Source organism: Osmerus mordax, chromosome 1 (assembly GCF_038355195.1).
Source record: "Osmerus mordax isolate fOsmMor3 chromosome 1, fOsmMor3.pri, whole genome shotgun sequence".
Lineage (NCBI taxonomy): Eukaryota > Metazoa > Chordata > Actinopteri > Osmeriformes > Osmeridae > Osmerus > Osmerus mordax.
The window spans coordinates 7,840,363-8,084,155 of record NC_090050.1 but is presented as its reverse complement, the minus strand read 5'-3'; the positions used below and the strand labels follow the sequence as shown (position 1 = coordinate 8,084,155).

General features: G+C 41.7%; 11 protein-coding genes across 29 annotated transcripts; 2 read left to right on the top strand and 9 right to left on the bottom strand.

The window, feature by feature from the left end:
* Positions 1 to 409: 409 nt before the first annotated feature.
* ell2 (elongation factor for RNA polymerase II 2) lies at positions 410 to 13,978 on the bottom strand. Of its 2 annotated transcripts, XM_067237670.1 has the most exons (13): positions 13,805 to 13,978; positions 10,243 to 10,290; positions 9,431 to 9,552; positions 9,144 to 9,307; positions 6,420 to 6,679; positions 4,876 to 5,000; positions 4,187 to 4,256; positions 3,434 to 3,931; positions 2,773 to 3,397; positions 1,855 to 1,921; positions 1,307 to 1,478; positions 1,038 to 1,082; positions 410 to 916 (listed from the first exon to the last, which is right to left on the bottom strand). In XM_067237670.1, the coding sequence occupies exons 1-13, from the start codon at positions 13,976 to 13,978 to the stop codon at positions 800 to 802; spliced, it is 2,487 nt and encodes an 828-aa protein (XP_067093771.1). In that variant the 3' UTR covers positions 410 to 799. The 2 variants fall into 2 exon arrangements, with proteins under 2 accessions (XP_067093771.1, XP_067093765.1); XM_067237664.1 differs by having other exon boundaries at positions 2,773 to 3,931.
* A 5,735-nt stretch (positions 13,979 to 19,713) lies between these two features.
* LOC136950735 (globoside alpha-1,3-N-acetylgalactosaminyltransferase 1-like) lies at positions 19,714 to 23,013 on the bottom strand. The gene is made up of 3 exons (XM_067245182.1): positions 22,954 to 23,013; positions 21,440 to 21,502; positions 19,714 to 20,978 (listed from the first exon to the last, which is right to left on the bottom strand). Exons 1-3 carry the CDS (start codon positions 22,985 to 22,987, stop codon positions 20,017 to 20,019), a joined length of 1,059 nt encoding a protein of 352 aa, XP_067101283.1. The 5' UTR covers positions 22,988 to 23,013; the 3' UTR covers positions 19,714 to 20,016.
* Positions 23,014 to 26,144: 3,131 nt separating this feature from the next.
* Positions 26,145 to 42,269, bottom strand: pcsk1 (proprotein convertase subtilisin/kexin type 1). The gene is made up of 14 exons (XM_067244406.1): positions 42,043 to 42,269; positions 40,329 to 40,433; positions 39,997 to 40,119; positions 35,785 to 35,931; positions 34,748 to 34,824; positions 33,252 to 33,340; positions 32,580 to 32,752; positions 31,892 to 32,104; positions 31,489 to 31,589; positions 31,094 to 31,327; positions 28,974 to 29,131; positions 28,216 to 28,349; positions 27,044 to 27,205; positions 26,145 to 26,540 (listed from the first exon to the last, which is right to left on the bottom strand). The coding sequence occupies exons 1-14, from the start codon at positions 42,226 to 42,228 to the stop codon at positions 26,145 to 26,147; spliced, it is 2,298 nt and encodes a 765-aa protein (XP_067100507.1). The 5' UTR covers positions 42,229 to 42,269.
* Positions 42,270 to 48,268: 5,999 nt separating this feature from the next.
* On the top strand, positions 48,269 to 92,898 carry cast (calpastatin). 14 transcript variants are annotated; one of them, XM_067244281.1, is made up of 33 exons: positions 48,793 to 49,085; positions 49,867 to 49,935; positions 66,366 to 66,416; positions 71,112 to 71,180; positions 73,013 to 73,156; positions 73,556 to 73,639; positions 74,038 to 74,169; positions 74,959 to 75,090; positions 75,461 to 75,505; positions 75,643 to 75,747; positions 75,932 to 76,012; positions 77,224 to 77,265; positions 81,655 to 81,738; positions 81,873 to 81,947; positions 82,362 to 82,439; positions 82,886 to 82,963; positions 83,363 to 83,467; positions 83,593 to 83,709; positions 84,152 to 84,247; positions 84,417 to 84,494; positions 84,611 to 84,703; positions 85,378 to 85,455; positions 85,865 to 85,969; positions 86,211 to 86,327; positions 88,444 to 88,668; positions 88,815 to 88,919; positions 89,099 to 89,191; positions 89,641 to 89,685; positions 89,880 to 90,008; positions 90,128 to 90,214; positions 90,653 to 90,682; positions 90,899 to 91,005; positions 91,409 to 92,898. In XM_067244281.1, exons 1-32 carry the CDS (start codon positions 49,056 to 49,058, stop codon positions 90,995 to 90,997), a joined length of 2,901 nt encoding a protein of 966 aa, XP_067100382.1. In that variant the 5' UTR covers positions 48,793 to 49,055; the 3' UTR covers positions 90,998 to 91,005; positions 91,409 to 92,898. The 14 variants fall into 14 exon arrangements, with proteins under 14 accessions (XP_067100390.1, XP_067100449.1, XP_067100440.1 ...); XM_067244289.1 differs by lacking the exons at positions 48,793 to 49,085; positions 66,366 to 66,416 and adding an exon at positions 48,269 to 48,356; XM_067244297.1 differs by lacking the exons at positions 48,793 to 49,085; positions 66,366 to 66,416 and adding an exon at positions 48,291 to 48,356 and having other exon boundaries at positions 49,870 to 49,935.
* Positions 92,899 to 93,110: 212 nt separating this feature from the next.
* Positions 93,111 to 95,405, bottom strand: cd8a (CD8a molecule). Its single transcript, XM_067244417.1, has 7 exons — positions 95,323 to 95,405; positions 94,566 to 94,877; positions 94,365 to 94,460; positions 94,063 to 94,173; positions 93,931 to 93,970; positions 93,696 to 93,756; positions 93,111 to 93,371 (listed from the first exon to the last, which is right to left on the bottom strand). Exons 1-6 carry the CDS (start codon positions 95,372 to 95,374, stop codon positions 93,705 to 93,707), a joined length of 663 nt encoding a protein of 220 aa, XP_067100518.1. The 5' UTR covers positions 95,375 to 95,405; the 3' UTR covers positions 93,111 to 93,371; positions 93,696 to 93,704.
* A 7,592-nt stretch (positions 95,406 to 102,997) lies between these two features.
* cd8b (cd8 beta) lies at positions 102,998 to 109,078 on the bottom strand. The gene is made up of 6 exons (XM_067240981.1): positions 108,871 to 109,078; positions 107,168 to 107,542; positions 105,915 to 106,007; positions 105,697 to 105,783; positions 103,975 to 104,008; positions 102,998 to 103,693 (listed from the first exon to the last, which is right to left on the bottom strand). The coding sequence occupies exons 1-6, from the start codon at positions 108,917 to 108,919 to the stop codon at positions 103,684 to 103,686; spliced, it is 648 nt and encodes a 215-aa protein (XP_067097082.1). The 5' UTR covers positions 108,920 to 109,078; the 3' UTR covers positions 102,998 to 103,683.
* A 2,585-nt stretch (positions 109,079 to 111,663) lies between these two features.
* zmat1 (zinc finger matrin-type 1) lies at positions 111,664 to 119,194 on the bottom strand. Its single transcript, XM_067245833.1, has 7 exons — positions 119,053 to 119,194; positions 117,689 to 117,795; positions 117,294 to 117,377; positions 117,044 to 117,191; positions 116,135 to 116,416; positions 114,452 to 114,542; positions 111,664 to 114,308 (listed from the first exon to the last, which is right to left on the bottom strand). Exons 1-7 carry the CDS (start codon positions 119,192 to 119,194, stop codon positions 113,291 to 113,293), a joined length of 1,872 nt encoding a protein of 623 aa, XP_067101934.1. The 3' UTR covers positions 111,664 to 113,290.
* Positions 119,195 to 119,499: 305 nt separating this feature from the next.
* On the bottom strand, positions 119,500 to 121,109 carry gnrh2 (gonadotropin-releasing hormone 2). Of its 2 annotated transcripts, none has more exons than XM_067232459.1 (4): positions 120,982 to 121,109; positions 120,400 to 120,545; positions 120,007 to 120,090; positions 119,500 to 119,752 (listed from the first exon to the last, which is right to left on the bottom strand). In XM_067232459.1, the coding sequence occupies exons 2-4, from the start codon at positions 120,535 to 120,537 to the stop codon at positions 119,714 to 119,716; spliced, it is 261 nt and encodes an 86-aa protein (XP_067088560.1). In that variant the 5' UTR covers positions 120,538 to 120,545; positions 120,982 to 121,109; the 3' UTR covers positions 119,500 to 119,713. The 2 variants fall into 2 exon arrangements, with proteins under 2 accessions (XP_067088560.1, XP_067088551.1); XM_067232450.1 differs by having other exon boundaries at positions 120,956 to 121,094.
* A 7,549-nt stretch (positions 121,110 to 128,658) lies between these two features.
* Positions 128,659 to 153,262, bottom strand: ptpra (protein tyrosine phosphatase receptor type A). Of its 3 annotated transcripts, XM_067229518.1 has the most exons (23): positions 152,941 to 153,262; positions 143,574 to 143,620; positions 143,228 to 143,309; positions 142,363 to 142,803; positions 142,046 to 142,060; positions 140,356 to 140,458; positions 139,283 to 139,356; positions 138,595 to 138,731; positions 138,093 to 138,183; positions 137,430 to 137,506; positions 137,296 to 137,332; positions 137,081 to 137,178; positions 136,677 to 136,796; positions 136,138 to 136,304; positions 135,765 to 135,900; positions 135,214 to 135,363; positions 134,936 to 135,029; positions 134,553 to 134,629; positions 134,215 to 134,349; positions 133,299 to 133,424; positions 132,545 to 132,696; positions 131,700 to 131,835; positions 128,659 to 130,439 (listed from the first exon to the last, which is right to left on the bottom strand). In XM_067229518.1, the coding sequence occupies exons 2-23, from the start codon at positions 143,592 to 143,594 to the stop codon at positions 130,365 to 130,367; spliced, it is 2,544 nt and encodes an 847-aa protein (XP_067085619.1). In that variant the 5' UTR covers positions 143,595 to 143,620; positions 152,941 to 153,262; the 3' UTR covers positions 128,659 to 130,364. The 3 variants fall into 3 exon arrangements, with proteins under 3 accessions (XP_067085619.1, XP_067085699.1, XP_067085777.1); XM_067229598.1 differs by lacking the exon at positions 142,046 to 142,060 and having other exon boundaries at positions 142,348 to 142,803; XM_067229676.1 differs by lacking the exon at positions 142,046 to 142,060.
* A 277-nt stretch (positions 153,263 to 153,539) lies between these two features.
* idh3b (isocitrate dehydrogenase (NAD(+)) 3 non-catalytic subunit beta) lies at positions 153,540 to 162,101 on the bottom strand. Of its 2 annotated transcripts, none has more exons than XM_067238749.1 (11): positions 161,687 to 162,095; positions 161,089 to 161,265; positions 160,719 to 160,839; positions 160,011 to 160,071; positions 159,791 to 159,923; positions 158,127 to 158,260; positions 157,831 to 157,933; positions 157,530 to 157,676; positions 157,152 to 157,246; positions 156,958 to 157,018; positions 153,540 to 154,100 (listed from the first exon to the last, which is right to left on the bottom strand). In XM_067238749.1, exons 1-11 carry the CDS (start codon positions 161,732 to 161,734, stop codon positions 154,023 to 154,025), a joined length of 1,158 nt encoding a protein of 385 aa, XP_067094850.1. In that variant the 5' UTR covers positions 161,735 to 162,095; the 3' UTR covers positions 153,540 to 154,022. The 2 variants fall into 2 exon arrangements, with proteins under 2 accessions (XP_067094850.1, XP_067094842.1); XM_067238741.1 differs by lacking the exon at positions 153,540 to 154,100 and adding an exon at positions 154,107 to 155,815 and having other exon boundaries at positions 161,687 to 162,101.
* Positions 162,102 to 187,246: 25,145 nt separating this feature from the next.
* Positions 187,247 to 196,594, top strand: wdr1 (WD repeat domain 1). The gene is made up of 15 exons (XM_067244954.1): positions 187,247 to 187,357; positions 188,178 to 188,299; positions 188,467 to 188,557; positions 188,676 to 188,823; positions 189,471 to 189,651; positions 190,958 to 191,035; positions 191,389 to 191,469; positions 193,409 to 193,642; positions 194,227 to 194,316; positions 194,704 to 194,858; positions 194,953 to 195,040; positions 195,225 to 195,335; positions 195,518 to 195,691; positions 195,800 to 195,944; positions 196,333 to 196,594. The coding sequence occupies exons 1-15, from the start codon at positions 187,342 to 187,344 to the stop codon at positions 196,437 to 196,439; spliced, it is 1,821 nt and encodes a 606-aa protein (XP_067101055.1). The 5' UTR covers positions 187,247 to 187,341; the 3' UTR covers positions 196,440 to 196,594.
* The last annotated feature ends 47,199 nt before the right edge of the window (positions 196,595 to 243,793 follow it).

Here is a 243,793-nt window from a genome sequence, read left to right as displayed (position 1 = left end):
GTCTCAACAGTCAAAATGGCTTCCTATCCTCAACTTCTGTCCTTCAATATTTTAACAAAGTAAGGTAGGTTGAAAAGAGCAATATGTTGAGCAACATGCCACATAACTTTCTTATTTTTCATAGCAAGTGAAAGGAAATGAGTCCAGAAAGCCAATTTTGGAAAATTGAGACAAAGCATGGATGCGTGCAAAATGGCTACAGAAAGTCAAACACATAAGGCCCATGGAATATATGTATATATTTTTGCATTGCTTTCAATAAAAGAAAAAGTTAATAATAAATCAGCTGCTGACGTCACCTCTCTTTCCTATAAGTTCAAAATAAATAGATCTCCGTTTTTTTCCCCCTCAACTTAAATACAAGTATAATATTTTCTCTGCTTTTCAAAAATATGTTTAATTCCCCCCCCCCCAATCTTTTTCTTGAGGCTAGAAAAGATGAGTAGTCCCCTGATTAAACATGCACACATGCATGTCGCTTGAACCGGTATTGTAGTATTAAAAGGGAACTTTGGGTAAAAACATCAGTGAATAAAGGGGGGAGGAGTATAAGAAAGAATTTAAAGAATGCAGTAGACTAAAGCTGTTGGAATCAAAAAAAGGTAGGAGGAAAGGAAAGCTGGGGAAAAAAAGTTTAGGTAACGAGCTTGGAAAATGGTAATGGAAAAAAAGGGGTGTCTGAATAAATATGAACTTGATGGAACCTACTCCCATTTAATCCTTTTTCAATACTGTGGTCTTGAAGATTTGAGAAACTTTGTTGGCTACGTCCACCTGTATCCTCAACTTTCTGTGCTGCTTAGCGCCAGGCCTGCGCGTTGCGCTGGTCAAAGTCAGCTATTAGCCGCTTGATGTGGGCCAGCTTGTTGTGCAGGTACTCGCAGCGCTGTTTTTCCTCATGGTAGTTTGGCCTATGCTGTGGGGTGACACACACAGATCAGACTTAATCATTCCTACATGCATATGACAATTTAAGGCAGGATTTATGATGGCACTGTTGTATTGAAAGTTCATCGAAACTAAATATATACACTCACTTGTTTCATTTTTTTGTACTCTTTCAAAACTTCTTCATGTACCTCCTGTAAAATTTAAGTGATTTACTTACTTAAAAAGAAAAAGCTGACAGGAGATTCTAATCTAAGAAAAGTTTATACAATTTCCATAGACTTTCATTAGCATTGCTAACAAGCTTCTCTTGAAAGTTTATAAAGAACTATAACACGTAAATGCCAAATATGGTAACGTGACAATGTGAAGTGATAACACACACAGAGATAATGAAGGTGGGAGGGGGGTCACTTACCTGGTACTCTTTGGTGCCAGGCGGCAGCCTCCTGGACTGGGCGTCAAGCTGGGTGAAGCGGCGGGTGGTGCTCTCCACGCGAGCATGTAGGACGCGGTACTCGTCATACTCGGCATTGAAGTCATCCTTATAGCTCTGCCGCTGGTCCATGGAGACCAGTGGTGTGTACTTCCTGCAGGGGGACAGACACAGGGATGTGGATCAGTGAACTGGACGAGGATCAGATGGTGGTGCGCCTCACCTGGGGCATTATTGGGCTGTGTCCAACGTCAGTTGCATCCAAAGAAATGGGATGGCGATCAGGCAATAACAAATTCTTATCCATGCTCAATTTACAGACGAGGACTGGTTTGCAGTAATTTTATATTTCAATAAAAAAATAAATAAGCAGAACTGCACTATTATTACACAAATTGAAAAAGTAAGGAATGAATAATAAGTTAATAGATCTTAATGAATTAATTCATTAATTAACGGTTTATTTGAAACATCAGTCTGGTATTAGACATCGATTTTAATTAGCATGATGGGGGAATAGGGTCACTCACGCAATGTAATCTGGCATCACAGTGGTGGAAGAGAGGTCTGTAGAGTGACCTGGTCTCTCTTTAGAATCTGTTGACAGAGATGAATCAGTTATTCTTTATACTACACAAAGGCTAATCATGACCTGTCTTTTCTTTTTCTTTACATTATTTGAAACCAAGATGAACATTTTCTGCAATGTCTGAAACCCTTTTCCTGGTTCTTTGCAGTAGAATTCAAACATACATAATGTGTATTTGGAAAGGACCAAAAAGGAGGGTCACTTTGAATGGTTGATAAGTAAAAATGAACTTTTAACCGAGAGATCCAAAGTTTTAAGAATGAAGAGAAAGCTGACGTCAAGACTGAAAAAGGCTGTGCCAACCGTAGCAGCTCCGTTATCGCACTGCAAACTGACTAATATTTAAAAAGCACTACAGCAAGCAGCAGGTTCAATCCCTGTATCTGACAAAGTGCACCAAGTCACGTCTAACATGATTGCAAGGGCAAAAAGTCCTGTTGTGGTCATAAAGGCACATGGCTTTCAATCAGTGAAATTCAGAACCATGACCTGGCAGATAGCATGCCTTCATGTACAGGGGCTTAGGCCTTGGAAGCCTGTACCTAGTGAAACATACAGAGATAGATTCCAAAGTCTGAAAGATAAATCGTCTTGTAAATTGAATATTGAGGGCTTAACATGTCGAGCATGATACAGACATGTTCATTTATCATTGTTTTTTTTGTTTTTTTACAAGTTGTAAAACAGACTGTAAAAAGACTGGCTGGAATTCTGACCCTCAAATGCATACACAATGATGGACTTCACATATACAGAGGTCACCACTAACCCACATAATTTAACAAGAGGATCATCTGTATTAAAAGATTCCTTAGAATTGTGCTTCCACAATCCAACTTAAAAGGATTTCTAAACCTACTTTGGTCCAAGTTGGGGTTCTTAGCGATGGCTGGGGTGGTTCTCTCCTCGGCCTCGTGGCGGTGCCTCTTCTTGGGCTTCTGGCCCTCCTCGGCCTGGACCCCAGAGGGGCCGCTAGCTTGGCCCTCCCTCTCCTTCCTCTTCTCGCTCACTTTCTCCCTCACTTTGTCCTTCTCTTTGTGCTTCTTGGCCTTCTTGAGCTTCTTACTGCTGCTGTTGTTGTTGATGCTAGGCGAGGGTGGCGTGGTGGTGACCACTGACGAGGTAACGGTGAGGGAGGTGCGCGGCTGCAGGCTGGGGGAGGTCGAGGAGCTGGTGCTAGGGGCCTGGGCTGGCGGGCGGTAGCGGTCTTGTGGGGTACGTTCAGAAGCAGGGCTCTGAGACTGATTGGGGGAGAGGGCCTGGAGAGAGCGACCAGAGGTTGGGCTGCGACTGGGGGAGATGGAAGAGCCGGGCCCCTGGGTCAGAGGTCGATATCGGTCCTCATTGTTGCGGTTCAAAACAGGACTGCGGGTGGGGCTGGGCAAAGAGGCTGGTGCACGTGTCTGGACCGGGGGTCTATAACGATCCTGAAGATTATGGCCGGGCATGGGGCTGCGGCTGGGGGATGGGGAGGGAGCCCGGGCCTGGACAGGGGGGGGGTATGGGGAGGGAGCCCGGGCCTGGACAGGGGGGCGGTATCCATCCAGGGTGCGGCCTGACATAGGGCTGCGGCTGGGGGAGGAGGCCGGGGCCCTGGAGGTTTGGACCGGTGGGCGGTAGCGATCCTGAGATGTGCGGCCAGAGAGCGGGCTGCAGGTGGGGCTGGGTGAGGGGTCTCGACAGGAGGAGCTCTGGTCCACTGGGAGGTCTTGGGTGCCTCGTCCTTCTGGCGTGCTGGGGGAGTTAGAGTTGGAACCAGGGCCCGGGTGGGGATGGCTGTGATGCTGGGAGTGGTGGTGGTGCGATACCGGCGGCTGGTGGGAGACGGGGACGTGGGGGCCGATCACAGTAGCGCTGGCGGGAAGGAGGGAGGAGCGCTTTGTGGTGACGGGGCTGTGACGTGGAGAGGTGGACAAGGCAGTAGGGGCAGGGACAGGGGGCCCTCGGTTGCTGAGGTGGGAGATGCGGGGCTTCTTGGGCATCAGGGGATCGATGAAGTCAAAGTCGGGCTGGCGCTTCTGAAAGACGTAAACGAGAAGCAGAGACATGCCAGTCAGCAGCCCAAGGTTCCAAATTGCAGGTTTAAGACAGAAAAGGGGCATGTGTGCATTATCATTTGATCATTATTATACTACATTCATCCGAGTAGCAGATACATAACATGTTATACCTAGTTATTTGATGTATTTATATGTTTGTTGATGGTAAAATAATGAGACGTATCAAAACTTAACGTGTAAGAATGCTTTTGGGGGCTGCATGTGCACACTTACTTGTGGTGACAAAGGTACGTCATCTTTGGGGGAACCGCTGGAATTTCCCAATGGAGGAAGACCCAATTTCCTGTATACAAATTTACATTTACATTTATTCATTTAGCAGACAAATGTGTATATGAGGAGGTAAGCAAATCACAGGCCAATTGCTAATAGTTCTTACTAACCGTCATAGCCTCTGTTGGCTTCTGCTTCAATTTAGCTATTGATATACAGGATGTATGATCAACTAGCAATAACCGAGAACCAGGTTAATTCCAATGGATTGGAGTTTCAATCCAGATGTGGAAAATGGGCAACCAAGTATCTCAAGACTCCACAACTGAAATGGAAGTGGCTCTCACTAAGAGACGGCGCCTGAAGCGTGTGGAGTCTTGAGATCATTTAGCATCTTCCACATCTGGATAAAAACTCACAATGCATTGGAACCTGGTTCTTGGCCAGGTGGATGGATCCTTGTTCATTACACAACTAAATCCAAGAAGATTTATAACTGGTGGGAGTCCCAAAGTCCTGCTTATGTTAAAGCTCTCTAGTTGCTGGCTCCATTGGTCTGAACAATAGTGATTTATATGGTTGATTTGAGTTCTGGGGTAGTCAATGGTCAGGGGGATGGCTTTGTAGGACTGGCACTGGAGCCGTGTGGGAGGAGAGAGCCCAGATTCTAGTGATAAAAGCACTCATACCGTGCCAGGAGTCTGTCCACCTGAACCCGATCATCCTCTGAGTAGCCAGGCCAGTCTCTCTGGACCTCACGGTAGATGAAGTCCTTCAGAGAGTATGCATTGTCTTTGGGGTTGAGATTGGCCACCTGTTGTCACACACACACACACACACACACACAAATACACACAAGGTGCACATACATACATCCTCAATTAGCCTAGTCGTTTTCTGTAGATGTTGAAGGACAACATGGTCCTGGAATGTAAACTATTTTAGAAGGTTTTTTCCATTTTGAAAAAAGAAAATGAAAAAGAAAAGTCTGCATTTCCTCAATTGCATTTCCTCCTTAAAATTCAATTTCCTTAAAGTCCCCAAACATTACACGCTAAATACCAATTGGTAAAATCCACAGTACACAAAATCATTTGGAGTCAATACGCACCAAATATTCAACTGTACCCAGCAATCCAGTGTGATTAGATCCTCGACAGATTTATTTGCGTCCAACTTGAGCAACAGTTGATATAGAGATGAACACTGAGCACTTTAGGCATGTCTTTTGAACAAGTGAAACATTTTATCTGTCCGATTCGAGTCACTCGTCTAAAGTAAATGCCCAGCTTTTTTGATTATTGAGCTCCCTCCGAACGTTCCCAAAACAGTCAATAGCTAGAGAGAAAGTGGGGTGATTGTGGCCGAGATCCGGGCAGGCCAGCGCCCGGATTGATTGCAGGAGAATGCATTATTCTATTGGAGTTCATGGGAGTTTAATGAATGTGCATAGTGACAGCGATAAAGATATGTACAATTTAATAATAATTCTACACAAACACCGTGAATGAAAACAAGTGACTGAGGTTGGGGCAGAGCATCCGATCTAACGCTCGTGCACCTCAGGTAAACGAAGACGAGGCTTGGTGATGATGCCTAACGTGCGTCTTGTTTGCCTGAGCCTTCAAATGACAAAACGGACATGCAGCTCGCCTCGAAGCCATGCACAGAAAAATGTATTAAGTCAAGAATGTTGTCAATTGTACCAGACATGGTACAATAAAGCTTTCATGTGGAGTCGTCTTAAGGTATGTCTTAGAGAGAGAGCGCGCGCGTGTGGTATACACTTATGCATGATGAAATCGGCTCAGATGTAAGGCTGCTTGTTTTCTTTCCAAGGGGCTGTGCTCACTGCTGAGCCATTGTGTGAATAAAGGTCATTGTTATGTTGAGAACTCGTCTCCCTAGCTTTTCCCCTTTTCCCTGAGTGATTTGCATTTCTGTGCTCCAGTGCCTAAGGGCGAGGAGGGGGTCCTTAGGGCTAACGGTGACATGTCGCCTCTGGAACAACTGCAGCTCCTTACACCCCAGGGTGATTTCACCACCAAGGCGGGTTTGAAACCTTTTGAAAAACGTGGATTCAAGGGGCAAAGGTGCTCCTTATCAGTGGTGTCGGTCAAATGTAATATACTGTTGGTTTTCACCCCGTCGAAAGAAGTGCAGACCTTAATACATTCTACCGTACTCTTTTGATGTCTTCAAAGACTACAAACTCTACCCCCTCCTTCCTTACCTGCTGCAGTGTGCTCCCCAGGGAGTTGCGGTCCTTCTGGCTCATGCCGTCTCGCTGAAGCCTGGCCAGCACCTCCAGCTTTTTGTAGGAGCGCATTGCTAGCAGGTGGATCACGCGGTCGCGGTACGGCCGCTGTGACACCGGGTTGTTGGCAAGGCACTTGCGGATGGTGTTGGCTGGGTTGATGGGCGTGGAGCGTTTGCGCTCCGGGACGGGGTCAGGGGCCGACGGTGCTGGTTTTCGGATGTGGACTTGCTTACCTGAGGGGGTTTGAGGAGAATTTATTAAAACATTTGTGAGGTGGGGGAGGGAGGGGGGGATGTGAAGAAGGTCAAAGAAGGTCCTGAACCCATTAGCCAGGTCAACAGTATAAATATGCATCTATCCCTCACGCCTCTATAGCTTGAGGCAGCCTCTGCTCTTTAGCAGAACAAGATAGGTGAAAGCATGTACACAGCTTTGAACAAATTTGATCGTGGCAGATCAGTGCTTTCTCAAACGCGGCCTCCGACAGACGCCTCAGCCTTTCGCCGAGTCAGGATGACTTGACATTTCCTGACACGGCTCACTTTAAATGATTATAAAACTCGAAACCTCTTTAAGAGATTACAAGTTAGACTGAGAAACGTATTACGGTTCGCTGCCTTCCCTTTACTAGAATGATGTGGTGCCTTTAGACCACAAAGGGTATCGTAGCACACCTGTTAAACTTTTTTGTTGTTCCACAGCCTGTTGAGTCCACGGGGCAAGTGTATCTCTTGTGTCAAATGATCTTCATTATACCCTAAAGTGGGGCCAGTCACCGTAGACCCCCATGCCATACTTAAAGTAAAACTGAAAACAACTACGGCCAGGTACATAATGACCCCACGCTATGATGTCCACTCGAATGCTAAACCGACTATGCAAAATGTTTCAACAACCGTTTTGATAACAAATGGAATCACACTCAGGATAAGGATTGCGTGATCACTCCCTGATGAGTCAAGCATATATTCATACGTTCAAAGTGTAACTTTGTGTGCTCGTACAATGTGAACCCCAAGCCAGCTGTGACATGCCTATGCCCCAGCCCTTTCCTCTGTTGCCATTAACCCTCTCATTTCCCAGTTTCCATCTGGGCCTGTGTATGCAAATTGTTCCCCCGGAGGCAGAAAGAAGACAAAAACGAACTTTTCTAGTTTGTGGAGAAGTGAGACCTTGCACGTGCTAGTCACACCACTTTAATTGCATTTCTACCGACCTAAAATGTTTGGCTACATTGTTCCAACAAGTCTTTCACAATATAAGTATAGGCTATGTTGATTCTGTTCCAGACGTCAAGACATCGATTTATCAGTCACTAACACATCATATAAAATGGAGGCTTAGATAAAGGTCTGTATCCTAATCTTTTAATTTCAGACACAAGCAATAAAACTGTGCCGAGTCAACCTTCAGAGATGAATGATTTTCACTAACGATAGTTAGGCAACCTGCTACTTTTAATGCTGGGTTGATGTATTCAAATTACACGTAGGCTACTAAGCACATACAAGTAGCCTGTGTGTGTAGAAGGCACTGTTCACCCAGGGACAAAGAACACATTGGGAAACAAGACAGTTTGACAACAATGATTTATGTAGCGTTCCGGCAAGTTATATCATAAACAACAACAAAAAAAGCTTTTGGAGATCCCACACGCACATCCTCCCTCTCTTGGTAAATGACATAACAAGTACAACAGATGAACTATTTTGGTGACACCAAATCTCTTGATCTCGCACAAGGGGCTGGAAATCGAACTTCAGCGGGAAAGAACCCGACACCCGTTTGAACCCTTTGGAAACACACCTCGGTCCCTTCCCAGTCAAGGACTTGCCCAGACTATTCCCTGGTAACGTGTGAAGACGGGCATGTGGTTAAACCTATGCCATCACGTCAGACCAGAGATTACGAACAAGGTTTAAAAAGGAGGGCAGACCAGAAGTAAAGACCGAAAAATGCCTTTCGAGTATTCACACCGGCCCTTTCCTAAGCAGTGTGAGAAGTAAGTCTCAGGTCAATTATATGCCAGATTTGGCACTGGGCCGTGGTTACATCAACAGAAGGTTATTACATTGCACTTTCTACATATCCCCGTTCCCCTTCTCTCTCCTATCTTTGAATGGCCAGATGGGATAGTAACAAACCAGGCTTGACAAATAAGATTAGCACCAAGATTTACTTTTACACTAGCCTTGACCTCAATCCAGCCGTATATTGCGATGGGCAAATTATTAGTTTACAGGTGTTGGAAGTGACTGAGAAAAGGCTTTATTTATGTCCAGTGTAGGGTATTTATTAAGAGGAGAAACTAAAGAAATGGACAGATCAGCAAAAATGTCAATTAAACAAGCAACTTCCTTTCCTCAACACTTACCAGTGGGAAGCGCTAATCAAAAAAAGCCCAAAGGGCAAACGGCTTAGTCTGGCCAAAACAATAGCCTACCTCCCTCCATTGAAAGCTTTCAATGACATCGCTTTCACCTATTCAGTCCTTCGGATACACAAAGGGAAGAAAAAGCAACGTGGGTAGGAAACAAAGGAGCCATTTCATGGGCTGTGGGGACACAAACCTTATTGCGACCACCCTAAAATCCTATCCCCCCCCCTTAACCCTTCAGTGTCCACTTGTGGGGGTGACCCAGAGGACTGGGCAGTTCCAACCATCCACACAGGATACATCTGGTTCTGCCGACTCACCTCGGAATTGCCCCCCTGGCTTGATGACTTTGGTCCCCCGTTTGCGAGTGTCCTCCTCGGCCTGGGTCATGCGCTCCCTGGTCACCTGATAGGAGTCGTTGGTGGCGCACACGGTGACCTTGTCTTGGATCGTCCCCAGGGACGTAAGGTGGGCCTTCCCCGAGCTAAGAAAGGGAGTCGTTGGCAGAGAACCGTGTTAAAAGTTTTTTTGTGAAAGGAAGCACTCGACATGTTGACCTTGAAAGTGGTAGACGAAAGAACCAGTGACAACGCATCCATGGACTTACCTGGACACATATTGTTGGATGCCCTCGAAGCTTCCCTGAGGGTTGTCCTTGCCCACGTTGGACAGGTAGAAGTCAAAGTTATGGGACCCGTTCAAGTTATCAGTCCTGGGGATTTGAATGCGCTGTGGGGTTCACATGGACACACACACACACGACTAATTAATGGTCGAAAGTCAATCAATGAATCCCCCCTTAAGAAAATTGGTAGATCCTCAGGTTTGGCCCTCAAACTGAATAATTTGCACGAGATGCTATTTGCTCTCCAAACTCATAACAATTCACAGATTTGCATCAAATAAATGTTTTTCTTTACTTCCCCACCACACATTACTACTGATAGCATGTCCTAAAAGAGGCTCTGAGGTATGAGATGCTGTGCGTTTGTTTGTGTGTGTGTGCGTTTTAGAGTGAGTAAGACCGAGAAAGACCAAGTCTAGTCCAGCTGCAGACTCACTTGACTGTTACTGGTATTTATAGACATACATTGGGAAAGTTGAGCTCTGGGTAAGCGCACAGGCGGTCAGGGGTAAACCGGATGCTTTCACAACATGGTGGGGGGGGAGGGCTCCACAAGTTTCCAAATTTACCTCTTCACTAACAATCCATATTTCACTTGAATCAACACAATCAGTAATGCAACACTGGCCAGAATCATATCTGACATGTTTTATGGAACTGATGGTTGAAAGAGATGTATCTAGTATGGCACCTGATAACATCTCATGACACTAATTTATCTGGATATTGGTATGATATTAAAACATGTCTAAAACAAGGTATGAGGAGCACTGAGATGGTTAGTGAGGACTTACGCCTTGGAGTCCCTTGAATTGTATTGAGGGCCGTGAGGACGGTACATTCTGGAAGAGAGGAGAATGAATTTATAAATCAAAAACCATTCAAATTGTTGCCTACAAGTACCCTCGTTTCTTTTAAATGTGGACTTAATTGCATTGCAACTTCACATCTAGTCTGACAGTCATTGAGCCTACAACTCAGTCCAAAATCACTGGACTCAATAATGTGGGCCATTTCACCTAGAAAAGTATAGAAAACAGGCTAATAATTGTTGGGTATTAATTTGACCTGATTGAGAAACATTTTAAGGAACCAATGACCCTTTTTCAAAACATATTTGCCATAAAACGTTGCATGAAACATTTTAACACTAAGACGTCAGTGGTGAGCTATATGTGAAAGTGAACTCCAGAAAAAGAGGTGGTCGTTTTGATGGAGGTATTTTGGAAAGGTTGTTTTTATGCAGACTTTTTGAAGCTTGTGTTTGTGGTAACCTCAAAAAGAATCGCAAACATGCACATCTTCCAGCCTAGTGGGGTGGGAAGGGAAGGGGGGGAGTCATAATAGGCCTTTTCACTCGAAGTATATATCTGCTACTGATATGCCATCATTGTTTCCAGATGGTTCCGCTCAGATTTGGTGTTGATATTGAAAGAATAAAGAAATGAAGCAGAGGAAATTACTGACCATTTCCACATCTACACCCAAGCAAAACTATAAAAGTTGCTCGTTTTTTCTTTCTTTCTTCAACCTAGAAGAAAAAAAACCTACACCTAAATTAGAGGCGAGCAATTGACAAATAAACAGTGCTTTATGGAACTTATGCTAGGGAATGAAGCTGAACTTATTACAGGTTTCTTCTCCAGAAGTTTAGAGTCAAACTAGCAACAGTGGACTCACCCATCCCCCAACAAGCACTCAAACACACGCAGTCCCGATCGCATTTCATGTCACCACAGACAGAAAGGGTTGCAGCCTGTGCTTGGGCAGCCACTGGGCTAGTTCTGCCCCCACACAGACTAAAGAGAGTCAGAGAAACAGAAAGCAGGCAGTTTTGGCTGCTCAGTCAGCAGGAGACTGGGTGGACTGCTGTTCAGTGCAGCGTGCGGCCTAACCATTCACTGTACAATACGCCTGTTGCGCGGGCTGTTACTGGTCACAAAAGAATTGCTCAGATCCAGGAGTGTTAGCTCATATTCCTTGTATCAGTGTCATGGTCACTCCGGTGAAGTGCCCCGCTTAGAATTTTTTGCTGACAGCTTTCTCTAAGCTACTGTTGGTTTAATCCGATGTTGCACCACAGACCCCTTCCCACTTCAGATTTAAAATGTGTAACTAGTTTCTTGTAAAACATTTTTGTCCCCCTTGTTGGATTTTCTTTGAGATTAAGAAAGTGAACAGGAATGAAATCGTTACACTCACATTAAAACTCCAACATTGTTGAATGTACGTACACTGACATGGTCCCTAAGTGCCTGACATGGAATTCTCACCATTCTAGGTATAGGCTTGGCTGATCAGCAATCTAACCGGGTGTTATGCAAGGTTGTTATTGACACTCCACTGAACTTCCCTGGGATTTTGCCCTCTGTTCCTCCCTGAGCCAGAGTAGTCCCTTGGTGTAGGCTATAGGCCTATCTCTGTTGTGGCAAGCCAAGATAAAACCATTTGCACAGCTCTGGGATTAGCTAGCTAGACTATATTTGTTTTTAACAGGTTAGGCCGGTGACATCTCAAAATACCTTTTGGTGACAAGAGACATGTCAACCTTAGGGACTGTACACAATTACTCAAATAGGAAATTTTGAAGGAGGCCAAAATAAATACTGGACCAGTCAATGGACTGTGAGGTTACTGGATTTGATACCAGATTTCTCTAAAGAAGTGGACCCCTGAGATGCGATAATTTTGATGGGATCTGTAAAAGCTGTCTGGGACAATAGGCCTGCTGTTGGGGTGGTGTTCTATATCTAGGCTAAATGTAAGTGTATTTTATATATTTTTTAATTGAATCACCTCTAGAGGGAGCTCCATTTTAACTAGCTTAATTCCCATTCATGAACCAATGGCAAAGTATAAAAAAATTCTGACAAATAGCACACTATTGATGCCACGAACGTGAATGTAACTATATTGGTGTGAAATCCTTCTATTCGTTAGGTATATTGGTAATCACAAAATATTCTTGTTTCCTAGCCAGGTATCTAAACGAATGCTATTTTTCTGTTATTTTAGATACACCGTAGCTTGTTGATAGTTTTACCTTTGGATGATGTCCAAAGGTTTAAAAAAAGGTATCAACCACTAGCAGTGGATTTAAGAGTTGTCACAACCCCATGAAAAAAAATACTTTAGAACATGCCAGTAAAGCACCAGTTGACTTCAGATACCAGTGTGGAGGAATTAAATTGCATCATACCACTGAAGTGCAACCTTAATGCTTTACTACCACCACTTAATTCTCGCTGTCCTGTCAAGTAGTATCTCAAGTAGCAGTGTGTATGTCTTAATCCTGTTTTGAGTCCTCTCGTGAATAACGAGCATTTGTATTTGTAGAAATGATACAAATGCAACGTAAATAACAATTCCGCCAGTCCACAACAGCAACTATTATGGTGACCTGGTACAGATAAAAGAAAATGTCCACTATGATCGAGTGCCCAGCTGACAAATTTCCTTGAGGCTCGAACAAGATTTGCAGTCTCAGGTAGCCTTACGTTAACGAGCTTTCGTCTTTCAAAAGATATTACAGAAATGTGTTTAAGTAACATTTGATCAAGACGTTTGAAATCAAATGAAATAGCTAATCAACGCGAAAACGTGCCGGCAGTTTATCTTTCTCTGATTGGGACAGAAGGGTTAAATATGTTTAGCTTAGCAAGCAAGTTTTTTTTGTTTTTTTTTGCTGGGGCTCGTACCCAGTTTTACATGATACGTGGTAGGTCCCTTTAAGTTACATTTAATTGTAACTGCCGGTTTTGTTGGCTACTTTTTGACGGCATTTTGTTGGATTCGTTGCCATGAATCAACTACAGTTTACTTGTTAATAGCTGTCAAGCGAAATAAGTTATCTAACTTTAATACTTAGTTATGGCTGACACAAATAGACTAGTCTACTCCTTCCTGGCAAACTTGGCTTGCCTAGCAAGGTTGATGGACTTGCTAACAATTTAGATCGCAAATATAGAATTTAGACAAGCTAGTTAATGCCAATCCGAGCCATTTCACTTGTTTTGGCAGTGTGACAAGAGTAGAAAAGCCAGTGCCAGAGCTAACTTACATCCGAAAAGCACATCCATTGCGACCAGTTAAATGTAGCAAAAAATGCTAGTCTAGCTACGGAGCCCTATTCTTTTCAAAGGATGTGTTACTAGCTTGCTCTCTAAACTGGTTAGTTGCAGCTATGGATTAACAGTTTGCCAGCTAGTACTTTGACGGCACTCAAAAAGGTGTTTTTTGAGGTTGTTAGCTATTTTACAGCTAGCTATTTAGTTTCTGAAAACTCAACATATGACAGTTTCCTCACCAGTTTTAGGGAACCTTGACACCCCATGAAAGTACTTAGGATCAACTTACCTTACAGTTTTGGTAGCTCTCTATTGCTCTAAATGCCGTCTCTGTTAATTTAACATGCAAAACGGTGATTCCGTCTGCGTTCCGTCGGCCACAATTCAATCCATACCTCCCATCCTCGGAGAGCGCCGCCATCTTTACCAGCCCTCCACCATCGTCCCTCTGACGTCCGAGCATATAGCAGCAGCTCAAGCTACCTAGCTCAAATTCAAGGGGAGGGACTCATACAAGGGGTTCGTTCAACATATTTGGATCTGATTGAGTTGGCTTGTCAGTCGGGGAACAAAATGCAATTGGAGCTGTAGTCCTGCATTTGTTTAAAATGACTGTCTGTCTTCTGTTGTCGAACTTTGTTGAGAGATCGACCATTAAAATCATAGATATAGGCCTTTATATATATCTATGATTAAAATGATCAGCTGTGTTCTGGCCATTATGACGTCATAGAACGATAATAGTGTGTAGTCAATTTGTAATGCATGAACATGCACACATTTATGTCAGCATCACAGTAAAACATTTTTATGAATCCTACTAACTTATATTAAGGAAATATTTTCCTCCCAAATAAAAGTTTACAAGAGCTGGCACCACTCACTGCCACATTTCTAAAATGAATGTGTTCTAAGATTTAAATTATTATGTAGTAATAGGGTTTTCCCTTCAAGAGGTTTTCCCCATTAAGTTTCGTTTTATTATTTATTAGACACCTTATCATAATTTGACCTGTAAAAGCAGCCATTAACTGTGTCCAACATACACAGTCAGGCTCAAACATTTTGAAGGAGTCACAACTGGGTTGTATTTTAAACCATAAAACTATCTTTGAGTCAGTTCCTTCAAACAAGGGGTTATGCTGCATTTTTTAGTTGTTGTATCCTCTAGAAGGGTGTGGAAAAGCCAGTGTGAATCCAGCAGATTACTCTAGCTTGTCCACCACACCCATCCTGACAGCTTAGTCCCATTACCCCCTCCCCCCTCACACACACACACACACACACTCGCTCACGTACACAGACACACAGTGAGACTTAGTCACCCTCCCAGATAACAACATCTCATGAGCTTACACAGAAGTGTACACATTGGCCAAAGTATCTCTTGTTAGCGTGATAGGGCTCATGTACTGTATATCACAACAAACATCTTCAGTGGATCTTGTGTTATACTAAGTCAATTATTTAAAACATATTTTGGGTGCAAAAGGTTAGGCGAAAATTCATATGAGTCATTTCATCTCAAATGATCAGATTTCATCCAAATTGTTTACACAAGAACTGTTGTCAGGTTAAGTGTTGGCTCAATAGATTTCCTTTGGCCTGGTCTGTTATTATTAATATTAGGCATCCTGTGCTATAAGGCATCTTATAGCACTCCTGGGCCTGAAGGGGCCTCCTTAAACTGCTCATATACAGGTTTTCAATTTTGTCCAAAAATAAAGCTTTATGAATGTTTTCTTATTTGCCAAACTCTCTACTTGCACTCATTCTCTCTTACTACTTTTAGGCCTAATTTAAGCGATGAACTTAAAAGTTAATAATTAATCATTGTGTTATTTGGACAGGCTTCTACACCAGTGATAATCAACAGCACATGCTCACTGAACTGCCCCTGAAGCTAATCAGTCCACAATAAGAGATAAAGATATTCCTTCCATCTACAGTGTCTTTAGAAAATATTCAGAACCTCTTTTATTTTAGCACGTGTTGTAGGTGTAATTGTAAGTGGAGAAAATATCACTTTTTGACCATTGAACTACATTCATTTACATTTACATTTAGACATTTAGCAGACGCTCTTATCCAGAGCGACTTACAGTAAGTACAGGGACATTCCCCCCGATGCAAGTAGGGCGAAGTGCCTTGCCCAAGGACACAACGTCAATTGACACAGCCGGGAATCAAACTGGCAACCTTCAGATTACTAGCCCGACTCCCTCACCGCTCAGCCATCTGACTCCCATTCAAGCACTCATAATGACAAAATAAAAAAGCTTTTGGACATTTTTGCAAATTCATGAAAAATCTTAAATGGAACTCTCTCATTTATATAAGTATTTAGACTTTTGCTGTGGTACTCCCAAATGTGGTCAGATGTATCCAGTTTGATTTATTTAACTGAAATGCGTCTTGGGCGTTGCTCATGGAGTTGACCAAGAACCTAACGCTCACTGTGAGAACTTTGGAAGTCCCCTGTAGAGATGGGGGATCCTGCCGGAAAGACTACCATCTCAACAGCACTTCATCAATCAGGCGTTCATAGTAGTGTGGCTAGATGGGAGCCACTCCTGAGTAAAAGGCTTATGACACGCTTGGAGTTTGCCAAACGGCATGTAAAGGACTCTTGAGAATATGAGAAAAAGAATATCTGGTCTGATAACACAATAATGTAACTTTCTGGACTGAACTCCAAGTCCTATGTTTGGTGAACACTAGTCACTGCTCATCACCTGGCTAAATCCATCCCTAAGGTGAAGCATGGTGGTGGTAGCATCATGTTATGATATATATGATACATACAGAGAGATCCTGGAAGAACACCTGCTCCAGAGCGCACGCAACCTCAGACTGGGGTTACAGTTTACCTTTCAGCAGTCTCTGACCGTCCTTGAGTGACCCCACCTAAGCCCATAATAACCCCAAAGAACATCTGTGGAGAGACCTGCAGATCATAGCAGTTCATTGAAGGAGCTTGATAAGATCTGCCTGGAAGGATGGGATCAACTGCCCAGATCCAGGTGTGCAAAGCTTTAAGAGATGTGCTGTGGCCAAGACTCACTCCTGTAATTGCTGCAAATTGGGCTTCTATAAAGTACAGAGGTACTGTGAGAGTTTTAATACTTATTTAAATGAGAGATTTCAGTTGTAGTTTTTTTTTTTGGTACATGTTTTCCATTTGTCTTTATAAGTAAATTGAGCTTAGATTAACTGGCAAAAATACCCTAACCCTAAAAGTGAAGGGGTCTGAAAATAAGCAGCATCATCCTGCTGTTGTTTCTACTTTCCTCACAGCTAGGATTGAAGGCCCTTCTAACAGCAGCTTCTAACAGATAGTTAATAATTGGCCATTTGCGGGGAAAGTGGGCTCTCACACTGTTGACTCTTATCACAGAAAACCACAAAGGTGGTGGTGCAGTTTATCTTAAAGCTGACATTAATGGGGCAGGAGAGTGTTTCATTTAAAGAGACAGGTTGTTTTTTAATTATTTTGTTGTGCCCGTTGTGGAATAGATAGGCTTGCACACACATTCTATTCAAGTAGATTAGGTTAATTTAAAGAATATCACTCTGTAACTAGAGAGGGTACAATTTCTGGGGAAATTGTAGGGTGTGCTTGCTTGCATCGGTTGCAGATGGGTACGTTTATTAACTGTAATTTTACAACTGATATTTCTGTATATTTTATATAAAAATGCCTACTTATTATTTATGAAGATTGCATAGATTTAAAAGCATAGCCTACATTTGTTGCTGCTCATGTACAATTCAAAATACAAAAAGTGAAGTGTAGTATGTCCCTGTACTTACTGTAAGTCGCTCTGGATACGGGCGTCTGCTAAATGAGTAAATGTTATGTAGAATGAACCTAACCTATATGACTTAAACGTCACCTTAAGTTTTGCCCTTCTACAGTAGTGATATTTTCAAGCATTTAGCCCACTCATATTGCATTCATTCATTAAGAACTAGTGATGGGTCGTTCGCGAACGATCCGGCTCTAAGAGTCGGCTCTTGAAGGTGAACGTTGGGAGCTGGCTCGCATATCTGAAGAGCCGACTCTATTTTTAATAGATTAATACAGACTATAAAAACTAAATGATTATGAAATAATGAATTTTTATTGTATTTAAAATAATTGACTAATTCAAAGAACAACGAAAAAATACTTGTAGGCTTAAAGGCGCACACGATCATCGTCTGTTCCTGTCAATCCTGCATGAGGGAGGGCCGAGCCAACTCACACAGTCAGAGTAGTCAAAACTCGGAGGAGAGCCATGACAAATCAATGCATTTTTAAAGATATGTGGTTACGGTCGAGTATGATTTCATTTCATAATTTAATCAAATTGTTTTCACACCTATCATATTCAAATTCATAGTTAAAACATGTATTTTTTAAAGAGCCGTTAGGGAGCCAAAAGAGCCGGCTCTTTTTAGTGAGCTGAGACACACGAGCCGGCTCACGAAAAAGAGCCGGAATGCCCATCACTATTAAGAACCACCTTTGAGGTCAGCTTCTACCTCGGTAAATTGTGCTAGGCTAGCCTAGCTGCTGTTGCTAGCCAAACTTAAGGGGATTGTTTGAATGCGCCGGAAATGAAAAACGTTTCTTTTGACATCAAGTTTAGGCTGTGGCATTGAAGACAGCGACACACCACACAAGCTTGAGTTTAAATACATCATTTAATGTGAAATTACTTACTGTACATGCAAGTCTTGAATTACTTAAATGTATAATACACACACTGACTCAAATGACTTCTTGCTTAAAACACTCTGCTTTTTGCACTGCATTACAACATGGTATCTTGTACATTTGTATTTTTTGTAATATTTGTATTTTTGTATTTTTATATTGTAATTTACGGCAACTTATATTTTATTGTATATTTAATTCTATTCTAATCCCACTTAGTACTGCTAGTTTATGTACCCTTAGTATAGTTAGTCCACATATTTAAATTTTAGGTATATGTTTATTGTATGCACCTTCCTGCCAAAGCAAATTCCTTGTCTGTGCAAACTTTCATGGCAAATAAATCCCTTTCTGATTCTGATTCTTCTTTCTTCTAATGCTGCCAGTAGCCTACTGTGCGCAACAGTCTTACTACATCTATGCACGTCGTAGTTGTGCGTCGTTGCCAACGTGTGCTGACGTTGTGACGTTGGGCTTGCACTGATTCCCTTTGGCGACAAAAGGCACTTTTTGCCACAAAAACGTAATTTCAACTTAAACCGTGCAACGGAACTTGAATGAAAATACAAGCAACGCAATCGCAAACAACACGAACCTTTTGACACTGGCGTTGTCTATGTAGCGCAAATATTGGTTGATCCTTAGGGGTGGGAAAATAAAAAAAATTATAATATATATGTGAGAGAACAATGGTTGTGCTCGTCGAAGGCGTGAGCCCTAGCCTGGCTCTGCCCTCCTACGTACTTCCGCTCAATTCTATTTTTGCTTCTGTACATAGGTCTGGCTATAGGAATATATACATGTATATATGTCTATGGGTCTGGCCATGAGGTACGTAAGTCAGATTTTTCAGGTTGATTTTCTACCTGCGAATCAGCGAACAGAGGGAGTGGCTGAGAACGATGACGTTGATGTCGTGCGCTAGTTTGTGTTGTAGTTCCGTAATGGCGGCGGAGAAAGATGCGAGCAAAGCCATTCGGTCCATTTTGGCAACAGTACCGAATATCCAACAGCTAAAGCTGGAGCAAGAACAAGTTTTGCTGAGTTTTGTTGGTGGCCATGATGTTGTGGCCCCCCCCCCCACGGGGTTCGGGAACAGTTTGATTTTCCAGCTACGGCAGCTAGCTCTGTTACAGTAGTGGTGAAGGAATTGGCTAAGGCGAACGCTAGCGATTGGTTATGGCAGATCAGAGTGGCTCTGGGCAGATCCAATAGTTTTAAACTTCAACAGAGTACCCGCCTACAAGGAAGTCAACGCTTGTCAATGGAGCGAGGCCAGACTCTCTGTACAAATGCAATGTACGAGAGTCTGGTTAGGACCAGGCTACGTGAGCACACCCAATTACCTTCCAACATTGTGTGCAAGGTAGCTAGCCCGCAAACATAACATACAATTAACATATACCTTTGTCTATAGCCTCTTACAAAGCATAATTTTTACATTTATTTTATTTAACCTTTATTAAAAAATTATGCTTGTAAGAGGCTATAGACAAAGGTATAATAGATCACTTAATTCACAAGAATATACATTTTGGGATTCTAGCCATGCAATCATTTCTCACCTTTCAAAGAGAAATGCCTGCAGCAGATCCTACATATCATTAAAATCCACAGCTTTCACCAGACTATCATACTACTGTGCATAGGTTAAAGTAAGGAGCCTACATGGTCACATGTAGAAGTAGTTTGTTTGGTAATCGTCACAACTAATCGCATTTAGCCCAAGTACCATGCCAAAACCACATGAGCCAAGCAAGCAATTGGACTCATCTCACCACCCCACGTGTCCCCATATCTCAGCAGCCATGCTGCTCTCTCTTCTGTGGCTCCAGAGACTCACATTGCCTCCCTAGGGAGACTAGCCTCTTTGCCGGCACATCTGCGGCCAGGGCAGATTCCCACCAGCTGTATTCCGGCGACAGGACGCAGGTGGGCCTCCGGTTGATGAAGTAGCGGTTCAGGTAGCTCTCCTCCAGACCGGCGATCTGCACCCCCCTCTCCTGGTCTTGGAGGATGAGCTGAGAGCAGGCTCTGGCCATGGTGTACACCTCGGGGCACAGGCCACCATACAGCTCTGACGTGTAGTAATAGTCCCCTTCCCCATCCTCCACGAAGGCCGATGAGTCTGGCTCACGCTCATACGGGAAGGCGTGCCGTGGCATCCCATACAGCTCCGGGTGCAGCGTGGCCACCAGTTCCCCAAGGATCTCTGCCCCCACCGGGGCCACAAACTCTTGGTCCACATCAGCACAGAAGACATACTCAACCTCATTACGAATTGGGTCTTTGATGGCGGAGGCCAGCAAGGCCATGCGCCGCAGGGCTAGGTGCTTCCAGCCAACTAGCTCCGCCACGGGGACTATCTTCAGATTTCTCCTGGGGGCAAGAAGGGGCAGCGGCTCCAGTGTGCGAGGGCTGTCTGTCAGAATATAGTAAGTGACGGTGGCACCCGGTAGGAAGTGGAGTTCGGCCGAAGACAGGAAGCGAGGGAGGAAACCGGCGTAACCGCCCACCGCTAGCGTCAACAGGCCGGTGTGGACTCTCCGTTGGCCAAACTCATCTCTCCGCCAAACTGAAATGGAACTGTCACCCCACACCAGCGGAGCGCCCCACCATGTTTCCTGATGGAGGCGCTGTCTCTTCTCCTTGACAGTTTCCTCAGTCACTGCTCTGGCCTCAACGCTGAGGTCCAATCCCAGAGAGCGAAAGATGGGGGGTTTATCGATCTTGACTGCCGTTCTTCTGCCTTTAAGGAAGTCTGGAGGGAAAAAATACTTTTACTGTGACAGATATATGTTCGATTAAAGCTAAGAAATTTCAACCTGAAGGAATATTACAAGTATTCTACTACAGACACGGATCAACTTGAATGTGTTTAGAAAAGTATTTTCATTTAGGCTTACCTCAGAGTTTGCACATTTCTAAAGGTCTCACGAATTCCTTGCATATAGTAGGTACACAAAATATTGTAGATGTCACCCAAACACTATTTTATCTCATATTATTTACTCTGTGCTTCCTTTCCATGCTTCCCAAACCTTTTCTGCCCATAGACTCCAATGGGCAGAAAAAAATACGCGACTAGTTTTAGCTTCCAGTTGGTTCATAGCAAATGAGGTGACTGTACAAAAGGCAATGTGACAAGAAATGCTTTGCTTTTGTGCTTTCTCTTCCAGGGGAGTGAATGTGATAAATGTAACAATGTTGAAGGACACTTACATATAAGCAGAAACAGAAGCAGGCAGTACAGGGCCAACTGCTTTCTTAACACTCTGGCAGATCCTGTTGGAAACACACAAGCACACATTTTGTGTGTGCGTGGACTTGTGGCTTAAGCACACGCAGCTGTAATCATTAAACTTACCAAGGTAGGTTTTGTACACTTTAGATAACACAGACAAATATCAGTATCGCAAAGATCACATATCACACAGACGGATTGTTGTGCATATTACATCCATGATGATACTGAATCGCATTGAACTAGTATAATTTGTTGCGGATTATAGTAAAGTAGGCCTACAGTACTCACTCACAGACACATAACTCAGCTGAGCCTCTCGCATGCACCTATTGTACAGTCTCTCTCTCTCTCTCCCCCTCTCTCTTTCTATCTCTCACTCTCTCCCTCTCTCTCTCTCTCTCTCTCCCTGTCTCTCAACCACACCCGTAGCCCTATATCATTATAGGCCTTTACTGTATCAAGAAGACTGTGTGTCTGTTGGTTTTTAGATTCAAATTAGACTCCACATTCCCTTTTTCAGGACATTGGATTAAAATCTCTGTTGCTCTGATCCAAGATTTTCATTAAGATTGAAAAGAATGTGCATCTTCAGATATCTTGTACACTAACATGAGAAATATGTAAGAAAATCTTCATGCATATCATTATAGAATTGTAGAACTGACAACAGAACTTAATCATTCACATTGCGCCTTTGAGGAACATTTAACAGTGCCTTTAAATTGCCCACTTTCATATTTTATTGATGTGGTATTTTACTGCAGATCCAAGAGTGAATTTGGAGACATCAGTTTACTGTTAGGGTGACATGACAACGTGACATCGTGACAAGGTGCACCAAAGGCATACTTTTTAAGTTACATGTAACTGATAATCAGTATCATGACAGGCATCATGGTTGTGGCTGGATTTTAACCTATGACCTTACATTTTGCAGGACACCGTCCCAGCCCATTGAGCCATTCTCAGAGTTGGGAAATAATGTGGTCAGTAACTGTATAAAAAAAGGAAGTCGTTTTCAAATCCAGCCACAGCCTTTGGGCCTGTTATGATATTGATTATCTGTTTAGTTAAACAGGATGACATCATTCTGAAATACCATGTGCAATTTTACGCAATTTCACCTTGAAATGTCAACCGTTTCTTAACCTTTGTCCCAAACCTAACCAAAGCTAATACTCTTCAATACCTTTCTATTCATAAAATCTCAACAGTTTTGTAGCAGAGAGGATAGAGACTGACTTGCAACCTTATGCTCATGAGTTCAAATCCCCATTCACCCTGTTGTTGTTGGCCAAACCAATAGGTTCCTCCCTAAATACAGATCTCCTGTATGTATCCTGGTGCAGCATTCAAGTATTTAAGTAAATCTATACAGCAATAAAATAGAGTAGAGTTTGTGATAGTTTGCAAAGTGGAGATGGGAAGGGAAGACGGTTAGAGTTAGTTAGAGAGTGTGCAGTGGTGGTGATGGTGACATTTGACTGACCTGCGAGGCGTTTGCAGAGTGGGAACAGCGCCATGCTCCAACCTGGATGTGAGGTGGAAAACAAACTGCAGGGGTCAGGCTTTGTCTTGGGACTGAATGTCTGCCAGAAATATCTCCTTTTTTCTGTCCCTGTGTTTCTTGCCTTCTCCCCTTCACCTTCTCCTTTATAGATACAGTGCTACGTATTGTTCAATTTTGGGTGTGGTTTTCTTGTTTCGTATCCCAGTCTCTTCTACCCTCTCTTTCTTATAATTTTTCTTCTGTACTTCTGTCCTTCTATTTCTCCCTTCCTTCAGGCTTGCAAAGTATTCCCTTCTGGAGAATGCCCAAATCGACCAGATGTGTGAGGAATCTTGGCAGATGGGATGAGTTGAAATGTGGCTTAATAACACATGGAGAAGGGTATGCATTAGAGGGGAAAAGAACAGCGAGAGAACAGATGAAAAAGAAGAATAGATAAAGAAAGCAATAGAAAATACTATTGTAATAAAAGGAGTTAAGAGAGTGTGCATGGTAAACAATAAGATGGAGGAGAACAGATTGTGAGAAAGATACAAGATATTAAAGATGACGTGTTGCAACTTGCAAGTCACTCATATCAACTCACAGGTCACAACTCAAGCAACTCTATCTGAGGGTATACAAAATTGAAACTTGCCCCATAGCTGGGACAATTGTCACATATTTTGGGGCAAGTTCATTCATCACAACTCATGTTATAAACATTTATTTTTTTGTCATAATTTAAATGTTTTGACTCATGTAACATAGATAATCACAAAGGCACATAATCATCTAATTGGATTTATGTAACAGTATAGTTTTAGAGAAAAAGGCACTATTAAAAATGTCCCTGTCTTGCCTAACCAATAACATTTATATGAGCACAATCAATCTGTATGTGCTGTGAATTGGTTGAAGTCCATCATTTTTGTCCACATGGTGGCAGTATTGCTATAGCTTAGAAAGAGATGCCATTAAATTAGATTCCTAACTTTTTTTTTTCCAACAACTCAGACACACTCAAGAGGTCACTTTGCAGTTTATTAAGGTAAATCTCATGTTTTACATCCACATAGAAATGGCAACATAGTTCAGCTCTAGTAAATAACTTTGGACAGAAGCATCAATCAAACCCAAACAACAGAACCAAACAAATAAACAACACAATCTACATTTAAAGATGGATAAATTACAGAATGAATGTAAACCTATTTTCCTCTTTCATCTCAGTCTTCACCTTATTGAGGCAGAGAGGTGGGGTTAATATCACCGGGCAGGAAGTCCAGTCCAACCAACATTGGATAAAACAGATGGATTATCAATTTAGGGGAGGGACTCTACATAGTGCATCTCTTAGTACACCTATTACAGTTCCTACTGTAACATTGTCATAAGCATTACATTAGCATTTATAAAGGCTTCAGTTACCAGAGTTTGTGGAGTTAGACCATAAGTAGAGCAAATTTTAATGCCAAGGTGGTTTAAGGAATGTTAGTTTTATAGCCCCACACCAAAGTGATACTGGGAGACCTTCAAACTGGCCACTTTGTAAAAGAAACAAATCATCTACACTCAAGTTTTCATTAAATTAAACATAACTATGTAGTGGTGTTATTGACGGATAGTTAATAATAAATAGCTACAACAGCAACATCATGTTAGGCCTGTTTCACACCCGCCTAAACACAGAAAAGCTTTTGGATTTGTTTTGTGGCAGTGTTTCTTTGTATGTATAATTTCTTAAAGTTGTAATAATCACAGCACATAATTGTATTGTCTTAAATATGACATTAAATAAGGTTCAATAAATTAATCACGGGATATGTATATATTTGATATATTTGATATAATATGAATAATTTATAGAAAATTCCAAAATATTTATATATTTGATGCAGCATTATATACTTTCACGTAGAAAAAATAATCAAATTGCACATGTCCAGGATTGATTGTGAAGTCTGGTTGCAGGATTGTGTTTCTCTTTTGTTTTTGAATGATTAAATTTTTCCTTTAATTAATTAATTTTAATAAAAAGCCAAAAGACTATTCATCATTTTTCTCAAATAGCATGTGTTACTTTGTACTTTAAAGAACAAGTCTTAAGTATTTGTACCACTAATACTTTCAGGAGAACACAATGAAGGGCTGCAGCTAGTTCTCAAACTCTCCAATACTTTGTTGACACCCTGAGAATAATATACCATTTGTCAACAACTGCGAGTTTCAACTTTGAAAAGGAACTGGTATATAGAGGCCTATTTAATGTTACACTTGTAACGCTGGCCCTGCTAAACATTATACTATTGTCATGTGCCCAAATCTTAACTTGTGTAAAACAAGTTTTAATTTGACTCTCAAGTATGAAAGTTAGTAAGATCAAAGTAAGCATGTCCACCCTTGCACCAAAATAAATATAGACATTGACATGTCCCAACAGAGAAACAATAATAGTATTGAGTTTGTGAGAGGATTTCAGGTCATGTATCTTTCAAATAATATTACAATCATTGTCTTTGTATAATATGTAGATTATATAGCTACAAGTACAGAACTATATTTTAAAATGGCATGCTCAAGCAGAAAGTGAAAAACGGAAGAAAAGGAAACAGAAAGAAAAATAGGCTGGAAAGCTGCTATTTCTTGTTATGCAGCATATTTTGGAACAGAATTACAAAACTAAAGTTTTCTTTTACTTTCCCTCACTCCTACTCACTTTCTCTTTCTCCACACTTCATCTCTGCCCAGTTTTGCCTCCATCACATTCAGCTCAGAGTTGGTCAATTTACAGCACACAGGGCCACAGCCTACGGTACAGCCCATTGCCTTTGGTCATGCCTGGCACTAACTCAGCTGATGGATGAACCAGCTAATAATAGTATTTTATGCATGGATCACAATTTAGTTATAATATCATAACAATTTAATTAATAACACTTAAACAATAAGCAGCCAGTGGAGTATAGAGCAGTCATAAGATATGCCATAATTTTACTCCATAGTACCATTTATGCTTATGATATGTAATCTTATATGATTGAATTTGAACTGAACTTCATCAAATAGATTTGTGCCTGACTGGACAGTGCCTTCCAGGATCCTCATCACCCACCCCTCTATTTTACCTCAATCCCTTCCTCCCTGTCTGCCTCAGTTCCTCCCCCACCCCCCGCCCTCTCCTTCCCACCTCACTGGCTGTCATCTCCCAGCATGTCGAACAGGGCCTGCAGCAGCCGGTCATCTCTGTGCCTGTAGGGCTTGGTGCTGTAGAAGCCATCACTGTAGTCGCTGTACAGGCTGTCCTCTTTCCCCCGGTACTGGTTGATCCTATCCAGGGCCTGGTACAGCTTCTGTGGGGGAAGACGCTGGTAGTGGCTCCCCCAGGAGGACAGGGGTTTTGCTGGGGATGTGGGCAGGGAGGCCGGGGTCTGCCGGTTGAAGGCCGTTTGGAGAAGACGCAGCAGAGCGAGGGAGGGGGACAGGGGAGAGGTGGAGGGCGGCTCTTTCCCTGGGTTTGTGGGAAGTGAGACCTTGGCAGGACTCGGCGGGGTCTTCTGGGGTGGGGTCTTCTCTTTGGGAAGCTCCTGTTTGATTGGATGGGAGAGATGTGATAAGAGGCAGACGTTTACAACAAGGCCATATTTGTTGTTGGGGGCTGAATCTTCTGGCTGAATCCTCTATATTCTACTGTAACAAAGTTATTCACTTTTGCATAGACACTCTCATCTCATCATAAGCCTTATTATGATCACAAGGATTAGCACTGACATGTAATTTAATTAGGTGTAAAGTTAGAATAGAATACAAAACATTATCTTTAAATAAAGTAAAACTGACAGTCATTGCTGTTTTACTGTAGATCTCCCTCTGTACATATAACTCTGCTATCTCATCAGTAAAATGTCCTTCTTTATACATCAATATCTATTTCATGCCATATTCATACATATCTATATGATGCCATACCTGTTGTATCATGTGTGTGACACCTGTCTCATGTCTAATGTACTATACATCCCAACCGTAACCGCTGCCCCTATCTCAACACTGTCTCAACACTGTCTCCATGGCAGTGAGCTTATTGTACCTCCATCATGTCATCCATATGTTCCACTCCACGCCGGTCGTTCTGCACGGCGTTGTAGGGAACGTACACCCTGGGTTCCTTCATGTGCTCCGGTTTCTCTGAGGTCCCGTGGAGAATCAGCTTCCAGCTCAAGATCTGACCCTCGTTTTCCATCCGCCCTGACTGAGCGACAAACAGAACAAAAGCGTCAGCAGGGAGGGATAAATGAGGAAAGGGAAGGATGGTGGACCGGACAACAAAGACAGCCCGAGAACACAGATCTTCCAGTATCTTTTGTAATTACCTTCAAATTCAAATCTTACATCTTAAAGACCCACTGCAGCTATTTTTAAGCTGACTGGTAATATTCCAAAGCTGAAAATGGTATTGCGCAGCCATTCGACTCAAACGTCAATGCATATGCATTTTGAAAGGTGAATTAAATGTCCTTAGCTTTTCTTAGCTCCCATGTGCTGTGAGGGAGGTTTTTGAATAAATTAACTATATGTGATGTTTGTTTGTTGTGAAATATACAATGTTGTATAATAAGATACAATGAAAATAATAACATGAAAATTGTATAATGTGTATAATGACAAATATGCTTGTATGAGTATCAACAGTATCAGCAGTAACAGTATCAATCATTTAGATTATTTATACAAAAGGTATTAGTTAATAATAACTGGACTGCCATGCTGGAATAGCTTATGTGTGTGACACTTATGTGTGTGACCATCATGGTCTAATCACGTGTTTCATTTATTCTTTACTTCCTTTCAGTCTTGACTCATCAATTTCCTGGGGGCAGTGTTTGTTCAATAAGGGCTAATGTCCAGGTCCTTCATCCCATTAACATGTCAATGTGAAGAGAAAGCCCTGCTCTAATTTGTCCTGTTGACGCTAGTAACCAAACTGATCAAACAACCTTCATTTCGAAGATTTAAGACTCTTAATGACTTTGCCATGCTTATTATCAAGATGTAATTAGAATCCACAGGTTGCATAATTTGGGCCTATCTAAAGTTCAGCTGTGGCTTAGGGAAAGTTATGTGTGTATGTCTAACCGGAAAACCTGCAATGGTAAACATGCTTGTAGTGGGTTCATAGATTTGAGGGGCGCCCTGAGTTTTGTACAGTAAATGCAATTAATCTTTGGCACAAACCAAAAGGCTTCAATCCCTCTGACTTACCGTGTCTGTGATCTTGAGAGTCCATGTTCCAGTGGGATCCTCACCCCAGGTGTGGACGGACATGAAGTCCCAGTTCCTGAAACCGTTGGAGGAAATGTCCCTCTCTCTCTCAGCCAGAAGTACCGTGCTAGTGCCTGATGGGAAAAAAGAAGGGGCAGATGGTTAAGAATAAGTCAGTAAAACACATACGGAAACATTTGGAACAAGCGGACCGCACCTGGGTCGTCTAATGCTCTGGGGTACTTTTTTGTAATTATAACTTTTTCTTCAACACAATTTATCTGGAAGTTGATGAGACCGGCTCAACCATGTGAGTGTGATAATTTGGCTGGCCCCTTTCAACCAATCAGGTTCCAGATGGTACAAACGGGGGTTGTGTGAAAAGAAGTGAGGAACTATTCAGAGATAAAGACAATCTAAATTCTTGAAACTGAGATGGAAGAACGCAGATGTAGAGTAGATTAAGATTTATGGTGAAGCTCAACATCTCCCACGTAAAGTATGTCTAGAACCGCTTGCGAGAATTGATCAGTAGCTGTCAGTGCATCTTAGTCTGGGGTCTAAAGAGCACCTGAGCAATGCAAAGCCAGGTCCAATGACCTCGGATGTAGTTTGGAGGGATAGCGGCAGGAACGTATAGTACCTTAGGTATGTACTGTCCTCACATTATTTCTATATTGTAAAACTTCTGTCAATGTGAAACCAATAAGATTGATATGCCAAACCACCAAAAATGTTGTGTATAAATGTTTACTAACCTGACGGGGACATAAGCGTGATATGCAAGTCTCCTCTTCGGGTGTACTCAATACTGGCCTCCACTTGCACATGCTCCAGTGACAGAACAGCATTCTCCTGCCCTACACACGCCTTGGTGGGAATTTCTATGGTGATTTCCCCTGCTGCTTTCAATGCCCTGTGGGAACATCAAGAAAACAGCAAATGAGCTCCTTAAGAAGAAACAGAGAACCGGCATTTAACTACCGACATGACACATTCTTTGATAAATGTGAGAGGAACTATGTCCAATACAAAGCTTGTTCTTCTTGTCTTTTTCGAAAACATCAATCTCAGCATTAAAAAAATTCTGATTATTTGAGTATAGTAATACATTGCTGTGAAGAATTGAATTGTTTCTTATTATTTACCATAGTAATGCAGTTAGTATGATTCTACCACTGGGTAGGTATTGGCCTGAGAATATGTTTTTCTTAGTTTGGTATGTGGACACATGTCAAAGGTCAACTCCCCATTAGAAACAAAGCAACATTTGGGCACCAGATTATGAGAATACTGGAAACCAAGCTTTAATGACCATTCCAGATTCATGTTTACGGTACAGCACAGCATAAGAGTCCTTTGTTCCTCTTAGTATGTTATTTGTCATGTGTGCAACCGATGCTCACTAACAGTGATTGTCTGCTGATAAACTATCTATATCAAACCTTTTAATTGTGTATCTACATTCGTCCTCGGCTAAATCTTCTTCAGATTCATCACTACATGGCCCTTACTGGGATGGTTAGTCACTACACTGGTGTTCATTCTAAATGTTCCCCAATTCTTGGACAATAGCCAGCTACCAGTGCTGCACTGATCTGAATGTTGAGAGGGGTGCATACCTTCACCCATTTTAACATCTTAAAGAAGAGAGTGAGGGGAATTTACTCCTGCTGCCATAGGAAGACATACATGGTGAGACTACACCCCCAGGCCATACTCGCAGCCTTAATAGTGTACTGCACCAGTGGCTTGCATTTGCTTTGGTGTGTTTTGCAATGACTGGATGGCTTGTTACATCTTGACTTTTAATTCACCCGTTGCTCTTCCCAAGTTGTCTTCTCATTCAAGTTGCCCAATGTTAGTTACTTTTTAGACTGTGTGACACAGTTGAGGGGTCATTGACAGATTGTCATCTTTTGATTGAGGTGACTATTTTTGCTGTTGTTGACCTGGATTTGACTTCACTACAAGATAACCTTTCTGGTCGTAATATTTTCTGTCTTTCTGTCTTTGTGGCATTATTACCCACTCAGACTCTTTTTCTCAATAATAAAAGTTAGTTTAAGAGGAGCACTTGGACGGGTGGACCCAATCCTTATTACGAAACCTTTATCAAGTATGTAGTTTGCATACACACAACTTTAGTATGACGCAAGTATACATTTATTTAGATGGTCCACCATAATTCTCTCAGAATCAACGTTAATCCCTTGTCTATTAAATCCACACATGAATGGAGGGATTACTCTAACCAAGCTGTCAGAGGAGGATGGGGACTAAAGTAAGTCGAAGGGGAGATAGGAAACAAAATCTAAGGGATTACACAGTGCTGGCTTGCTGATGTCTAAGGTAACAGGGGTGTCGATACCACCAAGTCACTAAATCCCAACAACCAGGAGGACAGTTGTAAAGCCCTGTTTATGCCCTGTTTTGTATTAACTTGGGTCACCAGCTAGCATTAGCATGACGGGTAAAATGGAGGTCATTTAGAGGGATATGTTGCAGGACTGCAGAATCTGCCAAAATAGTGCCTGGCAGCATTTCCGGAGGCTTTTAATCTGCAGTGGAGGTAAACAAAACAGCTGTTTGGATCCACGGAAGATAGAGGAGGGAAGATTGCTTCCTCCACAGAGGGCTTTGTACAGGGATGATGTTGTGGCAGTCGCTTTCTCTCTCTCAGACACAAACAAACACAATTTATATTTGTCATCTCAGATTTTCATGACACGCTATAGCTGATTTGTTGCTTTACCAGAAATACCAAAGCATTGGGATATTTCAAGATCAAGAATCAAACTAAAAACAATATCAGGCATGTACTATGTTTATCCATGAACTATTCACAAAAATAGACATTTAAAGAAAGCTACTCTACCTAGGCTGGAAAGCTTCATCTCTGACGATACATTGCTTTTTTTCAGGGACGTGTTTCCAGGTGGCTGGGTCTGCCAGGTCCACAAGTGTTTTGGCATTGAGCAGGCCAAATCCAAAGCGACTGTTCACCATGAGGCCTGCCCCATTCCTTTTCCAGCCCGGGTTATTGGCAAGCGGGTCAAACTCAGATGTCCACACCACTAAATGCTGCAGGTCTCTCCAGGTAAGCTCTGGGCTGAGAAGGTGAGACAAAACAACCATTGAGCATTTACCAAAGACACGTGAAGTTGAGGGTAACATGGATTTAACATTTTTCCAGCATTATTGATAATTAAGATGGTGAGAGAAAATGTGAGAAGGGTGGTAGAACATTTCTACCAAGAGTTGTCTCCTTACTTCTGCTCAAGTGCCAGGGCAAATATCCCAGCAGCCAGTGGGGCGGAAGCGGATGTTCCGGTGTGTGTCTCGGTACATTCATTATGCAAATCTGCACTTGTCTGCAGAGAAAAAAGGAAAGAAAAGAAATGTACTCATGAATAGATGCTGCCATCAGGTTACACTAACCAAAGTGCTGCCAGAATGTCACATCGCATCGTAAATGAATGTAATGCAATTGAGTAATTATTGCTATGAAAAACGTTGCGTAGCAGAACATGGTATGATGCAAGGCATAAGGCACCATCACACAATATTACATGGTAAGGTCATGTGACATGATATGGTAAGGCACAACATAAAAGCACAACATCCATCACAATATTTCCCATCATCTACACTGCAGTGGTGTAGTGATACTCACTATTCTCTGGTCGGTGTAGTCCCCACTGCTGTAGGCTGTGGCCAGTGTGGAGGAACACTTCTCGGCATACCAGGGTGACAGGCCCTGCTGTGAGGCACTGCTAATGGAGATTGTATAGATGCTATCTGTGTAGCCATCACAGTCGCAGTTGTCCCCTTGACGGCCTCCGTTTCCTGATGCCCACACAAATATCGAGCCCTTCCCTCCACGCCCCTGAAAAAGACGGTGATAAGAAGTTAGTGATACGAGGCTGTGTTGACAGCTCTGTGGTATTATAATGATAAGCTAATGATTTCATACTAGGCAGTAGAATTTACTATTTATCTAGATATCTAGAGTTAGGCAGAGTTACCCAGACAGATCTTTGTTAACCACATTGTGTATGTAACTTGATGCAATGATGAATTATTCTCAGAACCATGGCAACATCCTTAGATTACTTTTACGGTTTACCAAAACGTTTTTTTTTGTGTGGATCAGTTGAGTTATGATTGTGATGGCCATTTGCATTTCCTTTCTTGTGAGGCATTGTACAAAACAAGACTTACCACATCAAACATTGTTTTTAGTTTAATGTCATTATTTAACATAATTACTCATTATCATAGGACTCATAAGTCTACTCATGATGCGTGATGTTCTGTTGATGAAGTCATTAGAAGTCCAGTTATAGTAGCTATAGCGTTACCTTCTGAATGCCATACTCAAAGGCTTTCTGGGCTAGACGACCGGGCCCCTCCACTGTCTTGCCGTCATCGTTGGGCCCCCAGCTGGCGCTGTAGATGTCCACATGGTTTGGGTTGAAACCAATTGAACTGGCCTCGATGGCATCCGTCACAATACCATCCAGCATGCGGATCCCTGGACGGGATTAACCAAATACATTTAGGTCATCTAGCAAACTGCCCAGTGAATTTCATTTAGACCATTCGAAGATTAACCGTGTCATCGCTGTTGCTATGCATGTCTGCTGAAGTGTACTTCTAACCGTTGCATTTTTGACCATCTAGACTTGTGTGAAACAGGTGTTGAATGTTGACCTATCTGATCCTCATCCGCTGATATGATATAATATTCTTTAGAAGATAGGTGGATAGATCGGATTGGGTAAGTGGCCCAATGCAATCACCGGTTCTAAAAGTTATTATGTTAGTAGCCCAAGATGTGTGTCTTACAAATTGTGCAAATACACACCTACTGTATGGACTCAAGGACAGCCACAAACACATGCACACGCACTTTTGTGCACTCATAATGACACAAGAATGCAAGCACACAAACACATTGGCACACAAACACATAAATGTGCACTACATAATCTTGACACACATTTCACAGAGCAAAATGCTAAATGTCATACCTCCAACCTTGGAATTGTAAGCTACTCCAACCCCACATTTGTTGTTGTCTGCTTGCATGGCAATCTCACCAGCACACCTGGTCCCATGCCTGAGAAAATACAGAATGACAAAATGTTTCATAGAAGACAAAACCGCCTTTGTTTTAGACGAGTCGTGACCACTTTTGGTGTGACTACAAAATACCCTTCATTCATTGAACTTCGACTTCCAAAAAACCCCAAAACAGTTTAAATACATAAATAAATAAAAAGACAGAATCTCATTATTGTTTAAGCTTAAAGCTTAAGTTTAAGTGTCATCTAAACAGATTGTTTCCTCTGTATAACCTTTGGAATCATACGCACTCAACATGATTGGTTGTTTGTTTGATTACGTAACAGTGTCTCCTAATTATTATGTTTGTCATCATGAGAATGGACGGCAGGCCATTCGGCCTGGCAGTCCTACTGGCAGTGTCTCAATTATACAAGAGAACCAGTGAACATGGATAACAATAGAGTTTGCTGACAAGAGTGGGGAGGTGGTTGCATGACTTGTGTTTAGCTAACCCCACAATTGGCATAGAGTGAGTCATCATTCCCAGGTATTGTCTGACAGACAAACAGAGAAGTGGGACGAGAGAGAGAACGAGAATTAAAACCTCAGTAAGCGTTTTTCCATTAAGGATGTGACAGTAGAGTGATGGATGTGGTGGTCATTTGAAGATTTTCACATAACTATTTCACACATGAAGTTAAAAAAACGCATTGGACTCCAATGAATGGAGCCAAATCTTTCATTGCTCCAACTTAAACTCCTCAAACTCCTATTGCTTTTTCCACAATTTTGCGTAGTGTCCAGTGTTTTGGGTGAAACCTTTAAGCAAGGCTCCCACAATTATGGAAACAAAATACAAAACCCAAATGTCGTTCTGGTCTATAGCCCAAAAGCCGCCACAGCAAATGTTAGGTTCAATATGGCACTCTAACACACAAACAAATACTGTAGCATGAAATAGCAAAAGCGACATACAAAAGTATCTCTTATACTGTATGTGGCCATTAACACACACGAAAACGTATGGGAGATTTCATGAGTTCAGCTTGGTTGTCAACATCCCAGTCAATCCTTTCAATTAAGTTATGCAATCAGAGAGTACTGTGACTGGGTAGTGGATTATGGTACATTTTATGTGACCATACCCATAAAAAAATGCATGTTTGCTTTTATCATACTGGTATGTTGCGACAGATATTACAGTGTCTAGACATAATGTAATGTGTTTATAATCCCTGTTCCAGGAAGTCTAATACACAATTAAGTTGCTTTAGACCTAGTTTGAGCATTGAAGATGAAACCATGATACCAAAAATACATTTTCAAGTTTGTTAAAAAATATCTACTCATAGAGAATATTTTTAACTTTAAGCAAAAGCCACGGTTACATGTGTTACATGTGTTTTTACATGACTAATCATAGTTTGAATTAAAATGTAGAAAGGAAGCTTCAACATACTTGTTCTCATTAGTGGAGTCATATCTGGGGAATGGGTCGGGGTCATTGTCATTGAAATCATAGCTGGCTGCTGCATCCTTTAGAAGAAAAAGAATGAAAAAAGGAACACTCAATGTCGTACACTCTGGTCAACAAGGACACACTACTGTCACTGTGATAGACAATGTGTGACAGTGTGACTTGTGTTCATGTTTTACATTTCAAAATATGCTGAACTGACTTTAAACATCAACCATAGAATTTTTTTGCGTCATTTTAATGATGTGCAAATGGACACCAAGTGCCTTAACGAATGGCGGTGCCTGTCTCGCCAGATCGCCCCATTGATTAATTACATTCTCATTAAGTAGCACAGGAGCTGATTCCAGCCATTATGCTGTTACACATCCTTTCACATCCGCTCTCAATTTCTCTTCCTTTGAATCTGATTTATCTCTCCCTTTCTCCCTCTTTCGCTCCCTCTTTCTCTCCTTCTTTCTTTCTTTCTTTCTTTCTATCTCTCTATCTCTCTCTCTCTGTTGCCCATTTACTCTCTCTCTTGGTGTCTCTCCACATTATCTTGTAGCTGGTCAACGCAAGCTTTACTGTGTTAGAAAAAACTCTACCACCAAAGCACAGATGTATCATTTATGGAGTTCCGCTTGGTAGATTCAAGTGTTTTATTTCCTAAATCCATTGTTTTCTAAAGGCTAACACAGCTTGACAATTCATATGTCAATTATGGTAAACACCACACACTATTAAACACTGAATTTGCCAACATTGAGCATCCTTATCATATTTACATGCAGTTCTATGGTTAAGGGCTAAACAAATTTAATTGGATTTGATGATCATAAAACCTTTATAAAATAATAAGACTGAACTGTAAATTAGTGTCCCACTGTAAACCAATGAACTCTGTGCATGTAAGCGTTCTTATGCATGAGCAATGCCACATATAATGGGTCTTTATGAATCGCCTTGTGAGGTGTCATCAGTGTTGCTATAGAGACGCTCTGCCTCAGTGACGGCCGTCGCCATGGAAACCCTCTTACGTAGTTAGGGTAGATGTCGGTGTGGTTCCACTCCAGGCCGTCGTCCAGAACGGTGATGACCACACCTTTTCCCGTGATGCCTTTCTTCCACACGGGAATCACGTGCAGGTCCAGTTTGGGGAGGGAGGACGAGGTCCTGGTGTCTTGCTTGAAGGGGGACACACAGAGAAAGACGAGAGACACAAAGATGATCATTAAAGGAAGGATGGGTAGAGCAGAGCAGAAAGAGGAAGAAGGAGATCAACTGTACAGTTGTGTCGTAGATCACACCTGTGTAAATAAGGCTTCTGGAGGCGGGGGGGGGGGGGGGGGGGGAGATTGATGTTGATTTTGTTGCGGTAGTTGAGATTTGTTTTAAGTGAAATGGAAAAATACTTAACCAGGGGTATAATACCTACGGGTGAATCATTGACATGAACGAAAGTTATTAATGTTAATTATTCATCGATGATTGATTATTATGATTATTAAGCCCTGTTGAATCGGTCTGTGCAGAATTAGGAATACATAAATAAATCTAAGAACGGCTGGGCAGTTGCATCTGGATTTTTCATGACGTGAGTTCAGCTATTCTGATAAAGTTACTTAACTCATTAAAATGACAATACATCTCGAGACATGACATCAAAATCACGCATATTCACCGTAACATACAGCTGACATGAGCCTACTAACTCAGGTGCTCGTAACAAATGGATGCTAGCCATCGAACGAGATGAAGATCTGATACCACAGCTTAGACCTAGTAATTCAACTAAACTGCTTGGGTGAATATCAAGTATCGCAGTTTCCACTGAAAAACAGAATAGACAAAGGTCAGTCTAAGACGCAACGCCATCTCACACTAATACAAACTGTCAGCCCCCCCCCCCCCCCCCCCCCCCATTGACCTATGGTGATAATTCATTATCAGCTTGTTGTTCTTTGTCCACATCCAGTTCACTCTCCTAGCCACTTCTGGTGGGAGAAAGCAAAGCTAGACCCTCTGTCACTCCAACGCATTATCACTGTGGCTATCACTGTCTTTTCAGTATTTCCCTTTAAAGTGTGCATGTGTGTGTGTGTGTGTATGTATGTCTACAGTATGTGGGTGCGTGTGGCAACCAAGCAGGTGATAATTGGATAATCAGTAGGGAGAGTGCACAGGGCCACACTAGCGATATTGCCTGGGGAATAAAATGATTCATAGGAGGAGACAAACGCTGAAAATAAACATCAAGTCGGTGAGAGGGCTCCTCTTGGCTGACTGTCTGTCTGTCTAGATGGCTATATGTATGTATTTATGTCTGTCTGTCTGTCTCTCTGTCTGTCCGTACATGCAGCTATTCCCCATCTTGAACATCCCTGTCTCTCTCTCTCCTCCTCCTCCTCCTTCCCCTCTGGCTTTAGCAGACATCCTCCCTTTTCACCATCATAGGGCTGCTGGCTATCTTGATGGATGACTCATCTGTTGAACAGCACATACGCTGTGGGTTCTCCATAGCCCTTCATGGATAGATTTCGGTTTGACACACACAGACATCCAGAGAGTCTACAAATACGACTGCTTCAAGCAAACACTCGAGAAGAGTGTTTAAACACCAACGGACACAAAAAGAGCTCTCGACACCAACGACACAAACCAAATGATTAGCACATTGTCACAGACATGATTTGGTAGGAGCTCGAACACAACATAAGCACAAACACTTTCACACAGAAAACACAGCCCTGGGGGTGGGCACTGTGAGTCACCTCTCTGATTGCATTATCAGACAGTCAGCTACTCCTGAGACACTCAATCTGCCGGCATTCTCCATTCCTCCCTCCACCCATGTTCAGCTCCCTCCCTCCTTCTCTCTATCCTATCACATCTTTCTACATCACTGCCTTCTGCCCTCTCCCCCCTCCCTTTTCTTCATCCCTGCTATCCTTTATTACCTCCTTCCTCGTCTCGACGTCATTGCCTCCATCCCTCCCTTTTCCCACGCACTCCTCCCCCCATTCTCGCACCATCTATCTCTGCAAAGCTCCCCACTGTTATTTTTTGCCACCCCTCTTCTCTCTCTCTCTCTCTCTCTCTCTCTCTCTCCTTTTCTGTCCTTTCTTTAATCCTCCCACACACACTGCTTCACATCTTTCTTGCTTCCTCTGTCTCTTCCACTCTCTCCTTCCCGATCTCTCGCATCTTTTCCTTGACCATCCTACATATCCTGCCTTCTCTCCAAGACCCTCCTGCTTCTCTCTCTCTTTCTCGGTCGCTCTCTCCCACTGTCTTTCACCCCCCCCCCCATTCCAAATATCAATATCTTGTCCCTGTCATCCCATTTCAATATCCTTCCATGGTTCTCGTCATTTCCCTTCTTATCACCACCGTCTGAGAAGAGAGCCCATCAAATGAGTGGAAGTGCCACAAACCACGCCATTGTACGTAGTTTACCGATGTCATCCAGTTTATTTTTGTTACTAATGACAACAGAGCGGTAGCCATTTTGATCTACATAATCATGTTTGCAACATTTTGTCATTTAACTTATTAGAATAGAACAGAATATTTACAAATTCACATTTTCTAAAAGAGAGTATTTTTTGGGTTGAACGAAAGCAGGACATAATCTAGTCATATTTTTATGGATGCCTTACTGGCCTGTTGGCCAAACAGTGTGCTGGAAGAAGCACACTGTTTCCCTTTTAGTGATAACTAGTGGCACGGTGTGTAAATACAATAAGCGGGACTTGATGACCAATTCAACTAGGATCATCAGTTCAGACAGATGAAAAGGATTCATCTCATCTATTTTCTTATTTTCCCTGAGAGTGACTCAGATTTTTCAGTAGTGCATGCAGGCTGAATAAAGCTGAGGGGATAATATATATATTTACTCAATGACGCACATACACCAGTTACAGTATACACACACCCTGTCTTCATGAGATGACAGGCGGAAGCCCTGCTGAAATGGAAAAATAATAAATAGATGACAAATAATGACTCAATATGATCAAATACTTCTAACCAACTATCACAAAATGTTCTCTCCACACTCATGATAATTTCTTGGTCGACGAGCAAATAGCATTAACCCCAAATAACAAACATTTTGTCAAAATACTATAAAAGCTGACCTGTGATGATACTCTGTGAATGCCAAATGATTTGGAGAATGACAGGACAGAGCCATTTCAAAATAATTCCAATTCATTAGGCTTAATGGAACCAATATAAACCCAGTACAGATTGTGAAGTGACAAAGTTAGCTCATTTGACAGAGACGCTTTTACAGCTGATGCTTGACTAAATAACCCACAGTGGCTCAACCTAAATTGCTTTGTCAGTGATACGTAAACCTCAGTTCTGATGTGAGAAATCATGAGAGGACTAAACTTCATTGAAATACATTCGGAATTCATTAAAAGTAGTAACGATAGCTCGGCTTAATCCCACACACAGGACAATATTGATGTGTCAGTGATGGATCAGTGATGGAACCACAGCTGTCGCAATCCACTGTCTTGCACCAGCTTGGCCTGAATGGACCAAAATGGCCATTGTGTTCTGGCAAAGTGGGTATTAATGTGCAAATGTCTATTTGATTGTATTAGATTAGAATGTGGGAGTTCAGTTGCCTTACAATCTCTGATTAGGCTGAATTTTCTATCAAGCAAATGGCTCTTTTGGAGATACATGTTTATTGGTATTAGGTATTTGACTCACACATATTTTTGCCACGCATGATCCTGTGTTTAGTACATTCTCTGTGGCAAGTGGCAACATAACAAAAACACCCAAACCCTGGTAATACATGCACACTCTCGCTACACAAGGCGCTTTTAAAGGCTTGGTGAAGGAACAGACATCTTCTACACGCTCAGCGCCATGGAGCTGTCCGTTCCTATCAGTGCTGAATCCCAAGAGACAGGCAGTCTGTATACAACAGGCCACACAGGCAGGACCAGACACCAGCCGGAAATTACATGAAAAGTGTGTGCGTGAGCCAATGTTTGTCAATGTGTTCAAAGGGGTGGGGGTAGGGTGGTGTTGTATTCGAACGACCAATTTTGAGCTGTACAATTTAGCCATGCTACGATGATAAAGACAAGGTTCAGCTGTGGCACTAATCCCTACAGTAACGTTGGTATACAGTTTAAAAAACAAAAGCAATCATGCAAAATAACATTTCAACATGCTGTTTGTTTGGGATTACTGGTTGCTTTTCATGTTTAGACACCTACCAGATACCACTGCTGGTTCCACATTGGATCATCAAAGAGCTTGTCTGCAGGGCAGTCCTTGCAGCTCCTGAGCGACGCTCGCTTACTGCGACGCTTCTCGTACTGTTGCTCTGCCCATGACACCTACACATGGAATCAAGACATCAGGGCTTTTACTTTGAACCAAAGCATCTCAAACTGGTTTCATCCTGAAAACTGGTGGTTTCCACTGTACTATGAGGTTCCTGTGCTTGATCTACAATGTTTTTTTTAATGACGTATTACATCTCCAAAAGGAACAATTATAGAGGCAAAAATGCAAATATGCAATACAAAGAAACAAAATGGCTCACCCTGTCGTCCTCAGACAACCGTTTGGTGATATGAGGTGCACTTCTTTTCATCCTGCTAGGATGATTTGGGTGTTTGAATAAATAATGGTTTTCTAGGGTCCCAATCTGGAGAAAAGAAGAGTGTGTTAAAGAATATTTGATAAAAACAAAAAACATAGACCAGTCATCCAGTCATCTAGCCCCTACAGTCCGTAACTATTCAATATACAAGGCAGTCAAATGTCAGGCGATAACATAGTTTTGTTTCTTTTCAGTGTTTGTTTCACATCAGTACCGGTACTTGCTACGATTTTTTTGTAATATAACTTCAGAAATTACGTTTGTTTCTTTTAATCACCATTCTAAAAGCTGAGCTTATTTCATTCAACACTTTAGAATATTATCAAGCACATTTCCAAACAAAATGTTCAAATATTTCCATGACTAATATTAAAAAAGATGATCTCTCAGGTGTCAGGTGGGTGAGCGGTTAGGGAATCGGGCTAGTAATCGGAAGGTTGCCGGTTCGATTCCCCACCAGGCCAATGACGTTGTGTCCTTGTGCAAGGCACTTCACCCTACTTGCCTTGGAGAAATGTCCCTGTACTTACTGTAAGTCGCTCTGGATAAGAGCGTCTGCTAAAGGACTAAATGTAAATCTCTACGATGGGTGAACGAGATTTCTTTCATCATGTCTACACCCTTGTAAAGTCAACACCTCTCCATCACTGCATGTCTACCTCTCTCCTTTTAATGAAAACTCTGGTTAATAACTGACTTCCATTGCTTGTGGGCTGCTTGATTCTTGGCAGCATGCTGCACAAAACTTCAGCTTCTTGGTGCATCTGTCATCGCATTGTGTTCATGTTTAACAATGCAGAAAGGAAATATATTGCAAAACACTGTAGTACACACTACAAAAATCGAATAAAATTACACCTTGAACATAACCAAAAAACGCTTGAGTTTCCCCCATAAGTCACAAGAAACATCTGGGGGGGAAAAACTTTGTGAACATGTTGGTGTCACCCTTATCAAACAAAGTTTATAGCTTGAAACATTCTACCAACACAGGGTTCTACCAGGAACTAAATAATGATTTTCAACAGGTTCTTCTGTGTGGTCAACCAAAGAACCCCTTGTGTGCCTGGCATTTGAGTACCAGGAAATTATTCATATATCCGGATATGAGAAATAAAATCCAACAGTCAAACAAACATACAGTACCTCTGTATGTTGTTTACTAAACAGTTCAATATAATCAATGAGTCACGATCAGTCATGTATTTTTGTCACCCTCTCATATCAAAGCCCACACTGTCTATAAATATTTTGAATGAACTCATCCAAGTCTTACGCTGATACTACAAAGCAAATCATTAGATTTGCGATACGGAACTAACTATTTACTATAGATCTAAACAAAAACATTTTGAAAATGGATCATGTTGAATAACAGTTTCCTATCCTACACTATTGCACACAACATGTATTGCTGTTATATTTGGTGTAAGGTTACGTTTATGGAAGACATATATGAATGCATTAGTTTCAACCTAACTCGATGGTTCCCTCAATTCTCTGTGCATTATACAGAGAATTCATAAATATTTCCGAATCGGAGCACACTTTCCTATAGTGTGCCACTTCGTCTGAGATTGAAGAAACATTAAACTGTACGTAACTTCTGTTTTGATCGGGTTTGTAAAGGGGCGTTGGTGTCACGAGAACCAACCTGTCGGACCAAATCGTAGTCCAATTCTCTGGCGATTAACCTGGCAGCGTCGGTTCCTCCTGGAATCTCGACTGCCCATTCGTTGAGGTACTGTCTGTCCCCGAAAGAAGCATCCACGGAATGAACGATGAAGCAGAGAACCGCAAGAGCACAGCTCGTCAACATTGGGCGACATCTCACCTCCATGTCAGAAGAATAGGAGCTAAGAAATTGTGTTCTTGGATAGATGTTCAAGTAAGCAGCACAGACAACAGAAAATGAACCAAAAATGCTGAACTTCAAATGAATGAATCCGTTTTTTTTGCGTTCCCCTTGTTCGCGACTCTCTGAAAATGGTCCGTGAACTGACTTGTTATTGCCTCATTGAAACATCCGTAATCCGTGCAGAGGGCTGAGAAATGTTTACACGTCAAATTACGAAGGTCTCTGACGTCAAATACGAGTGTACCTGGGGTAGGCTCTCTGCTCGAGTCCCGAGAGAGACGTGCGGGTAGGACGCACGCGTAGGAAGGGAGGGGGAGGTGGCTGCATCTAAAAATATCAACTTTTATTCAAACGACTGCAGACTATGATAACGAAAAATTAATTTCTACAATAATAAGACACAGATATGAGCGAAAAAAAGTCACGATAGTCTTTATGAAAATGGAACAAAGAAATCTTAGCCTGAGGACTAACAATTACGCATGTATATCATTCTTCACATTAGGATTCAATTGAAATTCACATTTTAAAATCCACTGCAGTCTCTTTATTTGGTTTTATAGCCTACATGCCGGGTTCCTTGCTATTCCCATTGCTGATGACGCTCCTGCGGATGGAAGTCTACGTCACTGAGTGCCGGATTCAGCACCACAACGACGGACAGCTCCCTAGACGGAGAGCAAGGTTACCTCAAACAAGTGGTTTACAAACTGAGGTTCTGAAAACTGCTCAGATAAAATGCAGGCCAAAAACAGACACGGGTTAGTGTCAAACTCCCATACTCCTTGTAAATGGGACAAAAGCAGTTTTACGAAACAGGATTTTGTATTTATGAGATTATTGTGAAGGTTTCCGAAGGAAGTGTCATGGGAGCAAAATGGCACAATATAATCATAAATGCGCATAAAAGAGTTAATTGGCAGAGCTCATCATAATCAGACGGGACATCAAAGCATGACCCAACAAAAAACCCAAATCTGTTATGTAGATGCTGTTCATCCAAATTAAAATGCATATGTAAATCGTTATTCGGTTCAGTTTGTGTTTAAGCCAGACCATTTAATAAAAATGTGTGAGCTTTTGTAGTCTCCCATAAAAGTACACACCTGAGTTTCTTACAGAAATTGGATGACATGATATAATCATGTGATAACTGATAATCAATTATAAAAACCCAATTGTATTTTTTTTTTCACATACAGTATGTTGTTATAATTTATTCCTGCACTTTAAGGTATACATATGAAATTCAAAGCCAGAGAAGCCTATGTTTTTCAGTCCTCTACTTGTGGAATACAATGTTATACATGATGTACCTTTTAAAGTAAAAAAAAGTACAATCCATGACTTTAGGGGTGGGCAATGCCCAGGGCCCCCCAGTGCTTGGCCTGATTGAAGACAGAGCAGATGCCATTGGTTGTAATTCAAACAAAGAGGTTTGAGTAGATTGTGATTCAATCTAGTATTTTCTTTTTTGGTCAACATTATTTTTTTTGCCCTTTCTTGTTTTTAACCTGTAGCACTTTGAGATTTTAGCTAATATGAAGTTCATTATAAATATTATTATTAGTATTAGTAACCCAATGACTAATTTAACTTTGTTCTACCAGAGTGATGTTAATGGGGACACAAGGAAACAGATCTTCCTTCCAGGATTCTTGTCACCTGACCTCACTGAGCAAACAGGACTGAACCAGGTCCTAAGCGTAATCTTTAGTCTGCCTAGCAACATCTGTTTGCATTAGGGCACTCACTGAGGCATGCCATGAAAGACTTTTCACTGGAAAACCTGGATCATAAGAGCAGGAGGAAGGGGAGACGGTCTATCTCGCTGATATTTGCGGAACATTGAGATGAATCATCGACATTGTGGTTCCACTCTGCGATTGCTGTTCTATGGGTGTAATCACTGCCTTTGGCTATTTTCATCCAGTACGTTTTTTAATGAACTCGAAGTTCTATTTTTGAAACATCCAATGTGATAATTTAAATAGATAATTGACTGCTTTGTATAGCCAACATCTTGAGATGACACATACTGTGCTGTGTCATTTGTAGTTCACTTGCTACCACCCACTTTATGAAAACAAATAGAAATGTAGTCAACCCAACTGGCTGAGTGTTCATTCATTTTGTGTTCCTTATTCACACACACACACACACAATTTCTCAGAAAAAGGTGGCTCTGCTCATTAAAGTCCCCTAATTGTTGTTTTTCCAGGTCCAACCAGCTTGACTAAATAGAGAGTCACATTTCAAGGAAAGCCCATGTGGAATGATGTGTGGAATGACGTTGGTGGATCCGTTACAGCTACAGTACATGAAGCTACAAGAGACAGGAAATTACAGAGAGCTGTGTGGCCACCGTGAGTCAACTCAGAACATGTCACTCTCCACAAACGGGATATCTTCTCTGCTTTTCAATTGATACATCTTCATAGTGTTGGCCATGGCTGTGCTGGTACCCCTTAAAACAATAAAACAAAGTTGAACTACCTGCTTTTAGTTATAGTTATATTCCTTCTGTTTCTTAATAGCAATAAACATAACCCATACCGTACACTCAAATGGGCAAGTACATTTTCAAGAACATCCACACCAACTGTTCGCAACACCCATAAAAGTGAGGGAGTGGTGAAGCATGCAGTTCTCATCCGCCTTCTGGATGGATTGCTTCTTTTCCTCAGAAACACTCTCTGCTCGGAGTTAGAGAAGGCCATACCTGTCAGTCAGACAACGAGTTTATACTGTATATCTCTCAGCGTTTCCATCATTCTGTCTGTGTGTATGTGTGTACAAATAATTAAGAACACCTTCCTATTATTGAGTTGCAACCCCCTTTACTCTCAGAACAGTCTTAATTTGTTTTGGAGTTATATTGAGTTGCGTCCCATTTTGCCATGAGAACAGTACGGTGGCCGACATGTACAAACGCGCTGCAAATTAAGAAAACACATGCGGCATCAATTTGTTGTGACCTGAACTCTGCAAAGTGTCAGAAGCGTTCCAAGGGGATGCCATTCCATGTCGACTCTAATTATTCTGCAACAGTCTCGAGTTGGCTCGTGGTGGATCTCTACTCTAAATTGCTTGTTCCATCTCATGGTCTTGATACATCAGTGAACTCTGCAGGCTGCTTGAAACACCTTTTGACCCCCTTGTTAAACCCCTACAAGCACACCAGACTTTTTGTTTCGTTGAACATTCGACCAGTGAACATTGAAAGACAAAATGGCAATGATGGCAGTAATGACATCCTTTGCTCTCCCAGTCTCAACACCTTTGTCAGTCAGACTTGGCAAATGTCAAATATGAGCAGTCTGATTGTGCTGCCACAGCCATTGCAATCAATGAAGACAGGCTGCTATCAGTATTGAGACTGGGAGAGCTTCTGGAGATAAAGCTGACCTTCATCTTTTATTGTGAAAGCCATCCCCATTGCCATTGCTAAGGAAAGTAGAGCAGACCTCCCCACCCCAAATGTCCCTGATCCCCAAGATCTGTGAACCCACTATCAGAGCACATTGCCCCTGGCCTCTACGAAAACAAAGAGTGGGGAGGAGATAGAGGCAAGCAGAGAAAAATAAAATGGTCAAAAGGGCAAAGAAAATAGGTTAAGTGAAAAATAAATGCAATAGAGGGAGGGAGTGGGGGTAGAGAAGAAATACAAATGTATGACTTTAGGGGGTAAATTACTTGTGAATTGTTCAAATAAGCCTGATATAAATCTATTTACATCAACCAAGTGCAGCCAAAAGCCAAAACTTCACAAAATGTGAAGTAACAGCTGACGTCCTCTCTTCCCAAAAGTAAATTGTCCCAAATTCAAATTATTTGTCCTTCATACTAAGATGTCAGAATCAACAAAAAGAGGTTTTGTGCAGCAGAACTCCTCAGCACCTTGCTGGCAGCTACAGCCAACTCTCTCACTTGCTCGCAGGACACCATATCAGGAAGGACTCTCATTTCCTGTCTTTGTGCATCGCTCATGTGTGACACTGATAACATTTAGCAACACAAAGGTGCTCTATGGCCGAAGCCATTTTCTAAGCATCTCTCAATTTGACCTCAACCAGCAACACAGAGCCTTGTGTAAACACTTAAGTGGTACCAAACTATGATAGGGTTGTTAGAGGTAGGTGTTGTGGAAGGTGCAATGTGTTGGCAGGAGAGCACAATCTAAATTCTAAGTGGTCTGAAAAGCCTCGCCTTCCACACAGTGTCTATTTGCAGTGATTCATCACTGACATTCTGTGGTGCAAAAAACGTCTCATTTGTCCCCTAGTACGCATGCACACAAATAAACACACACACACGCATACACACACAAACGACTTGATCTCAGGGTCACTCTCAGTAATGTTCACACACACACCACTCGGGCTGGTGACGCACATCTCACTCAGTCGTCATAGTCCCCAGGAGGACACGTGTGAAGGAGGCACAGGGGGAAGGGTCTTGGTCCATCTTTTTTTTTTCTATGCTGTTGCAACAGTCAAGAGTGATGACAATCAAATCACAACAATAATTTTGATGTTTTTTTCCTATTAATGGATTTTAATTAACTGGTTAAATGTCATTTATTAAAATGTTGTCGTTTTAGTTCAGCAAAACTGTGGGTTCCTTTCCTTTCGACATGAACATAATGTGTTGTTTTCAGTATATGCAACATAGAAAAAAACTATATTTCCCAGCAGTACCCACAACCTAGGCATTAGTGAAACCTTGAAGTAACTAGTTTTGGCACTGTATCAATAAACTACCTAATGACTCCACTAAAACCAGTGTCCTTTGAAAAGCTTGAATAAATAACACAATGGCGCAACCTCCTGGACAGAATTGTTTAATTGCTCCTTGTTGAAGTTATCCATTGCATTCAACAAAGGCTTTGTGGCATTGTAACTGTACCAAGAAAGAAAATGAAACCTGGATGCAAAGAAAATGTATAATTGTTTGGTTCAGATTGATAGATGGTGCACATTACGTACAGTAGAACACGTTTAGGCTTTAACAGATACAACTTACCCACCAAATAAATCATTGTGTTGGATTGGTATAAAATATATGTTGAGTGTCTATTCTGAAAAGAGCCTCTTTAGACATACAGATGGAACAGTTTGTGGCCAAAGTATGTCTAGCCTTACTGACAAACAGGTGAGGTCTTCAACACACTATAAGTGGTCTAATACAAGCAGCCAGAAGTTAACCACCAATGGATGTAGCTAAAATACAATATAATTTATATTTCCATCTAAATATATTGCAGAGGAGAACAGTATATATTTTATCTGCAGCCTGTGAAATCGACTGCTATGTCCGGTGCTGACCGTTAGGTGCCACTAAGGAGCATTATGTGTCAGTCATGCAAGACAAAAACACTGCGTGTGGTGACTCATTCTCTAATTTTGGGGTGTGCCCTCCCCAGACTGACCGCTGTTTAAGTCTATCAGACGGGTTTGGAATTGTAGAATTCAGAAGAGAAATACGTGAACATTACAGCACATTTCACTTAAATATATAGGATCTAGATAGTACCTTTTTGATACGAATAATGCGAATGGTTGTAAGATCGGTTACATTCCCATGTACCCTTGGACTGTGGTTTGGCATTTCCATGCCCACATAAACGATACATGCGTTTGTGTATTACACACTGGGCCGTTCATTTGGAGGCTTCTGCAAATTCAATAGAAGGAAGGAAAGGCTCAATCCGACATAAAAAACAATGAGGTCTCGACCCTATGAAAAACAAATAGCCAACGTATTTTGCATAAGCACAAATGCAAACTTACACACATAGGTGTAGCACGCATGTAGCACTCCTGTACATGTAGCACCAGCAAAATGCGATAAGACACTTTTCTGAGGTTTCTAGGTGTGACAATTTAAAACCAAATTATTTTTGATGAATGCTCGGCCTCAATCTCAATACCATAGGAATGTGCTCTTAGCGGGAGGGGCAACATCATGCGCGATGAGGGGCAGAATCTACGCATTTGTTTTCCATTCCCAAGCGCCAGGCCTGCACACAGTTGGAAAACCCTTGCTGCTCCGCCGAGATGCCTCACAAAAAAAGAACTCATGGCCATCGTAAAAAGGCAGGACATGAGGTAGGCTACCTCTTTTGCAATGCAGACGGCACATTTTTTACAAAAAGCATACCGTGTTTACAATAATCGACCCGCAAGGGTATATAATCAACAAGCGATTTGAAAGGTTGGGGGCTAAACATTGACCATGGTGCGCCAGACCAAGCGCTACAACCGATGCAGGGATGTCCGAAAAACTGCGCCCATACAAGTTTTGTAAAGAAAAAACGTACTGCATGACGCAATAAACCGTAATAATTATCGCGACAAGCTTAAACAGGCCGTTTGAATTTGACAAAAGGTGCTTACATTGCTGTCTGAACTCGAGACAGATAAGCGCATTCTGATGAACTCTTTCCTTACGCATCTGTTGCGCAATGTCTCCATCCAGCCCTAAAACACGTTTTGTGGTCTTCCTCGAGCTTTACTCATTATCCTACTGCTCACTCGATTGTTCTAAGGCTATGCGGATGGCTCTAAACCTAACATAGCTAATAACACAATAAAAAGTTCTACAATGCAAATAAGATAGCCTTCATAGTTAAAACACAGTTAGACTATAAGGTAATCAGACTACATTGTTCGAACTTCCCGGGAGTGGCACTTCGACGGAACGCGTGAGATATTTTGGAGAGCATTGTAGACTAGGAGACTTGCCAAAAGGAGACTTCTGACAAACAGGTATTAGATTGGTTTCGTCTTGAGAGCTCCTTGTACCCTATGGCGTACGCTGCATATTGGATGAGCCTCGTGAGTATTATGTCTCCAAGACACTTTAATTTTAGCACTGTTTTGATCCCTCCGGCTATCTTTGTTGATAGCCAGTCTTTTTTCGTGAAGTTATTAATTCTAGGATGAATTAGATATAGGCTACAGAGTAGGATCACCGTTTAAATTCAAACAAACATTCCACGACAACAATTGTTTTCAGAAAGTTGACATCTATCCAAGTTAAAGACAGCAAAAGACACACGGAACCTATTGTTTCCAAATGAATGAGTTATGTTAAATGGCATAAAAGGGTTTGGCCATATTTCTTGCCAGTTATAAAAACTATATAACAGGGCGTGTTACACTGTTTGCTTACTAACAAGATATGATTACTGCACATAGCCTACCTACTTAGTACTGTAAAGTTTTTCATTGCCTATCCGTCAGTCCGCGCCCACTGAAACTCATTTGGAAAGATATATATTCAAATGTTGTCACTGTAACAATTATGTAGTCACTGCTGAATTTTTTTAAATACTTATTTGTTGCCCACTATACAAGAAAGACTAACGTGCTATTAACTCCCAAGATAACCATATCAGCACACCTTACATATTCCTGTAAAATTGCACTGAATAGCACGTTGAATATATTGTAATAGACAACGAATGTAAAAACTAGTAAGAAAAGGACAAGTTCAAATGGTGTTTAGCATTATTTTTGAATTGTCTTTCTCTTTACTCTGAGTGAGTTTGTGTATATATTCTGTATACAGTTGTGTGTATGTGTCCATGTTCATATGTGTGTCTGTGTGTACCAGCAGAAAACCACTGTTGGAGATCAGCAGGGTGGCAGACCTACAACTCATCCTACTTCAGCAGCGGCTAAGGTAACACATTGTATAACCATCCGAAGTAGACATCCAATCTATTCATTGGGCTCAGTTAGTGTCTCCCCCACCGGTCAAATTATTTCCGACTAAATGGTATCTATTTGACATGATTTAGATGTTTATGCACTCACATAAGATGAAAGACTAAACCCTAAAATATCTTTGAGCTCGGTAAATGTGAGGGATTTTCTATAGAGGTACTAAGACTGTAGATGTTAAGATATAAAGGTACTTAGATTGTAGATTTTAATCTGTAGCCAAATGGGTTACAGATAATTAAAAAACCAAACATGTTCCAGTGTGTACAAAGGGTTAGAGCGTTTTTGATGTCAGTTTTTCTTATGGCTGTCTGAGTTGAACAAGACAATGTTGAAATGCAATTTATTTAAAGATGTGGCTGAGCTGCCGGGGAATTGCTAGCAGTGTAGTAAATGCTAGATAAGGATCCACACCTGTGAGCAAAAAAACAGAAGTGTCAGAACAAGCTCCTACTTATCCTGTCAGAATAAAGTCAAGTTTTACACATTTTACTTGTAATTTTTATAGTGAATTCCTTTAACAGATACTTTGATCCAAAGTGACTCACAAACAGTGCATTGCAATCTGCAGGAGCTGTGGGACTTGAACCTATGATATCATGCACACACTGCGCAGCATTGCTGGATGGAACTTTTGTTTCTTGGTGAAGGAGTGGGATTCAAACCCACAATGTGACTGCAATAATGTTTAGTACCATAGTAATATTTCGTATATACATTTCCAGGTCAATGTTTTTGTCCCATTAATGTATGGGACAGTATACAATTTCTTTAAGTGACATTGGTGGTGTACACTTTTATAATTTGTCGCCATCTAGTGGAGAAAAGAGAAGAATCAGCAGCAGTTATTTGGATCAGTTTAATGACGCCATATGCTGTCTTTGGATCAACTGGATAATCCACCACTTTAGGGAAGCTTACTGGTACTCACTAACTACTGGTGTAAATTACAACATTTTATATTGTGGATAAAGTGTTTGTTGCATATTATGTCTGTCATCTTCTGTGCTAACTCCGCCTTGGGAGAACAATAGGTATGAAACATTTATTTGTTGTAGATTCCTGCCTCCATCGTTCCTTTGTTACTTTTGTAGAGACATGCAAGAGTAGCCATTTTGTTTGGAAACTATACAAATGTCTTCTTCCAATGTCACACATGTGAGAAAAGAATTGTTTAATAAGCAAACAACTTGAATATGTGGCCTATAAAACAATATTGTGCGTGTCAAGCCTTTGTATATCTACAGTGGAAATGTATGAGGTAGCAATTGGCAGTGCCTCCCTGTCTCACGACAGAACCAGGGACAGTGATGGATGTAGGGGTTTGTCTAAATTTAGCTATGAGCACCACTTCATAAAGGATTCTTGTTACATACACTCACAGCCCAAAGATCAGTGCCAACGCTTTTCCCTCTCTCCAGAGTGTTGACAGAGGGTAGATATGGTGACCCTAAGCATAGGATCCCATGTTTCCACTAATATTATCAGACTTATACCTGTACACAAACTTGTAAGTGCACACACACAAACACATGACACATCGATATGTACTATACAGCCAAATTCATATATTTTCAGTTATGTTCTGACGTGATCTTCAAGACTAGTGATGCCCAACAGACTTCCACAAGCTGAGTTTCGGTGTATGCTGTGTTCAAAAGCAGTCAAGTATCTACATACTGATTGCAAACCTGCTGGGTTATCATATTGACAATCTACTGTAGGTTGCATGCCTTTCATGGGTAGAGTGAAAAGTATGTTCAACTTAGTGCCATGTGGGTTTTAACAAAGGTCAGAGGTGACAGGGTGTTTCCCCATGATGCATTAGCTGGTTTTACAGGCTGGGCAAGGTAATGGAACAGAAGACCTGCAAAGGTGTGTGAATGACTGTGCTCAATGATGGGTGGGGATGATATGTTTGGAATGCGTGTGTGTGGGTGTGTGTGTGTGAAACATGTACACTGCATGTGTGTACTTTAGTGTTTCTGTCAGCATGTGTGTTATATCCATATGGGTGCCTGCATGTGTGTTTTGTGTGTAAGGTAGGTAGACAAGGTAGTTGCAATCTGTATTTTATAGAGATGGACCACAACTTTATGCTACAGCTACCATGGCCTATTCTACTGCCCCCTACTGTAAGGGATGACCTTTTTCAAGATCTAAGCTTTCACTGGCCAAAGTCCTGAACATAATCAGTTTGGGGTTCAAAATAAAAAATGGAAAGCTTTTATATGGACTTTAACAGCCTTTATACATATAACCAATCTGCATACTAGGCTATACTAACTATACAGCTTGAGGTACTCATAACAACATGAAAACTTAACAGTATTTGTAACTGACACAGATATCATATTAAGTACATTCATCTTTCTCATATCATATTTGCCGTAGCACACAATATGTATAAATATTCCTTCTCAGAACAAGTGCACCAAGGAATGTCCAGCTTCGTTTGGTGTCATATGGCAGGTACATTCTTCTTTCACAATCTCAGTCATGGGATCTTGTCACGTTTCTGTCTTGCGTGGAGGACTATTGCGCAATGGCAGTGGTGTTTGGACAGGGTGGGAAAATTAGGCTCCAATATCTTTTGGCTAAAATAGCTCTAGATATTGGGTATCAACGATGTTGATATCTGAAGATGGAAGTGGTGGTCATCATCGTTTGTAGGGAAGAGTCATTTAAATGTTGTCTTAATTACAAACAGCTACTTCACAAAGCATAATGAGATCAAACTCTGCTTTGTCTTTATGCACTGCCAACAACTAAACAATGCATGCAATGCCATTGTTTTTAAAAGTTTATCAATAAACCCTCATGTAAAAACATTTTTGCAACACCTTCCCGCAGAAACATTGATGTCTGGCCCAAAGCCAATTTAAGAAGCCATGGTTGCTTGACACTCTTAAACATGACTCGAAGCAAAGGTAATTCGATATAGTAGATATTTTCATTATGCTGGGTTGAACTGTCCCTTGATATAGAGAGGAGAAAGAAGAGAACAGAGGAGCTTACATGGAGTAAAATGAAAAGAAATGCAACACAAAATTAATTTATAATCAATAAAAGTAATTGCTCAAACAAAACCATGAGTCAAAATGAGAACTTGAGACAACACCCAGTCCTCACAGTAGCATTTGTCATAACATTTACACAACCTGAACTATGGATGACAAAGGCCTTACCATTAGCTTCTTGTTCAAGCGTTAGCCTGTTAGCATTAGCCATCAGTGGCAATTATCTCACTGTCCAGAGTCCAAGTTGAACTTGGCCTCACTTGGCAAATAGCTGAGATAGCTGTAATTTAAAACATTAGTTCTGGGCCCTACCCTATTCCTTTGGGCAATTAGCTTCTTAGCGTGCACAACTTATCTGTAACTGCTCTGTGTGGAAGGAAGATACTCGTGTTATTGAGGGTGTGGGCCTACTGGTTTTTATAGTTGTTGTTCGTTTTTGTCTTGTAAGTGAATGTGTGTGTTAGAAAAAAATATCTACACCCTTATTATAGTCAGTGGTTGTGTACTTCTGCTGTATTCTTGTAGTTAACTGTGTCTATGAGGATTCAATGTGTGTGTGTTTGTGGGTTTGTGCAGCCCTATGTCAGTCTCTGCCTTGTCTGCTTCCCTGAGAAGTAGCTGCTTGTGCTCCTTCATCAGGCTGGGGTCACTTCACTCCGTTTTCACCGTCAGAAGTGTTCCTTTTATAGCCCAAACTCTACATATGGCTATACCCCCCCTCCCCCTCCCATTCCCCTCCCCTTACCACCTCCCCTCCTCTTACCCCCACCCTTACCCCAGCCCCCTGCTCTTTGCCACACCCCCTTTTACCTTGCACCCTCCCCTTCCCTTCCTGTGCATGCTGCAGCTGAGAGGCTAGGCAGAGTCAGAGACAAGTCACACGCTCAGACAGACGGCAAACATGGGCCAGTTTCTCAGCTGGATCCGAGCTCCTCGGGACAATCAGGGCCTTCAGGATGTGTCCGTGGAACAGCAGGTGAGGCTGGAACCGTGTGTGTGCGTGTGACTTTGTACTTGTGCAGTTTTATGGACATTATTTGCATTTGTGTTTGTTCAATTGCATTGATATGCGACGGTTTAAGTGGTCATGAAAAAGGGTCTGCGTGTGCAATATGTGCAAGTTTGTTTATGTGACGAGCGAGACATTTATGCGCGTGAGCGTGTATACATTTTGTGTTTGGTAAAGGCTTATACGGGAAGGCATGTCCAGAGGAAAAGTTCTCTTGGCGTTAATCCAAGTCAGACCTCTCGCTCTCTCTCTCTGTCTCTCTCTCTTTCTAACTATATCTCTCTCTTTTTCTGGAAAGGGAGGAGGAGTGTTGGAATGTTTTAGATTAAGATGTCAGTGTCTGGTGAATTGCATAAAAGTCTGCATTATGAGAGTGAAGACACTGTATGTTAGGGTTTTTATTCGCTGTGTTACCAAAACTACGTCCCTTGGTCTGCTAAAAGATATTATTATTGATGCAAATTTTTCTGGCGTCAATTTACATTACTTTAACACCCTGTATTATAAACTAGATATAGGTTAAATTAGAGAAAGAATGATCAGAGTGAAGTTAAGTCAAAATGTGGTCATGTGAATTGTAAATATGAACCAGATAACATTGCAAATTAATGAAATCACGTACAAGGCCAACATTTCAGAGTAAAACGAATAATGACTAAAAACAAAAACAATGATAACAATCAACCATAATGATTGGAAATTAGCAAGAAAGACACATTTGAGGCCACAAAGAAGAGCCAGTGGGAGACAAAGAGAGAAAAGAATGGGTCACATTCACTATTATATCCCATGCATCTACGAGAATCTTGTGATAAACAACGAACCAGACCAAATATTGACTCTAACTGGTCAGCATACATAAAAACCCCATCATGAGGTGTGAATACTTCCGAAAGTCTCAGAATACAACTCTTTAGTATGAGAGGTGGGGGAAGGGCATGTCCCAGCATACAAAACAAACCGTCGCAAGGACAAAGGTTGATTTGTTCATTGTTTGAGTGAGGCTTCAAGCTAGGCTACTTGTGTATGTATATCAGTGTGTAATTGTGTGTGTGTTTGTTTACAGGATACATGTAATAGTGAGTGCATTTGAGCACCCAGACCACAATAGAAGAGATTGTGGAATACTCGTGTATGCATGCCTGTGATTTGTTTGTGTTTGATATAAGGATCCATTTCAAAAGGATGAACACTGTATGACAAGTCAAGTAGCCTACAAATCCTCAAAAACACATGCAAAGGAACTGAAATTAACACATAAACTTTACATGTGTTTTTGAGGATTTGTAGGCTACTGTATGTATTCTTTGGTCATAGACAACTGAGACCATTGATTCATTTGTGGACAGTGATAGTGGTAAAGTTATTATTATGTTTGCATGTGTCTGTCTCTGTGTCTCTATGCAAGGATTTGACCTTATGACCCTGTGTCTCTGAAGAATTGATATCTGAGACGTGCTGTGAGGGAGACTCCAGTAGTATATCGGTTGTGGGCCAGTTTCCTACGCTTCTTGCACTGTGAATGTTGATAGGAAAGGAGAGACAGCAGCAGCACTCACTCAAACATGGAATACTATCTTGAGGTGTGTGTTTATTGAAGGTAATAACTTGACAGTGTGGACGACCACCCCTACTTGGCCTATTCTGCCCCTAAAGACTACAACACCCATGGCTTCATCACAGAGACAGGAAGAGGTGCTGGGAGGACTTGATACTGCATTGTCAGTGGAGCTGGATGTATATGTGTGAGGTGTGACATTTGAGACTTGTTTTGGTACACTGTGATGAAATATTTCAGTCATGAGATATATTTTGTATTTCTCAATACATCACATGTAGTGCAGCAATATGGAAATCCATGCTCAAAACATGCACATATTTGAACCAGATGTCAGCATGACGTGACACACGTTGAAAAGGTGTGCTGGATATAAAAAGAGGCTGTAACGCAGACTTTAGACAGAGCAACAGGAAATAAACGAACTTGCTTTTCCCTCTAGTCCATCTGAGATTACAAATATTTGGAAGAAATAAGTTTCAGGCCTACATATATAAAGCTAAGCTTTTATTAAGGTTTCTGCAGGGATTCCTGCAGTACTCTACCCATTCTGGGTTGACAATGCAGAATGTGGTTTTAGAAAGGCCATGCACTGCTATTGATCACATGCATTGACAGGAAGTTGGGTTGGGCATAGAGCTTTCTCATGTGTGGGAAAGAGTGATAATAACCTGAGGCAATGCTTGTGTGAAAATGCGTGTGTGTTTGTGCATTGAAGGTCAGAGACAGAGAGCATATAATCAAGCATAATTATATTCCCATTCGTATCTATATGATTTCGTATCTCCACTCATTTTCATATGAGTGTATGGAAATATATTATTTACAGTTTAGGACACATTTCTTTTGAGAGTCACTTTGAGTGTTTGTGTAAGCTTTTGCACAGCACAGAAATATTCCACTCTATCTACTTATTATTTTTCTCTCAACATAAAATAGCAATTGTGTATCAATGTGTCATTGCATGTGTTGCGACAGGTAAAAAGTGGTTAGTTGTTAGATTTCTCCCTCAACTGTCAATTTGGCTCTGCTCTTCCAGCTGATGCCATTCCAACATACTAATCACAACACATTCTCATCACAAGTAGTTATATAAAAGCACTGTTGGGAGCTTGCCAGACCTCCAGGTTTCACCTGAGAATGTGTTCTCACTAGCAGGGCGTTGAACACAGCACACAGTTTGGTTTTCAAAATAGTTTTCTTCTAATCTCTTGGATAATGGCTCGGTTGACTGTCCAGATAGTGTAAAAATCGCTAGGACTTTCTGGGGCAGATAGGAAATACCCTACGCTGTCACACACTCCTGGAGAAATAGGCAATGACATGAACCAGAGCTCCACAAAACAAAACAAAAAGACCCAGGCCTAGTATTACCAGGGGATGGACTACAATCCAACTATGTTTGCTAAATGTTATCAAATATCCTCCTAGGGCTGGCAAGCGGTATTTGATGGTAAAAGGCCTTGGAAATGTGAATGCCCAAAACATTTGGATAGCGATTCGATTTTGGTCAAAAGGTCTGGACTTTGCGTGTGAGACAGGAAGCGAGGGCAAACAAACTACCTAGAATGTACAGTGCTAAATATAGCAGTTTGGACGATACAGAGCGCTAAGTAAAGGATATCCACAGTTAGCAGAAGGAGAGCGAGGAGCGGGATAGAGAAATAACGTGTTTGTGTGTGTGCATGTGTGTGTGTGTGTGGGGGGTGAAATGTTTGGAAAGTGAGCGAGATGGGGTGGATAAAGAGAGTGGAAAGTAAGTCAGAGAGGATTGGAAGTGATGGAGAAAGAAACTGATGGCGGGATAAAGAAGTGAGAAGAGAGAGAGAAAAAGGGGAAATGGCCGTACAGGTGAAAAGAGAGGACGGATCCGGTTCCGGTACGCCTGCAGTATGGCCGCACTAGCTCCGCTATTACCTAGCATTTTGTTTGTGTTTGTAAGTTGTTTTGTCGATTTTGCAGAGTTGCTCAGGTTAGTATAGGTCTTATCTTAGGCTAGTATAGGTCTTGTTTTAGGTTAGTATAGGTCTATAAGGTTAGTATAGGTCATTATGTGTATTAGTGTATAGTGTGTTATTATTGTATATTGCATACTTTTTTGTATATTAGGATGTTTATTACTATTATAAAAAAACAAATCTATTTTATTTGAGCTTATCATAGATGTAATATGTTCTTAGTACTTATATGTTATGCTAGGTTGCTTGCGTTGTCTTGTCCCAAGAATTTCAGTGCCCAGTCTGACCTTGTGGTGTTCTGTGCACCTGACAATAAAACTTGAAACGGATGAGGGGGTCAATGAGAGAAAGAGTGGGGGATTGGGTGCACACACTGTGTACTTCGGAGAGACTGAGGCCCTCATGTACTAACGCTTTTGCGCCCACTTCAGGCGTATTAGTTTCACAATTTGTGTGTAAAAGCATGGCGAGGTATATACAAACATGCCACACTGAGGTCAAAGCACAGACTGCCTGTCGCTGGAACTGAAAATGGCAAATTGCGCTTTTCCGTGTCATATGCATTCACGGGAGGGTCAAGGGGAAAGTGGGAGTTTCCCATAAAGAGATGGGAGGGGATGCGTAAAGTGCGCCTAATTATGTATTCTGCGGTATGTACCGAAACCGCCCGTGAAAGTGCACCTCTATTTTGCGGTGAAAATTCTGTGCCTCTTAAAAGCAGGTGTAAACCTGGATGCAAACGGGTTCCCTCGCATATACCTCCTGGTGAAATGACAGCAGTAATCTGAGCAAGACGAAGACATAGGCCGAGGAGACGATCTGAACCTGGACCTAGCCTGGTCCTAACCAGACTCGTACATTTCATTTGTACAGAGAGTCTGGCCTCGCTCCATTTACAAGCGTTGACTTCCTTGTAGGTGGGTACTCTGTTGAAGTTTAAAACTATTGGATCTGCCCAGAGCCACTCTGATCTGTCATAACCAATCGCTAGCGTTCGCCTTAGCCAATTCCTTCACCACTACTGTAACAGAGCTAGCTGCCGTAGCTGGAAAATCAAACTGTTCCCGAACCCCGTGGGGGGGGGGGGGCCACAACATCATGGCCACCAACAAAACTCAGCAAAACATGTGCTTGCTCTGGCTTTAGCTTATGGATATTCGGCAGCGTTGCCACAACGGACCGAATGGCTTCGCTCGCATCTTTCTCCGCCGCCATTACGGAACTACAACACACAGTAGCGCACGACAGCCACTCTCTCTGTTCGCTGATTGGCCGGTAGAAAATTTACCAGAGACATTTGACTTACTTACCTCATGGCCAGACCTAGTACAGATGCAAAATCAAAATTGAGCGGAAGTACGTAGGAGGGCAGAGCCAGGCTATGGAATTCCGGCCTTGTATACTATTTAAATTCGCTGTTACCTAATGAACAAGCACATCAATTTTGTTATCACTAAATCTTTTGTTTTTGACTTTGGTGACTTTCTATCTGTGATAGAAAGAGCGAAGGAGGCCCATTCAATTGCACGTTTAAATGCTCGCAATTTACGGTATAGTGGGCGGAGAAAGGCGCTGATTACCCGATCAACTGCAGGTTTCGTAAATACGACGTAAACTGAAGTATCACAGCGTGCGCAATCTGCTGGTTGGCCATGGCGCTAATAACGCTACGTTTGCAAAGGGGCCTCTACGTACGAGGCCCTCAGTGAGACAGAATTAGTACAGTAAATGTGTATGTGTGTGTGTGTGTGCATGCTTGTTCTTCAAAGTAAGGGCCTACATGACCTCATGACTGTGTGTGTATTTACGGTGGTCATTAAGCCAGGTAGATAGTTATTATTTACAATGCATCAAACCCCTTGTACATGCCATGATTCTTGTACCAACATTTAGCTGATGGCAACTTGTTTCCATTGTTTGGGCAAGCTCAGCCTTCTAGTGCCAGGCAGAGTCTGTTCTTCTTTTTAACCAATTCATTTCAAATGAATCTCAATAAGTTTGTCATGAGGCACAAATGTTCTGAAGCCCTCCCCCCCCCCCCCCCCCCCCCACACACACACACACATACACACTGTATTTTTTATCCTAATTGGATACTTACTATACTTACTTACTATTCTCAACCACACCTGAATCAGAATCCCTTGCATAATCATTTGCTGTCAGACAAAGGATTAATGGATTAATCAAGTTGTCAAGAGTACAATATGGTTGATTGTTTTAAAGACACTCAATAAGCTTTTGCCGCATCAAAGTTCATCTTTAGGAGTACAATAATTTACGCTTGCCTCATAAAACCTCAGAAATGCCACTTCTTATCAGAACCATCCCACCAGGACTGGTTTGTTCCAACCTCGAGGCCAGACATTGGATTGGTCTGTTCCCCTGGGATGGGTGGAGCACGGCTTAGCTCTGGCTCTGGTTTAGATCGATGTTGTCAGGAGAGATAAGAGTTACCAAATAGCAAATGTGAAGGAACCATTGGTTACTGTGGTTTGCCTTTTTAGGATATTTTTGATGAATGCGATTTTGGTTGGAGGAATGCAGGAACCATTCTGGAGAGACAACTTGCGGGTCACATTCCACAAGTCCATTAATATGACTTTATAACTCTCTCACTTTAGTGGACAAGTAACTCTCCCACAGTAGTGGACAACCATTAAATGCACTGTTAACAAAGCTTAGTTCATGTTTGGCGAATGTCAAAGAATTTCCAGATTAACAGTTGTTTTTTTATAATTCATTTGAGGAAGCATTACTTTATCTGTGTGTTATTTTACTGTGTTATCCAGTTGTAAGAAAAAGTGAGGCATGTGAGCTACCAGGCAAAGATACAGACCATGTCTCATTTTGTCTCTCACCGGTATTCTCCTTTTCAGGATATTCATTAGTTCACAGCATGAGTTTTGCTAATGTACCCTCTCATGGTTTTAAATGTCTCAGTGCAAAACGTACCACACAAAACAAGTTCTCCCAGTGTGATTACACCCATGTTCTGATGCAGCATGTTCTAAAGGTGGTAAACTGTCAATGTGAAATGTAGTTAGTCAGCAGTCTGACCTTTGTGGTGTATTCCGATTCTAAAGATCTGAAAATGGTATTCTCAAATGAAGTTAGACTATAAGGTAATACGTTAAATTAGGTTTAATGACTTGAACTGGAAAAGTATGGATTACCATTTGCCACTCATCAATGAGTTTTAGTTACATTGGAAATTTAAGAGGTAAAGCATTGTTTGGGAGAAGCAGAGAAGTGTAAAATTATACATTACAGGCCTGGAACAATCAGATATACTGCAAGGAATTTGTGATAAGGTGCATTTGATATGCCTCACAGGAAATACTACTGGTTGTTATTGCACTGGGTAAAAGAAAACAAGTTAACCCATTAATTGCAGATGGTAATTGACCCAGGCTTACAAGAATGCTCATTTGGACATTCCAACAACTTTTTTTAAATGCTACAGCACCCCCTACTTTTCAACAGTAGGGGGTGCACATTTTCTATTTCTAGGATGAAATTCCTTCTCTTTAATGTCAGAGATATACTATCTTTTCATATTGTGAAAACACCATCTGAGTCAAACCAGTTTGAATTTATTCTAGGCATGAAACCATTTTAAATAGAGATTTTAATAAATCTGTTTAATTGAAGCCTTGTGTCCATCATGTATACAGGTATGCCAAAACCTCAGTAACCTCCCCAATTAGAATCATCAAGCTACATTTTGGCACTTATTTTTCTGCTTTGAAAACTATTTTGGTGGAGAGAAAACAACATGCCGAAGCTTGTATTTCCAGGCGCATAGTTGCTCTGTTTTAGTCTCTTTCATTTCCTCCCTCTCTCCTTGCTCCCTTTATCTCTTTCTCTTTGCTCTCTTTTTTCCACTACCGCCCTCCCTCTCTCATCACTCTCCTTCCTCAACCTCCATCTAACTCTCCTTATTTCTATAAAGGGTGTGGTTTGGGCTAGAGGCAGAATGACGCTTTCTCTTTTATACCGTCTGCATCAATCTCTCTCCTTCTTTCCTTGCACTGTTGTCTCACTGAGTTGCTCTGCGGCCCACATTCCTAAGCAGTGAGTCTCTCAGACACGCCCGAGCCCTGCCAAACAGGCCTGCAGAAGAAGATCAGCTTCTGCCCAGCCATGCATTTGTAAACCTCCCCAGACAAATCAATCAATCAAATCGATATCTTTGGCCAACTGGCCGGCGCATCCCGTAGAAAGTCTACAACCACGCTCCCTTCGTCCTATGCCAGTGTTCTAGCGTCATAACTTCTCCCTGCCCCCATGTATTCTCTAAAGCCCAGCCTAAAGTTTCCTTCACACATGGAAACTGACTGGTCTTGTTGATTTTTCTTGGCTAGCAATGAGAAGGAGGTGGTCACAGAGCCTCTTTCCGGCCAATCGTGTCCTGGCTGCTTCATTGCGCAGTGGAGGAAAGGGAGGAGCTAGAGCAGTACTGCTTTGTTGAGTTACTTCCAGTGGGAGGAGCAGGGTGTGTGTGTGTGTTTTTATTTGTGTATGAACGTGTGCATATGTATGAGTGTGTGTGACACATATAGACTTCAGTGCTCCTACAGAGAGAATCTAAGGTAATCTTGCTTTAGGTCATCTTGGAATATACTATTATAAAAAGGACACGCACAAACAAACTGATGGTATGTACATTGATACAGCTTCTGAATGTACGAGGGTGTGTATTTGTGTCTGCGTTTTAAGTTTTCCTCTCCATTGGCAACTCTGCCAGTCTTTTAAATAACAGTTGAAAGAAAGGAATGCGGTATTTACTAAGATTTATCTTGCATATGCAGACCTCCAGATTAGCTGTGCTGTGTTTTCAGTTGAGACCTACAGTGTAGGTCAGTCAGCTGAGATCAGCACTGTTTTCCTCATGAACAAGCCAAGTCTCTTAAAACTTGTCAAACTTAACGCCAAGGAGGTTTACTCCACATTTTATTTAGGATCGTTAACACATGAAAAGGGGCTACCCTGTGGGGTCTAGGAATTAACATTTTTGATGTCATCAGAATGCTGCTGTACAGTGATGATACAGCAACTCAGAAAGGGTACTGTAGCAAGTTAACCTAGTTCCAGCCACATTCAAATTGGAAGCACACATACTCTCAGTTTTGCATGTTACTTGTGAAAGTCATCTATCAACTATGCAGCCAATAATTGTACACCTCTATTTCTAGTTATGTTACATGTTGTCCAACTATTCCAAGCTGTGTGCAGTTGTTTATTTTCATAGACAAAACTACTAGCATTAGCTTTCTAGCTAGCTACAAGCAAATACCTTGTTTTTATCTATTTTGGTGTTACATTCCAGTACTAGATGTACGGTCTGAGAACCTACTGTGCCTTTTTTCATGTAACGACAACCTATTCAGTCATTATGTCATACCACATTTGGTTAACTGTTTAACATTGTAACTAAAGGTAGCGTTATAGCATTTATCCACCCATTTCAAATCGTCTGTTCATAGTTGGTGGGGTGGGGCTCAGTATTAGTCAGCTTCTGCTTGCCTGCTCAGAGACATCAAAACAGCTTCTTTTGTTGACTAAGCTCCTACTTAATCTTAAATAAAATAATTGTATTCCCAAATGACAACCATGCTTTTTAGAAATTATGTATATATGGGACAGCAGCTTGCCAGGCATGTTTTGTCTGCTGTATGGCCTGTAAAATGCTGCATGCTGGCATAGTTTCAGATGAGCTTTGAGGTTTTTAGACACCTATTTGATAAGAATGTCTCCAAGGGTGTGGCCAAATTAAAACGGAAAGAAATCGAAATGTTTCCAGTGTTGTAGACAGCCACTGTTTAAAATGTTGCCTACAAATAACCACAATATCAAACCACAAATGTTTGCTTGAAGTAAATGTTTGAAAAAGTGGGGTAGGACTATAGCCTAGTAGTTAAGCTCTCTTGCCATGACAAGGTTTGGAGTGCCACGTTTTAGTCGTAGATACCGGTGGATGCCTTACATTTACATACGGATTTCCCAGTAGCGGTTAGAACCGAAACTGTACTGTACTGTAGCGAGTGGTACGTGACAGTGGAGCGAGTGGTACGTGACAGTAGCTAGTGGTGCATGCCAGTGCCTCCACTGGCACGTGACAGTGGCTAGTGGTACGTGCCAGTGCCTCCACGGGTACGTGACAGTAGCTAGTGGTACATGCCAGTGCCTCTACTGGCACCTATTGGTACGTGCCAGTGGAGCTAGTGGTACGTGACAGTAGCTAGTGGTACATGCCAGCGCTTCCACTGGTACATGACAGTTACTGTTCTGTTGATAGTGGTATGCAAGTGTGTCGTGGCAGTTGCATTGGATGTCTTGCAGCTTTTGTTTACTGTCGTGTAACTGCCCCGCGGCCATTTTAGAATAGGAGAACAGGCTATAAACTTTTATTTAAAAAAATAAGTTAAACTGTTCGTGCTAACAGACTCCAAACCATACTTTTGATGTCTCACTACAAGCTCACCATACAAAGTAGTCGATTTAAACATTATATTGCATATAGTGTAATTGTGTGACTGTAATGTAAAGCAGACTTGTACAGGTAATGAATTAGTAACAAATTATTTTACTCAGAGTAACTGAATTTAAGCGTGCACATGAGCCACCGTTGTAGACTCTCGTCTCTAATGCACATCGTTGTGTTGTTATCAGCGCCTAGTGGCGTATATCATTAATTGTAATAACTGAAGTCAATATAGGTAGCCTACATTTGCATTTCGATACTCTGAGTAAATATAGTTGTTAATAATAGTTCATTATTTTCATATGAAGAACCTGGTCAATTAATGACACCTTATGATTGCAAATGTACTTTCTGGGTATTATGGAAACTACAAACTCTCCAGGATACAAATCTGTTTAAATCACTCAGATATCTTTATCACAACTGAAGTTACATCATTTTAAAGTCGACCTGTGTCAAAAAGTGATATGGGAGAAAATCATTTTGTTCGAAATGATGTTGTGAATGTAAATGTCAGTTTAAGTATAGGCTACATTAATAACTTCTCAGCGAGTTATTTCATTGATCAGTTGTTATGGGCTGCTGCAGCACTCAAAAGAGCAGGCAAACTAAGCATTTGATTTGACATGGCTTGAAAATCTTGCTAGCTGACATGTCCAAAAACCGTTGAAATTAATAGTTTTTGATAAGTAATCATATATTTGTTTGTACATTACAATGAAGTTTAGGGTGTTAACGATACAAAACATCAAAAATCTCAATTTTGACAGAAAACGATTTTCGATCTTTTATGGCTTATAGCCAACAATGAGCGGCCGCGACATCAACGCGTTTCCCCAGGCCGCCACACATACTTAAACAATTCTATTCTAAAATGGCCGCGGGGCAGTTACAAGACAGTAAACAAAAGCTGCAAGACACCCAATGCAACTGCCACGAGACACTTGCATACCACTATCAACAGAACAGTAACTGTCATGTACCAGTGGAGGCGCTGTCACGTACCACTAGCTACTGTCATGTACCAGCGGAGGCACTGGCATGTACCACTAGCTACTGTCACGTACCACTAGCTCCACTGGCACGTACCACTAGGTGCCAGTAGAGGCACTGGCATGTACCACTAGCCACTGTCACTTACCACTCGCTCCACTGGCACGTACCACTAGCTACAGTACAGTACAGTTACGGTTCTAACTGCCTCTCGGATTTCCCGGAAACAATGTCAACCCGATAAGCATAGTGGGAAGTAAAGCAGCTGGGACCATAGATATATATGGCTGGGACTGTCAAGTCCTGAATCCTATTCTGCACTGGTTGACACTGTGGATGGCAACCGAAGTCTAGGTTTATTGACAACGTGTGTATCGTGTAGGCGCGGTCATTTTTTTCTAGTTGTGTGTGTGCTCTGTTTGTGCGTCCCCCCGCGTGTTCGTGTCTTAACATTATTTTATATTTTGTGTGCGTGTAAGTGCGCATGCCCCTGAGCATGTGAGTAGATCTGTGTGTTTTCATGAACCGCTGTGTCTGTTGGTGCAGTTTGTATTGTGGCTTTTGCTGTGTAGGCCAAATGTTAACTTGGCATTGTTAAATTTATGTTAAATTCGGATCGCTATGTTGACTCGGTTCTTTGAATCTCATTCAAACACATAGAAAATAATTTTAAAGAAAACTATCATTTGCGTCAATGTGGCGCGGTTGTGCTGTCTGAACAAACGTTCAATGATTTGTTGAGTTCTAATGATGAACTAATTTGCTTTAGTTAGCAAACAAAGTCAATGTAGCCCTACATGCCAAATCCACTTAATTAACATGTAAATTCAATTCAAAGACAAATTAGAAAATGTTCGCATCTGGTGGAGTGATTGTTAGTCATAATGGGCCACTCACTACATTGTTAACCATGTTTTGTTTTGTCCACTTGTGTCAGTTGGGTGCTGTACCCTCTGAATGACGAACAAAATAATCAAAAGCTGTGCCACTTTAATTGTTCACGGCTAAACTTTAAAAAATATATATATTCGTGCATTAATATATGCTGTCACTGGTTTACAATCTAAACAATGGATTATTATTATCGGTTAGTGGGACCTATAGTTAGTTGGAGGTTAGAGATGTTGGTCTCAGCAAAATACGTTTTCCCGAGTCAGTAATGATTTGATGAAAAGGATTTTCCTAATCCCTCATCACGCAGTAGGCCTAATGTACTCATTTATTTACGTGCACCTGCATACATTGTGAAGTAGCCTGTGTGTGATTTTCTCTCTTTGTTTTTTTGTGCTTGTGTAGCCATGCATCATGTTCATATGTTTGAAGTAATATCCTGCAACAAATATTCTTTCCTTCCTGTAAAACAGACACGCGGTAACCATCGCCCTATTCCTCGTCCCAGACCTCAATTCAGCCAGGTACAAACTATGCAAGTGCGAAATAAATAGTCTACTTTGAGTTTGTTGACTGCAAACATGGACCAGTCATGGTTGGTAGCATCTTGGTTTAGCCTCTTACATACTTGGTAACTAAGACTTGCTTGTGGAATGCTGGTATGTAGCAATTATATTGGAGAGACAGGTTAGGAGACAGTTATAGCATTCTTTACAGAGAGACTCTCAACGCAAAGGTGTGTGTGTGTGTGTGAGAGAGAGAGTTTCCTGATAATGGTCAGTTTAATAGAGAAACCTACATTTTCCCATGGGTTGCATGGTTTTGGAGCAATTTCTAGGGTGTGTGTTTTGCAAATCTCAAAAGTTTAGTGAACAACATTGATGACCCGTTAAATAGTGACAGCTAGACCTGTTGTGTTACATTTCTCAGTAACGGCAGATGTATGTACCACATCTTTGTTTTCATCATTAATGTTAATGACTTGCTTATTATAAGAGGAACAGAAGTACTGTAGCAAAGGATTTGTTTGATAACCACATGGCTGACATTATCCTCTATTCTGACAACCTCTATTGACAAAGAGTCATTATATTCTTGAGTCAATGGAAATATGTTGTCACTACATGACATCATGCTTGCTGCCCTTGGGAACTGCCTTAAATGATCAAGGATGGTATTGAATGTTTTTAATGAACTGTATGCCATAGGATTGACTGTTTAGTTGGCTGTTTTAAATAATGGGCTGGGTGATTCACCTTGGGTGCTTGCTCAACCTGTTATGGACGGAGTGTGTTCTTTTTGTATTTGGGGTGGACACCATGTCATGTTAGCTATGAGACCACACTTTGGTGATGAACATCTTTGTTTATCTGTGTTGTTTTATTTGTGTAATGGCACGAACATCCAAAATATGCACCATGTGTGGTTCACTGTATAATGGTCACTTCTTTAATACATTAACTTTACTCTATTTCTCTCTCTCTCTCTGTGTCTCTCTTTATGTTCTCTCTTTACATTCTCAACAAGCTAAACCACGTAGGATTGGTTTTATATCAAGATGAGTCCAGTAAAATTAAGCATACTCTGTACCATACCGGTTTTCCTTCTCTTTCTTCATTTTGTTTGGCGACAGTGTGTGTTTCGTTGCCTAGCAGCGATCAGTATTTACACAGAAGAAGCAGGAGCAGCATGACACATGTTTTTTTAGTGGCACTTTCAGCCTGCTCATTTGCCCCACCCCACTTCCACCCTAAGGCCATTTTGAACAGGGCCTGATTTCAAGAAATTCCTCCTTAATTCTTTCTGTATTTTAGGCTTTGTTTATTACTTTTTCTTTTTAATATTTTCCTTGTTTTGTTTTTATAAACATTTAATTTGGTAATATGTGGGACACATTGTAAAACCATTAGAATTGAGATTGATTATTAGGATTGACCTAGGGGTCATTTACTTATTTGACTCATTTGACTTCTATGACATGTCATGTCATCACCTTCCTCCCTCTCTTAGAATGTTACACAATGGGAAAACTTATGAGTTTTGTCCTTTAGGAACCCTTCAGCAGTTGAGTCAAGAAACATCTTTGGTAACTGATACAATCAAGACATTAGTCATTTTTTAGATTTAGTGTACTGGATAGTATACTTTGATTGAGTATACTATCCAGGTCTACAGGACACCTATCATATAGTGATATATCTTCATTGCCTCTGTAGATATATATATACACACACACAAACAAAAAGTTTACATAAGCTTCAAAGTTGTACTGAAAAGTAAATACTGATAAGTGTTGTTTTAGTACTGACTTGAGTGGTAAACTGTTTGATTTCCCAGAAACACAGACATTATTATCTGCATGACACACACACACACACTTCCATGTATTATGTCACTCATCATACCAGTACTTTGTTTTACAAAAGGTGTGATGGGGAACCTCTAATGTAATGACACATGGTTGTGTTTTGTTTGTTTCTCTCTCTGTGTGTATGTCTCTCTCTGTATCTCTCTCTATGTTTGTATGTCTCTGTATCTCTCTGTATGTCTCTCTCTGTGTATGTCTCTCTCTGTATCTCTCTCTCTCTCTCTCTCTCTCTCTCTCTCTGTGTATGTCTCTCTGTATCTCGCTCGCTCTCTCTGTGTGTGTGTGTGTGTGTGTGTCTCTCTGTGTGTGTTTCTCTCTGTATCTCTCTCTCTCTGTATGTCTCTCTGTGTGTGTGTGTGTGTATGTCTCTCTCTGTATCTCTGTGTGTGTATGTCTCTCTGTATCTTTCTCTCTCTGTGTATGTCTCTCTGTATCTTTCTCTCTCTGTGTATGTCTCTCTCTGTATCTCTCTGTGTGTATGTCTCCCTCTGTATCTCTCTCTGTGTGTGTATGTCTCTCTCTGTATCTCTCTGTGTGAGTTTATCTCTGTTTGTCAGTCTGTTTCTGTGTGTCTGTCTCCCATGTCTCTCTATGTATCTCTCTCTGGGTGTGTCTGTCTTTTTGTCTCTCATATATACATGCCACAAACATGGACACACAAAAATATGAATTTGGAATCTCCTAGTTGATGTAGACTGAACACTGAAATGGAATAGTTCGGTGTATGCATTGACTGTAGTCTTTTGGTTATCACATAACAACAAAAATGTAAACACTGTCCCAACTACTGCTAACTCTATAGAAAGATACACACTTTCCCATCTCTCAATGTACTGTGTTTCAGTCATTTAGCAATACACATGGACTGCTCTCTTTGTGGCTGGTGATAGAGTGAAATACTGCAAATGCTGGTATCTTATCAATAGAGAAGCTTAGCAACTATGGGTACCTTGTGCTTAGTGATAGTTGGAAGCTGAGATGCTGGTTCTTTTTCCCAGTTTTGTGTTGCAAAATGTGTGAGTTGAGTCCAAGTCTTAGTCAGCAGATTATTTACCTGTTAAATTGAGTGGCATGACTAGTTCTTTTTAAAATAAATGATGACTGAGTTTACATAAGCTTCAAAGTTGTACTGAAAAGTAAATACTGATAAGTGTTGTTTTAGTACTGACTTGAGTGGTAAACTGTTTGATTTCCCAGAAACACAGACATTATTATCTGCATGACACACACACACACTTCCATGTATTATGTCACTCATCATACCAGTACTTTGTTTTACAAAAGGTGTGATGGGGAACCTCTAATGTAATGACACATGGTTGTGTTTTGTTTGTTTCTCTCTCTGTGTGTATGTCTCTCTCTGTATCTCTCTCTCTCTATGTTTGTATGTCTCTGTATCTCTCTGTATGTCTCTCTGTATCTCTCTGTGTATGTCTCTCTCTGTATCTCTCTCTCTCTCTCTGTGTGTATGTCTCTCTGTATCTCGCTCGCTCTCTCTCTCTGTGTGTGTGTGTCTCTCTGTGTGTGTTTCTCTCTGTATCTCTCTCTCTCTGTATGTCTCTCTGTGTGTGTGTGTGTGTATGTCTCTCTCTGTATCTCTGTGTGTGTATGTCTCTCTGTATCTTTCTCTCTCTGTGTATGTCTCTCTGTATCTTTCTCTCTCTGTGTATGTCTCTCTCTGTATCTCTCTGTGTGTATGTCTCCCTCTGTATCTCTCTCTGTGTGTGTATGTCTCTCTCTGTATCTCTCTGTGTGAGTTTATCTCTGTTTGTCAGTCTGTTTCTGTGTGTCTGTCTCCCATGTCTCTCTATGTATCTCTCTCTGGGTGTGTCTGTCTTTTTGTCTCTCATATATACATGCCACAAACATGGACACACAAAAATATGAATTTGGAATCTCCTAGTTGATGTAGACTGAACACTGAAATGGAATAGTTCGGTGTATGCATTGACTGTAGTCTTTTGGTTATCACATAACAACAAAAATGTAAACACTGTCCCAACTACTGCTAACTCTATAGAAAGATACACACTTTCCCATCTCTCAATGTACTGTGTTTCAGTCATTTAGCAATACACATGGACTGCTCTCTTTGTGGCTGGTGATAGAGTGAAATACTGCAAATGCTGGTATCTTATCAATAGAGAAGCTTAGCAACTATGGGTACCTTGTGCTTAGTGATAGTTGGAAGCTGAGATGCTGGTTCTTTTTCCCAGTTTTGTGTTGCAAAATGTGTGAGTTGAGTCCAAGTCTTAGTCAGCAGATTATTTACCTGTTAAATTGAGTGGCATGACTAGTTCTTTTTAAAATAAATGATGATTGTATCATTCCTTTTCTTGCTTACACTTTTCTTGCCAAGATCATGCATAAAGATCTCAAATACTCTGAGATATTTTGACCTATCTTCATTGGCTGTTTTTAATAGATGAGCAATGCTAGTTCAGGCATGGCAATCGGGCAGCGCGCGTCATCCACTCATTACCACACCTGTGTTAGCCAGCACAAGCCCATTGGGCCATGTCTGATAAGACGGCATTAAAAGGCCGCCCGGATACGCACACAGTCACCCCCGGTTGTTGTATGATCAGTGCTGCTGCCACCATCCCCTTCTCCCCCATGCTGTCTGTATAGTCTATCCATCAGGGGGATTATATCTCTATTGCTCTCTGCCTCATGTCATGTTTGTATGTGCCGCATCGAGGAGGCAGGGAGCGCTTCCCTTAGAATCATCCACTCCACCAAAGTCAAACCTATTTCCATGTCATGGTATCAATAAATGCTCAAATCTAATACGTGATTGTCTTGACTGAACTTGATCTCTTTTTCTCTCCATCTCTCTGGTACCCTTTAGTCGCAACCCAAACATGCCCCACCAGCCCCGGCGGCACAGGTCTCCTCCATGAAACCAGCTGAGTTTGAGGTATGGTAAACTACTTCACACAGTTCCCCCTTCTCTCTCAGATCTTGTATTTCCCATCCTTTGTCTTGTTCTCCAGGTCTCACATCTTAATGTGTCCAGTTTCCATCCCACCCTTCTTTTATGTGTGCATTCCTTTATTTTCTTCCAACTTGATCCTGTCCACATTTTTATTCAACAAAGTCCCAAGGTCCTTTCTTGCATCCAGTGTAGTTTACCTCTGACCCTCTTCTTTAGACAGTGTTTTGAATAGCTAATTTACTTCCTGTTTTTGTTGATTGGTGCTTAGAGTTCTATTACCATAACACCTTAAAGAAGTGTAAATGGAGGGTTGGGATCCTTAAGTTGCATCTCTGCTTCCTCCCACTCAAGGCAATGATAGTTTACACCCAACTTTAAAGGACGTGTTTAAAAAAAATCATTGTAGGTCTGGAACAATAGTAGGAAGAGCTGGCCATAGTTTGTGTAATTTCCGTCCTTTGATGTTTGATGTGTTCAAGTTCAGAATGGAAATGATTGCATAATATTTGTTATGTTTTATTGATATACCAAATTGTACCATCATGATGAGGAAAACATGTAACATGTTCACTTCCTTTTACTTCCTGAAAATTTGTGTTAATGGTTCATTACTCACAGAACCTTTGATTAGTTAATTGGTTCTCAAGTCAAAGAACAAAGCTTTAGCAAATGTAATCAATTTACAAAAGCAAAACTATGCACAGTTGTACAATGTTCATTCTAAGCAAATGACCTACTGATGTAGCATTACATCACTAAGATTTAAGTGTGCCGCCAGTATTTGATGTGTAATACAATAGCTCATCCAATTAAAAATAAGAAACAATGAAGAAAATGTATACTTTAAGTTGTGTTGATCTAACAAAACCAAATGCTGCTCTGCTTTCACTGAATAAATTGTAACTATATGCACAATGTCTTCACACAATATATGTATCCATCAAGCAGGTATTTCTTGTTCACAACTATTTGAGTGGATCTCTTTCCTGTGCCCACAACCCAAGCAATGACATTTGGCAGAGATGCCAACCTCAGGGAGGCATATTCATGTTTCAAATGTCACCTATTTTGGTGCCTTGACTATTGTTAGGTTTAGGTTGGACATGAGAGAGTATGCTAAAAGAGGCTATGAGTACTTTGAAGCGGTATGAGGTGTATACTGTCAGCATAGCATGTTTTGTTAAGGACATCTCCAATGTAAGAGTACATTATGATAGTTTGAGGTAAAACAGTAATAAAGAGATTTCTGTTAATTGTGTTCTTTTCTACAAGGAGTCAACAAGGAAGTGGTTTCATTGACTGTGTTCTTGTAAATTAGTTTTGTGTTACCCTTGTAGTGCTATCTTATGGTCCTATTCAAAGACTTAACCTAGTTTCTCCACTTACTTTCACTAAGATCAAGTCAGAGATGGAAGCATATAAAGAACAATAGATTTATTTTCTGGACCAGGGTTACAACCGGTCTTTAGGGGCCCACTCATGTGTTATGGTCTCACATACCGATACAAGGTTAATTTAAGTGGGGTTAAAGAAGTTATTTATCGAAGCAACACCCCCGGGAGCTATGATTGATGACCTCTGGGTATCTCTCCTTCTGCCCTTAATCCCTGAGACCCAGAGTAAGTTTTGATTGTAAGACGTGTGTTTGCTTACTTCGTCCTGTGTACTGTTTGTTTACGTACTGAGTAATATAAAAAATCTCATATTTTTTGATTAGTTGTCTGTGAGTTTGAGACAGAACACTTTGGCTATGTTATTTAGTGGTGTTTAAATATAAATGGTAAACAACTTAGTAATAACTTGTTATATTACAGAAGACACCTGTTACATCTGCAGCATCAACCATGGCTACAAAGCCAGGAGTAACCACGACAACGGGCACTACCACAGGAAGTGATGTCAAAGTGGTTACCTCTGCAGGGGTGACACAGAAAGGGATTGCCGTAGTCAAGCCGGAGGTAGAGACAGAAAGACAAGATTGGGTCTAACGAGAGACTGTAGTACTGGTGCTTGTAGTGGTGGTGGCTTATGGTGGCATGTCTAACAGATGACTTGGCCTTCACTTTCTTGACTCCACTTTGCTCCTGGTGTATGATAGGTTTATGTCTGTTTGTTCTTCTCATCGTGCCCATCTTCCACTGCTTCCCTCAGTCACCTCCACTTTCAGTCTGCCATCTTGACCTATGACACACTTGCATTTGTTTGCCACGCTATTCCATCAGAAAAATGGCCTTTTGCTGTGGCCTTTGGGAATGTGGTGAACACTCCACTTGCAAAGGGAATAGTTCATTTATTCTGTGTCTATTCTGTGAACCACACCCTCTTAACATTTTCCACGCCTTCATCTTGGTTTGTAGACTTCATTTGTCTCTCCTAACACCGGGGTAGCAGGTGCTACAATTATTGATATGACCGGAGGCAGTCCTAAAGAAATCCTCAAGGTAACCCTATTAACATATAGCCAGCTGAATGTGCTGAATATAGATTTCCATGTTTCTTCCCCTGACCCCTTTGTGACAGCTGAAGGACTGTTAAGTCTAGATGTAAGTTGTCTATAAACACAGATCTACAGAAATGCACCAAAGATTTGGTACTCTCCATTCTCTTAACAGGGAGGGGGAACTTCGGATAGATCTGTGTTTCATGGCAAATACATCGTATGCTGAGTTTTGACAATCCTTCCACCTCAAACTAAATGACTAACTTCTTACCTCCATGAGTAAAATGCGTATGAACGCGTGTTTGCACATATTGGAATTGAGATGTGCTTTGAATGTGCTCTTCTGTCTGTTTATTGTATACAAGTTTGGAGTGCTGACATGTTGGTTCTTGGTTGTAGACTGCACCTGTCTCTCAGGCCAAAGCTCCCACCACCTCGGCTGGAACAGCCAGCTCAGCAGGAGCGGCCGCAACCGTGAAAGCTGAAACAACCAAGCCAAAGCCTACTGACTCTCCAAAACAGACGGTCAAGGTAGACTTGAGACAGCAGTATTAATATGATATGAGGGGTGTTTCCGACATGGGGGTTTCCTCTTATCTGCCTTGGATCTTTTGACCTCACTCCACTTTAATTTCTTGGGTGACTTTGTATTTGAAGTCTTTTGGTCCAAAATGCCTATGGTATGAAGGTGCAAAGCTTCTTTTTTTTCATATACAGTACCAGTCAAAAGTTTGGACACATTTTCCCATTCCTGTATATTTTTTTCCATTCTCTTTATTCTCGTTTTCCTTCGTCCTCTTCCAGACTTTCACGTGGCGTTACGCTTTTGTTCTTCCTTTTTGAGGTGACTTTGGGCTCCTCCTGCTTCTGATTTGGAAGTGTCAGACACTTAAAAGGGACTTGTTGACTCCCGATTCCTGCTGCCAGAGAACTTCATGGACATCATCACTTGTCATACTTGGGCTCACACTCATATAATTTTTTCTACCACCTCTGCCTTTAAAAATAACCTGCTCCTGTCAGGTTTCAGGTTTGCTTCTCTGCCAGTTTAGGGTGGTGAGCTACTGTACATGTTCAGCCCATATATTTTCTTGTTAACAGTGCCCTCTCTTTTCAAACTAAGTGGTGGATCAGTTTGCTAAACCGTCACATCCAAATAACAAACACAGGTGTACGCTTTAGACTTTCCACATATCTTTCATCTTAACCAAGAGTGCAGGAGAAGAAATACAATAACTATGATCTTGAACAAACAAAATGACCACTCCGAGTCATGTAATGTGTTGGGTCTAATGCCGTCAACCATCCTGCGTTTTATAGAGTGCACCAGACCCGGCGAAAAAAGTTGACTCAGCTAAAATTGATCCGGCTAAAGTGTCAAAGCCCGCTGAAGCTGCCAGTGTGGATGGGAGTGCCTCTGTGAAGGGGAAAACAGATGTGAAAACAACTAAGGTAGAGGTGGTTTGACAATTTGGTGTTAAGTTATCTCCTGACAGAGGAGGGAGTTTTGTGAAGCAATCTGGAGGAGGATTGTTGTGGACATGTACATGAGGGTTTCTGTATGAGGGTTTCACAAGTGTTTCTGTATTATTTGTTCTTGTTTCTACTCTAAAGGAAAACACCCTGCTTACTAAAATGAACAGCACCCTGTGCTTTTGTGCCTACTTTTCTGTGATATATATTTCAGCCACTGAAATATGGGACCAACACTATACAGTACATGTTGTAATATTTTTTGTTGAGTGTACAGTGTATTACGACTACATACTGTACACAAACATGTATAGTACTACGTTATTCACTGTCCTGGTCTGGTTCCTAGGTACAGGTAGAAGTTGGGCCCCCAGGAACGAAGGCATCCAAAGAGGTAACCAAGTCCCTATATTTCTTCTGTCTAAAGCTCTGTTGTGCTGATGCTGCAATTTACACTCTTGCGCTGATGCTACAAAAGTAATGGCTGGATGTAGTGCTGCTTGAGTTTTGAGATATACTGCATGTGTGTAGGCACCTGAAGTGGACCCTTTTGATGCCTTGGCTGCCATTTTGCCATCATTAGACTCTGTCGCCCACCCAGCCCCACCCAAATATACTGGTCCTGAGGTCAAAGAGGTAGAGCACATGTGAATGTGTCCAGTGTGTGTATGTTACTGAGCGTGTTTGTGAAAGTGTGTGTGTGTGTGTGCATGCATATGAAAGTATGTAAGGTTATGAGTGTTTCTTCATTGTTAGACAGACGCATGTGTGTCATGTGTCATGGCAGAGTGCTTAACGGTGTGTGCTGCATGTATCACAGCATGGCTTGACAGCAGAAGATGCCATGTTGTGTGGGGTCAGAGAAGACACTCTACCGCCTGGATACAGATTTGAGAACAGGGTCAGTTTCTTGGGCATCCCCCCCCACACACACACACACACACACACACACACTCCTCATTGCCATGCTGTATGCCTGCCATTTTTTTGAGTGTTATCAATCAAGAATGTGCTTTTGCATTGTTTTACATTGTTCGGCAACCCCTCTGTGTTCTCTCTGGAAAACAAATCACCATTTATTATTGGAGGGCTTGAAAGTGATATACTCTCATCACCTGATTTTTACACAAATCGTTAATAAAGGCAGTTACAATGAAAATGAAATCCACCGGAGTTCGTATAGTGAAAAAAACTCCAAATCTACAAGCCTAGTGCATGGGAATAAAGTCTTCAAGAAGTTGAAGATGACTGTCTTAAATACAGAACCCACAGATCTAACCAGATTGTCTTAATCAACAAAGAGGAAGTCTGAAAGCATACAAATTCGAATTGGACCATCACGTCCTTACTCAGTGGCTGCAGTAGACCACATGTGATGCCTTTTGGAAGACAAGGGAATGTGTAAACACATTTTGAACCTTTGCATGCACAAACTGCAAAACCTGTAAATATACATTGTACAAGTCTCACGCATTCGCCGTGTGACTCACGCATTTCAACCTATTCTCACGCAAAACCTTATATTTCTCATGATGAGAAGTAAGGGATAATGTGTCCCGCTATATACCCCCCAAAAATTTTTTTATAAGAAACTAATACATATCAGACATGGCCTTTTAAAAGCTGTTCAAAACTGTATTTACAGGAAAAACTGCTTTTAATGATAATTTCAGTCTTCATCCATTCCTTTTCCTCTCCAACTGTTGCGATACCCCTCAGAGGCTTGGGTACTCCCAGGTGTGATGATGCAGTCTGTTAGGAACAATGGTTTCCACAGGGGAGGAAGGCACTCCCCTCACACTTCTGTTAGCATGTGGATGAAAATGCAAAGTCTGGAAATCCATAATGGGTCATGAATTAGGTACTCCCAAATGCTACAGCTATACTGTAATTCTTAGCTTTCTAGTTGTTGCTCAACACAACATGAGGGTATCCTGTAGATATGATGATCAATATCTAGGAGCAAAAACACAAGATGGCAGATAGTCAAGCTACAAATATGATTGTTGGATAAGTCTCTGTCTGTGCTGTAAGGTCAGCTGAAACCTTTCGCCTTGTTATTAAGACTTAATGCAACCCTGATATTGATCTAACATTTGCGTATTTTTACAGGGCCCAGCTGGCAAACCAGATGTTGTGAAAAAGGACATCCCGGTAAGTTGCTCAGTCCTGGTAAATGATGTCCTTAATCCTTGATGAATCAGTGCATGTTTGCATCCTCTTCTCACTTTTCACACACCCGTCTCACTCTTTGCCACCTCTCACAATCACATACACACTCTCAATCCCAGACCCACACATACACATGCCATTGCTGTGACCTGGGGCTCGCAATTGACAATGTTAGGTAGCTCTACAGTGCGGAATGTTACACTGAAGTCTGGGTGTTGGCTCAGCAAACAATACTAGGCGCGCCTCCTGAAAATCTTACCAGCTTGTTCTACCAAACCCAGTACTTGGACACACCACACGTTACAGGACATACTTAAAAACACCACACCTGATTTACTCAACACTTATTTTTCTTTCTCACATGCAACTGCCCTCGAATGTTGTTGAAACAGCCTGTTCTTTGTTCGACCAACACTATTGCTGTCAAGCAACGGACACCAAACTTTTATGTCAAGTTAGTTGTTTGTATTAATGAAGCCCCTGAAACTTTGAAACACAACAAACCTCTCTCTGTTGCTTCATCTGGTCTATGGAATGCAATGGGTGTGTCTGTACTTTTCCTCCTAGGTTGACACATGTAGGCTGGTTTGGATTATTTGGTTCTGTTTTGTCTCTTTGAGTGAGTCTCAGTCGCCACCTAGAGGAAAGCTTTACAACAGAACTAAAGTCATATTTCCTCGTAGTTGTGTCGCAGTTGAGTATCCTCCCATTGTGGTTCAGATTGTGTAATTCAATTTATTGTGTATATTTGACAGTGCATATACATCACTGGCTAGCTCATAGCACAGTTAACTTGAAAATGCCCATAGATACTGTAGGGGGTTTAATATTGGCCAAACATCCAAAACTATTCCCGTATGTTTGAAGGAAACTTAAGTGTATTAACATGAACCAAATAATGCCAATACAAATAGAACTAGAGAGGGTACAATTTCTGGAGAAATTGTAGGGGGTGCTTGCTTGCATCGGTTGCAGATGGGTCCGTTTATTACCTGTAATTTTTACAACTGACATTTCTGTATATTTTATATAAAAATGTCTACTTATTATTTATGAAGATTGCATAGATTTAAAAGCATAGCCTACATTTGTTGCTGCTCATGTACAATTCAAAATATAAAAAGTGAAGTGTAGCATGTCCCTGTACTTACTGTAAGTCGCTCTGGATACGGGCGTCTGCTACAGTAGCTAAATGACTAAATGTTATGTAGAATGAACCTAACCTATATGACTTAAACGTCACCTTAAGTTTTTCCCTTCTACAGTAGTGATATTTTCAAGCATTTAGCCCACTCATATTGCATTCATTCATTAAGAACCACCTTTGAAACAAGCTGAATCCCCTTGAAACAAGCTATTCTAAGTAAGTATTAGATAGAATAGCGATTGAAACGGTACAGTACCATCTGCTAACTGAAAATATGCCCCCAAAAAAACGTAAATAAGCTTGACATTTATTTAGGGGGAAATGGCTAATTCAAAAGAAGTTTTCTGGAAGCGATCATTGTCAGTAACAATGCCAAATACGACCATTTGATCTTAGACTAGAGCCCTGCACGGTGGAGAAGCTGACCTCGGTAAATTGTGCTAAGCTAGCCTAGCTGCTGTTGCTAGACAAACGTAAGGCCGGGGATTGTTTGAATGCGCCGGAAATGAAAAACGTTTCTTTTGACATCAAGTTTAGGCTGTGGCATTGAAGACAGCGACACACCACACAAGCTTGAGTTTAAATACATTATTTAATGTGAAATTACTTACTGTACATGCAAGTCTTGAATTACTTAAATGTATGATCAGAGAATGTCTAATATAGAAACAGGCTCTGGTATGATGCTACCAGTAGCCTACTGGTAGCATCATTAGTCATTAGAGCGTCTGCTAAATGACTAAATGTAAATGTAAAATGACTAAATGTACTGTGCGCAACAGTCTTACTACATCTATGCACGTCGTAGTTATGCGTCGTTGCTAACGTGTGCTGACGTTGTGACATTGGGCTTGCACTGATTCCCTTTGGCGACAAAAGGCACTTTTTGCCACCAAAACGTAATTTCAATTTAAACCGTGCAACGGAACTTGAATAAAAATACAAGCAACGCAATCGCAAATAACACGAACCTTTTGACATTGACGTTGTCTATGTAGCGCAAATATTGATTGATCCTTAGGGGTGGGAAAAATAATAAAAAATAATAATATATATGTGAGAAAACAATGGTTGTGCTCGCAGAAGGCGTGAGCACACCCAATAATATATGTGAGAGAACAATGGTTGTGCGCGCCGAAGGCGTGAGCACACCCAATTACAGTTATTTGACTCTATGGGTTAAATCAAAGCAAGAATGGTAGAAGTAAGGTTAAATTAAATATACATTTAATAACATTGCAAATGAATGGAATAAATTACAAGGCAAACATGTTACAAAATGAAAGTTAACTCTATTCACTATTCTACCATGATTATTGTAAATCAGAGACAGAAAGCAAGAGGAGAGCAAGGAGAATGATTATAAGGACAAGCCACAGCTGAGGAGAAGGTCTCAGGAGATCAAGAATCCACAGAACAATGCTTCACATTTCCCTTTATACACAAGGACAACCAATCAGACCACTTCTTGACCCTTACTTATCAATATATGACTAGCAAGGCTACAGTAAGTTACACAATGGGATGTGAGAGCCATCAAGTAGAGAGTCCGTCCAGAAACTCCTGAATTTAGCATATTAGAGGTGGGGACAGGGTGACACCCAGCCTTACAATACGAAACTAGAGAGGGTACAATGGAAATTGTAGGGTGTGCTTGCTGCGTCGGTTGCACAGGGGTCCGTTTTTGAATGACATTTTTACAACTGATATTTCTGTATATTTTATATAAAAATGCATACTTATTATTTATAAAGATTACACAGATTTAAAAGCGGGTTTTTTTGCTGCTCATTTACAACTGAAAATATGAGTGAAGTGTAGAATGAAATAGATGTCTTCTCATTTCCCCTGCAAGAGGCAGCCTCATCGTTGAATCAAAATGAATAAATTTGGCAGACCGGTGTAAAAATTGACCTAATCTCTATGACTTAAACGTCCTTTTATGTTTTTCCCTTCTCGTGATATTTTAAAGCATTTAGCCTACTCATATTGCTAACTGAAAATATGCCCCCAAAAACGTAAATATGCTTGACATTTATTTAGTGGAAAATCGCTTTCATAAAAAGCTCACTGGTAGCGATCATTGTCAGTAACAACGCCAAGTGCGATATAGCCCTGTGTGGAGAAGCTGCCCCGGTAAATTGTACTACTACGGTACAGTACTAGTAGACTACTGCTGTGTTCGTCTTGGTAGCGATTGCGTTGGTTGAATTGGATTTAACGTTCCGTTGTACGGTTTAGGCTGAAATTAATTATTTTCATGAACAGATTGACAACGTTTAGGCTGTGGCAATGAAGTTCAGGTTAGTAGTTAGATAGACTTTTGATTTAAGTAAGGGGAGTGCCGAACATGTTCTGTCGCCGTTTGACTTCCTACAGCTGTGTAGATGTTTTTGTAGTGTCTCGCGTAGGCTACAGAGTTGCAGTGAGCAACACTGGTTTAAACCACAGGTAATGATAATTTCACCCACAAATCATTTACTTGTAATGTAATGTCATAATAAATCCTACAACGAAAATGTATTTGTGAGGAATGTTTATTTTAAAGATTGAAAACAGATGCATCATAGACCACTGTAGTATGTGTTGCCCGGGCAACAGAGGCTAATGTCATGATGCTAATGCTTCAGTGAAATAGTAGACTACCGTTTCCAAAAGTAGATGTGGGCCTACTTCCTTAATAATATCAGCTAATATTGTACATTACATTTCATAATTGTGTTTCACATCACAAAGTAAAATGAGTAAATAGTTATCACCCTGGCCTCTTTGCTTGTGGCGTTCCTACAGCTGCCTTGCAGTAAAGCTATAGTTAGCCTAGCTATCCCCCAAGTTAACAGATGTGAAACGAATGTTCTGCTACAGGTAGTCACGCGTGTTTTCGTGACGTTAGTGACGTTAGTGACGTTAGCTTCACTTTTCACCACAAAAACGCAATTTCTACTTAAACCATGCAACGGAACGTAAATAAAAATACAACCAACGCAATCGCTACCAAGACGAACCTTTTGACACCGCCGTTGTGTATGTTGTCCAAATATTGACTGATCCTTAGGGGGGCGAAAATAAATAATAAATAAATATATATGTGAGAGAACAAAGGTTGTGCTCTCGCCGAAGGCTTGAGCACACCCAATAATATATTTGTGAGAAAACAAAGGTTGAGCCCTTGCCGAAGGCAAAGCACACCCAATTAACGGTTTTTGTGTCTTTATTCCTCTCAGAAACCCATGGGCACAGACGAGGCTTTGGATTCCCTTTCTGCCGGGTTCATGACCTCAACTCCCCCGAGTCAGAAGAAGGGAGAAGTGAGTCTCAGAGTGAGCTTGTAGAACAGCTTAGAACCATCCGGATGGAACCGTAACAGATTTTCTTTAGAATCCTGTAATGCATGGGGTGATAGATATCATTTGAATTCTGTGTTTATTTTTGACCTCCACAGAAAATAGAGAGTGTGGGTGCCATTAATGCCTCAACTGCTGGCTTCTCCAACTTTGCTCCACCACCCCCTGCCAAGGTACAGTGAGGCTGGTTAACTTGGAGCTGTGTGTGATTGCTTATGTCAGTGCATGTATGCATTGCTGTCATTGTGAAAAAAATATTATCATCTGCAATACCTGACTGAACAGTGGCAAATATGCTGTTAATTTGTTTTAGCAACATAAGTGTTCTACATATCCACACATTACATCTGGCAAATGACTGTCAGGGACAGGAAAAAATAAATAAAAGAATCCTATCACCACCACTGTTCCACATTTATTGTGCTGTTTAATTTTCTGTAGGCTTCTATAGATTTTCAATACTTTTGTGCTCTTGCACGTTAAACTAGGTACTGGCAATGTCAAAGTATAACTAACCACTGTGCACAACTAAATTTGAACCAAACTAACCTAATTTAACCAAACCTATTTTCTTTTCAAATTTTTAGAAACCTGAAGAGTCCAAGACTGCCCCTGCTACAAAGTCTGCTGTTCTCCCTGCTGACAAGAAAGCCAAAGTTGAGAAGGTAATTGGAAACCGAAATGTAACGATGTTTACATGTGTATTATGTGTAGCCATACTGTATAAGGCACTCCTACCAAGCAGATTTTAAATTGTTTGAAGAAGTACTGAATGTAGGAAATGTGAATTGTGAAATTCGAAAAAAAATTTAGTAGTCCGGTTTATTCCCGGTAACAAAATAATAAGATTCGATTCAACCATGTAAAACAGACTATAATTCAGTGAATGTAAAGAAGCCAAGTATATGATTTCTGTGGGGGGGGGGGGAACAAAATCAAATTTCACTAGTGTGATTTCTTTTCTGAAAACCTATATGTCACTTCTTCCTTTGATTCCTTCCATTCCTTTTTTAATTCTTAGGGCAACAAAAAAGGTTTTGTGTCAGTGTGCTACTCAAACACACATTCTCTACATTACTTTCCCCCATCTATTTCTGTTTTCCATTTTTAGAAACCTGAAGAGTCAAAGCCTGCCCCTGCTACAAAGTCTGCTGTTCCTCCCGCTGACAAGAAAGCCAAATTTGAAAAGGTAACACAAAAGATACTGGTAACACTGAAAGTTCCAAATCAAGCAGCACAAGCACATATGCATTGTTGAAATGGTGGACCACACCAAGCTGTCATTATGTCATACAGAAATGCTATTAAGTCTTATTGGAGTCATATGAAATTGTTATACATTAATTAGCATTGCAGTTATCTATTACATAGCCTGTCTATTTTAGGCACCCTTAAAGAGCTGTCTGTCAGTCTTATAATCCCGCTTAATTCCACCATTTCTTCTTCTCCACCCATCTTTCACTTTCCATTATTTCTTGCCCATCTCTATGCACAGCTCTGCTTGGCATTTTACCAATACAACTGTAAAAAGCCAGTGTAAGTAGTAATAAAATGTTTATTGTCTCTTTCTCTCCCTCCCCCTCTCCAGGATGACTCCATGTCCCTGGATGCCCTCAGTGCTCTGGGCGACACCCTGGCTGCTCCAGAACCAGCACCTGAACCTGCCAAGCTCAGACCTGAGGATATGGTCTCGGTACAGACTTAAGCAATAGAGCAGTGACTGTTTTTTCAGTGTGGTGGCTTGTAAACCCTTTTGATTCGTTAAGCTTCTGTTGCTATTTTAACTTTCTGTATTCATCTTACCTTTTTTGTCTGCAGGAGGGCAAGTTGAAGAAAGAGAAGGGTGTGCGTGTGGGTGAGCGCGAGGACACGCTTCCGCCTGAGTACAGGTTCAAAGACGACAAACACAAAGACCTTCCTGCACCCAAGCCTGAGGTGAGCCTTGTAATGACATGGACCAGTTTCAGTGGTAGAACCAGAGGTCTTTTTTGTGTCTCTCGCAGTAGATGATGAGCATAGTCCTACCAGAAAAGGTCCCTTCTGAGGACACTTATTGTGGACACCATGTCCACTTCTGAACAGATTGATATAAACATTCAAAGACTATTTTGACATTGTGTTAAAAGGCAATCCTTAGGGGGTAGTAGATAGTAGTTTATGGGTGAAGTGCTAAGAAGTGACCGAAATTGTTGTATGGCTTTTTAGGCAGTTTATTAAGTCCTTTGATCTAACAGTATCTTGAAGATGGCATAGGAATATTATTTGTGAATTCAGCCGGATAGAATGATGATTGTGAGCAGCAGTGAAACTAGTCAAAGCTCGTAAATAAGTAATTGATTCCAATGATCTCTCCCTCCCCTCCCTTTCCCTCTTTCAGCCCTCCATGGACTCTGGTGAGGCTCTGGATATCTTATCTGGAGACTTCATGACATCGTCTGTTGCGCCAGCTGCACCCCAAGCTCTTCCCAAACAGGTGACACAGACCCGTTATTGTCTAACAGCTAATCCATCCACACATTGGCTAGCAAACAAATCAATTCAAGTCAATCAACTCACGCTTCTGTAAAGTCCTCCAGTACTTCCTCGTTGTTAGTAATGCATTCAGTTGACTGAACTGTGATGTTGTTTTCTCTCTCTCCAAGCCTAAGGCAGATGTTGTTACACCAACTAAAGCTTCCACAGTCCAGGCCCCTGTTGTTGTTCCTGTACATTCTCCAGAGGTAAACCGTGTGTGTATGTTAGTAATGTTAGTGTTGTCTTGTCATGTAGCCTGGCTGTTCTGTTTGGTGACTTTTGTTGTGTTTGTGTGCCTTCCTCCTTGGTCTCTCATTTGTAGATAGCCATTTGTCCTCCATGTGTGCCACAACCTCTTGACAGGATCCCTAACCCTGTTCCAACTGTGTGCCCTCCAAAGCCTAAACTTGAGAAGGTATCATTAAGATAAATTACTTGAACATATGATTGATACTAGAATTACTTTGTATTGGAAATTCAGATTTAAAGATACAACTATAGATACACATTATTTTGCTCTAATACAGGGAAATAGACCAATATGAAGCTTTGTGATGGATGGGTAGATAGATGGATAGGAGACTTTAGTTTACAGGGATTGTGCACCATTTAAGTAATGTGTCAAGGGCCACCCATAACTCAATATATGCAAGGTTTGCCTAAATGTTTTGCTCATCTAGTTGGACAATGTGTAAGAGTGTCAGTGTTGTGTGTCACGTGTTTGCTAGTTGTGTCTCTTCATCCACATGTTTACTGTTTGAATCATTGTCCTTCAAACCAAACCAAGTGAAAGGGTTCAAGTCAGGGTTAGTGCTGCTTTAAGTGTCGATGAAGGGACGCAAGTTGAGAACAGATCGCTCACTCAAACATTCACCCTCTTCACATTTTCTTTCTCTCCATCTACTGTACCCTACCGTACCTCTTTCCTGCGTCTGCATCTCTCGCTGTCTCTCTCTCTCTCACACTCACTTCTCCCTTTGATTGTTTTTTAATTCTTAGGGAAACAAAAAAGGTTTTGTGTCAGTGTGCTACTCAAACACACATTCTCTACATTACTCTCCCCCAAATATTTCTGTTTTCCATTTTCAGAAACCTGAAGAGTCAAAGCCTGCCCCTGCTACAAAGTCTGCTGTTCCTCCCGCTGACAAGAAAGCCAAACTTGAAAAGGTAACACAAAAGATACTGGTAACACTGAAAGTTCCAAATCAAGCAGCACATATGCATTGTTGAAATGGTAGACCCCACCAAGATGTCATTATGTCATACAGAAATGCTATTAAGTCTTGTCGGAGTCAAATGAAATTGTTATCCATTAATTAGCATTGCAGTTATCTATTTCTTAGCCTGTCTATTTTAGGCACCCATAAAGAGCTGTCTGTCAGTCTTATAATCCCACTTAATTCCACCATTTCTTCTTCTCCACCCATCTTTCACTTTCCATTATTTCCTGCCCATCTCTATGCGCAGCTCTGCTTGCCATTTTACCGATAGAACTGTAAAAAGCCAGTGTTAGTAGTAATAAACTGTTTATTGTCTCTTTCGCTCCCTCCCCCACCCTCTCCCTCCCTCTCTCCAGGATGACTCCATGTCCCTGGATGCCCTCAGTGCTCTGGGCGACACCCTGGCTGCTCCAGAACCAGCACCTGAACCTGTCAAGCTCAGACCCGAGGATATGGTCTCGGTACGGGGCCCACACACTCACCGTGGCATGGACAGGATGGATAGGGCACTTCTATTCACAACATAGTGTTCATAGTGACATACCGCATGGTCATTCTGTTGACATGTGCCGGTGTCTTCGTATTTGAAGCCCCCCCCAAGTAGAAACTGCATAAGATTACATTTCCCACCATATTGAAAACTGATGAGTGCATGGCATGGTCACATGAATCCACTTGATGTCTATTTGTATGTGTGTGTAGGAAGATAAACTGGCCTCTGAGAAGGGTGTGCGTGTGGGTGAGCGCGAGGACACGCTTCCGCCTGAGTACAGGTTCAGAGACGACAAACACAAAGACCTTCCTGCACCCAAGCCTGAGGTGAGCCTTGTAATGACATGGACCAGTTTTAGTGGTAGACCCGGAGGTCCTTTTTGTGGCTCTCACAGTAGGTGGTGCATTCATCAGCTGACTTCTGCACTCATCTCAAATGGCATCAGCTGGGACATGTAAAAAAGTCATTGAGGTCCCATACTGTTCGCTGACTGTGCAATTTTGCCTGGCTTGAAACGCCTTATATATTGCAAAATGGTTCACTAAAGATGCCTGAGTTCCAAAATTATATAAGTGTGCTGATATATGACAACTTCAGGGGTTCAACTGAAATGCTACCTAGACAGCAGCCACTAGCAGACACTTTCATCCAAAGTTAACAGTAAATAGATTTAGAAAGGCTATGAATGGTCAATTTCCAAAGTAAGTAAAGCAATGGTGAAGAAGGCGACGTCTAAATAACGCCCAGCAAGTCATCTCAATACTTAGCATACGATCATGATTTACTACTGTATTTATTCCTATTTAAACAAACTAATTCTAGGCTCATATTACAGCTAAAAACATAATTGTGTTTCATGGGAACATAAAGAACGATGTCTCATGGTTTGTCACTGGGCCCCTAGAGCAGGGGGGTTCAGTTCAGAATGGTCGTTATGTGGAAGCCTGATAACGACCATTCATTTGAATCAGGTGTGCTGGAGCAGTGAAACATCTAAAACAGTGTTTCTCACTTTTGGGTTGTGAGCTGGGGCCCGTTCTCCATACGTCGCTAACTCAGTTAGCTGTATTTGATTGTTGACGATTTGTCATTATCTTGGATTGTTCGGTTCTTCGAAGCTCATCCTGGACTTGCTGTCATAGCAACAGGTCCGTAAGCTTAAACCTGCTCGGGAGCAGGTTTATTTTATGTAAACACGATTAGATTGAGGCTTTACAAGCAGAGGTGATACATGAAGTCTGTCACAGACATGTCTTGTCCGCTTTTACTACAGGAACCTCTTGCAGTAGGTGCAAGAATAATTAGCAGAATTTAACATGAAACCGAATTAATTGCTCATTGCGTGATAGATAGGCTCCTTAAGCACAGCGCGATATGCTAGCCTATACTTTTTCTCGGTTTTCTCGTGAGGGTGTCATTTACATCATTCATTTGTTGGAACCACATTAAATTATTATATGACATTAGATGATAAACAAAGTAATTATGAAAATAAAAAAATACAAAGACAAATAGGCCTAGCCTACTGTAATAAGCGATAAAACATCTAACTTGGTCACTACATTTAATTTGTCTGCTACTTTTTGCCAGCCCTCTCCTGGATTTTGCTGACTTTGAGGTGTTCCCTGCCGTTTGGTTAAATCTTCCAATTTGGAGTAACCTTCAAGCAAGCTCTTGCTCTGTTTGGCTCTGTTACGGAAAACACGGGGCGCTCTTTTAGACCAACGCATAACTCAATCCAGCTATACTAATCATAAACAACAAGGGTGTTGGAAGAACCGAATTAGCCAGATCCTGATTAGCATGATGATGTCTTCTTGGATGTGTCATTTGATCTCGGATGTAATAAGCGACATACGGCGAACGGGCCCCTGGTGTGGAGTGGGTTGTGGACGTGTGCTTCGGCTCCATCAAAAAATCAAAAGGTGCTCAAGCCTCACGCATTCACCCTGAGATACCTAGTTGATAGCCGTCTTGAGTTATACAGAGTTACATGCCACCTACCAGCCAATCACAAACACCACAAGCACCCCCCACCCCGATCGTAACTTAATGACCAAGGACAAATGTGGGGCCACAGGTTAGACCAGTTGAGAAACACAGAAACACTGATCAAAACCATACAGGACACTGGATCCTGAGGACACCCCTGCCCTAGAGTGTCAGAGTTATTGATCATTCTGCGGTGCTCATCCAAGAGCTTTGTGGTGACCTTGACTGTTGTAAGACTCTTCAATGGGGATCAGAAAGTAATACTTTACTCTCTCCTCTACTGGATGGGGGTCTAAATAATAGAGTTCAGTTGATAGCTATCTTTGTTTATCTCACTTGTTTTCTTTCTTTCTCTCCTCCTCTCTCGCGCTCGCGCGCTCGCTCTCTCTCTCTCTGTCTTTCTCTCTCTGTCTCTGTCTGTATGTCTCTCTCCCCCCTCCCCCTCTCCAGCCATCCATGGACTCTGGCGAGGCTCTGGACATCTTGTCAGGAGACTTCATGTCCCCCTCTGCTGCTCCTGTGGTCCAGGCTTCCATCCCCGCTGCTGCTCCTCCTGCATACACTGATGACTTTGCCCTGGACGCTCTGGCTGGAGACTTTGCCCTGGACGCTCTGGCTGGAGACTTTGTTGCTCCCGCTGTGGCTCCTGCGGTCCAGTCAGCTGCTGACCGCCAGGTACGCTCCTCTCTTGCCCATACTCACACGTATACATAGAATGGCACGTGCAGTGTTGGTGGCACGTGCAGTGTTGGACTTAATAGTTGTCACCAACAGTGTGTGTGTGTGGACAGGCGCGTTCATATGTGCACGTGTGTTCTCAGCTCTCCACAGGAACAGCAGACGCCTTGGACTCTTTGTCAGACACCTTGATAGACGCCACTCCTGTCCCTGAGCCCGCTCCCATCCAAGCCAAAGACATCATCAAGGTGCACATCTACAGATAGATCCTGAAACTGGCCTGATTCCAAACGGAAAGTGTCCTTTCCCTCTTCTCGTAGCAAGCTAGTCGGTTTTAAAACTGCCTAGGCTCAGGGTTTCCAGTCAGTGTGGGCTACTGTCACTGCAACATTAAGATTGACCGTATTTGTGACATCTGCCCTCCCAGGAGAAGGAGGTTACAGAAGAGAAGCTCATCAAGATGGGGGAGAGAGACGACAGCCTTCCTCCTGAGTACCGGCCAACAGAGAAGGACCTGAAGGTAATAAATGGGAAATGCCACATCTTAACACACTCTTGTTTGGACCCAAGCCCAGGCCCCAAGCCTTGTGGTGTAGTCTATTGTGAAATGTGCATAATGTTAACTTACCCATACCCCCCTCTTCTTACCCATATCCCTCTTCCCTGCGACACCCCCACACACATTTATCACTAGAAGTTACACCGTTACCAAAACATGCAGAAGAACATGACCCTTTTCCAAATGTAAATGTGCAACAATGAAAAAAGGAAAATTAGGCAGGGGGCACATGTACAGTATACACTATACTGTACATGCTGTACAATCCATGTACTAGTATCCGTTCTCTCCATTTCTGTATTGACTTGCACATTTCTTGCTCTCTGTGCTTCTGTTTACTTGTTGGTCCGTAGACAACACAATGTTGCATTGTAGTTCTTTCTGACAGTTTTCTTGTATTCCCATCCAAGGCGAAGGCCAAAGCCAAGGCCAAAGCAGATGTCAAACTTAAACAGGTGAGATACGCATTAAAAAAGGACATTTCTTGGTGTTGAATAAACATCTTGTCCAACGATTTTTCAAGGGCATTCGCATCAAACATTCCACTGGGTATTGTTTTGACACGGCAGACTCCTTCTCACATGTCTTTTATTTACTTACTTTAGAGGTGAGTGATCAAGGTGTAATAACCATTGTTTATGGGCCACAGAAATCTATGGATGAAGCTGATGCCCTTGAGGTGCTGTCTGGTGACTTCTCTGCCTCCGTCACCCCTGCTGCCTCTGTGGGGGTCTCAACAGTGCTGGTGCCACCCTCTCTGCACCCAGAGAAATTGCAGGTTGGTGCCAACTGTGGTCTAATACTATATCTAGGCTATTCTTATTATTAGATTCTGTGGTAAGGTTTTTGTTGTTTTGCTGTGTGTATGTGTTGAATGGCCATGTTGTGTGTTTTTAGGCTGTGTCCGGCCCTGTGTTGGACTCTCTGGCTGACACTTTGCTTCCAGATGTTCCAGAGTTCAAACCAAAAGGAGAAAAGCCAAAGGTGAACCTCCCAAGCATAAACACCGCCCTCTCAAACGCAACATCGCAAATTTATCATAGGGGCAGCCATTTTTTGTCATACAGTGCCCCCTAGAGATGTTCAGACACAGCTTACCTCTCAAGGTTAAAACTTGATTGCAATGTTGTCATTCCACAGGTGATGTGTTGGCTTCAAAACCCAGCAGTTTATTAAATTTTTTATAAATGTTTGCAAACAGAAAGACTGGACTTTAAGCTTAAACTTTCACTTTAAGCACAAAGAACATGCGCCTTAATAATGTAAACTCATTTCACATGAGTCTCTTCTGTGGCCTCTGCCTGCGTCTTGTGTATTGCGAGTTGTTATAGGTTGAATACTGAAAGGTTTTGGGGGATAATACTGAGCACCCAGGACCCTTTAACAGGATCTCCTTTAACAAAGATGTCGACTTTGTTACAGGGCAAGAGCAAGTCAAGGTCAAAATCCAAAGTAAGCCTGATGGCCTAAAAAAATGCATGATGCAAACCAGTTTCTTAACAGCATGTTTACCAAACAAAAATAAACATAAACTGGCATGCAAGCGTTTTCCTTTTTTTTTTTACTTATTGCAGATAAGGGCCAAATGCAAGTCTTCGGTCCGTGGGGTGGTGGTTTGTCTGTCTGTTGAGTATATTGGTTGTTTGACCTTTGGTCTTTGTTTCTTAGAAATATCAGGCAGAGGACCCTTCAGCCTTCGACACCTTGTCTGGAGAGATGAGCTCAGACGTAGTGCCTACATCCATGAAGAAGGGTGGCAAGAGCTAGACATTTGGGTAAGAAAACGTTGATTTAGACGGGTTGAAGGTGGTACCCGTGTGACACAACCAGCAATACAAACAATAAGCTCTGCTACAAACTGAATACAGTATACAAATACAGAGTTGCACAACAAACACTGCCAAACATTAGTTAAGCTATTCTATCTATAGGCTATTCTGCACAATTCTGATATTTGTATGTACTAGTGCACAGTGCCCGTGATTAAAAAAAATCCACAGACAGACAGAGACTCCTGGCATTATTACCGGGTATGTTCTTTTTCACAGATCAGTGCAATTGCACTGGTGAAACTGGTCAGACTGCATTTCATTGACTTTGTACCTGTACTCTGCACAGGTACAAATGTGAATATAATTGTATTGTACGTACTGTTAACATCTCTGTCATATGTTGCAGATTCCTGGTGCATAGATCTCCCCTGCAACACAGAGGTGCCATTTGTGGGAGTAACTCTAAATAAGGATTCTATTTTTTTCTAAATGATGGAGAATGTATACTGGATGAATGACAACATAACCACACACACACACACACACTGTGTGCCATGCCTTGACTGCTTGGTGTCACACGACAGGGGATGGTTGGAGTTTGACTGAGGAGTGTTGGTTTCTTGTCCTTGAGAAGTAGAAAGAATAGCATGTAACTAAGAAAGAATAAAGAAAGAAAAATATATATATTTAAGAAGAAAAAAAAAGTCCTAATTTGGAAAATTACCTGGAGAAATATCCCCCAAGAGATGGGCCGTTGTCCTAGCTAACAGTTGACATTTCCACAACATTACATGCTGTTGCTACTACACAGTATTAAAGTTGATGCTGCTGCAACGTTGGGGTAATAGTGATTGTGAGCAGGTGCGGGAGCAGTACATTGTCTGGTCCGCAGTATAAGGATGTGGGTGCAATTTTGTATACAGAAAGAAAGTAGAGTTTTTTTCTATAATGTGGCAAGCCACCATACAGACACTAGAGCACAGCATAGTCTGCTTAGTTTGATGATCTTAGTTTACAATACTGAACATGTAAAAGGATTTACAGGATGTGGTCTGCCTAATGCAGCTGAGAGATACTTGTGACAATTTATTTTACTTTCTGTTAAGCAATATCTATAAAACAAGGGTCTTTTCATGTGCACATGGCCTTGTAGATGCAAATAGTGGTTTCTGAAAGTACACTTACAAGTGTACTGGAATGGTTGCTACCTCTGTAAACTGCCTTAATTTGTAAACTGTAAAGGAATGTTCTACTGTAAAATGTACACAGTCACAATAGCTATCACTACTAGTCAGAACTTCAAAAGGTGAAGTGGATATTTGCCACTTTTGTTGCCAACATAATTTGTTCGGGTTCAGGTATAGCTCAAAAATCTCAAAAGAATTATAAATACTTGGGTTAGTGTTTTTCATGCATTCAGTCATCATCAGGGGTCTCAGTGAACAAATTGTTCAACAAAGTAGACAACAGAGAGCCCTAAACATTTTACCACAAAATTATGAAAAGCTAAAATAATTCTCGAAGTTAACACTACACACTCAAAATGGGGTCATTTGGTAAAAGTGGTGTAGCCTAATGTAAAATGTACAAATATTATAGTTAAAGGGAAATATTTGACAGTCGTTTATCACGTCTAAATGACTTCTCCTAGTGTGAGGCTTGGTGGTTTTTCAGTGTTCAAAGCTCTAGAAATGTGCTTCCTCTTCTGACAGTTGTGTGATTTTGAATGGGTGTTTCAGATGTCTAAGCAAAAAGTTATTTTCAAGGTTTTATCTTTGCCTGGAGTGGCCTTGGACACTTGCGCACTTGGGTGTAATAATTGATGGGAATGAGGAACATACAAGTAAAAGGATTTCAAGTGTTGTAAAAATGCAAATAAAAAGCTATGTAGTTGTACACTTTCAGACTTGTTATTTTCCAAACGGTATTTCAAAAGTACATTACCGCAAGTGGTAACAAACATACATGAGATGCGGACACACACACATACACACACATTTCCCTTGCCCCTGTTTATATATCACGTAGCTTCATTACTTAGCTCACAGAATAAGCATTCATTAAAACAATTTTTGTGGGATTGAGCATTTAAGGCACACAATTGTAAATCAGTTGAATATTTTTATTTATTTAAGAGCTTGTTTCTGGGTTATTTACAGGCAAGCTTTAAATGTGTTATACTAGAAGCATCCATTTCAGAGCCTTTAATGGATTATTTTCCAAAAGACCAGGTTTTTGATGGAGGAATAGAGGAAAGAACATGAAATCATTGTGAATTTAATTAAAATTAAAAAAGAAAAATGCATAAAAGTTAAATGTTAAATTTTACTCCACATCGTCCCATCTCATCCCATGACTTTCTTGACAGTCTAAAAAAAAGAATTAAACATATTATCATTGAGACAAACAAAAAAGTCTGTAGCTCACGAAATCAACAGTTTACAACACAAAATAGTACATAGGAGTCAGAAGAGTATATACAATTATTGGTAAGGAGCACTCTCTGAAGTATGATCCAAGTAGAACCTCACTGTGTCACCAAGCCTTTTTTAAGCTCTAGAAGATGCTGTTTGAAACCCAAATGTGTTTTTCTAACCTCAAAGTGTTTTAAATTAATTGTTTTGTCTCTGTAAAGTAGTATATGTTTTCAAATCGTTCATTTATTGTTTAAAAATGTTTTAAAGGAAATATACCTAATGGCATTAAACATGTCTTGTAGCCATAGCATGTTGCTTTCCTTGTGCTGTTTGTTTCCTGTGAACAAATAAGAAAGAAAGATCAACAGTTTTTTATAATAAATCAAAAAATTATTAAGAAATGGTCACAATTGTCTCAATCCAATTGCTTGTGATACAACAGAAAATCAAGTGGTGACATAGTTTGCCATTTCTTTGTATTTTTGGATTGCATCAACAATTTTCATCTTACTGTCTTTTGTAATGATGAGGGCAGCGTCTGGTTCTAATACCTACAGAAAATGTATGTTGTTATATAGTTAGAATTTATTTTGGGATTTGAGAATGTATGTGTGTCCGATGTGTGTGTATGTTAAGGACTCACGATTGCAGTAACATATGGTGACTATGAGAAGGAGGACGAGAAGGCCACAGCCCCCAGCCAGTGGGCCCCACATCAAAGGATCACAGGACAGCCCAGAGTTCTTCTTCCCCACTGTTAAACATAATTTTTGTAAGAGTCAATGGGCGACTGGATTATTATTGTTCTAAAATAATGAAAGCAATAGAAAGTAATATCTCAACCTTGACCTTATTATAGCTGAGGAAAAAATTCATAATATTTTGTGTGTGTGTGTGCACCTCATATACATTCTATCAAGGTAAGAACAATTATATCCATCAGACCTTTATCAGAGTTACAAGCACACGACTTGGTTGTTGTGGATTGAATGGATTGGGCTGTCTTTGCTGGTGCTTTCGTTGTTGTCGTTTTTGGTGCTTCTGAAAGAAGGTTAAGAAAACGTGTTATGGAAAAATGTTGACCATTGAACAGCCATGGCTCTCAAATAGTGTTTTTTTCGATATTATTTTAAGCTATGGAATCACCTGGTCCAGCAAGAAGAGTAACTTCGCCAAACTTAAGTTCATTTCTGTTAATTGACATACAGCCGTAAGAGCCACTGTCGCGTTCTTTCTTAAAACTCTTAAGCGTGAGTTTCTTTTTCATTGGTTTTTTGAATATGTCTTCGTTTATTGGTACTTTCATTGACCCGTCTGGAGCCATTGTGGTAATAAACTCCATGGTTACGTTGTCCGTCACTCGAAACCAAAAAATCATGGAACCAGAGATGGGTGGCTCGCAGGTAATGTCAACGCTACTTCCATCTTCTGTTACAGTCCCAAATGTTGAAGGTATTCCTGCAATGTTTTTGATACATCAAAACAAATCTGATCTGTTAGGCTTTGTTGAAAGAAAACCCAAGACAGTTCTAAGTGTTGGCTATTGTTTTCTAGATCAAGTCCTAATGGGCCTAAATAATGTGGGGGTATTGGCTAACAGCATGGGTTGTTTATAGCGGAACTGCAACTTCAATTGCATATCAATAATCTACAAATCAATCATGCCCATATATTTCCAATAGACATACGATGTTCCCATAATATATATTTAACAGTTTATCGTCGGCATAGTCAAATAAGAAGGAAAGAACATAACAAATAAACTGCCAAAATCAATGTGTGTGGGTGTATGCCTTGACTGCCATTAGGCATTAGAATATCCTAGGGAAAATATGAGTTGGGCCTAGATTTACATTTTTAGCCTATTGATCTGAGAAAAACAATTATATTTAATATAACTTACTTTGACAAAAGAGCAGTAAAACAACTGCCTGCCTGATCCAACTTTGAGCCATTTTATCTCCTCTGTTTAACAATTTAAGTTTGTCCTCCTGGGTATAGAACACAATGAGCTACTCACCAAGACCCCGCCCGCTGCTCCTGCGGAAGTATTTTACATCACTGTCAAATAAGATCATTGCAGGAGTTTTGCAGAACAATCGTGCACCTCAAGGTGGTCTGCTGCAAGGTTTCTTTGGAGCCTTCTTGTTTTTGTTTTTTTGCATACGCAGCTTAATTCCAAGGCAAAACAATTGCAATGACGATACATTTGCCATAATCAAATCAAATCAAAACAGACGTTTGGCATGGTTGGGTTATAAAAACGACAGGCCTGGTCAGCGCAAATTGAAAGGGGAACCGATAAGTCAGCCGTAGTCAGTTCAAATGAGAGAACAGTTAGCCATGGTGTGAGAGACTGATGGCAAAGCGCGTGTGGATCAGCTGCGCGCTACCAACCACACAAGGTTCGGTTTTATGGTTTCCAGAAAGGGACAACACAGCCTTTAAGTTTATTGCAACAAGACATTATAATACATTTATAAATAATAATAAAAAAATAATAATAATAAAAAGCTAAAAGACACTGCAAGTTCCAAAAAACAAGGAATAAACCTTACAGGAGAAAGTGAGAGTAAAAATATACGCTCCTATCAAAGACAGATTTCAAAGACTCCGATAGGCTATGAGACTTGCAATACAGAGCATTTGACCTAAAAGCTACCAGAATCAGCGTATAGGCTACGTATTCATAATAATTAGCCTAGTCGCTAGACTCCATTGACTAACGACCTTCTAGTGTTGCTCAAAGGGGAGAGGCATCCTGTTTAGCACACTGAAAATAGCTAAATCGAAGGCTAAATTATTCACTTTGTGGCACGACTCGCATAGACCCATGATGTTGCCCATGTTGACGCAAGTTTAGTTTCCCCGGTGCGTAATAGCACTCCCTCATATTTTCGCGTTGTGATCTTGCAGTTAACTTCTCATGGTTCTGCCGTTGATTCACAAATCTTTCAACGGTTCGCACACCGTTTGACCAATGCACTGAATGAAATGTCCCATGCCACCAGACATTTCGCTATGGACAGACTATTACATTGTCTGTCACACTATCGCCGACTCGAGCTGCCCAATCAGTAGCCATCAACCTGACTCGTGCACCTCTGCATCCTCAACGCTTCAGGGCAGTGATGGTCCTTTGCGTAAGTCTAATTTTCAATGTATCTGTTTAATTTCCACCTATCACCATACAACTGCTGTGAATTTCATTCACAGGCTGTGTTTTAGTAGGTATATCAGATTCATCTGATTGCAATTACGTGTGTCCCTGGTCGCCCTGAAAAAAATAGCCAGTTTGAGACTGATAACATTGGCCTAAAAGGTGATAAATGCACACGCAATTTTTCGCTTTAGCGTTAAAGGCTTCACATTGCATAGGGAAAGATTAATCAGAATGTAGCTGTAACCTACATACAAGACAAACCGAATAGGCTATCTTTTGAAATCCACCATTCATAGTATGTTCACTTAGGTATCTGCGGAAATGGAGACATAATCTCATAAGGTCAACGAAAGTAAGCCTACTTTGTTTTTGTTTTTAACTTAATTGGCTATGCTTATTCACTGTAACCAGTATTCGTAAAATGTGGCGCAATGGTGCGCATTTCCTGTTAAATTATGGAGAGTGGGTTTTAGAGGCAGTCAATATTATGTAAGGTAGCATGTCAGACTGGTTTAAGTGGGCGTATTAACTTTTCCACTGTCGTTGCAGAGAAAACACATGAGTTACTGATATAAATGTCGCTACACTGACTTTCTGACTTTGTTCATGTTGCAATAACATAATTGCGACATCTTGTGCCTGCGCTTCCTCGGTCTATGAAAAACAACAACTGCAATTGTGATTAATCACCCCTGCAGTGCCGTTTCTAGACTTTTTGGGGCCTGAAGCCGGAATTTATTTGGGGGACCCGTCACATGACAACATAACATAGAAGGTATTGTCGGTGGAATATCATGAATGGCAGCCTAAGTAGGCAATGATAAATTGTGTAATACATGAAAATCATGATAATCATACTATAATGCCAGGAATTTGTGTGTGTGTGTCTGTGGCTCAATTATCTCTCGAGCTGGGCACTGTCTGAAGTTGAATTTGCCATGTGTGTGGCTCAGGACCCAAGAACATGCAGTGAAGTTGGTGAAGTTGTTTGGACAAGACAAAAAGTATATTTGAGAATATATAAGGGACACAGTTTTCTAACAGACAAGGCAACCCACCAGGCTGTCCCAGAGGGTTGATAAACTGCCATATTAGCTAGCTAGGTTTGATATGATATCCTTAACATTCTCATAGTTTGAATTAAATGTCAATAAAAGGAAAATTAAGAAGATGTATTATTCATTCTCTCAGGTTTCTATACCAAAAGAACGTTGTCTCTTCCATTTATAGAGTTGGTCTTTTAAACTCGGTGAAAAATGTACCAGGTTATTCAACAAATTGTTAGGCATTTTGATTATACATTGGGAAAAGTACAAGCAAATGCACATTCTGTCTTTTTAACTAGGGAAATAGGGAAATGTACAAGAGAACAGACATGCTGTCAAATTAGAAGAACTAGCAGCCATAACCAGTCATAGTTTAGTTGCCAATGCTTTATCACTGGCTGCATCACGGTCACTGGCATCACAGGCATGGGAACTGTCATATTATAATTCCAGGAATCTGTGTGTGTGTGTGTTTATCTGTGTGTCACCATATCAACTAACCAATATCTTAATCACCGACTACATCACGGTTGCTGACACTGTACTTGTGATAAATAAGTCCCAAATGTTCTCTTTTAACACTGGGACCACCAGGAATCGAACACCCTGTAACCAGGTTTATCTTAAAAAAATCAATGATGGGCCATTTATGGTACTTCACCAAATATAAAAAGAAAAAAGACCATCAGTAATAAATCAAACACGTAAATGTTCACTTTAGTGAAGTGGAAATATTCTTCCCCCAAACTACATGTCCTTTATAGTCACCAGGGGGATTCTGTTGATGTTCTCTATCAGGTGGGTGTCCAGGAAGACCTAGTCAGACAGAGAGGCACTCTGAGTGTTAGCCCACTCTGAGTTCCATTTGCCTTTTTCAGTGTTGAGTCATACACACACATTCAAATAATCTCCCTCTCTCTCACTCACACACACACACACACACCTTTATGGTGCTTTCTCTCACTGAGTCAATGTCCCCCACCTGCATGGGCTTCCCTGTCTTAGTCACACATGGGATCTCCAGCTGAAACAGAGCAATGTGAGTATGCATGTGTGAGTGTGTGTGTATGTGTGTGTGTGAAAGTGGTGTAGGGGGTGACCAAGGGATGCCAGTGACAAAGAGAGTCCCCTGAACATAAGAATAACAATATGACTAACATTCCATTCAAAGAAAGAAAGAAAGAAAGAAAGAAGGGTTCTACCATATGAATTGCAACAGACGATCTATCCGGATACTATATGTTAGCTTCGCATCACCTCTATATTCCAGACCCTAGGTGCATTGTGGGAGATGTGGAAAGCAACCTGAAACAGCAGTGTGAAATCATGGACAGTAAGTACACACCAAATCACACGTGCACACAAGATTACATACACACAAATATATTCAAACACATTGTACAGTTGAGGTTGAAATGTTTCCAAAATCTTGATGCTGTAAATATAAAGATGATCGGTTGTAAATGATCATCATTACCTTGAAAAAGCCCTGATGGTATAAAATGAATGCTGCTACAATATAGAGCTGGACTTTAGTCCGCACATGTATGGTTGTTACATGAAAGACTTATTTTGTCATTTAATAAGGTCACTAGATTAGTATCTTATAGCTTAGTCAAACCACTGCATGTTCTGAACATAATCATGTTACTATGTTGATTTGGGTAATCAGAGTTGACCTTTAAGCTTTTAAGAAACGTACTGTTGTAGAAATTGAAGTAACAAATAAGTAAGACTGTAAATGTATACTTTTTTGTCAAATCTATCACTGGATGTAATAAAAGGTTATCTAAATAGATGAATTACCCTATGCTCGATGAAACATTTATTGTGTGTGGTAGTCAGAAATACCCTATTAATAACAAAGTAGAAAAATATGATTGTGACATTATGAAATTGTTGTACTGTGTACAGTCTAGCCTTTAATTATGTAATGTTTTATGTTGCATGTTACATTTAGTACTCAAATACGATGATGGTAAAACATTTTCATACAATTAAATGTGTCAACATGATCATTTGTCTTAAACACTCGGAAACAGTGGGATTGTGTGCCATGGATTGGTATCCTAAAAGCATCAAGCCACTTGAAAGAACACCTACCAGCAAAGGCCTATATAGGTTTTGGACACTATATGGTTTTTGACACCATGTGTTATCGCTGTAGAGAATGATAGTCTAACGTACCTCTTTCATACATTGTCTGAGACTTCCTCACTGCTGTAGCATTGGAAACTATGGTCAAGGTACAAATGTTAGGAAACATGACAAAACATTTACATTTAGTCATTTAGCAGACGCTCTTATCCAGAGCGACTTACAGTAAGTACAGGGACATTCCCCTCGAGGCAAGTAGGGTGAAGTGCCTTGCCCAAGGACACAACGTCATTTGACACGGCCGGGAATCGAACTAGCTACCTTCAGATTACTAGCTCGCTTCCCTAACCGCTCAACACAATAGGAAAGGGTTATTAGTTCGCTGTAACGTTTTTTAAGGTTAAAAACTGAAACTTGAGATAACAACAATGAAGAAAACAACAGCAAAATCAAATTAAAATCTTACATGTTTAGGTTAGTGATTGAATGATTTTATGAGTGGCAGACAATGGAATTGTCAAGCAGCTGTTCATGAAAAAATACATCCTCAAATCATGAGTCAGTGTGGGGTAGGAGATTTGTATGAAGATCATATAAAATAATAGAAAAAAGTAAAAAAAAAAAAAAAAACTTGCAATAGGACAATTGCAATTTTCAATTGCATTTTTAAATGCCAAATCCAAAATTTCTTAACCGCTTGATGACTGCATTAGAGTTGCTGGAGGAAGTAACCTATAGGTTAGATGAAAAAATGTCCTTTTCTTTTCCTTTTTCCAAATCTCATTTGTTATTTTATCATATCTGTATAGATTTATTGAATTTACACTGTTATTGCACACTGCCTAAAAGACAAAGCGATGTAAGATTCTGCAGTTCTTCTTTTTTGTTTGTTCATTCTTAATTAGTTTTTACAGTTATGTATTTGACAGGAAAGACACAACATATCAACACTGTTCTAAACAACAGTATATTAATTAAAATAACCAAAGTTCAGATACAGTTTGTACCACCCTAGTATACGTATGGTTTCACCTTCTCCTTCCCTCTCCTTCTCCCCCTCTCTGTCTCTGCCTCTTGCCTGTGGCAAGATATGTGGTTTTTGCTGTGGTCGTTTTGTTTCAGTTCGAGCTGAGCAACTCAAAGGTAAAAGAATAGAGAAGGAGAGCGATAGTATCTCAACATGCACGTCTTCTCTTTCTCTACCTCTCTCTTTCTCATTCTCTCAACGTTGCACAGGAAAGCGTCTTGTTCACTTGCTTAGACCTAAAGAACCGCTAAAAACAGATGTTTTCTGCTTCTCTGGTTAGAAAACTTCTCTGGTTAGAAAACTACAGGTGTCATAACACTAACCTGATGTGCCGATCACAAGCTGTCAACAACTGGATTGTATCAATAAACATAAACATCACATAGGATTAGGATTAATTTATTTTGAAATAAAAATGTGGAACCTAGATACAGGACTTATGTTAGAGTGATAGGAAGGACCAAGCAGGCTGAAAGAATTCCAATGTACCTGTGCTTGTACTTGTTGCAAATGGAAAATAAACTGAAAACTTGAACTACATTTCCATCATGTCTGTGTATGGTGTCTCTAAAAGCGCATTTAATGCAATACTATACAAGTGATCAAAAGGAAGGTAAGAAATTGTCCCACCCATTACTCTCCCACTCTGCTTCCACCAAACTAAATATTGAAAGAGGGAAACACTCCACCCACTCCACAAACACACGTCTGTAGGTGTGTATTTAGGAAACAGCTCGTTCATAAAGAGTGCCTATAGAAAGTTTATAATCCCTTTCAATCACATAATTGAATCGATTACTTCACTTTCCTTCCCACCTGTCTACACACAGACAGTTTTAGCAATGTTTGCTGATGTACTGACAATCTTAATTACTCTAGCAAAGTATATAATCCTTAGATTGACACATACATTTTCCAAATGAAACAGAGAACAGGCTTTAATGATCACCTCAAAAGAGAGACTTTCTTCCGTACAATCAGAAGAGAACAAATGCACAGTGTAAGACAACATTTCTGTACAGTTTCTGCTTCATTTGAAGATCTGCTACAGTCGAGAAATCAGCATCAGGGTGAATGTTTGAACCCTGCATGACACCTAACCAGACTTTAATGAACACACACAAAGAACGCACACACACACGCAAACATACTTATTCACTTATACCCTGAGTCTTGGTGGATCGTGAATTCTGTCTCATAAGCTTTAGAAAAGGTTGCAAACAGCCTTAGTCTCTCACAAAAGACTCTTACATTTAGTAGACACTCTTATCCAGAGTGACTTACAATAAGTACAGGGAGATTCCCCCGAGGCAAGTAGAGTGAAGTGCCTTGCCCACGGACACAACATAATTTTGCACAGCGGGAATTGAACCGGCAACCTTCTGATTAATAGCCCGATTCCCTAACCGCTCAGCCATCTGACCCCCTCTTGTGTAATGATGGTGTAGATGTAATTGGAAACCCAACTTTATTTAAATTAGCACGTGGCTTATGTTATACTATTCTGGATGCAAGGTTTGAACCTTTGTATCTTGATCAAATAAAAGACTGATTAAAGGTGTATAGCAACATTCTGTGGAAGAAAGTGGAAGGTTCAACAATTTGTTTGTGATAATACAGTCTTCCTAAGCTAATCACAATAATTACTGTAGCATTAGATTATCCTATGAGTTTGATTAGGTTTGTAGATTTGTTTTCTAATATGGTTGGGACATGTTAAAAAAAAATGTCCTTAATAAAGTGTGTGTGTGAGGGGGGGCAGATTTGCCATGTTCAAAAAGTGGGGAAGATGTTGTAGTCATGTGCTCAACTGCTTGAATTGCTACTTCACATAGGCAACATTTATGAAGAGATGTTTGATACACTAAAGTGGTACATGCTACACAATTTCGCCTCCCATAAGTGAAACTTGGTATGGGAGTGTAAGGCTTTCGGTTCTTCAAGGCTAAGTGGATGTTAATGCTGTTACACCCCTCCCCCACATGGTGCCTTACACTATTGTACTAGATGCTAACCTGTAATAGCACGTTATTACAATTCCTACATACTTGCAACGTTTTTTTTAGCTTTGCTCTGTTGTTACATGGTAGTTAATGTACACTTTCCCAGATGTTCGTTGATCCTTGTGCTTTTTGTTGACCTTTTCCTTTAACTCTATGTCTAATTATCTCTTATTTCAGCTGAATGTTAATGTTAATTAACATGCATGTTACATGTATTCAGTTCTAGAGCCTGGTGAAGACCAGTATTATGAAGTTGATTCAAAGGTGGGAGGTTTTGAGAGAAATTAGTTCATTAGAGATAACATTATAACAGTACATTTACATGAAATTATGGCAAGGACCACATTAAGCTAGAATGCATGCAGAGAGGGTTCATAATTATATACAATTAGATATATTTATCAATTATGACATTTTACACACAGCAGTGCTATACAAAAACAAGTTCTGTTGAGATACATGCATTTCTTTAGAAATTATAAGCATTGATTCTAAATATTAAACATATCAAGAAGAACTTGGAGTTGGGCCGGATCAGCAGTTGAGATGTTGAAAGTGATGAAAAGCTGGTAGTTTGCGTCAAATTCTCCTCATATTGAAGAACAAATTGAAGTCCTGAGGCGGGTCCTCTACAAACGTGAACCCAATCAGGTGTTTGGATGAGTTGACGTCAATAAACGTTAAATACATTTTTCAATGGAAAAATCCTGTTCTCTAACAATATTTATCGTATAAAAATATAACCTATTTTTTTAAACATAACCTGGACAAATAAGTTGGCAATAATTGTGGATTGCGTTCTTCAATGTTTCAGTCAAAGTGGGTTTCCTGGGATTGACCTTTCTTGTGTTGAAGTTCAACATTATAAGTGTCCATACAGACACACACCTGTGCCCATCTGTAGAGTAGCCCCTCCTTTTCAATTCAACTACCTCTTCCTATAAAGAAAAAAAGAAAAACATTTTAGAGTAAATAAGAATTCCTGACAAACTGACAATATCATTTTTGGGATGATCAAAAGTTGCCTGAAATACCAACCACTAAACAAGTTCAGTTGTGAACTGTGTCCAAAATAACTAGTTATATCACCTAAATGTATGTACAATAAGTTAGAAACTGTACATGATAGTAATGATAGTAAATACAAATATTCAAAAATTCATATGATGAAAACATATATAATTCGGCAACTAGTGTGTTGTGACTTGACGTTACTTACTTGGCAAACTGATGCCTGCACTTTCTTGGTAGTCCTATGTGTGTAAATGAAAAATATATATACATGTTAAACATAAAAAAAACACATGAATGCAGTTTCCAAATGAAGCATGTTTATGGCCATATACTGTGAGCAGTATATGTGAATGCAGACGGTCAGCTCTAATTTGCAGGCATTTTCCATATTGTTGAAATCAAAGTGTATACAAATTCACAATTTTTCACCCCCCTCTTACTTACTAGTATTTACTGAATTGACACCACAGCTGTCCTTCATGAGGCAGGTGAATAGATGTGTGTGGTTAGTGCAAAAGAGAACTGTCAATATCGAGTCTATTCTATGCTTTGCTTATTGTTGTTTGTGGTGCAACAACATGATAAACACAGTGGTTGCAATGCAAACTAAACTGTCTGTCATAAAGTAACATAAAAAATGTACATATATGGGACAAAAACTTGGGCAGTCCAAAATCAACCATGTTATTCATTATCAAAATGAAAAGCAGAGATGAGCTAAACTATTTAAAACTACCCGTGAGACCAAGATAGATGACCAAAGTACCCTCTCTATTGTGAGTGAGTAAAAATTTACAAAAACTGACAACAGCCCAACATTCACAAGCCTTCTCCAGGATGCAGGCTTAGGCGTTTAAACCTACAGAACCTCAGTAAGCATGAAAATCATTTAGGCCAGGTTACATTATGCTAAATAGTACCTGAAGAGCTTAGACAGTTGTATTCTAGACAGACATAAAACAAAGTGATAAGGACAAATGAAATAATAAAATAATAATGGCTCAGGAAACTGGATACTGGCTCCTGCATACTCTGGATACTGGCTCACTGATGATTTAACTGGCAGCAACAGTATGAATTCTGAAGTTTAAATTAATATTGAATCTGCTCAGAAACAACAAAATTCCTCCAGCTTATTGGATGGCGCGTCATCATGCAACAACAAACATTCTACCAAAACAACCAAGGAGACTCCAATGGTCAAATGATTCTAACTGTTGGCTAGCTAAATAGTTGACCCTATCCGAATCAAAAAAAGCAAGTATTTTACACAAAGGACAGGAAACTGATGACAACCCCACCCCCCCACCCCCTCACCCCTCCCAAAGAGCAGGAACTGAAGACTGCCGCGGCACAGGCCTGGAAGAGCAACATTGTCCGCTGATGATGCGGCCGAGAGCTTGATGATGTCTGTCGGTTGCCGACTTCAGGCAGTGATTGTATGGAAATAATATCAACTTTTAAATAAGAGTATTTTATTGTAGATTATGTTAAACTTTCCAATAATATTTGGTGGTGTATCATACATAGGGAGCCTGTCTTTGGAAAGTGGTATAATTAACTAAATTGATTTTTTGATTTGTAGGAATATCCTCTCAAAATGACGGTGAGAGTCTGCACTTTAATCTAATTGTTACGATATCCTGACCTACTCAAAGTAAAACACTTGCTAATTGTCAAATTAATATATTGCCAATATTGATTTATTGCCAAATCTAACAGCTTACAGCTCATGTAGGAAAGCGTACATTAAGAAACCTTCTTCATGCAAGACTTCATCTCCATAACACCAAGCCAATTTATGTTATGGATGTGGTGGAGGTAATTCAAACATCCTAATCTCATTATGAGGAACAATAAACTACCATGGAATGTAGTCTGCCACAGTCTTTGAACAGAATTTCCAGAAAACAAGACAGACACTCACGACTGAAGTAGTAGAGAGTGGAGATCAGGGCGACCGCCAGGCCCAGAAGTATTCCGACCAGGGGCCAGAGGACCATGGTGCCACAGCCTAAAATACACCACCAGCATTTACTCGTGCAGAATCAGTTACCTGACCCGTTTTATTAAACAAAACACCATAATCAACCAAAAGAAGACATGTTAACTGACACAATTAGGGAATTATCAAACAGAGCTTACCTTTAGGGTGATTACTTCTGCTGATGGTACAGCGGCAAATTGGAATGATTTTCCTCTGTGGCTTCGTCACAGGGGGAGGAGTTGGAGGAGATACTGAATGACAAAAACACACAGATATTGTACACGGACATACAATTAGAAAATGATTCAAAATACTAATCAATCAATCTAATAGATCCAACAGTTAAAACTGTTCAAAACCAGATAAGGTTTACCTCAATACTGTGCTGTTGAAGTGAGATATTGGTCTCTCTAATGTTCATTTTGGAATAAATTCATGATTACTATGATGTACAATTTATTGGTGTATAACCTTGTGTCAAAATTGCAGACAATTGTGTAAACTGCTTTCATCGAACATACGTTGAGCCTTTAACAAACATGTTTTTGTTTGTAATTTTGTGTTTACTTTTTTCCCTTTGTCCTGACCTATTTTGCTTCAGCAAATTCAGGACCTGAATGTGAGAGACTATGTTATCATACCAAACAGAATAAGGTGCAGCGGCTCTGCACAGACTTCTCTTTGCAACTCTGATCACTTCCTCGATCAAACACCTGACACCTGGCATTTCTAGAATGTGGGATAATGTAGCAGCTCATCATGTTTATAGTGCCAGGCACTGGCAAGGGATGACCTATGAAGTCCACTTGGTTGGCTCAAAATGTGAAAGTACGAATTTGCCATATGTATACTTTATAGACACTTTTGATTTGTGTAACTCCATGGGTTATCCTTTTGTTTGGAACTGACCATGGGTGACTTCTTGGTTCTTGTTTTGTTGACAGTTATCTAACTTCAAGTTTTTTCTTGAAATGATGAAAAAGGGATATACAGTGGACCTGCAGGTATTTCTCCATAGCCAGCATCTAGCCACTCAGTTTGGCAACCCATACAGTCATGGTGGTAAGAAAGCAGTTTTTTGTGGACTGGGAGATTACTTAATTTTACAAAGCAAGATCAATCCATAGACATGAGTAGACATGGTGGAGTTGTTGCATTGTGCGATTCAATGCTGTCTAAGTTCCAAGGCATTGTATTTGTGTGTTGAAGTGTGAAGGTAGAGACGTGCATCATAAGTTCCAACTCTAAATACACGTTCTGTGTTAAGTCTAAAAGCACACAAATGTGTAAGCAAATTCCTGGTGTTGATAATTCAATACTTTTTTTTATTTATCAGGATATTTCTAATACCCATTTAATCCGAATTTGATTTAAAGCTGAGTGTGGAGCTTAACATTTGGGTTACTCTCACCTCCAGGCCTCAGCAGAACCCCAGATCTCAATGGTTCCTGAGGCATGTTCTGTTTTCGGAATAAACAGAAGTAAAATCCTGCATCCATCTCCGTCACAAAATGTATGCGTAGCAAGAAAGCCACCGTGGCCCCAGAATCTCGCACACTGATCCTGTAACGCTCTTGATCCTTTGGGGCCATGTCAGACCTGTACTTCACTCGCTCTACCTTGTTGGCGTGGACAAGAAATTGGAAGACAGAGCCGTTTTTGCTGTGTACACTGCGGAACCAGAACACATCAATGCAACCGTTGGAGCAATCGCAGGTTAGGGTTTCATTGTCAAAGATCTTGGGGTAGAGAACTTGGAGGGTCATTTCAGGAGGCTTGCTGGACACTGGTTGACAGGAAGAGAAACAGAAAGATTGAGGGTGTGACAATGTGATATGGTCATTTACAGTACCTATAGCAGAATGGAGCTCATTCACATTTACATTTATTTGTGTATGTTGTAAGCCAACAGGTGAGGGGTCAAAGAGCAAACTGTATGAAAAAATGTGCACAAACCAAAGTGTGAATTTTCATGTGCTGGACAGTGTGGTTAGTGAGACTGGACCTAACTTCGTCTGCTTGGATATCATGAATATGTTAAATATCATAAGTATAACACACAAGGCAACATAAAACCATGTCCTTTTTACACTAAGTTACCGTCAAGAATACATTGGTGTGGAAAGAAGGCAGACTTGTTTGAGCCTAAGATGGCACCATGTAGGATGAAGTAAGCAAGCTTTGACACGTGTATTTATATATATGTCTCAACATGCAACTGGTTGTTTTGCAACAGTGGAAATTTGATAATGATGTTGCTTTCAAACAATTCAGTGGCAGCAAGGAAAGAAAGGAGTTATCTGGAAAGGTTAATGTAAGGCAGGTATTGCGATATTTTTGTAGATCCACTTTGTTTGACTGGTTTCCTAACCTTGTTCTGTGAACAAGGTTAGGACAATGATAAAATATGACAATGATGAAATATGCCATGCTAAGCTAGATCTCATTATAGAATAGCTCATGGACCTTATTTCAGAAAATCTCAGTTTGCTGTCTGAAATTCTGTTTGTTTATAGGGTCCGACATTTAGTGCAGGTCTTGGTGCCCTTTGGTCCATCAGCGATAAAGGTCAAACTTGGCACAAAAAAAAAAAAGTTAAACTTTCTAACTTGAAGATTTGTTTGTGTGTCAATATTATCTTTATTGTTAGCGCTGGTTAAATAGCTACAGCGTTCAAAAATAGCCATGAAATTGTTGTTTCATTCCGTATTTATGAATTGATCCATTTGTAAAAAATGTATAGAAATAATGCAAAATGTCATCCTATAGCTACAAAACCGAACAGAATCATATAGTATTAATACATTAAAATAATTATATTTTGCATAAAAATATTGGAGTAGAGTAGGACTGCTGTCGTCCATTGTGCAATGCCTCTTAGCTATTTATTTGATGTCCCATTCATAAAATTCCCATACAGCTCTACAAAATAACAAAACCATTGCTCTATTTCTGATGTTTGAGCTAAATATGTTGAAAATAATGACATGCAGCCTAACCAACATTGATTGACAACTCAAAACACACAACGTTAATCTAAGGACAGGTTCCCCCTATGACAAAGCGTGTCATATAAGTATAAAAAGACTGAGAGATTTAGACATGGTGACCTACCTGTGGTCCACAAACACATCGCTGCCCATGCTAGCGCTAGTGGGGTCATCCTAGAGGTCAGGAGTGTACGCCTCGAACGTCAGTTGAAGGTCGGCAAAAACAAGCTTTCTTTTCCCTCTCTGTAACTGTCAAAGATGAAGGGAGGAACTGAGCTGTCAGGGCCAAGTGTCGCCAAGCTAACACCCCTACGTGACTACACAGATCCACATACAGGGGGCCTATCACAGACTGAGTTTTACAGATAGCACACACACTACTTATACTGTACAGGACAACACACACACACACAGCTAACACACAGATTGCAGAGATACACTTACACACACACATTCATGCACATTCACAAGGCCCCACCCAGTGATATGCCTTGAAACAGACTTGGACATGCGTACACACACATCGATCCTCGCCTAAATATCCAATATAAAGGTCTTAATCTCAGGACATATAAAATAAAAAAAAATTACAAATACAAAATCTACTTAAATAGTTCATATTTATTTACATGTATTGTCACACTTTATTCAGTTCTTTGAAAAATTGATGATTACAGCTTCAGGTGATCTTGAGTGTGCCTTGGTCTGAGGTCATGCTCGGATCAGGTTCTCTGCAAGGATCCCTCCATTCAACATTCATTTAAATCCGTTAAATCAGTACCCTGGTCCCTGCTACTTATATGTATGTCCCCTTGGTGTGATGTTGTGATCAACCTGTTTCACCGTAGGGATGGTTGTAGTCAGGTGTTGATCAGTGCCTGGTATTCGTAAAATGTATCTCATGGTATCAAGGCCATCGCGTTAAATTTTAAGTGCCGTTTGGAACTTAAAATTCTAACTGATTCTTACATGTCATTTACTCAGTAAATGCTTCGTTCTAGCCACTCTACAGTAAAGGTCTGACTGATGAAGAGCAGCACATTCATCACCTCCCTAATCAAGACCCTTCCTGGCAAGGCTAGTTTGGCCGGAAGACCAGCTGTACAAAAGTGTTGATGGTTCCAAATGTCTTAGTTTTTTTCCTGTAATTATGGAGCTCAATGCGCTCACCATCTCTATTCTGTTTAACACAACTCTATCTCAGAATTATACATTGAGTTGATTCAATTTCATGATTTGGTTTTTGACTTAGTATGGGACCTCATGTATGCAGGTGTGGGACTTTCTAAATTATGTCCAGTTCAAAATGTGCCACATGCAGAATCTATGAAAATTAATTCCATTCATTTTTGAATGTTTAAAAGATGGTAACACAACAAAATGGAAAAAGTGGTGTGAATACCTTTTCAAAAGCCAATATGGACAAAACTCCTGGACCAAGAAGTACAATAAGAAAATATCCCTTTGTTCCCAAAATTGGATTGTAGCAGCTGAACAAATTATATGCAGTATACACTGCTTAGCAAAAAACAACATATCTTCTATTGACAATATTTCTAAAGACTGACAGACCAAGACACACGGAATGGCTTTGTCATTGAGCAGTCACCCCTTGAAACGTATAAAAGCTGTTGAGACTTCTGAAGCAACAACCAAAATGAAGAACTGTTTTGTTATGTGGTTTGCGAGTTATAGGGCTGAATCCCTTTGCTGAGCCCTAACCTCTGGCCCAGGTGTGTGACCCAGAGGAGCCCAGCTGTGACAGCACAGCATGCCGTGCTAAATACCAGGGGAGAGAGCCTTAAAACCAGCAAAATAAGACACACAACCCGCCAGAGTCCTTTTTTCTTTTTCTGAAAGAAAAAGCAGGAAACTGACCACTATCAGTATGTCGTAAATGTTACCACTTTGAATAAAATGTGAATAAATGTACCTTTTTCCATTTGTAAGTCACATAATACCATGCACAGATTAAATTGACTAATGAAAAACCAGCGCATTGAGAAGCTTTTGATACTGCAACCTTGGATGTAACTATGGAATCAAAAGAAAGCGTCTCCACATTTGTTGTCAACACAAAGTTAACACTATAAGGAAGGTAGATCACTGTCAAATAGATGTACATATGTAAATGAACCAAAGTGGCACATATGATAGAACACTCTTAAACTGTTGGAGCGATGAGTTACAAAGGTCTCAAAAAGGGTCAAAAGCGTACCTTCCAGAAAACATTGCTTGGAAGATCACATTGAAGAATGAAAGAAAAAGTATATTATGTTGGGGACAATACACTTTCTTGCTTCTGAGAATCCATACAGGTAAGTAACAGTAATCATGAACGGATAACCCTTTGATTCACAATTCATTTTTTCATGGCACACAGAAGACTCAGATATTTTAATGAAATAAAATACTGCTATATAGTTTGGCAGTGTGTCGTGTGGGTGAGGCTGAGGAATCTAGGAGGCATGGGGGGTGGGTGCGGGAGCACATTAAGGTCTAGGTGGGGGTCGTAAAGGGGAGGATGTGGGCACCGCCTGGCTCTACGAGGGTCTGGGATTCGAAAGAGACAAAGGAACGTGACCACAGGATTCTTTGAAAACAGGAGATCTCAGGGGGGCTTCATAGTATCTCTCTCTCACCCTACACGCCTCTGTGAAAGTCAAAGCCTTTGTTGGTGTCTACGACTCAAGTTCCAAAGCCATGTGTAGAAATGTTTTTTGTTGTGTGTAGTGCAGACATAAAGACACAAAGGTCTTTAGAAGTTTCTGTTAAACAAAAATGTCACATGCTATAGTACTTTAAACAATGCAAGGTAAAACATGCACATTTTGAAACTACTACTTTAAAGACCACTACCTAGAGTGAATAGGCATTGTCTCTAATTGAAAATCAGAGTTTAAATATTTTAGTAGTACTCCAATCATAGACCTACTGTAAATTCAAGCTTGAGACAATCTTTCTCCAACACATACACATACATTTATTGACATTTGGGGTGGTTTCTAGGACTATGAAGAATCTCTAATGAGAAAATTCGGATACCGGCACACAAATGTCGGGATCTGAATTTGTTCGGATGGCACTTTCCTAACAAACTGTTCTAAATTGTACGATGTGAGTGTCAAAAAATACTGTCATTATTTGCTGTGGAAATTCAACAGACATGTAGACATGTGGTAGTATTCACACAAAAACATGCACAGTTCATTTTTATTTAGCCATTCACTAAAGATTATTAAATAAAATGTTTTGGGGCAGTCTTAAGATTATCATAAAAACCTGCTACTTTACAATGACATTCTCATTGTAAAGTAGCAGGTTTTTTATGTCTACAGTTTGTAAAAGTTAACATTTCAAGGTTCCTACAACTCATCTTATTTGGCCATTCTAAATGTAGTGTCTTGTCTGCTTTTGTATCTTGTCTGTTAGTTGTAGATATTGCGTGTGTGGGAGTTTGGATGACAAATGAGCCACAGTATTACATTCTAGAGCACAAAATAATTTCAGAAACAGAAAGGTTTACTATGGCTCAACAGCACTATCTAGTGGTCGCCATGGATATTGTTATCAGGGAAATGGGATATAATATTATTATCAGTTTACTATTTTAGGTAAACCACCTCTTTCACTCCCCGGTCCATTGAACTGTTGAATAATAAGTGTGCAAGGGTTGGATAGCAAGATAGCAAACCATATATCGACATTTTGAACAAACACAAAAGAGACATATCTGTACACACGTATTATTTCTCAGGTAAATATTGCTTCATGGTGACAGATTGTCAGAAAGTATTATCAATGTCTCTACCCGTCTCTATCACTCACAATAATAGAGTACTTAAAGGCCTTGTATTGTCTGCAGTGTACATTTACAGAATTGGACTGGTTTCATTGTAACGGGTACACTGAAAGTAGAATAAGTATTTGAAAGTAAGACCCAGGTCTTGTTAGCTGAAAACGAAATAAATAAGGGCCCTTTGTTTCCGAGGCTGCTGTTGTGTACCTGATCAAAACAGGTCAAATAAAATGTATGGAAAATAATGTACTACATTGTGGAAATCAGGCCAACAGAACATTGAATCTATGCATGTGTGAATACCGCTTATTGAATCTCTCTCTCACAAAAAGATTTGTATTGTGATGGTGTATTTGTATTTTGTGAGGTCTGTCAAAACAGTATCCATTCATCAGAATACACAATAATGTAAAGGTACAATACAGAGGCTGTTTTTGGGACAAAAAATCTCACATTGGCTTAATATTAACTGAAAACTAAACAAACATGACCTTACTGAAGTCAAAAGTTCTCAGCCATCATAGACAAAGGTGAACCATGCGTGTTTCATAACATCAATTTCTTTAACATTTTGACAAAGCATGTGGCTGGCCTTCTAGCATACACTGATCAGGCTTTGTGTTGAGAGTGTACAGTATGTCTCTATATATACTGCAGCTAGTCTGGTCACTCACTAACAACGTCCTCATGTCAAAACAATGTTACACAAGTCTTAATGTGAAGGGAACAGTAAAGCTGCTTTGCTTTACAAGCCTAGGATAGACTCGTCCCATAGCTTTTCCTCCTCTGTCCTGGTGTCCACTTTCTCCTTCATTTTCCTTTTGTCTTTCCTATGCTTGGGTTTATTCTGTTCCTTCTCTTCCGAACTCTCCTTCGTCTCTGACTGCATGTGGAACAAGGTCTGTTCTGCAGATCCGACATTCTCTTCCACAATCTCTTGCTTTTTGACATTCCCTCCCCCATCTCCCTCTCCGCTGTCCTCACGTCTTCTTTTTACTGACTGTCCCTCTCCATGTCTGGAACTCTTGCTCTGTCTTTTTCTACTCTTCCTTCCCCTCTCCTCCTCCGCTTCATTCCCTCTCCCTTTCCTTCCTTCGGAGTCGTCTCTTATCTGCATCCCCCGCTTTCTCCTCCTCCTCTCCTCCTCCTCGTCTCTCACCCTCCATCTTCTCTCCTTCCTGCTCTTCCCCCTCCCCCTCCTTCTTTCCCCGTGCTCGCTACTGTCGCTGTAGCTGGTGCTGCTGTCACTACTGCTACTGGTATACGAAGAGGGGGACGAGCTCGTGTAAGAAGAGGAGGAGCTTGAATGCTCCCTGGCCCTCTTCCGGGCTGATGGATGGCCATGCAATCTCAACGAAGTCAATCCTGGGACCAGGGGCTGAGGGGGGAGGTGAGGGAAGGTGGGGCCCCAACCGTGGCTGTTCCGGTCAGTAGGCGCAACCTGATAATGCGGACGCCAGCCTGTGGGGGGATAAAAAGCAGTGGGGTGTGGGGGACATAAAGGATGTAAAGAGAGAGGAAGGTATGGGGTTTTGGCACTGGGTTCTGGGCTTTTGCTCTGGGTGCTGTTCCCTCTTCCTCTCCCGTCTTCCTCCTCCTCCTGCTCCTCTCCTTTGGTTTGTCCCTTTCCCCTGGTGGAGCCCACATTGGTCTTGGGAGCGAGCCCACGAGCCTTTTGGACCTGGACATAGTCAGCTAACTCATCGGTAAACGAGCTGTACGCCTTCTTTTGAGACTTGCACAGGTCGAGAACCTTCTTCTCTCTGTTGGGGCAGGAACAGAAACAGCCTGGAGTGTATCTTATGAAGAAAAAATGTAGCATGGGGCAGATTTCAATACGTAATCCTTCTATATATTTTTTTAGAACTCGAATCAACTTTATTTCTCAGTGTTCTGATGGCCCTACCTGATCTGATGTTTATTTCCTTGCATGTGAGCCTGGTACATTTCCACAGAGTTGAGCTCGATGCTGCATATCAGACATGTCAAGCAGTTTTCTGGAAGATACAGTACAGAAAGAGAGAGAGAAAAAAGTAAAAGGAGACATACACACAAATATAAATGCACAGGCCAAAAAACACAAAAAACTTCTAGCCCATCTACGACAATCACTTTGACCTACTGACCTTTCTAAGCCCTACAAAAATATATTATAACAACAATATTTTGTTAATTTAGCAGACACTATATCCAAAGCAATGCACAAGGGGTCATTGAACGTGCCCGACTCCACCTGCAGGTGGATCACAGACTTCCTGTCTGACAGGAAGCAGTGCGTTAAGCTGGGAACACAAAGTCTCTGACTCCCGGTCCATCAGCACCGGATCTCCTCAGGGCTGCGTCCTTTCCCCTCTGCTCTTCTCCCTGTACACCAACAGCTGCACCTCCAGTCATCCGTCTGTCAAACTTCTGAAGTTTGCGGACGACACCACCCTCATTGGGCTCATCTCTGACGGGGATGAGTCTGACTATAGTTGGGAAGCTGACAACCTGGTGACCTGGTGTAGCCAGAACAACTTGGAGCTCAATGCTCTTAAGACAGTGGAGATGGTTGTGGACTTCAGGAATAATACAGCCCCACTCTCCCCATCACCCTGTGCGACTCCCCAGTCAACACTGTGGAGTCCTTCCGCTTCCTGGGCACCATCCTCTCCCAGGACCTCAAGTGGGAACTGAACATTAGCTCCTTCACCAAAAAAGCACAACAGAGGACCAAAGACAATGATGGTGCACTTCTACACAGCCATCATTGAGTCCATCCTCACCTCTTCCATCACCGTCTGGTACGCTGCTGCCACTGCCAAGGACAAGAGCAGACTGCAGCGTATCATCCGCACTGCTGAGAAGGTGATCGGCTGCAATCTGCCTACCCTCGAGGACCTGCACACCTCGAGGACCCTGAGGCGTGCGAGGAAGATTGTGGCCGACCCCTCCCACCCTGGTCACTCCCTGTTCCAGCTACTCCCCTCTGGCAGAAGGCTGCGGTCCATCAGGACCAAAACCTCACGCCATAAGAACAGTTTCTTTCCATCTGCTACTGGCCTCTTCAACAAGGCCAAGGACTCCCATTGACATTCATTCACTTATTTAACTATTATAAGTCCATCTAATGGAAATTTCAGTATGCATAAGCCACTTTATCTCAGTATCCGATTGCACTATGTTGACCATTCACGCTGCTCATTATTCTTATTTTTATATATATTTTATTTTATATTTAAATTGTTGTATTCTTAGATTGTTTAGTTCTTAGAAATAGTTAAACTTTTGTACTTTTACTTAATTTAAGATCTGTATATGTTTAGTGTTTTGCACCTCCCTGCCACAGTAAATTCCGTGTTTGTATAACATACATGGCGAATAAACCGAATTCTGATTCTGATTTTGAATCTACAACCTCTTGAAACGCAGTAAAATGCTCTAACCACTTACCTATACTCATCCCTAGCAGACACTATTCCCCCCATGGCAGTGTATGGCGACAAAGGCAGGGGTCACACAATCAAATAAATCATCCCAAGTCTCTTAGCCTGACTACATCCTGAAACGCTGAAACAGCACTCAGGCCCCAGGTGTAGTGTGGGGTTACCCTGCACGCGGTCATTTCCCAGGTCTTGGAGCAACTGCTGGCGAGAGTGGTTCCTCTGGTGCTTGCGCCCATTGTAGTGCTGCAATGCCATGTGGGGGTTGTTGAAGGAGGCGGCGCATAGGCGACAGTGTTTGTTGGGGTCACTGAGGTCCACATCTGCAGGGGTGTAGGGGTCCGGGTCTGAGTCCTCGTTCCCCTCCTCAGACATTTGGGGGCCCGCCGTGCTAGGAGCTTGAGTGGGAAGGGGTAGGCTGGTCTGGGCTACATTCTGATTTGAGGCGCCTATCAATATGCATGGAAAACAAACGAATAAATGGTTGGAATCTGGTGATATATTTTATAGTGAGCATCTTTTATCAGAATTGTTCTCTTTTTTTGTTAGATGTAAGACAGAAAACTTGCCAATACCACTTAAATGTATTAAAAAAACTGACAGCAGTAGCAGTGGTGGCTGTGATTCATATAAAAGAAAGTTCAGGCTACATTCCGTCTCTGCCAGGGGATACCAGTAGCGCTATATGACGTTACTACAAGCTATTTGACGGTACACTTGGTTGCTGCTAAGGTGACTGTCATGGTACTTCACTGCACTTTGCAGCAAAAGTAGCCTGACCCTACAATATATTGCTCACCTTTCTTTGTTATGAAGCATTTTAAATATACATACCTACTGTACAGTTTCCTCAAGTCTCAACAATTACATATGACAGATTTCTGCTTTTATGCTCTGACTGTAAATTATCTCATGATTAAAATCATTTTCATGGCTCTGTGATCTTATAATAAATAAATGTGTTTTTCCTGACTTTGGTAATTGTACATGTTTTATTATTGTAATCGTGATTTGTTGATGAAACCTAGATTTAGGAGAACTAATTACAATTATTGAATGCATTGAAAAATCCTTGCCTGATGGATTGGCGGTGGGGTTAAGGCCCTGTTTGCGCAGGTTCTTGGCATGGACCTTCCCTCTGTAGTGTGAGCGTGCTACCACAGGCGAGCTGAAGACCATGTTGCACAGCTCACAGAAGCGCTTCTTGTCCATCGTAATGCACCTCTGCTTGATACAAAATATTTACCTCATTACCTCAACGAAGAATTGAATACAAATAATGTATTTGTAGTGGGGATGTCAATGTAAAACAAGAGAGAGACTTACCTGAGAACCGTTGGAGTCTTTATTCCGCTTCTCATCTTTCTTTACTTGCAGGTAAAGTCTCAGCTTCTGAGCGTGCTTCTTTCCCTGTCGTGATGAAGGGAGGTCAACAAAATATCATGCTTTCCCTTGACTTGCGCGTTAATATTTGAGACGTCCATAAATGTATATGAATGTAGACAATTAGATGAATATTCTCATATTTTAAGTGACAAACTTTGACCAATGATTCCCCAGTTGAATGATACAAACCCATGTTGATTTGCAAAAGAGGCATCACCACATCAGAGATGGATAGATTGCACATTTTCCTTATACAGTGCACCTTCAATACTGACATAGACACAGCTTCACTTTTAGCATGAAATTCAGTTTCAAACATGGAGGCAACAGCACACCTCGTAGTGCGAGACCCTCTGAGACTCAAACAGCAGTACGGCATCACACACATGGCAGTGATCGTCAGTCAGCAGTCCCTTCAGTGTCTGGTCTTCCCCGAGGTCTCCTTAAGTGACAGATAACCAAAAACAAAATCTTCTTACATGCAGGTACAGTAGGGGATTCCTTTATGGGCACAATTAATCATTGCAAATAATACATCCCCAGTGTAGGTTCTTTTTACTCTGCAGACTTGATTTGGATTTTCTTTTTCTGGGTTTTGAAAGTACAGTTTGATGAGACCATTCTGATGTGACATTATACAATAATGTGTGGTAAAACAAAAAAATAGTTACCTGTTTCAGCTTTTCTTCATGTATAGTCATTTAAAGTCAGCATGTCAATTTAATTTAAATAATTTAAGATTGTTTTAAGGTTAACTATGTTTAAATGTCCATCAAATATCTGTATTTGCCCTGGAATATGTGATTTGGAAATGGAGGTGTTCTATGTTTAATATAACACATCAATGTATTTACAATAACCCAATATATGGTTTAGTCTATATATTGAACATATTAATATGACAGGCATGTAATCATTGCTGTGAACAAGGATTTCATATGTACCTGGGCATTTTTCATCCAGGCATTATCCCACAATACTATACCAATATATTTGTTAGTCGCACACAATAGGCTACCCAAAATGGACTGTCAGAAGTGAAGTCCAGGTCAAAATGCACATCTACAATGAAGGTTGAATTGTTATCGAGGACAATTTGAAGATGTGCATTAACCTTTAGCTAGGTCAGACAGAATAAATATATCTATGATTGTAATTCATTTCCATTTCCAAATAGATACATCCAATTACGTTTTAGAAGGGTACTAGAGCCTAGCCCACATTACTACTACTAAGGTCTTACTATGGGATGGATAGAAAAAGGTTATATATCAAGCAATTAAAAAATTATTTGGCCAAAGTTGGTGGGGGCCGTGAGTATGCTATTTTTGCTAGCTAACGCTACAGTAACGTTTACTGGTTGCTGGTCGGGTGGCTAGTGCTAGCTCGTCTAGCACTGCAGATAAACCATGTAGCTATAGCCACTACTGTGCTCGAATACAACTACTCTTACAACACCTGGGCAGATTTGTAGCTGATTATTAAAGCTTCAAACATGCGTTAAACACGCGCATTATCTGTTAGTTAATGCTAGCTAGATTTTTTGTTTGCTAACCAGCTTGCCTGTTCGACGTAACGTTAGTAGTACTCGCAGGTAGCACACACGAGCTAAGCTTTGTACTACTGTAGGGAGTCGGAAGTTAGCTAACGTTGATAGCTCAACCAGGCACGTTCATTTTTACACTCTAACCAAACTCACCTTTGAGCTGGGAACTATTGATATTATAAGTGTTTATTACTGTGTCAGCATCTGAAACTGAAGATATTTTAGGAATACTATTAATGTAATTTTCAGTATCTGCCTTTGCCATCGGCAGAGGACAGATACTTCGCTCCTCCATCTTTGTTAGAGTAGCCTACGAACATGCGTATTTCCTGTGCGCAAGATAAATATACATTTGCTGCTTCATCATAGTTATCTTTAACTGTTTTGTTGGACCGCACCTCTGCTGCCAGAATGAAAACCACTTCAAACCTAGGCAGCGGGGTTCAGAACACGTTGCACAAATATGTGAAACCAGCGTGTGAAAAACTTCCATTAAACTGCAATTTAATCTTGATTTGCTGCACAAATTATAGGCACCAAAATCTAAAAATAACACAGCGGGGGAAAATGTATAACAAAATAGATGCTTTATTACAGGAAATGACATCTGTGATTCAGAGTCAATATAAGAAGCAGAAATTGTTACCACAATTGTTTAATTTTAATTTAACGAAATATGCCACCATAACAAATCAAGAAAAAAACAGAACAGTGGGCTTACAGAAAGGACAAAACCACTGGTAAAGCCATCAGCCATTCGTTTCACGGTAATCTTAACTAGAGCCAGGTTATAGGGTTACCACGATGTCTGATGTTACTTTCTCTTCTGGAATTCTCTGGCCAGGGCATCCACCTATGAAGAGGGTTATAAAAACTGTTTTAGCATGACCGCTAAGATAACAGAAGCAATTTGTGTTGAACACATCTCATTTAGTTTGAATTGAACGCACTTGAGATTTGTTTATCATCATAGATGCAGTTGGCCTACAAAATGTGTATTCTATATTCCTTTTAAAAAGTAAAATTAAAATACATTAGTAGGAAATTCAGTGACATGTGCCATCCAAGTTGAATTATGATTACGGCTTTTCCACACCATTCACTCACAAGAATGTTCTTCAGGATGTTTCTTTGCTGAGGTCTCAGGTAAGTGCACTCTCCTGCCTCACATAGTTTTATCTCCTCAGAAATCTGACAGGAAAAGACGAGGTGGAGAAGATAAAAGGTTTAAGAAGTGATTTAAGGTTTATGGCACTGATTTTGTACCAGTTTAGCAACATCAATTAATTACAGCAGAATCTGTGGCAGTATACTTTTATTTGCTCATTAGGCTAATTAGGTTGTGTTTTTTATAGGTTAATTCATATAAGAAAAATACAAATGCAATAAAGCAATTTAAAGACAGGTGTCTGTAACTGTTAATTACAAAAGTTATCTTGTACGCACACACACATACAGCCATTTCATACTTAATGCCATTGTCCCTTTACGGTTACCCACCTCTGAAGTGCTGAATGAGTTCAGCTCCCTCTTGCCCCCAGGGTACCAGCCATGAGACCAGTGCTGGGAAGAGGACAACTGGGCTCTCAGACACAGCAACAAGCCCAACAGTAACACCAGTCTAGCCACACACACCATCACTAAAGCTGGAGGAGGAAGGAAAAAGAGAGAAAAATGAACAAATGCACCATCAAAGCACAGACAATGGGGGACGGAGGGGAAAGATTGGCAATGGGAATGAGAAACAAAATGGTTGGATCAAGATATCTTACAAGTTTCAGTGTTAGTGTGTTCATAATTTAAAGGGTAAAAGCCTGATTCTCAAAAACCAACTTTTCCTAACAAAGAAAATTGTTTTAGTATTTCAAATTAGTCTTGCTGTTGTAAGATTTTCACCAAAGTCCTAATCTAACCACTAATCTGGGGCATGGTAGAATAATAGCCTAATCAAATAATAAACCAAACACAATATACAGGTTATGAACTCGTGTTTTTTTTCTATAAATAATAATACAAAAAGTAACAGTGTTCCAAAAGCCACTTTTGGCATCCTTACTTTTTAGGTCCTACGTTAGTTTATACCTTCGTGCTACACAGTCTGTCGCTATAGTTGTCCGTAGATCTTCTTATGAGCCGACTTTGCTTCTGTTTCTTCACCTGTTGGAACCTTGTGGCAGACCAGAGATCCCAGTGAAAATGTTGAGTGCAGAGAGAATGGAGCTCTCTTCAGCCTCCTCAATTTATGCCCCGAATTTAAATGTTCCCTCCAACCCACACACTCGCCCTGCCCATCATTGACCCCTGTGGTCCTTTCACTCCCAGTGGTCAGATGATAGTCTTGGGGGACGATGGGTTTGCGTAAAGCCCGCTCAATTCCAATTATCATGTTCAAACAGTCTTGAACCCTTGGGATCGACTTGTCACCCCACCCCCTGCCCTTCTCTACCAATCACCCTTGCGGTAAATCAACAAATAAAACCGTGCATGTCCTGATGTACTTTCATCTTGTGATGTTTAATTACACAGCAACAGTCCGGAAGGGGGATGTTTACACATGCCAACTTGGTAATTTTAAGGCCTATAACAAGATTCAGATTGAGTAACATTTTAGACTGTGCTTTAGAATAGGGCCAGATCTCTTTAGAATCAGAATTCGGTTTATTCGCCATGTATGTTATACAAACACAGAATTTACTGTGGCAGGGAGGTGCAAAACACTAAACATATACGAATCTTAAATTAAGTAAAAGTACAAAAGTTTAACTATTTCTAAGAACTAAGCAATCTAAGAATACAACAATTTAAATATAAAATATATATAAAAATAAAAATGAGCAGCTTGAGTGGTCAACATCAGTGCAATCAGATACTTAGATAAGGTGGCTATGCATACTGAAATTGCCATTAGATGGACTTATAATAGTTAAATAAGTGAATGAATGTCAATGGGAGTCCTTGGCCTTGTTGAAGAGGCCAGTAGCAGATGGAAAGAAACTGTTCTTATGGCGTGAGGTTTTGGTCCTGATGGACCGCAGCCTTCTGCCAGAGGGGAGTAGCTGGAACAGGGACTGATCAGGGTGGGAGGGGTCGGCCACAATCTTCCTTTCATGCCTCAGGGTCTTCGAGGTGTGCAGGTCCTCGAGGGTAGGTAGATTGCAGCCGATCACCTTCTCAGCAGCGCGGATGATACGCTGCAGTCTGCTCTTGTCCTTGGCAGTGGCAGCAGCGTACCAGATGGTGATGGAATAGGTGAGGATGGACTCAATGATGGCTGTGTAGAAGTGCACCATCATTGTCTTTGGCAGGTTGAATTTCTTCAGCTGCCGTAGGAAGTACATCCTATGTTGTGCTTTTTGTTGAGGGAGCTGATGTTCAGTTCCCACTTGAGGTCCTGGGAGAGGATGGTGCCCAGGAAGCGGAAGGACTCCACAGTGTTGACTGGGGAGTCGCACAGGGTGATGGGGGTGAGTGGGGCTGTATTCTTCCTGAAGTCCACAACCATCTCCACTGTCTTAAGAGCATTGAGCTCTAAGTTGTTCTGGCTACACCAGGGGTCTCATTTATAAAACTGTGCGTAGGATTCTTACTAAAAGTGTACGTACGCCCAAAAGCCTAAAATGGCATACGCACACAAAAATTCAGATTTATAAAACTGTGCATACGCACACCTGTACGCAATGTTCCCTTTATAAATCACAGATTACCCACAAATGTGCATACGTGAATCAGCATTGTACCCCGCCCTGAACACGCCCATTTTTAACCATAAATAGTCAATGCAAAGCACCTCATGAATGCTAATCTAGTATCTCATCATGACCCTGGCATGCAATTGTTCTTTACGGTGAATCATAGCGCATGACAACTTCTCAGACACTGTTAGCCTATTGGTGGAGCACGAAAACTCCGAAAATTTGGTGGCCGGTTGATCACCAATTAAAAAAAACTGTGCGAGTGGCGTCAACTGTGCCAGTGATACCGCGAGTCAAGATACAATTTGAAAACAAAAGCGTTTTGTTATGAACAGTAATCTATTAAAGTCTGGACTGATAACGATGACGTGGAGTGTAGCGATTGCGCGGGAGCTTAACGACTGTATTTCCAGTTATTGACATATGATGATATATGCACAGTATTAAATAAATATATTTAGTTATACACTGTATTCTGCAGTTATTTAAAGGTAGGATATGTGATGTTATGTGCATTCCATACAGTCTGGCATTTCCCCCTCCTGCACTCCGGTAGTGGACAATATGATGGTGAGACAATCAACCACTCAAATTTATAATCAAAATTCAGTTGATTGTACAAGGTGTTTATGGAACAATTATCACTCAGTACAAGCTAAAATAATACTGCTGGATTAAATCTTCATGATAATGATGAAATCGAGTGAAAAAAACGTGTGTGAGGAAAACAAAATATATAAATATTACAGTAATCGTTCTTCCCACATTTACTTTCTGCAGTCTGACTTGAGTACGGTCATCTGCGTCGCCAATTCCAACTGTTTCCAAAATGTGCGTAGGCCTACGGGAGGGTCAGAGTTTGCGTGGAGGACCGCACATTCTCCCGTCAAGTTTGTTTTTTATAAATCACAACCTTTGAGTGGAAAGTGGCTTACGCACATTTTCAGCCCCGTTTTGTGCGTACGCAAGCTTCATAAATGAGACCCCAGGGGCCTCATGTATAAACGTTGCGTACACACAAAAAGCTTGCGTACGTTGGTTTTCACGCACACTTTGTGATATATAAAGATTTACTTGACGTGAGAATGTGCGGGCCGTCACGGAAAGTTTTGAGCAGACGTGAGAATGTGCGGACCGTTCGCAAAGTCTTGTCTGGCTCTGTAACGTGGCGAATTCTAACTGAAAAGTGCCGAAACTCACCAAACATTACAAAATAAAGTTTCCACTACTACGTTTATGACGTTGACTATTCAAAAAACATAAAAATAAAAGTTTGATCATTAATGTGGATGATCACATCAAAAATCCAAAACCCAAAACGGGAAATGCTATATAGCCTTCTGTTTAATCCGCCACCACTTAATAACATGTTAAACTTGAGGGTGTCAAACGAACGACAAAATCACTCAGGAAATGCATGTCACGCTAACCCTATAGCTACCTTGCTGTTACGATGCGCCACCACTCGTTTCTTCATTTAAAGTTTTACATCGGACCATTTCTTCTTAATTTCTGCCATGGTCCAGTTCTCTGAACCCACATCATTTATGGCCCCATAATAATAATAATGATTTTATTTGTAATGCACTTTACATTTAGCTAAATCTCAAAGTGCTACAGGTTAAAAACAAGAAAGGGCGCAAATAGTGACAGTTTTCCACTCCCCCGACTTTCTTTTGTCGCCAATACCTGATGACAGGCCGACAAACCGGACACATTTTCTTGCCTCCACCTCTGTTGTCAGAACCTCGATCTCACAGTCACTGTATGTCTTCGAATAAACGCTGCGGCGTTTATTAAATAACGTTCATTTTTGGTGCGGCGTATATTCGAGAGCGGCGTTTATTCGAAGAAATACGGTAATTCAGACAAAGAAATGACCTCAGGAGCGCATTTATAGTCCATCTACATATTCATTTATGGGAGGACGCAAGGCGGGGTCAGTGGCTCGTTCACATGCGGTCAATCTCACGTTGATTGTGATTCATAAAGGAAAGGTGCGCAGGACCTGGCATACGACCGGTTTTATACATGCAAATATTTCTGTGCGTAGGTACTTTTCGAGTTTTGGCCGTACGCCATCTTCTGGTATGAAAGCTGCGCAATCCTTTATACATGAGGCCCCAGGTCACCAAATTCCCACCTATAGTCAGACTCATCCCCGTCAGAGATGAGCCCAATGAGCGTGGTGTCATCTGCAAACTTCAGAGGTTTAGATTCAACCATTAGGGGAATCCCTATTTAGAGTATATCAGGTATGCGGTTTTCAATGCGGAACAGAAGTTCTTTGGTTCAAGACCCTTTCCCCCAAATTGTAATGGTCTGTGTAATGTGGAAACACTGTGGATGTGCAGCGAGAAACTGCAGGCAAGGCGAATTCGAAAATTGTGGAGAAGAGACAGTCCAAGAAGTGAGTAGCATCTTCAATGATTGACCCATCCATCAACTACAAAGGGTCACACTTGTCAAATTTCCCTCAACTTCAGCTACCCTGCCGGGATGCATCGTAGCCTAACTAAACCGACCATTTATTTAAAAAAATATATATATTTTGGTGAAATGTTGCGGATGGAGGATTTTATGCAGGCCAGCATGGGTCAGAAGCGGCACTTAAATAGCAATGTTGTTTTGTGGCTTTATTATTTCTGCACCTACCAATACCTCCTATAGGCTATACAGATGTAGATCTATCACACATTCACTCCCTACTACACTACTGATTCACAAATGATCACATTACGTCTTGTGATTTTTATTTCTACTTCTTAGGTAGACTATTCCATGGCACCTCACGTGCGGACTCCCTTTTTGCAACTAGGGTCTTCCTCAGAGCCACGTGTGACATATAGACCCCCACTATGCCAACATTACTCTCAATACGTGTCAGACTTCACTCTTGCAAATAGGATATGACTTTGAGACAAGTTAAATTTCAGGTTTAAAATGCAGGTTGAGGCCCTTTTCAGATAGTGTTTGACGTTGTGTCGGATTTTTGTTGACATAGTTGATCTCCCAGGACTGACCCTGTGACCCTCCAGCTGGCGTGAAGGGATTGGAGGAAGCGAACGTTTACCATGATGGAGAGGGCATGAATCACCAGAGACGCCCAGATAGCTCTTCCTGGAGCGCAGTGCGATTGTGCGGTGAAATAAGGAACGTTGTAGAGAAGCTTCCCTCTTGGCCAAATCTTATTTGATAACCACCACTGAAATGAATGAAATTAGCCCACATATGCAGGAAACCACACACAATCTTCTGATTAAAAGATATATTTAGCTTTTGTTACTATTACTGTTCAATACACCAAATGTTTCAAATGCAGGAATATAATTTGTTTTATTTTATATTTGGGTATTTTTCAGTTTTAGATTTAAGATTTAACTGCATTGACAAACAAGATATTTCAGCAATATTAGATTTAAGTTAGATATGATACATTTCAACCAAATCAACCACTGGCTCATGGTTTGAAGGTTTTTAAGTTACAAATGATATTACAATAAACAGGCCTACATTAATACTGTAGGTTGCAAAGGAGGACATGCATGTTACTTTGAATCTCAATTTCTACGCAAAAATTCCAACTTTCTAATTGAGTTTAAAAGCATCATGAATATTTGAATGAGGGTAGGGTTCAAACACTGATTGACACCAGTCCATACAAACAGCCAATAAGAGTGCATGACCCGTCTGAGCTCAACTGTAATGAGACAAACTACCATTAGTCATAATTTAGAATAGCCTTAATTAGTATTGCGTGTGGTACATTGTGGTGACTTAAGATGGTGTGCAACCTGATGTGCATATTGCAATATTGCTATTCGTATTATGTAGGAAAACTACACGTGTAAATGCTACCCCAACTATATACACACACACACAATTATAAAATCTCAAGCACTTTATTAAGTTTGAACTGTATCTTGCTTAGAAAGGCCATTTGGCATTATATAATTATATATAATTTTAACATATATATATAATTATATATATACATATATTCAAATTTTGAATAACAAAACGAGAACATAAACAGATGTTAAGTCAAATAGGAATTTCTTAAGACAATACCAAATTTAAAATGACCAAAGAGAGGGAAACACATCTAGTACATTTCAAAATGGTCCCAGTACAGTTTCAATATACATGTTCTTAAAATAAAATAAAGACAATGAGATAATAAAATAAAAAGCAAGACAGCAGACAGGAATGAAATATAAATAACCTTACATTATGTACAAATGAGAGTTGGGCAATGACAGATCTCCAGGGGAAAGTGAGGAGAAAATGTGGGACAGAAAGGGAAGAGGAACAGGTTAGAGGTGAACTGTCTTTTCAACTGGAAACATATGCTTACCGTCATATAAGCTTGAATTTTATGAAACCCCACCACAAAACAGCTTTCTCTCCCAACACATTCAAAATGCTCTTAGGGGCTTTAGCTTGGGTTAAATTGAATGGCAACCAGTGGGAGCATGGAACAAGGGCTCAGACACACCAGGCTTCCCTTTGTAATGATAGGTCAATGACGCAATGGTGAAATGATTTTAAGGGTTCATTTGTCATTATATAAAAGAGGGCTGTATGGTCCAACAGTGGATAAAATACAGGAGTCACATGACACTTGACTACATAAATCAAGGGCTTTCTAATGAAATGGAATGAGATGGAGTGGAGGAAAGATGAACACAACCATCTATGGAATGGACTTTGATTTGAAAGTGAACCCTGCATTGGCATGAATGGGAATGGAACCTCTAGGACTATTAGGCTACCAATGATTGACAATCTTCCTTCTTTCCCAAAAAAACAAACCGTGAGGCACTTTTTTTTTGTTTTCTGCCACCATGAAGCCTGGAATCAACAGGGGTTAGATGTTGGCACAGTGTCATTCCTCAGGGGTCAAAAGTAAAGACAACTAAGATAACAATCTGCCAAACAGACACAATCATTGACAAACCCACATTATTGAAGAAAGGATTGACACAAACATCCAAACAACTGTCTTGAGACTCCCCATTGCTCCACAGACACAGCACTGCTTACCAAATGTTCTTAGATGTTCTCCATTTAAAGAAAACAACAAATCCAAACAAAATGTCATCAACTGTAAGCTATGGGCACTTGTGATGCTTTGGAAGGATGTGCCAACATGAAATGATGACAAAATGAGAACAGCTCAACTGAAGAACTGAAACGTGTGGCCTTTAAGGTGGATCATGTTTAATTAAAATGGTGAGCAATAGACCTAGCTTGAGACTTAATTAAATGAAATGCCCCTTAATTTCTCTAAGGCCAAGACACTTGTCTGGCGTTACATATTCATTGGCTTACTTATTTTGAGGGCTTCTTTTTGGTGCAAATTGACGCAAGGCGCAAATCGATCATCAAATCTATTATTTTTTCTTGATTAAAGAAAATACACAAGTGCTGGATTTTTGGTACTTCTACTTTTAACAACACTGTGGAAAATCCAGAACAAACCATAGCCATCCACTACAACATAGATGGAGTATCTAATCCTTATGGTGTTGACTAGCCTCAGGTAAAGCTTTACCTGGGTTTCATGGCTCTTATATAGCTGTTAATACTAAAACATGGAGATAAATGGAGAACTGGGAACTTAAAACAATACTATTCACCTAATTGGACCACCTCAGATCGCGACTTCTCTTACTTCATATCATCAAATATGTAGATGTCTCAGAGACACCACCCCCAACTATCATCAGTTACAATCATTTTACAATCAGACCGGTTGGAAACAGTAGACTGGTCCAACAGACCAGGATAGGGGTCAGTTCAATTTCATCTCAGTCAACAGATAAAATAGACAGATATTAAATTACTTAACAGGAAATCGTCAGGAGAATACACAATTTCCAGTCATATCCTGCCTTGACCGAGATAGAATGGAGGTTACCTAAACTGTGTAACCGAAATTTTACCTTTCATTACAATCACATCTTAAAATGTTACGAAGACTCATAGGAATGCTTTCAGGTTAACCCAAGATTTCCTTATGCTGCAAGAAGACTTTTCTGAAAGAAACAATCACTGCAAAATATTTCAGGGCACTCTTCATTAACAAAAGGTAACAATGTATTCAATGTCTGAGCAATATCAAAAGTGACAGGATTGAAATACAACATTCTTCAGTAAAGGTGACCTTGCTGATGTCAATAATGTAATTCAGATGATCAAAACACAAGGTGAAGCTAAAAGGGAAAGGGTTCTGCAGATGGGTTATTTGATACTATACTTCAACCAACAGAATCAAAAAGGAACTACAGTCAAATGAAATACTAGTCCAAAAAAGGGATGAGTGAACATGTATTATAATTTTCATTTAAAATATGAAAAATACTTAAAATACATCATAATTGGTCCTTAACAACAATGGAGTAACTGATAAGAAAATGTTGAAACCAATGTATCTAGAGTGCAAATGATTAATGTAAGAGAATCCATGAATGATTCTCTTTTGCAGTACAGGACCATAATGTTTTAACAAAACCAACGTTTCAAGATAATTTTGTGAAAGATATTAGAATGCATTTGACCAATTCTTTAGTATTTATATTATTTTCCAAAATGCTTTACTGCCCGGTTATGCAAATAACCAGAAATTATAGTGTCCTTAAACACAAACCAAATCCATCCATAACCTAAGACTCACTCACGACTTAGCTGAGAGAATCCTGTTGCAGTTTAATCAGAATCAGAATAAAATTCTGATTCTAAAACTGCAACAGGAAGATAATGGATGGGCTTTGGCACAAAGGCGGAAATAGCAATAGTAACAACGTAGCTTATGGCATTTAGCAGACATTATTACACTAAGCAACATACAGAAAGTTATCTGCAGAAATCAGCATGTCTTAAAAGAATAGAACATTTCACATTTCCCTATTTATTTATGTATATATTGTTTGTGCCCTGAGAGGAGTTGGTGATAGGGCGGTATGCTTGTGCACTTGTGTCATCAGGTCAGGAGTGCAGTGTGAAAGGAACAACAAGATCCAGACAACACATGATCCACCTTTGTTGAACCTTGACTTCTTGTGACTCTAAAGGGGATTTGGGGCAATTCACTGAGCTGTTGTGGCTGCCCCTGCATTTAGGCTCCCAGATAAAGCATGTGGTGCGTGTATGTGTTTGTGTGCTATAAGACAGAAGAGAACAAGAGTTGTGATAGGCTCTGTAAATGCTTACTTTGAGGCTCACAAACTAGCTTTGACCTGCTACAGCTTGACTCTGGTGAACCCAACAGCCTTTTATGTGTCTGTCACAACTGCAAAATAATAATAATAATAATAAAAAAATACAAATAGCAACACCACAAAGAAAGCCCCAACACCGTTTTCCTGACTCTTGATTTTCAACATAGGCCATTATAGCGTCAGGCTGATGTTCATATATATTTATATTTATATATATACCAATAAAATACACTATAAATGTCATCCTAAAAATGTCGCACTTAGCTGCTTAAAAAAAGAAAAAAAGAAGAAAGGGTAAGTATATATACATTTTGAGGTTGGGGGCAACAAATAGGGCTGTATTAACAAGATCAATATTACAAAATATTTAAGAAGGCATCTCTGATATTCATATTTGATGACTGCACTGCCGTTGTTGCAACTAACACTTCTGTTTCCCTTTTCCTCAGTGCAGTCCGTCCACTCATCTAGGCTGTGAAAAGTTTGTTTGCTTCTCTCTGTTGGGTGCGTGTTTGTGACGGCATATGGGTGTCCATTCTCCTGTTGGTCCCTACTTGAAGTTGGCGTAGTCAGAAAAGGCATCGATATACTCCTGGACCACTTTGTAGCAAAATTCATACTGCTCCTAAAGGGGTTCAAAAGAGGAAGATGAAAATGAGAACCTGCTACTTAAACTGCAGTGCGTAAAAGTTACTTTTTAAACTACCGGTTACTGAAAACAACTGCGTCAAAAATGTTTGACGCAGAACACTAAACCACAGTGCCTAAAAGGTAGGTACTTCAAGTTGAGGTTTATTGGAAATTGGCAATAGCTTTTTTCTCGTGGATTAGGTGAGTCCTTCTCTATCCAATGATGTCATTTGTGGATATTTTAGTTAATCATTGTTCAATTTAAAATGTATATCCTACCCTTAAGCATCCAATACAATTGTATTTATTTTTTCCATTATATTGATAACATTTAGTTACGTTAATAATTACATACATGTAAATATACATAGCACACATTGTGGTCCACTAAGTTGGGAGTAGGAGATTTATAGTCAGTGACCAGAGATGGTTTATGTTTCCCCTACCATTGTTTTGGAGGGAAGGCCCACCCCCCCCCAAAACGACCTCCTAAAGAATTACAAAAAATATATAGGCTATAATTACGCTATATATTCCCGGAATATATAATAAAAAAAGCACTTTTGGTGTCAAACCGAACAAGTGAAAAGGCCGAATACATTGTACCGAACAATTACGTTTTTAATGACACGATAAAATAGAAAATATGGTGCAGTGAGGCGCGCGCGCTTTATAAATGCAACAAACTTGTCGACAGTGAGGAAGCATTACAAAGTGCCCAAGAAAGATGAAAAAATTACCGTGGTAAAGTTAGTTTGATATTCAACAGATATTTGGACAGCCATTGTTTCGTCTTGCCGACTTTACTACACGTTCACCCGGGGTTTAGCACCGCACCCATAGGTCTTTATTTACAACCAGCCAGCCACCTAGCCAATGTAAATGTTTAGTGACCGTCAACAAACTACTGAAGAAGTAGGCTAAGTAGGCTTATGTCTAGGATGATCCTTTGTAGTGGGTTCATCCGCCTTTTTGCACTCTTTTCAATGCACTCTTTAATTAACTACATAGTACAGTACATTCTTTCAGCAGTCAGTTATAGGCCTAATATAAGCTATTAAAAGGCTTTTGTACCTTGTCTGAAATGCTAAATGTTATACTTAGCAGTTTTAAAGTTAAAATGAATAGTTGAAACTGGCATCCTGAAAATGTGTCAATTGAACAACCAGCCTTTTTAAGATTCAACATTCATAATCCCAATGAAAATACGCCTTGTTGTGTATGTTGTAGGTGAAGCTAGTGAGCAGTCTCTTACCAGTGTCTGCACCATGTGCGGCCTCTGCAGCCTCAGGCTCTTCACTGTCTGGAACACATCCAGGATGCCCTCTGCCTTCACCCGCTCTAGGACCGTGCTGAGGGCACAGAAGGTCCCCGTACGCCCTGCCCCAGCACTGAAAAGAGACAGACACAGACACAAACAGACATACACACACAAACACAGACAGACACACACACACACAGACAGACAGGAAGAAAGAAAGAGGAAGAAACACACATACACAGATTAGTGCTCAGAAATATTAGGTACAACTACACATATGCAGACCAATACTTGCATTGAGCATATTGGCCAAGATGTCCCCCAGAATTACATAAATGTTGCTTCATAATCACAGGCATCAATTTAGTACCTACAGAAAGCTACAAAATGCCACATGATCTAGCTCCACAGATGGGTTTAATGGAGCCAGTAACAGGTAACAAACCTTTTGATTAATTCTTACTCCAAAACTTCTAATTATATCAAAGTTAACCTTTTCTCACTGTCAACCAAAGACGTCAAGGTTGATTGTAATGCAGTGAGACATTTTATCATTCTGTGAAGTTCTTCTGGTTATATATTCCTTCCTTTTGAGCTTACTTGCTAAAATCACGGCCAGAAATCGAACCGGCAACCTTCTGATTGGTAGCCATATTCCCTAACTGCTCACCCATCTGACCCCCTATTATTGTTGCTTTTGAATTCATGTAACTATAACATCCCATACTCTGCTGAAACGTTCAATTTCATAAATTAGTTTACATAAATTAGCTTACTGTAGCTGAGCTTGATTGATCTAAATAGCGAGGACGAATCCATTATTATAGAATTCTGTTTACCTGCAGTGCACTGTGATGGGGTGATTTCCTGACTGTTGTTGCTGTTTCTGCACGGCAGCGATGATGTTGATCATGCCTTTGCCGTCGGTGGGGATGCCCACCTCAGGCCAGCCATGGAAATGGAACAGCCGTACCGCTCTGGCCTTGTTCTCCTGCAGTCGGACACAGAGATGGGGAGATAGGTGAAGGGGAGAGGTAGGTGAGATGGACAGAGAAGGAGAGTGAGATAATGAATGGTGATTCAGGGGTGGGGAGGAATGATAAGAGAATGAGAACACACTTATAAATCACTGTGGTAACTTCAATTATAGCACAACTATGGTACTACAAGCAGAAATGGTTAAAAATACAATCTTACGACACGATTACTAGAATTTAAGGCTGGGAATTAATTTAAAAAATTGGTTTTAAGTCATTTTATTTTAATGGAACAGATTCAGTTGACCCAAATAACAGGTTTATGTTGTGACCATTAACATTTTGTCTTAAAGTATTTTAAAAGTAATCACATCCTAGCTGATTAGAGCAGTATATAGCGACTATGCATAACTAACTTATGTACAGTCACCACATATGCATGTAGATCTGTTAAATAAATGTGGTTAATATAATAATAAGGAAACAATGAATAATTGAAGACAAGTATATTCATTTAATTCCCAATGTCATTTTCTACAGTATAGTTCATACAACTAACTATGTTAGTAAACTATGTCTGCTTGTAGCACAGTGGCTCCAAGGTGGCCATCCTTACTCTGTTGTTGGTGACCAGCAGGTCTCTGATGGTGTAGCTCTCACTCTCCTCCTCTCTCTTCAGCTCGATGGAGATGTCGCCGTACACCACCACACCGTCGCTGGGCCAGTACTGGGCGCACTTCTCCTATGGAGAGATGGAGAGGCAGAAGGAGGGAGCGAGGAGAGAGAAAGAGACATGGTAAGATGCTTGGGTCTGAGATGAAGTATTACCCTCCCTGTCTAGCTATAGAGCTTTCTTATCCCTCTTTTACAACCATCAGTAATTGATCCCTCTCTCTGTGTTTTCCCTCCAGTCCATCCTATTGTCTCTCATCCCTCTCTCATCTCACCATACATGGTATAACAAATGCGTTGTGTGCTACAGATTAATCCTGAATAGAATTGTCCTTTAATTTATAACAGGGTTGTCCAACACTAGTTTAAATATGGTGTTTGTATATGTATATCTTATATATAAAAGGTAAGGGAGTCAGGTGGCTGAGCGGTGAGGGAATCGGGCTAGTAATCCGAAGGTTGCCAGTTCGATTCCTGGCCGTGTCAAATGACGTTGTGTCCAAGGCACTTCACCCTACTTGCCTCGGGGGAATGTCCCTGTACTTACTGTAAATGTGCTAAATGACTAAATGTAAATGTAATGTCAATTTAATTATGTTTTTATGGGAATCATATTGTTCCAATTTTGTGACAGCTGTACTGAAATGTTTTATAGTGATTTACATTCAAATTGAATTTAATATGTGCTGGTCCAACTTTGCAACTTAGTCCCGGTCCTGGAAAGTCCACTTAATTAGGACCTTTGTTACTAACTGTTACTGTTAGTGTAAATATACATCTCCTGCTCCCACCCCCTCTACCTTCCCCCTTTCCTATCCTCCTCTCCCTCTGTCGTTGTCGGGCCTCTCCACCCTCCGTACCTGGCCTCTCTCCTCCAGCTCGGTCAGCATGACTATGGAACAGCTCCTCCACTCCCAGATCATCCTCCAAAAGTCTTCAATGGTGTGCTGCAGCGGACCCTGGCAGGCCATGTACGAGTCCTTCTGACGGTAGCCCTGGGGTCCAAAACAATTTGTTTTTATTGTGCACTGACTCAAAGTGTCAAAGAAAGGTGTACTGTATGTATATACAAAAAAAGATAACCAAAAAGAGGGGAAGATAGAAAGTAAGAGGGAGACAGAACAGGGAAGAAAAGTAGACATGAAATAATATGGCAGCGCAAAAAAAGTCAATTAAATGAAAGGTATTTCATACTCACATCGATAAAGGAAGCGTTGACATAATCTGTGTTCTCCTCACCCCTCTTGACTGGGATAATAACTCTGTTGAACTCATCTACAGTCAAGAGTGAAAATGTATTTAAAGAACACAATAGACAAAACCTTTCCTGTGAGGAAAATAGTACTGCAAAAAAAATCTATAGTACATGAACACAGTGCATGAATAATAATTCATTTGGAAATAAAACATTTGCAATGGCATAGAAAATGTGGTCCTGTAAAATATACATTGCAAAACAGAACCATGACATTCATACATACATTCGTACATTTAGTGACCAATTGGAAATACACTTTTATTAAGAGTTCAGGCTGAATTCCACAACTGGCCATACACACACGTGTAACTATCCCCACTCACATGGGATGATCTGGAGAACTCTGTTCTTCTTCATGTTAGCAGGCAGGTTTCCTGTCCTCATCTTGTCATTCTGGATCTTGATAGAGGTCAGTTTCTGCACAGGGTCAAACAATGGAAGAGGGATTCATCAGTAGATTTCGGAACGTGCAACAATACAGCCTACTTTTTCAAATATTGTAATAGATTCGTAATTTCTTCTTTGAAAAAAAAAAAAAAAAAAGAAATAGAAAACATGCGCGCGCCCATACAAACCCACACACACTCACATACACACACACCTTAAACTCTGCCTCCATCCCCCCACAGCCGGCCCCTGGTGAGGGGGCGTAGAGCTTAGCCAGATGGGACTCCAGGGAGGTGACCTCCAGCTCTGTATCCCCATACAGGTAGTGCTCCAGCATGGCCTGGAAGATGAACACGTACTGCATCTGTTGACAGGGAGGGAGATGGGAGGGAGGGATGGAGGGAGGGAGATTCCAAAGAGAAATGGAGAGAGAGAGATAAGGAAGAGGGGAAGAGGGAGAGAGAGCGATGGGAGGGAGGGTGGAGGCAAGATGGAAGGAAGGGAGCGATGGGAGGGAGCGAAGGATAGAGGGAGAGAGAGGGATTCCAGGGAGAGATGGGGAGAGGGAATGAATGATGGACAGAGGGAGGGATAAGAAAGAGGGGAAGAGGGAGAAAGAGCGATGGGAGGAGGCAAGATGGGAGGGAGAGAGGGAGGACCAGAGGACGTGAAGGAGCAACTTCGCACAAACTTTGAGTATGAAAACTAACGCATGTACAGCCTATATTTATTGAACTCGTTCAGGTCGTTTTCAGTCACACTCACGTCGGTCTGCACCATCTGGCAGCGCTGAGCCCGGATGCGGGTGACAAAGCCGAACACGTCCACCTTCCTCTCAGTGTTCATCATGTCCAGCATGGCGTCGATCACTATAAATGTGCCCGTCCTCCCCACGCCCGCGCTGACACAGGGAATAAGAAGAGCGAGGAAAGACACGCCTCTGTATCAAAACCCTGTGTTAGTCCCCGCAGGTAACACGTAAACCTAACCCAATATAATTCCCTGTAGGTAGCACACCCTACAGATTTAACCTGAAACCCTAACCCAATATAACTTCCTGCAGGTGTGTGTATGTAGGTATATCTCTATCTATCTCTGCCTCTCTCCCTCTTCCTCACACACACATGTTCACACTCACCTGCAATGCACCACTATGGGCCCAGCGTACTGCGGGTTGCAGTTCTTGACCTTCTTGAGGAATTTGAGCATGCCTATGGGTGTGAAAGGCACACCAAAGTCCGGCCAGCTGGTGAAGTGGAACTGGGTCACCAGACGCTGGGGCTTCTTACCCGACACGTCGCCCACCTTGAGGGAGGGAGACAGGAATGACTATGGATTATACATATAGAATCAACACCAAAGTTAACCTTGTTAGGAAATTTGAAAGAGGCAAGGAGAGAGAGGGAAGGAGGGGGAGAATGAAAGGGAGAGCGTGGGGGGGAAATGAGGGAGTGGGTCAGAGAAGCAGAGAGAGAGGGACGGAGAGAGAGAGGGAGGGAGGAACAGTGGGTTACCTGCTGGATGCAGAAGGGCAGAAAGGGAAGGAAAGAGTGACAGAGAGGGAGGGAACGAAACAGAGAGTGTGAGAGGAAACGAGGGAGTGGGTCAGATGGAGAAAGAGTAAGAGAGAGGGAAGGAAGGAGAGACTGAGAAAAGGAGGGAGGAACAGTGGGTCACCTGCTGGATGCAGAACTTGCGGATGGTATAGTCCACCAGCACCATCATGTCCTCCACTGACACACGGATGTTACCGTAGGTCCAGCAGCCCTGGTCCGGCCAGTACTGGGCACACTTGCACTGGGGGACGGAGGGAGGAATGGGATAGAGGGAGAGAGTGAGGAGGGGAGAGGAAGAGAGAGGGGAGAGTTATAGAATAGAATTTCGTTTTGAAAGGATAGTCGGATAAAACCCCCAAAGTAGCTACTATGACATTCCATGTCGTTTTGCTTTAACCACGTTGTTTTCTTTTTCTTTGCTTCAGAACCTTTGAGTGGCACCAGCATGGATAACCTTTCACCCACACACAGTCAAATCTAGCACCACATCGACGCCTTCCATCTTTGCCCTTCTCTGTTCTCTACCTCTTTTCTCTCCTTCAGATTGGTCACCATGACGATGGTTGCCGTGTTCTGCTCCCAAATCATTCTCCAGAAGTCGTTTACCGTCTCCTCCTTTGGTCCTGAGGGAGACAGAGAGAGAAAACTTGATGTATAGCTGTCAACCAGCAAGAATTCAAATGACTGGATAACTAGAAAAAAGACAAGTGAACGCTCTGATCTAACTGTGCAGTACTTACCTTGCGCAGCAATGAATTTATTCTTCTCCTGGTAACCCTGGAGACAAAAAAAGGAGGGAATGTGCATGAGTCTATTATCCACCACTTTGGATTGAAATGCGGTAATCTGGGCCATGTTCTCATAACACACTCACATTGATAAAAGAAGCATTGATGAAGTCGGAGTCTGGGACTCCTTCCAGAGACAGGAGATGCACTCTGGAGTGGTCATCTGGAAGAGAGAGAGAGACAGAAAGAGAGACAGAGATAGAGAGACAGAGACAGAAATAGAGAAACAACAGAAACAAAAGGAAAGACGGACATATGCCGAGTCTCAAAACAAAACCATCATTAAGTATTCAAACTATCCTTACCCCTTGAAAGATGATACAAAGCTATCATTTACATCATAGAAACAAGAACACTACCCTAATGCAATTTTACTGGCATGGGAGTGGACCTTTTAAAGAGTTCCACTACAAAATGCAATTTGAACTGAACATGAAATACAGTGCCAGTCTCCACTTGCACAATTACACAACCTTTATGTCTGTGATACAGTGTCTATGATACATTGTATGATATTGTGATAACGGCATGATACTGCTCCCCCTTTTCCTTTACTTCTCCCTTCCCGCTTTTCTCCCTGCCTCCATCTTTCCCTCCCTCTTTCTCTCCTCCTTCTCCCCACCGCTTTCTTAATCCCCCTCTCCCCCCCCCTTTCTCCCTGCCTCCATCTTTCTTTCTTCCCCTCCCTCTTTCTCTCCTCCTCCCCACCTTTCTCTCTCCTCCCCCCCTCTCTCCCCCTCGTCACTCACACGGCAGGATGTTGACGTAGCGGTTCTTCTCCTTGTTCTCCTCTTTGGAGGCGGCGTCGCACGAAGCCTGGATGGGACACACCGGCAGCGCCTGGACAGACAGATGGAGGGAGACGTGTTAGGGGGAGACGAAGGGACAAGCCTGGTTGTACCAGCTCAGCGCTATGGACGGCGTTTGGTATTGCGGCGTGTTCCATCATGCATTTCTTAAGTACTGGTGATATACAAGGTGGGAAATGCATTGATGTAATATCGGTGCAAATGCATAGATCACTTGGTTGTGAGTGTATGTGTTTACAAACGACTGTGTTAGCATCTGCGTGTGTGAGTGAGCGCATGTTTGATAAGACTTCACACTTTTTTTTGTCTGCTTGTGTGAATGAGTGCGAGAGGGAGTGTGAGAATGAGAAAGAAAAATCTGATAAATGTATGTCTGTGTGGAAGAGCGGGTGAGAGAGTGGAAAAAAAACAAAACAGTGGGACTAGGTGTACTTGGGCTTACATTGAACTCCTCCCTGAAGAGCTTGTTGTCGTCGGCCATGCGACGATTCATCTCCTCCTCCAGCTTATCGACAGGAAGGGGCGGATACTTCCTGTTTGTACTGGGAGAGCGGGCCAATAGCGGCACACTCTGTAGCTCTGAGCCAGCAAGCAGGAAGGAGAGGAAAGAAACAGGAGGGAAGATAGGTGGAGATACCGAGTAGAAAAAAGGAGAGAAAAAAAGTGAGACCTATACTGTTGTGAAGCAAAAAAATCTAAGCAGCATTATTAAATTCACCTACCAAAACCCAGTAAAATATAAAAACAAATGTATTAGGGATTGTAAAAACCACATTCCAAAACACACGAACTCTCAACATTTACTGTCATACCACACCATGAACACCTGATGTCACTGTAGCATTACACTCCCACTGAGGCACTGAGGCTAGACGCAGAAGGATCTTAAGTCATTCCAATGAACAATACACTAACAACATTGGCCCAGGAGTTTGTGGATGACAAGGTTATTGGTCAAGATTGTGAGGTCTATCTAATCGTACCCTGGGCCACTTAAATGTAACCAGGTGTGTACACAAATGTACACATCAGATGTGGACTGAATACAACATCAGATGATAGACGTCCACGTATGCTTGCCACACACAAGTATAACGGCATACGCAATACAGCAATAGACATGATTTTACCTGTTTCATCTGATCTGCCGTTGGTCAGCCTGAAGGAATTGGAATGGCTGCCCGCTTGCTTGTACTTCTTAAACCTGTCAATCACCCCATAGCATACACACACTAGGATGAATACATATTTCAGGAATCTCACTCCAGAATCACAATCAGTCATTGCCATGGTAACTGCAGCACCCTGGGCCATCCCCACAGGTCTCCAGCTTGAAGGAACCAATTGATTGAGTGTGTGTGTGTTGAGATATGTGACCACATGTTAACATAATTTATTGGGATGTGCTCTAGTGCAGCCTCTCGCAACCCTGGTCTTCAAGGACCCCCTGCCCTGCACTTTTTGACGCTTCCCTCTTTCAACACACATGATTCAAATGAATGGGTTGTTGTCAGGCTTCTGTTGAGCTTCAAAACAATCCATTAATTGGAATCAGGCATGTGGGAGCAGGGACACATCTAAAACATGCAGGGCATCTTTAGGACCAGGCTGCACAAGTGCACACTGGCAGAAGATGCCATGTTGTAAATTTCTCAACACAGGAAGCACATGTAGGTGTGAGCTGCTGAGCAGCACTAGAGACTGAACAACCCCCCCTGCTAGGCGACACCTGACAGTTTAGCAAGGAAGACCAAATCCCAGATTAAGAGTGGTATCACTCCAATTAGCAATTCATTCGCAAAGAACAATTCGTTCGCAAAATAGAGACAACCAAAACTACTGCTATTTCACCTGTATGATATTACACACGAGCTACATTGCGTTATAATATTTTTTTATAGAGTGAAAAAAAAAAATTACGGCGACAGAAATCACATTTATATCTTTCTGACTACTTATTTAACCAAAAGAAAGACTTCAATGAACACTTGAATCGGACAGTCTGCATCATATGAACAGAATTGCGTGTACTGAGAAAAATTCTACAATATGGATTCAGCTAGATCGAATCACAGATGTCAATGGGATGTGTCTCATTCTGTTGTTCTGACTAACAGACCCACATGACTCGAGTTTGCCGGCTAGCGGTGTGGCAGAAGGGTTGTGTGTGTGTGTGTGTGTTGGCATGTGTGATAAGTCTGACCTCAGCATGTAAAGGATGATGATGATGAAGACTATGACAAGCAGGGAGGAGAGGGCCACCATCACAGCGATGATGGGCATTTCATCAGAGGGGGGCTCTTGTTCTGAGAAGAAGAGTGTGTGTATGAGAGATAGAGAGGGAGAGATAGGAAGAGAGAGAGAAATACTTTTTTTTAAGAACAGTAAAAGCACATGTGCCAGGTCTCAAAGTAAATCTGTGACAGTGGTGACAACTTGAGAGTTCTTTTTCCATTGTCATGAGAAGTCTAATGTCATGGTGTCTCTGTTAATATGTTATGTGTTCACAGAGATAAAGAACTACATCACTAGGGTGAACACTCTGTCCTGTGTAATCACTAAAAAGATACATCACTATTTAACTTATGGGACAATTCCAAAACATTTTTGTACCATATAGAACATTTGACAAAAATATGTATTTTTTCAGCATCTGATGCAAGACATGCTGAAGAGTCATGAGTTATTTTTCCTGACATGCATAATTACATTGGATATCAAGTCTACGCAAATGCTTAAAAAGCATATTGTTTTCGACCTCACCCTACTCACAATTCATATGCACTGTAAAGTGAGCCCTGTTTGAATATTCTAGAAATAAATCCATCCTTCTGTTCCTAGAGGCAGTATCTGATCTTACGTGATTAGATGAGTCAAGTGTCTCTTCTACACAGTTGTTACAAATCTATTGACATTAGATCAGGGATTTAAGAGGGAGGAAGGGAGGAAGAGAAAAGATGAATTCTAACAGCTTTCAAATAGGGTCCAAGAACAAAACAAACGTCAGTCAAGTTTTTTTTTCTCTGATATAAAGGGGCATAATTTGACGTTCAACACACGCCTGTGGTGACATGTCGTGTTGAATTAAATATAGATTAAGATGCAGCTAGCCAAGCAACAATAAACCCTGGAGTGAAACGTTAATAAATAAAATACATAAGTACAAAGTACATGAACAAATACAAATGAGACCTGAATTACTCAATATACTCCACTCAATTGCTGTCGACCAGTATAGTTTCATCACATCTACCACCCCCGATTGGCATGCAAGCAATTCATTTAGAAAATCTTCAGCTGCATCGCAACACCCCTTCATAGAACATTGGATAGAGAGTGATTTACTCTATGTGGAACAGTGTATACATTCTAATGCATCCCCCACAATGGTGGACAGAGAGGCTGACATGGCAGAAGACTGGTCGCCGGCTAATGCCTAGCAACAGAGGAGCCATAGATGGGAGGAGGAAGACGACCCAGTGCTCGCTAACTAACACATTGGGGACAGTCTTATATAACTGACATATAGCAGCTGCTCTGACTGCTGACGACATCTGTTGCATCTCTCCGGGGGCGATATAAGGAAAGACATGCACGGTGGTGTGCTTCGAAGGTGCATGATATGTTGGTTGAAAATTGAGAGACTTGCGGTTTCAGGGACGCTTATGTGTTTACGATGAGAGCGTGAGGGTCTATTGAGGATATATCGGGTAGTTAATAGCCAGTTTTAAGCTTAAGTCTATGATGTTGTTGGTATCGAAGGAAGTCCCTCCAGGGTACAGAATGATAACATTTCCCTGAGTCTACCTTTAGGTGTTTTGTATCCAGTCCGTCCTACCTCCATCTGACAGTCATTACTGTACTAGTTTACACACAACTGAGGGCTGTCTCACCTGTCTCGTTGCCACCTGTGAACGAAAAGACAAGAAAAGCGTTCTCACCAAGTCTCGACAGAAATGGCAACATATCAGAGACAACCCATGCATTGTGTTTCCCAGCTTGCTAATCCTATTACTCAGTGGTACACAGGCACAATTAGCAGGCACCGTGCACTGTGTTTACATATTCAAATCTCTCTGCTTCCTGCGAGAAAAGCTCGAAAAAACGGCACCACGTATTGTAGCGATGTGAACAATGGACATTCAATATTCTTCTTCTTTTTCATTCATTTAATCGACCCAGTAGAGCGACCGACCACACACACACACACCTGGAATGTTGTTGCTGTTGGCCGATGTGTGCTCAACGGTGGTCTCAGTGGAGGTCTCCATCTCCAGGGAAAAATCTGTACCCATGTCTGTGTATAGCGTTGAGCCTTCCGGACCAGAAGGCGTGGTTGCGTTGTACGCTCCGCCTCCCCCATCCTGGACGACGGTTGTTGAGACTGGGGACTGCAATGTGGTCGGGGGGGCCAGAGGGTCTTTGGTTGGGGCAGGGGGAAGATGGGGAGCAGGCACGGGGGTGGCAGCAGGACCCCCTGTTAATACAGCCTCATTGTTTGTTGTTGTGGCGATTGTTGTGGTGGTCGTTGTGGTTGCAACTGTTGATGCTGTGGCAATTGTCGTGGTTGGTGCAACAGGGGGCGTTACCACCGTAACATTGAGGAGGGAGGCCGCAGTAAGGTTTGGGGGTTTGGCAGTATGGATTGGACCTTACAAAAAGATGGTAAAGGACAAACACAAAACATTTGAATTCCAAATCCCTTCTCTTATAGCATTCACGCAAGGTGTCCTTCTGGCTCTCTTTAGATTTCTAAAATTAGGGTCGCATTTCCATGAAACCCCACCATCAAGCGGCAACCATAACTGACATCACATCACACAGCATGCCCTACATATTATACTTTTAGGAAGTCAAATTACAGTTCCACAACATCACAAGCATTTTAGTTGATGCTCTCCTCATAGAAAAGGTTAAACTCAAGTTCAGTACCAATTCATAGATGATCTTTTCTCAGATCTTTTACAGGTGTACTTTGCTCAACTTTAGCAAGAAACTGCTGTACATAAAATGTCAACTCCCTACTTTTTAGAGCATCATAGTCCATATTGTTGTGATACGTGTCCCTGTCTTACCTGTCGGGGAGGGAGGTTCCTGGGCAGAGGTCCCCAGGGCTAGACTGAGCAGCAGGAGCAGGGGACACATACCCATACTGCCCTGCACGAACAAACATAGTTTTAATAAGAATCAACCAGAATATTGTCCAGTCATAGATGAAGTTATCAAGATTATGTCTGGATTATAATACAGTTCTTTAATCTCTAATCTTAATCCCACTTGCTCAATTCTGGACAGTAATCCCATTCAATTTAAGCAAGCCCAGTTTTATTTATTTATTTTCGCTAAATGTATTACTATGTTTAGACGAATATGGCAATGGGTATTTGAAGAGAATGTGATCATTTTAAGGTTTATTCTCACCTTAAAGTGCGAAATTGGCATCAATCACTCATTCGCACAGTGTGGTCCTAGAAGAAACAGAAATGTCAATTTGTTATATGTATGCTTTTGTTGATTCTAATATTGTCTCTTTATTCAGACTCACGATCAATTCATTCCTCAAGTTTCCCAAGTATTCATTATTTGAAATAAGGTTTTGTTGTTACAAAACACACGTCAAAGCAAAATTCTAGAATAAATACAAGTCTGCACACAAAAAAAAGACAACAGAGCAAAATCTCTTGGGCACTGCAAAATCCCAGCAACTCTCCTCACAGCAATGCATATCTCTTGTATCCAGGTGGTGCTCTGTAACAATATGAATAATAAATGATAGACATTATTCTGGGACACTGCAAGGAAAAAGGCCTTGTGTATGTATTCCATCTTGGGTTATGAGGAAGACTGGAGAGCCAGCTATGCTGGGAAAAGAGGCATTTTCAGAAACATGAATCTAAATTACAATGTCAAGTGAACTCCTCGGTCCTTTTCAAATTCCTCATTCAGTTTACACAGATTTACACTGTAATGGAATAGTGTCATACTTGACTTTATGAATTGACTGGATTAGAATTGGACCTTGCTTCTAACTAATAGCATTATTGAAATGAGCTTGAATGAGTTGAGGGCCAAGAGGATAGATAAGAGCATGGCAGGATGGGTTGACTGACTGTCAGCCTTTGGTGTAAACCCTACCCTGTCCCTTGATGCTGTCTCACTGACATAGCTGTGATAATTCTGGGCTTAATCTGGTGGTCCTGGCCCTGAGATAATCCAAACCTTCTGGCTCTCTTTATAAAATCTGCAGTCCAGAAGCGAGGGCACTGTAACGTTAGACACAGAATTGCTGGATTTCACAGATTACATGAGGGGATTTGCAAAATTAGGTGCTGAAAACAAATACTGTGCCAGTTTAGTGCTTAGGGTTATAAAATAAGATACATACAATAAATATAAATGTTTTTGAACAGGGTCACCAAACGATGTATGCCTGATTAGGTTACATCTAAGACCACTTTAAGCACAAGGCCACACCAAAACGACTAACCAGAGCACAGCCAATCTTTGTGGTATCCAATCAAATTTGGTGCCTAATGTCATTCCTTACTTCCAAATTGTGTTCCACCTCCTTGAAAGGAGACACCAGAAAGATTGCAATCCAGAACTGCCATGGTAACAGAACTATAATGCTCCATCGTGACAAAGTTATTTTCAGGGATGATTCCAGCCTCTATCTCTGCTGCTGATTCAGACTCCAGGAAACTCATAAAACAGAGAGCTCGCCCTTTCCTGCCCTTGTCGTCTAGCCCAGTACAGCTGGTAGCCACCCAAAAACTCAAAACTTGTACAAAAAAGGGGCAACCTCCTGATCTTTGACCCCTTTCAATGCAACGCCTAAATTCTCATCCAACCACAAGAGGACCAAACCCCATTAAAACAAATAACATAATAGCCGGTAGCCATTACATCAATAATGAATAGGGAGTTAGCAACCCCAAAGTTTGGTACAAAAGGTACCAGTCTACAAATTGTACAAAATGTTGCCCAATTTAGCTATAACTTAGTTTCAATCGTGATTTTGCCAATGTGAAATCAGTTTTGTGTCATTCAGAGCCTTTCTGAACGACCTTTTTTATTGCATGACTCATTGTCACATTATAGATTAGCTGTCGCTCTGCATGGGGTCTAGCAGTGTGACATCCCAGAGTGCGAGCGCTGACAGGAATGCTTTTCAAACGGAAGTCAGCAGCTCGATCAGTAGGTCAGGGTGCGTCTGGATTTTGAGACCAAGTTAAACGCGTTTCTACCCTCTGAGCACACCCTAACCTTTTCTGTGTGTGTGTGATGTTAAGTGTTCCTAGCTCAAGCATACTACACTAAGCACAAGTGCTGTCCTGTTCCTACATCCTGTGGAGTAATGTGCCCCCTTCTCCCACCCCCTCCAATGACACTTAAAATAGCATAAATAGGTGAAAGAAAGTGTATTTGTAAATGGGGTATGTAGGTTGGCCTTATGCACTCCCAAATATATCATTTGACAATATGGAACGGATCACGTAATAAATATTGAATAAACATCAAGCAGGTTATTTTACTAGTGATTTATTTGAATACTGCGGGATGGTGATGGGCCACTAGATCTAGGCACTGAGTTCTACAAATCACATCTTCTCATGAAAAAGATTTTCCTGGTTGCCAGACATATGCTCTTTGCCATGAGCAGTGGATGCTGCGAGAGAAGTTCTCCCCCTCTTGCTTAAAAATGGTTTCCTGTTACGAAAGCTTTGTTGACAGCCATGGCCAATCAAGATATTCTCCTTCTAGAAGGGACAAAGGAATTAGAACATGCTGCAAGTTCCTGTTTTACTGCTAGATCTTAATCTACAGATTTGGTTCTGTACTGACAATTACAAATCAAACACAAACACGATCTCCATGTTATCCCCTTGGACCTTTAGGTTAGTTACAGTTCTTCAGAATGTTTCCAGAAAACAATGCACAGTTGAGGCTCCCCAGTGCTTAATATTGCTTACCTGGATTATCAAAATCATGCACACTGTAGAATAAATGCTGTATGCCTCACCTGGCATCATCAGACCAATTCGCTAATGCGTATTCATCTGGAACCTCTCAGTTCCCTTTTTTGATTTCCATTAAGTGTTCTTAATGGGCACAGACCAAAATGCCTCTGGAATGCAATTGGATAGAAACAACCAATCAGAGCAACAAAAAGTAATCTTGGTTGCTTACAAAGATGCTTCATCGGCGCTCTTCTGTATTGTCATTGTATCAAACCCGTCCCATTCTAGATAAACAGTTGTGATGTCACTTTTCATGCCAGAGCAAAATCTGTCGGAATAGGAGGGTGGCCAGACCTATCTGCCAGAGCAAATAAATATGAGCTCGCAATTGTCTGGTACCCAGGCTACTATATCTGTACCCATCTTTAGACAAATGTCCTGGTTCTGTATGATAGTTGATGTCATACACTTCCAGAAACCCCTACCAAAAACAATTCTAGAAAGATGTCGCCCAAATGTAAGGTTGTTTTATGAGGGCTAGGCAGCAGGATACAATAGGACGAGCTGGCAAGGTGAAATCTGCTTGAGTCCAAAAATAACACTAATTACAAATCAAAAGGAGCCATCTTGGGAGACAAATACACCAAAGAGAGTAGTTGGACAACCCATCTGGCAAAAACCTTTATTATGAAATATTCATCATAGACGACTATCCAACCATAGATCCAGTGAGAAAACTGTCGATCACCTGTATGCTTATTTAGACTGTTGGGTTGGTATGTACCAAACCAGACATCTGAAATGTACCTACCATAGACTGATGGTTATCAAGCCTCTCTGCTCCTTTCCTTCCAGGATGTGCCCAGTTCAAGTGCCAAAACTATCCCACCACACCCAATTAAATAACCTACACCAATTAAGCGATATTATAACTTAAACAAAGACACTCTGTAGCAGCACAGCAAGAAGGTCCTCTGCAAAAAAAAACTACAAATAGAACTCTATGCTGCACATCCTTACAAGAACGAATGAATGAATCCAACCAATTTGGACCTTCGAAACGTGCCAAGGATATCCCTTTGGCAGAGACCAATCTAAAACCCTATTTTTACACAAAACAGGCAACCCGTTCAGTCTACAAGCTGACCCGTTCAGTGTCAATGCTGTAACCCGGTTCCATTGACTTTGCGTAGGCCCTCATACTCATACATATGTTGTGCGTGTTGAATCCGGCGTGACTAATGAATACATTGTTACTCTGCCTGTGGTCAAGTGTTGGCCTAATTAGTGTGACATTTCAGAGTGGACACAGGACTCATGCTCACATAGCATTTGAACTGTATCCACTTAAAGCTGGCCAGTATCAAGGAGGACATGTGGAGGTGTATCTGCCAAGTCCATCTCCATGCCAAACTTAACCCTTGTGCTGCCTTCGGGTCACATGACCCAAAGGTTCATAACGAACCATCGTTGTGTTTACCCAATTTTAATCAATACAACAACAAAAAAATATATATATTATTTTAACCTTCGCAATGGGGGGGGGGTCTGAGACAGCCCAACGGTTAAAAGAAAATGCTTCACTTTGTTTTTGTATGCGGTAAAGTTGTCGCAATACGACGGTGGGTCACAATGACTGATGGGTCAGAATGACCCGAAGATAACACAAGGGTTAAACTATACAGCATGCAGAACTTCCTTACTTCAATTTTGTTAATCTTTTAGCAGTCCCAGTAGCATCATGGTACTGAATCACATTACTATGCTCACTTTACAAAGAACTGTAACATACTGCCTTCATAGGATGGATTTGCTACACTGTGCTACAGAACTTTGAAAGAATCTAGTCCCTTAGTATTACAAACATAATGCCAGCGGAACCATACCATATTACAGGAAGTCACAGGGAGCTAGATAGTGTGTTCCATCACCAGCCTACTCATCTTGTCTGTGGTGGGTAGGTTTAGACTAACAACATTAGTGTGCCTGGAACCTCATTGATTAGAAGAAGCTCAATGGCCTTGATGCTTTGACAAAACCAAGACAAGAAAGTACTGGGAGTCTGGGGGGGGGGGGGGGGGGGGGATGATTCAGCAACTGTATCGAGAGGGGGAGTCGTGGGGGGAGTCTGCCTTGCTGACTCCAGGGCACACTGCCCCATTGAGAGATAATGGCGGTCTGTCTGTCCTCCATTCATGGCATATTAATACTCTACTGACTGTGCCCTTGGGTGGGTCTTGTGTGAAAGCCATACTTTGAATTACTTTCTTCATCACAGGCTGTAATAGGCCTTCACCAGGGCCACGAGGGCTCTTCCCCCGAAAACAGACCACAGATTATACCTCCTCAATGCCGCATACATTGACCACAATCCATTGGACTTTCCTTTTCAGGGGCTACTACTCTTCCTAGTGTGGTTTGGGTTAACTTAAGCCTCATTCATAACCATGTAAGCTTATGAAAAGTGAGGGAGGGATCCAGGATTGGCACCGTGGCTAAACATGCATAGCATGTCTCCCTGTCTGTCAGCTGCATGTGTGGACAGCTCCTGGTGGTCAAAACATGCCAGGCTTTTATGGCCCAAGACATTTTTCTGTCTCTGGGAGTGAACTTGAGTGAGTCAGGCAAGCTGTGTAGTCTGTGCCCTGCTTTGTTGTGGGGTTTTCTCACAGAGCGTGCAAGGGGCCTTTACGGTCAGCCCACATCATACGGAGTTAGAGGATGTGGCAACACTAACAGTGGCCTTGCCCAAAAGCCGCTCTGACCCGGAGTGTGGCGGTGGGGCCGCCATGGGCTTGCTTAAAAACCCACACTCACTTCTCTAGTCATTCAAACACAGTTTGGATTGCTGGGTCCCTTACTGGCAAACTAGAAAGCACACATATGCCGTCCGGCATATCACTGTAGTCCTACTCAACAATTGCACAAGAGGAACTTCCAAAGTGCCTGTATCTTCAGTCACCATCATCCTTCTCTTGTTCCATCATCTTCCTGTATACAACAAGAGACCCAAACCTAGCCCATCAGAAATCAAAACGTATTTGTAGGGACTGTTGTGCTGGCGTAGGATACACGGGGCTGTATAATTAACCATATTCATGCTGAAATTGGGATTTGAGCCAATTTTTTTTTGCTTAATCAGCAAAATGCAACAATTTGGGTTCATGTAATTGACACAGAATCAATGATCAAATGATTACACCTGTTAATGATCATTTGTTTTTGTCGCTTCTTACTACATCTGAATTTAGCAAATCAAGCTACCTTTTTTCCAAAACAAGGTACATCTTTGTAATTTCCTTCTAATACCAAGATACCACTCTAAAATACAAAATTATTTACAATTGTATAGACTGACAAACAAAACGGAATGTGTGCTAGATACATTGAAATGGTACAAACCAAACCATGACTGCAATTAAAATGGCAATATCCATTGAAATAATCATTGTATGGTATTTCAGCCATATTGCACAGCTCTACTCTACACCATGTGCCATCAGTGTATGTAGACTAATCTAAGGTGGGGTTGAGAGGTCACTAGAGGCTTGATACAAGGATGTTCCATGGAAAAAACGAACTCTGGCTTTGCTCTTATGGGCATTGTACAACAGAGCCTGGCCACATATCCTCAACATCTGAAGTAATGGATGGAAAAGACACAAGAACAACCAACTCCTATCATTGCTGAAGTCCAAGTGTCTCAGTCAGGTTTAGGCTGTCCTAGAACTATCTTTGTACTCTTTCAAGTACATGAGAGGCACCAAATGACAATATGAAACACTTGGAGCCTATTTATAGGTCTAATGAGACAATTTAGGTCTGAAGCAAATGAAAGGCAGACAGGTAGTGGCAGGCTTGAAAATAAGATAGCAGTTAAGAGCAGAGACAATCTAGCCTAAATTCTGCATCAGACATTCGGTAAATGAGCATTCTAAAATCATAGATACTGATAATTTTGCAGTTTCTCCCTGAGAATTCCATGAGATCAAGTGACTGGCAAACACCCCTGAACCCTACGGATTGGCTGAATTGTGTTGAAATTGCTCACAAGCTAGCCTGGACATGAGCCTGCATCTTTGGTGGGAAGTGAAAGGAAAAAAGAAGATTCTATCTAGGCTTGTATAATTAGATCAAGTACCTTGATCCATTCAGTTGACTGACTGTAGCTTATTAGTCAGGCATGATGGGAAAAGACAGAAACAACACAACTGAAATACATTGATCTCACCCATTAAGTTAATTTTTATAATAAACATGTTCCCACTTTTTAAATATGAAGTAGGGGGATTACTCATTGCTAGATGCAAGCTAAGTACAGCCAACCTGACTTGCTCGATGGTTTGTTACACATATCCATCTGGGAAACAGTTTGGAAAAGGGTAGGCACTTCCAGAAAATCCTTGCAGCCGATTGGATGAACTATCCCCATCCATCACAGGCTAATTTCAACAACGCCCGTAGCTGCCAGCAGTTCCTCATCTGATGCCGATTGGTTGATTCGCAAATGCAGCACAAACACACCAGGATCATACTTTCTTTTTTGGAAACACACCCTCCCAACCCGGCAATGCCCAATTCTCCACCACACAAACAGCTTAAAAGCCGTGGCAATTTGGGGTACCCATAAGACATTTCAACTGAAGTTTAACGTACCCACAGACCCAAACATGGGCACATTCTATCATCTAAGGTTGTAAAATAGGCTAATACCAGAAGGGAGATAGGAAACCTACCACACAGATAAAATATCAAATCTCTTTCCCTTCATGAAAAGCTGGTTGCTCACCAGAAACAATCCTAACCACATTACATCCAGTCACTGGTTTAAAAGGATTTACTTAGAATTTAAAGGAAATGGGTCTAGCTTCATCTTGGTTCTTTATTAGGCTATGTGACATTAAGGTTATTGTCACCAAATCACTTTGCCTACCATATTCATTGCTACTGCAATAGTGTGAGTTAAACTACAGACCTTACTATACAACCCATTCAAATATACGCAAGGAGGCCATGGTGAGCGAACAGCATAATGTTTCTTGTTGACACCAAACTCCAGCTGTTGCAATGGATGTCTTGAGGTGTCTTGACAGAGTTTTTTGGGAGGAGCAGTGACAAGTCCAGGCATGAAAAGTCAAGGTCAGGGTAGGCCTGCCAAGAAGCTTGGCCAGTCTAGATCTGGTGAGTCATTGTCAGATAGAAGCAGTCTCAGCTGTGCACTCGGGTAGCTCAGACATGACATGCCAAGCTCAGTGGGGGGGAAACGGGATTCAGGAGCAGCACAGACATAGCTAAGTGAGTTGGAGACCATTGTAACAGTTCACTGAAGCGCTCCAGACATGACAAGTCAAGCTCCAGGCGGAAACAGACGCAGCACAGCTCGCTTTAGATATGATATGCTAGCCTTCGCCATACATGCATGGTTTCTTTACAAGCCCTTTAATTCATGACCTTCCCCACATTTGCAGAAATTTGTCTTTGTGACAATCTTTCCTTTGACTAAAACTTTTTTTGATTTAGACAAGAGGATGTTACAGTCAATACGCTATAGTTTTGCATTCTTATGGTCTACACAGCAAATAGGTGTATGGGTGTTTGTGTTCCTTCATTTTGTTGACGTTTGAATGTATCCCCAAAGGAAGGAGAAAGGGTATCAGAGTGCACTTTACTCAAAAGCTTTGATGCAGAAACTGTGATGCTCTGAAGAAGAACAAATTAGGCCTATTATTAGAAAGTGCCACTTTCGGAAACTCTACTGAAAACAGGGGACTATTGTTTTCCATTTAGGTGGTTTACCTTTGCATCATACCACCTCCCGGTAGAGTTTAACAATGATTCAATGTTCAGTAAGATGCTTAGCTTTTCTTGCAGTGTTGAAGAGTTTGATTCTTGACTCTCTCACAAAGTCTAGGCGAGTGTCTAGGCCTACTATTGAATAGAAAGCAGTAGTTAACGGTTAACAGTTTAGGATAATGAAATTAAATATCAAAGCCACTGACTACACTGAAGTTTAAACATAGCAACCAACAACTAAATTAGCAAATGTTTCTTGCTTCTGTTAAAGTCAACACAAACAGATCTATCAATAATTACATAAACCTGTTGAGATCCACATAGGTCCTGATTAGGTAAGATTCAGATCAAAAGTTCGATATTGGCTAGACTGATTATTGCTTTCCAGTCAGAACAAGTAATACCCGGAGAAAGCCAAAGAGCATGAGAGAATATGTGAAAGGGTGTAATGATTATGTACGGAACGTGCTTGAAGGAGAAGACATCTGTTGTGATTTGATGGGGCATGGGTTGTTTCATACGACCTAATTCCGGGGCTAGAGTCCCACGCAAACCCGCACTCCCCACCAACCCCACCCTTTCGAAACGTGTAGCAACAAAGCGTTGATCAATATGTAGTTTTCAGTTGGGTTAGAACGCACTGGACCCCTTTAGTTTTTTCGCTTTACATTGTTGCGATGAATGCGTTCACAGAACACACTACCGGGCTGACCTCTGATAAAGATATGCTGTGGCACAGTTCCCTCGCCCCCTTTCTCGCCAGACCCCCCCCCCCCCCCCCTCCCCCCTCCCCAAATTATCCCTCCCTGCCTCCAAGCTACTTCTATTTTGTTCGGGTCGCTACAGACATTATGGGAAGTTATTTTATGACAGTTTTGTAATCCTCAACATAATTATTTAATCTTCTACAATAATCGCCACGGCTTTGCAAAAACATGCGGGACGAGAAAGTGCTTGGGCGACATGGGGTTTACCAAGAGAAAACACGCAACATTATAACAAGTGACAACTAATCACATAATAAATATACTCACCGGGACTCCAGTTTCGCTTACAAAAGTAATATAATGTTTTCCCTTTTCCACGTTTTAACCCCGGCCCCAGTCTCCACACCCCAGGAAGCAAGAGCGTGTTTGGGGTGGGGGGCCTGGGTGATAGGAATTATCTGGTACACACACAGCCAAACTGGGAAGGTAAGAGCTTGCGAGCCAGTATGTAAACAGGTGTCTAGAACGTTTCTTCAAAATTCCTTAAATTCCCAAAAGTTGTCCCAAGAAAGTGGTGTCTCTCAGTCTTCCTTAAGGCAGATGGGGACGTAAATCCCACCGTTTATTCACTGTATCCGGGCGTGTCGTCTGCCTCTTCTAGTCCGCCATGTTGTGTGTCTGCAGCAGGAGGAATGGGAAGCAGCAAATTCCCAGACCTGGCATGTCCCGTCACTCCATTGCATCGCAGCGCTATCTAGTGGATAAATGTCGATCTTTTTTAAATGAACATGGTTGGAGAGGTCTAGAATGATGAATTGATCGATCATAAATCATTTTATAAAACACTAGATCAATTCCGTCATCCACATTCATGTTTCACATTCCCTGATTTCACATTAAAAATAATGTGTACAACAAAAGCAACAGAGGTACCAGATTTAGGAATATTTTTATTACTGCTCATAGATGCAAGCAAATTATGGATAACAGTTCCTGAGAATAAATACAATAAATATACCGACACAGTAAATACATCTTGTGATGGAGTCTAAACAAGGTTTATATATTTAATTGTTAAGTTGAAACCACAGTACACTAGTACATAATGGAATGTGACTCATTTGTATGACATAATCATTTATAATACACACACCCCCAAACCATTGCTGGAAACAATACTTGTCTTACCTCCAGCAAGGGTTTTGGCATGTGTTTTTTGCTGGACAAAAATTGTGCGTTTGATATCTATTTGCATTTCTTTTGTCAGTCTGTAAACTGTAATACACACGCAGTTCCTACTTGGAGGAGAATGATGTCTGTTTAAATGGTTGAAAGATTACTTTGACAGGAGATAAACAAAGACTACTGTGTGTGTGTATTGGTAAGTGTGAAACGGGGTAAGGGCCATTTTAGACAGCCAGGTTAGCAATGACAGCCCTGGTGAATTCATCGCTGGTGGCGTATCCTCCCAGGTCTCCTGTGCGAACCTGCCACAGACAAAAGAACACCATTACCCACCCACTCGCACATCAGCATCTGCCTTACTCACACAGTGGATCAAACCATCACACATGGGCCACTGATTGAGCATGTTAGAGCCTTGAATTTAGCCATTGCACACAAAGTCCAATATTATAGATTTGTTGGTTGTTAATCTATTTTAGCACTGCTTTCAAAGTATTGTCCACACATTTAGTACCACACACTCACCCCATCCTCTGAGGAACACCAACACACAACTCCTCCTCATCATCATTTATTAGGCATGTGACCACATTGGTATGCATTCAGTTGGCCTGCATTCAATCGGCTCTTACAACACTGAGCCCAAGAGAAGTGTCTCAACAAGTGCTGCTTAAGGATCAGTTTGTTTCATAGGCTAACCCCTTTCTAATTAATACACACATTATCAGCATTTGCGCTGATAAAACACAGGCCTGGACAATGGAACCAAAAGTTGGCATATACATAAAACACATAAGGACATATCTGACAATCTCAGAATTATCATTATGGATTTGGGAGTTACAGCAGCATATTCCTTAGAAGGAAACACCAAAAGCCATGGATCTCATGAAAATGGTTGTCACCATTGTACTACTAATGTTTCCCTCCTGTTTTTTGTACATTTTACAGCCCGCACAGAACCACAAAACCCACTGAGATTTCATTCATGCATTCCAAGGCTGAGAATGACGACAGTGTTGAGGATGAGATATTGCCAATCAAAGACAGCGATAAAGATACTGCGACACTTTAAACAGCTGATCAACTTGGCTCGATGTCGGGTTTATTGATCAGATATACAATATCTAACAGTTCACAAACCAGTGTAACATTTCTGTCCATGACAATGTATAGTGATTCAATGATGGTGTATCTGATATGAGTGGACACGCCAACACGTTCAGTGGTCCTTGTTTTTGTTTTTCCAAGTCCAAGTGGGTTCCACTTTTCCCCTGTAGAAGGGAATACACTTCCTCTTTGTCCATGATTGTGAAATGGTAGAACAAGATTTAATTGACATTAGTAAAAGTAGTTCGTTTTGTTTTTTGGTAATCAACTTTGAGAAAGTCATCTCGACTGCTTAGAAAGACTTAAGATACTTGACTTTTTCAGTGAAACTAATATATCGGCAGCAAAAAAAGAAAACAGGCACTCGACTAAAGAATAGCGACTAGAGGTATCTTTTACTTTCTAGTAAAAGATCAAAACAAAGTAGAAGGAAAGGAAACATGGCACAGAGACCAGAGAGGTCTCAAGTATAGAAAAAAGTTGAGCCAAGACAGGTGAAATTAAGACTCAATTAAGACAGGCCAGAGATGAACACCAACCCTAACCCGCATGGGGAAAAAGAACGATACCATAGGGCCAAGGAGAGCAGCAAGAGAAAATGTGCTAATGCAGAGAGGGTGCAAGAATGTTGTAGAAAAGCACAATTGTAAATAGAAATTTTGAGTGAGAGTCACAAGGAAGTTGTTAAAAGAGCGCCTACAATTTCAGAGAAACAAACAGAGATAAGCAGAAACGACAGTGCTTTGGTTCTGGCCCTGTGCAAAGGGGCAAGTTTGAGATCTGCTAAGCTAAACAGCTGCCCTGATTATGAGGCTTTTTAGGAACTGGGTCGGTGCCGCAGGTTGTCCACAACAGCACGCACAAAGTCCCCAGTCATGCAGTAACCACCAAGGTCTCGTGTCCGTACCTGGGACAGACGTGTACACACACACATACAAACAAGCACGCAAAAAGGGATAGGGTGCAAGGAGGAGAAGGGCAGAGGGATAGGGCACTTCAGACACAGTGGACTCTCGTGGACAGCTGGACATAAGACTTTCTCCAACACATTCCACATTCACACCACACACATCTGACTACCAGTATCAACCCCCCTGCTCCCAGAAATGGTAAACTGTTCTATTTTGGTGGGTAAACATTATTCCCTCATACGTCAATACCAGCTTCCCATCCCTCCACAAAAGACTTCCAAGCAATACAATGTTATGTTGATCATGCACTTCTTCAATACCACATTGTAAAGCATGCATGTTGTGTGTTAGTTCCCTGGGGCTGCAACGCAGATAAGGTCTTTGTTAAAGAGTTGGTTTCCACAGCAACAGAGATGTACGTAACTATGCGATTTGGATTTATATCAGGGACAACACACAGTAGGGCGCTAACCCACACACACCTCAGGTGTTAACCAAATACCTCAACACACTGGTGTGAAAGTCAATGCTTGATAAAATTGTACATTTCACAGAAGGCAATTTAGGGTTATGTAATGCTAGTTAGACATTGTGGCATTAATCCACGAACTACGTACATATTTTTCACAGTTAGTGTGTACTCATCGTGGTTCATGCAAATCCTATCCCACAAGAAAAGTAATGTTTTCTCAACAGTCTTATTATGCAGACACAAAACCATACACATTCTCTCAGCTGCAGAACAATTAGCACATGCACAAATGCCAAAATAAGCCTATTCTCACGGGGACAATTTTATATACATCTTCTCCTCCTATCATGGGATGATTAGAGGATAGATTGCTTTTGATATGGTAGAGGGCTGAAGTACAGTCTTATACGTGAGCAGGGAATTCCAAAATACACTACAATTCTTAAGGAAACCAGTCATGGCCACTGGAGATTTGTCTGGGGCTTGTAGTTTAAAAGTTATTTTCTAGAAGCTAGAATCATGAATTACTCTGTGAATCAATGTATCAGTCTAGAAGTCTGGATCTTCTAAGTCTTCCTCACGTAAAAATGTTTCAATATCCCAATTGGATCAATCCACACACACACACACACACACACACACACACACACACACACACAATCTTACCTTGCCCTGCTTAATGACCCTCTTGACAGCATCAGACACCATGTGAGAGTGGTATTCCAGGCTGTAACACAACACAGTCACTTGAGACAGGCCAAAAATGTCATGCCCATATGTCTGCATGGGTGCAGTATTCAGAATGGGGTACTGAGAGTCATGGACACACACATGGAAACCAAAGACTTTGAACGACTCACTTGAGGTGCTTGAGCATGTTGGCGGCACTGAGGAGCATGGCAGTGGGGTTGGCAATGTTCCTGCCAACTGCCTGAGCGAAGGGATGCCTTGCCCCCTGTAAGAGAGGCAGAGAGGGAGGGTGGAAAATAAAGAGACAGAAGACAAAAGAAACAAGAAGGAAAGAAGAAAAATAAAGAGAGAAAGAAACAAGATCAATTGGCAAGGTGGGGGGGGGGATGCAGTAAATAAAGATGTCAGAATCTGTGTTTCCAACTCATCCTATGGCTGCGCAAAATCCTGCATCCACTAAATAAAACATACACAAAAAGAACCGTAAACCATCCCACACCAAGTTGTGGATGGTCAAATTTCTACAGACAGAGAAGAGACAGACTCACAGTCTCGAAGACGGCATATTCAGCGCTGTAGCTCTCCCCTGGCACCACGCCAGCTCCACCCACCAGGCCCGCCGCTAGGTTATCAATGATGTTGCCGTAGAGATTGGGCATGACCAGCACATCAAACTGGTAAGGGTTTTGGACCAGCTGAGAGACCAAACAGTGGGCGAATAGTTAGAAAATAAAATGTAGCATAAAAATAATTAAATCAAACATCACGCCCACTTATTATGTAAATTCTGTATTGGCAGTGACTAAATACAGTACAGTTGAGGGGGTAGGGGAGAAAGGACAAACGCACCTGCATGCAGCAGTTATCGATGATGATGTTCTCGTATTTGATTTTGGGGTACAACTCAGCCACCTCGGCACAGCACTGCAGGAAGAGGCCATCTGCTAATTTCCTGTTTCGAGACCAACATTTCTTTATAGGATTCGTACAGTGTTCATATCACTCAAGTTGCCCTATAATTAGATGAGATAAAATTAACAAATTGTAAGGTAACTTCTTACCAAGACTTTATGGTACTTCAACTAACCAAATTCACCTGAAACTGATGTTAAATCCATGAAAGTATTAGGCCAAGAAATACTCACATGATGTTGGCCTTGTGTACAGCTGTGACTTTGCTGCGTCCTTTCTTGGTGGCGTAGTCGAACGCAAACTTGGCAATGCGACGAGACTTCACTCTGGTGATGATCTTCAAACACTCAATGACACCAGTAACACTCTGGTAAACCGAGAAATGGTAGCATGTTAAATCAAGAACATAGTATCATGATTACGGTCTGAAACTGGCCTTGGATAGCCACTCATAACATTACTATTAGATCATGATGTGAGAGCTATGGATGCCTGTGTTAAGTTAACATGTCAGATCATGTCTGACTGGCTTACACAGACTGAATCCCTACAGATCAATTCCCTATAAAATGCCTTAAGCCACGTTCCACCACCAAGTCCCCGGAGCTACTTGTCAAGGAACTCGAAGGTTCCTTCAGCCCATTGCTGAAAATTCAAGACTTTCCCCAGAGAGTTAGGCAAATGGTCCTTGATTTTCTTATAATCTTGCTTGAATTTTTAGCAGATCTATAGCTTGCTCAATCGGTCAGTCGGCAAAAATGGCCCACCCTTTGCCGGCCACAGATTTTTCTCGTAAGAGGCTGAAATTTGGCATGAAGGTTAAGTGTGTGCTGTTGAAGATGTGTGCTTGTCTTCATGCCAAAAGGGCGCTAAGGATTGGGGGAAAAACAGCCAAACTGATCATACCAATTGCCAAAAGGGGGTGTTACAATGGTAACACAATGGTCTACCAAAAACAACAAGAACAACTTCTTAATGTATTTACATTACATAGCCAAACTTTGTAGAAAGACACACTCCAACATACACACTTCTGCCAGGTATCATTGGAGTTCCTTTCTCACTGGTGTGAAAACCACACCCCTTTTCGTAGCTTATAAACCGTTTGTCATACAGCCTTACTGGAGCCTTTATAGGACCCAGTAGAGAGCAGTTTTTAGTTGCAACTACCAGCTTAATAGTTCACTCTGTTAGTCTGCCCACAAATGTTGCATGCATGCGTTTCGCAGTGTGAAACATTTTGCAGATTTTTCAGAGATTTACGTCATAGCGGGTTGCCAATTCCAATTGCTGCTGGATTTCTGAAATGCTTAAGAAGAAGGCTGATGATCCATCTATCATATGTTCGTTTTGTTCTCCATATTTATGTGTGTGCAGGGTTTTCCCTGCATTGAAAAGATTAAGTCTAAGGATTTTCTCACACCGCCTATGCCTTTTTGCGCTATTCGTAGCAGAAATATTTCTGCGCTATTTCTAGCAGAAATAGGGGTTGTGGTGTTCACAACCAACCACCTAAGCCTATTTTTTTGGCCAGGAAAAACCCTGGTGTGGCTGCAGAATTAAAGAAAACAGTGGTTAAAAGGTAGCTTGCAATCCGAAGTATTTAACCAATCAGATATGTTAAGCACTAAGTCCCAACCCCTAAATTCCTGTATTTTAGAAATAACTAGACCCAGAGCAGGGACTTCTTGGTTCGTGCTTTCTCCTTCCCAAACTCAATTTAGAGCCGGGTTACTTAGGTGGAAACATAATGAGTTCCACGGTAAAGTTCCTATTTCTGAGGGAAAGTTCCTGCGGTGTAAACACGGTTTTAGTCACTTCCTTCTGTCACACATCTTATAACTTTAGACTTCATATGAAGGTAAAGTAAGTTGTGCTGTGCAGATTTGCAGTATACCTCATGCTCCAGAGAGCTGTACTCTCCTTCTGTCTGTTCACGGATGATGACCAGGTCCAGGTTGTTGTGGCGCGTGCTGTAACCCGGCAGGCTGTTCACATGTACCACGTTTGCAAAAAGGTCCAGTTTACGCCTGAGAACAACACGGGGTGTGGTTAAGAAAAAGAAGAAAGGACACACTTCCATCAAGAAAAGCCAGTGCTAGTGACTTTGGCATTACCTCAGTCTCATTTCATAGGAGGCCAGCTCTCCCTTGAACTCCATTGGAGTGTGAATCTTTCCTGCAAAAGCAGAAAAGAGGACAGAAGTTTAGTCTTTAGCCTACTATCTACTACTACTGACACATACAACTCATAAAACTTGACTGATTGCTAAGCAGTTTAAATGACCTTGTATCCTATCAGCCAACTTTGGCTTCCATCAGTAACACTCCACACAGCACGCATAAAGCAAGTGAGCATTGTGTGAATAATAATCGTGCAAGCATTATTATTCAGTGTGTCCTGATGTAACAGACGTGATCACCAGCAGTGCCCACACGTCCTAACCATTCGTCACTCAACTCAAACTTGGCACCACCTACTCCGCAGGCGCGACCACTACCAGCTACACCAACAACAAGCTAAGCTTCTAGCTGGCGTGGGTGGTCTGTACTTATACTGAGGAGTGAGTTTAGCCAATCCACATGGGCTACACTGACTCAAGACCCAAAGCATCCCATCCACACAGTAGCCCCACATTCATTTTTTCAGATGTCTCTATGACCAAACTCTTGTATGGCGAGAATGTGAGCAACCGGTTTTAATTTGTTCAATCATGATATTTGTGGAATATGTGTATGAGCATGTGAAGGCATACAGATGAGAAGGAAAGCTAATCTTGTCTGACCCCAAAGCTGAAACCCTCCATTCCATTAACTCTCCATTACCTTTCATGGCCACCCTGTTGGTTTTCATTGACGCCAGCACCTGATCAAGCTTCTCCTCGCTGGCCATGTTCTGGACCTCGCTCAGGTGGAACTCCTCAAACTCTACAGGGACGTCAGCTGCCTGAAAGAAGAACAAGGTATAAAAAATATTAGTTAAAAGCTGAGGGTGATTACAATGACTGCTGTTTGGATACAGGTCAAAAAGATGTGAATGTAATGGGGAGAGATATTTCAAGGTGGAAGACGGTTGTTTTTGATTTCTAAAAGTAGCAAATTATAGTAGTGGGGCAAGTCTTTTTAATAGAATCTCAATTAACTTTATTTAAATGCAAGGTCACTTGACTGATGAGGCTTGAGGGAGCGACAGTACCTTGAAAACATCCTTGACAGCAGTCATAAGCTCAGGTCCCACACCATCTCCGGGGACCATGGTAACCTTGAAGGTGGAGTCGGCGCGTGCAGGGGGAGCCTCGGGTCCAAACAGTCCTGTGGTGACACTTAAGGTACGGGTGGGCAGCTGCTGCCACTTGGGACCCGCAGCGAGGCCCTTGACACAGGAAGGAGATATGTTTACATTCATTTACACAGCTAACTTTAGGGACGTATACCATACATTTTAAGAAGCCTACGGTAGACTAAATGTTAACATGTTGTATATCTTATCTACATCATACCATCTTCCGAAAAATGTATTTTGCATTCTGTTCAGTATTAATGAAAATCCAAACTTTCTTATCAATAATAATAAAATACAGTTTGCCAAAATTAAAAGATAGTATAGTTATTGTAAAAGTGTGTTGTGACAGAGCAGTTGCCCAAGCTAGCTCATCCTAGCTTAGCCTTGTGACCTGCGTCCTTCGGTTAAGTAATCATTTGTATAGCAAAACAAGGACAATCCCACCTATGACAAAATGTTGTAAAATATACAACTTTGACGTGGTTGCCCTGAGCATCTTCAAACGACTCACCTTGGCCAATGTTAGAAGGCTTCCTCTCAAGGCGGCCGCCATTGTCATGTAACCTACTTGTAAAACTGCGAAGGAAATGGCCTACGACTTTCTTGGTAATGCAGGGAACGCAACAGAATATACCGCCACCCAGTGCCATGGAATGTAGGACATTAAACATTATAGCCTACACGGTGCGATTGTACGGTGGCCCACGGGTGCACACCACAGCAACATTAGCGAAGCAAACAAAAGTTGAAAACACAACAACATTAACACACAACACAACGACATTAACAAAAACGAAACATTTATAAAAACGCTACATTTCAAAAAACAATCTACTACTTACAACACAACAGCATTGGTTCACACCACCAACATCAGCCGAGAACACAACAGCATTAGCCGAGAACACAACAGCATTAGCCGAGAACACCGCAGCATTAGCCGAGAACACCGCAGCATTAGCACAAAACAAACAACATTTGCAGAAACGCTGCATTTCAAGTTCACACCAAATCGTTCTTCAGACCACTAGGGGCAGTGCAAAGTGGAATTAGTTGGGTTCTCACCAGGGTTGCCAGGTCTGTGTGACAAAATCAGCCCAATGGCCAATCAAAACCAGCCCAAAAACTAGCCCAATATCAGAACTCAAAATATGCCCTTGCCAAACCATATACACTGCTTTTAAAGTCCAACAGCATTGCTATCATTGCCAAATGTATTGTAATATCTACAAAGTAACACCAAATGTTTAGTATGCCAGCATTAAAAGCAGTTTTCAGGAGGTTTCTCCGGAGACTGAGAGCATTAGGCACGTGTGCACACGCACAGTGCGTGTGTGTATGTGGGCTTGTCAATGTCAATGTGTGTACGTGCTGATCTGGAGTCAGTTTGGTAGGATTTGGGTATAAATAAATTATTTCATTTAAAATATGGATTGTCACGAATGGTCGTTCGTGAACAATTCGTTCATATTGAACGAACATTTACAAGGACTCGGGAGTAACGAGTCCTCTCAAAGAGTGATTCGTTCATTTTCTCGTGGCCGCGCATTGGGACTGTTGCATAGGCTCGTCCAAGTAAACAGAAATGATTCGTTCATTTCCCGACTCGGTCTTCGGGTACGAGTCTTTGGATCATTTTTCACGTGACCTGCATAAGCTCTGTAGTGGTAGCTAGAGGAAACGCTAGAGGGAACGATTCGTTCATTTCCCGACTCGGTCTTTCTACGAGTCTTTGGATCATTTTTCACGTGACCTGCATAAGCTCTGTAGTGGTAGCTAGAGGAAACGAACGATTCGTTCATTTCCCGACTCGGTCTTTCTACGAGTCTTTGGGTCATTTTTCAGGTGACCTGCATATGCTCTGTAGTGGTAGCTAGAGGAAACGCTAGAGGGAACGATTCGTTCATTTCCCGACTCCGTCTTTCTAAGAGTCTTTGGATAATTTTTCACGTGACCTGCATAGGCTCTGTACTGGTTCTGTACTTCTCTCCACTGGCTACCTATCATGGCCCGTATCAGATTCAAGACCCTGGTATTGACCTTCCGAGCAGTGAACGGGACTGCACCCGTCTACATCAAGTCTCTCCTGCAGCCTTACACCCCCACCCGTCACCTACGGTCTTCTTCAGACAACCGCCTGGTGGTCCCACCGCTCAAGACCGCCCGGTCCCAACACAAGCTCTTCTCCTGTCTGGCCCCCCAGTGGTGAAATCAACTCCCCACCTCCATCAGAGATACTGACTGTCTCTCCACCTTCAAGAAAAGGCTCAAGACGCACTTGTTCCGGGAGTACAACGGTACTTAGGAATGGTTCGCTTTACCCGATGTTAGTTTCCTCAAGGATCACAATGACTCTTGCTTAGAGACTTGTTGCTCTTGTGGTTAGTGGTAACTGTTTTAAATTTTTGTTCTCGCTGTGATATATTGTTTTTATTACTGTTGCTTGCTTTTTTCCACAGGTACACTTGCACTTATAGTGGTTCATGTTGTTTAATTGTAACTTATTTAACTACATGCTCTTATGGTTCTTCCCTTTGGCACTTACTTTGGTTATTCACAATGTGTGCTTCATGTTTTGGCTACTCGCGATGTTTTTTGGCTATCTTGTTGTTATGATCAGTGACCTATGCACTTTGTAAAGCTCTCTCTTGGAAGTCGCTTTGGATAAAAGCGTCTGCTAAATGAATAAATGTAAATGTACTGGTAGCTAGAGGAAACGAACGATTCATTCATTTCCCGACTCGGTCTTTCTACGAGTCTTTGGATCATTTTTCACATGACCTGCATAGGCTCTGCACTGGTAGCTAGAGGAAATGAACGAATCGACTCAGTCTTCTACGAGTCTTTGGATCATTTTTCACGTGACCTGCATTGTATTTTTTAGTAGAGGAAACAGTTTCCTCATTCCCTTTCGCGTGGCCGCTGTTTTAGTAAAACGTGAATGATATTCGCTAAAGTCATCATACTGACTGGTTTTGTTATTTTCACTTTACATTTACACTTACAGTTTAGTGTAATTGTTTGCCGTGATAATTAAATGCTAGTGTGATAATAAATGACCAAATCATACAAACTGTCATGATACATTATTTTAATGCAGGAATTTCTTTTAAAATGGTCTCTGCTGGTGCACATGTCATGCACTAACCTACATGAGAATATGATACGTGTTTGCAGTGGACGGATAGCCCCCCCCCCCCCCCCCCCCCCATTGAAATGAACGAATGAGTCGAAAAAAGATTAGTTCATTTTACTGAACGAGATTCAAAGAACCGAATCAGTAAAATGATCCGAACTTCCCATCACTAGTTTGTGCTAATGCTGCGGTGTTCTCGGCTAATGCTGCGGTGTTCTCGGCTAATGCTGCGGTGTTCTCGGCTAATGCTGCGGTGTTCTCGGATAATGCTGCGGTGTTCTCAGATAATGCTGCGGTGTTCTCGGCTAATGCTGCGGTGTTCTCGGCTAATGCATTTCTGTTTACTTGGACGAGCCTATGCAACAGTCCCGATGCGCGGCCACGAGAAAATGAACGCATTGAGCTCCAAGTTGTTCTGGCTACACCAGGTCACCAGGTTGTCAGCTTCCCACCTATAGTCAGACTCAGACCCGTCAGAGATGAGCCCAATGAGGGTGGTGTCGTCCGCAAACTTCAGAAGTTTGACAGACGGATGACTGGAGGTGCAGCTGTTGGTGTACAGGGAGAAGAGCAGAGGGGAAAGGACGCAGCCCTAGGGGAAAGGACGCAGCCCTAGGGGAAAGGACGCAGCCCTAGGGGAAAGGACGCAGCCCTAGGGGAAAGGACGCAGCCCTAGGGGAACGGACGCAGCCCTGGACGCAGCACAATGCACTACTCGGCTATAGAAACTCCCCTTTCTTAACCCACTATACAACAGTTCAGGGACGCAGGTTTGATATCAGCTTTGGCAGGGACATCAATAGTTAATGCGAGCGTGCACATTTCTTTCGCATTCATTTGAGCGCAAATACTGTTTTTTGAGTTTCATGTAATATTGTTTTTATGTTTTAGTCAAAATGAGAGGATAGGTAGGCCTATCATTTAGAAACTACCTCAATTCTGACTTGTGTGCAGAGTCCGACACCTGGGGCCTCATGTATAAAAGATTGCGCAGCTTTCATACCAGAAGATGGCGTACGGCCAAAACTTGAAAAGTACCAACGCACAGAAATATTCACATGTATAAAACCGGTCGTCCTGCGCACATTTCCTTTATAAATCACTAATCAACGTGAGATTGACCGTACGTGAACGAGCCACTGACCCCGCCTTGCCTCCTCCCATAAATGAATATGCAGATGGCCTATAAATGCGCTCCTGAGGTCATTTATTTAGGTGCGTTCGACATGGACTGACTTCATGCAGCGCTGCAGCCGGCTGCAGGCGGGTGACTTGAAACAGTGAATTCTGGTTACGCTGCGTTCACACTGCAGCGTTTTTTAACGCTCTGCATCGCTTGCCTTCCCACAGTACACCATGCACGGGGGCGTGTTAGACAAGTTAATACAGAGTTGTAGTTCTCTAAGGTCACTGTTGTAGTCATGGCCAAGCGTGCAGATTTGGGTTCATGTACTCACAATATCGATCAAAATACCACTTTTACACAACATTTATGTAAGTGCAAGATTTTACTAGTGCAAGATTACAGTAGAATACATGTTACGCCACCGGTCACTCAACCAGTCGTTTGTAGGCTGGGCTAGCGAGCTAGCAGTGGCACAGAACAGTCACGTAATGTGACGAGACTTAATTTAAAAGTAGGCTATAAAAACACAGTAGGAACAATGACGACATCGGCAACCATGCACCATGCATTATTAGTTTAATGTAATCTTTAAATTCAGGCTCGTCACATTAGTAACTTTGTTCTGAACAGAACTGGGTGTGCAGACACATACGAAAAGTTTCTCCTCCATCTTGAAATTGTGAAACCAAGAAATGTTTATCATGACCAACGGTTGCTACGTTACAAGAAACAAGAAACCAATCCGATTGGCCAACGCTAGCGTTTTCACGCTCCTCATTTACACAAAGTTGAGAAAATCCAACTTGCAACGCTCCGCTTCGCTCGCCTTCCCACAATGCCCTACGCGAGCGTCAACACCTGGTTTCATTGAAAATGAATTGGAAGCCGACGCCGCGCGCCGCCCGCTCCGCTGCAGTGTGAACGCACTGTTAGACTTTTTGTCCGACTTGAGACGGCGCCGAGGCTAGGTCACTGTAATGTAGCCGTCAAAGTACCGTGAGATCGATTCGAAAACTGCCGGCTGTGTACGTAGCCGAGCGCATTTTCTCAAGAGCAACTGCACGGGTTCGACACAGCTATTTCATAATTGGCCAGCCTCACATACGACAACTTTGACGCGTGTTTTGTAATTATTCTGACACCTTCAGTTTCGCCAACGCTCAAATCCGGACCAAACTGTTTAATTGAATTACAAATGTGTTGAAGAAAGGGTTTTAGTCCGCCTCTTCACTAACGGAAAGACTAAGTTTAATTAGGCTATAATTAAATTAAAGTAAGCAAACAGCGCTTGGTCGGCCATGACTGACATCAACGCAGCAAACCACGAGAAGCTGGAATGTCCGACTTCACAGAGCCGTTTTCAACTCCTCCCCGACTGCAAGCGGCTACTCTCGCCGGTCGTTTCATGCAGACGACCGGCGAGGTGGGACCCCCACCGAGTGAGGCAAAGGCCTCGGTGGATGTAGGTGGTATTGCATTTCCGATTTGCTACCTGACTCGTCCGGTCGTTTTTATTCTATTAACTCCAGTCAACATATCTAAAACTATCTCCCCCAATAATTTTTGTTCGATTCTCGAACCTGGCTCATACTACTAGCTTTTTCATAGAATCATTTTTCCTGATTTTTGCTAAGTTTGAAACCAATCCGAAATGGGTAAACTAGCACCCCATTTATTTGCTTACGTCAATAAAAGTTGCCTGCAAATGGGCTCGCGGATACTAACAGGGCACGAGCACAATAGTTCACATTGGCCGATATTGGCCACAGCCGATTTACCTGGGGCCTGTACTACGAATCAAGATTTGGCGTTAACTTCAGGTTCAACCCAGGGTTTTCTGTATCACGACGGTGGATCCGTCTTGTTACCGTCGTAGATCGCCATGGTAACACATGCTGAACGCCTAACCTGGTCGGGAGCAGGTTAAATTGGAGATTAGAGATCAACCGGTATAAAAGCCCCGCCCACTAACTCATTCTTGAGGATAATGGCGTCACCGTTCATGGAATATCCTGTGCATGCGCGCAGATGGCACTGGGGATGGGGGGGACATGTCCCCCCCAGATTCCTAGTGACCCCGATCCGTCCCCACCACTCTCCCTACGTAAGGCGACAAGCATCAGTTAATAACTGCACAGCTGATTAGGCGATGTTAGCGTGTATTAGCGTGTGTAACGTTGGCCACAAAAAAGTACCACAAAACTTTTGAAAAAAAAAGAAGTGTATTATGCTTATTTAAAGTATTTCTGGAGCCGGCGTATTTACTGAAGCTGCAATAAACATTGCATATATATATACATATATTATACAAAATAACTAATTGAGTTGGAATCATTTGCTGACAGCTTGGTCCCCCCCAGTTCAAAAATTCCATCTGCACCCCTGATCCTGTGGAGCTTGGTGCGCGGATAGTGAGAGGTGCGCTCAGAAGAGCCAGAACATTTAGAGACCGACAAAACCTTTCGCATTCCCTCATGAGAATCTTAATGAAAGATATAGATTCTCAGCAGAGGGAATTACGTATCTTTGCCAGCTTCTTGAGCCGTATGTTGCCAATGCGACACATTGAAGCGGTGCGCTCACAGTCCCACAGACTGTATTCATAGCGTTTCGTTATTTCGCTATGGGTACTTTTATAGTGTGGGTGATGCGGAGAAGCTGAGCAAGAACACGGTCTGCCGCGAAATTTGCAACGGATTTTCTTTAATTGCTGTTGCCACCATATTCTGATTAATGGAGTGATTAAAAATAGATAAAGTGCCCTTTGTAAAAGCTTTGGACTCGTAATATGTTGACAAAATGAAACAAGGATTTTCATTCTGTCTTCATTCATGTTCTGATTTCCGTTCTGGAAATGTATGCAAATTATATCATATTTTACAACTTAATGCATCATTTGCTCATTTAAACATAGGCCTACATTTGTTATCAACTGGTTAGGTTTCATGTTGATATGTTATCCCTATTCACTGGGGAGTCTCCCCTTAACCCCTTCTGTTGTCCTTGGGTTGCTTTGAGCCATTTTCTAATAATTTCTATATCAGAAATGGGGGTTTCTTTCAACCAAAACATTTCAAAACAAAACAACGTGTATGGTACCGTACAATGCTCTTCACAAGTTAAATAAATCACATAATTTGTGATAATTTCACTACTTTCATTGAATTTGGACGTTTCATTCACTTTTATAGCATTTTTTCAAAAAGGATAAATAGGACATTGAAAGAAAGAAATGGTGGAAAACCCCCACAAAAGACTAAAAATGCACAACAAAAAAGCCACAAAAAGGTATAAAAAGACCAAAACATAGAAAAAAGTTTAACAAATACATTCTCATGTGTTCTCCCTTCCCTAGGAACACAGAAAAATAATGTCAGTGTAACTAAGTTTAGTGTCATTCATTCAGTCATCTCTTCTCATACTCCAGCCTTGTTTTGATAATTAAAAGCCTCTTATACTCTATATCGAGCCTCTTATACTCTATATCGAGTTCCAGGGTTCTTTTATACAGGGCCCTCACATTGTATGCTCCAACCTGAAACAAATAAAGAACATTGTCTCTTTGCAAGGCACACTTGGAGAAAGTTGAAGGTGTCCATTTGATTACTGTGTTTCAAGGTTCATTGCTAAAACCTTGTGTCTTGGCCTTGAAGTGGAGGCCCTAGGCTCAGGGGGAGGAAGAAGTTCCTCCTACTGAGTATAACACCATAGCAATTTAATCAATTGAGTCATATTTGAAATTAGCACTTTAAGGATTTGTGTCTCATGTTCAGACCACCACCATTAGCAAGTCATTACAGACACTTCAATCACAGACACACGTTCACACACTCTCATCATCTGTGTTGCAAGTGGTAAAAAAAATCAAAATTGTACCCCCAAAATGCTCTCTGAGCAGGCAGACACAGTTTCCTGATCATCTAGGACCTCCACTTGAGAAAGTAAATGGCATATTCGATCATATCGATATTCAGCAACCACATATGGCATACATACTGGCGTATGACTATTAGTTTCCCTGTTACCTCTGTATGGCACAGTGGGATGACAGTGGGTGGTGGCAGCAACACCACTGTATTTCCTGTCACTGCAGAGAACAGTAATACATTTCACTTCTACAATATTCATAAATAATTGTTGAATGAACATGGTCACATAGATTACTTGAAACATACATATGCCTGGGTTTCCGAGCTGCTGCCATCAGGGTCTGAAGAAATGCCCCCTCCACTCCTTCCATCATGTGGCGACCCTGATAGCTGGAGAGGGCCAGCTCCTCAGCAGGAGTGTGTTGCGGCCACGGCCTGGTTCCTGTCCCTTTTACACCCCCTGCTGGTTCACCTGGATTATCCTGCCAAAACTCTACACACCTGCCGCCCATTACCTCATCATCCTGCCTACTTCAACCCGGCTTTCCAACCACTCCTCGTCAGATCGTTGTCACAGCTACTGTGGTAGTATGCGCTTTTGACCCTCAAGCATCGCTTGATTCGCTTGCCTTTTGTAACCAGTTTTCTTTGTGCCCAGAATCATCATCCGAGAACCCAGTCCCTGTCTGCCTGCTGACCTGCTGATTCATCTAACCAGACCAGAACTCAGGACTACATCCAATAAAACCCCTACTTGTATCTGTGCTGCGTTTGGGTCCACTCTGTACCACACCATAACAGAGTGAAGTCCTGTGGAGAAGGGCCCCCCCAGTTTTCTTTGCCAAATTTTTCTTCCTGTTGGCTGCAAGCAATTTCATTGTTCTAGGCCCTTTGTAGCTATACCAATATCCTACAAAAGGGACTGATTCAGGCAATTCAGCCTTGTAGGCCTACTTGTTGGCCTTAAAATATGTGCAAGTTTTGCCTACTGCTACTTACCGTTTTGAATTATGTTTTTATATATATTTTTTAATTGCTCCCACGATCGATTGCCACTGCCAGGGTTGCAACTAAAACAATACAGAAACAAAAGTTTAACGTTATGGAATGCGCACGTGTAATTATGGTCACATCTTGTGCCTGGGGCAGTGATATCAATAAGTCATGTAGCTTACGCATTTACAGCGTCTGCTATTTTCTGCCAGCTTGGCAGCATCGACTTTGTTGACTTTTGCCTGTATTATATGTCTGTATTCCTGATATGTTTGTATTACAATATTTCACTCAGGAGGAGTAGACAAAGTTTGTAAGATTATTGTCCGCTCCTCCTCCGTGAAATATGCGGCTCTTGTTTTGGCCATGTTTGCGATTGGACATACGGTGCAAACACCGCCCCTTTATGTGAACGCGCACGTCTCTAGATTGGAAAGATCTGGGTTGAGTTAGAGAGTTGATAAACGCCGTCGTGATACCGTTTATCGTGATTGCGATTGTTAGTCTTCGTGTAGCCGGATAACTGAAAGTAATCCAGAGCATGTTGATCTTGATTCGTAGTACAGGCCCCTGGAGCTGAATGAGCCATATTGAATGAGCACAGGGAGAAATGGCTTGAGTTGCCTGCCCTGTTGTAGCAAGTTTAGCAAATGGTTGTCACACATGCATGAAATGTTGTTAATATAGTTAATTCCCGTTATTTTAAAACTGATTTGATTTTTCTGTCAAGAACGTTTTTACGTTCATGACATGATGGCAAATATTATATTATGTTAAGCCTGAGCATAGATTGTTGACATGTCTATCTGGAGCAAAGACGAAGATTAATATTTTAACTGATAACCACAATAAGAAATGATATAAATATGATTAGTCTTGCCTTCAGAAGCTTTTGTTAAACACACCCATTATTCTTTTTTTTTAATCGTGTCATGCAGCCAGACTGCTTTTGTGGGACAATGAAGGTCCTCAGTGACTGTTTCACCCCCACTTATATCTGATGGAAACGTCTTGTACTATATAGGCCTAGTTCTGTTAATATGCCCCTTTCAAAGGCAAATGTTAAATAAAGTATATTTTAGACACACTTCTCAAGCTTTTATTTATTACATTATTTCCAAGTCTTATTAGATCACGTTATATCCATTAATAGGCGTTTGGTTTTGTAGGTTGAACATATTGTAGCGACCCAAGGGTTGGTCGCTTGTTAACTCGCGCTGTTGGCGCAGGTGGGTGGTGGCATTTTCATACTTGTTTCATGTTTAATTAATGTTGTATGCATGTTTGAGTTGAGTGTTGTTGTTCTGTCTATTAGGTTTGTCAATGGATGATGTTAGTAACTATAAATTGTGTTGTTGTTGTTGTTGTTGTTGCCATAACTGTGAATTGTATGTGAATTATTGAGTTGTTGTTGACTTTCACATGAGATGGGTGGTGTAGTAATAAAGCCTGTAGTCGAGCGGTGTATGGGACACAGGGCAAAAAGGTCTTATTCTCTGCGTCAGATCTTCAAGCATCCACTCCTATATAGACAGCTAGTGCCATCGTTACATTGGTGTCAGAAGTGGGATGGCGCAACCACGCAGGATGGAGAAAGAAATCGCAGATCTTGAAGAGACCATTGAGCGGACTCGGCTACACCTGGAGGAACGTAGGCTTAAGATGGAGTGCTCCAGGGGAAGACCGTCGTCTCACGCCAACGAGTCCAGCGTGCCACGGCCTCGTCGCCCCCTAGAGGTCGGGAGTGGAACCACAGACCACACAGCCATAGCTGTAAACATCCAACCTGAGCTGCCTGGGGCATCTCCACAGGTGAATGTTGGAGCCAACCTGCCCTGTTCCACTGCCATGCCCAGAACACCAGCGAAGGTGCCCAAGTACAATGGAGACACACTCCTGGAGCCATATCTCACCCAGTTCCAGTTGGCAGTGTGGCACGGTGGTTGGGGCAGCGAGGAAGCCGCCACTCATCTGGCCCTGGCGCTGGAGGGGAATGCGCTGCAGGTGCTCCTGGATCTGACCCCTGTAGAACAGCGGAACCTCAAGACCTTGACCGGAGCCCTGGAGAGACGGTTCGGGTGGCAATCATTCCCTGACCAGAGTAGTGACAGGCTAGCCAGCTGTCACCGCCGGGAGGGAGTCTGGGCGCTTTCGCCGCGGACATCCAGCTCTACGCCCGCCATGGCTATCCAACATTTGACGCCGCCGCAAGAGGGGAGCTGGCTCTCCATGCATTCCTGAAGGGGCTTATGCCAGAGCAGCTACGCCAGCATGTGCGTCTCACCATGCCCAGAACCCTGGAGGGGGCTCTTCAAGAAGCTGTACGGGCAGAGGCAGTGCTCTGCACTCAGGCTGCCCCACGACTGGCCCCTGTGTCCCTTCCACATGTCCGGGCCATCGACTGTGAGGGTGAGGAGGCCGAGCCGGCCTGTCACATTTTTACATTTACATTTAGTCATTTAGCAGACGCTCTTATCCAGAGCGACTTACAGTAAGTACAGGGACGTTCTCCCCGAGGCAAGTAGGGTGAAGTGCCTTGCCCAAGGACACAACGTCATTAGGCACAGCTGGGAATCGAACCGGCAACCTTCTGATTACTAGCCCGATTCTCTAACCGCTCAGCCACCTGACTCCCCTGTCAGGTGCAGTTTCAGCGGCGGCCAGCCTCAGCTGGCCTCAGAAACCTCGATCCACTCTTCGGTGCTATCGTGGTCACGAACCTGGTCACATTGCCCGTGACTGTCCAGCACCAATCGCCAGAGCACCACAGCAGACGGGAAACGACAAGGGGGTGGCGCAGTGAGTCTGAGGCTGTGAGGGAACTTTGCCGACGCAGCAGTGATGGCCTTGACCAACAGCAGTGCGGCCAGTTGAGGCACCTCCTTGAGGCCTGGCAGAGCATCACCAGGGACGAAACCCAGCGTTTGGTGATGTCTATGGGTTCCAGACTTCAGGCTGTCATTGACTGCAAAGGATTTGCAACCAAGTGTTAAAAGTGACAATTAGATTTATGACTATGTTAGTTTGTTAGTTAAAGAAAAGTGGGCCTGTTCCCCCCAACACTCTCCCCGGTCAATGCTCCGACAAAAGCCCAGACATGGAGCCACCAGTCCCTGGTAATATCCCACGCCCTGGTCCTTCGTCGGAGATGGCATCCGACTCAGAGACGGAGGTAGAGCCTAACGAGCCTGAGCTAGCGACTCAAAATAAAAAGGAAAAACTATATTCCTTTCGGAAAGAGTGGTTAGACCGGTTTCCATGGTTAAGGTTTGACAAGGAAGAGAAGGCAATGCACTGCAGTTACTGTAAAACATGTGGCCAAAGCAAGGCAAGGAACAGTGTATTTGTAAAAGGATCAACAACGTTTCGAATTGAAACGCTGAAAAAGCACAACATTTCAAAAAAACACACTTCATGCCACGATACGTGTGTGACAGTGGCCCCTCTCCCCGCTGCATTTCAGCGGCAAGCAGCAGCTGTCAGGTCCTCAGCAGAATCAGAAATGATCATTAAATTCAACGTTGCCTATAATCTTGCCAAAGAAGAGCTGCCCTTCACAAAGTTTAAATCAGAAATAATTCTGATGAAGAAAAATGGATTAGACGTGAACCCAATGTACAGTAATGACGTAGCATGTGCCCAATTTATTGGGGTAATAGCCGACACATAAAAAAAAAAGACAACCGTTGCCATCGCGAATTCCACATACATGTCGTTTATGATTGACGGTGACACAGACATTTCCACGAAGGAGTGTGTGATTGTCTACAGCAGGATCTTGAGGACAGGGAGACCGCTCAATATTCTAAGGAGTCAGGTGGCTGAGCGGTGAGGGAATCGGGCTAGTAATCCGAAGGTTGCCATTTCGATTCCCGGTCATGCCAACTGACGTTGTGTCCTTGGGCAAGGCACTTCACCCTACTTGCCTCGGGGGAATGTCCCTGTACTTACTGTAAGTCGCTCTGGATAAGAGCGTCTGCTAAATGACTAAATGTAAATGTAATGTAATTGGACACATTGAAGTGGAGCATGGTCATGCACAAGGTAAGTGTACCCTATGTTAAGGCCTACCAACAATATAGCATGATCTATGAAATAGAAATCTTAAGCAAATTGTATAGACCCAAAATATTATTAAAAAATCCTAAATAAAAATCTAAGTAAGCCTTGATCACATTAAAAATATTGACCTGGCAAGCTATAGGCTAGTGACCTGCATGATCATTTTTCTTTGTTTAGGAATCTATGCCGCCACAAAGAAAGCATTTGCTGCGCTTGGGGATCAGTGTGGAGACTGGCTTGAAAAAACAGTTGCACTGGGGGCTGATGGTGCTGCAGTTAATCTTGGTAGCAAAGGGGGAGTTATAGCCCTTTTACAGAAAGACGCAGGGGATTTCATCATACCCTTTCACTGTATGCCACACAGGTAGGCTTAAGACTTGTACCTGACACCCCAATGCACATTGTATGCTTTTGTGTATTTTCTTATAAAGAGGTATATGTAAATTAATTGAGATGTCTTTACAGATTGGAATTGGCCATGTTGTCGGTCCAGAAGGACAATGCAATGATCCGTCAAGTTTATGATATGCTACATTTGGTGTGGAAGATCTATCATTTTAGTCCCAAATCAATGAGGGAGCTGAAGGCCATTGGAGAGGACCTGGGAGTGGATGTGTTAGTCCCTGGTGGGGTTAAAGGAACACAATGGCTTCCACATGTCTCCAGGGCCCTGGAGACCTTCCTCAGACCTGGACAGAATGGCCAACAAGGCCAGTTCACTGCAGTCTACTGTCATATGGACCATTTGGCAGGGTCCTCTACCAATGCAGATGTTGCAGGCCGAGCCACAAAGGTGAGTGGGGATTTCCACAGGGAATTCATTAAATTATTGCCACTTTAACTTCAGTAATTTTCCCCCCAGAATTTTTGGTTTATCCATGTTGTATCTGAATAGTTGCTGTGGTTGTATGATACAGGTCAAGAAATCAATAGAAGATGGCACTTTTGTGGCTTTTTGTCACTTTCTGGCTGACGTTTTTGCTGGAATAACCAAGTTTAGTCTCCTACTTCAGAAAAATGAGACCATCCTACCTCAGGTAAGGGAGATGAATGGGATATAATTTTTACTTATATTTGTTATTAGCTTCAGATGTATTTGTAATAGTGCTTGATATGTCTAAACAGGCAGATTGTGCTCTTGAAAAACTGCTGGTGACCACATACAGTTAGGTCCATAAGTATTTGGACATTGACACAATTTTCATCATTTTGGCTCTGTATACCACCACAATGGATTTGAAATGAAACAATCAAGATGTGCTTTAAGTGCAGACTTGCAGCTTTAATTTCAGGGTATTTACATCCAAATCAGGTGAACGGTGTAGGAATTACAACACATTTTATATGTGCCCCCCCCCCCTTTTTAAGGGACCAAAAATAATTAGACAAACTAACATAGTCATAAATCTAATTGTCACTTTTAACACTTGGTTGCAAATCCTTTGCAGTCAATGACAGCCTGAAGTCTGGAACCCATAGACATCACCAGACGCTGGGTTTCGTCCCTGGTGATGCTCTGCCAGGCCTCTACTGCAACTGTCTTCAGTTCCTGCTTGTTCTTGGGGCATTTTCCCTTCAGTTTTGTCTTTAGCAAGTGAAATGCATGCTCAATTGGATTTAGGTCAGGTGATTGACTTGGCCATTGCAGAACATTCCACTTCTTTGCCTTAAAAAACTCTTTGGTTGCTTTCCGTCCTATGAGTTCTGAAGCATTTGGCTGAATCTGAGCAGATAATATTGCCCGAAACACTTCAGAATTCATCCTACTGCTTTTGTCAGCAGTCACATCATCGATAAATACAAGGGAACCAGTTCCATTGGCAGCCATACATGCCCACGCCATAACACTACCTCCACCATGCTTCACTGATGAGGTGGTATGCTTTGGATCATGAGCAGTTCCTTCCCTTCTCCATACTCTTCTCTTCCCATCATTCTGGTACAAGTTGATCTTGGTCTCATCTGTCCATAGGATGTTGTTCCAGAACTATACAGGCTCTTTTAGATGTTTTTTAGCAAACTCTAATCTGGTCTTCCTGTTTTTGAGACTCACCAATGGTTTACATCTTGTGGTGAACCCTCTGTATTTACTCTGGTGAAGTCTTCTCTTAATTGTTGACTTTGACACAGATACGCCTACCTCCTGGAGAGTGTTCTTGATCTGGCCAGCTGTTGTGAAGGGGTTTTTCTTCACCAGGGAAAGAATTCTTCTGTCATCCACCACAGTTTTTTTCCGTGGTCTTCTGGGTCTTTTGGTGTTGCTGAGCTCACCAGTGCGTTCTTTCTTTTTAAGAATGTACCAAACAGTTGATTTGGCCACACCTAATGTTTTTGCTATCTCTCTGATAGGTTTGTTTTGATTTTACAGCCTAACGATGGCTTGCTTCACTGATGGTGACAGCTCTTTGGACTTCATATTGAGAGTTGACAGCAACAGATTCCAAACACAAATACCATACTTGAAATGAACTCTAGACCTTTTATCTGCTCCTTGTCAATGAAATAACGAACTCCCATGAGGGAATAACATACACCTGGCCATGGAACAGCTGAGCAGCCAATTGTCCAATTACTTTTGGTCCCTTAAAAAGGGGGGGGGGCCACATATCAAATGTGTTGTAATTCCTACACCGTTCACCTGATTTGGATGTAAATACCCTGAAATTAAAGGTGAAAGTCTGCACTTAAAGCACATCTTGATTGTTTCATTTCAAATCCATTGTGGTGGTATACAGAGCCAAAATGATGAAAATTGTGTCAATGTCCAAATATTTATGGACCTAACTGTAGGTGATGGCTGCAAGACCTAAGCCTGGTGGCAGACTGTCCCAGTTCCTGGCTGACCTTAGGCTGCAGAAGAGGCAGCAGGGTGAAATGCCAATCTACACATTCCAGGTACATTTATGGTTTCGTTTCAGATATAGGAAATACTCTAATAAACAAAATATTTATAATATCGAACTCACAATGTGTGTTTATTATTTATGTCACACACAGACAGTTACACTCAAAGGGGAAGTGTCTAAGATGGCAGAAGATGGTACTGCTAACACTAAACTTCAAAGAGCAATGGAGGCAACAATCCAATCCACTGTCAAACATTTGAAATCAAGATTCTGTAGCCTCCTAGGCAAGTGTACTCTGTCTTATGAACACATTGATAGATCAGAAATTCTATTACTCATTTATTAAGATGTCTTTATCCTTCCAATAGGAGAGGATGATGCCAAATCTTCCACAACCAAAGCTGTCAAATGCTTCAACATCTTCAACTATGACAGCTGGCCTGAAGACCAAGAGGAGTTAGTGGACCATGGTGCTGATGACCTTGCATTCCTCTTGGATCACTTCTCCCCTGTCTTCACAAGGTAGCATGATGGACAAATGCACAGTACGTGTGCTGGTAGCAATCCTGTTAATTTAAACACTGATTGGCTGTTTAATCCATGTCAATTCCAGAAATGGCGTCAACACTGAGCTGGCAATAGAAGAGTTTGTCGGCCTGAAGCTGAACTTTGATATCTAAGACAACGTTGACAGCTTGAACATCCCAAGTTTTAATGTGTTTTGTATGTTTTTCAGAACATACTGAACCTTGTCCACATTCTGCTGGTCCTCCCTGTGTCATCTGCTATTTGTGAGAGAGGATTCTCTTCACAAAAGAGAATCAAATCAGATACCAGAGCATCCCTTCACACAGACACAGTGGAAGATCTGATAAGAATCAGTGTGGAGGGGCCCAGTTTGGAGGATTTTGATGCTAGCGAAAGTGTTGCAAGCTGGTTTGGCCAAGGCCAAAGGGCAAGAAGGCAAAATTTTAAGTGTTGGCCTTCTGAGGGGCATGCAACAGCAAGGGAGGACCCGTTATAAGACATCAAATGTTAGGTCTTAGTTCAAGGAAGCACTTTTGAAATGTTTTATTTTGCGTAAAATGTTTTAGTTTGCCAGCAGTGAAGCACTTTAAACATTTATTTATTTTTATTTAAGATTTTATATACAGTATAATTGTGCTTCAAATAAAAAATATGTTATTTACCGACACCTTATTCTTGTTTTAAATGATTTACATAGTATATATACATATAATATATATATATAAATGTATATGGAGCGTGATAAAAAATGACCTTGAAATTGTGGCGTTAAAGGCGACGCAACAAAAAATTTGGGTGGACCTAAATTTTGTGCTGGTGCACCTAAATAAAAAAGTTAGGCGCACCAGTGCAACCAAGGCAAAAAGTTAGTCTAGAGCCCTGACGCCCTCGACCATATTACAGGCTCCAGCTGGTTCAGTTCACTCGATCTGCGTAGTGGCTACTGGCAGGTGGAGTTGGCGCACGACCAAAGACCGCCTTTACCATTTGGACAGGGACTGTGGCAGTTTTGTGTGATGCCGTTTGGACTTTGTAACGCACCGGCGACGTTCAAACGGCTGATGGAGAGGGTGCTGGCTGAAATACCACAGAGTCGTCGTGTGGTATACCTGGATGACCTGCTGGTGCATGCCAGCGACTTTGACCGGGCCCTGGGTAACCTGCAGGAGGTCTTTGAAGCCATTCGTCAGGCTGGGTTGCGGTTGAACCCTGCCAAGTGTCGCCTGCTGACAAGAGAAACAGTTCTTGGGCCATGTGGTCAGCGCGCACGGGGTAGGTACCGACCCCGCCAAGGTGGCCGCAGTCCAGAATTGGCCGTCTCCTGCCAACGTCAACGAACTGCGGAGCTTCTTGGGCCTGGCGTCCTACTACCGCCGTTTCGTCCGGGGCTTCGCTACGATTGCCAAACCCCTCCATCGGTTGACTGACAAGGGACACCCCTTTGACTGGGACGATGTGTGTGCCGCAGCCTTCACCCAACTCAAAACTGACCCCACTGAGGCTCCCACCTTGGCCTACCCGGATGCTCAGCAACCCTTCATCGTGGACACTGATGCCAGCAACGTAGGGGTTGGTGCCGTACTGTCCCAGAGTGTTGGAGGGGTGGAGCGCGCAGTAGCCTACTTAAGCCGCACTCTGAACCGAGCTGAAAGGAACGACTGCGTGACCTGACGTGAGCTGTTGGCAGTGGTCCTGGCACTGCGACAATTCCAGCCGTACCTGCATGGCCACATTTTGTTGTCCGCACTGACCATGCTTCCCTTACCTGGCTGTTGAACTTCAAGAATCCTGAGGGCCAGGTGGCTCGCTGGCTGGAGGCCCTACAGGAATATGACTTTGAAATCCAGCATCGAGCAGGGCGGTTGCATGGTAATGCTGATGCCCTCTCCCGCCGGCCCTGTGCAGTCTTGGACTGTCGGTATTGTCAACGACAGGAGGAGCGGGACCAACCACCGACGGTGGCAGCCATTCAGACCGCTGACTGCGAGGGGAGTCCTCCTACTCAGCTGCAACAATGTCAGGAGGCCGACGCAACCTTGGCAGTGGTAATAAGCTGGCTAGCAACGGGGCAGCGTCCTGAATGGACTGAAGTGTCTGCCCACGGACCGGAGGTTAAGGCCTACCATTCACAGTGGGGCAACTTGGAGCTCCACGATGGGCTGGTGCACCGGAGGTGGTCAGCTCCTGGCCAGGGAAGTGACCTCCTGCAGCTGCTGGTACCCCGTGGACTCCGCCAACAGGTACTTCAGACCATCCATGGCTCGGTGGGGGCAGGGCACTACGGTATCGCCAAGACCTCCGCCGCCTCAGGGGGCGAATCTATTGGCCAGGGTGTCGACGGGACGTGGAGCTGTATGTGCACTGCTGTGACCTTTGCACTGCTAAGAAAGGGCCAACGCACCGCTCCCATGCCCCATTGCAGCAGTACCTGGTGGGGGCTCCGATGGAGCGAGTAGCAGTGGACATACTGTACTTGGGCCCTTTCCAGTGACTGATTCCGGCAACCGCTATGTCCTCGTGGCCATGGATTATTTCACCAAATGGCGGAACTTCGAGTCCCAGGTATTCAGTGAGGGTCTGCCGGCGACTGGGAGTGTCCAAGACGAGGACGACACCTCTCCACCCGCAGAGCGACGGGCTGGTGGAGCGGTTCAACCGCACCCTGGCTACCCAGCTCGCCATCCTGACCAGCCAACACCAGCGGGACTGGGATCGCCACCTGCTCCTGGTCCTGTGGTCGTACCGGACAGCCGTCCAAGAGTCTAGCCAGTGCACACCAGCTGCCCTCATGTTTGGGCGGGAACTACGGACACCGGTGGACTTGGTTTTCGGGACCCCGCCCGAGCCGGAAATTGCTGGGGGAAAGGAGATGGATTACTACCGGAGGTTGATAGATCACCTCCAAGTAGTCCATGAGTACACTCGTCAGGCCCAGGCTAACTCTGGGTTGCGGCAGAAAAGAGCCTATGACACCCGGTGTCGGAAGCTGACCTTCAAGCCTAGTGACAAGGTCTGGGTGTATTGCCCTACTCGTAAGAAGGGGGTGTCTCCCAAGTTATGCAGTCACTGGCAGGGGCCCGGTGAGGTTATGGAACGGGTTTCTGAGGTGGTGTATCGGGTGCGCATGCCTTGTCGAGGGCGTGTGGTGGTGCTGCACCAGGACAGACTATCACCATATCGACCCCTTGCTCCAAAGATGGGTGGAGCAGGGAACGACACCAGCGGCACCACTCACACTGGAAAATGTGACCCCTCGAGCAGTGTATGGAACACAGGGCAAAAAGGTCTTATTCTCTGCGTCAGATCTTTAAGCATCCACTCCTATATAGACAGCTAGTGCCATTGTTACAATATAAAACACAGGCCACATTTCTACACTGATATGAAAATTGAAGGCAGTGTGAATTTCGTGGCATTTCGTTTGCATATACAGTTGACAGTAAGCTATGGTAAGTCTGCATTATGGAAGATTTCTGTTACCAAAATAACTATTAAGCTTTCTTTGCCTGGCCAGAACAACGACGGAGCTAGGTGTTCATGTTAACAGTTTATTTAACCCTTGTGTTATCTTCGGGTCATTCTGACCCATCAGTCATTGTGACCCACCGTCGTATTGCGACAACTTTACCGCATACAAAAACAAAGTTAAGCATTTTCTTTTAACCGTTGGGCTGTCTCAGACCCCCCACATTGCGAATGTTAAAAGAAAATTATTTTTATTTGTTTTTGTATTGGGTAAAATTGGGTAAACACAACGATGGTTCATTATGAACCTTTGGGTCATGTGACCCGAAGGCAGCACGAGGGTTAATCCGATACAATGCGTTGGAAATCATACTCAAATCACACGAAAAAAAGCAACATGTGATGAGTACCATCTAGAATAGCCCTATATTTAGCCCTATAGCCTATTTCTAAAAACCAAGTGAAAGGAATACTACAGCATACATTTCCGTAAAGTTTGCATCATGTCTCTGATTCTTATTGGACTTGTACCCCATTCTGCCACTGCACTGCCTTAGCTCACACGCTGGCGACCATATGAGTCTATGCTGCGACTGGTTGTCGCAAAGTATGACGTGCACAGCTAGTTACAAGCGTGAACGAGTCTCGGAGCTAAGAAAAAAGTGAGCCACTGTTTAACGCTAGACCGGAAGAGTCGGAAGTGGAAAGATGGCGCGGTCCGGTTGCCTCACTGTGCCACTGAGCACTTTTCATAGAAATGAATGGGGACGCCATCTTGGAAGACAAAAGTTGCTTCCTCTAGTAATATTACCTCTATGGCATTTTCTCAAGAGCAACTGCAAGGGTTCTAACGACGACACAGCTATTTCATGATTGGCCAGACTCACACATGACAACTTTGACGCGTGTTTTGTAATTATTCTGACACCTTCAGTTTCGCCAATGCTCAAATCCAAAACAGTTTAATTGAATAAAAAATTTGTTGAAGAAAGGGTTTTAGTCCGCCTCTTCACTAACGGAAAGACTAAGTTTAATTATAAATAAAGTAAAGTAAGCAAACAGCGCTTGATCGGCCATGACTGACAACGCAGCAAACCACGAGAAGCTGGAATATCCGACTTTACAGAGCCGTTTTCAACTCCTCCCCGACTGCAAGCGGCTACTCTCGCCGGTCGTTTCATGCAGCCGCAGTCCATGTCGAACGCACCTATTAAGTGGTGGCGGATTAAACAATTTATTGTTATGTTTTTTGAATAGTCAACGTCATAAACGTAGTAGTGGAAATTTATTTTGTAATGTTTGGTGAGTTTCGGCACTTTTAAGTTAGAATTTGCCACGTTACAGAGCCAGACAAGACTTTGCGGACGGTCCGCACATTCTCACGTCTGCTCAAAACTTTCTGTGACGGCCCGCACATTCTCACGTCAATTAAATCTTTATACATCACAAAGTGTGCGTGAAAACCAGCGTACGCAAGCTTTTTGTGCGTAAGCAACGTTTATACATGTGGCCCCAGGACTTCTGCAGTGGCTATTTGGCAAGCTCAGAAGAGTGCCCTGACATGGAATTCTGCGGGCATCGGCATGTGCTTTGATTGGAATACTGCGTTTATTTTTTCCGGCATTATCAATCAATGCACTGACTAATAAAATAAATTGTTAAAACTCAAAGTAGATTTTACTGGGGCACAGCAGATTTATACTGGGGCACGTGCCCCAGTAAAAAGGGTCTAACAACGGCTCATGGGAATTTTCTTTACTCAACTTTGTCCTGAGGGCAGAAACGTTTGTGATTGGTGTAATTTGACAACCAATCGCAAGAGAGGAGAGAGTTGCAGAGGCGGGGCCACCATTTTCAATCTTTTTGGATCAGAACTGGTTATATTTCAAAGTATTCAAAGTAATGTAAATGTAGTTTTCACACATTTAAAAAAAACGTGTTTGTTTTTTTACCTGCTAGTGCTATCAACAGCGCTAGCTAAGCTAGCTAGTCAAGCTAATCAGGTTAGCTAGAAAGCTTAGCTAAGCTAGCTAGTGTGGAAGAAATTGGGATTTCCTGTGTGCTTACATTATTCACTAATCAATAGAACTAGTCATTGGATACTAGTTAGTACGTTCTCATGTAAGCTTGCTATTAATAAGAGTATATTGTGTCTATGTGTCAGGGTTACAGTTTTTCTCAATTGTTTACACACAAATACTGGTACTTGAGACACAATGACCACAACATGTAACTCATGCACCAACCCCATGAACCAATTGTGCTAAACTACAAGCACAATTCCTGCTTTACACTCAAATTGCAGTTCTAACACACACTTTTTTCAAAACACTACACACAATTCTCTGCATTTGGCACAATTTTCATGAAGAAAATCTTTTGTTTTCACAAAGAACACACTGCCATTCAAATACGCACACTGACTCATGGCATGGACAAACACCTGTCACACAGTTTTACAATTAGCAATCAGAGCTTTAGAATAAATGGGCAACAGGTGACCTTATCTGTTTTTGCAATGGATGCCAACATTGGAAACAGAGGCAGAGGAGTGAGAGTAAGAGGAGGAGGACAGGGAGGACGAGGATGAGGAAGGCCAAGGACCATAATCTCTGATGAGTTCCGAGCCGCTTTGGTTGACCATGTAGTCAACCATGGTCTAACAATGAGGGAGGCTGGGCAAAGAGTACAGCCAAATTTGAGCAGGTACACTGTAGCATCCATCATCGGGACTTTCCGAAATGAGAATAGCTAAGAAATCTACTCTCACTACAAAATTGCAGTAGGCCTACAGCATATCAATACAGTACTCAATGAGTACAGTAGTAAAGTATTGCCTGTGGATTGTTCTGTAGGACTGTAAAAATAAAGTATGTTTCAAGTATTTGGAAAATGTATTCCTACTTTGTATTCCTACACAGTATTTACAGTATTTTCCTATATGTTTGGCAGAACTGAAAGATTACCAACACAAGGTGGTCGGGAACGTCTTCTGTGTCCTGAACAGGAAACTGAAATCATGAACATGGTCCTAGAAAATAACGCCATAACATTACGGCAAATACAAAGAAAAATAATAATAATGTAACTGTATACACTATACAGTAAATTATTCTGTTATTTTGTATGTAAACCACTGTATGTTCAACTTTGTGTTGGTTGGGATGTACACTGTGTACATATATGTAAAATATATTTGTTACCGTGTATTTCTGTGTTCTGAGTATGAAAACAATATTCTCAAATATTTACAACACACTTATGTATGTACTGTCTGTAGTAAATGTAACACTGAACTAAAAAAGGCCTAACTCACTTTGATGAATGAAGAAGAAGTGTTTTCCATTCATCATAGTGTTTTACATTGAGCACATCAGTGTTCAAATGGTTCTTATAAATGTCTATTCATATGATGGTTTGTGTTTGTCATTTGAAAACAAAATACAATTTTGAGATTAAATAACATTGTTTTGAATGTTAAGTTTAATTTTGCAGGAGAAGTGAGGGGTTTTGCCCATTGTGTGTGTGTTTTTTTGATTTGTGTGTAGAGTTCTGAGAGTATGAGGTATGCATTCAGAAAATGTGTGTAACCAATCGAGAAAAACTGTAATAGATGTTCGGGGTCAGGAGAAAGTACTGGCTAAACGTTCCTTGTCATGACTACAAGGAGAGCTCCAACTATGAACTCTCTAGTCGGAGAGTTGTCATGTGTTGGGAGCAGTGAATCTCTTTCTCTGAGACTGTTGAAACGTCATTACTGCCTGACTGTCACAATCTATGTTTACATTCTTGTGCCCTATAAAAGATGGTCCTCCGGCTTTCGGAGCTGAGAGAGACATGATTGAGACCTAAGCCTGGTGTTGTGTTGTCATTTATTGTCAGAGGTCTGGTTTTCTCTCCCAGTCTTTAGATTGATAAATACGTATTAAAATCCAGAACTCAACTGAACTTAGTCACTCCGTTTATGAAGAGACGGACAAAACACTTTCTTCATCACTAGTCAAGCTAATCAGGTGAGCTAGAAAGCTTAGCTAAGCTAGCTAGTCAAGCTAATAAGGTGAGCTAGAAAGCTTGTTAATGTACATTGCATTAAGCTTTACTGTACTCGTATTCAAAAAAACAATGGCTATTTAAGGCAGTGTAATCTAATTTATATATTTGGCTTTTTTTCATGGCTGTTTAGTCTCATCTGGTCCCAGGGCAGAGACCATCGTTTCCCGCAATTTTGTCTGAGGGCAGGTGAATCTCTCCTGGTCTCAGGGCAGAAGTCATATTTTTCTGTTCTCAGGGCAGGGAGTCAACTGTCTCCTCTGGTCTCAGGGCAGGTTGTCTGAGGGCAGGTGAATCTCCTGCTCTCAGGGCAGAAGTTGTATTTTTCTATTCTCAGGGCAGGGAGTCAACTGTCTCCTCTGGTCTCAGGGCAGGTTGTCTGAGGGAAGGTGAATCTCTCTTTAATGCTTCAGGAGAAATACATTTTTTTAAACATTTTTTTATTGTTGTCTTTGCCTGTTAAGGGAAACTTAACCAAGCCAAATGAACAGTAAGTTATTCAATTCTATCTTTTTCCTAATCTTAATTAATTAATTAAATTTGTATGCTACCATGTATATTGGGACACGATATTTGTGTGGCTGAAAAGATCTTACCTTTAATTATTATCTATTTTTTGCACATGCAATATGAAACAATATAAATCAGTACCTGGGAAATCATACTGGAGAAATAGCAGTTGGAATCTAAATAACACAATTATTGTAACCCATGAGTAATAAACACATAGCTTACTGTACAACAAAAGCTCCAAAATGAGTTAATCTTCCTCTTCTAACTCAATGACCTGAATTACAGCCAGTAAACACACTGATGAGACCAGTGATGGAACCATTCCTTGTTTAAGTTAATTAATTACTTGATTAGGAAATTACACAGAAAAAATATCCAAAGATGTTATTTGAAGACAATGGTATCACTTCTATGACATGTAATTCATATTAGCACTTGGTTAATAAAGAAGCAAAAATGAAATATGTGTATGAGTTTGTTAGTGCATGATGGGTCATAATAACTGATAAATGTTTGGCCTGGGTCTTAAATTTGTTTTTGAAGGGAGATTTACAACATTTTGCACATCTCTTGGAAATGGTTTTGTTGTCTAATGGTCCTGGAGATTGTCTTTGTCTAAATCAGTAGAATTTATTTTACTGAAGAATGTACTCAAATAGCCTGTTAATATTGCACAGTATATGATTGGCAAGCAAATCACAAAACGATGCATTCCGGTGAATGCGTCTGGCTGATTTAAGGCAATTTCAACATGGCAGACAGTGATTATTCTGGCACCTTCTTGAGAGGTTAGCATTATTTTCAGGTTTTCTCTTTGCTTGGAATGGAGCTGAGGTGAGAGCTTGTTGTGGACATAGATATGGTGATAAACTCTTTGCTGTTCTAATTAGGGATCACGTTGTCAATTTTGGGGTTTATGCAGCCAGATGCCATACTAGGGTCACTACACTAACTCTAACAAGAGAATGTGCCAAGACCCTTCCAGACTAGAAAAGTCTCTCTAAAAAGGACATCAGTGCCATTCCAATGACTTTAATGTAGTGTTTTGGGGGAGTGAACACCAGGTTTGGCATCAGCGTTGAAGCTCTGGATTGGCATCGTTATTTATAACCAGTGTAAAAAGCATAAACCAGTGTGACAAAGCGAGTGCAATGTAAGTGACCCAATGGATAGTAGAAAGGCGTTGTCTTTCTGTAGCAATTAATCCAAAATGAATTTAGTAGCCTAATTTTGGGAACAACGCATGCGTAGTTGGAGTTTTTTGTAGGTTAAATTCCACAGCCTTTACACTACCATATCAGAATTATCATAGGCTATACTATTAGCTTGTATGGTTTTGGTGAATTAAAATATTCAATCAAACGTCATTTCCTTGATAGGCATTGGAGTGCAAATCGAGTGGGTGGCGGCTGCTGCTCGCGTCGTGGCTGAGTTTACTATATATGGGCAAAGACAAGCATACCGAGTGTGCTGTTCGCTTCCGTGTTTGTGCGGATTAGCTGTCTCCAACCCGGTGTAGAGACCTACAGAGGTACGGTGTTTCATTCAATCGGAGGAATAAATAGAGAATCTGCAAACATGTCCTACGAATTGAGTAAGTAGTCAACTTTTAAATATCTTACAATCCAACGAGTGTGCATAGAAAGATTAATGTACTCCTTTTCTTAGTACAATTACGAGAAACTCATGCCAGTCATTGACAGAAAGTACGCTTTGCTGGTTACCTAGCAAACTGCTAGCCAATAACTAACCTCGCCCATCCTCAAATCACATTCTATGCCCTGATGGACACACATTTAACAGGCCAGTGTAAATCCAATTCGTCTTATTTATCCACCAACAATGTATAATATGTGAAACACGACATGACATACAAATGCGTTCAGTGGCTCAGTTAGCTTTACTATTCTAGCTAGCTAGCAGGGAAATACGCCTGTGCACGGAAATATGCAATGCATTGTTATGACATGTCACAGAATGTGGTGGCGCGTGTGACTTTTATTTTTTAATTCTAAAAGCGGGCAGCAATGCCTTATTTCGTGCTGTCCAAATTCAGTGCCGTCTGCCATATTCCTAGTCTGTTTCTGAAATTGTCGTTCTTTATTAACGGCTGATTCGTGATCAGGACACATCCCATAGTGCATATCAATTAAAATAATCAGTCGTGCATTTTTTGTTGATTGGTCTCCTTTGAAATGCTCTTTAAAGTGCACAGCTTTTTTCAAGCATTATTTGGGATTTTAGGTCGAATTGTATTCGTTCAGGATAGTTTAAATACTAGTAGTAGTGGTTGTAAAACTAACAGCAAACGTGAACATTATTTAATTCTTGCTACGCCGAGGACCAACGTTTCACACTTCACTGACAAAATACTGTACACTACAGCATTAACACCCCCCTATTTTCTTACACAGAGCATGTCTTTGCCAGCCTCCCGCAGATGGAAAGGGGAGTCGCGAAAGTCATAGGTGGCGATCCCAAAGGCAACAACTTTCTCTACACCAACGGGAAGAGCGTCATCATCAGAAATATTGATGTAAATCTCACACATGAGTTCTAATAAAGATGATCTAAAACTAATCTTGATTTATAAAAACACATAAGCAGCCCGACATGGCAGCATGCATGTGCTACAGAGGACGAGAGTAATGTTTTACTGTACACAATTATAATGCCCCGTCCTTTTGTATTTGGCCGCCTAAGAATCCTGCCATCGCTGACATCTACACCGAGCATCCTCATCAGGTTACGGTGGCCAAGTATGCGCCCAGTGGCTTCTACATCGCTTCTGGAGGTATCTTATTTAAGATAGTTAATAAATTTGAGTGTACATGCATGTGCTTAGCCACCAACCTTTCTACAATCGGTAGCCCAGCTTTACTAATCGCTCCAATCTAATTCATCCTTTTCAGATGTGTCTGGGAAAATCCGTATCTGGGACACCACCCAGAAGGAGCACTTGCTGAAGTATGAGTACCAGCCTTTTGGGGGAAAGATCAAGGACATAGCCTGGACGGAGGACAGCAAGAGGATTGCGGTCGTTGGAGAGGGACGTGAGAAGTGAGTCTTCTCTTGGCGCAAATAAAAAAGGGTCTAGTCACTCTTAAAAGGGATTTTGGTTTGCTATATCTTAGCAGCATGTTGCTGTTGAATGTTTTCATGCATTACCACAATGACACACTTGAAGCAGACTTCACTTATGCTGGAGTGCCATATTTACTCTACAGTAATGTGAACACTGAATGCTAAAGGAGGATTAGGCCAGAGGTGGCCAACTCTCCTTCCAAGTCACTCAGGCTTTTCCAGTTCAGTGTTTACATACACCAGGATTTTCCTCATCAGTGTTTTCATTTTAGAACCAAGACAAGTGAAATTAACCTTGTTAATCATGGTAGAATGAAAGTATTCATACTCTGGGGCACTCAAGGAACAGTCTTACTCCTACCTAAATCAAATGGTTATGTCTTTACGGAACATGCAGTAGTACTGCACCCTCAAGTCGAAAAGAAAAACTGACACTCCAGTCCGGTGCTGAGTATCGGACACAAAATGGCTGAATGTCTGCCTTGGATTTTCATTAACAAATCAATGGTTCTGTTTGGCACTCTTCAAATAAGTCGATTTGGATTCCAATATTAAATGCAGTTAACTGAACTACTTTGTCAGAGCTCTGTTGTCACGATGATTGTGTGTGCTTTTGTTGATAGATTTGGGGCTGTGTTCCTGTGGGACTCTGGCTCCTCTGTGGGAGAGATCTCGGGCCATGTCAAAGTCATCAACAGCGTGGACATCAAGCAGACCCGCCCCTATCGCCTTATCACTGGTAGCGATGACAACTGCAGCACCTTCTCTGAGGGACCCCCTTTCAAATTCAAGTTCACCATTAACGTGAGTGTAAGATTAAGTGCGCAGCGCTTGGATGGCTCACTTCCAAGTGGAGCATCATGTTGTAGATTAGGGTCAGAGGTGTACAGAGACGACTTGAGAAGCACGAACACTCAATCCCATTAATCCCTTTTTAATTATTTGATGTTCTGGGAGTAGGTTGGGGTTGCACCTTGTGGAGCATTATGTTGATTAAGAATGAAAAAATTATCATATTTTGTTTATATTAATCTTAAGGATTCAGTTGATACATGTAATACAAGGATGCCTTAAATTCCTGTGTGGTATATTGCTGAGTTGCTTTATTGAATTGTATTTCTGTGAGGAGAAAGGCTGGATAGTTTGTTTTGGAAATTTTTTGTTGACACTTGACACCAATATATCCTTTTACTGCATTAGGAGAAGTAGACTACTGTAAGTCTCAATTCAAATACTGCATTTTTAAAGGTTCAGTTCTTCTTAGTTTGTACCATTTGGGAAGAACACATAGCACGGTCTTGTGCGCCTGTGCACATATTACAAAATGCTCAGGAAATTCAGAGGATGTTTGTGAACAAAACATTCCTCCGAAAGGATCTCTTACACGGAAGAGGGAAACCATTTTTAAGGGGTATTCTGCTGTTCAGATTCCTTTTTTCTTTACCCTTCCCAACCCCCCAGCTAAAACATTGCTAGAGTAGGCCTGTACTCTGGCACACTTCCTTAATAAGAACATGACCTCACTGCTGTAGTTTTCTTCCTTATTCAGAGAGGCTAGGCGCAGTTCTTTTTTGCTAAGCAATTACAATCATATGATCAACTTTGGCACAACTTTTCAGGTTAATGTTGAAAGAGATTAGGCAAAGTAGGCCTAACCATATATGATCTGTGAGGATCTTGCTTGCTGTAGCCTTCCAGTTATATGTGGGTTGTGAGTCACGGAATCAGGTATCTAGTCAGCATGTCCAAGGTTTCTACAGTAGGATACAGTATGCTGATATTCCTTTACTGTGATTGTCATGCAGCGTTTCCCGTCAAGTATTGCATAACCCAAACCCTAGAATTGTAGTCTTTTTATTTAAGGCTATACATTTATCAGGGTAAGTTTGTTTGGTTCGGTAGTTGGTTGGTTATTTCATGTTGATAGCCCCAGACAGTTAATGATCAGGAGAGCTGCCAAATTGGCAACCCCACTTGTATGATAAAATATCCATATATAAAAAGTATGGTATTTGAGAGAGACTGTGCTTTGAATAAAAGACAGCAATAGATCTTGAAGAACACATTGGACCATTACATAAAACCTTTTCTCCTCTATCTTATTTTTTAGGACCACGCTCGGTTTGTCAACTGCGTCCGCTTCTCTCCAGATGGCAACCGTTTTGTCACTGCTGGCGCTGACGGTCAGGTGAGTGAGGCCTCCTTGAACAGTGTCTGAAGGAGCAGGGTTCAAGATGAGCTTGCAAAAAGTACCCCATCCAGAGTTCCATTTGTCAGTGTTTCCAGTGTTACCTTTTGGGTTGGAGGGGTATGTTTCCTCTTTTGGTAGAAACGTTTGGTAGTACATAATAGATGAATGAATAAATAAATCCCCCAAAGAGGGTTTTTTTTACAGGGAAAACAATACCAAAACGAAATGTGGTACAATGTTTCTATAAATAAGTTTGAGTTATAAAGGTTTCCTTGTAGCTAACTCATATGATTAGTAGCACGTTAGTCAGATGAGAGCACCAAAATGATCACACTGTATTTTTCCCTCAGATCTTCTTATATGATGGGAAGACAGGAGAAAAGATTGGCTCAGTCGGTGGAGAAAAGGCCCATGAAGGTGGAATCTATGCTGTAAGTTTCTTGGTTGCAGTTAACATGCAAACTCTTTCAGTGGAGTTATTGCTTTCACTTGTGCTGTACTTTTGGTTATTTAACTGAGCTGTTTCCTCAATGTAAGTAGCTGTTTGAGAGGCTACATTGCTGAGATAGGAAAACCTAATTGCTGAAATGAGTGCCTGCAACAGGGAGTATTGAGTAAACAAGTTAAATGGAGGCCTTCCTTTTCAAATTAGAAGGGCTGTGTTATACTTTGAGAACACAACTTTCCTTCAGTTACTTTCTATTCAGTGTTGCTGTTCAAATCATATTTTCTTGCCAAATCAATTGGTAATAGTCATTCATTCCTCTGTATAACTACAGTGTTTCCTCTACGATTTTTTTGTTAGCAGCCGAAACAAAGTTCTAACCCTATATTTCGGAGCAGGTTAATGTAATAGTCTAATGTAATATAGCACATATTTTCGTCCTATTTTCCCTAAAGCAATAAAGTTAAGCTACTTAAAGACACCTTCCAGTCATAAAGTATGTTCTAAATGGCATAAATGCTGCCGTTTAATAATTGACGAAACAACTTATTGTAAATGGTCAGTAGCCTAGCCTATCAATTTAAGGTACTTGAAAGCATCAGCTTCATTTGATCTGGATAGGCTAAGCATTCTGTAGCAAAAAATAACAATAAAACCACTTTATTAATTAAAACTACTTCAGCATAATAATGCACTTAAAATACAAACGTGAGCAAGGGCAGCAATCGTTATCGAATCAACAGACATGTGCAATTTAGCTAGCAGGGGAAGAATACAAACAACGAAAATAACCAGTTAACTTAATTTAAATTTGCAAGAACTATAGACTAATACAATAACAGGCTTAAATGAACTGACAACATAAGTTATAAGACTTGCAGTGCGTTCACACTGCAGCGACGCGATGCGAGCGACAACGTGTTTTCCATTCATTTTCTATGGAGCCAGGCGAATCGCTTGCGTGGTGCATTGTGGGTAGCGACGCAACGCGACCGAGTTGAGATTTTCTCAACTTTATGTAAATGAGGAGCGATTTTCGCTAGCGATGGCCAATTGGAGTTTTCTTGTTTCTCGTAACATAGCAACCATGGTAAACATTTCTAGGTTTCAAGGTGGAGGAGAAACTAATCGTTTGTGTAGCTGCTTACCCAGTCCTGTACGATACATAGCTGTATTCGTACAGATGTAAAAAATAAAATAAACTATGCATGGCGCAAGGTTGCCGAAGTTGTTGGTGCTTGTACTTTCAAATTCAGTCTAGTTACATTACGTAACTTCGTTCTGTGGTAACTAGCTAGCTAGCCCGCCTGGAACTCCCTACTGTAACTATTAGCAGAGACTTCGAGTAATATAATAAAACGTTTTTTAAACATGTCAACGTGTATGTCTGTTAAACACTATTAAATACTGTTTTGTATTTTGTATACAAGTTGTATTTTGATCGATGTTGCGAGTACGTAAACCCAAGTCTGCACACTTGGCCATGACAACTACAACAGTGACTTTAGAGAACTACATTCTACATTAATCTGTTTGAAACGCCCCCGAGCGTGGTGAACTGTGGGAAGGCGAGCGATGGCAAGCGATTCGCGTCTCTGCAGTTTGAACGCACTGTTACAGTTCTCAAGGACGCACACACGCAATCCCAACTGCGGTGTGAAGCGCGTGTCCATGCTATTCTCCGACATGCACTCAATCACTGCTGATAGACGGCCTTTTGTACAGCCCTATTTCTGATACCCTGGCGGCAGAAATTTAAAGGAAACACTGAACTATATGGTGGTACTCGGTTGTAACCCATTTGTTTCTCAAAGGGATTTCAATTGGGATTATTTGGTCTTCTCTGCTCTAATGTCCCTCATTCCATGTCTGTTCAGAATACACGCATAACTTGCCCACTCATTCTTTTTATTGTGACCCTCCAGGTCAGTTGGAGCCCTGATAGCTCCAAGCTTATCTCGGCCTCAGGGGACAAGACAGTAAAGCTGTGGGACATGGGGACCAGCATGGCCCTGACCACCTTCAACATGGGTGCAGATGTCATGGACCAGCAGCTGGGTTGTCTGTGGCAGAAGGACCACCTCCTCAGTATTTCCCTGTCTGGCTATATCAACTACCTGGACAAGAACAACCCAGACCGCCCGCTCCGCACAATTAAGGTCAGGCTCAATTGTTTCAAGAGTTCGCGGGGGTGGGGCTGGATTAGCCACTTCAGAAACCGTCCAAGGATTATTTCTGAAATCTGATTTTCAGTGTTTGTCAGTCAACACTGACAAACACAGTGTCTGACTAGTGTTGAGATTAATATATGTAACATGATAATAATTGAGTCTAATTGTGTAAGATGATTTTGTTACACACATTTTACATTACATAGCTTGGGCTACTATGATTTGGAGTTGTCTATTGTGTGGCCAAGGCAACATTTTAAGTGGTGGAACTCATCAATTTATCAAAACCAATTTCGGTTCTGCAAGACAGACTCATTGGGTGTTATTATTCATGACAAGTAGCTGTTCAGTAACAGGAAATGCATCACAGTTGCCAAGAGTCCACAGGATATTTGACTGTTTTCAGAAACTAGGGTTGATTATGAAACTTTTTTTATTGCATGACAAAATATTGCCTTTCTATTGTCAAAAGCAAAAGTTTCACATGGATCTTTTGAAATGAAAAAGAATACAGAAGAAACGCTTTATTCAGCACTTCAGTTACTACTTTCTGATTTCTATGCATCTTTTAGGGTCACAGCAGATCCATTCAGTCGTTAACTGTTCACAAAAACAAGGGAAGGACATACATCTACTCTGGCAGCCATGATGGACATGTCAATATCCTTTCACCACATAAGTGAGACTGCTTAAGTCATGCTTTAGTTATTGTGCATGTTATTTTCTTTACTTATGTAGTTGTTCTGGTACCCGGTAAGTGAACCTTGCAGAAGCTTTAATGTGAATTGCTCTTCTTGGCATATAGGCACCTCTAAAGCATGATTTTAATTTGACTATCATTCAATGACTGCATTAGCCATGTCCCCTAATCTGTGGTATATTTGTCAGTTACAGTTAACATACATTATGAATTATGAGCAAACCAAGCTATCAGAATCAGAAAAAAAGCAGAAGATCAAAATAGCTATACATGAGTAATTTGCTCCTCACTACAGTTCCTAAAGTAACTATACCTGGGGCCACAGTCTTTCCTTAACAAAGCTTCACATTACTGGGATTCTGAATCCGGGGAAAACGACGACTTCTCTGGGAAGGGCCACAGCAACCAGGTGAGCAAGATGGCAGTGGACAGCGCCGGCCAGCTGGTCTCGTGCAGCATGGATGACACTGTCCGCTTTACCAACCTGGAGAAAAAAGAGTACAGGTGAGTCCATGAGTATATACAGCAAAATCTGATTTGAGTGGTATTACATGTTTGTTTTGTGGGAGGAACCCTTTGACACCTGCTGCTTTCATAGTGCTTCCGACTTGGTGAAGATGGATGTCCAACCCAAATGCGTGTCTGTTGCGCAAGGAGGATTGACGCTTGCTGTCTGTATCGGACAGGTAACTGTCTCAACTTAATTTGACACAGTCTTTCAGACTAAATACTTTTTCGCAATAAGAACTTTTTACCATGTCCATCTTTAAACTTCACACTTGGGTTTATTATGTTTTAGCCTTTTGGCATTAAAAACGTTTCTTGAATTGAAAATATCTTGTGATTCCTCTTGATTTCTGCTGTGGCCAGGTGGTTTTGCTGAAAGACAAGAAGAAAGTGTTTACGATGGACAATCTAAGCTATGAGCCCGAGGCAGGAGCCCTCCACCCAGGAGGTGCCACTGCTGCTGTGGGTGGAGCTGTGAGTACCTGCCTTTTAGTGTGACTTGGTGGAATGTAATAGAAATGTACAAAATATATAAATGTCAAAATGTTACAACCTAGTAAAACTAGTGTATTACTATATCAACTCAAGAATGTTGAATGTTTTTGTAAAACAACATTATAATTATTTTTTTGTGTGTTTTCCCCTTCTCTCTGCAGGATGGCAAAATCCGTCTGTATACCGTCCAAGGGAACACACTAAAGGAGGAAGGGCAGACCATGGAAGCCAAGGGGGCGGTCACAGACATGGCCTACTCCAATGACGGAGCCTACTTGGCCGTCACTGATGAGAAGAAGGTTGTCACTGTCTTTACTGTGGCAGATGGGTATTCGGTATGTACTCCTCTCATGTCTCCCTTTGCTTTCAACTTAGCCTATATGGTTCCCCAAAGTCGGCCTTAAATAGTAATATGGAGACTGTTGCAATATCGCCACCCTTAGGTCAAAAATGACTTTTACGGTCACCATGCGAAGATTGTCACTCTGGCCTGGTCACCTGATAATGAGCACTTCGCCAGCGGCGGAATGGACATGATGGTCTACATTTGGACAGTCAATGATGCTGACAAGAGGCTGAAAATTCCAGGTGGGGGGCACACGCACACACTGCATGAACAAATTGACCTATCTTCTGTTTACCAATTGGGCTATTTTCAATTGTTATATCTGATCATTTCAAACTGACACCACCTCGTTTCCTGTCTTTATCTTTAGACCTTGTCTTATAGCAGTTTATTTCCATGGCAGCTTAATATTGCCCTGTTTTGAAATAGTTTGTTTATTTACTTTTAAATAAACTGTTCAATACAGACGAAGGAAAAAATTACCCAACCTTTCATTTGCACAACACATTTATTCACACAAACATTGCGTAACGTCAGTAGTATTTGTCTTTCATACAAATGGATGTTTACTAGTCACCTTTTTAGCAAGGTCAGTGAATGAAATCATCTGAATTGATTCTCTCTGCACAGACTCTCACCGGCTGCACCACGTCAGCGGCTTGGCCTGGATAGATGAGCACACTCTAGTAACCACCTCCCACGATGCCAGTGTCAAGCAGTGGACTGTTAAATTTTGATCTGTCCAAGGCATACAATGATTGATCATTAGGAACAAGGACTAATGTAGACCTACATCTCTCTCTTCTCTTACATCTACAATGTTTTCCTTATCTAAATTAGTCAAACGCATTATTGTCAGACAACCCCTGAAATTGTCAGTGTGTTTCATGGCACAAAAAAGCTCATATCAAAGATCCCTCAAGCGGTGTTTTTGATAACATTTTAAATCAGTTGACTAGTGCACGATGATCAAAACGTTTAACATGAAACAAAAAAAGCACTTGATATCTTGAGCTTTTCAGGGGGTAAGAATACCTCTGGGCTCAACATTCCATAGGCAACAGCCTTAATCTCAGTCAAAACTGAAATGCCTGTCTGCACTGTTGGGGTCAATTCTTCTTAAATGGTAGTAAATGTATGGAATTAACTAAAATACAAATTATGAATTGAATTGTGTCGCTTGTTTCCAAATATTTGATGAGTTTAGAGTATTTTGTACTGAAGTAATCGACCTCAACTTTGCCCGCCTGTAAATTTGTTTGCAACAGATGTGAACGTAACTGTTTTTGGAGATGGGTCTCTTGCTTTTTTTTTTTCACCTCGTCTTTGCCTCCATAACATGTCTTTGTCACTAAGAAAACAACAAAGGTCTGAGAAAGATGTGGTTGGGGGAGCAATAATAGGAACCTAGAGAAATGAAAGGAATATCACAATATGCTGTGTACGCTCCTGTATTGTTGCAGTGTTTTTGTGGTTATTCTGGCTCACTATGCTCCCATGTCTATTTTTATTATTATTTTGATGCCTCCACTTTTTCTGAAGGGTGGAAATGATTCATAATATTAATGATAATAAAAACACTTTTTATGCATGTGTTGCAATCATGTTTGTTTTCTCCTGTCCCATTCTGCTGTAAAGATGAGTTGGCTTGTTTTGGTTTTGTTGACAGATGGACTTGGATATTGGTGCTTGTATCGACACATGAAATGGATAGTTTTGGCCATTTATTTTTGCACAAAGGCCTTAATGTTAATTCTTGAATCAGATTAAATTTTGCCATCAGAACTATACATAGTTTAGCTTCCATTTTATTTTACAGGGATCAAACACTGTCAAGAACCTTCATGAATAACTGTCTTTTGAGTTTGGATTGACCCTGAACTCCTTTTAAGCACCACATTGATATTATATATATTTATTTTAAAGAACAAATGGTTGTCTTGAGTTCCCTTTATCACTCAAATAATTGTTTACAGTCAGAAAAATAATTTCTCAGGTGTGACTTGTTAGGTGGTCCCTTAATGTAATTCATTCTCTGTAGATTGTTTCTGAGGTGTCCATACAGGTGGTTCCATATATATCCATATATGTCCAATATATATAACTGGTTGCATCCAAAATCTAGAAGGCTGTTTGTTCTGGTTCAGTAGACCTTCAAATGTGTTTGTACTTCCTATTTGAAACCATTTTGGGTTCCATGTTGATTGTCATATCCACCCAGACATATGCAACACCCCTTGTTCATCTTTCCTAGAATTTTCAGTTGGAGTCAAGTCATTCCAATACAAAGCTCCTTCCAATTTGGATAATCTTCCTCTGGAACTTTATTACCTATTTTTGCTACTTCAAGTTCAAGTCTTTCATTGTCAAATGCACAGAACAACACAGGGTCAGACTGGGCACTGAAATTCTTAAGACAAGACAACACAAAGCGTCAGGTCATCTTTATGTTAAAACAACCTGTTCATGCTTGTGCATTTCAATCTTCAGTTTATTTGCTTTAATTGCTCTTTATGCTGATGTTATCAGGGTCACTGTAACAAATTTTTCTTTTACAATAGCAGAGGTGTGAATGGTAGAGGGTTAGCAAGCTATCTGTATCTGTAGTGTATGTTATGTATTGCTGTTTGGGGAAGAAGAAAAAAAAACACCACCACCACTTATCTTTGAAGGACAATTGTTTTCCTTTTAAATGCAAATTAAATACATTAGGTGAAGACGCTCCACACCAGCCCACCATACCTACTAACTCCAATCCACCTACCCTAACACCATGATAACACACCAACATGAAGAAAACCAATAAAACAACAAGTATACTAATAATATAATCAGAAATAACAACACTAATAAAATCAAATCATTTTACAGTCACTAAACCATACTGTACAGCCAGTTAGGATACTCTCTACAGCGCTGGTGTAGAACCGTGTGAGGAATATTACGGTTCATTAGATGCCGTTAGCTCTCCCAGCTGAACGTGCCCGACTCCACCTGCACTGGGATCACTGACTTTCTGTCTGACAGGAAGCAGTGTGTGAAGCTGGGAAAACACATATTTGACTCCCGGTCCACTGGATCCCCTCAGGGCTGCGTCCTTTCCCCTCTGCTCTTCCCCCTTATACACCAACAGCTGCACCTCCAGTGACCAGTCCGTCAAACTCCTGAAGTTTGCGGATGACACCACCCTCATTAGTGTTACGCGCAGGCCTAGTGGCTGGGTGAGAGCGAGGTTTAGATTCCTTTCTCGGGAGTAACTTTTAAATATAACACTTTAGTGGTGCGGCGGCCTTGCACCTGGTGGTGATTGGAAAGGGGAGTGGAACGGTGTCCTGATTGGGGCCCAGGTAATTAAGGGGAGGAGTTTATTATTTTTGAACTCCCGGATGGCAGAAAGAATGGGGGAACCTCAGAGTGGTAGTGAGAGAACGTCACCCTCGATGCCAACCGGTTATTTCTGTTTCCCCACTGTTGCCGATGTTGCTGTCTTGTAAAAACGCCGTGCTTAATGTACCGACTATCCATAAACTGATCAACTCTACGAACCGCGAGCGAGCTGTCCGCCGACCTGAACGGCGGCTTGGGCTGTCCTGGAGACCGGGGTGGGAGTCTACCGGGCTGGGGTGAGTGTTCCCGTTTCTCCTTTCCCTCCTCACCTGTCTGGGCCCGCCGCGGTTAGCTTTATCCTCGGTTTCAATCGACTAGCATACCCCCTAGACAACGACGACCGTAACATTAGGCTCATCTCTGGTGGGGATGAATCTGACTACAAGTGGAAAGTTGACAACATGGTGATCTGGTGCAGCCAGAACAACTTGGAGCTATATTATTTCAAGGCATTGGAGATGATTGTGGACTTCAGGAATAACCCAGCCCCACTCAGCCCCATCACCCTGTGCGACTCCCCAGTCAACACTGTGGAGTCCTTCCGCTTCCTGGGCACTATCCTCTCCCAGGACCTCAAGTGGGAACTGAAAATCATCTCCCTCACCAAGAAAGCACAACAGAGAATGTACTTCCTGCGGCAGCTGAAGAAGTTCAGCCTGCCAAAGACAATGATGGTGCACTTCTACACAGCCATCATTGAGTTCATCCTCACCTCCTCCATCATCATCTGGTACACTGCAGCCACTGCCAAGGACAAGGGCAGACTGCAGCGTGTCATCCACGCTGCTGAGAAGGTGATTGGCTGCAATCTGCCATCTCTCGAGGACCTGCACACCTCTTGGTCCCTGAGACGAGCAAGAAAGATTGTGGCCGGCCCCTCAGACCCTGGACACACACTGTTCCAGACTCTCCCCTCCGGTAGGAGGCTGCGGTCCATCAGGACCAAAACCTCACGCCATAAAAACAGTTTCTTTACTTCCGCAGCTGGCCTCATCAACAAGGCTAAGGACTCCTAACTGTCACTAACATATCAAGTCCATCTGTCCCTTTATTGCACAAAATTACCAGATATATTGCACTTCATATCTTACTTTTTTTTCTTAGTTTATATCTTATTTTATTTTTTACATTGTATAGTATCAAATGTATTTGTATAGCCCTTTTTACAAGCTATGTCACAGAGGGCTTCACATACGCCCATAGAACTGCCCCTCAGCCAACCTCAACCCTGAAGGAAGACAAGGAAAAACTGATTTCCACTGGCGACCAGGTCCAACGTTAGCAGACCGACGACCAGGCAGATGCTCACAGCTCAAACCCCCCAAACCACAGGGGAGGTGTGGAGGAGGGTGTGGAGGGGGGACAGAAAGAAGAGAGCAGGAATTGGAGAATGCAGGGAGCAACTAACAGTTACAGTAATAGTAAGAATAAGGTCCCCACCGGTCAAGTGTGAACTAATGCAGCAATTTAGCAGACCAAAAAGGGTATTTGATATAGCCCTTGACATTAAGACAGCGCCAGCCATCCCCGATCGGAACATGAAATCTGTTCCAGGGAAGAGAAACTCTAAAATAAGAATGCCCCGTCCCCCGTTGTCTCCAACTAGCAACAGAAACAATATCAGTAACAATATACAGTAACAGGTTTACTTTATTTGTAAATTCAAGTTATATGATACCGATGTAGACATATAGATGCTTTATTTGTAATTTAAAAGTTATATGATACATATGCAGACAAACACACACTTCAGGTTTGCATTATTTGTAGTGAAGTTTTAAAAGTACACACACACACACACACACTTTAGCAGCCATAGAACTGACTAAACAGAAAGGTTTTTAACCTAACTTTGAATGTCGAAACGATGTCAGCCTCCTTAATTTAGACAGGTAATTTGTTCCAGAGAAGAGGTGCTCTATATGAGAACACCCTGCCTCCAGCAGTTTTCTTGTTGATTTTGGGAACCACCATCACGGCATCTTGGGATTGTAGTGTTCTTATTGGGTGATACGGTGCAAGGATACCAGAGAGGTAGGGCGGTGCTAATCCATGGAGAGATTTGTAGGCTAGTAATAGGACTTTGAAATCAGCCCTGGCTTGGATTGGGAGCCAGTGTAGAGAGACGAGAGTAGATGTTATATGGTCATATTTTCTGGTTCTGGTCAGTAGTCTTGCAGCAGCATTTTGCACCAGTTGTAATTTTTTTATGTAGGTACTTGGGAGGCCAGAGAATAATACATTGCAGTAGTCCAATTGGGATGTAACAAATGCATGTATTAGTTTTTCAGCATCATCATTTGAGAGGAAATTCCTTATTTTAGCTATGTTACGTAGATGGAAAATTACCAGTTTTGGTAATGTGCTTAATATGGAACTCAAACGAGAGGTCTGGGTCCATTGTGACTCCTAGATTTTTGACAAGCTGGCTTTGGGAGACTTTGATGCCGTTTATGTGCAGGGTGAGATTGAATAAATAATTTATGTATTTTTTAGGTAAAAAATGTTGCACCTCCGTTTTATCCGAGTTGAGAAGCAGGAAACACGTTTCCAGAGCGTGTGGTAGTTCTCCAGGCTTTAGGGACATGTATAGCTGGATCCCATTTGCATAGCAGTGAAAATTTACTCTGGAGTTTCTAATTATGTTTCCTAGAGGCAGCATGTAGAGAGAGGGCCTAGGACAGAACCCTGCGGTACTCTGTATTTTACAGTGGAGCTCCTGGATGAGCGGCCATCATAGTGGACAAATTGTGATCTGTCAGATAGATACGATCTAAACCACTGGAGTGCCGTACCAGAGATCACAACATAGTTCTCCATACGTTCCAGGAGAATTGATGATCCACAGTATCAAATGCTGCACTTAAGGGGGTCAAGGGAGGGGGAGGGGGAGGGAGCCACAGGCTGAGCTGATCCCACGTGTGACGGTTGCATTCCCGGCTCAGTAATATTCTCGTAGCGGGCTTCGTTTGCTGTGACTGTGTGTGTGTTAGGTACTGCAAATAGCTAGGTTAGATATGGAGGGAGACGGGAGCCAAGCTACATCTGGGAGCCCTAATGATTCACAACACGACCCGGGTAAAATGTTTATCGGTGGCCTCAGTTGGCAAACTTCACCAGACAGCCTTAGAGACTATTTTAGTAAATTCGGGGAAATCAGAGAATGTATGGTGATGAGGGATCCAATGACAAAGCGCTCCAGGGGATTCGGATTCGTTACATTTGCGGATGCTGCCAGTGTAGATAAAGTCTTAGCTCAGCCACATCACGAATTAGACTCGAAAACGACTTCTGAACCATGTTATTTGAATCAGTCACTCACAGCCACATACACATGACGCTAACAAGCGAGCCTCTTGTGTCCTTTCAAAAAGCAAGGCCTGTAACCCTTCCTTTACCATAGAGGGCTTAAATACAATAAGTAATTGTTGCACTTTAACCAACTGTGAATCGCCCGCCAAGAACATCTGATTGCTTTGAGCAGACCAGTGTTGTGGAGAGCTTTTGTTGTTTAACTAGAAATAAAACAATATATTTTTCTTCATAAAATACGCTATACATATACTTAAATAATTGTGCTGTGTTTTGTTGTTTTTGACATTTCCTCAAAATAAAATTTAAAGATTGTGTTGCAAAAATGCAGGCTTATCTATAAATAAATGTACTTTTTATGTGCACTTTAATTTTTTAATTTTTCCTGGGGCGGCTGTGGCTCAGGGGGTAGAGAGGGTTGTCTGTTAATCGCAAGGTTGGCGGTTCGGTCCCCGACTCCTCCCAGGCCATGTGCCGAAGTATCCTTGAGCAAGACTCTGAACCCCAAGTTGCTCCCGATGGGCAGGCCGGCGCCTTGCATGGTAGCTCGCTGCCGTCGGTATGTGTGATTGAGAGTATGAATGGGTGAATGAGAGGCAAACATTGTAAAGCGCTTTGAGTACCGCTAAGGTAGAAAAGCGCTATATAAATGCAGTCCATTTACCATTTATTTAGGTCCAGGAGAACCAGGACAGAGATAGAGCCTGCGTCAGAGGCTGTAACTGCCAGAGAGTTTTTGTGTTTATTATTTTTAATTAACACATTTTCTTGGTTATTTTATGCATACTGTTGAGGTAATGTACATTTGCCCATTATTACTGTCATTATGTTATTACTGAATGCAAGTGTAGGAATTGGAATGTGTTGCACTGGGGAATTGAATTAGTGACACACACTTGACCAAGCAGGTGGCAGCCACGGCACTCCTGTGTAGCATGCTCATACAGCATCAGCATCATTAGTGCTCATTGATAGTTTAAGTTTAAAGTTTAAGGTTAAAAGAAAGCTAAGAAAATGACAACAAGTTTCACCTTCTCCCTTTGGTTGTGCGGCCAATGAGGTATGTCTATATGTTATTTCAATTTACATTAAGTTTAGCTATATGTTTCTTTGTGTAGTGTGTAAATTCATGTTTATGTCTTTTTAGTTCTCACGGCAAAGCAAGACTTTGTATGTTGTGTGTTGATTGGATCTGATAGGTCACGTGACAAGTGACATAGCAGAGTCTAGGGGGTAGACCTGTAGACCGAAGATGATTGACCACGTGTTAAGATGGTTATTGAATAAAGAGTTATAACACTGTTATTGAGTAAAGAGTACCAGAACTAAACATACTGCTGTGCCCGGTTTATAATAAGGAACAAACATAACATGATGTCAGAAGTGGGATATTTCGCCGGAAGAAGAAGTAGAGTTCTGCACGCTGCAAGGATTAGCAGGAGAGGCTAACGCTAGCAACAAGTGTCGGATCGTCAAAGAAAAGAGACGGAGAGGAAACATGGATATGCTAAGTCCACCTACACCTATGCCGCTAACAGGAAATCTGGCTGATAACTGGAAAAGGTTTAAGCAGAGATTCAACATATATATGGCTGCAAGTGGATGTGGAGCGGAGGAAGACGATAAGGTAAAAGCGTCAATCTTGCTGCACGTGAAGATGCATTGGATATTTACAACAGTTTCCAACTCGAAGATGATGCTAGCCTGGATGAGCTAATGGACAAGTTTGAAGAGTACTTTGTGCCAAAACAGAACATTACATTTGAGAGATATAAGTTTTTCTCATGTGATCAAAAACAAGAAGTAGGTTTTGATCAGTATCTAGCTGAGTTGCACACACTGAGTAAGACGTGTGAATTTGGAAATTTGAAAGACTCGCTAGTTAGAGACAAGATCGTCTGTGGCATACCCGATAATGGACTAAGAGAAAGACTGTTGCGGGAGCAAAACTTGACATTGGACAAAACTATTAACATGTGCAGAGCAGCAGAAACCACACGTGCTCAAGCCAAAGAGCTGCGCAGGGATGAGACAGCAGTACATGCGATAAAAACAGGAGAACAGTACTCTAAGCATCCAAATAAATACAAGTCGCAAAGAGAGGCTAAAACAGACTTTAAATGTGGTAAATGTGGAGGGAGCCACAAACCAATGTTGTGTCCAGCATATGGCAAAGAGTGTCATAACTGCGGGAAGAAGAACCACTTCTCAAAATATTGCAAAGCGGAGGCCTTCAAGAAAAAGAAGGTACATGCAGTTGAAGAGGAAATTAAGGAGTTCTTTGTGGATGCAGTGCATATGAAGGAGGCTAAAGATGAAGAAGAATGGATAGTACCATTGACTGTTAACAGGACTATCATTCCATTCAAACTGGACACGGGAGCTTCAGTCAACCTCATATCTGTGAATGAGTATGAGAAACTCACTGTGAAAAGCAAAAGTGAGTGGATACACGGGAGAAAAAGTGCCGGTCAAAGGAGGCTGCATCGCAACATTCGAACACGGCGGTAAGCAAATAAAAGCACTGCTGTTGATTGTTGATATGAGTGTCTAGCCAATATTGGGATTACAAGCATGCCAACGACTAAACCTTGTGAAGAGAGTCTTCGTAGTCTCATCTAAACCTTCTAATGACCATGACTCACTCATGGAGGAATACAGTGACTGTTTTGAGGGACTTGGATGTTTACCGGGGGAATACAAAATACAAGTTGATGAAAATGTGCCTCCAGTAGTTCATCCATGCAGAAAGATACCATTCAAGCTGAGAGGAAAACTCACAGAGGAGTTAACTAGAATGGAGAAACTAGGAGTGATAAAGAAAATAGATGAACCTACATCATGGGTCAGCTCCCTGGTCGCTGTGGAAAAACCCAATGGAAAGCTGAGAACGTGTTTGGATCCAAGGGATCTTAACAAAGCAATCAAACGTGAACACTTTAAGTTGCCGACAAGGGAAGAGATCATGGCACAGTTTGCTGGGGCCAAGTGGTTCAGTAAACTGGACGCGTCGTCAGGGTTCTGGCAAATGAAGCTAGACGAGGAAAGCTCCAAGCTTTGTACTTTCAACACGCCAGAGGGAAGGTACAGGTTCTTACGTCTGCCATATGGGATCCTGTCAGCACCAGAAGTATACCACAAGAAAATACACGTGATCTTTGAACACATCCCAGGAGTCGATACCATGATGGATGACATCATCGTGTGGGCGTCCAGCCGAGAAGAACACGATGAGCGACTGAGACAGGTGCTCGACCTGACACGGCAAGTAAACTTAAAACTTAACAAAGAAAAGTGCCTGTTTGGAGTTAAGTCATTGACATTTGTGGGGGATGTAGTCTCTGAGGCAGGGATTAGTCCAGACCCAAGGAAAACGTCAGCCATCGAGAACATGGAACGTCCTGAAAACAAGGATGACGTCAGAAGGTTTCTAGGTATGGTAACTTACCTTGCAAAGTTCATACCTCAGCTGTCAACAAAGTCAGCGCCACTCAGGTGTCTCCTGGAGGAAAAAAATTAATGGACATGGTCACATGAACAGGAAGACTGCTTTAAAAACTTGAAAAGAATACTCACCAACGAGCCTGTGCTCAAGTTCTATGACCCGGAGAAAAGCACACGGATTACAGCTGACGCGTCACAGTACAGACTAGGGGCAGTACTGCTACAGCTGCATGACAAAGACTGGCAACCTGTCGCCTATGCATCCAGAGCGTTGACATCAGCTGAAACTAGATATGCACAGATCGAGAAGGAGCTACTGGCCAGCACCTATGGATGTGAGCGATTCCATCAGTATGTATATGGACAAGCTTTTGAAGTGGAAACTGACCATAAGCCACTGGTGTCAATCATGTCAAAGCCACTCAATGACTGTCCTATGAGGATACAGCGCATGATGATACGGCTGCAAAAATACGACGTGACTATGAACTACACACCAGGCAAGTACATGTTCGCCGCTGACACGCTTTCACGCACAGTTGACAAAAATGAAAGGACAGATGAAATGGGAACAGCACAAATAAAGGCTTATGTGGACATGATAGTGTCATCTCTCCCGGTTTCTGAAGAGAGAAGAGAGCAGATCAGAAAAGAGACAGAGAAAGAACACAGCATGAGAACACTAAAAGAGACAATACTGAAAGGATGGCCTGAACAAAGACAAACATGTCCAGCTGCAATACAGGACTACTGGATGTGTCGAACAGAACTCACTGTTGTGGATGGCATCATATACAAAGGAAACAAGTTTGTCATTCCACCAACAATGCGAAAGGAAATGTTACAAAAGATACATGAAGGACATTTGGGAGAAGAAAAATGCAAGCGGAGGGCAAGAGAAGTTATTTATTGGCCAAGATTGAACACAGATATCAGCCATACTACGGCTTCTTGTGAAATATGTCTCACATACAGACCCAAACAGCAGGCAGAGCCGCTGATGCCACACCCAGTGTCCAAATACCCATACTGCAAGGTTGGAGCTGACTTGTTTGATTGCAATGGAAAAAATCATATCGTGGTTACAGACTACTACTCTAACTATCCAGAAGTTGCAACATTACAGTCCACAACCAGCAGAGCCGTCATTGCTTTTCTGAAGACTGTTTTTGCGAGACACGGAGTCCCAAAGGAACTGTTTTCAGATAATGGACCACAGTTTTCAAGCTGCGAATTTGAAGCATTCGCTAAAGAGTGGGGTTTTAACCACCACACATCAAGCCCAAACTACCCAAGATCAAATGGACTTGCAGAAAGCTCAGTTAAGATCATCAAAGGAATAATGAAGAAAGCACACGATGGAAATAAGGATTTTCACAAAAGTTTGTTGATCTACAGGAGCGCGCCACTGCAAAATGGCCTGTCACCAGCCCAGATGTTGATGGGACGTCGCCTTCGCACTAATCTGCCTATGCACGACAACCTGCTAAAACCAAAGGGAGCAGTAAAGGTCAGGCAAGCCAAAGAAGAGGAGAAGGTGAAGCAGAAGAAAAGGCATGACAAAAGTGCAAAACAGCTGCCTTACCTGAAGCCAGAGGACAGAGTCCGCCTTCTGGACTACTCGACAGGAATGTGGACACAGCAGGGACTTGTACAACAGGAGGTTGCACCTCGTTCTTACCTCATCCAGACAGATCGTGGAACAGCCCTGAGGAGAAATCGAGTGGACATCCGTCTACAAACCAACAGCTCAGAGACTGTCACAGAGCCACCGGAGGTGATAAACACCACTACGGGCAACAAAGACTGTCCGAGTTCCCTGAACACTACTGACTCTGGTCAAACCGTACCCAGTTCACCAGCTGTGAAAAACAGACCCAGGAGGATGGTTAAACCACCTGAGAGACTGATAGAATCCTGCTGAAGGAGTTATGGACTATGGGGGGAGAAAAAGATGTTTACAAAATAATAAGAGGGGAAAAAGTCAAGTTAGTTGAATGTTTATAGCTGTGGTTATGGCAGTATAATTTATGTTTGGTTTTGAATATTTTATACTGAGAAAACAAAGTTTGATGCTTGTGTTTAAGCTAAAGTATAACATAAACAAATGTGGTTTATTTGTTATGTGGTAATGCAGTTACTTGTTTTGAATGGATTTGTTTAGATAGAAAATGCTTAACTTCTAAAGGAAGGGAGATGTGTTGATTGGATCTGATAGGTCACGTGACAAGTGACATAGCAGAGTCTAGGGGGTAGACCTGTAGACCGGAGATGAGTTACCACATGTGTTAAGATGGTTATTGAATAAAGAGTTATAACACTGTTATTGACTAAAGAGTACCAGAACTAAACATGCTGCTGCGCCCGGTTTATAATAAGGAACAAACATAACATGTTGTACATACAATAAATTGCCAGTAAAAAGAATCTTCAAGTTGTCATTGAACCGGAGGGAGCTACAGCGAGAACTCATCGCAAGGATTGAGTGAAGTTGCAAGGAAACCGCGTGAGAGTCTTCGGAACCTGAGAAGAAGGGTGAGAGACGGGGAATCGTGCTAACGGGCTAGACGATGAGGATTCGCCTGTTGGCAGTGCCAGAAGAGAACGACACCTTCTCGTCTGTGAAGTTCAGCATGTTCAACCTGTTCGTCGCTACTGGTGAGAAAGAACCTCGTCTCTGAAGTAGATGACCGAACGTCAACATCACCTTCAGGAACACTTCGACCGTCTCGTTGCGAGTGGAAGATTGATGACTCACCTAGCTACTTAGCATGATGCTGGACTAGCCCAACTAGCAGCGATTCATCTCGTTTGGGAGAAGACTACTCTCCATGGTTTCAAGCAAGCACCCTTCAAGTTGGATCATCATTTCATCTATCAGATAAGACTGTGCATATACCTTTTAACATAAAAGTAAATGATAAACGAAGTGTATTAGCATTGCTGAGTTAAAGCCAAATAAGTGGACTTCGCCACAACTGCTATACAAGACGTTTTAAAGTTTGTTTGCATTGCTAGGTTTAAGTCAACAAGTGAATTAGCCTATCAATTGCTATGTAAGTGATACTTTGAGGTGTGAAGTGTTTCATTTGCATAAGTATTGAGGTTTTGCATAGGTCTTATTCTATTCTGTGAATTGATGTTCAACTCTGATTTAAGTTAAGGTAAATGGTTAAGTCATTGCCACTATAGGCATCTAAGTTTATTAAGAAAGTAAATCACTTTACATTGTCATATGGTTTATTACTGTAGCTTGTAATGCCAAGTGTAATTTATTGAAAGTGAAGTCTGATTTACAAACGGGTACGTTTTCATTTAAGTCAGGTGGCTGAGCGGTTAGGGAATCGGGCTAGTAATCAGAAAGTTGCAGGTTCGATCCCCGGCTCTGCCAAATGACGTTGTGTCCTTGGGCAAGGCACTTCACCCTACTTGCCTCGGGGAGAATGTCCCTGTACTTACTGTAAGTCGCTCTGGATAAGAGCGTCTGCTAAATGACTAAATGTAAATGTAATGTAAATTTAAACTTAGTGAAGGTGAATTCTGAGTTCAATAGTGTCAAATCTATAGATTCAAATATTGTATTTAAGAGTGTGAAGGAAGACACTTGTAATTGAAACAAACAGTTTATTTAATTTAGTTTTTTCATTTAAACAAAGTCACATAAAACACAGAATATTAAAATGGAAGAAAAAGAACATTCAGCTTGTAATGTAGAGGGTGCAGATCAGTTGGGTCAGCAGATAGAGTCCCAGGTAGGTGTTGAGACACAAGTAGCTCCTGCTGATGAAGAACCAGACACTGATGATGCACAGCAAGAACCAAGAAAGGGTGAAATAACCCGGAAACTTACCGATAAGGGTAAAGAGCTGCAAGAAGAGAGTTAAGAAACTTAAAAAACAATTCATATCTTTCTATGAAAAGTGGAAGTCTCAAGCTAAAGCTGCAAAAGAGTCATTGACATTGTCTACCTAATGAGATATTACAAGAGATTATAGATGGAATTACAAATTAATCCTCTGACCTTAGGCGTATCTATGAAGAATTACGTCAACACATTATCCCTGATAATGACACTCGTCGAAGAACAGACACGTGCGAGTCGGTCACAAATACAATTGTGGAGTCATTAATAAATCGCATACAAGTTATGGATGAGGGTCAACACCGACAGCCTGAGGAATGGCCCCTATCTAATCTTAATGCTTTGCGGTCACATACTGACTCAAGTCAAGCTCTCGCCAATCACATTCGGATTTCCTGTTAGCAGGGAGTGTAAGGTCGAAGCGAGCAAGCCTGTGTTCTTTAAGGAAACAAGAAGCTGCTGCCGAAGTATCGGCCACTCAAGCAGCCTTAGAAATTCATGAAGAGGAAGAGCGCCACCTACATGAGCTTGAAAAGCTTGAAGCTGAAAACAGGGAACGAGTAGCACAGCAAGAGGCAGAAAATGCTGCGAGAATAGCACAGCAAGAAACAGAAAATGCTGCCAGAAAGAAAGCCTTGCAAGTGAAACGTAGAGAGCTGGAACGCTTGGAGACAATTAAGCGACTTAATGCTGCTAAGGCACGTATGGAGGTTTATGATCAAGATTCAGACTCTGACATAAAGGAGCTGCTTCAAGCTTTTGATCCCAAGATAAAGAAATCCCCACCCTGTGCAAAGATGCCTTCGTCTCTGCATTTATCTCAAGCACAGCCTGCAAAGTCAGTACAACCTGCAACAGATAAACATCATGAGGACACCATGCTTCTCATAAAAACTCTAGCAGAGTCCATCAGTGCAAGTCGTCTCCCCATACCAGAGCCAGTGGTGTTCAGCGGAGACCCACTAAGGTTCAGGGACTGGAAAATGTCATTTCTAACATTGATAGACAGAAAGGCAATACAAGTAAATGAGAAAATCTATTACTTGCGCATGTATGTTGGAGGTCCAGCAAAGACTGCCATTGAGAGCTACTTCCTGTTAGGAACAGAGTCATCTTACCATGCAGCTTGGGGCATTGTTGAAGAAAGATATGGAAGCCCGTTTGTGATAGCTAAAGCCTTCAGGGACAAGCTTAACTCGTGGCCAAAGATAGGATCAAAGGAAAGCTATGAACTGCGTGAATTTGCAGATTTTCTAAGTAGTTGTGAAGCTGCAACATCACAAATTAAGAGTCTAGAAATCCTTGGAGATTGTAATGAAAATCAGAAGATTATTTCAAAACTTCCTGATTGGCTGACGTCAAGATGGAATCGAAGAGTTGTGGAAATACAAGAAAAAACTGGAGCGTTTCCTACTTTCAGTACATTTGTGGAGTTTGTCACAAAGGAAGCCAAGATAGCCTGCAATCCAGTGACATCTCTGCATGCACTAAAATCAAGTGAGGGTCACACAACAAGACCTTCAAAGACCATGAGTATTGGTGCAAAGGTGCTAGCAAGTAGCACTGGTGAGAAGGCAGATGTTACAAATTGTGTGTGCTTGTCACACCACCAGATGTACTCAAAATGCTTGAGTCAGACTTCAATGAAAGATCAGTAGAGGACGATCACATCTCGCAAGACGACCTGAGGTTTTTGCAAATAATGGAGGATGGTATTCAACAGAAGGACGACAGTCAATAAGCGGTGCGCTATTCATCGTCTCAAATGCTTGGAAAAACGACTTAAGAGAGATGACCAATACTACAAGGATTATGTAGCATTCATGACGGAAACAATTAGTCGCGGAGATGCTGAAAGGGTCCCAATTGATGAGCTAAACAACCAACCTGTGTGGTACATCCCACACCATGGGGTGTATCATCCCCAGAAACCAACAAAGATTTGGGTTGTCTTTGATTGTTCAGCAAGGTTCCAAGACATGTCACTGAATGATTACTTGTTAACTGGTCCTGAACTGACCAATGCCTTAGTTGGTGTCCTCTGACGATTTTGTATGGCTCCAATAGCTGTAATGTGCGACATTGAACGTATGTTTCATCAGTTTCACGTCAAGGCAGAGGATCAAGACTATCTTAGGTTCCTCTGGTGGGACGAAGGTAATCCTGAGGCTCAACCTGCAGTGTACAGGATGAGGGTGCACTTGTTTGGGGCCGCATCATCACCTGACTGTGCCAACTTTGGCTTGAAGCACATAGCAGCCCAAGGTCAAGATCGCTTCCATGAAGTTCATAGAAAGAAATTTCTATGTTGATGACGGACTTACAAGTGTATCAACTGTGGATGAAGCAATACAGCTGGTCAGAGAAGCGGTTGTACTGGCAAGTTGCGGTTGCACAAGTTCATATCTAACAGTCAGCAAGTTATGGCATCAATTCCTAAGGAAGAATGTGCTGATAGGGCCAATAACTTGGACATGGATTTGGGAGAATCACACATTGAGAGAGCCCTTGGAGTTCAATGGTGTGTTACATCAGACCATTTCCAGTTCAGAGTAATTGTCAAAGAACAGCCACTCTAGAAGAGGAATTTTGTCAACAGTTGCTTCTATTTATGACCCACTTGGATTTATTTCTCCATTTGTTCTTATGGGGAAGAAAGTTCTGCAACAGATGTGTCGCGAAAGAGTCGGCTGGGATGACCCACTCCCTGATGATCTACAACCACAATGGGAGTCTTGGCTTTTGGAGTTACCACATTTGACTGACATAAGAATCCCGCGCTGCCATGTTCCACATACGTTTGGGAAGGTTCAATGGTATGAACTCCATCACTTTGCTGATGCAAGTGTAACAGGATATGGGGAATGCACTTACCTCAGGGTGACCAGTGCATCGGGTGAAGTTCATTGTTCGTTGGTCATGGGCAAGGCAAGGGTCACTCCTACAAAGGTCACCACAATCCCAAGGCTTGAACTGACGGCAGCTGTTGTAGCAGTCCGAACAAGTGACTTGCTTAAGAAGGAGGAGTATTCTAGAGGAATACTTCTGGACAGACTCAAGAGTGGTACTTGGGTACATTAATAACGAGGCCCGACGTTTCCACGTGTTCGTGGCAAATCGCATACAGCGTATCAAGCAAAGCACAGACCCTAAGCAATGGAACCATGTGAGCTCGGAAGACAATCCAGCAGATCATGCTTCCAGAGGTCTTATGGCTAAAGAGCTAATCGCTTCCAATTGGTTTACTGGTCCAACGTTTTTGTGGCAGAGTAAGATTCAGAGTAGAGATGCTAAGGTGGGAGATGTTGCCATCGACGATCCAGAGCTTCGGAAGGCCCAAGTCTTTAAGACTCAGGCCAAGGAAGAATCACTGCTAATTGACCGTATCCAAAGGTTTTCAGATTGGGGAAGAGCTGTAAAGGCTATCGCTAGGATCAAACGATTTGCCAAGGAAATCAAAAGTTTACAGCCAAAGACCTGTAAGGCAACAAGTCTGGAAGAAAGGAAAAGACGAACTTACCATCATTCGAATGGTGCAGGAATACCCTTTCCTGAAGAGATCCAAAGCCTGCAACAAAATGAAGAAGTACCAGAAACAAGACAAACAGATTACATAAATTAAACCCTTCTTAGACGAACATGGTGTTCTCAGGGTGGGTGGACGCTTGGAGCATGCTGCATTGCATCCAGATGTGAAACATCCAGTCATCTTGCCCAGGAAGAGCCATGTGTCGGTCTTACTTATTAAGCACTATCATGAAAAGATACAACATCAGGGCCGAGGTATGACTCTGAATGAGCTAAGATCAAATGGTATCTGGATTGTGGGCGGCAGCAGTCCAGTGTCCTCTTACATCTATAAGTGCACAAAATGCAGAAAGTTCAGAAGATCTGTTGAGATACAAAGAATGGCCAACCTACCTCCAGAACGCTTGGAAGCAACACCACCGTTTGTTTATTGCGGAATGGATTGCTTTGGGCCGTTCTATGTAAAAGAAGGAAGGAAGGAGATGAAGCGTTACGGACTGTTACTTACTTGTATGTGCTCTTGCGCAATACACATAGAAATGCTGGATGACCTAAGTACCGATGCATTCATCAATGCTCTACGTGCCTTCATCGCAATGGAAAATGTAATATCTGCTAAATTTGCAACAAAGGTAGAAATGGCATAAGAAATGCAGAAATGCAAAGATTGATGATGTAGTGATAGTAAGAGATGACACTGCACCACGTAACCAGTGGAAATTGGCAAGAGTTATTGACGTTTATCCTGGAGCAGATGGACTTGTAAGAAAAGTGAAGTTGTTGATTGGAGATTCAACACTGGATTCAAAGGGCAAGCAAACAATCAGAAAGCCACTCCACCTTGAAAGACCCATTCAGAAGACAGTGACACTGCTTGAAGCAGACGGATAGTCACGCTACGTGTCTCCACCTTACCTTGGGTCAGTTCTTAGTTATATAATAAACGAAATAGTTAAGGTTTGATAAGTTTATAAAAGGAAAAAGAAAAAAAATAAGATTTTGAAGTACTTACATTTTCTTGATTATTTTATTTTATGCATACTGTTGAGGTAATGTACATTTGCCCATTATTACTGTCATTATGTTATTACTGAATGCAAGTGTAGGAATTGGAATGTGTTGCACTGGGGAATTGAATTCGTGACACACACTTGACCAAGCAGGTGGCAGCCACGGCACTCCTGTGTAGGATGCTCATACAGCATCAGCATCATTAGTGCTCATTGATAGTTTAAGTTTGAAGTTTAAGGTTAAAAGAAAGCTAAGAAAATGACAACAAGTTTCACCTACTCCCTTTGGTTGTGTGGCCAATGAGGTATGTGTATATGTCATTTCAATTTACATTACGTTTAGCTATATGTTTCTTTGTGTAGTGTGTAAATTCATGTTTTATGTCTTTTTAGTTCTCACGGCAAAGCAAGACTTTGTGTGTTGTACATACAATAAATTGCCAGTAAAAAGAATCTTAAAGTTGTCATTGAACCGGAGGGAGCTACAGAGGCTAATAGTAGATCATTGACTACCTTGGCTAATGCAGTTTCAGCGCTGTGGTGAAGACGAAATCCGGACTGGAGGGCTTCATACAACTGATTTGAAGAAAAGGTGTTCAGTGAGCTGTTGTTCCACAACTTTTTCCAGGATCTTTGAGAGAAATGGCAGATTTGAAATTGGCCGGTAGTTGCTAAGAGATCCGGGATCCAGGTTAGTTTTTTTAAGTAGGGGCTTAATAATTGCTTGTTTTAAATCGTCAGGGACTTGGCCAGTTACGATAGATTTATTAATAATATTTACCAGGGCTCTAGACTAACTTTTTGCCTTGGTTGCACTGGTGCGCCTAACTTTTTTATTTAGGTGCACCAGCACAACATTTAGGCCCACCCAAATTTTTTGTTGCGTCGCCTTTAACGCCACAATTTCAAGGTCATTTTTTATCACGCTCCATATACATTTATATATATATATTATATGTATATATACTATGTAAATCATTTAAAACAAGAATAAGGTGTCGGTAAATAACATATTTTTTATTTGAAGCACAATTATACTGTATATAAAATCTTAGATAAAAATAAATAAATGTTTAAAGTGCTTCACTGCTGGCAAACTAAAACATTTTACGCAAAATAAAACATTTCAAAAGTGTTTCCTTGAACTAAGACCTAACATTTGATGTCTTATGACGGGTCCTCCCTTGCTGTTGCATGCCCCTCAGAAGGCCAACACTTATAATTTTGCCTTCTTGCCCTTTGGCCTTGGCCAAACCAGCTTGCAACACTTTCGCTAGCATCATAATCCTCCAAACTGGGCCCCTCCACACTGATTCTTATCAGATCTTCCACTGTGTCTGTGTGAAGGGATGCTCTGGTATCTGATTTGATTCTCTTGTGAAGAGAATCCTCTCTCACAAATAGCAGATGACACAGGGAGGACCAGCAGAATGTGGACAAGGTTCAGTATGTTCTGAAAAACATACAAAACACATTAAAACTTGGGATGTACAAGCTGTCAACGTTGTCTTACATATCAAAGTTGACATTGAAATCGAAATCTCATAAAAAAAGAAAACAGTAAAACCTTGTACTCTGAACAGTATGGCTCTCTGGCTAACATCAGCTCCCAAAGGCTGAGGTAGGTCTTGTCCTTGAACATCCTGGCGATTAACAGCTTCAGGCCGACAAACTCTTCTTTTGCCAGCTCAGTGTTGACGCCATTTCTGGAATTGACATGGATTAAACAGCCAATCAGTGTTTAAATTAACAGGATTGCTACCAGCACACGTACTGTGCATTTGTCCATCATGCTACCTTGTGAGGACAGGGGAGAAGTGATCCAAGAGGAATGCAAGGTCATTAGCACCATGGTCCACTAACTCCTCTTGGTCTTCAGGCCAGCTGTCATAGTTGAAGATGTTGAAGCATTTGACAGCTTTGGTTGTGGAAGATTTGGCATCATCCTCTCCTATTGGAAGGATAAAGACATCTTAATAAATGAGTAATAGAATTTCTGATCTATCAATGTGTTCATAAGACAGAGTACACTTGCCCAGGAGGCTACAGAATCTTGATTTCAAATGTTTGACAGTGGATTGGATTGTTGCCTCCATTGCTCTTTGAAGTTTAGTGTTAGCAGTACCATCTTCTGCCATCTTAGACACTTCCCCTTTGAGTGTAACTGTCTGTGTGTGACATAAATAATAAACACACATTGTGAGTTCGATATTATAAATATTTTGTTTATTAGAGTATTTCCTATATCTGAAACGAAACCATAAATGTACCTGGAATGTGTAGATTGGCATTTCACCCTGCTGCCTCTTCTGCAGCCTAAGGTCAGCCAGGAACTGGGACAGTCTGCCACCAGGCTTAGGTCTTGCAGCCATCACCTATCTGGTCACCAGCAGTTTTTCAAGAGCACAATCTGCCTGTTTAGACATATCAAGCACTATTACAAATACATCTGAAGCTAATAACAAATATAAGTAAAAATTATATCCCATTCATCTCCCTTACCTGAGGTAGGATGGTCTCATTTTTCTGAAGTAGGAGACTAAACTTGGTTATTCCAGCAAAAACGTCAGCCAGAAAGTGACAAAAAGCCACAAAAGTGCCATCTTCTATTGATTTCTTGACCTGTATCATACAACCACAGCAACTATTCAGATACAACATGGATAAACCAAAAATTCTGGGGGGAAAATTACTGAAGTTAAAGTGGCAATAATTTAATGAATTCCCTGTGGAAATCCCCACTCACCTTTGTGGCTCGGCCTGCAACATCTGCATTGGTAGAGGACCCTGCCAAATGGTCCATATGACAGTAGACTGCAGTGAACTGGCCTTGTTGGCCATTCTGTCCAGGTCTGAGGAAGGTCTCCAGGGCCCTGGAGACATGTGGAAGCCATTGTGTTCCTTTAACCCCACCAGGGACTAACACATCCACTCCCAGGTCCTCTCCAATGGCCTTCAGCTCCCTCATTGATTTGGGACTAAAATGATAGATCTTCCACACCAAATGTAGCATATCATAAACTTGACGGATCATTGCATTGTCCTTCTGGACCGACAACATGGCCAATTCCAATCTGTAAAGACATCTCAATTAATTTACATATACCTCTTTATAAGAAAATACACAAAAGCATACAATGTGCATTGGGGTGTCAGGTACAAGTCTTAAGCCTACCTGTGTGGCATACAGTGAAAGGGTATGATGAAATCCCCTGCGTCTTTCTGTAAAAGGGCTATAACTCCCCCTTTGCTACCAAGATTAACTGCAGCACCATCAGCCCCCAGTGCAACTGTTTTTTCAAGCCAGTCTCCACACTGATCCCCAAGCGCAGCAAATGCTTTCTTTGTGGCGGCATAGATTCCTAAACAAAGAAAAATGATCATGCAGGTCACTAGCCTATAGCTTGCCAGGTCAATATTTTTAATGTGATCAAGGCTTACTTAGATTTTTATTTAGGATTTTATAATAATATTTTGGGTCTATACAATTTGCTTAAGATTTCTATTTCATAGATCATGCTATATTGTTGGTAGGCCTTAACATAGGGTACACTTACCTTGTGCATGACCATGCTCCACTTCAATGTGTCCAATTACATTACATTTAGTCATTTAGCAGACGCTCTTATCCAGAGCGACTTACAGTAAGTACAGGGACATTCCCCCGAGGCAAGTAGGGTGAAGTGCCTTGCCCAAGGACACAACGTCAGTTGGCATGACCGGGAATCGAAATGGCAACCTTCGGATTACTAGCCCGATTCCCTCACCGCTCAGCCACCTGACTCCTTAGAATATTGAGCGGTCTCCCTGTCCTCAAGATCCTGCTGTAGACAATCACACACTCCTTCGTGGAAATGTCTGTGTCACCGTCAATCATAAACGACATGTATGTGGAATTCGCGATGGCAACGGTCGTCTTTTTTTTATGTGTCGGCTATTACCCCAATAAATTGGGCACATGCTACGTCATTACTGTACATTGGGTTCACGTCTAATCCATTTTTCTTCATCAGAATTATTTCTGATTTAAACTTTGTGAAGGGCAGCTCTTCTTTGGCAAGATTATAGGCAACGTTGAATTTAATGATCATTTCTGATTCTGCTGAGGACCTGACAGCTGCTGCTTGCCGCTGAAATGCAGCGGGGAGAGGGGCCACTGTCACACACGTATCGTGGCATGAAGTGTGTTTTTTTTAAATGTTGTGCTTTTTCAGCGTTTCAATTCGAAACGTTGTTGATCCTTTTACAAATGCACTGTTCCCTGCCATGCTCTGGCCACATGTTTTACAGTAAATGCAGTGCATTGCCTTCTCTTCCTTGTCAAACCTTAACCAGGGAAACCGGTCTAACCACTCTTTCCGAAAGGAATATAGTTTTTCCTTTTTATTTTGAGTCGCTAGCTCAGGCTCATTAGCCTCTACCTCCGTCTCTGAGTCGGATGCCATCTCCGACGAAGGACCAGGGCGTGGGATATTACCAGGGACTGGTGGCTCCATGTCTGGGCTTTTGTCGGAGCATTGACCGGGGAGAGTGTTAGGGGGAACAGGCCCACTTTTCTTTAAAAAGAAACTATCAATAGGTCGATTTCTTTTCATTGTTCCTCGTCTCAGCTCTGCCGTTACTGGTTCGCTAGTCTTCAGGTAGCAATTTCAATCACAGCTCGGAGCATTGTAGGCCTAAAGGGATATCTGGACCACAACCAATCAGAGGCAAAGACCCGCCCCATCTCTGTCTCGTGGAGAGACAGCGGATGCGAGGACAGGTGCACCGGTGCGACCTAGGAATTTTTTTAGTCGCACCCGTACACATTTGGTCGCACAGTGCGACCAAATTGGTCGCACTCTAGAGCCCTGTTTACCATGGGTGGTCCAATAATAGTTCCTTACGAAGTTTGGCAGGAAGGGGGTCGAGAAGGCAACTGGTGGGTTCAGTTTTAAGAACGCTTCCATAGAAATAGGGTTGAAGTGGGTGAGAGCCTAAACATGCAGCGTGCTTGGTATAGAATAGTATGGAGATTTGGTGTTCATGGTCATTTGTCCAGAGCTGGTCTGTAGTTTGTCCCTAATTGCATAGATTTTGTGGTCGAAGAATTCTAGAAAATCATTCGGTGAGAGATCTGTACTGACACCGTCCATACTTTTCTTTGTGAGTTTTGCAACCGTATCAAATAGCAATTTAGCGCTGTGCTGGTTCTTACGAATCAACTTAGAGAAGTATTCTGATCTGGTCCTGATGAGGACTTGCTTGTACTCCAGTAGGCTGTCCTTACAAGCCAGGTGGAAAACCTCCAATTTAGTGGTGAGCCAATTACGTTCCAGTTTTCTAGTGTTTCCTCTGAATAACATGGAGCCATTTTATTATCCTTTTTTTCCTAGGTTTGAGTGGGGCAACAGAGTCTAGCAATAGCTCAAGAACCATATTTAGATCCCTAGTTTTAGCATTTAATGATTTATTTGGGATGTTGAGTGCTTCAAGTGCTCCTGGTAGCATATTACCCAGTTCCAAAGCTATGTTTGGTGTTATGTAACGGCTAGTAGAAATGTTCTGAGAGCCTCCAAGGCTCTGGCATAGTTCCATTTTGAAGGTAACCAGGCAGTGGTCTGATTGTGGGGGTGGACAATGAGGTCGGTAATCGCAATTCCCCATGTGAGAACTAGATCTAATGTATGCAAGTGAAGATGGGTAGGTTTGGAGACCACCTGTGTGAGGCCCGTGGAATCAATGAGAGCAGTGAAGGCCTTACTAAAGGATCTTTTGGGTCACCTACGTGAAGACACCCATAATTAGGATGTTATCAGTATACGTTACAAGATCAGCAGCAATATCTGCAAATTCCTGTAGGATGTGGCCTTGCGGGCGATACAGAGTGGCTATACAAAATGAGGGGCAGGAGTAGTAGAATTATTCCTTTTTAATGTAGATGGTGGTTTCATGCAAATTATTTCAAATGTTTTGAAGGTGTTCACAGATTTTAGGCTGAGGTTGAATCTGGCTTCATATATCATAACAACACCGCCACCTTTCTTTAAAGATCCTGTAAAGTAAATTCCATGTTTTGCTTCTAAGTACATTATATACGTGTGAAATGAGTTCCTGAAAGCATGTGCAAAGCGCTAAAACTTTGTTGCACTGAAATGTGGAGTTAGACCGAAGAACAGTTTCTCTTCCGTTTTCAGATCAGGTTTTAATGGGCGGAGCCCAAAAATGCCCTATCTACGTCATTTCGCCCTATCTACGCCAGATCACTGAATGGCTCTTCCTGCTGTACTGTTATTATAGCCTACATCAGCTAGCTAGCTAGCTTCAGGATGTCTCCCACCAACCGCAACTGCATCTTCCCTGGATGCAAGAACTCCAGCTGCGCTGCAACGCCATTTAAGTTCCCTATTGATAATGAAAGGAAAAATAGGTGGATAGATTTTGTGAAGAGCCACGCTGATGGAAAGCTTCGGATAAACTCCAACAGCCGCCTCTGCAGTGGATAAGAGAGTCTGCTAAATGACTAAATGCAGTGACCATTTCACAGCGGATCGTTTTAACATGGACCAGACACAGACGGGGTTCGCGGACACACGGCTTCTCTTGCAGCGCGGAGCCGTACCGAGCATCACCCTCCCGGCCGTTCCTCCTCCGGTCACATCTGGACAATCCACCGCTGCCAGCAGTTCATCACTCTGTTCTGTGTGCTTGTTATAATTATACTAGATAACTTTTCCAGAGGTATCTCTGCTATGAGTTAATGCAAACCGCTAAATTGATATTAGGCTACTCGGTGTAGAATGATGGTATTTTGGTGAAATGGTAGCTAATGTGTTAGAAGTAGCCTAGTTGGAGAGCTCACTGTCTGCTGTCTCTGGTGTACATTTTTACTGTTACAGCTCAGGGAAACATTTCATTTATATGCATCTGTATGTTTCACTCATTGAACAAATAAATTCTAATTCTATATGGTTTTGTTCGGCTTGACATAGCGTCTATTATCTGGGTCGGAGGTAGGCACTAGGCAGTGAGGGGCGGAGATTCAGCTCCTTCAGGCGACACGCCCCCCCCAGTCTCAAGTAGAGAAGACTGCTGATTTTTTCACGATTTCAAAGCCTAATTTAACATACTTGTCGGTGTTATTTTTTCATTCGAATTTGGATGGGTAGTTAATATCACATTATTCTATGGTGTGGAGAACTTAAAACTCGATTTCAGGTCCACTTTACAGGATCTTTAAAACATGAGGAATGTGTGAGTATGCAAAATCCAGAGGAGATGCTTCATTCAGAGGGGAATATTCGTCAGGTTTTAGCCAGGTTTCAGTGAGTCCAATCAGGTCCAGGCTGCATTCAGACATCAGATCATCAATCAAAACGGCCTTTGTAGGATCTGATGTTTAGGAGTCCAATATTACAGTATGAGTTTTAGGTAGCTTTAGTCTTAGATATTTCCTTGGAAAACGTGACATCTTTAGCAGCCAACTTAGTAGTATGGAATACGGGAGAGCAAGGCTGAATACAAATTAAACTGGTATAATTCCTAGCAACTGAAGGCCAATACTTTTTGTAAAAGGGTCGGGGGACCGACACCGTCTCTATGGGAAAAACTACACCAGCAACCACACTGACTACACTACAAGCTAAGCTACCTTCTATCCAGAATGGGACCATGTAGCTACAAGGCATGGGTCATTGTAAATAGAGCAAACAACTACATCTTGTCAGGTAATAATTTTAAAGACTGTTTGCTTCAAGTTTAAGAGATAGGGGTGGGGCTTGCAGCAGACAGAGGAATTATATTTGCCATGTTTGAACCTCTGCTATTCTACGATATGCCCAGTAAGTGGCAACATTGTCCACGTTGACAATTGCAGGCAAGACACTTCAATGTTTAATAGGTGTGAATCACATAATTAAGGACATGAATGAAGATTAATTTACTCATTATTGAAGTTGTAATCCTTACATGCATGACGTGAATGATTTATGTCCTCTGAAAAACATTCTAATTATAGTATGTTGCTACATAATGATGCACACATCCCAAGCAAAAGAAAGGGGACATTGGTTTTTATGATGGGGGAAAAAAAGAAACATGCATATGCAGTGCCTATAAAAAGTATTCACCCCCATGGACTTTGTCATGTTTAATTGTTTTACAATATTGAACCATAATGGATTTAATTTGACACATTTTGACACTGATCAACAGAAAAAGACACTTGAATGTGAAATTGAAAATACATCTCTAGAAATTTATCTAAATTAATAACAAATTAAAAACATAAAATAATTGTTTGCATAAGTATTCACCCCCGTCAGTATTTAGTAGAGGCAGCTTTAGCAGCAATTACATCCTTGAGTCTATTTGGAAAAGTCTGTATCCGCTTTGCGGATCTAGAAAAAGCATTTTCTAATTTTGTCAAGCATTCTTCTTTGTACAACTACTTCAGCGCTGTTAAGTTGCATGAGGTCTTTGAGTGAACAGCAATTTTCAAGTCTTGCCACCAGTTCTTAATTGGATTGAGGTCTGGACTCTGGACTTGCCACTGCACATTAACACAGTTTTTCAGACATTCCTGTGTGGCTTCAGCTTTGTGCTTGGGGTTGTCCTGATGGAAAACAAATCTTCCAAGTTGCTGTTGTCTTGCAGACTGTAGCAGGTTTTCCTCCTGGATTACGCCTACTTATGTTCTTTGGGTGTACTTTGCTGCATTCATTTTCTCTCCACCTTCACACGCCTTCCAGGCCCTGCTGCAGAGAAGTATCCCCACAGCATGATGCTGCCACCCCCATCTTACATCACTGTAGGGATGGTGTGCTACTGGTGATGGGCAGAAGCTCAATTTTGGTCTCATCAAGCCATAGAACCTTCTTCCACTTCGTTTCAGTCTCCCACATCTTTTGGCAAACACTTGTAGTGATGTCACATTATAATTTTTTCTCCAAAAGTGGCTTTCTCTTTGTCACTATCCCATAAAGATGAGACTGTTGAAGCACCCGGGCAACTGTTGTAGTATGCACAGACCCTCCATTCTCAGCTATGAAAGTCTGTAACTTCTTCAGAGTTGTCATAGGCCTCTTTGTGGCCTCCCTGACTAATGCCCTTGTCGCACAAATGCTCAATTTGTGAGGACAGCTTGCTATAGGCAGATTTACAGTTGTGCCATACTATTTCCATTTGTTTATAATTGACTTAACTGTACTCTGGGGTATATTAACAAATGCAAAATAGGGCCATAAAATATAATTCCATCTGTTTTGGAACTCAAACCCACATTTATATGCAGGACCAAACCTGCCACAAAAAAAAGAAAAACTGAAAAAATATAGTTAAAAGTTCATTATAAATGCATTATTCAAAATTCATTATCTATTTATTTATGTATTTGTATTTCTTTCTTTCATGAATTCTTTCTGTATTTATTTATTTCCGTATTCTAATGCCTGTATTTCCTTGTCCTTCAGCTCAAGCCAATCAAACAGTAGATAGAATCAAATTATCCGACGAAACCCGTCCCTTAATAAAACTATCATCCCACCGTTTGCCAGAGTGCTGTCCCTGTTGCCCAGATCAGTGACTTGATCTCCCCCACCCAATCAGTAGCTGCACATCAACTCTCCCTCTCTCCCTGGCCCCCTTAGCTACTTCATCTGCCTTTTCATTACCTTCCACACCAGAATGAACTGGCACCCAGCAATACTACACCACCAATCCCGACCTCTCCACACCCATCAGCACCGTCATCAGTTCGAACAGGTCTCCCCTGTTTGGTCTTCCGGTCATCACACTGTTTAGAGCAGCAGATGAGTCAGAGCACACTACAGGATTTGTCGGATGCATCGCTGTGTTAGGGGAAAGGTGGTGGTACTCGGGTGTTGGAGGCAGGGAGTGGTATGGACTAGGCTATGTTTTGGGCATTCAGGGTTGAATACAATATTAAGGATCATGGGAAAGCATATTACAAGATTGTGTGAGGGTGCATGGTAGAGGAGACTTTGGAGTATGTGTTGATATATTGTGAGGTGCACGGTGGTATGAGGTGATCAGAGAGGTTTGGCGGGGATGGGAACTTGGTTGTGTTCTTATGAGCATGGGCTTGTGGAGGAGTACGAGGTCTGTTCCCAATTGCTGGCATTATGACACTTGGGAACAGACTTCGATTTCTCTCCAGCCAATCCATTTCCACCTTGGCTGTCGCAAATACATTTAAAGAAACTGCCTGGAACATACTGTATTCAGAATAATAGTGTTGGACCAAAATTGTTAGGGACAATACTACTGTTCAACCAGCTCGATCCTGTAATTGTTGAAACAGCAGTTTTGAAAAACAGATTCATAATATGAATGTACTCAGTTGCTTCTGTCTTTTGCTACCCATGTCCTGCTCAAGCTGCTGAGACTGACAGATTGGAGATGGGAGCTTTTCGTTTATGTTTGTGTTTAGGTGTTTTTGCAGCAATAACAGTTTAGAGAACATACAGTGAGTGATATGACGTATAACAGAAGCCAATAGCCAATACATTCAGCTTCAGTAGCACAATGGTAATAGTGATGTTGAGTCCTGCAATCACAGGATATGGCCTTAGCATTGACTGGCAATGCCCATCCATCGGATTCGTTCAGGAGTCAAGCCTGATCATATACAGTATAATGACAGTCAGGTCCTGTAACACATTTATTGAATATTACACTTTATTCATTTAATGGGGTCATTGATTGCGAAACCGATTTTACCTTGTCATAGTTGAATAACGACAATTCGGTGGGTAAAATGGACATACAGTGGACCTCAAAGTCGATTGACACCTCTTTCCTATCTGAATCTCACAACTTGAAACTGCAGCTGTAAAACGATCGGTTTTGAAAAAGCCACCTTTGTCACGCCCCAACATTTACATACAGACCAGCCCTCTGGTGTTCTGGACCAGGATCACAGACAGACACTAGTTTAGCTGCGCGCTGCTCTGTGTACTTCCACGCGAACAACAAAGGAGAACGTTTTTAAGTTAATTATATTGAAAATGGACCATCGTAAATCCAGTGTTCCAGGCTGTACTGGGAATGCTGACACAATAATCTTCCCAAGGAACCAGACACTGTACGGGCATGGCTGATGTTTTTCTATGAGAAGATCCCTGTGAAGTTCGACATTTATTCATTTGCTCGAACAATTTCACCAAAGACAGTTTTGAATGAAAACCTTGGACAATTTAAAGAAGGATTTGCTAAGCTGCTGTTGCTGAAAATAGGTGCTTTTCCAACCATATGCTCATCACAAACGCAAGCTCCAAGTATGATTTTGTCGCTAACAGTTAGCCTATTAGCAATGCTAACGTCTCCTTTATCTAGCATAGGTAGAATGCTAAATCCGTTTCTAAACACATCAACATACCTTACTTAGCAAATGACTCTAGCTAGACTAGCTGTAGTCGCCATTAGAAGGGAAGCTTCTGAAAAAATAGCCAGAAAACGAATAGCAGTCTAGCCTATTGTTAACGCCTGTGTAGATTATCTATTTGAAAGAACTGGAGAAAGGCAGGTGCTAGATACAGGATACGTTAGCATTGCACTGTTACCGACAAAATCATACTACAGTTTGCGGTTGTGATGAACATAAGGTCGGAACGCACTTCTTTTCAGCAACAGCTTCATAGCAAATCCTGCTTTACATTGTCCCAGGTGAAAAACAGTCCTTGGTGAAATGGTTCGCGCTAATGACATTAGGATGATGGTGGAGTTGGGTTGGATAACATCATACCTGCCGAAATCCCCCCCCCCCCCCCCCCCCATTTCTTGGGACTATAAGATCTGACACACCTCAACATTATTTTGGTGGCTCCTCATGCCCTGTAAAGTGTGCCATAAAAAGCTTTTGATACTAGTTGCAAAAATGTAAAAGTTAGAAGGGGAGTAGGATTTTGGCAACACTGTTTTACATACCTGCCGAAATCCCCCCCCCCCCCCCCCCCCCCCCCATATCTTGGGGCTATCAGATCTGACACACCCCAACTATACGGGATGTGGACAATCTGGATGGTGACACTAACTGGGTACTAGCTTGTCAACTGGTATTGAATACCAGTTGATACCTGAGTGCCAGTTTTTGGCATTCCTAATGTTTGATCATTCATTATTATTCCACAAATTCGTCTTAATGTTTATCCAAAATCTCAGATTGGCTGTGACAGCTGCCTCAGATGGTTCCATCACTGTTGTGCTCAAATCCAACTGAGAGGAATATGTCTGTGCTGCCTGCCGTAAACATCCCTGACCTGTTTTCATGATCAAGCCTCAAACTTGTTAAAATTCTTATTTAAATTATCACTATTTCTTTCTGCAGGAGGGGTCATGGGGGTTGGGTGCAGTGTGAGACGGGCGGCGGCCGAAGGCGGGGGCCTTGGCGGTCCGATCCTCGGCTGCAGAAGCTAGCTCTAGGGATGTGGAACGTCACCTCGCTAGCTGGAAAGGAGCCTGAGCTGGTGCGCGAGGTAGAGAGGTTCCGGCCCGATATAGTCGGCCTCGCCTCAACGCACAGCATCGGCTACAGAACAAGTCTCCTTGAGAGGGGCTGGACTCTCTTCCACTATGGAGTTGCCCTCGGTGAGAGGCGTTGAGCTGGGGTGGGAATACTTGTTTCCCCTCCGTTCGGCGCCTGTACATTGGGGTTCACCCCGGTGGACGAGAGGGTAGCCTCCCTCCGCCTTCGGGTGAGGGGACGGGTCCTCACTGTTGTTTGTGCTTACGCAACAAACGGCAGTACCCACCCTTTTTGGAGTCTCTGGGGGGGTGCTGGAAAGTGCTCCTCCCGGAGATGCCCTCGTCCTCCTGGGGGACTTCAATGCTCATGTGGGCAATGACAGTGAGACCTGGAGGGGCGTGATTGGGAGGAATGGCCCCCCCGATCTGAACCCGAGCAGTGTTTTGTTGTTAGACTTCTGTGCTAGACACGGCTTGTCCATAAATAACACCATGTTCAAGCATAAGGGTGTCCGTATGTGCACTTGGCACCAAGACACCCGAGGTCTCAGTTCGATGATAGACTTTGTAGTCGTGTAGCGGATCTGAGGCCGAATGTCTTGGACACTCGGGTGAGGAGAGGGGCGGAGCTGTCAACTGATCACCACCTGGTGGTGAGTTGGCTACGATGGTGGGGGAAGACGCCGGTCAGGCCTGGAAGGCCCAAACGTAATGTTTGGGCGTGCCAGGTCGGTGCAGTCGGTGCATGTCGCGGCGGCACCCCCCGGACCCGGTGGTGGACGCCGGAGGTGAGGGATGCCGTCAAGCTGAAGAAGGAGGCCTATCGGACTTTATTGGCTGGTAGAACTCCGGAGGAGCTCAAGTATCTCGGGGTCTTGTTCACGAGTGAGAGAAGGATGGAGCGCGAGATTGACAGGCGGACCGGTGCGGCGTCGGCAGTGATGCGGGCTCTGCATCGGTCCGTCGTGGTGAAGAAGGAGCTGAGTCGAAAGGCGAAGCTCTCTATTTACCAGTCGATCTACGTTCCTACCCTCACCTATGGTCACGAACTGTGGGTAGTGACCGAAAGAACGAGATCGCGAATACAAGCGGCCGAAATGAGTTTTCTCCGCAGGGTGTCCGGGCTCTCCCTTATAGATATGGTGAGAAGCTCGGTCATCCGGGAGGGGCTCAGAGTAGAACCGCTGCTCCTCCGCATCGAGAGGGGCCAGTTGAGGTGGCTCGGGCATCTGATAAGGATGCCTCCTGGATGCCTCCCTGGTGAGGTGTTCTGGGCACATCCCACTGGGAAGAGGCCCCGGGGAAGACCCAGGACACGCTGGAGGGACTTTGTCTCTCAGCTGGCCTGGGAACTGCCTCGGGGTCCCCCAGGAAGACCTGGTGGAAGTGGCCAGGGAGAGGGAAGTCTGGGCCACCCTGCTTAGGTTGCTGCCCCCGCGACCGACCCCCGGAAAAGCAGCAGATGATGGATGGATGGACTATTTCTTTCTTTTTTTCTACCTTTTGTTAAATATATCATAGTTTTTTGTTTAAAATAAATGTGATGGAACCAATCAAAATGTCATCATTTATTAGATGTTTTTCACTAGCCATTCACAAAGGGGAGGTCCAGGCTTGGCTTATCAGGTACTAAAACCAAGCACTGTACATTGCAAGTTAAAAGATACTAACTAGGCTGTGGGAAGCAGGATCTATAAAATGGATATGATTGTAAACACAAAACAGTTGAATTCTGGTAGGAGGGACCTCTGGCTGTGAGCAGAGGCCTTTTTATATAAATGTGTAAAATAATGTAGCTATACTCATTTACCAGACGATTCTATTACAATTGGCATATAGTGCATTTAGTAAGTAGCCTATAACAGCAAGTAGCCTACAACGTAATCAAGAATCAGAAGTGAATAGTTCTACTAAAAGTGATTCGTACAAATGAATACAAGGATGCTCGCTTTTACCAGACAGTGACATAACAGCAGTCGCAACTACAACATAATTCACATATTACCTCATTCTGATAATAGGACAGTGTAGCACAACATCAACATCGTTTCTCAAGTGCAGCTCAACATTACGTCTATTTTCGTGAGACAATCATTCAGATTTTACATGTAGCACGACATACAAATCTCAAGTGCAGCGCAACATAACTTATATTTTAATGAAACATGAATTAAATAGCCTACTGACAGTTCCTCAAAGACTCATGCCTGGGACACACTGGCTGCGAAGCGCCTGGAAGCGCCGTGCAGCGCCACGATCGGCTACGACTGAGCAAAAGCTGTTCACACCAGACAAGCCTTTCTGCTACTCTGAGCTTTCCTTTACGCTGAAATGGTACATAAACATGACATTGGCTGTATCCCAGCATTGATCCTTATCTACGTTGTCCTTGTAAAATTGTTGCTGGGGGTCATACAACCATGTGCTTTTCAACTTAGAGAATTCACATGAAATGTTTGCAGCTCAAACATTTGCAAGGATTACTTTATATTTTCCAAAACGGTTTCACTTTTGAATAGATACAGGCCACTGCCTTTGTCTCCACTATTAGTAAGACTCGTACCGATGCCGGTGGCGACGCTGACTTTAGTCTCCCCAAAGCACACACACTCACACACACAAGGAAAGGTATACTACAAAGTCTTTATTGGGTGTGCTTTGCCTTTATTTGATTTTCTATTTTCATTTGATCAAGCACACGTGCGTTTGACTAATGGAGTTTACTATTCATATGTATTTTGCTGCAGGCGGACCAAAAGAATGCCCATTAATTGAATGTGTATTTGATGACCCATTGTTCACAGGTAACAAGTTTGATTTGTTGTTAGATTTGAAGTGTTGTATCTCACGTTGTAGAGTTATTATTATACGGTTAGCCTATCATACTGGTGGCGTGGCTAGCATGCTCGTTTTAGAACGGCTAGCCAGTAACGTCATTTTGCAATGCAGTCGCTGTTCTGCGTGATGAACTGTTGGACGAAGATTGTTGAGTTTGTATATTTTAGTAATTGGATGTTAATTGGAACACTGTTAATAATATGGTAGCAGAACAAAAGATAACTGCTGCAGGCGGACCAAAAGAATGCCCATTATTTGAATGTGTATTAGATGACCCATTGTTCACAGAAATAAACATCTTCATGTAAACAGGATTGGGTCCCGCACCATCTCATTCATTCACATCGCTCATGACGTCCACCTTAATTGTCCGGTTGCAAAAACTAACTTGTTACTTTGAGTGCGCAGTGATATGGAACGCTCGGGTCAATGTGAACAGCAACTGTAGGATTATCGCTCAATAATGCACCCTCCGTGACTCACTCTCAACCAATGAGAACGCTGGATTTCATCTACCCGTGTTATAATGCCATTTAAAATATTTTTTTATTCATAATACATTTACAACATCACTCCAGCAGCCTTTGTGTATTTTGAAGATGTAATTGTATAAAAATGCCTTTTCAAATAAACAAATGCAATGGTTGAGTTTTACTTTAAATACTAGAGAGGGTACAATTTCTGGGGAAATTGTAGGGTGTGCTTGCTTGCGTCGGTTGCACAGGGGTCTGTTTTTGAATGACATTTTTACAACTGATATTTCTGTATATTTTATATAAAAATGCATACTTATTATTTATAAAGATTACATAGATTTTAAAGCATTTTTTTTTGCTGCTCATTTACAACTGAAAATAGGAGTGAAGTGTAGAATGAAATAGATGTCTTCTCATTTCCCCTGCAAGAGGCAGCCTCATCGTTGAATCAAAACGAATACATTTGGCAGACCGGTGTAAAAATTGACCTAATCTCTATGACTTAAACGTCATTTTAAGTTTTTCCCTTCTCATGATATTTTCAGGCATTTTGCCTACTCATTGCATTCATTCATTAATAAAGAACCCCCTTTGAAGATTATTCTACGACGTTAGCCGGTAGTAGAAGATGGAATCGCGATTCAAACAGTACCATCTGCTAACTGAAAATATGCCCCCCAAAACGTAAATAAGCTTGACATTTATTTAGTGGAAAATCGCTCATTCATAAAAAGCTCACTGGTAGCGATCATTGTCAGTAACAACGCAAAATGCGATATAGCCCTGTGTGGAGAAGCTGCCCCGGTAAATTGTACTACTACGGTACAGTACTAGACTACTGCTGTGTTCGTCTTGGTAGCGATTGCGTTGGTTGAATTGGATTTAACGTTCCGTTGTACGGTTTAAGCTGAAATTAATTATTTTCATGAACAGATTGACAACGTTTAGGCTGTGGCAATGAAGTTCAGGTTAGTAGTTAGATAGACTTTTGATTTAAGTAAGGGGAGTGCCGAACATGTTCTGTCGCCGTTTGACTTCCTAAACAGCTGTGTAGTGTAGATGTTTTTGTAGTGTCTCGCGTAAGCTACAGCGTTGCAGTGAGCTACACTGGTTTGAAACCACAGGTAATGGTAATTTCACCAACAAATCGTTTACTAATGTCAGAATAAATCCTACAACGAAAATGTATATGTGAGGAATGTTTATTTTAACGATTGAAAACAGATAACGCTACATCATAGACCACTGTAGTATGTGTTGCCCGGGCAACACAGGCTAATGTCATGATGCTAATACTTCAGTGAAATAGTAGACTACTGTTTCCGAAAGTAGATGTACTTCCTTAATATCAGCTTATACTGTACATTACACATCACAATTGTGTGTCATATCACAAAGTAAAATGAGTAAATAGTTATCACCCTGGCCTCTTTTCTTGTGGCGTTTCTGCAGCTGCCTTGCAGTAAAGCTATAGTTAGCCTAGCTATCCCCCAAGTTAACAGATGCGAAACAAATGTTCTGCCAAAGGTAGTCACGCGTGTTTTCGTGACGTTAGTGACGCAGTGACGTTAGTAACGACAGTGACTGTGGCTAGCAAATTAGCCACCGTTAGCTTCACTTTTCGCCACAAAAACTTAACTTAAGCCTAAACCATGCAATGGAACGTAAATTCCAATAGAAGCAACTCAATCGCTACCAAGACGAAACTTTTGACACCTACGTTGTCTATGTAGGCCAAATATTGACTGAGTTTTAGGGGGGCAAAATAAAAAATAAAAAAAAATAATAATAATATATGTGAGAGAACAAAGGTTGTGCCCTTGCCGAAGGCAAAGCACACCCAATTATAAATATTTAATGGTAGAAAGAACAATTCATAGAAATATAAACAATTAAGTACAAAGATGAATAACAATACAATCATAAACAGACTAAATAACTAAGACATTATGGCCAGAACCGTCTGGAACAATAAACAGTGAAATATTTATTTACTGATCCTTATGGCCGAAACTAGGTTTCCACTCATTGTGATGTGAGCTTGTAGTGGAGGGTCTACAAGGTGGTCCTCCACTGTCTTCCATAGATCCTCCTGAATAAGGACCATGCGGCCGTTGTCGAGAAGCATATTCAGGGTGTGTGGCTCGCCCGCTACATCCATCACCCCGAGCACTTCCACCGTGTCATCTAAGTGGAGCTCCTGTCGAGAGAAACACATACAGGTTTATTCTTCTGTCACCAATTACCTAAACATCGATCGTACTACAAAAATGAAGCATGAAGAGCGAAAATTGTGGCAATGCTGGCAAACTAGAAATATTTTTTCAACGACATCCAAAGCTGCCCTCCACTCTAAGCGTTTCAGTCTGCACTCTAGGGTTTCACGTAAACACCCATGTAAATCTCAGAAACGGCTTGAAAAAGTCATGAAACATAATCAGTGATATTGAAAAAAGTTGAATAGATATCAAAAAGATGAATTATTTAAAAATAGTTTAGGGTTTTGTCAACATTTTAAAGTTTAAATGGTGGCTCTAGCTGAAAGATTGAGGAAGAAGAAGGATTTGGAAGTTGAAGAAGTTTAAAGAAGTTTGAGAGGATTTGAAAGAAAACTCCATTGGAAACACATGTTAAAAATATTATGATGGCTGGGTGCGATGACTGAAGCAGCATTCCAACAATAATAAGTTGAATAAAGATTCAAAGAACAATACTTGGAATGCTGAAGCAGCATTCCAACAATAAGTTGATTAAAGATTCAAAGAACAATACTTGGAATGCTGAAGCAGCATTCCAATAATAAGAAGTTGAACTAGAGAGGGTACAATTTCTGGGGAAATTGCTTGCTTGCGTCGGTTGCACAGGGGTACGTTTTTTAATGACATTTTTACAACTGATATTTCTGTATATTTGATATAAAAATGGGCCTACTTATATTTACATTTAGTCATTTAGCAGACGCTCTTATCCAGAGTGACTTACAGTAAGTACAGGGACATTCTCCCCCGAGGCAAGTAGGGTGAAGTGCCTTGCCCAAGGACACAACGTCATTTGGTTGGCATAGCCGGGAATCGAACTACCAACCTTCTGATTACTAGCCCGCTTCCCTAACCACTCAGCCATCTGACTCCCACTACTTATTATTTATAAAGATTACATAGATTTAAAAGCATCTTTTTTTGCGGCTCATTTACAACTCAAAATACGAGTGAAGTGTAGAATGAAATATGATGTCTTCTCATTTCCCCTGCAAGAGGCAGCCTCATAGCTGAATCAAAACGAAGAAATTTGGCAGACTGGTGTAAAAATTTACCTAATCTCTATGACTTAAACGTCCTTTTAAGTTTTCCCTTCTCGTGATATTTTCAGGCATTTAGCCTACTCATATTGCATTCATTCATTAATAAAGAACCCCCTTTGAAGATTATTCTACGACGTTACCGGCAGTAGAAGATGGAATCGCGATTCAAACAGTACCATCTGCTAACTGAAAACGTAAATAAGCTTGACATTTATTTAGTGGAAAATCGCTCATTCATAAAAAGCTCACTGGTAGCGATCATTGTCAGTAACAACGCAAAATGCGATATAGCCCTGTGTGGAGAAGCTGCCCCGGTAAATTCTACTACTAGTAGGCCTACAGTACAGTACTAGACTGTTGTCTTCGTCTTGGTAGCGATTGCGTTGGTTGAATTCGATTTAACGTTCCGTTGTACGGTTTAGGCTGAAATGAATTATTTTCATGAACAGATTGACAAAGTTTAGGCTGTGGCAATGAAGTTCAGGTTAGTAGTCAGATTGTTTCACCTATTCAAAGACTTTTGATTTAAGTAAGGGGAGTGCCGAACATGTTCTGTTGCCGTTGGACTTCCTAAACAGCTGTGTAGATGTTTTTGTAGTGTGTCTCGCGTAGGCTACAGCGTTGCAGTGAGCAACACTGGTTTGAAACCACAGGTAATGATAATTTCACCAACAAATCGTTTACTTGTAATGTAATGTCATAATAAATCCTACAACGAAAATGTATTTGTGAGGAATGTTTATTTTAACGATTGAAAAACAGATGCATCATAGACCACTGTAGTATGTGTTTCCCGGGCAACAGAGGCTAATGTCATGCTAATGCTTCAGTGAAATAGTCGACTACCGTTTCTGAAAGTAGATGTGGGCCTACTTCCTTAATAATATCAGCTAATATTGTACATTACATTTCACAATTGTGTTTCACATCACAAAGTAAAATGAGTAAATAGTTATCACCCTGGCCTCTTTGCTTGTGGTGTCTCTGCAGCTGCCTTGCAGTAAAGCTATAGTTTAGCTATCCCCCAAGTTAACAGATGTGAAATGAATGTTCTGCTACAGGTAGTCACGCGTGTTTTCGAGACGTAGTGACGTTAGTAACGTCAGTGACTGTGCGATCGCACCAATTCACGCGAATTCAACGATTCCCCGCGAATTCAGCGTGACGTTGCAATTTTAACCAATCACCGCAATTTTCCCGCAACTTTTACCAATCATCGTCGTCTCCCACAACTCTCTCCAGTAGGGGTTAAATCCAGTGTTGCGCCTGAACGCGTTCATTGAACGGAAGTTCATGAACTCGTTGATAATTTTGGTGAACGTGAACTGAACGTACTGTATTACTGCCTGATGAACGATACTGTGAACGCATTCATTCTGGTGTCTGTGAACTATTTCACTCTTTTGAATTTCGTTCAATAAGGTGCCAGATTTCTAGAGACTTCCAGGCAAAAAACACACCCGTATACATACAGTCCTGTATCCAGGGTTGCCCAACCAGTCAATTGCTGCGTGTGCTTTCTTCTACTGTCTATGCCTGGCAAGCGTGAGAGCGCCGAGTTGCGTTGAGGCCAAGAGCGGTATTGCAGACAGAGATTTCAATCTTTTTTGTTAAAAAAAGGGAGATTCCTCCCTTCAATGCATGCGAATGTAAATCCTGGTTGGATAAGGATAAAAATGGGATATGATGAAAACTTTTTATCGCAACTTTCACTTGCTCCCGCAATTTCATCGCAACAAACACCTAAAAAACACAGCAACTTTCATCGCAACTTTTTGGAAAAGCTCCCGCGAAATCAGGATATTTAGCCCGCAACTATCACAAAAAAGGCCCGCGAAATCCTGGGGGGACTGATTAAGTCAAGAATAGTGTTAAATATGATGAGCAGGAGGCTGGATATTATTATTTTTATTATTATTATATATTGCATTTGAAATCCCTGCTGGTTTGTTTTAAGCAGAGGCTACTACACACACAAACTAATTTATCTTAAGAAACCTCAATTTATGACTACGGTTGAGTTCAATCTTGATTTCCCATATGATGCTGGTAGTAGTAAACAGTAGTACTCTACCTCTGTAATGCATGTATTGAATAGATAATATATTATTGAATAGACAGTTTGGTTTTGTTATTTACTGAGTTGTTGTTTGGCTTGAAGGCTGCTACTTTTTAACCCGCTTATTGTCACTTTGTCATATTGTTTCTTCTGGTAGACAACAGAACATCAATCCATATCTGCACCTTGGTTGGTAAGTATAGAAATGCTGTAATTTAAATAGAAAACAGACCACAGAACTTCAATGTGAATCGCTGTTTAGCATATGTAGATCTTTTGTGAAGAGTTTCAGCATGTATTTCTTTCTATTGTGGTTGTATTGTTTTAACCACAAATCAGATATATTCAGTTAAAATAAAACGTTTGAAAATTACAAATTGCGTGGGTATTTGTTTGGCCCTTAATTGTCTGATATCACAGACCAGGGCCAGATGAGCCCTTGATGTGAGTCGCGGATCTGGGCCAGATCCGCACCACACGTCATGGCATTAATAACTGTACTGAGCCACTTCTGGCCCAGATCTGTGTCTGATCTGTAATTCGAACCTGTTACGGTATTGGGCCGTTGGAAAGGATGAGCCCGGTCCAGGTCCGTTTAGCAGATCTGCGCCAAATGCTAATGAAGACCTGGTCCAAGTCTGGCCCAAACACATTTTGCTGTCTGGGGGTAACGTCGTAGAATAATCTTCAAAGGGGGTTCTTTATTAATGAATGAATGCAATATGAGTAGGCTAAATGATTGAAAATATCACGAGAAGGGAAAAACTTAAGTTAACTTTAGTTTAACTTTAACTTAAGTCATAGAGATTAGGTCAATTTTTACACCGGCCTGCCAAATGTATTCGTTTTGATTCAACTGTAAGCTATTTTCTTGTGAGCTTTTATTGTGAAAAAGTGGGTTGTTGTTCAGACAGTCTAACGAGAGAGTGTGGTCCTGAAAAATAAAGTGAGACGTGCAGTGCCGTCTTGGTTTCGGCATCGGAATCCCATGTCCTTATTTTACAGCCAAAAATAATAGCTACTGTCTAAAACCTTCGGATACATTGGTGACAGCGGTGAATATATATATATGTATTTTTTTTCTCCATTGAGGGCTTTCGTTGGTTGTTGGTACATCGAAAAGTTAGCTAGCAAGGTCGGTTGAGTTAGCCGCTACTACTCCGCGCTAGTTTAGTTTTTTTTTTACAGTTTAATAGACCTTTCACACAACTTCCGTATTTGTTACCGGAAATACGCAATCGTCGTGAAACTCTTCTTCCTCTGGTCAGGGCAACGGTGGTAAACAAATTAAATGGCGCAAGCAACGAGCAAGAGTTAAGGCCGAATTATACTACTCCGACTCCGTTACGGACAGACAGACGGACGGAGTCGGACGGATTGGTTGAATTTATAGTACTCCGAAGGCTGTGGGTGCTGAAAACACTTCACTGCCAGAAGAGTAGGTGGCGCTGCACTGCGATGCTAGCAAGGTTATCGAAAAGTCGGAGCAAATTTACAAATTAGCCGTTTCATCAATAAAATAAGAACATTTTCAGCAACTACACTGCCCATTTCTCGTCACATTTTAATTCAGATGCTGATTTACATGTACTGTTTAGCTAATATATGAATTGTAAACCTACAGCAATGGCGGTCAAAGGATTCTGTTCCGTCTTGTTGGTCACGGCAACCCCGCCCCTGACGCAAGCGGTTCTTAATACGGACCAATCACAGCCAAGGGGTATCTGTAAAATGACGGACGGACGGATAGTCAGGAAAATCAGGAGGTGCACGTGGAGCTCTCCGAGGGGCTCGGAGAGGGCACGGAGAGGGAGTTCCTCGTCAGAGAGGGCGTTCCCTGTGTCCGTCTCCGTGAAAACGGAGAAGTATAAATCGGCCTTTATTGTAGCGTACCAGGCTGTTCTTGTTATTCCCAAAAGCAGCCATATCTGTCGTTTCATTCCTTCCCTGTTGATGGTGAAGTTCGACGAAAATGGATTCAGGCTATCCGGCGAGATGAAGGACCAAACTTTACTATTAAAAAGGGGAGCACTTATGTCTGCAGCAGACACTTTACCTCAGACGACTACGTTTTAGGGATCGCTGTTGAAACCAGAGGCTGTCCCTAGCCATTTTCCATGGTACGATTTCAACCTTAAAGGAAAAAGGGAGTCTGTGTATGAGCGGTGCCAAAAACGGCAGCCGTTGACGTCTGTCGGAGTCGAGATGAAGGAAATAGCAAAGAAAACTTTCAAACTGGACCACGATTATGCGATTCCGCCGCTCTCAGGTAAGAAATTCCACCTCCTGTAACATTATGTCTTCATGGTAGAGTGGTGCATTGCCTTCTTCAATCACTGTAACACGTTGTCAATATTTTACCACAGGTAACTCAGGGTATCTGCGGGGTCTTAAAAAGTATTAAAAGTTGATAAATCCATTTTGGGAAAATTAAGGCCCTTGAAAGGAAAGGTATTAAAAAGTCTTAATTCTGATTTTATGAGGTATTAAATGTTGTTCAAGCTTTGTCCAAAGAGTTTGACACCAAAAAGTATGCATGAATGTTTATTTTCCTCCCCATGACAACGGTCAGCGAGCACGTCACGTATTTCGCGAAATGCCAGGAATTCAAAGTCATACTGTAGCTTAGCTGAAAGGATCTGCATGTAAAGTCTGTTGCCAAGAAATAAATCTAAATAAATCCTTAAAAGAAATGGGGAAGTGTACATTTGTGGACTCCTGGTTGGAGAAAGAGGAGTTTAAACACTGGCTGAAGCCTGTCGCCGAAAATAGGATTACTGTTTATACTGTAAAAAAAGATTAGCGTATCCTCGATGGGCATCAACGCTGTTAAGTCACATATGCAGGGTGCTAGCCACAAGGCCGCCGCTGGACGCAGAGAGCAGCCGCAGCTGTCCATGGCCAGTTTCTGTGCGACACCAGCGACACCACTACACCACTAGTGTCTCTACAACGCTCTCAACGAAGGCAGTCACATTTTCTTTCCCTCTCCTCCCCGTGACCTTCCCTGCTTGCTTCCCTGCTTGGCTTCTATCGTATTGTCTAGTTATTCACGGAGAAATGCTCTGAAAGTTTCAATCATTTGGATAGTTTTTGAAGATATTACTCAAAATCAAATACTACAAAAAGGAACAACCTGAGAGGACTGAAGCCCAAGGAGAACAGAAGTATTTTGGGCTGCCCTCCAAGACTGACCACAGGCAAGCAAGCTAAAGCTGTTCCCTGTAGAACTATGGCTTGTAATGACTGCAAACAACTTACTCAGAGGATAGTCGAACTGGAGCTAAGAGTCAGAACCCTCTTAGATATCAGAGAGACCGAGGACTTTATAGATTCCATGCTACCTAGCCCGGAGTCTAAGCTACCTGCCAATGAGCCACCCTTGGAACCAGCTTTCTCTCCACCGGCCGTTGGACCGGATGAGTCATGGCCTGCTCTCGGCGCTAAACCAAAGAGGCCTAGCGCCGCTTCTACCTTCATCGGAGATGGGACTGTCACCAAGGATAAACAGCAAAAAAAGCGAGGCAGAAACTCTTCCCGCATCACCTCTCCTCCTGTCACACTCAGAAACAGTTTCGAACCACTGGGAACTTTCTCTCCCTTGTGTGTGGAATCCAAGGCGAAGAGGCACAGGAGTGCTAGCCACGCAGCTAACAAACATGAAAAGCCCAGATCGCCGACACACCATGATGGTAGCTACTACACACATGCAAATCCAACACATCATCGTCTGCTGCGACCGGGAGTCACCCATTTCACTCCAAGCCCCTCTCGGACCACTTGGGGCGCTGTTCGACCCCCTATCAAGCCTAATCAGACAACAATATCACAGGATTATCAAGATCCAAGGTATGCTAAGACTACCCATAGCCCATCAACACTTAGAGGAGCTAACACTGCTAGCACTAACGCAGTGGCTAACCTTGGTCTAGCACAAGGTCCTATCATTGCTAACCCAAATAAGATAAGGACTGGCCCCGCAGCTACTGATAAGGCAAACGTTAGAAATGCAAACACAACACCACATATGGCCACTATCTTGATTGGAGATGCCATGACAGCACATGTTAAACTGGCAAAGACAGAAAATATTTGTCTTAGCAACACATCTGTCGAGGAACTGTCATCAGAGGTACAGACAATCCTCAACAATAAACCAAACAACCCTAAGATTATCATCCACACTGGCTCGTTTGATATCCTACACAAGAAAACTGGCACTGAGATACTTAAAAAACATTTCACCCAGCTACTGAACACACTCAACAGATATCAAGATGTATTCATCAGTGGACCGATTGCATACTTTCGCAGAGGAAAAGAAGCCTTCAGTCGACTACTATCTTTCAACACATGGTTGGCATCTGTCTGTCTGACACACAAACTGAGATTTATCGATAATTTCAATGTGTTCTGGAACTGTGCAGACCGTTTTCAAGCTGACGGACTCCACCCAAACCGTAGAGGCTCTCGACTACTAACAGCAAACATCAGTCACGTGCTCCTGACCAGAAATCAAGCTTCTCTCCCTATCCCTGTTGTGTCTAAGCTGACTGACGCACCCCAAACAACCTCCCATGGAACAGAACAGAACATTCAAACAGCCTCCTGCAAGGACATGGGCCCTGCACAGATCTGCACCCCCCGGATGAGTTCCCTTGTGATGGAACAGCTCCGTGACATAGACCTTCCCAAAGAAAAGCTACGCTAGGACAGCCACCATGCTATTTCATTAGACATACCGGTCATCATCACAAACAGAAAATGGCATGGTAAAATGCATGGTTACAAACCTGAAACTAGTGTTAGAAGTCACAGAACTATCCATATTCTTCCAACAGATTTATCTACCCCTGTTTTATCTGTTAATAGCCCACAGATGAAACTGGCCCTTCTAAATGTTAGATCACAAAATAACAAAAAAATTCTAGTTAATGATCTGGTCAAAGAAAACAACTTAGACTGCATCTGTCTAACAGAAACCTGGCTAAATAATGACACGGCAACAGCAACTTTGATAGAAGCGTTGTCCGCCCGATTACAGCTTTCACCAAGTTTCTAGGAAATCAAAAAAAGGTGGAGGAGTCGCAGCTATTTTCTCCTCTAAACTGTTGTTCAAAATCACTGAGCTAGGTGAATTCACATCATATGAATATCTTGCTATAGAGCTCAAAACCGAATCAATACTTTTTGTTATTATATATCGGCCACCCAAGCACTCGCCAATATTCATACAAGAATTCTCTGAACTATTATCACTATGTGTCACTAGATATGTTTAGTTAGTTAGTAAAAGTAGTTTTAAACGGAGATTTAAATATCCAAGTAAATAAAAAAGCAGACCCAAGAACTATTGAGCTCTTAAATCTCCTCGACAGTTTCAATCTAACCCAACACACCGGCACGGAAACACACTAGATCTAGTGATAACAACTGGACTAAATATCAATAATATTTCAATAACTGATCTACCCCTCTCAGACCATCATTATATACTTTTTAATGTGGAAATTATCCTAACAAAAAACAAAAAAGAATTCTTAGTCCATAGAAGCTATTTAGACGATACAGCTGTGATGACATTTTCTGAACAATTTGCTCTATATGAGCCCACTAATCATGATTGCTCTCTGAATGAAATGGTAGAGAACCTCAATGATGCACTATTATCTGTGTTAGACTCTGTTGCGCCACTGAAAACCAAAAAGAAGTACACAAGCAGAACCTCCCCATGGCTGAGAAATCAAAATGTTAGTGAAACGAAAAGAAAATGCCGCGCAGCAGAGAGAAAATGGAGGAAAACAAAGATCACTATCCACTACAATATCTACAAAGATACACTAAGCACCTATAACAAAACCATCCGTCTTGCAAGGAGAGAATATTTCTCCAACATTATTACAGAAAATACCCGAATATTTCTCCACCATTGACCAGCTGCTAAACACTGTCCCTGCTCCACCTCCATCCTCAGCAGTTAAATGTGAAGAGCTTGCTTTGTTCTTCAAGAACAAAATAACTTTGATCAGAGCTAGTATTATTAATAGTGGGGTCAAAACTGACATCAGTAGATTCTGCAACATAACCATGAGCACATTTACCTGAATCACACTTAGTGAACTTTCCAAAATTGTCAACGAATCTAACTCCACAACCTCAGATATTGATCCTATACCCACAACATTCTTTAAGCGAGTGTTTGATAGTGTCTCAGGTCCGGTGCTAGAGATTATAAACACATCCCTTAGAACTGGTGTCTTCCCAGATGCCTTCAAAACAGCTGTTGTAAAGCCCCTATTAAAGAAACCCAAATTGGATAACAGTCTACTTGCAAATTACAGACCAATATCAAACCTTCCATTTATTAGTACTGGAAAAGATAGTTTTAGTCCAATTAAATTCTTTTCTTGAAGAAAATAACATCCTGGAAGTCTCGCAGTCAGGTTTCAGGAAATATCACAGTACTGAAACTGCTCTCACCAAAATAATTAGCGACCTCAGACTAAACTCTGATGCAAATAAAGTCTCTATCCTTATCCGGTTAGATCTCAGTGCAGCATTTGATACAATTGATCACGACATCCTAATCAATAGACTGGAAAAGCTTATTGGGTTCACGGATAGTGTATTGAACTGGATGAAATCATATATCACAGGAAGGAAGTTTTATGTTAGTTTAGGTGACCATAGGTCCAAGAAACATGAGAACTGCTACGGGATTGCTCAAGGAAGCTGCTTAGGTCCATTACTTTTTTCTCTTTATATGTTACCACTCTGCGACATAATCAGAGAACATAAGATAGATTTCCATAGCTATGCGGATGACACACAACTATATATATCCACTGAACCCAACGATGCAACGGCCATCAATTCCATTACCAACTGCCTGTTGGCAATAAACAAATGGATGAATGATAACTTTCTTAAATTAAATGAAGACAAAACCGAAGTCCTACTATGTGGCCCCAAATCCAAAAGAGAGATGCTTATTAAGAATCTTGGAGGCTTAACCCCCTGTCTTAAACCAGAGGTGACGAGTCTCGGTGTAATCCTGGACTCAGATTTGAATTTCAACTCTCACATTAATAAAGTGACCAAAACAGCTTTCTTTCACCTGAGGAATATAGCAAAGGTACGACCATTCATAAACCAAAATGATGCAGAGAAGTTAATTCATGCTTTTATATCCAGCCGACTGGACTACTGTAACGCACTTTTCACTGGTCTTCCCAAGAAAACCACTGAAAGACTACAGCTCATTCAAAATTCTGCAGCTAGATTATTAACCAAAACTAAAAGGAGAGAACACATTCCTGTCCTAGCTACTTTACACTGGCTCCCTGTTACCTTCAGAATTGACTTTAAGGTCCTTTTCCTCACATACAAAGCTCTACACGGACAAGGACCTAGCTACATTGCTAACTCCTTTATAAACTACACACCAGCTAGAACACTGCGATCATCAAATGCAGGCCTATTAGAGGTCACCAGAAGCAGTCATAAGAAGATTGGTGATTCGGCCTTTGTCAATTACGCCCCAAAACTATGGAACAAATTACCTATAAATATTAGGGAAACAAACACTCTAGACATTTTTAAAAGACAGCTTAAAACCTACCTTTTTACCGAAGCATTTAAGTAATTTTATCTCAAAAGGGTTTTCCTACTTTTATTAGTTATATTATTGTAGAATCTTGGTTTAGTAAATTTGGGTCATTATTTGACTTGCTATTTTTACTTTGTCTAGGTCAGAGTTGGCGGACTCTGATAGCGTACAAGAACTCTGTTCGCGTTAAGTATTTAAACAAATATGTAAAACAATCTGTATTCTTGATCTGAGGCAAAGGATCCGTTAACAGGGAATACGGCCCATACTCTTGACCTGGGGAAAGGATCTGTTAACAGAGTGTATGGTTTTATATATACAGACCAGGGGTGAACCAAATGTATGTGTGTTACTTGTAATCCTACTTCTATTAGTTATATTATTGTAGAATCTTGGTTTAGTAAATTTCAGTCATTATTTGACTTGCTATTTTTACTTTGTCTTGGTCAGAGTTGGCGAACTCTGATAGCGTACAAGAACTCTGGTCGCGTGAAGTATTTAAACAAATATGTAAAACAATCTGTATTCTTGACCTGGGGAAAGGATCTGTTAACAGAGTGTATGGTTTTATACATACAGACCAGGGGTGAACCAAATGTATATGTTACTTTTAAGATGCATGTTTAAAGTTGTTTTCTCTCTTGAACAGAGATCTTATTGGGATTTTAATTTTTGTTTGAATTGTTTATCACTTGTATTATTGTTTTTATTGATTTTATGTAAAGCACCTTGAGCTACAATTCTTGTATGAAATGTGCTATATAAATAAAGTCTTACTTACTTACTTACTACCGAACACGACA

Excerpts from the sequence above, each read along its gene's own strand:
- ptpra (XM_067229598.1), bottom strand. The coding sequence starts at position 143,594 with ATGCCAATTTCGCACTTTAAG. Across the intron at positions 136,797-137,080 it reads ATCTGAAGGAGAGAAAAGAG|TGCAAGTGTGCCCAGTACTG; the intron begins GTAGAGAACAGA and ends TCCGTCCCCCAG. Across the intron at positions 134,350-134,552 it reads TCAACGCTTCCTTTATCGAT|GGCTACCGTCAGAAGGACTC; the intron begins GTGAGTATGAAA and ends TTTGGACCCCAG.
- idh3b (XM_067238741.1), bottom strand. The coding sequence starts at position 161,734 with ATGACAATGGCGGCCGCCTTGAGAGGAAGCCTTCTAACATTGGCCAAG. Across the intron at positions 157,934-158,126 it reads GTACACAAGGCCAACATCAT|GAAATTAGCAGATGGCCTCT; the intron begins GTGAGTATTTCT and ends GTCTCGAAACAG. Across the intron at positions 157,019-157,151 it reads AACATGCTCAAGCACCTCAA|CCTGGAATACCACTCTCACA; the intron begins GTGAGTCGTTCA and ends GTTGTGTTACAG.
- cd8b (XM_067240981.1), bottom strand. The coding sequence starts at position 108,919 with ATGACCCCACTAGCGCTAGCATGGGCAGCGATGTGTTTGTGGACCACA. Across the intron at positions 107,543-108,870 it reads GATGTGTTTGTGGACCACAG|TGTCCAGCAAGCCTCCTGAA; the intron begins GTAGGTCACCAT and ends CCTGTCAACCAG. Across the intron at positions 106,008-107,167 it reads GGTTCTGCTGAGGCCTGGAG|TATCTCCTCCAACTCCTCCC; the intron begins GTGAGAGTAACC and ends TTTGTCATTCAG.
- ell2 (XM_067237664.1), bottom strand. The coding sequence starts at position 13,978 with ATGCTCGGACGTCAGAGGGACGATGGTGGAGGGCTGGTAAAGATGGCG. Across the intron at positions 9,553-10,242 it reads AATTCAAGGGACTCCAAGGC|CGCATTCAAATCCCCAGGAC; the intron begins GTAAGTCCTCAC and ends TGAACCCCACAG. Across the intron at positions 6,680-9,143 it reads GCCAGGGGGGCAATTCCGAG|GTAAGCAAGTCCACATCCGA; the intron begins GTGAGTCGGCAG and ends AAACCCCCTCAG.
- gnrh2 (XM_067232459.1), bottom strand. The coding sequence starts at position 120,537 with ATGGTGTGTGTGGCTAGACTGGTGTTACTGTTGGGCTTGTTGCTGTGT. Across the intron at positions 120,091-120,399 it reads ACTCATTCAGCACTTCAGAG|ATTTCTGAGGAGATAAAACT; the intron begins GTGGGTAACCGT and ends TTTTCCTGTCAG. Across the intron at positions 119,753-120,006 it reads ACATCCTGAAGAACATTCTT|GTGGATGCCCTGGCCAGAGA; the intron begins GTGAGTGAATGG and ends CCCTCTTCATAG.
- cast (XM_067244281.1), top strand. The coding sequence starts at position 49,056 with ATGGCGTACGCTGCATATTGGATGAGCCTC. Across the intron at positions 49,936-66,365 it reads CTACTTCAGCAGCGGCTAAG|ACACGCGGTAACCATCGCCC; the intron begins GTAACACATTGT and ends CCTGTAAAACAG. Across the intron at positions 89,686-89,879 it reads CAGATGTCAAACTTAAACAG|AAATCTATGGATGAAGCTGA; the intron begins GTGAGATACGCA and ends TATGGGCCACAG.
- pcsk1 (XM_067244406.1), bottom strand. The coding sequence starts at position 42,228 with ATGGAGGTGAGATGTCGCCCAATGTTGACGAGCTGTGCTCTTGCGGTT. Across the intron at positions 32,105-32,579 it reads TTGAGTATGGCATTCAGAAG|GGGCGTGGAGGGAAGGGCTC; the intron begins GTAACGCTATAG and ends CGTCTTTTTCAG. Across the intron at positions 26,541-27,043 it reads ATATGGATGACATGATGGAG|GAGCTTCCCAAAGAGAAGAC; the intron begins GTACAATAAGCT and ends CCAATCAAACAG.
- zmat1 (XM_067245833.1), bottom strand. The coding sequence starts at position 119,194 with ATGGAGGAGCGAAGTATCTGTCCTCTGCCGATGGCAAAGGCAGATACT. Across the intron at positions 117,796-119,052 it reads CAATAGTTCCCAGCTCAAAG|GAGACCTCGGGGAAGACCAG; the intron begins GTGAGTTTGGTT and ends CTGTCACTTAAG. Across the intron at positions 116,417-117,043 it reads CCCCACCGCCAATCCATCAG|GCGCCTCAAATCAGAATGTA; the intron begins GCAAGGATTTTT and ends GCATATTGATAG.
- wdr1 (XM_067244954.1), top strand. Across the intron at positions 194,317-194,703 it reads GCCATGATGGACATGTCAAT|TACTGGGATTCTGAATCCGG; the intron begins ATCCTTTCACCA and ends AAAGCTTCACAT. Across the intron at positions 195,692-195,799 it reads CTGTGGCAGATGGGTATTCG|GTCAAAAATGACTTTTACGG; the intron begins GTATGTACTCCT and ends CGCCACCCTTAG.
- LOC136950735 (XM_067245182.1), bottom strand. The coding sequence starts at position 22,987 with ATGGCGCTGTTCCCACTCTGCAAACGCCTCGCAG. Across the intron at positions 21,503-22,953 it reads ACTCTGCAAACGCCTCGCAG|GATCTGCCAGAGTGTTAAGA; the intron begins GTCAGTCAAATG and ends TGTTTCCAACAG. Across the intron at positions 20,979-21,439 it reads GCTTCTGTTTCTGCTTATAT|ACTTCCTTAAAGGCAGAAGA; the intron begins GTAAGTGTCCTT and ends TTTTCCCTCCAG.
- cd8a (XM_067244417.1), bottom strand. The coding sequence starts at position 95,374 with ATGGCTCAAAGTTGGATCAGGCAGGCAGTTGTTTTACTGCTCTTTTGT. Across the intron at positions 94,461-94,565 it reads TACTCTTCTTGCTGGACCAG|AAGCACCAAAAACGACAACA; the intron begins GTGATTCCATAG and ends ACCTTCTTTCAG. Across the intron at positions 93,757-93,930 it reads CCTCATCATTACAAAAGACA|GAAACAAACAGCACAAGGAA; the intron begins GTAAGATGAAAA and ends ATTTGTTCACAG.